The sequence below is a fragment of the Neopelma chrysocephalum genome, unplaced genomic scaffold, assembly GCF_003984885.1.
Source record: "Neopelma chrysocephalum unplaced genomic scaffold, ASM398488v2 Primary Assembly neopelma1_24, whole genome shotgun sequence".
Lineage (NCBI taxonomy): Eukaryota > Metazoa > Chordata > Aves > Passeriformes > Pipridae > Neopelma > Neopelma chrysocephalum.
The window spans coordinates 3,602,652-3,812,409 of record NW_020897693.1 but is presented as its reverse complement, the minus strand read 5'-3'; the positions used below and the strand labels follow the sequence as shown (position 1 = coordinate 3,812,409).

At 41.2% G+C, this 209,758-nt stretch overlaps 5 protein-coding genes, 1 long non-coding RNA gene and 1 other non-coding gene across 13 annotated transcripts in view; 3 read left to right on the top strand and 4 right to left on the bottom strand.

Moving 5' to 3' along the window:
* Positions 1-8,768, bottom strand: part of NRIP3 (nuclear receptor interacting protein 3) — a 15,167-nt gene extending 6,399 nt beyond the window's left edge. Inside the window, exons 1-3 of one of the 2 annotated variants that reach the window (XM_027700545.1) lie at positions 8,308-8,768; positions 1,665-1,844; positions 986-1,068 (exon numbers count right to left, since the gene is read on the bottom strand). In XM_027700545.1, coding sequence (XP_027556346.1) covers positions 986-1,068; positions 1,665-1,844; positions 8,308-8,481 — 437 coding nt within the window. In that variant the 5' untranslated portion in view covers positions 8,482-8,768. The remainder of the gene's footprint in view (positions 1-985; positions 1,069-1,664; positions 1,845-8,307) is intronic. The other variant, XM_027700535.1, reaches the window with a different exon arrangement.
* Positions 8,769-22,849: 14,081 nt separating this feature from the next.
* Positions 22,850-66,957, bottom strand: SCUBE2 (signal peptide, CUB domain and EGF like domain containing 2). Its single transcript, XM_027674203.1, has 22 exons — positions 66,648-66,957; positions 64,698-64,820; positions 64,130-64,255; positions 60,763-60,897; positions 54,898-55,023; positions 54,395-54,511; positions 53,443-53,532; positions 51,656-51,772; positions 49,931-50,053; positions 48,243-48,359; positions 45,724-45,846; positions 45,127-45,243; positions 44,421-44,507; positions 43,586-43,690; positions 42,206-42,361; positions 41,643-41,846; positions 32,898-33,065; positions 30,161-30,322; positions 28,773-28,970; positions 28,066-28,218; positions 27,024-27,103; positions 22,850-26,301 (listed from the first exon to the last, which is right to left on the bottom strand). Exons 1-22 carry the CDS (start codon positions 66,955-66,957, stop codon positions 26,149-26,151), a joined length of 3,090 nt encoding a protein of 1,029 aa, XP_027530004.1. The 3' UTR covers positions 22,850-26,148.
* Positions 66,958-71,902: 4,945 nt separating this feature from the next.
* Positions 71,903-140,812, bottom strand: DENND5A (DENN domain containing 5A). 5 transcript variants are annotated; one of them, XM_027700484.1, is made up of 24 exons: positions 140,661-140,806; positions 121,738-121,809; positions 121,028-121,137; positions 119,690-120,350; positions 112,202-112,389; positions 103,096-103,413; positions 100,782-100,997; positions 99,623-99,857; positions 99,030-99,180; positions 98,303-98,396; positions 94,843-94,974; positions 93,113-93,265; positions 92,182-92,286; positions 89,862-89,946; positions 88,435-88,519; positions 87,319-87,447; positions 84,069-84,190; positions 82,017-82,162; positions 81,361-81,479; positions 79,998-80,179; positions 79,038-79,120; positions 77,669-77,792; positions 76,694-76,862; positions 71,903-75,955 (listed from the first exon to the last, which is right to left on the bottom strand). In XM_027700484.1, the coding sequence occupies exons 1-24, from the start codon at positions 140,773-140,775 to the stop codon at positions 75,772-75,774; spliced, it is 3,978 nt and encodes a 1,325-aa protein (XP_027556285.1). In that variant the 5' UTR covers positions 140,776-140,806; the 3' UTR covers positions 71,903-75,771. The 5 variants fall into 5 exon arrangements, with proteins under 5 accessions (XP_027556285.1, XP_027556294.1, XP_027556304.1 ...); XM_027700493.1 differs by lacking the exon at positions 121,738-121,809; XM_027700503.1 differs by lacking the exon at positions 92,182-92,286 and having other exon boundaries at positions 140,661-140,775.
* Positions 140,813-141,021: 209 nt separating this feature from the next.
* LOC113975891 lies at positions 141,022-150,946 on the top strand. The gene is made up of 3 exons (XR_003536962.1): positions 141,022-141,265; positions 141,956-142,149; positions 150,750-150,946. It is a non-coding gene; the product is annotated as an uncharacterized LOC113975891 (long non-coding RNA).
* Positions 147,553-159,224, bottom strand: TMEM41B (transmembrane protein 41B). Of its 2 annotated transcripts, none has more exons than XM_027700453.1 (7): positions 159,069-159,224; positions 157,162-157,279; positions 156,007-156,135; positions 154,192-154,285; positions 153,237-153,341; positions 151,163-151,301; positions 147,553-150,343 (listed from the first exon to the last, which is right to left on the bottom strand). In XM_027700453.1, the coding sequence occupies exons 1-7, from the start codon at positions 159,145-159,147 to the stop codon at positions 150,174-150,176; spliced, it is 834 nt and encodes a 277-aa protein (XP_027556254.1). In that variant the 5' UTR covers positions 159,148-159,224; the 3' UTR covers positions 147,553-150,173. The 2 variants fall into 2 exon arrangements, with proteins under 2 accessions (XP_027556254.1, XP_027556264.1); XM_027700463.1 differs by lacking the exon at positions 159,069-159,224 and adding an exon at positions 157,382-157,510.
* A 13,743-nt stretch (positions 159,225-172,967) lies between these two features.
* On the top strand, positions 172,968-207,999 carry IPO7 (importin 7). The gene is made up of 25 exons (XM_027700393.1): positions 172,968-173,411; positions 182,316-182,397; positions 184,035-184,188; positions 184,503-184,661; positions 187,109-187,265; positions 187,923-188,012; positions 188,451-188,545; positions 188,649-188,733; positions 191,217-191,351; positions 191,918-192,017; positions 192,961-193,037; positions 193,354-193,470; positions 194,256-194,345; positions 194,856-195,021; positions 195,767-195,927; positions 196,815-196,943; positions 198,532-198,598; positions 198,678-198,803; positions 199,076-199,173; positions 200,529-200,624; positions 201,590-201,810; positions 201,914-202,119; positions 202,725-202,931; positions 203,286-203,402; positions 205,081-207,999. The coding sequence occupies exons 1-25, from the start codon at positions 173,328-173,330 to the stop codon at positions 205,176-205,178; spliced, it is 3,117 nt and encodes a 1,038-aa protein (XP_027556194.1). The 5' UTR covers positions 172,968-173,327; the 3' UTR covers positions 205,179-207,999.
* LOC113963324 lies at positions 194,529-194,710 on the top strand. The gene has a single exon (XR_003532747.1). It is a non-coding gene; the product is annotated as a small nucleolar RNA SNORA23 (small nucleolar RNA).
* Positions 208,000-209,758: the final 1,759 nt, after the last annotated feature.

The window sequence follows — 209,758 nt, the reverse complement described above, 5'->3', positions numbered from 1 at the left end:
TGAAGGGCAGCTCTGCTGCAGCAGACCAGTGCTGCAAGAACTACACTGGCCACACATAAGTAACACAGGGAGCAGATAAACTGTCACAGAGCATCACTGTGAGACTTAGAGGAGTAGAGCAGCCAGTACAGCACCTTGCGTGATGAGAACCCCTCCAAGTGCACTGTGACCATCCCTAAGCTTGGCTGAGCTGCTCCACAGATTGTGACAAGGTTGTAGGAAGTACAGCCACCTTCCAGCCACTAAACACTGCTGTGCAAATAAGTAATTAACGTTGGCACCACTCATTCAGGGCCATGCAGTAGCGCTCAGGGAGCAGGTACAATTTTTTTGCATAATCACTGCAAGTTAGCTACAAAAAGCAATGACTCCACTGGCAATAAAGTGCCAAAATCAGCTTGATACCCTGTGAGCTGATGCCTGATCCTGCTCCTCAGAGATCAGAGAGGGTTTTGCTGCAAATGGCTGGCAGTCACCTCCTTAACACTCCAGAAATATATTTCATTTGTTTTTAACCGTGAGAAATTTGTTGTTGGGATCAGCATCAGACACCAAATTTCAAACACATGCATCCACACAGCTCCTTTACACCACGTGCTGGGGCCAGCAGTGCTGCAGCCACCAGTGGGAACAGCCCCTTGACACAGGGACCTGCGAAGCTGCAGCCCCACACCTGCCCCAGGGACTCAGAAGGCTGAGGGAGGTTCAGCTATTTCGTGAGGCACTGAATGACAAACAGGCTGAAAGAAACAAACTGAAAAAACACAAATGCATCCAACCCTCTGAAGGGATTCCCTCCCTGCCATTTAAGACTGGGCTAGAATTTGGTTGTAACAGGAGGCTCAGGGGCTTGCCCAGGCACAGCCCAAAGCACTCTCTCCCAGAACAGTCCTCACTGGGGTGAGCAAAGCCTCAGCCCCAGGAGCATTCCCTGTGCTGCCAGGTGCCATGTTCCTGCCACACAGAAATCCAGCTGGATACTTACCCTAGCCTGTCCAGGCAGGCAGACGACATGAGGTTGTGCTGTGAGCCAGTGTCCACCACAGCCTTCAGCTCCTGCCCTGCACACTGCAATAGCAAGAAGAGATGAGAGATGATGTGTGGAGTGCAGGGTGTCCAGGGTCTCCATTCTGCACACACCAGTCCCCATCAAACCTCCTCATGCCAGCCCATCCCTGCTGCACTGCACACTTAGATGTGTGTTGGGTCCTGAGCCCTTCCTGGGCCTTTTACCCCTGCAGAGAGCAGAAAGGGCAGCCCCAGGCAGGGGGAGATATTGCAGAGAGTGGGAAATACAAAAGAGCATGGGGATAAGAAAGAGAAAGAAAAAAGGGATGGCACTTGAGGAAAACAAATAGGCCATGAACACAGTGATTTGCCATGGATAATTACGCCTCAGTATTTCAGCATGCTGCCCCATCCTAACTACCCTCTCCACCCTGATGTGTGAGGGAAGACATCCATCACAGTTTGCTCTGTGATATCAGGTGGCTGTCTCTGCCACAGCAGCCCAGAGCTACAGAGATAATGCATCCCCACAGCTGTGACAGTCCCAAGGGAGCACAACCTTAACCAGGAAACATGGAGAACAAGACCACAGCTTGAGGGTGTCAGAAATAAAAGTTGTGGGAAAAACCCCCAAAAGACTGTGGAGGGACTATTACCTGGCAGCTCACTACTATGAGCTCTTCATCCTCCGTTTTTTCTGAGCTTCCCAGTTTGGTTCGATTCAGCTTGTTGGTCTGTGGTGGGATATCACCCTTCGGAGACCAGCAGCCTCGGCTGCTTCGTAGCTTCGATAAATTTGTCTCCATCAGGCGTTTCTGCAGGATATTATGTGGTTGCTTTAAGAGAGAACACACACAGAAGAGCAGGGTGAAGTCAGAGGAAAGCCACAGTGACCTGCGTCACCAGCCTGCCTGTGGTGCCCATGGGCCAGCACTGCTCTCGCAGGAGGGATGCCCTAAAGCGTCACTCTCCCTGATCCCTAGACTACAAGTACTCTTCCTAGACAGCTCTAGACCTGGCTTTGACTAAAGAGAACTGCTTTGTATTATACAGGGAATAATACTTTCAAAATCTTAACCAGAATTTGGAGGGATGCCTTTCTTTTTCCAAACTCAAGTTCAAGATTTGATTGCATGTAGGAATCAAAACAAGTCCAACTTTTTCAAGTTAGTGTTTCAGCCATAATTGCCTCCATCTGTTGATAAGGATGTTGGGAATTCTGTAGTGATGTGAAAAATTAAGATGTAACAAATTACCTTTCCAATTAAATTCACCAGCCAATTATGAAGAAGGTCTATGACCTGGTCTAAAATTGCCCTGTGTTTCTTCCCTTCATTTTAGCTGCTAAGGGTAAGTGGGACCAATCCTGAGGGGCATGCCACCAGAGAAAAGTGAGAGGAAGAGAAGGGGTAAGCTAGTCTGAGGTAGGTAGCTAGGGTAGGTATTCTCCCAGGAACCCCCAACTTCATGCAGCAGCCTCTTGCTTTCTCTGTCATTTCCATTTGCTCTGTGAGAAGCATGTTGCCTCTCAAAATCTCCTCCAACCGCTTTCCCAAAAGCCTTTTTATGTTTAATGTTTGCCACGGATGGATGCACATACTCTGCTGGAGGTGAAATGACTCTGCTTGATTATCTGCTCATTTCTCTGCCTGGCTAATCTGCCCTCCCCATTACTCCTTTCCTTCGGATTTTAATTTGTCCACAGTGAGACATTCTTAATGGTTTATTCCTGAATATTTGCATTCAAATTAAATATGCCTGTGTGTCTGCAGAGACATCTGAACAAGCAAACCTCCTCGTTCCAGGAGAATTTCAGATTCAGGATAACTTTGAAAACCTGGGACCACGGCTCCCTTAGCTGGCCAGTGCACACCCTTGTGCACAGCATCTTGTCTGTGCAGCATGTTAAATAACAGCACTTACAGAAGTCTAATGCAACCTGGCATCATCCTAAAATAACTGCAGCCATGTTAGCGCTTCAGATCCCGCTGTAGGCACAACATGGGCTGTTACACTGGACCTGACTGATGAGGTTGGGCAGATACATCCAGCACCAGTGGTCACCGGGACATGTCATCTCCTTCTGTCCCCACTTTTTGCTGTCCTTATTTCTGCATGCAACCTGTGACTTGAAATAAAATTCCATGACCATTTTGGGCTGCAGGTACTGTGTCTGACCACCAAGACAGAGAGCATGTCCTGTGTGCAGGCAATAACACAGCCACAGTCATGGTGGGGAGGAATCAGACCTGACATTGTGCTGCCTCCTCCATGCTCTGCTCCGGTGACCACCAGCCTTCCCAGTGAGACTGAACAGCAGGAACCAGTGATGCTTAACTAGACTAAAGGCAGGCAGACTGGCTGGACTATCCCTGTGTGCAGGGACAAGCAAATCAGTTTGGAAGCAAGGACTCCCTCATATGAGGCAGAAGTCAAGATGAACAGTCAGCACTGTGATCACCTCCAATGCTCCGCATCCGAGCAAAAATGCAAGCTAGGGTTTGCTGACAGTGGATGGGATGTCCTTCTTACCCTTTGTGTATGCCTGCAGCTCAGGAACACATCTGGAGGATTAATTCTTCACATCATTAAAAAAAAAAAAAAGTGAAAAAAGAGGAGATATTGGACAGACAGTAAAAGTAGATGAGTGAAGTTCACTCAGCTTTGACCCAGCTGGCCAAAAGGCAGTCTGTCATACAGTGACCAGTTCCTCATGCTCAGCTCCATTCAGCCAGGACCAAGAGAAATTTCTGAATTACATCATCCAGGACAGTCTGGGTCCTCTTCTGATCTGTCCGGCCTCAATCACCAGCACACTCCTCATTGTTCCCTTAACTGTCATCTACCCTTGAATTAAACCTAAATCTTTTTAACTACAAGTTCTCCTATGGATTGTTAACTAGTAACATACATGGGTTTTCTGAGACCCTGGTTTTATGAATCCTATGTGGGATCCATCACCAAAAGGAAAAAGTTCATTACTCAGTGAAGATGAGTTACCATCACAAACAGGATTGTCTTTTGCTGACACTTGCTCTTCTGAAAACCGCAGCAAATCCTGCCTGTGGGGGGAAAAAAATGCTCCTTACATTGTGCTCCAATACAGAAATAATCTAGCAAGAGGGGGCTGAAAACGTTCCCTGCAGCACCATCCTGTCTCAGGCTATTAATTAGTTTGCTTTAACTTGTGTTTCCCTTGACTCTTGTGCAACAGAGTGAGGGATGTTAGTCACGGAAATGACTCAAGTGATGGACACGTACTTGGTAAACAGATAATGTGTCAGGGAACATTTGCAAATGCACATTTTGCTGGCAAACTGCAAGTGGACCATGTCTGGGAGGGAGGTAGAGGAGAAAAACCTCCATGTGACAGCAGTGGAGAAGGCAGCTGTGTTCTCCCTGCAGTGGGGGCCAGCCACAGAGCCAGGAACAGTATTTGAAGTAACTCAGACTATCTGGTACTGTATTCATTTGCTTTGCACAAACCCAGTGAATGTTTTATAAATTACAAAATGTTACATTTCATTGTGTCAGTGCAAAAATATTTCCTAGTATCATTCAGCACTACATAAATACAAACCAGGATTTTTTTCATATCTCCCTTTCCAGCTCAGACTTTGCAAAAACCTGTAATCCCCTAAAAATGTCAAAGTAGAAACCTAAAGAAGCAAGTGGAGACACAGCTTTTGCTTAACCTATTTACCGCTGTCTGTCAAAAATACAAATAATTCTGCCCAGCTTTGTTCCTCTCTGATGTATAAGCAAGTGCATTGCTGCAGCTTGCAGTATCTCTCTCTCTTTCTGGCAGTTTTCCCACTATTTTGGCTTCTAGATGTGGGGATAACAAGACCCATCAACAACAGTTTCACTAGGTGCAGATGAAAGTCAGGGAAAATGCTGGCTCTTCCCCTCCCCAAACCCATCTCAAGGGGTTTGCCTTCTCTTCTGTACCTAAACAGTAGGGGGGAAAAAGGGGGTTTAATGCACCAGTGGAGCTAATCCCAAGAAATAACCAATTTCTCTCTCTCCTTCCCACCCTTCATCCAAACACGTCTTCTACCAGCATCCTGTGCTCGTGTGCTGTCAGTCCCACTCGCAGGGGGATGAGATGGGATAAGAGCTGCCCCCTGCACCCCTGAGTGCCCAGGCAGCAGCCAGGTCTCTGATCAAGACAGTGCATGTATCATCAAAGACTTTTGCATTTCAGTCAAGACACAGCAAATCCAGGGGTGTGGGAAAAGTGGGGACAACTGAATGCACTGCAATTAACAGCAGTGTTGCAACCAGCTACAGGGGCCAGCACCATGGGGACACCCAGAGTTGTCCTGATGGTGCCCAGGGGAGGCTCTGAGGGCATGCTGGAAGGGGGAAATGCTTTTTGTTGTTGTTGTTGCTATTTATAACTTTGTTTCCCAGCTTGTGACAAGATGCGGGACTGTTCCAACTAACGCCTCTTCAAACTGGTTCGGCAGCTCTCGGGGTGAGGGAGAAGTGTCAGAGCACCAGAAGGAGCTGCCAACAGCCAGCACACCCTGTCCAAGTTGGGAAGGGGGTCACGGTTACCGTGTCGGGAAGCCCACATCCCAGCTAAGGACCATATCATGCCAGTTTTCTGGGCTTCAGGGAAGAGGCCAATAGGCACCAAAACAAAACCATTTCTGCTCTGTATATCCAGCCCTCCATTTGCCAAATTCAATGTAGGTTATGCTATGCTGTAGTTTGGTCTCACATTAGGCAGAGTGGAGTATGTAAAGGGAGGAAGGAGCTAGAATTCGATCTGAGCCAGAGTAATACACTGGCAATTATCATAAGTTTAACACAGATCATTACAAGTATTTATCAAACCTACCTGTACATGGTATCACCAGGAGAGATGCTTCAGGAGCTGAGTAAAACTGGGAGATGCCAATGCACCCACACCCTGGTGACCTGCTGCTCCTTCGCTGTGCACAGCACCCTCTGCTCTGTGGCCAAAAGGAAGGGGATTTCTCCCCAAAATCAGAGTGTTTGCTGCCAGCTCCCACCCTGACAGACAGGATCTGTTCTCACCACCTGTCCCCGTCTCTGGGGAGCTGTTACCTCCTCTCTTCTCCTGCCAGGGCTGCTGGAAAACCCCGTGGGAAACCCTGCATTAATAACGCTGGTCACGTCAGAAGCCCCTCTGCCCACGTCACCACAGTTGGTACACAGCCTTGGGCATGAGAACGTGCTGCTTTGTGAGGAGGTGTGCAGTTATTCACAAGAAAGGTGTGCAAATGCCTCAGGCAAAGACCTCTGATGCCCTGAGCCTCCTGACCACGCAGCTCAGCCCCTCTGGACACGGACCTCTCAATTTGAGGCCGTGTCAAGGTGGGGTCCCAATTTTAGAGGTGCTTCTCTAGTCTCAGAGATGCACAATTTCCTGCTCCTCCCAGGGACAACTCTTGTGACATCCAGGCAGCCGTAGCAGCCAGAGACACACGGTGGGTCCACCCCAGCTGCGTGTGGTGTGAGCACGGCAGTACCCGCAGCGTCACTTCGCTGTGACATGACCTGCTGCAACATCCCTCAAACTCATGGTGTCTTCTCCAGTGCTGTGGGAAGGAGCCTGGGCATGTGCCAGTGCTGTCACTTTGGGGACTCCCCACACGGCCCATGGGGGTCCCTGTGGTCAAGGGAGCCCTGGCCACATGTGCACACTGTCCCATTAGCCCCTGCTGTGGCCTGGGGACAAGGGGGTTTTGTGGTGGGGTGGCCCATACCAGCTCAGTTCCCACCCCATCCCAAGCCAGAGACCCACCACAGCCAGGGTAGCCAGGATGGGCAGCGCCATGCCGCACTTTCTTTTTTCCTTAGAGGGGATCAGAAGCTGTGGACCTCCCCAAGGCTTTGCAATATCCCTGGAGAGAGACCCCCACATGGACCCTTCTTGCAGGAGCTGTGGGTGCAGCAGGGGTGATGCTGCAGCCATGGCTCAGCCAGTGTGGGCACAAGGAGCAGGGAGCAAACCTCGGGTGACGTTTCTGTAACCAAGGTGGTGGTAAGGAGCCCCATGCTCTGCCCCTGATGCTGAGACAAAACCTGGTCCTAGCTGCTGTGGGGCCAAGGACTTCAGTGCTCAGTGCCCCTGGCTCCTGTTACCTGTTGCTTCTTTTCTGGGCAGAGCAGAAAACCTGTCACCAGGCACTCAACCTGGGTCACTGAGCCACGACATGTTATTTAGACTTTGAAGGTAATAGTAATAACAACACCATCACTCTCTGAAAGGCGCTTTGTAGCTCCCCATGGGAGAGCTGCAATTCAGTAGTGAAATTTCAGTAGGGAGCCTTTCTCTGGGCAGGACCCTCACTTCCTACAACTGCAAAACATTTGGGATGTCAAAAAAAATCACCTCCATGCGCACTGCAGAGAACAGCCAACTCATTCCACTTGTCTCAGGCAGGCAGAGCCAAGCCTAACTCAGCTGAGCAGGAAGGCTGTGACAGAACAAAACTACGCCACTAAAAATAAAAAGATTTACTTTTTTTGCCCATAAAACCCATATCAAGTGCTGAAAAAAGGAAAAAATATTGGTTTACAGGGTGCAAGAATTTTGCAACAATTAACCAAAAAAAAAGTAAAGGAGCTTTCCTCAGTAGGATATATTTTCTAGATTTTGTTCCTTATGTTAGAACTTTTGATGTTACATTTAAGTATCCTTCCCATTAGAGAAAGCTCAAACATTTGCATACGTAAGTATTTAGAAATGCTCTCCAGCTCCTGTACATGATGAATAATATCATATGTCAAGTACAGGATCACATGGATCATTGTAGATGTAAATATTTTAAACCTAAAATTATGTATCTTTATTTTATTTTAAAAAATCCATATATGCATGATCATGACAGTTTTATATTTTGAAATAATAGTGACTGCACTTTATTGAATGTTTATGATTACGTGTTGTGCCTACATACACATACACATGTGTTTGCATGTATGTATTATTTGAAGCCATTTTGGCTTACTCTGATTCAGAGAAGATTTTTGTACTGCAAATGCTGTCATATTTTCATACCAAAGTAAAAAAGAAATTAAAAGCTTTTAGATCTGAGTGCCAGGTGTCTGAAACCACCTAGTAGAAGAAGGCAACTCTGGTTATAGCTAGCATCATATCTGTACTCCCTTCCTTTTACATATAAAAGTCTCGTTTTTTAAAATGAGTTTCCACAAGCAACCAACTTCTCCTCCCAACAGACAAATGGCACGAAGACAAAATACAGACACTGCCCTACCAGCTTCTTAAGTCTCCTTCCAGTAAACACAACAAAGCCTTACAGTATCTTTCGAAGTCCCCAGCTTCTTCAGCCCATCCAGAGGGAGGAGATCTGCAGAATCCTTGTGAATAAACTGAACCGCCTGCTTCATCCTCCTCTGCTGGCGGAGAGACGCCGCTTCCCTTATCTCCACTTCTTTTCTACTCGGCTCTGTCAGGATACCCGAATAAAACATCTTTGCAGCCGCGTATGGCTCGCTCCCTGAAGATGCGCCGCTCGCAGAGATGGAGCCGGGGAGATGCTTTATCGGCCGCTCTTTATATCCGGAGCCTGGTGACGTCTGGAGACCGGCAGGTGCTCGGGCCGGCGCCGAGGGAAGGAGGGGTTGGGCACATCGCAATACGCTGCACAAACAACGCCGGGTGAGATCAGGCTCGGTCTAAGGGAAAAAATCGGCGCCGTTCCTCCCCGCTGCCCCTCCGGAAAGCAAGATGAGCCACAGGCATTCGACGGCTCTCAAAGTCCTCCAGCAGCCTCCCGGACAGAAAGGAGCACCGGAGCACCGGCGTGGGGCTTTGAGAGCTGCAAACAGAGCCAGCACACCCCCCAGACAGCCCCTGCAGGCGAGGCTGCTGTGGCCGCGTTGGGGAGTCTGCAGTGTCAGACAGGTGACGGCTGCCCAGCACCCGTGTGGTCCTGGGTGCCGCTGCCCCCCAGGGCTGGGGTGATGCAGCCCCGCAGAGACTGTGCAACTGGCCATGCTGAGCTTTGCGACCTTACTTCTGGGGCTGGAAGGGTCGGGGCAGGGTCTGGATGCCCCTGGCCTCACCAAAGCATTGCTGGCACTGATCTGCATCATCACTGTCTACTCAAGTCCCCAGGCAGACTGTCACAAAAATTGTCCTGGCCAAATTGGAGAGCCTTAAATGTGGTTTTTCACAGGATTCCTATACCCATCAAATATTCAGGTACTAATTTGACTAATCATTAGCATTCACACTACTGATCACGAATCAGCTTTGCAAAGCAGCTAGTTTTGCAGCTTTCTTACTGCTTGTCTAATGATCCAGGTGTTGCTGGAGTCAGTCTTGCTCTAGTTACTTATCTCTGAAACACTCCCAGCACTTTCTTGGATCAAAGACATGTTAGAGGATGATGATGCTGTCATTGCCATGGCTGTCCAGGGGTATCATTATCCTTCATGGGCAACTCTAGGCTTTCAAGAAGCAAAGTCCTTATTTCTAGGACCAGGCTGTCCTTTAACTTGTTTTACTTAAAGCAATAACTTGAACAATACTACGGTCTCCAGTAAAATTCTACTACCTCTTTACATTACAGAGTACAACGTGAACTGATACACATTAACAACTAAATGCACTTTCCTACTATAAAGACTGATTGATGTAATAGTGAGAGAAGGAATATTTCTTAACAGGACTCGTAGCACATGTGGATTTCTTTCACTACAACAGTGAGTGAAGGCAGCAGGTGCTCACCTGGACTTTCTGCTTTCCAAGCAATTTGTTGCAGGGAACAGGTGCAGAAAAAATGCAGCTCTGCCTCAGATAGACAGTACAGATCTGGAAACAATCCACGTGGGTTTACTTATTGTTAAACTAAGAGAAAACTTTGATGCACTAGGTAAAGCACAAGAAAAGCGGAGCTTAACCCAGGATTTATGCCAAGCTTGACTTCCAGGGCTCTTCCACCTTTGTGAGGAGCTGGGGCATTTACCCTATTTTGCTCTTCCCCACCAACAGAGCCTGGACTCACACTGTCCATCACCAAGACACCACCAGTCTTTGGTCAGCTTCAGGGAACCACTCCTGTCACTGACAGGAAAGGGACAGGGGAGGCCAGGGAAAAATGTTTTGGAAGGAGGCCCAAAGTGACATGGAACACAGAGAGGGAAAACAGGGGTTCCCTTGAAAGCAACCAGGGAAAGACATTCCCTTTGCAGCAACTGAGATATGTGGAAAACTAAATGAATGAAAGCAATGAGAACAGCAAGCAGGTAGAGTTGCTTTAAACCGCAGCACCAGTTTCTCCTTCCTCCCTTCCCTGCAAGCTGCTGCGAAGCCCTGAGCAGGAAGGGGGCCAGGCAGGATCCAGCCCCAGCAGCCAGGAGTTGCAGCCGGCCCTGCTCACCTTCCCCCAGCCCCAACAGCACAGACCAACCACCTTTTGTTTTAGTTCGGCACATTTCAAATGTAAATCTTACGAGACATGAACACACATGAACACAGTGGTCCCTTTGCAGGAGGATCTCAGACAGCAGTGCCCACACCACTGGCACCCCAAAGTTTCCACTCCTGGCATGGGGAGCGGGGCTGTCACTGAGCAGGGCTGATGCCAGCTGCTGCAGCGATGCCAAAACAGAAACACTCTGTGGGTAAACTTATACATCTGAGCTCTGCAGCCATGGACAGGCTGTGTATGTTTAGCCCTTCCTCACATGACCTGGAAGAGAGGGGAAAAAAATCAGATGAGGACGCAGAACGCCATAAAACCTGAGCCCATTATTTCACAGTCTCCCATAAAGACCATTACGCATGAGCCAGGCCAAGCTCAGTGAAGATGTCAGCATGCAGAAGGATAACAGGGCTGACATCTGAAGAGATAATTTTTATTCCCCGTGCTGACTCAGCCTCATTACCTGACAGGACCATTGTTCCGCTATGGGCACACATAGCCAGGAGGATAAAAGCACCTTATTTTTCACCTTGGGAGCTATCTGGCACTCTTCCAGCTGATTAAATAAAGATATATGACTACATCCACACTCTCCTGAAGGCAAGGAGGCACAGAAGGAAGCAGAAGGGCTGCTACTGAAACCAGGAGGCAATTTTTAATATAAAAGCTCCATGGAGTAGCAGCACTCTACCTGAGGTACTAGCAAATGCCCAGTCAGCTCTGGCTTATGGCAAAAAGAGTAAAGCTTCAAGCACAGGTGGAGCATGAAAAGCCCCCTCACACAGCAGCTCCAAGGCTGCAGCCTGCATTTCCATCCAGCATGGAAGCATTTTGTCTGAGCCCTGCAATTTCACTTTTGCTCTACGGGATAAATGCACCCTGTGACAACAGATCAGAAGAAAATCTGCTCAGTGCTCAAGAGTGACAAATGAGATAAAGGCCTAATTCCCCTCTTGATTTTTAATCCTGTGCAAGAGGAAAGCAGAAGAAGCAGTAAGTTATCTGCCCAAATTATGTAGGATCCACACTGAAATAGGGGTTCAGTTTAGAGAGCTCAAACCCAATGGTTTACTTCCAAATTGGTCATTTGTTTTCAACAGATTAGCCAGTACCGTTTCTCTCCCTCCCCATATGATGTGTCTAAATAGGGGCACATTTCAGAAAAATTCCCATCCACTCACTGGAGTGCATGACCACTGTCTCTCACTCAAGAAAAGCTTCAAGGAACAAAACCACTTTTCTTGCTCTTTCCTGCCTTCAGAGCAGCATGGAGCATCCCTCTGCAACTCCAGTCAAGGCCAGTGCCAAAAGAAGCTTCACAGGGATGTGATGGAGAAAACCCCTCCAGCCTGGGATTTGGCCCTGCCCTCCAGGACAGGCTGGCTCTGCTGGAAAGCTGAAATGCTGGTTGCTGCCAGCATGGATGGGTGGCACACCTTGCTGGAGACTGGAGGCAGGTGACCCTGCAGGTACCAGCAGAGCTGCAGGTTTGAAGTGAACTCTGTCCTGTGCCCAGGGCATCTGTCGGCCAAGGAAAGCCGAGGACAGAGGTACTTTTGTCCTCAGTTTTGAAACCTATTGCGAAGAGCAAACAAGGGGAAATGGTGCTTTCCACGGACTTTCCAACACATCCTTTGCCATCACAGCTGAGGACGGGGAAGGCAGCACCAAAGGGCAGCACAAGCGCCCTTGGAGGGAGTGGAGAGGATGCGCAACTCTGATGAGCTTATCGGCCACCCTACGTGGCAGACACAGCGACACCGGTCCTGCCTGCAAACGCAATTTGCTTTACATGTGATGCAGGCTGAGCTAAACCCCAGCGATGTTATACCCCCATTTACAGCCTGTTTATGCTGGCTCAGAACCCAGTCACGCTTGCAGCTTAATCAGCACAAGGAAAGAAGAGCTGTGGAGTTTCGTTCACACCCCCATTTCATCTCTCCTCTCGGTGAGGAGGAAAGCAGCGGCAGGCAACACAGGAAGTGGGTCGGTCCTTTTTTTTTTCTTTTCCTTGATTTCTCATCTTTCCCTAAAAAGAAGTGATTTGTTAGTGGTTGCCATACCCTGAAGAAATTCAGAGATGCCGCAGAAAACTCAGAAGAAAGGACAAAGGGGTATAATTTACAGAAACAGAAGCAGCAGCAGCAGGCAGTAGGTCCAAAAGGAATAATTTACCCCAGCAGAAAGAGAAAACTTTAGAGAAGCAGATTCCAGAGAAAAGACTGAAGAGCTCAAGAAAATGAAACCACAATATTTGATGTAGAAAAAGAAGCTATTCTGTCCATCAGTGAATCAGTAAGGGTCAGACCTAGTGTATTCAGGCATGTAACTGAAATAATTTGGAGACTACAAACCCAGTCCTTTTCTAAAAAGGTTGGCTACAAAAAACCCAGAAGGATTCTTAATCATCATTTGTAGCAAGACAAAGACTACAGATAGAGCTGGAGAAATCCTCTAACATACAAAGGTAGAATCAGTTTGAGATTCTTGAGATGTGGCCCATTTCATACAGTAACTCCACACTCACCTTCTGTATTTCCAGTGCTGACCAAGGGAAAGGACCTCCTGGGCTGGGATATGGGCCCCATCACAAGCACAAGCACCTCATGGACACGACTTTTCCCAGGGTGGCTCCCCCTACTTATCCTTGGTGCAGCTCCAACCTCCTTTCCCCTGTTTCCCATGTTCTGTGTGGTGCCTGAGCTGGTGGCAGCAGGCATAGAGCAGGGGCACAGATGACACTGCTTCCAGGAATCAGATACTGTACAGCTTCTCCCAGGAGAATGAACTGAATTTATGTGTCTAGTTCTTTTCATATACAGAAGCAGGAGTTGGATGATAGTTTCAGGAACACAAAAGCTGCACGTGTCAAACCAGGAGATTAAAATAGCAAGTCTTGCAAGAGCTCCCTTACCTTTATTTTTCCTGTTTTAAAGAGGTTGAAACATGCTTCTAAAAAACATTAAAATCATAGGAAGAGTTGGTCAGGAAAACAAATGGTACATTTTCTAGTGTCTTCTACCATGTACCTCAGTGACAACTAACTTCTGTCTAGGAGCTGTTTATGCCGGATGGAGGTCCTGCCTCTGGAGTTTGCAACCAGCACACTGGTGACTGCGCTGCACTGGGAAAACTGGCTGAGCCCCTTTCAGGACCCACGTGAGCCAGGGAAGAAGCTTTGGGTTCCATGTGCCAACAGAGAGGCAGATGAGGGATTTGGGACAAGGGGAAAGGGAGAAGCTAGCAGGTGACTTGCCAAACACTGCGGAAGGGATAAGAGAACAATAGGCACAGGGTTTGGTGTGGCAGACAGAAAGCCTGGCCCCTCAGCTTCCACATCTTAGACCAGTCAGGAACAACCACAGCCCTTAACGGAGGTGCTGGTGGCTCCTGTGCATTGGACTGCACTGCTCCTGCTCAAGGGTGAGGGAAAAGAGTGAGGTTTCCTCCAAGACAAGCGCCAGGCACAACTTGGAACACGGTACTGCTCAGAAATCAGCTGCATGCACGAGCACAGAGATGGCCACAGAGTTTGCCATGGAGTTGAAGACACCAGGGAACTTTCTTCTCAAGCAAAAAGACAAATTCTTATCTGTCTCTGCAGATGTCCCATGTATGGCTTTCTTCAGGAACTTCACCTGGGCAGGTGGGCAGGGAATGGTGTACATAGAAGGCAGGTTATGTTTCTCCCAATATGTACCCACACCAACCTCTTTTTATTATGTGCAACGGTAAAATTATTTCAGTATAAAATTTTCAAAACGATTAATTTTAAGAAACATTAATATATGCTAGTTCTCACCCTAACATATGTATGTTAGTGTTGAACTGCAAATATTTGTTTTGAAGTAATCTACACATATATTCGAAGTGCCAGCCAGAACTACATCACTCAGACTTACCAAACCTCAAGGGATTTCAATTCTGTCCTGCAAAAGGTAGCTTGTGTGCTGAAGGCTTCCTCTGCTGCTGGGCATTCCATGCCATAAATTTTACATTCAGGTCATTAAAAGTATAGGAGAGGTCTTGTTAAGGCTAAACCATCGCAAGCCATTTCACACTATACAAGCACGGTTTCCTCGCTTCTTTCCAACTTTCCAGAAGCCTGACATCTGGAAGCAGCTGGGCTGGACACGCAGGAATGCTGCTGCTGCTCAGAATTTCTGAGCTCTGAAAGGCAGGAGGAAGAGGGCGCTGCTCTTCTTCCCATCAGGTTCTATGTCAGTCCAGCAGGAACTGCCAAGAAATAACAGGGAGTCTGTTGTTCCCGGAAAGGCACGGGGCTGGTGGGATGAGGCGGGGCTGGCTCTGAGGGGTAGGAGAGGGCAGGGAGACCCAGGAGACAAAGGCTTATCGCTGGGCTCTGCAATGAAAAAGATCACATGTATGATCAAGCAACGTGGTTGGGATGCCCTGGCTCCTCCTAGAGCCAGTAAATGGTGTTGTGTAATAGCTGCACTCAGCGTCTCTCCCCAGACCCAGCTCAGAGTGCCTGGACTAAAGTAGAGCTTAACAACAAATCGTAAAACCAGAGATGGTACCCAAGGAGCCCGCTGGGGTGAACAGCAACCACCCCACAGGTGGAATTTTGCTGTTTGCCTCTTGAAACAGTTCACAGCAGTCCATAACGAAAGGATTATGGGCCCCCCGCATCCAGGGAGCTGCGGGAGGCTTTCACTGTCATTAACCACGGGACTGATGACACCTAAAAAGCAGAGTATCCCAGACATCGATAAACAGCCATTGCAAGAGTAAGAAGAGCACCCAGTTTTCTCCAACAAAGATGTGCCATTGTTTTCACCCATATATTCCTTGCCCCTTCAGCAATTTTCTCCCTTTCTTCAGCCCAAGGGACAAAGGCTCTGCACAGCACCCACTACAAAGCCCAGCCATGCTAGCAGCCAGCAACCTTTCAGTGATTTGTGGACACAAAGGAGTCCATTCTTGGTCTAAATACTCCAATACAACAATCCATTTCTATCCACCAACACATTTAAGTACTTGTTTAAATGCTTTGCTGAATGGGAATTACATGCCGAGGGCTCTCCAGGCAAAACACCTCCTTCCCAGCATGGTGAAAAGTCACTCCTTAGTACACAAAATATCAGTATGCACACAAAATCACGTGTGATATTAGAGCAACAGCATGGAAGCAAAGACTTTTCAGTGCTTAAGGTATATGTTACCCTGGGATATTTGAGACATCTGTGTTTACCTTTAGATCTGTGTGGCTAATTAAACATAAGGCAGCTGGCCAAATTTTTCCTTGTGTCAACACCTTGAACATCAGTGGGGATACAGCAGGAATACATGATACCCAGGATGACATACCTGCCTAGATACAGTTATGGAAGTAATCTACTGACTCAATCATAACTTGGCAGCAAGAAGTTTTAAATATTTACCCATCAGTTCATAGAATCATAGAATCAAGCAGGTTGGAAAAGACCTCTGAGATCATCAAGTCCAACCCTTGATCCAACACCACTGTGGTTACTAGACCATGGCACTAAGTGCCACATCCAGTCTCATCTTAAAAACCTCCAGGGAATGAGAATCCACCCCCTCCCTGAGCAGCCCATTCCAATGTCTGATTACTCTCTCTGAAAAAATTTTTTTCCTAATATCCGACCTAAACCTCCCCTGGCAGAGCTTAAAACCATGCCCTCTTATCCTACTGCTGGTTGCCTGGCAGAAGAGACCAACTCCCACCTGGCTACAACTTCCTTTCAGGTAGCCGTAGAGAGTGCCCCTGTCCAAGCCGTGGGCTGCCAGCTTTAAATTGCCACACACATGGAACAATGAGTTGTCATTTTCTCCCTTTTACTTTCAAGCCACTAAATTATTCCCAGAAACAATTGGCACCCTGGGCAGGTGCCCACAATGGACCATGAGAATACCACATCACATTCATTTCCCACTGGGATCCTGATAGCCAAGGTGCTTATGTCCAGGGTTTTCCTCCCCATAACCCCATGTCTGCATTAGTGTGCAATGCATGCTGGCTCCAGGATAAAAGATGGGAGCTATGGAAGCATGTGAGGCCACAGACTCAGCACTCTGCCCTCACCATTCAATGACAGGACTGAAGTAATTGCTGAAACTTGAACTGGGGATGAGACCAAACCAAGGCAGCCCAAGCAGGAGCAAGATCAGAAAAGTGTGGCAGCTTATACAGCAGAAGGGGTCTTTTAAATCTCCTGTCTTTGGATGACAAGTTTAGAGCTGGCACAGGTATCTGAAAGCTCCCTGCCACAGGGGGGAACTCTTAGTCCTGAAAGGAGTTATGCAAACTTTTTAAAAGCTCACTATTTTTACTGGCTTTCTAGCTAGAGAACTTCCCTCTGGCCAAGTACAAATCTGCTGCAAAGGCATTTTTCGTTCCAGATGCTTTGGAGTGGTATGATTCCTAAATAGCAGTACTTGAAGAGAGGGAGGGGGAACTCCTCAGGCAAGCTCTTGTGGAATTTACCTCACGGAGAACACAAATCTCAGAACATAATTTAAAACCTTGCCAAAAAAAAAAAAGATCACTGTCTCTGGAACAGGACAAGTACAGGTCAGCTCTGAAACAGCATTGCCTTGTGAAGAGTTTCTTGTATGGCTTGCCCAGTTTACCAGGTGATGGTGACAAAAATAACAAACTCCAGTGATGAAGTAAGCAAGTGAGGTTGAACAGAAGTGGAATTTCCCAGCTCTTCTGCAAAAGCCTTGAGAACAGGTGCTTACTTCAACTTGTGCCAATGTGGGATTCACCAAGGAACAACATTCTTACTATGCTTTTTAAAAGACTGACTGTGAACCTCTTCTGCCGCTACCAGTTAAAGGCCTATTCATAGAGGGATTTCATTTGACAAATATTTCCACCTTCTTATGGAGCTCAGATCTAGGACAGCTTCGCACCTCTCCTTCAGAAGAGAAGAGAAGGGAGTGGTTTGTTTTGTATAGGCTCTTTATCAAGTCTGGATTCACTCTGGTTTCACAACAGATGAATAGTCAACTAAGGATTTGAATGCTATAAGTTAAAAAAAAAGTATATAAATTTTGGAACTTAAAATATTCAAATCTTGAGCTCATCAAATGTATCAAAATATCTTTATTTTGGAACTTCAAGATAAATCAAAATCTGAGCCTAAGATATTTACAATATCCTTTTAAGATAAAAATATGATTTGCATCAGCATTAGAGAGGAGGTCACCACAGTGTTAGTCAAACACAGGATCTCTCACCTCTGTGGAGCCCTTATGTTTATTTTGCGAAGCCGAGACTCCAGCACTCTCAAGTGCTGCAAGTATAAGTGAGCTACCATTGTACCCTCCTCCCAAGGTAAATGCAGAACTGCAGCAACTCCTAACTGGTAAGATTTAGTCAGACATGTTACTGGATACTCAGTGCTAATATTTGCACACACACAGAACTGCCAACAGTACTTCAATGTAGCTCTCCTAACATAGAGGTTGTGTTTGCCATGTTGTGATTTGGTTAAATATCTCCACCTTCAAGTCTAGTCAGCTGAAAGATACTTTAGCTCACACTATGCCCAAAAAAGGAAGGCAGCTGCCCCAGGAGAGCAGGAGCAGGAGCACTGCGGGTATGAATGTTGAGACACACGGTGCTTTGAGGTGTTTCTGCCCTGCCTTGGGTATAATTTACCACAAGATCATCTGTCCAACCACCGATAGGAGTCAAGCTGTGATCAAGCTGAGCAACCAAATGATGAGGACATCAGTAGCTGACTACACACACCATTTCATTTTCAAAGACAAATGTTCAAAGTTCATTATTGACATCTGTAAAAACTGAGTCAAGACAGTGATGGGGTCAGGCAGAGTGCCAGAATCACTCACTGTTCTCAGAAGTAAATAACAGTAACTGAAGTTACACATTCACAGTCCATTTCCTCCAGCTTCCTTTGAGGTTTATTCTGCCTGGAAATCAACAACTTCCAACCCGCACATTTCCTCACTAGTAATTTGGAAAAGAAGGGGGAATGGCCTTGATCAACAGCCAGAATTCAGTTCAGAAGAGGGTCTCATCCCACTGCAATCTGAGGAGGAAACCTGGCTCAGGAGCATGCATCTTTCTAGGTCCCATATTTGTATGTTGTAAAAATAGAATAACTCAAAATACAAGGTTATTTACAAAATCACTCTCTGCTTTTCAAAAAGATTGATCAGAGGCAGCGGTTGGGAACAAGAGCTGCTGAGGTAACAAAGTCCCAGTTTCAACTGACTGTCTGTTTTAGGCCTCCTGCTGCAGAAAAACCATCCAAACCCAACCACTGTTTGTCAGCATGGACTGCAGCAGTTTTTGTCTTTTTTCGGGCCACATGCTGCCCTCTCGTGGGAAGCCCTGCTGATGGTACCCTGCTGCCTGGGCACATTTCTGAGCCCTGGGGCAACACCACAGAGAGTTGTGTGTGCCAACAGCCCCAGGAACAGCAGCTTCAGGTAGGCCACTACAGCCTATGCCTCTTTATCACAGCTCCCCAAACCCTCTAAAATCTCCTTATTTGAGCCCCTTCCCAATATTCCAGGCAAGAACAGACCCTGAAAGATGTCTTAGAGAGGGATGAGGCTCTAGTATCCCACATCAATATGTGCCAGAGCATGGGTCCAGAACACCCCTAAGCCAGACCGTCATCTTCATCAGATTTTACTTCTCCATTCCTGCATATGGAAACATATCTTTCTGGGATAGAGCGCTGAAGGCCTTTGTTATCCACTTCAAGAGCAAATGGTCAAGTTGAACATGTGTCCTGCACAGATCTGAGACAGGTATGTGTGATGTGCTTATTTCAGCACTGCTACATCCCCCTTACACCACAGGCACTGGCTGCAGGGCTTTCTGGACCAGCTGAGGAAGACAGCAATGCCTGCAGTGTTGAGCATTCAGTTCCTAGAGCTAAGCTTCCTTATCCCAGTGAATGCAGTTGCTGTTCTCAGCATGGATGAGCCTTTTCAGGGTTTTATTTTTGTAAGTTTGCTGAGAGAATTAGCACCTACGGGAGCTGGGGCACAATAGTTGTGCTATGTAAGCCAGACAGGCCCCCTGAGCACTTTTCTGCCAGTCCTGTTTTTAATAACTGGCACCTCTCAGCTTTTCCATGCAGCCCCTCACACTAGCAGTACATGAGTAACAGCAAATTGGGGGCCACCTGAAATTCATGAGCAGTGCCTGCTGGACACAGAGATGCTGAATTCACAGTTTTCTGAAATGCTTTCTTAATTTCAACTTTAAACCTCACAAAAATCATGGTCCACTCTCTTACCCTAAGCTTCTTTCCATGGCTGGGTTTTACTCCAGGCAGCACCTCCAGAAGCCAGGTGGGCTGAGATTTTGCAACAGGTCTTCCACCTGGTGACAGCTACAGAGCCTGGTGTACTTGTTCTGTACACAGTGACAAGCAACCCCCAATCCCTGGCTCTACATCCAGAGCAAGATGTGGCTCCCTGTGCACCACACTGACAGCAAATAGTGCATGACTAAAGGACTTCTGGTACTTGCAAAGGGAAATCTGAGGTGTGTTTGAAGCTTCATTTGCTCTTCTACTTAAGCCCCACCAGGTATTCTCATGTAGAACGCACTACACCCACCCCACCTGGCATCCCACCCCTCCTGAGTTCACATACTGGGCCAGCTTGCTGCTTTTTTTTAAACTTTCCCTCATATATTTCTGCTCAAGAACTGTATTCTTTTGATTCTCCTTTCATGAAAGCTGTTGCACACATGACTGTCTTATTGTCAAATACATATATAATATACACAGGCACATAGAATGTGTATTTAACATACCTCTACACTTCTCCATCTCCTGAACTTATTTCCAGATAAAGCTCCTCCATCCAACTCACATCAAGGCTCCTGCCCATGCTTAGCATTTTGTTCCATTTCTTCTAACACAGCAAGAAGGAAAGAATGCACGAAAACACGTTTAGGCTACCACTGCTATATTTGACTCAGGCACAGAAGACAAAGCTTGCTCTCTACACCTAGTCAGGCCAAAACTTGCCCTGAAAAACATAGGTGTTTCATGGATGTTTGTAGTGTTCTTGGCATAACATGCAACGCTTGAACTAAGAACTACTAAACAACAAATTGCATCTCAAGTGACCACTTCAGAAAATTTCAGCTTCCAGCGCAACTTTCTCCTTAAAACTATGAACTCTTTATTTCCTGATCCCCAGAATCATCACAAATGAGAGATTTCATGGTATATGATTTGTAAGTCTACATTGCCTATTAAATAAACTTGCTCATGAAAAAAAAGAAGACTTCTGTTGCATCAGATCAAGCTTAGCAGCTAGCCAGAGTGAGGGAGTTTCCTTAATGAATTCTATATTTACAGACATACTTAGTAAGGGAAAAGATTTCAAGGTCATCTTTTCTGACCTATTTTTTTTCCATTCTGTACTAAACAGGTTTTATTTCGTAGAATTCAAGAAACTATTATTCTTCAAAATGTGCTTAATCAGAGTAAAAAGTTCACTAACATACAAATTTTTAAACAGAGAAGGATTCTTTTTTTTTCGTCCTTAACACTTTAGGAGATTTAAAAGAGTAATGTGCAGAAAAAGTCATGAGTTAAAACTAGATGAACTTACCGACTGAGCAGAATCCATCCCTTGAATTCTCTTGCTCCTCCTGTTTCCCCCACAGGTGTTAATATTTGTGTCACTGCTTGTGGGTGTTCCACAGTGCCAGCAGAATATATGTTGTGGGAAGCAGGGTTCCACAACAGACAGTGAAAATCTGCCTATGAGCAAAAGAGTTGTTCAAACTAAACAGGCAGTTGCAGGATGTGATGTAGGACAGGCTGGTTCCAGGGATTCCCAGAAACAAACCTACTTGTACCAGCCCTGAGTTTGGCTCAAGTTCTTTAAGAAGTACTCGTCTCCTCCAGTGGCAGCCTTGCACAAGCACAGTTTGAATGGAGCAGCATTCAAAGGAAGAGTGGAAGTATATATACAATTTAGTTGTGACAGGTTTTGCACTCCACATCTATTGCGTTTACAGGATGTCATCTATATGCATGATAGAAAAAGCATTTGCATTTAAGCTTATTTAATTCAGAAATATTTGTGGACCACTATCCTTGCATTCTGTTACAAAGGATTATCATAATACCGTTCCTTCCTGCTTACCCACAGCAGACCTCCTCTGATTCCTTGGATTTAAATAAGCTTCAAGTCTTGTTCTCTGTATTTTGCTATTAATTATTTCTGTTATGTAAACACCCAAAGGTCCCAGTCAGAATTTCAGCTCCCACTGCTCTGGGAGTTCACAAGATAGTTCATATTGACATTCCCTCTCCTGGAGGGTATCTGGGCAGTCATGTGTCCATCATTGCACCACTGGCAACATTCATAATATCAGGAAGAATATTTAAATAACAGTTTTCTGCTGTGATTAGCCTGTAGTCATCATACTTTTCCATGACCTCTGTATCCCTGTATATCATTTACTCTTCTGTCTTTGCCACATAAACCAATGTCACCTTTTTACAGCAAACAGCTGAATTACACAGTTGTGCCTTCCAAAACCACACCAAACGAGCCCAGGTGGCTGCATTCAGTGGAATACAGATCAGTTCTTGTCATTGTGACCAAAGGAAGCAAAAGGTCAAATAAGCAATTGAATAAATTAAGGAGAAGACATTTGGATTACTTTTATAAATTTGACAGACTGACTACAACTAATAACCTCAACATACCAAAAAATCCCAAACCCCAGAAAAATAGTATTAAAAATTATTGTTATAGATTAACTCATTTACGATTTCATACGACTTAATTCTATTTTTTAATTCTAAGAACTTAAGCCACTGAATTTAATGGCACTGTGTTGCAATCTTAAAAATATTCTGGGAACTAGTGTCTTAACACAGGTTTTCTCTTTGTTTTCTTTGGTTTGTTTGGGTTTTTTATTTTTTTTAAGTTTAAACAAGGTAGTTTGGTGGGGGTTTTTTGTGTGTTCAATTTCGGCTTTTTAGGAAAAAATCAGATGAATCTACAAAGTAATAAAATACTTTGGAGTTACCTTAAGTTGTTTATTCTGTCTTCATGTAGCTTGTTACAAGAAACCAATTAATTCCAGCTCATCATATAGGAAACATTTTTAGAATAATTATTAGAATTAATACCAGGATAATTCTGGTATTATACTAGCTAGAATGATGTGCACCACTATATATGTGAAGAATTGTACCTTTATGGGTATAGATGCAGGCTAGTATTATACTACATGAAACAGAATGCTATGGTAAGCAGATGTTCCCAGGACAAAGTCTATCTGATGTGCAAAAACTTGCTACACATCCATTAATTTTGTCACAATAGTATTGTTTAGCACAGCAAAGATAACTAAAAATATTACCCAAGAACTTCATGCAACTAAAAGTTCACTGGTTTATTTCTCTTACCAAGAGTAACAGTCTGAAACATTTTACATTAATTTACAATCATGAACAAGATCCTTATACTTATCTCATGTAGGTGACATTAAGTCATCCAGTCAACACTAATTATTATTTCAGAAATTAAATCTTGTTTTATAAGGTTAAACATTTTTTGAATCATTTGTTGCCAAAACACAACAGTCTACAACCACACAGAAAGTAGAAATTAAAATTTCTACAGAGCCACTACCATCACTATGAAGATACAATGCCAAGTGTTTACAACATTCTGCAAGTTATCACTTCTCCCAGCATTTAAGAGAGCAAAAATTCCCTCTTCACTTTTTACTGTACACACGGGAACTACAGTAAAAGGGGAAATTTTGATTCACAATGTTAGATCAAGGGTAACAGAAGTGCTTCTGAGTCAATTACTTTTAACGTAGAAAATGAACAGGGCTGTGGAAAAATAAGGACTCTCCTCCAAGAAAGGGCAGGTTTTCCCCTCAGCCTCGGATCGTACACCAGACACATACACCCCTCTCCTTCCACAGACAGCAGCAAAAACGGCCTGTGCTCATGGGGCAACAAAGAAGCAAAGTTGAGATCCACTGTACAGACCTGAGGTGAGATGTGAGTCCCAGGCAACCATGCAGAGTTGGAACTCTGGGACTGCAAGAGGAGGTGGGGTGCGATGAACCCAGAGCTCGAGTCAGTAACTCATGCACAGAACAAGAAAGCCCTATTTCACCAATTAGAAACTTTTGAAGGTCTCACAGCTTTGGTTATTCTCGAACCCTTGTTGAAACCAATCACTGATTTATGTGTCACTCAGCAACACGCAACAGAACCGTTCAGATCTGTAGCCTTCCTGGAAGGGAACACAGCAAGAACTGTGCTGCTTCCCTTGGCAGCGAGCACACAGACCACAGCAAAGCCACTCTGCTGGGCTTGGCCCAAAGCTGGCACACCATGGTCACTCCCAGTGCCCCACTACCAGAGCAGAACTGCAGCATCTCAGAGTGCTCCACTGCCACACAGAGATGGCTGGTGGGTCACTGGGACTCAATGACCTACTGCATCTGGCGTGGGAAGCCTCCAACAGCAGTGGGGTAAGGGCTGTGCAGCCAGAGGGAAACTCTTGAAATACTTTCCCGGGATCCCCCCATGACAGTACACTTCCCCACAGATGCAGCAAAGCCTTCTCACCACCCTCCCTCCCGTTTTGGCATTCCTCAGCCATTCCTCTCACCAATCACACTGCCTCATACCATCTTTCAGAAAACCTCTGTCCTCCCTCCCCCCAGAGGCAGCAGGACACTGTTCAGGACGGATTCTCCCCCTGCCCAAGCCCATTTGTTTCTTTTGCTGCAGGCCTGGCAGCCCTGTTTCTGGAATGGACATCCACCACCCTGCCAAGACATCCACCAGCAGCAGCTGCAGCCAGTTAGGACACAGATCTCCCTCTCTTGGCAGCAGGACAAATCATTTTCCTCCTCTGCCCAGACCACTGCAATTCCTCCACAGCAGTAGCAAGAGGAAGACCATGTCCCATCCTGAGAGACTCTGCTCCCCAGCTGTGGCCAAAGCCATGGCCCCTTCCCATCACACCATGGCCAAGACATGTCCTTACCCCACACAAGCTGCATTGCCTCAGCCACAGAGCAGGGCTGTCATGGCACAGCAGCTCAGCCAGGCTGCATTTGGGAGTACCCATCTACTCCCAACAGTGTAGGGAAGAGATTCAGACCCCGGCTCTTGATGAGGGTTTCCTCTGTCACACTGTGGATGTGGTATTATTCACATACAACAGTTAAATACCACATACCAATGCAACGAAACCCAGGAGATCTGACTCCACGCCCTAGGAAAGGGAGCATTTGTCCTGGCTACATTGTGAAGTGCCAGTGCCTTTCCTAAGGTGGCACAGACAGGGAGTTTGGTGTCCACTGCAACCCTTGGCACAGCCAGTGACCGAAAGACAGAAGTCATAAGTCCATTTCCAAATGTGTGGGACTGCAGTCAGTCTCCTTCAAAGCAGAAGGCCCCCAAGGTACATTATTCTGAGGGAATGGATTGCACAGTCAGAGGACATGTAAGTGTGGACAGAAAAGCACTGAGACAACATTTTGATCAACACAGTTCTCCTTACAGGCCCTCTCAGAATAGCCTTCTCTCACACAGGAAACAGAGCCTGAGGAAAAGGACACAGAGCTTGGGAATCTTGAACAGCATTTTGCCATAGACAACTCCTGTGGCCACAGTCTGGCTGAGTCATTGTATCTCTCCTTCTCTCTAGCCAGACAGGGAAAGCAGCCCTTGTCTGCTCAACAAGGTCACTGCAAAGTGCTCAGACAAGATGAGGAATATAAGGATTGAAGCTCATACCTTATCCAGGTTTAAACAGTGATGTACAAAAGCACAATCTATGTAAAGCTTGCATTTAAAATGAGGCTTCTGTGTTCAACTGCAGGTGCTCAGAGAACAGAGGTTTACACTACTTAGAAGATGCCTTGTGCTGTCCCAGACCTACACACAGGGACAGAACTGGGATTTAGCAAAGAATCTGATGTGTTTTAATAGTTGCAGACATCCCAAAATGGAAGTGTTCAGCGGGTCAGGGCCTGTTTTCCGATGCTGTGGTGCCCTTGGTTTATTCTGGTATCACTCCATTTAAACAAACAGGTCATTAGCATGGACACAGTGTGAGCCAGACCCTGAACATTCAAGCTAATATTCAACCCTTTGCTTATTCCTCCATATGTTTCATACAACACATAGTTCAAAGAAAAAATACACCTTGTGCAATTCTTGGACTCACTGGTTGGCTCTGAATTTCCTGCGTAGCAAAAGTTAAGAGAGACATCAATCCTGTTCTCACTCTCAGTGAGACCAAACATGAACCCAGCTTTGTCGAGGTAACATGCATTAACGGCAGCCCAGGGTTCATCCCAAACCACACTACTTAGCTTGTCTGTCCTCATTAGCTTTTGGAGTCACTGATGAAGCAACAGGGCAGAGCTCTACAAACTTCTGCTTGGTGCCATTCAGTTACAGAAATCATGGGCAGTCTGTAATTCAGAGGCCCGTGAAGTATCCTTGGTACCCAACGGGTATTAGCTGGAAAGGAATCAAAATTTTGTTCACCAAAATATTTATATTAGCTGAGAAAGCCAAACTCTGCCAAGAACGGAGCTGGCGAGCTTCCCTGGAGTGTCTCTGCCAGTGTGTAAAACACAGAAAGCACCCCCACCTACCACAGCCCCTCTGTGCATGCCCAGGGCTGGTTTAGCTTTTAAGTACAGTGCCAACTATTTGTAAGGCCTCAAAAATCTGGAAACTTTTGAGCGCAGCAGCCGAATGAAGGATCTTGGGAACATCTCTCTTGACTCTTGGGCTGTGTACTTGAAGTAGTTCTGTGGATGTGCCAACACGTCAAACAACGCTTTTATCAGCTTCTTGTCCTAGAAAAAGGAAAGCAGTTTTACAGTAATTCCAGAGGGGAGTTAAGGTCAGTATTACCAAAGTTTAATGACTGTTTAACTCATAAAAGATTATGGGCATTTTACTTTTCAAGTACTAAGGCTTGGAAACTCATGGAGCAAGGCTGACATTCAGGTCCCAGGGACGTCACTGGAGTTTCACATTAGCAGCACCAGGATTTCTTCCCTCCTCATACTTCCAAGAACAGCAAACAAACAAACAAACCACAGAAGAAACACACACTTGATCTGATATCCAGCAAAATAAAGGTTTGCTTGGGATGACATGCATTCAACTTGTCTATGCAAGTCCCCTAACTAAGGTCAGAGAAATCCACAAAGAGATATTTTTTGCACAGGAAGTAAAACCTTTGCTAATCTACAGGCTACAAGTAGCAGCACCAAGTGCTTCCCCAAGAAATTAAATGCCATGTCCCTCAGTCTGCTCCACCACAGTCTACTGAAAGGGCTATCGTTACCACAGATTTCCCTAGTAGGACTGATCCACCTTTAATCCCCCTGGGCAAAGGGTCTCATATCCATTGCTCTGCACAATCAGGATCTGCTGATTGACCCCATTTCCCTGGAGCATACACATCTAATGCACCAAGGAACAAACCTGACACAGAGCAGGAAGCAAACTCACTCGCACCAAACAACATCATTTTCAATCAAAACCAACATGCTTAGTGGAAGGAATGTACCTTAAGTATTTCTTGATGATTTTCAGATGCATAAAGTCTTCCATCCCGAACAATGTCTTCTATTAGTTCTTGGTAGTCCTCTATGGGGAATGCACAAGAAAGTAATTTGCAGGTTCACTTCACTTACATACTCAATACTTCCCTTGGTTCTTCTGCCCCCAGAAGAACCAGTAGTACTTGGCCCTCAAATTAGCAGTCAGAAAATATTCCAAATGCTTTTCTGTAAAGAAACTACAAATACTGTTTACAATGAGAACAGTGTACCATGCTGAGTTGCCCAGCATCAATCTGTCACAAGCCAAAGAAATCATAAAGCACTTAAGATTGTAGTGCACACTGTGACCACCAACTGCACTGCAGGAACCCATCTGTAAACACCTACAACCTGCTATTGACTTTTTTCCACAGGAAAAGGGATAAAAAAGGAGGTAAGGGGAAGTTTTCCCCTGGAAAATTAAGTATCCACTGTTGATGAAACTCTGCAGACTGCAGAAAAGATTACTCCTCCATCATTAATCCAGTATGAACAGAACATACAATATCACTTCACTTATGCTGAAGTGCAAAGCCTCAGCTCCAGTGTCACTTCTGATGATTCTGGCAAGGACAAGGTGAAAATCTTTCCCCTCAAGCTTCTTTTCAATACAGGTATTTTGCTATCTGATCACAAATGGAAGCAGCAACACAATAAACCAGAGGCACTTGGGCTCTGCCTACTTCCTAACTGGGGGTATTATTGCCACCTGAAGCAACCCAGAACTAGGAAGGCACAAAAGTGCATAAAACTTAGATTCTAGTTTTGAGTTCTGCAATTTGCAGGCCAGAGCCCAGAATCCCAGATCTTTCTTTAGGTCTGTGGAAGACTGGAAATACGGTGGCACTTCAGACTACAGTGCAATGCAGAATTTCTTTAACTAGCTTTAAACGAACACAGTTACCGGGAGCAACTCATAGTGACACTGCTGAGAGCACTGGGGAGTGGAGTTCTGCACTGCTGCAGCTGCGCTGGTCCACATAGGCTCAGCTGCTCACACCCACTCACCATCATATGTTACATAAGGAACTTGGAATCCTTTGGCACTGTTCCCTTCATTCGACTTGAACTGGATCCACAATTTCTTAGACCTAGAAGTGAAAGCTATAGGGCGCTCGTAGGTTTGACAGGTCTCATACGTGGTCACTGAGTTGGAAGAAGCTTTCAAAGAAAACACACAATAGGCAGTTATCTGACAGCGCTTCACACTAACAAACAATTAGAGAATAGGTTACACTACCATGACAAAAATGCCTGCTGGTGTTAAGAAAAGTCCTCAAAATGTGGCAGGCCATCACTGGATGGCAGGTCATCAATTAGTGACTTCTTGGTCAAGGAATATTTTCCCTTTTCCTAAAAGAAACAGCCTACTGTTTGAAGGACATGACTATACTAGAAACTGAAGCTGTTTATTCACACATCAGGCAGCTTCAGGGGATTAGCAAGCATCTCCTCTTTCCTAATCTAGGCTAGAACTGCTCAGCATAGTACATGGTTACCCATTCTTAACAACTTCTCAGAGTTCACTGACACATCATAGCCTTGCACCCTTGTTTCACCCAAACCTATGGAGCAGCATTACCAAACAGGACTTCTCAATTTGCCATTTAAAGAAATTTCAACCCTTAAGTAGAGGCCAGCCAGGCTACATTTAGTTTATGTAAACAGCATGTGAGAAAACTGTGTTGCCTGTGTTGTAGATATTTCAGACTTACAACTTTTTCTCATCACCAGGTAGTCTCCACACTCATCTTCTATCGGTAGAAATATTTCTGGAACCACAATCAGAATACGGCGCTTTGGCGGTGGGTTAATGTTCCAAGTGCACTCGGTGTTTGCAGGATAGTCCCCAGGATAGTTTGGTGATTCAATATATCCAGTGTAATCTCCCAGCTCACCTCCACATTGCCTGTCTGAAAAAGCAACATGGTATGCAAGACAAGGAAAAGTGAGGGCGTCCCACAGCTCCTCTGCAGTCACTGTCAGGAACAGTACACGGGTGACAGACGGGCACACTTCTCTGTTTGCAGCTGGTACAGGTACAGTTCTCTTTGCCAGCTTCTCTTCACACTGCTGCCTGCTTCTGCCTGACTGTTTTAATCAATGTTGAGACATAAAAACACAGATTAGTCCCTCTTAATACAGCAGGCACTATGGATGAAATCATAGCCAAGCAGCAAGGCAAGGCAGTTGTAAGAGGGCACAGCAGTGGCAAAGCAAGGATGCTCCACTTGTTTGTACCAGGCAGAACTTTTATACAAGTACCAGCTGAGGTCAAACTGGAGCTCTGCTCAGTCACCATACCTGCAGCAGCACAGAACAGGGAGTACAGCAGGCCCTTTCTCTGCACAGATCAGCATTGCTGGCAGTAACAGAGGGTAAACCCCACTGCAGATTGCTTTGCCAGTGCTCCCCAACTCTGTGCAGCAACAACGGTTTGGGCACTACAGCCCTGTAAGAGTGATGTGTGGCTGTGACATGGACGGGGAACAGATTCTATGAGTGAGAGACATGCAGCCTCCAGAAAAACATTTCTGTGTAGGTATGTGTGCATATGTCTGTGTGTATGTGAAGTGTCTCCAGAGGTGGTTCTGAGCAGTCACCTCTCTGCCCTCTATTTTCCCTCTTTAATTTACCCTCAGCTTCCCACATTACAGCTACCATAAATCTAGAACAGTGGTTCTATTTGTAGTTGCCTTTTTCAAAGGCTGTTATTAAGAAGAAATGGTTACTCGAGCTGTTAAGTTTTGTGAGCTCGCTCCTTATTCCTTTTAATAGGAGGGGAAAAAAAATCAGGATGCCAAGAACACAAATTCTGTTATACAAAGGGAGAAAAGATTTAACAGCGAGATCCTAAGCAATCCAGCACCAACAGGCAAGACACAATCATCACTTACCATATAAGAATGATGGAATCAGCCTGCAGAGATGGTCTCTCGTAGACCTCAGTAAGTCATGTGGGGTGAAATGCAGGCAGGAAGCAAAAGAGGAGCAACACCTCTGCCTTCTCTCCAAGCTCCCTGGAGCAAAGCTAAGTTCTGCCCTTAGGGCCACTCTGAACATTAATGGTAAGAGATCACCAAAACTATCTTCCCATACTTACTTTTGCACTGTGTTATATTTGTTGACCCATCAAAATCAGTAGTGGTGTTTCCAGGGCATGCAATGCAGTAATTTTGTCCAAACTCAGGCTGGTATGTCCCAACTGCGCAGCGAATGCACCGATGAGTTGTGGTATTATAAAAATGGCCAGGTGAACACTGAACTGGACAGTAATTAAACATGCATCACGGTTAAAAGAGTGGCAGTAGCATAAAATATGACTTTATAGATTTGTATATGACCTAGTACAATTTCAGCAACTGAAATGCCGTATTCATAAACAATGAGGGTAACAAAGCAGAGGTAATTGAACAAATTTCAGTTTATCAGCTCATTTTGTGCAAGTTCAGAATTCCCAAATGCCACACAATAGAGCAGTTCTGTGTGAAAGTAGCAATAAAAGACATGGGGGAGTGAGTATAATCGCCATGATTTCGTAAGAAGTACACCAAGTAGAACAGCGTGTTATCAAGTGGTTTAGCCACAGACATTTGACTTGGAAAATGGATTATCAGTGGAAAATGGACTATCAGTGGAAAATACTAACTAAAACTTTCTTCCCTGCCTGCTCATGCCAGGCAGCATGGGCACTGCTGCTGCATTTTGGATAGCCCTGAGAGCAGCTCAGCCCAAGCAGAGGTGAGAGATGCTGGTCCGCTGCAAGGGGCACGTTGTATCAATATTAGTGACTAAACTGGTGTACTGCCACCTTCTCTTATGATCACACCTTGTCCTTCAACAACAGACCATGACTCAGGGTACAGTCACCTCCACCAGCTCTGCTGCTACTTCATTTCATCACATCACAAAGTCATCATGTTAGTAAGACACATGAGCTGTACCCCTCACAGGGCTTGCTGAGAGCACCTCCTGCACCACCAAAGCGAGGCCCCATTCCAACACACCAGCTTTTCCATAAACACAACAGATTTTATGGAAGTTTTAGGCGAGAGATAGACAGACGTAGGGGGAAAATACTTTCTAGCAGACTTGCAAATTTTTTCCTAGTTTCCTGCATGCAGACAGGAAGATTTCCTTCTCTTACTGAAATCTGAGAATACAGGACTCTAAACACTTTTGTTTACATCTCTAATTTGCAGATTTTCATTTGATTTTGCCTAGCTATTCTGCACCTATGCCCATCATCAACTGTGTTGAAACTTAAAGCAGTCAGGAGTATCAGCCATATGTTATCTTTGCTCTTAATTCCATCACTACCTTGCTTCTTTTTTCTTGTGGGGTTAAAAAAAAAAAATTTCCTATTCCTTTTACCTCGTTTGGCAAGTTTATCTCTCTCAGCTCAACATCAAAATAATTTATTATCTACTATCAAATGTAGTTTTCTGTGCTGCACAGTCTCTTTTTTCTATTCTTTTTAAGCTCTGCTTACTCCTAAATAATTCTAGTCTTGTTGAGCTTTGCAAGCTAGCTCAGCCTGGAATCCTTCCCTACGTGCTGCCCCAATCCAAATGCTTCAGATACAAGTTCCAAATAGTTCTTGCATCTGTGATTCTATGTCTCATGTGGCCTCTTCCACATGCAAATCCCTGAGCTCTTCATTCCAGTTAATAGAAAAAATTCCTTTAATCTCCACTCCAATTTGAAAACTGAACCTCATTTATAGACTTGATTTTGTTTATGTTAAAATAAAACTGAAATCGCTTCCTCTTATCTTGATCCAAAGTTTTTAATGTGTTCTTTTAGTACTTCAATTTTTCAAAATTAAGTATGAAACAACTCCATTAGTGGATTCAGTGATTCTTCACTGAAGAAATCTATTAGATATCACACTATTACCAGGAACATTAATTCTTTAACAATACTGCAAAATTCTTATAATAAGTTGCAATTCTCAATAGTAAACATATCTTAACTGACACTAGACAGACCTCTTAATGCAAACCACTACCAAATGTTTGCATCAGGACCTTTTTTCCCTAACTTATTTTCACTCTGCAGCAGTAGATTTTCTATTAAGACTTTTTCCTCAGGTGATTTTTATAAGCAATTTTCTTTTACCCATTCTTTAGGACATTGAGCAAACCGTTATACTGATTAAAATTTCATCTCTCTCCACAGACACATATATTTATCACCGTTTTCAAAGACAATTTTATAGCTGTCTTTCAGCTTTTTAAATTTTAGATACCAAAGATGCTAACAAAATTCCATCATTTTTAAAGATATGATCCCCATTTGATTTTCAGTCCTGTGATAAAACCTTGGGAGCTGATTGCATGTCAGCTCCACTGTGATCAAATTTAGAGGGTTGTCTGAGGTGCCACAGGGTTAAGCTGAATGCTCACTTTTTAGGTTTAGCCCAAGGCACCCAAGCCAGTTTCCCATTATAAACATGAAGAAAATATTTTCTTACTTATCCACCACGACTGAAATCTCCTTTACATTTTCATGTTGCTGCTGCACTTAAAACCCAAAAAGTCTTGAGACTTTTTCTTCCTTTTGTTCCTTTATATGACTCTTCACAGATCAACAGCTTTACTGATCAGCTTACGTAGATCTCCCAACCCCTTCTAAGGTCTTGTGTAAAAATCAGTTATAGAAAGAGTTGAGGCTTTACTGAGTTTCCTTGAAGCCAGGTCAGGCCAACCAGCTCTGAAACTGATGGAAGGATTGATCCTTGAAAGGAGGAAGACCCTTCTCTTAATGCCCTGCTTGGAGCAGCGCCAGTTACTTTTGCCTCAGAGTAACACAGTTCATCAAATAAATCTCGACCTTACCTTTGGCCTCACAGTCCTGAAACAAGGATGCACTGCTATGTCTTGTTGTCAGACCTCCTCCACAGGGAAAGCAGGATACTCTCCCAGCTTCAGGCTGGTATGTCCCAAGGGGACACGGCAGACACGGTTTGAAGCCATCAGGAGAATGTTCACCCGGGGAGCACTGATCTAGAAGAGGAAGGACACACTTGCTTCAACCTGTACATTACAGATGAAGGCGTGTTACTGAGCCTGCACAGGACCTGAAACCTCACGGTGAGACTGCTCTCCTCCTTACTTGGGAAGTGGGAACCAGAGTTTCAGAACTGAACACAAGCAACAGCATTAACAGAGCTTAATACATCCAATGTACAGTGTCAGACAGAAACAGACACTGGTGACCTTTGGTGCTAGTGAGCTCTTCTGTGAGCTGGAATGGATTTCACGCTTTGTTGCAAGGCCACACCGGACACTCGGCCCATCCAGTGCTCTCTGCTCATCTGCACAGTGCAATTGTGTACTATCTCCTCTTTCTAGCTAAAGAGCTCCTGAACTCCTCCCAAGTGAAAAAATTTAGTACTGAACCTAAGAGGCCAAAAATGTACTTCTAGTTCTCTATAAGTATTTTAATCTTAATGTTATTGCATATTCATACTTCATAACCATTAGCATTACTAATTAGCATTAGATTGTGGTGTGAACCTCGAGCACCACAAGTAATGGGGTAAATTCATTAAACTAAACATTATGCATGCCTCAAAGACTTTTAAAGTAGAAATATTCTTGCCATTCCTCTGATACTGGATCTTAGGTAATAATCTGTGCACTAGATTGTTGTGTTTTGTGTGGTACATGGAGAGCGCTAAATCTGACTGATTTTACTTAAAACACACACCTCAATGTTATCTAACAAGCCCAGCAATATTTATAAGTATCTTTGAAAAGTTCTGGTTTTCAAATTTTTCACAAAAGAACTGGCTTTCAGTGCCAGTATTTAATAATTACCCTGCTCTGGAAAGGCACAAAACACTGTTGCAGTTGTTCAGCTGTGCTGAAAAATTCTGTCCTTTTAAGACCTGTTACGATAATAAACTGTTAGTTTTAGTTTATAGCTCCAATAAATCACTCAGTGAATAGCTGTTTTGTTGGGAAGTTAAATTGGCCTTGGCTTCATTTCAGGATATATGACTAACAACAAGCAGGGCATTAACTACCGGTCATGATCAATGATGAAGAGTTTTGTTTATGGCTGAAACACTGTGTGGAAGAGTGGCTGTTCCTCTTTAGCTTAAAAATAAAATACAGCAGGTTAAGCAATGCTCTGTAGCTTATCAATGAAAGCTTTTGAGGAAGTCTTAGCTCTTGGTTCTAACTATTTCCACCACACGTCACTTCTGCCCTCATAAGGACACACATTCATTTGCTCCCACACTTTTCAAGCCTTTCTCCATTTTATAAACATTCCTACAGAACACTCATCTCTGTACACTTTGTGCACTTCAACAAACATGAATGAATTAAGGCTTTCATTGCAGCACTCCTAATAAGGTAAGGAAAGAGCACTATTTACAATTCCACGACAAGGAAAGACAATCAAGGTTAGTAAAGGTGATTTTGAGAAGTGGCTACTGACTTCAGAAAGCCTGGAGCAATGGAAAGACCAGTGCAAATCTCCTTCCCTTAAAAAACTCCACAGCTCTATGAGAAATCCCTGCTCTGAGTGGCCTCACTAGAAACTATCTGCTCTCTGCTATCTCCCCTTAGCCTGTCTTTTTCCATTCTTTCTAATCACATGTCAAGTTTGGAGTGGTTTGGGGTTTTTCTTTTACACTTGGGAGAGGGAGTATCTCTGTTCTGTATTTTGAACAGAATGTTACTTTACATTGACCATACTGTACTTCAGGTTTCCTGAACTTGCTCAAAGTCCAGCATAACAGTAGGACAGCTATCAGAACTCAAAGAAAACCTGTCCCAGGCAGGAATCAAACCCACCACTTATGTGGAAATGTTACATTTGAGAACTTATCCCATCAGATCTCTCTTGACAACTTTATTATCTGCAGCTTACTTGCCTTGACACCACATGTTGTAAAATTGTAGAGTTCCCTGTGGAACAAAACTGAGTTAATCTAAATCTTCCAGGATTATTTAGCAAAGTGCCTAATTTCTGAAAATTTGCATTGAGGAAGCAAACTTAAAAAGACCTCCTCAGACATCACTGAGATCCTCCAGATGGGGCATCCTTAGGTGCACTGCATGACTGAACTCTGAGAGGAAGAGAAAGATAGGACAGAAGCATCTGGTGGTCTGTTTCTGTGCCTTACCTCCACGCTGAGACACACTGTGAGCTCCAGCTAATTTTTGGTTTCCAGGATTCTGAGAACTGGGGCAAGAGTAACAAGTTATTTGTCCTTCCTCATCCTTGTTAAGTTTTATTGGGACATAAACCACACAACTTTCTCATTCCCCATCACGGTACGTTCACATACATCAACTAACAAGAAGAAAGAAAATATCAGATCTAACATCTAACACTAACATTTTGTGTCTGTGGGTTCAAAGCCAAATTAGGTTGCCAGTTGCTGGATTGCTAGAGAAAGTGCAAGGTGATAGAAAGACTACGGTCATACAAATATTAGACCTGGTCAACTGCAATGCAGCAGTTTCTGTGCACTGAGAGAAGGCTGATATTAATCTGAGGTCAATTAAGCTGTTCTGGAGCTACACTCCAAATGCTTCAGGCCCCATTTCCCACTTGCCACTGGCTGTTCCAGGGATGCACTGTGGCAGGTCAGCAGGATGGTGGGCTATGCCCGTGGCAATCCCCACAGAAGAAACACAGGGCTGAAACAGTGAAACACAGGAACTGTATAAAATCAATCTGGGCCAAAACAAAACTTTTCAATTAGATCTCAACCGACCAAATCAAATATTTTCTTTTGATTTTCCTAAAAGGTGTCAACAACAGAAAGAAAACTGTGTTAAAAAAAAAAGGCTAACTAGCCACCACCACCACTATAATAGGGTGTTCAAAACCAGCTGAAAAAAGCTGTGTACAGTGTGGTGGTTACAGCCATGCACTACCTTGCAGAGACAAAAGGATCAAGTAGGAGGACAGAGGAGAGGCTGCCCCAACGTTAAAGGCCATGTAAAGTCTACTCAGTTCTTTTAGTACGAACTGCAGCTTAAAACAAAGAATATCTGCTTGGGCAACAGCATCTTGCTGGAGAAGAAACAGGTTGAGAGAGGAGTCCAGCTGGATGAGCAACGGGCTTGCTCTGTGTGCCCACAGGGTCTGGGATCACAGGACACCACCAGCCCAGCAATCACTGCTCATCACTATCAGAGCCCCAGCGTGTGGAGGGGCCTTCCAAGACAGAGCAGGTGAGGGGAACGCTAATTGCTTTTGCAATAGGGGTGACTGGCTTATGAAGCAGAATATCTTTCTTCTGAGACACACCAAACACTTCAGGCTTTGAGAGATCCTATGTGCATATGAGAAAAGAGGTTAATACACCCAGATACAGATTTAGCTATTTACAGTCTAACAAATATTCATTATTCAATGCAAATATTAGAATTACTCCAAGTGATGTCCAAGTTTTAATGCCTCAGGCTCTCCAGTATATCAGTTTCTTCACATAGACCACATCAAGCCAAACTTTTCAGAGTGGTACAAGTGTCAAGACAATTTGATCCACAAACACATTCCCTGTAAAATGCTCCAAGTTCTTCCTCATCTTCCACCTGGAAATGTTTCAAATAAAGGCCACTCATCTAGTAACACTGGAGTACAGAACAGGGGTAATGTGGAAAGCCTGTTTAGAAGCTCACAGCATTCACCAGGGCCCAGTTTAGCATAACAAATAGACTTAGTGTTAGATTCCATTATAGTAACATTAATTATAAGGCCATTATTTCAACACAGAAATAACCTCCCAGAAATCCATAGGACTGTGCATAAAGCTAGAATGAACCTTCTCTTAAAAAAAAAAAAAAAAACAAACAAGAAACACCTCTAAGAAGTTTGACCCTTACTGACATCTGCTTAAATGAAACAAAAAAGAAGTTTATGAGCTTCATTTCACAAAACTGCATAGTCCCACCCGACACATGGGAAATACCCAGTCAAAACTAGATCTGAAGATTTGCAAATAATGACATTAAAACACAATTCCACTGGCTGGCTTTGCTCTTTTTTCAGAAACTTGATTGTTTTTCTCCAAATGAACAAAAGAACCAATTGCCTCTAGTAGACTTCATTTCTGCAGCCACTGTCTTTGTTTATCTTCAATACCCATTAAAAACCTGGTCTAGAGTCTCATGCAGCTGTTTTAAAGAAAAAAAAAAGTGAAAGGTTTTCTGATGCAAAAACAAGAAGAAAAGGAGGGGGGGAAGAGAGGGGCCCACAGGGAACCAGGATTAACAGTTACAAAGACATTTAAAGGCTCTTCCCCTCTTTTCAACACATTAGCCTTTGAGCATTTGCTCCCATAGACAAATGCTGTAGTATCTCAGGGGCTGAGAAGGTGAACCTCATAAAGGAGGTCATGATCCACCAATTCACCATTTTCTTAAGAATGATGCCTTGACTTTATAAGGAAAATCACCAAAAAGGGATGCAAATTGATTCTGAAGCGGCATCCTTTAAGTTATTGTGTTTTAGCAGTTCACACATTTAGGTCACATGAGAGGGTTACGCATTCTAAGGATTTATGCCTTAAATCTATAACTGTCAGAGCAGGCAGGTTAGCAGAAAAATAGCACCCTTTCTCCCCATTTGATAGTTCATTTTTTCTTGTTGGATTTTCAAAAAATTCTAAAAAAAGAAAAAAAAAGGCAACACAGTTCTCTGCTGTGTAACACGACAATTATAACAAGTGGAAAGGAAGGCAGCATTTTGCTTTTCTATTTAAATCTCCCTCTCATAATTTTACAATGCCAGTACCATACCACATCTAAACCTTGAAATGTCACTTTGGATGATAAGTTAATATTTTATTTGCAGGGGGCAAAATTGCTGAATGCTGAGCAATGAAAAGCATTGACACCTCCCATGCAAGATGAAGCTGCTCATGGTTTACATCAGAGCAGTGCCCATGCCAGTGCTGCTCATGCTTGCTGTTCTCTGAAGTGACAGTTCTTTGGAAGAACCCACTTTGCAGCTACTGTGGAGCAAGGACATGTTCACGTGTCCTTTTGCGCAGCATTTTCAGGAAATGGTAATTCTCATTGCCTCTTTCTATCTCTTAAAGCACTGACGTGTCCAACACAAAAAAAAAAATCAAATGGAAGAGGCAAGGTGTACTTTCAACTCCATAGGATCAGAGTTTTAAGCAACAGAAAAGCAGCTGAACTGCTTGTTGTTTCTTCCTCAGTGGGAAGCCCCTGAGGGCAAAAGGATCTCAATGGATATGAACTTATTATCTTCCAATATGGAGGTATTTGGTAAAGCAGTTTCTGATAAAGAATTGTTAGTATTTAAACAGCTGGTCCTTTGGCTGTTAAATCTGTCTAAAGTCTAGCTCATACTGGAGAATGGATACTTGTAGCCAGGCTAGTGAGTGAAACTGCAAGACAAATCTCGTCTCAAGGAAGCATGTAGCATTTCCAGCATCCTTAGATAGTTCACATGCAGTCTTGAAGTACTGACATTCAAATATGCATTTCTTTACCTGAAAATTTACTTCAGTGTGGAAAGATCACACTTCTCCTATGAGAATCCAGTTCTCTGGAAAGGTTGATGAAAGTTCCATGTTGCTATATGCTTTTCCTGTGATATCCATTATTAGAGACTACCACTGGTTGCTCCTTGGAAGCCATTCACAGGACTTCATGGAATTATTCAATGTTAATTAATCAATGATGAATACACTTACTTATTGACACAGAACTCACACATAATGAGGCAGACAAATGCAACACTTGAACCTCTAAAGCACTAGAAAATCCCAAACAAAACCATACATTGAACAGCAAACTTGAAATAAAATACACTATACCTTGTAATCAGCAGTGAATTCCCTTTTACCATCAATAACTGTATAAAGAACAGCAGACACATATGCACAACCATCCAGCACATTAAGAATGATAAAATACTTTGGAAATCACATCTAATCTGTTCCTGGTGCATTTCTAAAGCTTTCCTTCTGTGCTGTGCCCCACTGCAGACAGCAGGAATTAAGACAGGAAAATCAGAAATAGTACTACCTCACCAGAAGCATGAAACCAAATGAAGTTTAGTTTGCTGCTGCAACTGCAGGCCAGTTATCCTACACAAAAGCTGTCAGAGCAGGTGCTGGACTTTGCCTCTCACACTGCTCAAATATAAATAATGTTTCAGACAGTGCTGTGCCAGGATAAGTCTACCACAGGAAGAGCACCAGCACTAGACTGTCTGAATAAATAAACCTTATCTAACCTAGCTATACTCCCAAGTATTTGAAAACAATGAGCAAAAACCTGCATTTCACTCATTAAGTGTATCACAGAAGACTTTTAAGTCCCTGTGACTTACTTTGTTCCCTCACCGCTTCCTGCTCCTCCGGCCAGACCGAGCAAAATCTCTTTGCCAAAGTCCTCTGCCTGTCCAGAGACTACATCCACCACCTGCACTGAATCCATCTGCTGACCTAGTATCTCTTGCTGTATAGTCCCTTTCTCCCCAGAACCATTAGCATATCTAGGTAAGCAGGGCCTCAATCCTGTCCAGAAGTTCTCAAGCAGCTCTGCAAAACAATCAGATCAAAATAAAAAACCCCACCCCAACTCTCCCACACACAACCCTGAGCAAGCTTCTTCCCCTTCTACACACTGTTCTTACTCCATTCTCTTCTCCCCAGTTTATTTCTTAGCTCATTTTGACTGGCAGCCCAAGCAGCAGCACCAGCCCCCCAGTCCTGCCTTGACCATAGAGCCTGGGACAATCAGCTTTTTCTAAGGAAATGAGGCGTACGTAACAATACGGCCTCTGTGGGGACTTTTGTGTCCTCTCAGCAACCAGTGAACCGTCTGTCCAGCTCCCGGCAATCTGACAAGTGATGCAGAGAAGTTTCAAAGGCACTAATTTTCTGTACATTTAACATAAATAAGCAAGGAACATGCAAGTGGAAGGAGAGAAACCTTCTTAGCACCCCTGCAAGTAAAATGCTGTGGTGCAAACTCCATCTCCTGTTTGATCACAGCAAATATACACAAGGATATGGTCTGAATACTTCAGCTGAAGAAAGGAAGATGATTTAGTGATTGCACCTTGTTAGGCATGAACAAATCGAACCATAAAGCACAAGACCCACAGGGGATCTTACACTCATTTCACTGCTCACAGCAGCACCTCTTAAGACGTCCAGAGCAAACTGTGGCACCAATTCAGCAACAGAAGAGGCCCAACTTTTGCAAGCTGTTCTTTAAAACATTTGTCTTCATATGCTCAGTGACTCTGCTTTAACCATAATCAGGCTATTATGCTCACCACACCAGTTTTCCAGGCAGGCATTCCCCAAAAGCTTTCTTTCTCTCTAAAGGCACAGAAATACCATGTATGCTTCTCACTTGTACTGAGACATTAAACCGGTTCTGCAGCTACCTAAAAAAAATTGTGTTTCTTTGGTGTTCCAATTTCTAATTGTAAATCACATTGCCTTCTCTACCTGCAGTATTTTTAGCTTACTCGTTGCTGTTTTTTCCAGATGAAAACACAAACTTCTTCAGTCATACAGTGCTCTGTACAATGGAATGAAACAGATTTTTTCAAAGTCTCCCTCCAGCATCCAACACAATAGCTTGAAAACACCCACATAAACTCATCTTGGTGAACTTTCCAAAGTTTTTCAGACTTATTGCAATGTTACAAAAAAAAAAAAAAGGAAAAGAAAACTTACAGCTTTTTCCGACAGAATTCCTGAGTAATTCCCTGCTTGCTTGCACAGATGTTTTAAACAATTTTTCTGTTCTACAAATCCAAGTTTTTCTAGAGTGAGCAAAACTGGATTGGAAAACCTATTCTTTGGCCAAATGTGTTGCTGCTGGAAGACGTACTAATTCAATCTGACAAGCATTTTAAAGGCTTGCTGATCCACAATCCACCTACATGCTGCCTACCCCATGCAGCCTGAATTAGCCGTCATGGTTGTTAGCCCCTGTTAAGATGTAACATCTGACCCCTCTCCTTAACTTTTGTGCTTTGGAAGCATTTATTATGGACTGCATTATGGTGGTGCCCTCCAGTGCCACGATAATTAAGACTTTTCTCAGTACGGGCCTATAAAACCTCTATTCCCCATGAATTTATAACTCAGTTATGAAGATTCTCTGGGACTCAGAGCTTAATGGGCAAAGCCAATGGGACTGTATCAAATTCTGCACAGCCTTTTCTTTGGGACAAGGGAGAAATGAAACATGTACAAGTTCAGAAACACAGCGTTACACTGAATATTAAATGTAGTCTTAAAAATAACACCGGTGATGTCAAGGCCATTGATGCCTGACTTTATTCCCACGATTTCTACCTTTGAGCTTATTGCAGGCTGTACATCAGCTATAACAAGGTGCAATGCACTGAACCCTTATTCTACTCTGTAACACAGCAATTGCCAACAATAAATACATAGAGAGACATCTCAGCAGCACTAACAGTAACCCCCACTTCAAACACGGCCCTCCTCTCTCCTGGACGAGCATCCCATGATCCCTCCAAGCTCACCACACCTGAGCAAAACAGTAAAATGCACGTGATGGTTTGTTCCTAATTCACACATAACTTACCACATCTGTTACCCAGATGCATCTGTCCTACACCACAGGACTGCTGGGGCTCTGAGGGCCTGAGAGACTTTCTGGCCACTTCATGGTCCGTGCCAGAGACGCGGATGCGGAACTGGTCCCTGCTGACTGTTTTCCGCAAGGTTCGAATGGTTTTACGGAACCTCTTTTCAGTCTTCTTCCGAGCACAGCGCACATCACATGTGTCTGAAAAGCATCAAGGGTGAAAGCTGCTATAAATGACCATGTACAAAAAAACCCACCCAGTCCAAACCACCAACCAATGCAAATCACTGAGAAATCACTTCTGAGAACAAGTCTGAAATCCTTAAGGACTACACCACGAGGCTGGAAGAAAATTAATCAGACTGCAAGACTTCAATCCATGGGCAGATGTTAAATCTTTGAAACTATCCCCATGCCTCACTCTTTCCGAACCATTAATTTTCAAAACAGGAGATACTTTTTGTTACCATTTTGCATACAGATAGAAGTGAAAAATACAGAAATTAGGGAGCAAATGGCAAGAAGCTTCAAACCGCACCTTGGATTATTTTCCAACCAACCTGTCACCTCCTTCCGGCTTGTTTCAAGCTCAAAGTCCGCAGTGATAACAATTTCTCTAGTCGCTGTCAGTCTACTGAGGGCTCCATGAACTCTCTTGCCAGAGCTGCATGTTAGGTTTACATAGTGGAAGCTCTCCATTACTGAATTATGTCTCTCTGTATGAACAAAATTAAAGGATGCAGAAGCTTGGCTGGCTACGTTATTGAACATTCAGTAGTGCTCAGCAAATATGTCATCATGAAGAGTTAGAGAAGAGGAAACAAAGACCTCCACATGCCAGTAAACAAAGTTTGGCCAGTTTTTCTACTGGTGCACCCTCACATAGAATTGTGACTCCTGTGCACCTACAGATGTGCTGCCAGGCTGAGACCAGGGCACTGCAGCCTGTCTAAATCACCACTAGGATGGGAGCTTGGCTGCAGTGCTCAAACCACATCCCCTGGACTTTGCTACCAGGTTCTAAGGAATTGCCTTTGCACTATGCAAAGCATCTTAAACCATGACATTGCCTACATCAGGCAGGGTACTCAAGGGAGGAAATTTTGTACACATATGAAGCATGTGAAAAACACATTAGCTTATAATGGTGTTTAAATTAAGTAGGGGCTGCGTACACAAGACATTTGGAGACCATTTCCATGGCTTCAATGAGGAAATATTATTTAGTTAAAGGAAACACCCAGAATAAGTTTTGGTTCTGGAGTACATAACTCTTCACTGAGCATCCAAGGTAGTTTCTCACTGTTACTCTGCTATGGACAATCAGACACACCAATTCATCATATTGTTTAATGACTCCTTTTCCCAGCTCCATTTATTTGATTTTATTTTTTTATATGTACTTCTCATTCTCTGCTTACTTTGTAAATTCACAGACTGTACTTTCTGATTTGGAACAGATGGAAGAGCTGACCTCACTGTGTCCATCTGGGGCTGCTGAAGTATAAAAGGAAAACAAGGGAAAAGAAGAATAACCCTTTGACAATAGAGTCAGCATAAAAGGTCAGGAGATTCTTCAATGAGGCATCAGACAGTAAGAAGCAGGTGAGAAGGGACAGATAGAAAGATAAAAAGAAAAGGAAGAAAGCAAAAGAATGAAAAGAATAGTTGCTTTTACCGAGAATTTATTACCAGCATTACAACAAAAAAGGAGAAGGGCTTTCCTAGCAAGACTGCAGGGATGCCACAAGGAAGTCCTGTGATCTGAAATAACTATTGCAAGAATCATGGCTGGGAAGGAGTGTGATTCATGAGGTCAGTGAAGAGCAGAAAGCCTGTAGTTCTCTATGCCTTGCTTATGGTGTACTTCGTATCTGGAAAGCATTGATAATCCCTGAACTATGGCTCTAACCTGCTTACCTGCATTTTTATTTTCATACCTGGTATCATCTGTTCCAGACCTTCTTGAAACATCTCAGTCTTTTTCAAACTACATTTTCCTTCATTTAATTTAAAGGTTACGCTTATCTTGATGGCTGAAGCATCTTCAGGAAGAAACAATGACATGTTATTTTTAAAAAAAGGAATAGAAAATTTAGATAACCCTAATGTCACATCATCGTTATGATGACATCAAAAAATATGCTGATATAAAGTGAAAAAGTAGTCATCACAGAAAACCTAAAGAGATGCCATATCCCTCTGCTGTGAAGCTGGTTCATAACTTGAATTGGAAGCAAATGTGGTGAATTTTATTTTAAAAAATAAAAAGAGAAGCAGAAGAAGAATGAGAACAAGTTCAGATCTGCTATTGGGTAAATCGAATAAGGGTTAGCTGCAATCAAAGGAGATACTCCAGACCAGTTCAGCAAATAGTTTATGTCTATATAAAATAGCACCTCTTATCTATTTAGCTGTAAATGCTTTCTAAACTTTACCGTGCAACAGCTCATTCTAAACATATTGTATCTTGAGAACACTGTCCAGTCTGGATGACTAAAAAGAGGCACGACACTCCTGGTCTGGCCGTTTATTTCACTACTGATCTTTTCCTCCTTCCTTATTTTTAAGTCTTAGTTTGAGTGATGCTGATTGAAGCTGGACAAGGGGAATTTTTCTGCTGCAATCATGAACAATAATCATGAGGATGAGGAAATAAAAACAGACGGAGTATAACAGAGAGTGAAAATAGGAAGTCAACAGAAACACCTTTATTTCACAGTTATCACCGAAAATAAATCAGTCAAACCATGCAACAGTAAATGTTGTGATTACCCAGCCAGCTGGAAGCATTTGTATTTTGCTGCTTTTTCTTAAGCTGAGATGACCTGCCACAGGTGAGGGTGTAGGCGTCTTGTGTTCCTAACAGACAGACCAGAGAGACAGAGAGTAAAGGCACAGGCACAGTGCACAGACTGAAGACTCCTGTAGTATGAAAGATATACTTAATTTTTTGATCAGTATCATCATCATCTTCCCCTTTTTTAACAATGTTGTTCATAAAATACTCTACATTAGAGCTTGTCTTTTTCTAAGCCATTTAAAGGGTTCAGGAAGAAAAACAGCATCTGTCCCACAAGCACCAGCTGAGTCCCCATGCCACGTCCTATGGGATGGAGGGGCTGCACAGGCAAAATCCCAGACCCCACGCAGGGCTGGAATGCCTTCGCCCCATTCAGCAGTGGCTCTCACAGCCAATTAAGGAATGGCCCAGGGAGCACGGAGAATTCTGCCCTGTCCTCCCCAGCTTCAAAAAGACAGTTGTCATGAGAAGGGAATCTGAGGGTAGAGTGGTTATAAAAGACAAGCAAAGAGGGGCTTTCCAGGACACTATCAGGGATGTAGCCCTTTATTATCTGTAGTGAAAAAGGAAAGATCCCTGCTGATTGTCTCCTTCTGGGGCTTCCATGACAGATAGGATATTTGCCCCACTTACACTCTCTACAGAATCACATGCTTGTTTTTGTTAGTTTTGACTTACCAGAAAACACCTGGACATCCGGAGAGCAGCTTAAAAAGCATCTATCACTCCCACCACTCTTAATGCAGTGCAGCAATACCTTGGGTGACATATTATCAGGCAAGGGACCTTTTGTCTCTAAATAAGATAAAACAAATACTCACAGAATTAAAACATCTACCTACACCCTACTAATAAATTGACAAGCAGCTGCTTTTGTAGCTGGTAACTGAGAGCACTCATGCAATAAATACGCTGCTTAGACAGAAAATCAAAGCAAAATAACATCACTGGCAGATGACATCACATACGTAATTTCCTTTATCATGAGCGAACCATCTCATGCAGAGAAACCAAAGGAGATAGAAGAATGAGCTAGATAAAAAGCACAGGAAAGAAAGCATCAAAATCCCTCAAAGTATCTCCTGTTTTTGGGGTTGGTTTTTCACTTGTTTTTATGAGTTTCAACATCATTACCATCATGCCTTGCTACAAAGCAAAGCGGAATACCAGGAACAGTGACTCATACCGCTTAACTGGACAGACCATCGGATTTGACTGTAACCATATGGCCATCACACACATCAGGAGTAGAAATATATTCACCAGACACCTTACCAACACAATCCTTTTTGTTCCAGTGTAACTTGTAGTTAGAGTGACACAGGCATTCATAGTCTCCCTGCGTGTTCACACACAGCTGTTGGCAACCACCATTGTTGATGCTACATTCATTAATATCTACGGAGGAAAGGTAAAAACAGTTACAAAAAGACACTCTTCCAAAAGTTCTGTATTCTAACTCCACTAGGTAAACATGTACACAAACACTGCTTAGTAGAGCTTGAAAAAGGCTTTAGGAATGCTGTCTGGACACCCACCTTGGACTAGTTTGTCTTCCTGGAAATCCTTTGATAAATTTCAAAATAGACCAAATGTTGGTGGAAGGCAAATGTTAATTGTGTCCTTAAACCTCATAATTAAACAATATCCAGCCTCAGCAATATGATAGCAAATTAACTCCAGGAAAAGGAGGTCAAATCAAATATGAATTGTACTGTGTCTGTTTAATTGTTATTTCTAATTTGTAATAAAGACAGACAACACAGACAAGATTCATACTGATTGATCCTCCAAAGTGCTCTGACAGATACAACTACTGTGGAACATGGTTTGACTCTGTGGGCAAACATTGTGTCACCATTGTCCCTTTTGGCCAATTATCCAATTTTAGGGCCTTGTCCCACCCAATAAATGCCAATAGGAGGAGAAACCATTGGCAACACAACATATTGCTCTTGGTGCAAACTTGCATGCTGATGCAGAATATACCATTCACTAGTGCTGTATCCCAGGGGTCAATACCAGGGCCAATACTATTTATCCTCTTGATTAAACCTGGATGATGGGACAAGAGTTCACCCTCAGTAAGTTCGCGGATGATACAAAACTGGGAGGAGTGGCTGATACACCAGATGGTTGCGCCACTATTCATGGGGACCTTGACTGGCTGGAGAAATGGGTCAATAGGAATCTCATGAATTTCAACAATGGGAAATGCAAAGTTCTATGTCTTTGCTGCTCAGATCCACCCCGATGACTGCTTCACTTGTCTCCTGTAGCTGTATGGCAATTATACATAGACCTAGAAAGCTGTCATCAAGAAACCTGTCACAAGTCCCATAAAGTTTGTGCAATGAGGGTACCTGCTTCTACATACAGTTTTCTCAATGGGAATAACAAGTTCTTGTCACTGCTCTCCCCAACCATTCGTTCCCCCTTACAGATATCCTGTAAGTAGCAATTTGTTAGAAAACATTGTGAAACACATTACAAAACTGATCTGAATTCAGGGGAAAATATCCTAATTAACAGAACTTAGACAGCAGGGGTAAGAATGAGCAGCAGAGGAATAATGCAGAAAGAAGGGAACACCTTAAACTAGTATTGCTGCCTAAGATACTACAAAATCAGCCCAAATCTTTGGTTTTCATTGACCTTTTGTCAGGATGTTGCATGCAATGGTTACCTGTTATCTCCAGTATTTATTGACTTCTTCCATGGAGGTCAAAAGGTGTATACACAGTATCCCTACCAGCTTTGACAAAGCCTATGATTGCCAGTCAATGAAGGACTTACTACAGTATGAGGATTAACATCTTCTCCCCAGGAATAGAAAAAGGCCAATTAGCAGCCAACAGCAAAATTACAGTTCCTTTCTCTCACTGGTGGCCAAAAGAAATTGAATTAATGCAGAAGAATTAATGAGAACTGACTTCTTTTTGCAAGTAGAGCACATGAACAGTGTTATTCCCTATCCAGTCAGGTTCCCCTGTTCATCAGGATACAAGACAGTGATGTCGTAGCCCTGTAATCTCCTTTGCAAGGAGGCAAAGGAGAGTAGAGGCAGAGGGTAGAACAGAACAAGCATACAGAGATCTCTGAATTGTTCCAGTTGGTAAGGGCTCGTGGAGTCAGTAAAATCTTGCCAAGAGCTTATATAAACCAAATTTAATTCCATTTAGCGTCCCAGTTATTGTTAAGTAAAATCTGGAAATCTGTCACAAATATTCACATTTGACATGCGTCAAGGTTCTGTGAATATCTTTCTCTTTCCTTGAACTGTCTTTGTAGGAAAGACATAAAAGATTCAAGAGTATTAATCTTGCCCACTGTAAATCAGTGGTACTACATCAGCTAAATTCCAATCTACATCATGTGAGGATCTGACATATGCACAAAGGCAACCTGCAGAACCATAATTTTGGAAGTCATTCAGACCCTCCTGCTCTTTAAGGCCTTTTCCACTGACTTTTCATTGAAGTCAATGACACTTCTGCATGTGAAAATTGTATCAAATTAGGGCTTTCATATCCAAATGCAAAACCCGTCAGCTTGTCCTGATAGTAACAGGTGCTTTCTGGATGCATGGTGTGAAGGTAAAATCATTTGAGCAAAGAAAGAAATAAGCAGGATTATTTTCTACTTTTGCTGTGTCTCATTATCCTGGTAAAGAGTAAAATTTACTCCACAGTCCTCCTGCATACACCTCAGCTTGCGCCTTGCACAGACAATAACTAGACCTGTGGCAACAGCCCTCTATCAGCAATGGCCTGTGGTGCCTTTCCATAACTCACCTCCACAATGTGTGAAGCCATAGAGAGCATATCCTTTGTTGCAAGTACACTCAAAGGTGCCTGGATGATTGATGCACGTGTGGTCGCACGTCCGCTCGAAGGAGCATTCATCAATGTCTGCAGGTTTTAAAGGGATGCATCAGTATCTTTCAGGCTGACAAGGCAGCCCTGATGAGCTAACAAAGTTGGACGCAGAGATGTGCAGATTTATGTTAACTAAGCAAATTCTTTGAAAGCAAATAATGTAACATAATGAAATGACAACTTTTAAAAGAGCGCTTGGCTTGCCAAACAAGCTTTTTCTTGGCGAACGCAAAAACTGCTGTTACATTTTTAAAATTATGTTTAAAACAAATTATTTCTCTTCTATGGAGAAGAAAACTGCTGACAAAACTCTTATTTCATTTAGAAAAGTCTACATAGAAAAGAATTCTACAAAAGAAAGTATTGCCTTTGTTTTTTCTCCCTAAATAAAAACAAAGGCCACAATTTTAACTCCATATGAACATACAGTGTCTGATTTAAGCCTGCTGAAAATCACCATGTTCTCCAAGAACAAACATTTATTACACTATCAAAAGAACCTAAAATTTCTGTGCTAATACATTATGCATGTCACGTAAGAATGCTGCAAGACACAAAAACTTTCACATCAACTTCACTGACACATTTCATCAATCTTGTTTCTTGAGGTTTGGCATGCTTCAAGATATCACTTCTGAAACAGTCTAGGGAAAGTTAGAGAAGTGACAGGGACAAAAGGGAGATGCAAGTCTTTAAAATACATTTATAAACAAATTACATCTAAAAAACCTCCACAAAATATCTTGAAAATATGATATTTATATAGTAAGTTTGCTCCATATAAATAGCTGTCCTTCTTTGTCTGATTTATAAAGGATAAGAATACACCAAAAATGCAGGTGAAAAGTACCTTCTGATAATCAGTTCAGCTTTCTGAAATTAATCATTAATGTCAGATAGTTGCCTTGGAAATGGCATAATTCACCATTTGGTAGATTGACATTATAATGTTTCATACTGTAGCTTTTCCACAAAAACAGATCATTTTGATATTTAAATTTTTATGCATTTAAGCAGCTTAAACAGGATTGCTAACTCTATATGTACAAACCATTATACAGCAAAGCAAGTATGCTGTGCAAGTCTCACAGGAGAAATCCATGTTATCTCCAAAATCAAATGCTCTATGATGTTTTAGAGAACAGTGTTTCCAATCTGTCTCCAGGCCTATAATTTCATAGATCATGTTATATTTTTTTCCTTTAATAATGAACTCATGGCAACGAAATGTCCTATTAAGAAAAATTAATTTCACTGCAATGGTGAATCAGTCAGTAAGATGGACAGGGAAACATTGTCTAATTTTCCCTGTAAATTATTTTAAGATCATTATGGCAGGGGGAAGTATCAACCTCACAAAAAGCTTTTTAATATGATGCTGTCTCTGTCACTTCCTGATAATAGCTCACTGTGCCATTAAACATATCTCCTACAATAGTATCAAGCCAACTGCATTAACTCAACAGCTGTTTCAGAAGAAAAAATATCCAACGCTGAGGAATGGAAATTCTGGAGTACATTATCACCTCATCATTGTAGTAGATGTCCAAGCCACGCTGATTTGTCCTACTTTTGTTCTACTATTGTCTCTCCAGTGCACATACCTTGACAAGACTTCTCATCTGTTAATAATTTAAATCCTTTTCTGCAGCTGCAATCAAAACTGCCAACAGTGTTTTTACAGAAATGATCACAGCCTCCATTATTGGACTGGCATTCATCAATATCTGTAACAAAAAAAGCACTTCAACATAGTGCACTCAACATACTTCTACTGCCAGACCAAGAAAACAGTCACATCCAGTTGGTTAGAGGAGCCCAGAAACAAAATCCAGTGAGAGTACCACAAAAGGAAGATCAGGTCCAGCTCTTAAGAAGGATCTGGCCCATTCAGTCCCAGGACAGTGTTATTTCTTCTCATTTAACATACTGCTGTCAGTTACATTTGGGTATACGTATTCATAAAAGACCATTTCCCTAAGTTCTGTTTGGAAGCACTTTGACTCCAATGCTCTCTAAAAGGTTTTAGCATTTTAAACATTCTCTCCATTTCCTCTCTGTAAGCCCAGCAGAAATCTCAGACAGATTCCTGAGCTATCCCATCCTTTGCATGCCAATATTAGAATGAGGCCTTTATCTAATATTAATTGACTCAGGCAGGGGATTTCATAATTTTTGCTTAGCAGACCAGTCTTAACATCTAATTGCTGGAAAATGTATTCTAATATACTGTATATTCTAATAACTGTTCCTTTGCTCCTTGCCAGTACTCTCATTAGAGCCACCTGGACCAGTATATATTTATAAAACACATCCCTATTTACACACTGATATTTACTTACAAACTGCTCTAATACCCATCTGACTGCGGGTAAAACAGCAGACTATTGCACTGTACACCTGTAAGCACTGATATGGTTTCAAGCTGGCTCCCTGCCAAGTCTCCAAACCTTACCACCAGAAGTCCCCCCCCCCAACAAAAAAAAACCCTCAGGGAGAAGAGGGAGAAAAAACTAAGAAAAACCCGAAAACAAGAGAGAGGACAACCAAACTGATATATATAAATATATTTACACTTATATACAATTTCACAAGGGAAAGGGAAAGGGGAAGGGGAAAAGGAACAAAACTAAAATAAAAAAAAAAAAAAAATATATATATATCCCAATCAGTAGCCCGAGATCTAGTAACTAAAGAACAAAAGAGTTAGCAAAGAAGATATCTCACTACTCTCCTGAGACAACCGAGAGTCGCTCCGGAACGATCGCCGGCAACCTCTGTCTCCCAAGGTCGGCAAGGCCTAGCCAGGCCTCGCTCCCCAACACGGCAGACTCAACAGCAGGGAACCTGCACCTCCAAGCCGCCGGAAGGAAAGAGAGCGAAGGCCTCTCCTCCTCTCTTCTTATAGTCTGGCTTACGTAAAAATCGTAGGGAATACTGGGTAAATCTGGACCCTTCCTTGGTTACAAACTGGTCACCAAGGAAGACCTAGCCCAAACCACCACAGCACCTACATTCCTACTTCTCCCAGCACTGACCTCTAGTTCACCACAGGTCTTTTTTACCTCTACCAAACCTCACCTGTGAAAAATGAGTCCATCTTGGCCGGAGAGGTGGAAGTGGTGAGGGGGAGGGCAGAGCAGAAGAGATTCTCTGCACATGGTGCACCTGATGTGATGGAAACCACACCTCCACCCCAGCTGCAGTCCTTTCTTTGGTCAGATTACACACACACTGGCTTTCCTCTGGACGCTGGACTACCTTCATTTGGAGATTAACACCTTATAGCAAGGTGTTGGTAGGCATATGTCTACAGTCATAAAACTCACCTTTACATGTCTTGCCATCAAACTGGAGCGTGAATCCCACGGGACAGCTGCAGTGAACTCCGGTCGATGTGTCCTTACACGTGCGATCACAGCCGCCGTTATTTACTGCGCACGTTTCTGGCCAACAAGATAAAGCTGAAGTTTGCTCAGGGATATTATAATGGTAACAGGAAACATCATGAGACACGAGGCACAGTTCCAAGCATGCTGCTATTCAAACAGATTTAGTCTAGTGTACATGAGCAGCTACTAAACACATGTGTTGGCAAAACCCCTGCCTCAGCTATTTCCAGGGTTTTTGCGGAGACTCTACAACCTAAGATACTGCCCTCTGGGTATTCTTGTCCTCAAACACAAAACCCTGCTCCTTGATGATGAACCTGTTACTGTCAGTCTGTCTCCTTATGCCCACACTCAGGCCTGGCTGATCCTCTGACACTTCCCACCCATGCTCAGACAATTGGTTACACTTGGCACTAGTAAACCAATTTTCTTAAATCCCTCCCAACACACCTTCCCATCCTTCCTGTGCACCCAGTCATGCTGGATTACACCCACACTAGTAACCCACGTGCCATTTTGCCATTTCAAACAAAGTTTGTTGGTCTAACTTCCCCCTATGCAAACTATGTCTAAATCTCACCAAACCTTTCTAGTGAACACCCCCAAAACACGGTTCTTCACATCCAACTAAACAGAAATAACTCACTCTTTAGCATCCATCCTCTTGTAGTCAGTCTAAGAACCTTATCACTGGCTGGACAAATGCAATTTTATATAGCACATATTGATTGAGAGAGTTGCAAAAAACATTTTTTATGTCTGCTTTTTGAAACTCTCTCTTTCTAGCTCTCTATCCTAGTTTTCTGCAGCATCAAGCATATGCCACTCATTCTCAAGTTTTGAGAACTCTACTGGTTTATTCCCTTGCAGTCTCTCATCTCACATTCAGTATTGGGAGGCTGTGTCCAACCTCCAAGGGAAGACAGAGTACATCTTCTTTCTTCTTCTTTCCACAGAAATGTCTTTTTCTTTTTTTTTTTGGAAAACAAGGGTATTTATTTAGGTGTCTGAACATGGACTCAGGAGCTCAGGGCTAGCCCTACACTTCTTTCTCAGCCTCTATGCCACTGCTCTAGTAAGTGCCAGCAAGCACAGTAAATCATCCTGACTGTATGAAGAAAGGGCTTTTAAGAGGTGGTCATCCACTGACCCAGCTGCCCTGAGACCACAGAGATTGTTTCTCATGCCAGTGCCTTCCCTGCAGTGACAGACTCCTAGAGACTAGCATTCTAGGCCAGATGGGAACACCTCTAGGAATAATAAGATGGCCTTGCACCCTAACATGTCCTTCTAAATGCAATCCACCACTGGGTCCAATTCTCTTCCACACAGAAGTATACTTTCACTTGAAGAGAAGCAGGTAAAACACTGCTTCCTCCACAATGTAGGCTAAAAAAGAGGCTAAAACTGTAGCACAGAAGGGATTGTACTGCATCCCATGGTGAATTAGAACCATGGAACTATACACTGCAGCATACAGATACAACCCAAGGGCAAGTTCTTGATACTCCCCCACTAATCATCACAAACAATGTATGTAGTTTTTAACACATTATGGAATAATATTATTTCCTTAAGAGGGAGTGAAGCATCAAAGGCAGAAATCAGTCCAGAGCTGATGGTTACAATAAAAAAAAACCCAACAACAAAACCAAACCCACACCAATTTTTTGATCCAAAAGGTTTCAACAACCAGCAGAATTATTTTGGATCAGCACTTTTACCCATAAGCAACCGTCGCTTCACCCTCTTGTCCACATCAGCTGCTGCTGTGGTGTTCCCCTCTGAAATTTCCACAGCAGCCTCTTCCCTCTCTGTAAGGAACATGAAAAAAGCCAATGAGTAAAGGTACCCTGACCAGAAACCTCATCTGACTTTCAATATGTACACACATGCAAACTGCTGTATCACACGCTGAATCATCAGAGACAGTCAGAACTGACTAGGCAGAAACAAATTATTTTTATAAAGAAAGTAGCAATGAAAATTATGAAGACTCTTCAGTCAAAACCATAAGAATACTTTGCTTCTGTGGCTGCCTTACAAGTCATGTTTGCTTCAGTATTCTTAACAAAACAAAAGATGTGCCACAGATGTAGTAAACAGCAACAAGATGAAAGAACTAATTGAACTGTCATGAACTGTTCTCTTAAGAGCACACTGTCATCATCTATCATGAACAAATACAAGGACTAGCCAGTTATGTCTAAGCATTTGATTTCAATCAATGGACAACAAACTCTTCCAGAGACTGGAAGAGTTTATAAATCTTAAGTACTCTCTTTACTGGATAACTGCTTTGCAAAAATTGTACATTAATTGATTTCAGAGTTCCAGTTTTAACAGATGCACTCCTTGGTTACACTCTGGCTCATGCTATACGAGAAACTGAACCTAAAATACCCTAGAGGGAAGGAAGTCTTCTTTGGTTAGTGGCAGGCCTTGTGCTTCAGAGGGACCAGTGATAACTGCAGGTTGCAATAGCATTAGGTAGCTACTTACATAGCGAAGAATAAGTTGCCCGGACCCAACACTAGCAGGTTTCTTAATTTTGAATTCCTTGACATTTTCTAGCCATACTATTATGAGCAGCATTAATCATGAACACACAGCAACCCCACACCACCTCAGAGTTGGTCATCAACATCAAACTACTTCCCTCCACCGTATACTGACCCAGGCAGGTTTTCCCATCCACATGCATGATGTACTTGGGGTGACATCCACAAATAGGCCCATTATCAGCATCATCACACGTATGTTGACAGCCCCCATTTCCATGATTACATGTTACTAGGAAGAAAATATATTTCACATCTCAAAAGTACTTCCAGAATCTTTGAAAGACAGCGTGAAATTCTGTCACCATTTGACCATCCACACCTTCCTAACATGCCCCTTTCCCGAGGAACTCTGCCACACTGAAAACACTCTCTTGTGGAGTTGAACTTCCTGTCATTGTGAATGATGGCACAATTCCCAAACTACAGACAGCATAACAATTAATAGACTGGTGTGATAGTGTCCACAAAAGGCATTGATTCTATCTTAATTCAAATGCATACAACTTAGTTGTGTCATCCCACTTTAGCTATAACATACCAAATCCCACATCACTGCAAATAGAACACTATTTGTTCACTTTGGGAAAATATAAGCATATGCAGAATATTGCATACAAATGCAGCTCCTCTGATTCTTGGACAGTTCAAATCCTGGTCGGCATTCGCAGGCAACTCCTCCTTTGGGTGTTTCTCTGCAGATGTGGGCACAGCCGTGATCTTTATTCATGCAGCTCATCCCTTCTGCAAAACAGGACAAATGCAAGAGCGTCAGCATCCTCAGCATCTCTGTGTGCAGGCAACAAAGTCAGTTCAATACACACACAGACTACATCCTTCTACTTCTGGGAAGACTCTACAGTGTCAGGACAAGAAGTTTCAGCTTACAGACAGGAAAGGCAAGAAGTCATCCTGCAAAGTCAATGGCCCCAAGGTTTCTCCTTCTGTGACCTTTTCTGTGCCCATGTTTTCACTGCAAGGTCAAAAAGCAACATCCCCCTGCATTCTCATTCAATGCTCTCACTTTATACCAGTGTTCATAAAACTTCCTCATTTCTTTTATAAAAGTTGCAAGGTGGTCGATATCTGGCAAGATTCAAGTCTAAAGTGAAGTTCTCATTTCTCTGCTTAAAAGAGCAGCCACCACCACACAAAGGAATGTTTAGCCAACAGTAGCAAGAGTCATCCCAATTTCAATTACTGGCCTTCAAAGCAGATTCCCAAAGCCATAGCCTACCTCAGCAGTGACCAAGGAGTGACCAGGCAGACATGCAGATTGTACATGTGCTGTACATCAATTCTCTTTTTTGTTAACCATTTTGTTTCTTTTTTTTCTGATTTCAATAAATACCACTCAAAAAAAAACCCACTGGGGATTATCACAGTGTTCTGTATTTCTACGTACCTTCCCAGCTAGACAGAATTTAGTGCCAGTGCCTGCTTTAACCAAATGAAAAACCAGCGTGACACTAGTGACTGAATTCCTTTTGCTGCACCCCCTAAAAACATCCTGTCATTTTTATCTCTGACAGTTACAAGCTGTTCATGCAAAGCACTCAATGACTGCCAGAGTGTCTTGTCTGGCCTTTGCAAAATGACACAGACAATTAAACAGGGAGAAATAGTTCCTAAAACTATTGTAAAAACTTCCTTCACCTTGCCCCGTGGTTCAGTGAAATCAATGCCTTTACCACTGGCAAGATGGTCACACAATTTGTGCACACAGAACATAAAACCATAGAGCAGCTGGCTGAGTTATCAAATAGGATTATTAGACCAAACTAAACTGAGTTTTTCGTTCAACAGAATACCACAGATTTTTGATGAAGTCCTCTATAGTGCTCCAAAACCAGGAGAGAAGACAACTGAATGCTCTCCTCAGATACACAGAGAACACACCTTTGCCATAAAATTCTCTGCCTTGGCACATTTGGCTTTGATGAGAAAAGTTAGACCAAAATGCTCTTTCTCAGTGACAACATTTCATTTGAGAAGACTAAGTGGAACATACTTTGGCTGCAAGGGCTTATCCCACATCACCTCAGTGAACTTCTACTGAGTTGAGCAGATGCACAATGAGAGGCAGAACAAAAAGGGTGACCATACAGCCAAAACGGGATGGTGTGAACAATTCCACACCTTATATCTTTTATAAACTTACACAGCCCTTTTTGCAGCCTTATTACTAAACGAAACAAATCCATTGCATTGTCAAGCAGAGGTCAGCTCGTCACTATTATTCCACTACACTTCAATTAGGTCCCTGCTCTATGCTGCTATTCTCGCCATCTAAGCACCAGCTACAGTATCCTTTCTCTACTAAGACAGCTTTAAGCAACAAAAGAATGGACGTTGCAGAGCCCAGATTATTCTGCTCTACTGGCTTTTTGATTCCTTTCCCACAGTGAGGACTCTCCAGAAGTCCAACAAGACAATGAGACTTCAAATCCTGTAGCACACAGACACAGTCCAAGGAGCCCACATGAAAGCTGTCATCCATTATTGTGTCAGTCAAGGAACAGTCAACCTATGAGGCCACAAATTAGCCTCATTAACACCAGTGTTTTGGGGAAAGTTCTGGTCTTAAGCATGTAATATGATTTGGTCTGTTAGCTCAGAGGCATTAGAGAGCATTAAGAGAATTAGCAGCTTAGTTTCTATTAACAAAGTTATTCTTTTGTCTCTATTGAGCTACCAAAAAGAAAATGTTCAAGCAGGTACTTTGGTAAAGTTCACTGACATCAGACAAACTGTTTAAATGCTCCATTTGGGATTGCTCCATTCTGAATGAGCAGAATTCAATCAGGTCTCCACAGAAAGTTGAAACTGCACTTTCCAAACCAGGATGCATTTTAACAACAAAGTACCCATTTTGTGACAAGTTACTTGACCAAACCCACCAAAATGTAGCTGACCCAAAAGGTAGCATTTCATAGAAGATACCTGCAGCCGCACATTCTAGCATTTACTGTGAAGCTGCTGCTTGTTTCCAAATGTGGTGGAAGACTTCTCTCAGCCTTATTTTATAAAGTTGTTTTAAAGAGATGTCTGTAAAGCCATAAATGCTGTGGGACTACAAACTCCTTCACGGACACCAGTCTCCCAGGTCACATTGTTCCCAAACTGTTGCAATGGCAGACTGTGATCCAGAACCAAACCCCAAACAAATTTTGGTCAAATCCCACCACATGCTTCCCAGACACACAATTTCTCTTGCACGAGACCTTGCCCAGTTGACACACAAGTATCTTCGGATGGATGACTCTCAATTGCCACACTCAGCCAAGAGAGCCACGTCCAGTGCCTGCCTGGCTGAGAAGATCCCAAGCCAAATGAGTCCTTTCTGAAGTTCTTTCTGGATCTTTTTGAAGCTACCCAGAAAATTATCTGAGGGCTCCCATCCCTGGCAAAATGCAGGCAAGAAAAGCCAGCACAATATTTCCCTATCAGGTCACGCTACATTAATCTATTACCTGTATGATCTGTGTTTAAACCTTTCTCTTTTTTTTGGAACAGAAGATGTGGGGACAACATTCCCTGCTAAGAGCATTAAGGCTCCATTTAGGGCACACTCAGACAGGCGCTCAACAGGACAGTGGGAGAGGATTCATTTGTACGAAGAGTTACAGAGATTCTCAGAGGCACTCTCTAAAAGGCAAACATTGAGGACCATTGGCACAGCAAGCAGAACAGGACATCCCAGGAATGCTTTGCTCTTTTCTCATGCTTTCTACACTCTTGTGTTATGGCAACTTTTCCCAAAAAACTTTCCAGTTATCACTGTTCTCCACAGTCAGGAGGACTCCAAGAGCAGCAGCTGAGACAGTGCCCTGTGTACAAGCTTTCAGTCCACACAGGGATTTCAAATGTGGCTTTCATCTTGCAGATCCCATTCACTCCCATTGATTCAGCCTAACAAGCAGATAGCTATGCCTGTGAAATACCACAAGGGAGAGCAGCAAGATTTGCCATCCACTGCAATAGCAACCACAACATGTACTACGTATATGACATCTGTTGTCTTTCAAATTTTTGTATTCTCTAATATGGTGCAAGTTAAACACAGAAATAAGATACATGTGCATGGCTGTCCTGTCAGCTACTTCAACAGCCTCCCAGGGCTGAGAAATTCATTTTGCCATGTGTGGATGAAGAAGAGCTCGTTCAGAGCAGACGGCCAAGGAAAAAAAAATAGGATTGTGCACAACTTCCCAGGACACTTTCAGTTCCTGTGATTTAAGCAGGGGCTAGGCAGAACCATCAAGAGCACCCCTGTGCTTCAGACCAACACAGTCACAACAGAAGAAAAAAATCAACTTTAATTATGAAACTCTCCTCTAATAGCTACCTGATTTTGAGTCCCATGCCACAGTAGGTGACAAATCACCCCGAGGAGAGTTACAGATAGACTTTGAAGGGCAGATGACTTTCAGGCTCCCCTGTTAAACTGCTCCTCAGAAGGAATACAAGAGCCTCAAGGCTCCCTCTTTTTCCTATCTTAACTTTCCAGTTCAGTCTTTTCCTATGTATGTAATGGCCAGTATTGCAGAACACAAGGAAGTTCTCTCAGGCATTAATGTATGAAGAATCTTAATTGGGCTGGAAGACAGGGAAGGAAATATTCCTCTATATTACAGATAAGAAGCAAAACTGAATAGATGGTCCAGGCAGCAGGTGCCAAAGGCTGCTTTGATCAATGCTGATCAATGAGGTCTCAAGAGAGAACTAATAAACTAAATACACTGAACGATGCACGCACAAGGCAAAGAACAGAAGTCCTAGCAATGAGCAGAAAAGCAGAGAACAAAGTGAGCAGAAAGATAAGCCCAATCTCCCTGCTTTACAACAGACCTGCCCACCTAAGGGAAAAAAAATTTTTTTTTAAAAAAGTGGGGAATCCCATGGAGTTCTTTACAGTAATGGAGGGGAGGTGGGAGGGAAGCAGTCACAGCATGATAACCTGAAAAAATTGCTTATAAAGAAAGCAAAACAAGCAAGAAAAAAAAAATTAATGTGAATACTGTGGTTTTCTTCCTTAAGACTGGTTTTTACAAAAATATACTTCATTTAATAACTTTTAGGAAAAAAAAAAAGGATCTTTTTTCCCCCTCTTCATTTTTCTTCTTGAAGAAAAATCTCTGAATTTAGTGGTAATTTGGTATTATGTGGAAAAAAATGCCTTTTTTGCAAAAAAAAGTCAAGAGAAATTAACTGCATCTTCAAAAACAAGACAGCAGAGGTTGAATTCCATAGGTACAATTTAGGGAACAAATATTAATGACAGGGAATGTTGCTGTTGTTAGCTCAGGAGAGCAGAAGGTACTCAAGTAGCAGCAAGTATGAATAAAGAGTTGGAATTTTTTCCTCCCTTGGCATCAGACAAGACAAGGAGATCAAGCAACCAATTTTCATCCTTAGATGCATCATCCCTGCATGCACACAAACACACATTACTGCTAGCAAGACAACATGAAGGGAAATGCTTTGTCCCACCACTGCAGCCTTCCTGCTTGTCCCCACTCCTGGCTCAGCCCCTGCAGTGGCAAGCTGGGCAACAGCCTGAGAAATCAACACATCTCACCTGATCCCCTTGAGACCAAGATCAGCACCAGAGAAGCTGGGAATATGAATTCTTAAGTCAAACAAAGGATCAAGTCACTCTGTCAGATGACAGCCACCTCAAAACACTCGTCTGTGGATGGCCATAGACGTCTATAAATGCTGATCTCTTCACTATGGGGATTTTTAAAGTGAGATTTGTTTATTCATGCTTCGGGTCCTCTTACAGTCATGCCAGCGATAAGCCATAGATTAAAGAAAGCTTTGCAGCTTTAAATACTTCTTACTGAGATTTTCACCATACAGTTCAATGGACAACTCCCTGATCTGAGCAACCACTTTAAAGTATTCCCTGAGGGCATCCAAAATAATTTTGTTCAATCTGATGCCTGATTAGATATCCAAGACTCTCTGATCCCTCAAAGGTCGATTCATAAAGGTTTCGCTCAAAACAAAGAACGCGATTTGAATACCTTTGGGGCTGACAAACAATAAATCTCTTAGCTGAAATCTAAACACTGCACAGGGAATCTAAAAGGTACCTGAAGGTAATGCAGGTACTGTCCTGTAACTAAACTCAATGAAAATTGTTGGAACTTGATGTCCTTCTATTTGTTGTCCTTCCTTGGATCAGGATACAGTTTAGCTGCACAACAGAGCATCAAGTACACTGGGAGTTGAGCAGTGCAGCCTTTAACAAGCACAACACTGCAGACATACAGACGGGATCAAAGAGGCAGAAGGGACGTAGAGTCTTCAAAGCCACTTAGAAGATTCTGACACACTGTTCCTTTTGCGAGCAGTGAGGACTTCAAGACACTTCACAGCTTTGAAAACCTCAACCTACAAATACTTTTGAAGAGATTTTGCAGTCAGCTTCTGTCAGAAACTGCTGCCTGGTGCCCGGAGGGCAGCAGCCGGTACCTTCCGAGCGGTGGATGCAGGTATGCTGGTTATCACTCAGGAAGAACCCTTCCTTACAGCGGCACTCGTAGCTCCCCACGGTGTTGACACAAACATGCTGGCAGCCACCGTTGTTGAACATGCACTCGTCTGTGTCTGAAAGAGAGAGGAAAAGAGAGGGATCAGTTTTGTGCTGATACCAATACACTCAGTGTGCACACAGGCAGACATCGACTCCACATGTAGCCACCCAGGCAGCTGAGACACCCCAGGCTATCCGGTTGTTGTTGTGCTGTCATCCTTGGGAAAGTACATTTTTGCTGCTGCTCTTCCCCTGTTTGGAGTTTGCCCAAGGGGTCGCAGGGCTCCCAAGTAATGCTGGCCAACTAACCAGGGTTGCTGGCTGAGCTGAGGCAGAGTAGCCTCAGTGGAGCCAGAAACAGGGCTCCCCACCACCCACAGAAACATTCCCTGCCCCTCAGTGCAGCTGGGTGGCACCACCATCCCACAGCCTCACACAGTTTCATCTAGGTTGAGCAACCATATGTGGATCTGTCTTGCTCAGTGGGATGCAACTTTGGCTCCAAACCCTTCCAAGCTATAAAAGATGATTAACCAGAAAGCCCCCATTCTGAAGCAAAGGCAGAACAAGAAAAATACAAATCTCAAAATAAATGTAGCTAAAAACTTATCCCCTGCTCCTTACTTTCACCCTAGCTAGAACTCACACACCACATCTGTTCATCAGAACATCACAAGTTCGGTTTGACTTATCATCCTCCTCCTCAAGTCTAGGTCATCATCACTTATCATCAAGGCTGCTGCTATGTTGCCTCACTGCAGTCAAGGACAAGAGCAGAAGTTCTGGAAACAGTTTTAAAGTTGATTTTGCAATATTCAGAGTTTCAACAACACCAGAGAACACAGAAGGGCTTTGCTTGCAAGAGAACCAAGAAAACCAAAGAGTAGAAAAACTTCAGCTAAGCCTGAACAACAGGATGTTCATCCCAATCTCCAATTCTTTGCAATTTTACCCCTTAATAAGCACAGGGGTTTTTTACTCACTACCAGCAACTAATTTTCCTACCCTAATTTTAGAGATGCCAATTTTAACAGGAAGTAAAAATGCTCAGTCCCTTAAAAACAGTACAAAACATCACTGAGGCAAAGCACTGGTCTCATTCGCAAATTCATACGAAACATCATGTTAGCTCCCTGTTCTGTTCATTGTTCCTGGCTCATAGTACAATGTTTTTAATTTAACATTGTAGCATTTCTGGCAGAAAACAGCTGTCTTTTAAAAAAGGAGAAAGAGAGGCTTTTAGTAAGAAGCATAATATAGTATTACAACAGATTTAATGTCTACTGAAGGCAGTGAGTAGGCCAATTGGATGCAAAAGAATGTGACCTGCTGTAGAAATAGAGTGGCTGACATATCTCCATCACAAAGAAGCTGAGTATTTTAGAGTTCTACAGTGATGTGAATGTGCAAACAATCATGAATAAACAGCCACCATGAGTCTTTAGTGCTACAGATTTGAACTCCAGCAGATGTTTCTGTCTTACAGACCTTGGATAGCTTTCAAAAAAATCATCTCTTTCCAACAAGTAATTGTCTATTTGGCTTAAACCCAGGCACACAGCAGAGATCTTCAAAAATAAGGGTGAGAGGAGGGCAACCCTGGCTGAACAAAGTAAATAAGCAGATTAAGAGAAGATGTGATCCAATTTGCTGCATGCCAAAATATTTATTTAACATTTACATCACATCTCAAAATTGGTGTGTCAGTGGTAAAAACTTTGTTGTATGTCAGTGACATTTTATTTTAATTTATTTTAGAAGTCTGCCATGCAACACTGAGCAGCTTCCCAGTAACTTAGCAGGTGGTAGACTTTGGTCTAAGTTATGTCTAGGTCTCTCACTGATCTTAAGCAAGTCAGCTGAAGTATGCTCTAGAGGGGCTGCTGGGTACAAAATATACATATACCTTTTTGTGGCATTGTAAGAGACAATGTGTTCATTCACAACCAGCTCTTGTGGTAACCTCAACTGAACTCCACTGCCTGTTTACACAAATGCAAAAATAAGATGGACTTCCTATTATTTTAAATTATCAGCAGATATTTTGTTTCCCTCTCTACTTAATTTATTTAAATATTTGGAATCCAGTGACTTCATCCTCTCCTCTGCCTACACTGTAACAAGGTTAATCTGCGGGCACGCAACAGGTTCCCAGAAGGTAAAACCCAATGCAATCCCACGGAATACTCCAGAGCTTTTATGATTTGTCCCAGCAGAAAATACAGCCTAGGGATGGTCTGATCCCCCATCTGATATGCCATATATTAATGGGAAATACCCCAGTCACGCTAACTACCTATTATAATCATGCTGTGAGAGCAAGTTTCCCTCTGACTGACGTGGGCACGGAAGCATGTCCAGGCACATCCATATTGAGAGCAGCAGTAGGGAAAAACTGAGCCACCTCTGAAAAAGCAAATGGGACAGATAGCACAGGGAGGAGCCACACAGGGTACCCAGCCTGGGTCCTGGAAGCAGAGCAGCTTCATCAACATGAGGCTCTGTCCCAGGGAAGTAACAACAGCAGCACACCACACTGCCAACAGGCTGATAGCTCACACCTTTCTGTACTTCCTGTACACTGCTGCACCCCTGTGCTGGAAAATACTATCACAGCAAAGCCACAAGGTCTCACTACCCGTTTTTAAAGCTTTTCACCTGCTGGCACACAAAAAAAGAAACTATGAAGGTCTTAAGTAAAGAAAAGAAAAAGATGGTTGGACAGAGTGTGTTCATGCAGGGTCAAGGGAGTGTTGCCAGGATTGAAAACACTTCCAGAGTTGTGTACTTTGCTTCACACTAACCACCAAGGGAAACTCCAAGTATTTGGCTTAGTCCCTCTATGCCTCCATGGCCTCCATCATCTACAGCTACTGCCCACTCCAAATTATCCTTTGCTTTCAGGAAGTACTCAGACAGAGTAAGAGTGAGAAGCCCCCACATTATAGATATATGAGAGAGAAGATTTCTAAGCCTGGAAATACAATTAACAACTGATCCTGAACTAACTTTGGAACTGAGAGGATAATGATAGCACATGTTCTTTTATATAAACTCGTTTAGCATAATAACAGATGCCACTTCATACACTTAAACCGTATGCGCTCAACAGAAAAATAGCATAATTATCCTCATTTACACAGGGGGAAAGAGCCATACTGAGATGGTACATTAGTACCTGGAAATCTTTTGTCCCGTATGCAACATTGTCTAGCTGAGCTGATCCAGCCCAGCAGGTAGCCATGGATGCAGTTAAAGGGTTATGTCAGCATCACCACTCACACTGCTCATAAGCACACTTCTTACCCAGGCAGTTGTGGCCATCATGAGCCAACATAAAGCCATCGTAGCAAGTACAGCGGTAATTTCCTGGAATGTTGAAACACTCGTGGACACATCCTCCATTGAAGTCATTATCACATTCATCAATGTCTAAGGAATAAAGCAAAAGTCAGTATGATGGATGTTTGCTTGAGCGTTATAGACAGAGATGCGACTGCGTAAATGTGAGCAGCAACTGCTGTCCAAAATCATCATTGTCTTGCAAATAGACTACATTTAACACACTACTGGCTGTATGTTTCTAAAGACTGACAATACACCCTGAGATTATCTTGCAGTTTTACCTTACAGTTTTTAAGGCTGCTGGTTAAACAACAAACTAATTATCAGACCAAGTGATATGACTAGGTGAAAATCCATGCCAACTGCCTGCCTGTGATTTTGTAAACAAGCAGTAAATCAGGTGAAGAAACAATGACTATTTTGATTTAAAATCATCCCCCATATTCTAAACCATTATTTTTAATGGCTCTATCTTTTTAGAAATACTCCATGCTGACACAGGCACAGCAGAGTGCTCCAATCATTTTACCTTCACATTTCTTCCCCTCACCGGTGTAACCCACTTTGCACATGCACTTGTACAGCTTCGGGGTGTTTTGACAAATAGCATCTGGATGGCAGTCGTCAAGCCCCAGGGCACACTCATCCACATCTGCGAAAAGACAGCAGATTCAGAAGGGGTGTCAGCAGGAGGAGAACAGGGCATGTCTCCTGGGTACATCCCTGACGAGATGACAAGGCTGAGCACCTCTATGTGGTGCGCATGTGCATGTTGTGTGTATTTGTGAGTCAGGACAGAAACATGCAGAGACCACATCTCCACTTAAATTTAGATAATGTTCTACCTGCATACAGATTTATTTGTGTGCAATTCAGATAAGCTCTTGTACCCATTTATAAATAGATCCAAAACAATCTATTATGGGCCAGCCAGATGCTCCATGAAACTGAGCTGACAGTTTTACAGAGATTCATCAGAGATTGTTCATCTTTCTGATTAACAAAAGACAGTTACTGAAAGAATTCTTGATCACACCCATGCATCACCTGCAGGAAGCCAAATGGTTTTTAAACTAACAAGCAGAGTTGATAGAAATGTACTTTCAAAGTCACCACCAACATGTTAAAAGACTGACTTACCATTAAACAGATGTATAATTCAAAAATAACTTTTTTAAATACAAGAATAGTATCTGGTGAGCAGCACTGCCAAATAACCTGGCCAGTCATCACAAAGCACAGTATACTGAAGAAAAATATCCAGGTGGAAACTTCAGAGCACAGGAAATGAAGAGAAAGGGAAACACCAACAGGAAGAAGTCCTGGAGATGAAGAAGTGTAGACAGAAGAAGAGGAAGAAAAGTTACAGGCAGCATAAGACATCAGCAAAAGTTTTTCATACACCAGAAGAGAACTGAAACACAGAAACAAGAAGATTTTTCTTCCTAAAAGGGAGAATTGTTGAAGCAACACCTCACACAGGTATAAAAACTGACTCCTAAAACAAGGAGTAGTGCATGAGTATCAGCAGAAGGTGACTACTTCAATAGTCAGCCACTTTTTATAGTGGGGATCACTTTCTAAAGGGGAATTTCAGCCAGCACTTTTCCCATTTACAATTATAGCATTCATCCTGCCTTTTTTTTTTCTTTCCCCCAGTCACAAAATATGCCTGTAGGTACTGCAGCAGCTGCCAAGAGCAGAAAGTGCTCACTCAGTTTTAACTCCTAATGGGGTTTGGCAGTGGGAAACAAGGCAAAGAGCCAGTGCTAGAGCAGCAGTGCTTTTCTGGCTCTCAGGTGCACCAGGCTACAGTAGCAGTGATGGGGTCCCCAGATACTGCCACCAGAAAGCAAGAAGGCGGAAAACAGTGGAAGACAGCTGGGAAGAGCAGCAGAATCCACCTCCTCTCAAATCAAGCCATTAAAAAACATGGGAGGTGGTGAATTGAGGGAACGAGTCATGCAAGGAGGGGTGCAGGAGTGGCTGAGGAGCCTTCAGCTAGTGGGACTCAGGTAGGTGGGGCACAAGGAAAGGATGGGCAAGGAAGGATAGACAGCGGGCAGGAAGGAGCATCAGGCGCAAGCACTGGCTGAGTACCCCCGGCACGGAGAGTTGTCCCCTTCCCAGCCCGAGCCAGCGGGACACACCTGCCCTGGCAAGAGGGGTCCCAGAAAATACACAGCAAGGAAGAGGCTTCCCTAAAAGACATTACACAGAGATATCAACTAGATCTCGTGCCAGCGGCGAGACAGCCGCTCTGCCGTCTTATTTCCACATTAACCCGCTGTGATCTGCAGCGTGTGGGAAAGAACCGCAATAAGAAGCCCCAGCACTGATGCACGCAGGGGCATGGAAAGAACGGCTAGGAAAAATCCGTAGGCACAGGGAGCGAGATCTCCCCTTGCAGTGGCAGCGTCCTGAGCCGAAGAGAGACCCTGGAGAAACGAGACCGTGAGCAAACATCGCAGCCCTCAACTTGGCAGGAGGCGGCGGAGGCTGCGGGAGAACCGCTGGGCTCGTTCCTCGGGGACCGAAGGCGGCTTCACCCGCGGCACACGCAGTTTACACCCCACTCCCTCGGCCAAGGTGCCCTGTCCCGGGACTCGTCCCGCTCCCGAGGGAAACGCCGGGAAAGCGGCATTCGCACCGCGGAGCCCGCAGCGCCCTGCGAGCGGCGACCCCCCCGCTCCGGGCACGGTCCCGCCGGCCCCACCTCGGGAACGGCCGCAGCTCCCCTTCCCTTCGCCACCGGCCTCCCCCTGCCCCGGGCAGCGCGACCGGACCATGAGGGGAGAGCGCCGGGAGCCCGCGGGGGGACCCGCTGAAAGGGGATGAGGCGAGCGGGCAGGGGCTGGGGGCACTCACCGGGCAGGGGCTGGGGGCACTCACCGGGTCAGGGTAGGGGACATTTACGGGGCAGGGGGCACTCACCGGGCAGGGGCAGGGGCAGCGCGGCGGGGCCGCCCGGCGCGGGCAGCAGCAGCAGCAGCGGCAGCAGGAGCAGCGGCAGCGCCCTCGCCCCCGTCGCGCCGCGGCGGCCGCCGGACCCCATCGATGGCGCTGCGGCGGCTGCGCTGCGGCTGCTGCTGCCGCCGCCGGGCGGGAGGAGGCGGCGGCCGAGGGAGGAGGTGTCTGCGGGCGCCCGGCCCGCCTCGCACCCACAGCGGGCGCGGGGCGGCGAGGGCTGGGCGGGCCTCCCCTGCCCTGCCCTGCCCTGCCCTGCCCTGCCCTGCCCTGCCCTGCCCTGCCCTGCCCTGCCCTGCCCTGCCCTGCCCCGCTACCCCCGGCACGCGAACCGCCCCATCCACCCCGCAGGAAAACCCCCTCCCCGAGCCGGCACCGGCGCTCGCACACCTGCACAGCGCCCCAAACACAGGTGTCCCGCGGAGCCGGTGCCTCCCGAAGGAGCGCGGATACCTCACACGCAGGCTGCGGGTGCCAGCGGCAACAGCGCCTGACCCGGGGCTCCCCGCTCTGCCGCGGCCCGGGGGAGCATCTCCTGCAGCGGAGACAAGCTCGTGCAGAGACTCTGTGTGCCGGCACCCTGTCACAGCCCAAACACACACAGCTCGCTCCAGCCTCACTTGTGTTTCTTCAAAAACATGGCATTACAATTTTTTACTGTGTAATTACACCCCACTGCAGTGCGTGAATCCCCGTCTGAAGGCCAAACCAGAGCCCACACCTCCCACCTTCGTTCCCAGCTAGGGATTTCCCACAGCTGTCCCTCCTTTGGCAGGTAAAAGTGGCTCATACATTATTCACCGAAATTACAATTTCCTAAATAATGTCTGACCTTTCAGGGTGCAAGTAAAAGCAGGCAGTATTCTTTTCCAGCCCTCCCTCCCATCCCCATTTCACTGCCCTTTCTCCTTTGTTTTGTTCTGTGAGAAATACCAAGCTATTTCTAGTTGCAAGAGTGGTTTATACACATTAGTAAATCTTCAGAATGAAACTTTCCCTCAGTCTTTGTCTTTGTTTCCTTAATGGCGGCTATAAATTACCACTCTCCTTTCTCACTGGAGCATCAGGCTTCATTGCTTTTGAAATGATCAAAGTTATTCTCTTTTTAAATCCAATGAGAAACAACCTATTGTGTCTCCTGGACGGTTTCAGTCTTAGTCAATCTCATCTCTAAATACATAAAGCTGCTCATTAAACACTCTAAGGATTCTCCAGCCCCACACCATACCCCAAGTGTCCCCCTACCAACAGAAAGTAATAAATGAACGCAGGCTTTCCTGACAAGTTTCCATGATCTCATGAATAAACAATCATACTTAACAATGGGAATTCACACACCCCTCAAACAGGGGTATCAGTCAAGGTGTCTCTACAAACAACTCTTCCAAATGTACAGAGAAGCCACCTCCCATTCAGGTACGTGACTTCAAGCCACCTCACAGAAAAGTTGATAACACATTTCAGGCACTTTCCAGTCAAGTTTCCTCAATGAACTTGACCAATGTTAATTTAATTAATATTTATCACTAGATTTGACAAAATACATTAAATAGGAACGCATATGAAGACTGTAGCAGAAAAAGCAGTAAGAAACACTGAAGAGTCATATACACAAAATAACTAAGGCTTTCTGAGACACAGTAAAAGCAAAGCATTTTTCTTACTTCTGTAAACTAAAACATAAAGTGAGACATAAACATTTGGGAATGCCTGAGTTAGATCAAAAGACCTCAGTGCAGCTTGGAAAACAAACAGAACAATATCAAATTTATCTTAGCTAATGAAACCATTTCTTATACATAAATCTCCAAGTGTTTTGTGAAGGATCCTGGCCATTATTTCACATACAACACTCCTTTGTTTATGATGAAGAATTGCCATTAAAATATCGCTTTTTCTTAAAGACACAAACCAGACAAGCTCAGACCTCAACTCAGATGTCTTTGTGTAGCCTTTTTAAATATCTCTATTCAACTACAGAGTCACAGAGTACTGCTCTAGGTACTAAGATCTTTACTCGGAGAGAGTAGCTAAAAAAATTCTTAAGACTCAAGTTCAGCACTAAGTTAAGTATGAGGAAAGAAAAACAAACATACCAGGGCAGTTCGACAGGAAGAGACCCCAAATAGCACTGTTTGGGGATTTTTCCAGCAATTTGAAATAAAATAAAAGTCACAAAGTTTCAGGGAGAAAAATAGCTTACTGGTAAATATCTGCAAGAATTGCATGCAAATAGGGTATTTTCATACCTTATGGATAATGATCCTAAAACCAACAGCAGTGCTTTTGCTCCTCTGGATACTACACAGCGTCTTAAGTCTTGAACGAAATCTTCGTGTCGCATGGGCCAGAGCCCCGTTCAGTTCTGCTCCACAGGTGCTTTTGGGGGAGACAGGTTTGGCTGGTTGATGTTTGGAGAAAGGCTGCTCCTCAGGAAACCCGTCTGCTCTTTCCAACTGTACCAGCGTGTGCCGCCACCTTACAATGTTGCAAAGCCTGGGGCTTCTTGCCATGAACACTGTCAGATCTCATAGTATCAACAGGAGCGCAACCCTGCTAGGAACACTGACTGCCACTCCAAAGGAACTCTTCCATACAGGCAAGATCCCAATTTCCAAATCCCCTGCCCTCCACTGTGAGTATCACTTGTAGTTGCCTCACACTGAGAGATCGAGACTAAGCTGCCACAGAGCAGCTGGATGTAAAAACAGCTCCAGAAATTGTACATCTGATGCCCTGAGAGGAATATTTTTCTCTGAAAATTCGGACTAAGAACTGGTTTATGCTTAATAATCGATGCTAAGTTTTACTATTTGATCATGTGCAAACATTGTCTGAAGACATCCAGATTGCCATTTCCTTGGCACTTTTGTGAGCAGTAGCTGCTCAGCCCAGCAGACTTACAGTGCATCATACTGACCCAAAATTTAACATGACTGAGCGAGCTTAATGAGTGGTTGTGACAGAAGCTGAAAATAGGTGGGATGGGCCGGGGGGGGAGGCACCAGAACAAAAACAGGAAAGGAACAGACAAGTGAGGAAATACTTTCAAGTATTTAATTATTCCAAAGCTTTTCATACACATGCCTCAGAGCTGTAGCTTCAAGTCTAACTCATCTCCAGATGTATACTGGGTTTTGAACAATTGTTTTCTTTTGAACAGACTTTGGCACTTAGACTTCCTATCTTTGTATCCAAGGGTTTTCCAAGCTACCAAATAAGCTGTTGAATTCTATGTAAAATGACATCTTCAGTAATCAGCATTCAGTTTTGCATTTTAACAATGGCTTTCCTTGGAAGCAGAACCTGCAAAGGGCTTATCTCAGGCAGAGAGGAAATTTGAGGTTTCTCTGGTCACAAGGAGTATAAAAAAACCTCTCACATAATTTATACTCCTTGTCTAAGTCTTTTTATGCCACTTGTAGAAAATCTTTCCCAAAACAAACATCAGATCCACCAGTGATATTTTAAATGTTGTAGACTTTGCAGCTTAAAATGTCACTGTCAATGAAATGAAGAGAGGTTCCTGTTTATTGCAGAACTAAATAACAGTATGTTCTATTAAAGAATATAAATCTTTCAGTTAGTAGGGTGGAGAAAGGAGATATTTCACTAACTTTTAGATATTTGTATTTCTTTGTGAGAACTTTCCAAGTCAACTACAACAAATGGTAACAATTCTAGACTTGTGCCAGGACTAGTTGGTCAACAGGCAATCATTGGCTGTACATCCAGCAGCTGCACAACACACTTTGCCCACTGTTTTTTTTGCTCCTTTCCCTTTGAGGAAGACTGAAATATTCGAGGCTACCTTGATGAAGTGAATGTGCTTCCAAAGCTGCACTTACCTCACAGCTCCATGCAGGCCTCACCCACGTCCATCCCTGTAGTGCCCTGCAGAGGAATTAGGAGCAGCAGTCTAAAAAGCCCAGGGAATTGAAATGGTCTCAGCTTCCAGGTGGCAGGTTTGGCATCTCACACAGGCTCAGCAGACCTGGCAGCAGGTGCTGAGATCATGACTGCACCACCCAAACCTGTCCCAGGATCAGGCCACAAGCACCACCCAACCAGAGCACAGGCCAGGTTGAGTTCACCCTCTCCGATTCTCCCCAGTGAGCCCACAGGATGACACCATCAGTTGTTGGCAGTGCAGAATCACCACCAGTTCAGGCAGACTGCTGTGGTTCCCCAAAGGGACATATTACCACTTGCTATTTTGCTTTGCTTAAAAAAAGCCTCCACCACAGACCAGGGGGTATGTGAGAGGTGAAGGAACAGAGATGCCTCCAAATTAATGATCAAACTCCTTCCGTTCTGTGTTTTCCTTGATGGTATAAAATATTCAGTGATGGCCTCATACAGTTTGAACCGGAGTGAACGGCAGCACATACATGTGTGTGTACTCACAGACAACTTCCAAGATCTGCAATAGTCACTTTGCCTTCCTGTTCTCCCCATTCCCTGATTACTGAGTAGTCTTCTCTTCCACTGATGGCAGTCTGATCCGCAACAACTGCTTGTGAGAAGGCTACAGTGGTGCTGGGAGGGAGGCAGGCATTTAGTTCAAAAGATCAGACACAAAACTGCACAAAAAAAAGGCCTCCTGAAATGAGACACTAAAATGTCATACCTGCAGTCAGGCAAAGAAGAGAAGATGACTAGCCAAATTATAAGAGGCTTTTGAATATAGCACATTAATGCTATTTTTTCATGTTAGAAGACAAATTTTATTGCAATTCAGCAAATGAGCTACACCTGTAAAACTGCTTTGTATATCCAATTCACATTTAATGTCCAATGGATTGAAATGTCACAGGAAAAATAAAAAACGAAAACAGTACCTGTTTTTGTCATCATAATGTAAACTTCAACGCGGCCCTTGAAAAAACCAAGCCAGTGATTTCCCCATGTAGTAAAATATATAGTTTATAAGGTACTGATGCTTTATATCTTAGTTTAACAGCCAATCTCTAGGTATAAAATAAAGAACTACAAAGATGTGAAGTACGTGTACAATATCTTCAAGTATTTTCAAGTATCCTATAGTATCTTGCACTACGGACAAAGATCATTTGACAATATACAGAAAAAGTTAATTCTGAATAGTTTCACTGCAGAAATCTTAACATATTCATGAATTCAAAACACATAAAAAATATGGATCATCCAGCTAGTAGGTCCCATTTGAACAATTTGAAAAATACTCTTTTGTAATGGAAAAAGTTGCGGAAGAGTCTTCAGTTCATGAATATGCTTTCAGCTCCAGAACATCAGAGGATAAACTTATGGCAGGTAAAGGCTTTTTTTGTATAAACTTATCATCATAGCATTTCATTACATTGAAATCAAGTTTTTATTATATTGCATTTTCTTTTCTGTATAAAGTGTCACTGTATGAACTCTGACAGTGTTAATCAAAGAAGCATAAATAATTGAGAGGCAATAGCCTATTTTTTTCCCCTCAAATCAGGTATCAGCCTGTAAACATGTTTGGCCAATGTAGCACTATATATTTACTGCATTATGAACTGCTCATTTTTCATCATTGTATTTCTTTCTACAGAACGCATGTGTGCTGTTAAAAAAAAAAAAAAGAAAAAAATCTTTTCCCATTAACTGTTACCATAAAATCCCCACCAAACAACAGAACAGACGAGCCACATTAACCTGCCCCTACCAAACCCGCCCCCTTATTTTAGAAACAGGGGGGAAAAAGTTACAACTGCATTATTCTGAGCAAAGGGAGATGAATTTTATAAAGCTCTAGTTAAAAAGGTGCTGACCACACCATTTGTTCTTACACAGTCATCCACTTCAGGAGAATGGCATGGAAAGAGCTAATGCTGGATCCTAACCTTATTCTGTGGGATTCATGCTAGGAACACCCATGAAAGAAGTAGGTTGGTTTGTGGCAAACACTGAAGAGTGGCAGGAGTTATGGCTGCTACTACAGACTGGACCATTCTTAGACATGCCAGCCAAATCTCTTCCCAAAAACCTAGCACAGGCTATCACACAGCTGTATTTAATATCTTAGCCCTCCTTGGTTGCTTACGGAGCTAACAAAACCAGCTTTTTTTCTGCTGCATTTCAGAACCTTCTACTGGTCCTTGAGTGGAGCAAATCCTTCCAGGCTTGGAAGTCCTTAGTAAAAAGTGCTTTGAATCCTAACAGGGTTCAGCACAGGCCCCGAGTGAGGGAAGGAGGAGGGGTCTATATCTAAGTGGCTTTTCCTGTGAAAATAAAGTAACTGAGGAGCTGGGAAGATGACCTCTGTGACTTCCTTTTGCACCTGGACAGCCAGTACACAGGGTGTTGTCACTGATGGACAGCTCCACCCTCGTGAGCCAGCCACTGGATTCCCAGTGCTTGGCAATCAGCAAACCCCAGCCTCCATCCATCCAGGCACCGTCAGCTTTCATAATGAGGTCAAAAAGATCCACACCAAAACAGCCATTTAACCAATGGTATCATGTCACACCAGGTGAAATTGTGTAAAGAGGAAAGAAAAGAAAATAACCTTAATTCAGGGTAATTACCTCATGCAAGATAAAATTAATCCATATTTAATACTCTGGGATAAAAGGTTTTAACAGAATCAACTAATCTGCTACGGTCAAGATATGGAACCCTCCTTTCTTAGGCAGATATATTCCCTGTGAAATGCACAGGCCTCAGAGATAGCTGAAAGTACTGTAAAATTATTTTTTTGCTATTATTAATGCATCAACAAGCAATTTCATGCAAGTGTATAAAGATTATCCCAACATATTAAGTTGAATACATCAAATTCTTAGAATGAAGTACAGCCGTTTTATTTTTGCCCTTCCAAAGCTGAAAAAAAAAGCCCAAAACAACAAAACCATACCTGCACACACAAAATACGTCTGTGAAATGCTCCCGTAAGCTCCACGCTGTGAAAGAATTCACACCCACCCCACATGAGGAGTGGCCTGGACACTGCCCTCACATCTTCCTAATGCTACTGTGGAATCAAAGAAGAATCTTGCTCTGGTAAGTAGTGACAAAGGAACTTCTCCGTTTAATAATGAAATAAATAGGACAAAAGTAAAAATAGTCAAAATTTAATACATGTGCTATACTCATAAATTATGGAAGTAAAACTATCACAAGATGTGACTAAGCTGTAGGTAAAGAAAAAGTGCTACAACATTGTATGAACAAAAAAAACTTGGACTCTGCTTCTCAAAAGAGAGACAATACTGAGATAAGTTTATACAGTGGAGACCTCTTAAATACACAGCCCTGAACTTCTGTACAGTAATTTGTGATGCTGATAAATCAGCCTGTTCTTAAGTCACATATTCATTTCAAAGAGATTTTTATCAGAGGATTCAAATGAACAGAGATGCCTTTAGGCATTTGCCAAGTTCCAGATCTCCAATAAATTAAGCTTTCGAAATGTTTGTGTTTTATAGTAGAAATGGAGTAAAGCTTTCTCTGCTAAAAACAAAGCATCCCAAATGAAGCAGACTGTGACAACAGAATCTAAGACATATGCATTCAAAAAGAAAAGACAAAGCCTTAATACTCACTGTCTTTTCAGAAACATTAAGGAATCCTTATATTTGTTAGTAAGGTATACCATTATTATTTCAGGGGGGGCATAAACATATTTATTTAGTTATCTGGCATTTGGGGAACTCGTGTCCCTCTTTATTAGCAGTTAAGAGAATTACCAGCAGCAACCATATACCAAACTTCAAAAGGCTGGTTAAAGTGAAAACATTTTTGTGTTATGAACAATTATTCCAGGTTTTTAATTTAAGTGGGCTACACTGTAAAATCTGAATTGCAACATAATTTAGCCAGTTGTATCATAGACTTTTTTTCTTAAAGACAAACTTACAAAACACAATGATAGGTTAAATAAATAAAAAACATCAGTTAAAAAACAGACTTAATTTCTTCTTCTGTGCAATTACGTACCAATATGAAAAATATTACTTTGATCTCTGGACATTTCACGGTTCAGTCTCCTGGATTTCACTAAAAATAATACTGACAACAAAAATAAAGGAAAAAAATAATTGTTGACTAATCAGTGCTTTGGAGCTATTAAAAAAAAAAGCACACATCAGATCTGTAGTTCCCTTGCAGCAGAACATGACCCAATACGTTAAAAATCAAACATTGGTAATAATGTTAATATATAAAATATTAGTTTAAAAACTATAGAATGACCTTCTCAGCAGAAATGGAGTGTATACATTGGGGTCTATGACATACAGCATATCTGAAGGCAAGTTCACAGAATGCTGAAAGGCTCACTGCACATTTTCTATGGCAAGGAAATACTGCAGCTTTAAAATAAGCTGCACAATACTCATCTCTATCTCTTTCACATGAAAGTGTGTAAAAAGCAAATCAGCAAATAAACTCTAAAATAGATTTATACCAAAATCCTCTTTTTTACATTGAGTTTACAGCTTCTATCCATTTGCCTGTACTATTTCTGGAGTTTCCTTCAAGAAAAGTCAAAGTTGCATTTTTGGGCCATGAACAAGTTCACGATACAATGTACTGGCAAGACAGAACTTTTGCATACTAACGAGATTCACTCCTTGTTGCTTTTTTTGTTTTTGTAAAGACAGTTTTTCCTGTGGGACGAGAGGTCAAATGTCAATTCCTTTGACGAGAGATGCCTCCAGTGTGATGTTGAACTCCTGCAAGGTCTGCAGCACTCGAATCAAAGAATTCACCAGTGTGTGATCCTTGATCAGTGCTATCTCTTCATACATCTGTGCTGTAATTGGGCAGTCTGCAAGCAGGGCGATCCAGTGGTGCAAAAGGTGGTCTCTGACAAGGTGGCAATTTGCAGTTTGGAAATAAAAACAAAGCCAAGTTAATTTCGCATCTGCACAGACATGATTTCTATTCTTTGCCTTCTAAGCAGACCTACCACCTTTTCCACTTATTTTTATAAGACAGGGAAGAGGAAGTAACTGTCTGTGGAACCTGTTTAAGTAGGGAGCATCCATAACAGACACGTTCCTAGGTTTTCCACCCCTCACATCAAGACAGGGTCCCCAAGAGACCCAGAAGTCCCAAGCAGGACCAAAGTCACCACTCTGTTCTATTGTCTTTGTGTCAAGAGGTTTCTAGATGGTCTTTCCTACCCACCTCCTACAACAAGTAGGCAGAAGGTGTGGAATTCACCCAACCATTAACTGGAGAGGCCTCCCTGATGGATGATGTTCTGATTCTATCTTCCAACCTTGCTACCTGTACATGAGAGGGAGACTATTCACACCAGCTTGCTACCTTTCTCTCTTGGTTCAGCTGCTCAGCTTTTTGGGCTATGCAGTTTCCTGTCTCAGATATCTCATACTTCACGTGCCTAAGAACTCAGTCAGGGCAGGATTCACTTGATGTTTCCCCAGTTACACCAAAGACTGCTATATAAGTAGTAGTCAAACTGTCCAACCCATCAGTTCCATGGCTTTACGTTACTAATACGCAGCATCCTTTTAATTTTATTAAAATATCAATAACAACAATAACAATAATAATAATAATAAAGAATTTTCTTTATACCTGGCTCCAAGACACACCAGCATCTGAAACTTGCCATCCTTCCCAATGTTTCTTGGGGTGTTGTTGATAGCAGTGATAAAGCGACAGAAATTCCTGGCCCTTGTCTGCCAGTTCTCTTCTGGGACCATCTCATTCTGCTCAAGGGTCTCATAGTATGTTTGTGCTTTTTCTTAAAAGAATGGTGGGAGATAATGAAGTTTCAACAGTGCATATAGGAGAGAAAGTTGAAAGGCCTAGATTCAAAGCTCATCCATGAGTATCCTGAATGATTACATGTAGGCATTGTTTTTTTCTGTTTGATTCAGTCCTGTGTTCCCTCACTTTCCTCCCTCTAAACAGTGCTGAAGAGGTTCATGTAGCTACTGAATTTTGAGTGCTACAGTAAAACGATCACATACGGAGAACAGTGATGCCAAGGTACCTACTCAAAACACAGAAACACTACTCAAAATAATTCCTTTTCTAAAAGGTGTTTGTGAACTCAGTTCATTTGTACAGTTCTATGTCAAAGAATCTAGACCACTATGTAAAAAATGTATGCTTACAACCCCTTTATTACAATGTCCAGTAAGTATCCACAGCACTAGATCCATCTGTTGGTGCTTTATAAGGCAACTCCTTAGAAGTGTGATTTATTGCTTTCACTATGCTCAATTAAGAACAAGGTTACCATATGTCAATTCATCACCTTATTTATATAACTCTTACTCAGTAAGAAAGTTTGTTTTACACTATTCTGCTAGAAGGAAAAAGCCCAGTTACTGCATTTAGTACAGTGTCAGCTTTGGCAGAAGACAGAGGCTTTTTCTCTCAACAGTATGAGGAGGTAAGAGCTCTCATGGGAATTCAGCTGCTGAGATGCCTCCAAGAACTGTGCTGTTCACACCAGCTGAGACACAGCAGCGATGATAAGGAACACAGATGGATGTATTTCAAAGATACAAACAGGCTCTGGTGTGCCTTCCTCCCACTTACCTAAAAAATCCCAAATAAAGACGTTTTTGAAGAGTCTTGGTGATTTAAATCCATGCTGAAACACCTGCTCGAGAGCTGAAACAAGTCCACTTTCTCCACACAGCAGCAGCGTCAGACTGCCCCTCTGCCAAGCACACACAGAAAGCAAACACACTCAGTACCTCGGTTTGGAAGTCTGGGACACAAGTGTCTCATGCATCTAGTAAGTTTTAAAATAAACAGATGCCTAAACATACAGTCTGTTGTCAAACAGTGACCCTAGACAGGATGGCCCAGTTCTCACAGGTCCCGAGCACTCAAAAATGTATTGATCTCTCTAAGAATGAGGCTGAAGAAAGCAGTGTCAGGGCCTAGTCATCATCATCCAATGAAGCCTTAAGAAGGCCAAGATAATGAGCAGGCTTTACCTATAATAATGACCACTGTAGAGGACATTAAGAAAGTATTTTCTTCCTTAACTAATAAAGATCACAGATCCACTGTAGCAGGTGCCCCTGATTGTTTGCTTACCAACAAAAACAGCATTCAATGCTCTGAAAAAAATTAAATTCTTTAGAACACAATGGTAAATTCTACTTTTCAAAACCAGTGCATGACCACTTGAGATTATTGTGTCAATGTGATCATCAATCAGAATTACACTGAACTTAGAAGACGGGTGCAGTAGGAATGGGAGGACTTATATGTAAAAAATTAGTGACTTTCACGAGCCACCCATACAGAGCCAGCACTGCTCATTCTGGCTCACGAGGGCTGGATTGATTGTGATGGTCTGACAGAGACATTCTACTTAGGTTTGTTTCAGGAAATCACTGCTGTGTCAGCCAATTGCATGTGTGATGTAGAAGTGTACCAGAGTCTTTAAGAGCACTTCTACATCACTTGCCTGGGGGGTGTGGGTGTTTGCAGGGTGGGGTCTTTTTTGTTTCTTTTCTTTTCTTTTTTTTTTTTAAAGTGGCCTGTGGGTTTTCACATTTTAAATAGTCAAGACAACGCAAACCAGACATTAAAAACCTACTCAGAACTCAATGCACATGTAAAATGTCAGTTAATTCAGAACAAACTAAACAGGCCGTATTCTTGACAGTGGTATGGGTAGAACCCATGGCAGAATTTGCCTAATAACACAATTTCCAATACCAGAATGTAAACACTTAATTTAACAGAATGCTCCAGTTTGCAGCAAAACAGAGGTGTTTGAGGCTATTTCAGCAGTGTAGTCTCAGTATCCCATTTTTTACCTCCACTTAAGGAATTTTCAAACATATGGCTGTTCATTCAGTTTACTTATTTCTGTTATATATTCTCCTATGCTTCCTAATAAGAGTTTTACAACAAGGGTGCCATTACACGGACAACAACTCCTCACCTCCTTCTCTGGCTTGTGGAAATGCTTGACAATCCCATTAACAGCTTCACCAATAGCTTCTTGTATCTGACCAGTATTTAACTCTGCAAAACACAAAAATATATCCTGTCACTTTTTTATAGCTTCAGAAATTGTATGTGTGTGTGAGGGATAAGGCCTACCATAAAACAGAGAAGAGGAGCATGAAACAGTATAACTTAGGCTGTTAGTGAAACATTGCAGGACTGTGCATAATGGAAACCAAACTCTATTTTTATTTACTGTTGAAGGGGTAGAAATGGAGATGGTTTGGGTTTATATTGAAGCTAACACTGTGGTGTTTCAACACAACAGGTGGAAAGGGTTTTTACGTATTATGTGAATTTTCAGACCAGGACCTAAAGCTAAGAAAAGGAGTTGCGATTTGATTAGAACCAGCAAACCTGGGCAACCTGGAAATACTTCCTGTGATAGTTTTGCTGTAAACCCAAGTATGCTTGGGAGCAAAGTAACCACCTAATTTAACAAGAATAAGACCACTCCAGAAGAGTGATCTCAATAGAAACAAACAAGCAAACAAAAGTCCATGAAGAGAAAATACTAGCAAGCTTTTCCATCCACGAAGGATAGACAGAGAGAGGGCAGCAAATTTCTACCTTCCTCCATAGCATTCATTCCACAGATGAAAGACAAGAATACAGAAAACACCAGAGGGGCAGCCAAGCACTAGACCAGGAGTACAGGGACATCTTCCTTCCATCCTTACAGACATTCAAAACTTGAGTAGACAGAACAGGTTGTTCAGGATTGTAATTTAGAAGTTAGCTGGATTTTGAGCAGGGGGCCGGGCTAAGTGAGTTTCACAGGTCCTCTCCAAGCTACAGTTCTAAAAGATAAGAAAACCTACAGCTCTGTATGCAAAGCAGCTGCCCCCAGCTGATGATGCAGACCAGTCCAAGACAGGACAAGCCCAGCACTCACTTGGCTTATTGTTGGGTGATATAGTGACAAATCTTCTGATCATGCTTGGTGACTGCTGCAGGGGAGGGGTTCGGCACTGCCGCTCATCAGCCTCCGTGTGCGAAGTCAGCAACTCTCCCACCAGGATCCTCTCTAAGCTGCCGTCATCCATTCCCTTTCCAAGCCACCTCCCACAGGGAAACCTAAGAAAATCAAGGAGATACATGGATCAAGCCAGATTCAATTTCATGCCAAAGACTTTGAACTGCAGTGGCCTAAAACCCAAATCTGCTAGTACAGTTCCTAGAAATACTTCTAGCAACAAAGCCTTGGGTTTGGCTTCTGCCAGCACAAGCAGCAAAAGTAAAACAGTTTTTCAGTTCCAAGTTTGTGCTAAATGTTGCACTAGATGATCTGCAAGGCAAATAGGGGCAGATCTTGCTTGTGTCCCACATGTAGCACATGATTTGAGGGCTGCAGAGGAAAAAGAGGTAGGAGGGGAAGACCCACTATACTCCATAGATGGGTGATGAAATCCACCTATGCTTTCACTGAATACACTACATAGCAGGCCAGCTACAAAAAAACCCCACAACCCAAACATATACTTTAATGCCAAAAACCACCAATACTTCTATTGAATTGGGATATTAAATGAAGCACTAGAAAGCACACGTGCTCACTTACTCATTATCTCTTTCTCTGAACCAGTGTTGATGTCAGTTTAATCAGCTTAATCGGAAAACTGAACAGCATCCAAAAATAGAATCTTTCCTCTTCATTTAATTACAAATGATCTGGCATGGAGAACTGAGTGGACTCACCCGCCAATTTGTCATCAACATGAGCCTGACAGTTTCTCTGAACAAAGTACAGGGTACCAGACTATGCTGTACCAACACAAATAAATATAATTCTCATTGTAAATCTTGTTCTTTTACTTTCACTATGCAAACTCAGGTTTCTAACACTCATAAGCCCTTGTGTTCCAGCTTGTGTCAAAAGGTGCCTCTATAACACTTAAAACACTTGGTCTTAATATAAAATGCCACCTATATTTGGTAAGCAGCAAGCTCTGATGTGCTATTTCTTCCCTGGGTTCAAGGCAGATTATTTTTAAGATGTGCAATAGTCAACTCATCTTCTCCACCAACAGTCTGAGGCTAGTCATGAGCATCTGCAAACTGAAAACCCTGTTTAATTTCCTAAGAACCATGACTTGTTTAATGTCAGAAGCCAAATGATCTTTCTATGCCTTCAGGTAGCAGCAACTGTAGACACAGAGTCCCAGGAGATCAGACCTTTCTGCTCAAACAAGCCCTACTGTGCCAGCTCCCTGCAGAAATTCTACTTACCCAACATGAAATGTCAGGATGATACTTACTTGTAAGTATGCCCTGTTATTTCATTTCTGACCATAACATATTCCACAAGCCACTTGGCATACAGCCCTGAATTATCATGTCCTATTTGCACTGTGGTCAGTTTTCCCAGGTTCTGGCACTGCAAATTAAACAAAGAGTTTGTCAGAGTAAACTGAAAGAAAGCAGCATGTTGGAGGAGTAAACTATCAGAGAATGTGCTCTAGACAGAAGTGTGGTTTCCAATTTCTCACTGCTTTGATTGGTTCTGGACTTTTTACTGGTAGGTTGCTTTACTTTTGTTTGTTTGCTTTGTTTTGTTAAATACTACTTTGATCAGCAGAGAGAACATCAGCTGAACTAGATTTTTCAACTAAATTTTACCCAAACTGCACAACACACACTCAAAAATCAGAGCAGAATCACTTCTTTTGTTTCCAACAGAAGAGGATATGACACCTCCTACCATCACAGCACAAAATTGTAATATAAAGACAGTCTAGTCCATCCTTGGTTATTAAATATAGATTAAATTTGCTGTGTACAGGCACAGGAAGTATCTGTGACTAACCACACAGACTAGAGATACGAAATGTATGGCAAGGTGGTGCAGCAAGGGGAGAATTTTAAAACTGAACAGAACATCCAAATAATTATCTGTGTAACAAGTAATACAAACCTCGAAAGTCATTTCTAATATGTTCCTGGGAATCTGCAGAACTCCTGTCTCACCCAGTTCTCCCGAGATACAGATCCAAGGATTGGCTGTGAACATTGAGCCACCAAGTTTTTTGCTAGGAACAATCAATATATGGTATGGTATCACTGTAAACAAAAGAAGAAATAACAAAAATGAAGAAGGATAGTTATCTAACCTCTTTAGTGAGTAGAAGGGCAAAATGTAAGTCATAAAACAATACTGCAGTACCAAGAAATGTAAAAAAAACCAACAGAGCTGCTATTTAATCATGCTAACACTTGCACACTAAGCAATGATTGACAATGGGGAAATGTACACATATATACCAGTCATTAAGAAGCAGAGCTGACAGCAAAACAGTGTCAAGAGAAAAAAGAAACATGGATGGAATCATGCCTTCCTACAGGTATAATCATTTTTCATTTACCAGCCTCAAAACGTGCCATGAAGATGGTTACTTGTCCTCAGCTTAGAGATGAGGAAGTAAAGACACACTATTCCTGTATCCAGGACTGCACTGTAGCTCAGCATGCTGCTCAATGCTCAACTCCTACCTGCCTGTTTCTCTGTGTGTATGCAGGCCCAGTGCACAACTATCCCAAATCACACTCAGTTACTGAAGCCTCTCTTTGCAGGCTTGATTGCAGCAGCAGTCACTACTGTGGCTGAGCAAGTTCAGTAAAAAGACACTGCAATGCCGCAAGTTTCTCTGTACCATGTCGCTCTTAGCTATGCTAACTTTAAGACTTTTTGATTTTTAAAAAGAACAAACAACTTTTTGCCCTTCTAAATAGCACCACACACATGCTCAAATGCTTTCTGGTACTCTGCTTTACCTGTGACTAATTCAATACAGTATCACCTGAGCTGCAGCCCCTTCTCTGACTCAGGAGGCACGTGCTCTTCCATTGCCCAGTATCTCCTGCACAGCCCTCTGTTAACCAGCCTTTTACAACAAAATCCAATTCTCTGAATGGTCACTGTGTTTCTTGGCTATCTGCCCTCCTTTTATAGTGCATAAACGGATTACAGTCAGGGCTTTTCAGCTGAGGCGTTTAATACATTTCTCCCTCAATGCCTCCTCAGCTGTCAGTGCCCTCAAGAAATCATTTGGTGGTTGGATTTTCTTAAAAGCTCAATGCTGGCAGCATTTAAGAATGAATTAAAATGTTTCCCTTTTTATTTTCTGTGCTGATAGTCTTAAAGTAAGTGACAATTTAATTGCATCCAGCAGAGCAGATTTTAGCATCATCCAGAACCTGCCCACAAGACCAAGAGCTATTTTGCTTAGATGTGTGTTTGTTCTGTCTTTCACATGCACAAAAATGGATCACAACACACCACCCAGGGCAGCTCCTACCATGGAGCCACAGGGGCCCTTTCACACACCCATCCCCAGTTTCGTAAGCCTTGCTCAAGTCTTTCCTTATTTTGCCTTGCTAGTTGTGTCCTGTGGCAGTAGTCACAGCACACAAATCATTTCACAACTCTGTAATACATTTAAGCATCAACAACAGTTCAAAAGCTTCTCTAGGGTATCTTTTTAAAAAACAGAAGAAAAAAGAAAAGGAGGACTTCAATGTTTTGAGGAGGTCTGATGCAGCTCCTTCACTGGGAATTTCATTGTTATCCCAAACTCAGAGACGGGCATGCAGCAAAGCAGGCTGAACGTGAAACAAGGAAAGTTTGAGGTTTTTTTAATTCCTAGCACGTGTTAATACTCTTACCTTGAAAATGAACAATCCATATAGTGTTCTTGTTCAGTATCATGCAAACAAGCCCACCAAAAATTTTCTTTTGAGAACTCTCCCCCAACTAAATGGATTTTACCAAGTCAGAAACAAAAGCCTTTGGTGACACAGAAAGAGAGATGCTCCTGCCCACCAGAGTGGATCACAGAAATAGCAGTACAGCATGCAGATGGATCCCAGGAAAGAAAGCAGAACAATTACATTAAGGTACATTGCTGAGAGCTGTTCAGAATTTCCACCAAATCCAGAAATCAGAGTTCCAGGGAAAGCAAATACTTACAGATTGTTGTGAAAACATTGGTAAAGCAAAAGTAATCAACAGCATTGAATGACAGGAGATGATATAAGAATTGTTCTTTCTCATCATCACAGCGGAGGAATGCGTAACGCTTGTAGAGTTTTCTGACAAAGCAAAACACATAATCTGTCATAGTAACAAGATGCTTTCAGTGAAATGCTTTATATTGTGCATATTTATTAGGCACACTATGAATAATGGACAAGCAATTACAAATGATACTGGTAGAGTCAAGAGTGTTTAATGTGCCAAGATATGTTGAACCTCTGCAAGCCTGGAGTCTCCCAAGTGCATCAGTCCAATACTTCACATATCTTCCACTTCTTGAAAGCAAAGTTTGGTCTGAGGGTCTTCTCCCACCCAAAAACACCCCAAGATGGAAAAAGGAATTTTGTACTTCCTTGAAAAAAAATCTGCCTTCTTTTGGCAATGTAAAATGACACAACTGAAGAGAGTCCTCCTAAGTTACTTCCGAGCAGAGGGTGCCATGGGAAACTTCTTCAGCACATGACATAAGACGGGAGACAGTTTTTAAAGTGACTTCAGGACAAATGCTAGGACCATCTGCTTCTATTTGGTTATAGGGGGCCTACAACAACCCACACATTAAGCCAGGGAACAGCTTAAGTGTTGACAGTACACAGCCCCTGACATAACCAAAATGATAAGTGTGCAAAGGTGGCCCAAAGTCCTGCCGTTCCCTTTCACTGGGTTGTAAACTCTGCTAAGACTGCAATGCCACACAGAACTGCAACTTGTAAGTGGAAATATCAAAAGATGTAGCTCAATGGCCTTCCCTCATCAGTGTAGACACCAATGCCTATGCAGAAGAACGCACTGTAAACAGAAACAATCTTATATACTTCTTGAAAATACTCAAACATATTAGAGAATTTAACACTGCAAGACTTGCAAACGACAAACTTCCAAGTTGCAAATTTTGGCTGGAAAATACTCTTGAAGTTACTCACTTGTACACAGCAATCACCACTATTTTTGCTAATTATGCAACCAATAAATAATATCAGTGTTGGTGAATAATCATAAAAGAAGAGCATGCCAAGATGTATCAAAATCCAACTGATGCTAGAGGAATACCCAAACCATCACAAACGCAGGAATTAGGTATTAGAAATGCTGGCAGCCATGGATAGGTGGCTCCTGCCAGGAGGGCCTCCTGACAACTCCCCTCAATTTCAGCATCAATTTACAAAAAAGTCAGCAAATTACTTGCAAGATAGAAACTTGCAAAGCAAATCAGTGATGATCAACATACAGATATGTTCTCAGCTACATAACAAACCTACCACTGTAGACTGACAGCAAATGTTCAATGGAAATAAAGATACTGAACCTTAAATCAACAAAATCCGCCTCTAGTCACTGGAGTATCAAACCCACAAAAGGTCTCACAGGTGCCCATGTCCACGTTTAATTTGAACAATCTGAACCACGTGTTTGATGAGGAGCCTGTCAGGGTATGCGCTGTCCTGTCTTTTCAAAGGTAAGGTTTCTCAGTTTCCTTGTGCACATGAAGGTCTCCTTCCAGTGAAGTTGTGTCATTTCCTCCTCTTCCCTAACTCTAGTCCCTTTGCAGACTAGCAAGAAACCAAACACACTACAGTTCCCTTATAATTTTAAGCAAATGTCAAGTTTAGAGAATGGGCTAATTAAAATATCTAACAGTGGCTTCAGAAAAGACCACCACACAACCTTGTTAACTATAAAATGGCAGAAGTTGCACAATTACTTTTAGTACCTCACTGAACTTGGCACTGCTTCCTCTAAAACCAAGTGGAACACACTTTAAAACCATGCTGCCTAGAACAGCTCTCTTTAAGTAGGATATATCTAAATATGCACAAAGTACACAGGATTACAAAGAACTGATGTAATTTCTGTGCAAGTTGCTCCTTTGCTTGTTACTTTCATTTTAAACCTGTTGTTGCTGTCTCACTCTGTTCTAGAGAATCAGAATCTACCTCATAGATGAACAGTACACTGGCCAATATTCAGAAAGTTGAGTTTTTTCTTCTCTTTTTGTGGGGAAGGGCATGGAGTGTGGTGGTGTATGGGAAGTTCTCTCACAGCACTTGCTCTGCATGGGACAGGCACTGCTAAATATAACATTATCTGAACTGCTGACTTCACTGGAGAGGCTTAACCTTAATTTAGAGATACAGGTAGATTTATAAGCTGTCCTCGCTCTGTCCTTCAGCTTTTCTTTGTCCACTGAAGGAAGGCCACAACTTCATCCAGAAGTCCAACATAAAACAATACAAGGCAAATCTCAAATAATTAGCAGCTGGGGTTCAGGGGGATTGGGGGAGGGAAGAAATTCTTTGGAAGGTGGTGAGTGGAAGGAGAGGAAAGGAAGAGCAGGCAGCATAGGTTACGCTGTTTCCAGAGAGAAGTCTTCAATTAAAGCTAATGGCAGTTACTATGGCTTTAATTTCCACACATTAAACAGTATATCCAACCTTAACAGTAAAACATTTTTTTTCTGCATAGGTTATACTAAATTAACATCAAATTGTTACTCCTAAAACAATTAGTATTACATGTGGCCTGTACTCTGATCTGTGCACCTATTAACAAAATAATTATTTATGTTTACAAAGGTAATATAATGCTTTGGACATGACCAAGTATATAGGTCCTTGTGCTGAGCATTTCTCCTTCTGCCCTTCAACATAATTACTTATACAAAGCCCTGGCACAGAGTACTTTCAACAGAGTTTAAGCTTGAAGTAGAGTCTTCAGCTTTCACTCACATCCTCCTGTCTGGCATATGTCATGTACTTGTCTCATTTTCTTCTCACAGTACTCTTTAAATAGTGTTTTGGGACTCAATGGTTGGGTCTTTTCAGAATTTTTTTTATGACTTCATATACAAGAAATCAAAAGACATATTTTGAAATGTTTGGGAGAAATAATAAAAACAAAAAAATGGGTCATAATAGCAGATATTTTACTATTCTGAAAGCAATTCACCTTATGTTCTTAAGCAGGCTATAAACGCAAAAATTTATGTGAAAAACCCCAGCATTGAATCCTAATTCCCAAACAGCTCATCCACTGATAAGGAGACACAGTTGGAAGGCTGGTTTGTTCTATGCCTTCTGCACACTGCTAGGCAGATGGGAGAATAGGCACATCTGGGTTTTTGAAGTCAAACAACTAAACAGATTTAATTTTTTTTAAAAGCTTTGCCCAAGATAAACCATCTTACTTTGTGAGTTCGTGATCGGAAAGCAGCTGTTTCAGATGCCTAGAGAGCAACTTCTTTTCCATAGAGAGACGAACCCAGGCTCTGGCCTTGCCAACATCTGTTTTGATCTCACTAATGTTCTGGATATGCCTGGGAAAAGAAAGAAAAAAAAGACACTGCCAGGTATTGTCAAAATATGACAGTTCTTTTGAACCAAGCTAGGCTGAAGAAGTTTTGCAAAGAACACAAAATATCAGGTAAATTATTGGAAAAAGAAACATAATCACCTTAATATTCAGCACAATCAAAAATCCTTGCATATCTAGCTCAAAAAGAAAAAGAGCCTGAAACAGAAATATCTGCAATGCAGTGCCCTATTTACAAAATTCTAAACCAGGCCCATTGTCTCACATGATTTAAGAATCATTCTGGACCTTATCACTGCAATATTTATGGCTGAGTGCTTTGGAAAATTAAATACTGTCTTTGCATGCTCAGTAGTAGCTTTTCTTGCATACAAGACACAAATGGTATATTTTAATAGGGCAAGCAAATCCTCAATTCACTCCTCCTCCCCACTGGAAAAAATAAATGTTGGTAAGGAAAAAGGAGGAAAGAAAAATCCCTTCAAGGTTAATTTAGAAGTTCTGCATATTGGTTTTTTGATGTACTGAAAAGAAGGCATTGGGCAGCACTTATAGTTTTATTCACATTACAGTACTCAATGTTAGATAAACCCCTTCTTTAGACCAAACAAGTTCTCTAAACTGCTTTCTTCACTGAGAAGCAAGAATGGACTCAGAACTACGAACTTGGCAATGACTGGGAAAACACATACACTGCACCTGTGGAAATAAACCAACACAGAACACTTTCAAAATATGAAAACTGTGTCATGGTATTTCCATAAGCTGGTAGCTGTGACAATATAAAATCTCCTTAATGTAAATCATGTTTCTGTAAAGGTCAATGAAAAAGCTGTACAATCTACTTTAAAATAGTTCAGCAGGTTCCTTTCCCACATCTCCCTCCCAGCTGCATGAAACACAGGTTTTTCTGTGTGGTGCACAGTAAACACAGAAACAAGTATGCAAATCTCATGGGGTTCCTGTGTTGGTTTTATTAGTTTAAACTCACCTCATATCCTGGATGAGAGAGATTCTAAGAGGTGACATGGCTGGACTGGTATCAGACTTTCGCCTTTCTGAATCAAGAAGTATTCCTAGATTCAGAACAACAGAATTTGTTAGTAGAAATCCATTTAAAATCAGTATAAAAAAGAAGGTGAATTAACACCAATTTGCACTCTCGTATTATTGGTGACTCTGTGAAGACACAGTGGCACATTTCCACTCCAAATGACATGAAAATCTAATATGCTACACAGAGGGTTATGCAGATCAGCACACACTGAGCATCAACACATTAATGAGCTTAGATTCAGCTGAAATTGGTATGACATCAAATATAATAATCAAGTGTTATTTTCTAAAGGCTACCCTACTTTCTTCCCGTGTAGTATAACTGGCACTGCTGACACCAGAGAACAGTGTTTAACATGTTTTACTCAGTACACCACACATCACGTGCTTACTGATCTATTAATTTGCACACTCCTGTAACACCACTACTTTTCAAATAGCACATTTTGGGGTTTTCAGGCAATATTATTACTCTTACCTTTCAAATTCCACTCCAGAATCAAGATGCATATTAAATACAGCCCCTGCCCTCAATTTCAAGCTAGAAAGCATAAAACTTACTGTAACTTCACTCTCATATGCAAAACCACTCTGAATCCAGTGACATTTAGGAGACCTTAATACTTTCCAAATCTTTGGGTTTGACTGCTTACAGGATCTTGTGCATGTTAATAATGATCAGCTCTTTGCCTACAGCAACTTCAAATAAAAAATAAAAGGCACCCACTGCCTCCCCCAAACCCATTGTTCTCTCCAAATTTATATTCTATGCCCCCATCTGACAAAAGAAGTAATGTTTAAAAATTACATTAATAACCCTAGAAACAGATTATACTGCAACACTTGATGTAACAAAAACTAAAGTATGTTTCTTCAGGTTGTTTGTTTCTTTAAATGTCTTTTGCTTATAAACAAGCCTACTGTTCAGTTATTTTTCAAGCAAGGATGTAAAACTTAGGGATGAACAGCACAGTTTTATGTGCTTATACTCATTTTCCACCCCCATCCATGACATCATTTGCTTTGCCAGTCATGCAGTGACTGTGTGTCACATGTAGGGTGGTACATTGGAACAAACCATTTTAAAGCCTATCTGTGAAGCATCAGCTATTTCTGGTCTCTGACTACCATGGTAGTCAGGTACCAGACCCAAAACAAGTGGGCTCAATACAAACCAGTTTATTTTCACAGAATATTTTGAGCCAATACATCAGGCCCATATGAATCCTGTAGGGGACAGAATACTTGATTCAGTTATATTGACTGAAGGGTATTTCCAAGGAAACAAACTCTGCATGGTGCAAATCTGCAGGCAGCTCTTGCAGCTTTTTATCATCTTCTTCCAGCAGATGCCAATCTTACCTGAGGTACTGAAGCTGCCTGATGTGGTTCTTCTCTGCCTGTTTTCTAGGTAATGTAACAGATGAGACCACAGAGCCGACTTTCCCTAAAATTAAAAAAATATATTAGTTAAAGAAATCACTATCAGCTGAATTTAAAAAAAAAAAGTTTAAGTCATCACTGAAAGTATCAGCCATGACAAAAACTTGCTTTAAATATGTTTCTTCCTACAAACTCACTGGTAAAAATAAAAAATGAGACACAAGTTGGAGGCGCTTGGGAGCTGTAAAGAGGTCGCAAAAGAAAAGCAAGAGTCAAACTACTGGGATCTAATGATTCTAGTGACAGGAAAAAGCCAATTGAACTTCTTTCCTCATAGTTCATTAACATGACAAGAAAACATTCAAAGGCTTGTAAAACACTAAGTGCAAGTAGATTTTTAAATCTGAGGCTGTAACCTGCACTATTTTGTCTTTCCCTCCCTGCCTCTCCAGCACTGAAATGACAAGAGACATGGAGCCAGCCTGAGCAAAACATCTTATACCCAGGCCAAGTCATGTGCACCTGCTCCCTTCAGGGTAATTCAGGGATACAGATACATGCTGTCAATTTTTAGAACCTCAAAAGATCCCCTTTCATCAGGCAAAGGACCTGGATAATCACAAACATAGTAAGACATCCCAAAACACAAGCAGGGCAATGAAAGCTTATCAGCAAAAATACCCCAGTTCTACAATAAAAGTTAGAATTTGGTATGAAAATAAAAGATAAATCCATCAAATTATGTTAAAAAGTGCACCTTGCTCATTATGTTGTTTTCTTAAACCTCTGGTGGTTTAAAGCGGAGCATGAGAAAATCTTTCTCTCGGAAACTAAAAAGATTCTTGGCATCATCCTAAAATAATCTGCATGATAAACCAAAAGCTTGCAAAGCTGCAGAAAGGCAGCAGTAAGTGAACAGAGGCTTTGCAGCACATTAATTGGAATAACTTACAGGGGAAATTAATTAGTATTACTTATCATCTTCCTAAATTATTGTATTAACCTGAAATCCCGGTAAAGATTTAGCAATTCCGCATTTCAGAACAGCAATCATATTATAAGGTCATATTTTTATTTACAATTTTGTGCAGAAAGAAACCATGTAAAGTAACAGCTGTCAATTCAGCACTATCAATTTCTTCTAAAATCATCTAAGTGCTTTCCCAGGGGTGCAGTAATGATGGTTCCTCTTTATTTTTTTAAAACTATATTTAAAAATCTCAAACCACTTCTATTCTATAGCTCCCTACAGATAACATAGAGAACTATTGACCATGAGGGATTATTCCAGAATTTGTATGCCTCCAGAAGAAATAAATCCTAGAGTGTCTGTAACATCTGTGTTGAGAGAAATCTATTAAAAATATGCATTCAGGGGTAAAGATACAAAAAATCCAGAGAAGCTCATTGTGTCTTGTGTGTACCTGACAGATCCAACGTGGAAAGCCAAAACTGAAGGTCATATAAACACATAAAAAGAGAGCATGAAAAATATCAACCAGTGAAGAGTTGCATCCAAAACGGCGTTTCTCTCAATAAACACACACATGCACACACACACACACAGAGTCCAGTGTTCAGCAACCAGCTGCCATGGCAAGGAGAACTGCAACAGATCACACAAAGCAGCAACAAAGGATCCTGCAGCAAATCGATGTCAACAACCATGATGAATGTAAGAACTCATGCAGTGTATGTCTGCCCGCTTCCTTCACCATCGAGTAACTCTCCTTTAACTTCACCAAATAGCAATGATGATGCAAGCTGTATCTACAAGGGAAAGGAAGACAGCCTAAGGAAAGCAGAGGGAAAGAGAATGGGCAAGGGAATAACCAAGGCCTTCTGAAAGTCCAGACTACTTTAGCCATTAGATCCTACATCTGACTCCCCTGCATTGCTCAGGACAACGGAAGGCATGGATTCCCTTTGCACGTGGAAGAACCAGTAGGCAGCTAATGTAGGACTATCAGGGTTCATCAGCAGGGAAGAGGTAAAAGCAGGGATTGGTGGAAGGAAAGCCATCCTCATTACTATGGTCAGTTGAGAAAGAAGAGTCTTCCTTGGCTCATTATTGAAAAATAAAATAAAATCGATGTATGAAACAGCAGGCTTTTGCATATTTCATAAAGGCCAGAGCACAAAGAGAACTGGTGGTGCTTTTTTTTTTTTTTAAAACTCTGGATCATACTATGAGATACACTGCACTTCCTCCATCAGGCCTCTATTTTATTCCACCACTCTATTTATTCCACCATTCAGCACTGTTTGCCAACATCTGCAATCAATCCAAAGCATTAACCTTATGAAGGGTTGGCCGTCTGGTGGTCTGAAAAGCCCAAATCTGAGTTGAAGCAGAGTATACTGATGCTCTGTCTTCTAAGACGAAAGCAGTACAGCTTCTATCCTAAGTGATATACAAGAGGGAAGGGAGAGAATCACATCATAAATCTTCACATAGAGAACTGTCATATAGTTTGAAGGAGAGCAGATTTAAACACTGGTGCTTGGGTTGCTGGGAACAGAGATACTGGATTACAGTTGTCTGGATTACATACATTTATTCTGCGTATTCTTTTTTTAAAAAAAGTTATAATCCTCTCTGCCCTTGCTATTCCTTTGTACAAAGGAGAAGAAAAGTTGATAAAGGCCTTCCAAACTCCATCTAGACCCACACGTGACTTCAAACAGAAGAGCACAGCAAACAATTACTAATTTCATACAAAAACCCAACACCTCTAGCTAGCGATCTTGTAAACATCATTTGAGTATTCCTACATTATTCAGGAAGAACCAAAATAGCAAGATTTTTACTCTGAAGAACTAAATTATCCTTCATGAAAACAATTCCCCCACACCATATCCCACTGACAGCACCTTTAGCATATGCTGCCTTGCAACCTATGCAGCTTCATTAACAAAAATATTACCAACACAGAAATAATTAAAAAACCCACCAAAACCCACCAAACCAAAGAAAACCCCCAGGTTAAACAGAGTCTTCCAAGAAGTCATCTGTGGAACACGTCTACACGTACACTTGCACATACCCCAGAACAAAATGTGGAGACAAACAGGGGGGCAGGAACTGACATAAAAAAGACTGGGGGGACACGAGTATTTTAACCCATCTAATACACACAAAAGGTATCCTCTGAAAGCAGAGAGAGGAAGAGCATAACATGACTTTGGGAAAGTGTGCTCTGCCAAGTACAAGAACATTTGTTCCTCACCTGTTTGACTTGCAGACCATGGCTCCATATCCTTTCTAGGAGGTCACACAGACTGGCTATCAGGGTATTCTCTTCCACACCTGTGATATTCACTTCACCATGACCCAGCTCCACAGCTTCTCGACCCATTTTCTCAACCAACATCCTCTTGGTCTCAAAAAGGACAAAGCAAAAGAGAGTTAATTCTTTCCACAGGAACCTCCAAGATCACTCACACTTTTTAAATAACCAACAAGGAAGCACATGATAAAGATTTGGCAGAATAACTGGGTGTATATGTATTTCTGGCACTAGTGCAGTGCTCTACTTCTTTTATCTCCAGTTTTCAAGCCAGGACAGCACTAGTGTTAATCACTTTACAACCTCTTCTGTTTTTCTAAAAAGGGGCTTGGAAATGGGCACATCAGCCTTCACAGAGTAACCCCAACGAAGGAAACAGCAGGTCACACACACTGACAAGCTGGGAGTCCAGCAGCAAGGCCACGAAACACAGGCCTTGGGTGGTTTGGAAGCCTGAGGGGAGATGAACGTGCACAAGTGCCTCCAAGCAGCAGGGGGTATGTCATTCCTGTGAGACTCTGTTCTGCCAGAAGGGGATTTGCATTAAACCAAATCTGCTCTGGAGTGCACTGCTTGAGTTTCCCGATGAGCCACATTCTCCCAAATTGTGCACAATTTCATGCTGGTCAACAAAGCTCTCACCAACTCAAACTACAGTCTTCCAGTCACAACAGATTCATCATACAGCAAATTGGAGGGGAAAATGACAAGGGGAATCAGTTCTGCTCATCCCTTACACATTTTTTCATCTTTCTTCCTATCCTAGACTAGCTCAAAAATTAGTAATATTCCCTTAGGCACCTATGCACAGTCTTGGTTGAGATTAAGAACTCCACATTAGCCCCTAGTTCCTTCTCCCCCTCACCTTCCCTGGCAATTTCTCTCTCTGCTAACAGCAGGATCACTACATTCACTAGAGTTACATTCCCATGGTGAAAAAGCCACGTCTATCTTCAAGAATTTTCACCATCATATGACTCTATTAAGTGATGGTGATTATTTGGACTATTATTTGAATTATTATCAGTTTCATACATACAGAAAACTAAAGTGGAATCAGAAATAGATGCACATATTAAACACAGTGAAAACTAGTATGTAATTGCTATAGTACCTCCACTGACCTAGAGCGAGAATGTGTCTACTTCATAATTACTCCCTTTACTGTATTAGTATACACATGAACATTAACTTCAGATTAATATATTGTCAAATATAAACCAGTGAAGTATGTCTACAAACTAATGCCAAGCTTGTTAACTGCTTAAAAACTTACACTTCAGAAGTTTATTAACTCACTTCCTTTAGTTATGAGAAAAGCTGCTGTATTTTCATGATAAGCTCCTCTTTCAGACTATTCACTTGTTGAAATATTATTGTCTCATTAGTTATAACTGAAATGTGTTACAATAGACATGGGTAGTGGGATGGCAAAGACCCATCAGAATATTCAATCTCTTTTCATCATAAATCTGCTTGACTAAGTTTCCACTCCTTGCAGAATTTCTAAATACTTTATCTCTTCATGAATTTCTCACCACCATACAAAAAACTTTATAGGGATAAAGCAGAAACAGGTGGAAGAAAAGGGGGATTCAAGCATATTGGACACAAAATGGTCCATAAAGGATGGATATGAGGTGCAAGAGAACAGACATTCTCTGTGTTACCTTATTTCGGCATTCCTTCAACAAGCCTTCTACAAACTTCCAGTTGGTTTGTGCAATTACCGATGGAGAGAGGTTAGACAGTTTGGGCTGCCGAATAGTGCTGCCCAAATTCCTGGCTTCTTGTATATACTTCTGTTTTGGGGTGGAAAATTGACAAATACAGACAAAAGCGTAAGTGAGACTACTTGGCCAAGAGAAAAGGATAAACTTATCCTGATAACCCACCCCTGTGCAATGAGGAGGAAAGGATCCCATCCTCTTTCAGAAAAGGCACCTTTTTATATCCAGTATTGGATTGGGCTGAGACACTTCAGGTGAAATATTTTTCACCAGAGGTCAAATCCCCATTTACATCGTCTATCAACTATTAGAACACACATTGCTGAATTACAAAAATACAATATGAACTGTCAAGGATATTTAGATGCATAGAGATTCAATTACTCCCTCCACCACTGACAATTGTCTTGTCATTTTTTTCACATAAAACGAAATTTTGTAAAAACTACCAAGGTCAAGGCTATTCAAATGGCAAACTGGTCTATGCAGGGACCACAAGAAAAGTTCATTCTTTCAGGAAGCAGCTGGGAGCCATCTGCATTTTTCAGCAAAATCGTTTCTTGAACCCACTCTGCCTGAAAGAACTTTTCTGCTCCTGTTACTGTCATCAAGGAGTTGCCATTGTTTTCACCTCAGAGACAAGAATAATATGACAAATGTTTTGAAAGCCAGGTGATCACAGGTTGACTGGGGCACAGCTAACTGTGAATCAGTGATAAGGACAAAGTCTTGTACAGGCACTCAGGATTAGTACATATTAGTATATACTTGAGATGAATAGGTAACCTCTGCAGCTTACACTGAAATAATAATGGCCCATCTTCGCGAATGAAGATTTGGGGAAAGGTCTTTTACCTTTCCAGCCTGCGCAATGGATTTTTTTAGGTGAGACACAGCCTGCGCTGAACTGAGCCCACCCTTTAATCCTAAGGTTCATCTGCCGGGGCCAAGCAAGCTTGGACAATGGCAGTGAGGTCCTCAGGACGTAGGTTTGTTTAGAGTGTCCTTCTCATAGATGGATGGCCTCACAGGGCTAACGGGTTCCATCTGCCCGGGAGGGACTGGGAATCGAACCCGTGGTCGCAGCAGTGACAGTCCTGCACGCTAACCACTAGGCCACCAGGGGTCCCACACTGAAATAATGACTGACTGAAATGTCAGTGAATAGATTTGTCAAACATGACAATCTTTGCAAAGAGGGAAAATGCCACCTTCTCCACTGACCTTGCACTAAAAAGCTATGACACATACTTTTAATCATGCATCTTTATCCAGAACTATCATTACAGCCATATTGTGCACAGGACATACCAGATAATGCTCTGACACAGATTTTATAGAGGGCATGAAGGGCCAATCATGCTGGTCCCAGTCTAAACATAACTGCAACGGAAGCTCTGACATAGAAAAGTCCAGGTGCTGGCAGGATAAGTTGGTAGCAAAAAGCCAAGTAGATCATGTAAAGTGAAAGTGGTAAGCACAAATGAAGTAATAAAAGCAAGCATGCAAAACATAAAAGGAAAAGAGTGAAGACATAATACAATGCAGAACTCCCAAGCATTCAACATAAAAATAAATTCACAAGCAATGAATCTGAAAGGAAAAAATAAAAGATGGTGTTATATCAGCGGATTGGTGTAAACTCTGCCCTCCACTGGGCACAAATATTTGCAAGTAAAAAGCCACTAAATCTCAATTGCACAGATTTTTGTTGCCCCAAAGCTTCCATTTGTCTAAAACTCACAACACTGCACTTTGGAAGCACTGCCTCCTGCTCAACCTGACCCCCAGTGTTCCTCTCAGAAGGGCTCCCTCCCCAGCCTCTCGAACTTACTGGGGAAGTCTAAGGGTCACCAAGGAGAAGGGGTCAACGTTCCATCAGCATTATGTCATCAAAAAGACACAACACAAACCCCTAAAACACCAGCATAATTACCACTGGCAGTTGGTACCCTCACCTGAGCAGAAATTTTAAAATTCTTTTTCCTCAGAAATTTTTTGCCTTGTGTGACAGAGTAACTCCTATAGGACAACGAACTGCTGAGGAATCAGTTAAAAAACAAAACAAACAACCCCCCGCCTCCGAGACTAGAGGTAGATTTTTGTCTTTGTAGTTACCTAAGTGACATCTCAGAAGTTTACATGCTTTAACAATTGTGTTGTTTAGCAGAGTAATGAGGTTACAAACCAATTATTCTTCATTTCTGCTAAATTTCTAAGTAAAAAGTACTTTAGAGTTAACTGAGCATATAGAACATGTCAAAGCCAGAAACTACTCAACGTTGTTTTTTATTACACAGACATTTCTCTGTTACATGGTTATGGATGACAGAGATGACACTATAATTAAACAAAATTTTAACAAACCAATAGGAAAGTTCTGGAAATGAGTACACTGGAAAGGCAATTAATTGGACAAAGATACTTGATTTTGACAACACTGTCCTAACAGATACAAGACTACTACTACTTTAAAATTCCAAATAAAGCTTTTCTAAATATATTTAACAAGGCAAGAGAATATTGTCTTCAATGAACAACATATATTTAACAAAAACAAAGCTCTGGAGTTACTGAACAAAAAAAAAAATGAATTCTGGTGTTCTGAAGCAGACTATTCTTGGAATTACCCATAAATCAACACCCAGTGTAACAGTTTGCAGTCTGTACCATATGAATCAGAAACTGTACTGTAATTAGTTACATCACCCAGATCTTTCAAAATCACTTCACCACAAAGAGTACTGTGTCAGATGTAGGAGCAGTGCTGAGATATGTTATCAGTTCAGAAGGTGGGGGTAAATCAGCATCAGACTGTGCTGTGTAAAAACAGGCAGACAAACCTGACAGTATGGGTGGGGTTCACATTCCCACCTTAGCATGAGGTTGTCTGTCAGTTTGCCACCTTAAGATTTCTTTTATGGCCTACAGAAGACAAAGAGGCAACTCCAAAAGGCAATACTTCTGATCTTAGGATGAAATTAATCACTCTCTAGAGGTGGTTATCTTTCTTTCCTTCATCAAATACACCAAAGAAGCACAGGTTATGTAGAGATGGGAAACAGATGGCTAAAAACTGTTAATTTCCCTCTTCCCCTTTTTTTTTTTTTAAACCCAAAACACCTTTAAAGTATGTAATTATATTTTCAGGCAACTCTTCTATACGTGGAATGAAATAATTTTGTCCTGAGAGGGGGTAAAAATGACACAACTTTTATAATAAAAAACCTAAGTATTTTTGGTCTGCTAAGGACCAGGAACTCTGTTTGTATTAAACACACCTGAGGCAGAGCAGACATGGACTGTAAGTAACTGTCTAGACATTTCATAAAGGTTACAGAGCATTATTCAGGCAATTAGGCAAGAAAAAACCAGATCTCTATAGCTGAACAATTTTCACCTCTCTCTGATCATTGTCAAGACGCAGGTGCTCTGTGTGTTGCTTCTGTCTGTCCTTCCGCCTCCACTGTGCAGGAGCGTTTCTCTTTGTCCACCTACAGATGGGGAATATTGTTAAGCAAATGTCAGGAGTTAGGTGAAGGGCAGAGGCAGTAGGAAGTTTCTAGTTAATCCTATTTTGAACATGTTGACATCAATTACATCAGCCAAAGTGCAGCTGCAAATACACAAAAAGAATCTCTGTAAAGGAAACAGATATTTGGGCAACTAAAATATTTCAGAATATGAGATAACATTTACTTGCTTTGTGTTTTTCCATTCTCTTATGATATCCAGTGACAATTTCAGCCTTTTTCCTCCGCCTTCAAAGCTTTTATAAAAAAATATCCTAAAGCATATGCTAGCTCCTACCTGAGATATAATAAGGGGATCTGGTTTTATATTGACAGTAATTCTGAGTAACTCAAAGTACACCAACCATCATCTCAAACATAATAGGGCTTTCTTAAGTAAATTTGCTGCAGGAAGTCCAGATTCAAAAAAGGGAAAAAACCAAAGAGACACAGCAAAACCCCCACCACTCCACACAACCCACCCACATCATCTGATATGTCCCCACTTGATAAAAAAACAAACCCCACAACTGACTTGGCTTTCTAGTATCTCTGCTTTAGTGCCATTCTATAGATCTTGCCAAGATTCAGTACCTGTTGCCCCAGTTTACTCACTTGTTGCTTGCTGGTCCGGTGGATAACACATCAGACTGAAGCTTGGGAAAAAATCCAAGCTCATATTTCCCTTGTCCAATTTTCATGTCCAGCAAGTGTGGGTGGACTGCTGTGTGATCTATTTTTGCTAGCCTTAATTCAATAGATTTCTCTGAAATAGCAAGAAAGTTAATTTTTTAAAAGTGTTTTAATCAGACATGTATCTGTAATCACACATCCTCAATTAAAAGTGGGTCTCAAATTTAAAGGGATAGGCGGAAATTTCTTACTGATTCCAACAGGTACACTAGTACAAGAGTGTTTCAGACATCAAAGAACTGCCATCAAAGGGAGAAAAATGTTTATCTTCTTAAGCTCATTTTTCCCACACAAAGCATGCAGGAAAACAGCTGAGTTCAATTAAACTTTACATTAATTTCATCTCACATCTCAGCTTCCTATGTAACATTTAAGCTTTACACCTCAGCTATTCTGGTCTATTTTTTGGGAGGGTTTCAAAGCATGAATCATTACTTAACTTCAACCCTAATATCTACAACAAATAGCAGTGGTTAGTTGCACTAAGTGTCAAGAAAGTGCCTCATTGCTCTTACCAGCCTCATCAATGGTTGTGCACTTTTGATACATAGATGTGCGCAGAGTCGGCGTCCTGACGTTCAGCAGCCTAATTTTATCCACCCTAGAATCAAATACTCTCAAAACAGGGTCTTTATCATCTTCATCATGGCACATAATCTTATTGTCAATAAAGGATGCAAACATTTGGGTCTCCAGGAATCTCGAGAGGAAAGGCAAGTAAGGTTCAGGTTGGTCCGACAAGAAAGATGCCTAAGAGATAAGAAGAGGTAAGAGTGTTTTTGGGAGTCTGCAGAGAGAGACATCCCCCAAAAGCATCAATTTTCCTAAACAAGGGCATATTAAGAGTGCTTTGGTGCCACTTAAGGCCTACTTTTATCATACACACCAGTTCTATCCCCAAAACAGGCAGTCTGTATGAAATCTTCAGTCTCAGGACAATCACGTCCTATACAGCACAATAATTGGTAAACTGTGATTTCAGCTTTTCCTTAATTTTACAAAAATTTCAACAGAATCCCAGCAAACCTCACCAACAATACGACAGGTGTGCATATTATGTACTTCTGGCTGAGCTCAAAGCTTATGATGAGAATCATTTCAGACGATTTGATGGGAATCAGCTTAATGTTCCAGCAGACAGTGCTGCAACATAGTCTTCCCCCACATGAACTATCCTGCTGACAAATATCTGATCTCCAGTAAAGAAAACAGTACAAAAATTTGAAGAACTGAGCCTTATGTTTCCCTAGAAAAGAGCTAGGAATACATTTGGTACACACGTACACAAGTACATAAGCATTATTTGGGGTCATGACTTAATTCATTACTATATTCAGCAATTCCTCTGGTTAAAACTCAAACAGTTTCCAGTAGTAATATTTAACCTTAATGTAGAGGTCAGCCTTAAAGTGAGGCTTGCTAAGCTATTTTGCTAGAGCAAGCTGTATTTTTCTACAGTATCCTTAAAAGAGTACCTTTAGCTCTCTAAGTCTGCATATGTATATATTTTTCTACATAACATGTAAGATGTGACTTTTCTTGGAACACTGAAATTTAAGGGAGAAATTACAATTTTGACAGTACTGTTTTCCATTTGATGGCCCAATAAACAAAGCCTTACATCTGAATACTGTTTTACTTCTTACAGTGACATACCTTCTTATTACAACTTACTTTATCAAAGTTTTGCATCTGTTCTCTGTTTGTAAACCAAGACTCCTTGTCCTGGCTGGGTTGAATGACAAATACTTCATAATCCGCAAACATTTGTGTGAAGCGGTTGGCAAAAACTTCACGAATTTGAATGTTCAGCTGGTAAATCTTGAATTCTTCTTCATCACACTGAATTTTCAGATCCTTTTTGCTACTGGTCTCCTCTCGCACCTCCAACTGAGAAAGTAAGGGAACACACAAGCAATTTGTGTTGCTGCTTTTGTCAGGTATTCTGGGTACACAAGATTTTAATCTGCCATTCAGCTGCTACTCCTCAAGTCAACATTTCAATTAAAAAAATTACTGTTTCAACTACTGTAAGAAAACAGCAACATCAAAACATTTTATTATTACGTATTATTACATTTTATATACTTTAGATTTTAAAAAGGTAAATAACAATCATATACATGCCCACGTACGCCACATATTAATTTACTTTCTTTTACCCTTTGATCACCTGCATAGGATTTTTAGGAGCTTTTACCACCCCTAAAAACTAGCATATTAGGCAAATCCATATGTCTTCTGGTGTAAAATAAGTCCAGGTTTAGTAGTGGTAGAGTTTAATACACACCAGCTTTCAAATGAAGACAGAAATGAAGCAGCTGTGCATGTCTATTAACCATTTCCCATAACCTAAGTCCTTAGCAGCATAACCCACAATTCATCATTACAACCCCCCCAGAGTAATTTTTAATGAAAGAAAATGCATTTTCAGTTAAGATGTGGGCTAAGATTTATAAAAACAGCAATATGAGACTGAGATATTCAATTCACGTTAGTTTTGATAGGAGCTGAGTATTATCTAGGGAAAAAAATTACCAAAGCCACGAGCATTCAAGCACTAGTTTGAATACACATTTGCAACCCCTGCCTTTGTTAATTATGATAAAAGGCACCACCACACGTAATTAGTCATAATCTCTAGAGCTTACAACATCTGCACAATGATGCAGGGCTGCAGCTGTCCCACACTGCTTAAAGCAGCTTGGATATAGCAGCCCAGAGCCAGCTATAAATAAATACAGCCCTGCTCTCTGCTAGTGAGCTGTGCTACTCACCCCTTTCTTCCAAATGTAGCTCATGAGTAGTACATTCCTCATTAATTTGGTATCTGGCATTAAGGCAGGTTTTTTATACTTGAGAAAATTTTGACAGTTAAAATCTATACACTCCTATCGTAACAAAAAAGGAGGGTAAAATGGGACTTCAGGGATTACAGAGCAGATGAGGCCCGAATGTGCAAAAATTTACAAGAAATTAAAAAGACCTGTACTTTCCCCATCACTTCCCAATCCATTAAGCAAAAGAACAAAAGCCTTTTACCAACTCTCCCCCAAACACGAAGAAAACAAGGCAAAAGAAAAACATGAGAAGAGGAACAGAGCAGATTTGATCATCTAATGCTGTCTGGTAACCAAGTGTTGCTTCTTGTAGCTCCCAGCCCATAAAGCAGCTCTACCCCCAATCTACTTCAGGTTACACAATTTCTGACTCTGTTTGGCCCCACCTGTACCCCAAGTTACAGTCACACAGGTAGGAATCAGCCTCAGCAATGAAGAGCTGGTCAAGCTAATTTAAACGTGCAAGAAATAAAACCTTTGCTTAGACAGTCTTCACTCTATTCCACAAAGGCTCAAAAACCCCAGAGTGGTGTGTCAGGTAGTACCTTTTAAGCAAAGAGGGCCACAACTTTCAGCCTCCCCCCCAGTTCTGGTCACTCAAAATAATACAATCAGGATCACCATGAGCTGTGCATGTCCACTTCCTGGGAATCAGACACTAATGCACTTTACAACATCAACCAGAAAAAAGCATCACAGTATCCCCATGACAAACATATTATATACAAGCAAAAATATAATATATATATTCTACACACAAAGAGAAAGGTATCTATGCAAACCCAGATTAGATTCAAACTTCAGGATTATCTGGATGACAATTTTAGCCACTTAAATCATAATGAAGTGGTGCCAATTTAGAATAAATCTTAAAACCAAGAATAAGGCAAGGTGTTATTTTTAAACACATTATCTTGGCAAAGAAATACTTGGAGGACAGCAAAGGTTTTCACAGATGCTGCAGGGTTAATTCCCATTCCCTCTCTCCCCTAAGCTTGCCCTTGTCTCTACAGGTGTTCACAGAGTTTGTGAACATCTTAACATAAAGTTCTTCCTAGCGAAGACAGACAAACAGCATCTTTGGACCATGACTTCAGACCATCTGCTACTACAGATACAGAGACAGTGCAGGTAATTTAATATCTTACCTTTTCTAGACTCACACCTGTTCTTTTAACAAGTGCTTGGAGTCTTGCAATAGTCTCATTTTCCTTTAGCAGCTCATAGGAATTCAGAGGTGATCCTGCTATGTTCCCATTTCTTTTATCAGAAACCAGGTCACATGCTCTGAGGCTCTTCATCTTGGAGGCACTTTCACTGCAGTGAAGGTTTCCCTCAGGTGGAATTCCAAAAGCCATCAGTATCTCTGAAATTTCCTGAATGAACTCAAGTTTATTTGGAAACTGGGGTAGGTCTTCTGGCAGCTCGATGAAATGGTTGTCTACATCCACAAAGCACAGGTTAGCCTGGAATTTAATTTAGAACAGGATACCATTATAATATCACTGAGCACAGGGGTAACATTTTATTCATCTTTGGGGTTTTGTGCTTATTTAAAGATTCAAATACATTTGCATTTGTTTGGTTATTTTGTAAAACAGAGTTGCCTCAACTTAACTGAACTAGTTGGTTGGTTTTGAAGAAAGCAGCGCAAGACCCACATTTCCAGGTCTTTCAAGGAGGTGGTTAAGAAAGAAGACTCATTTTACAGTTGTTTACTAGGTGCAAAAGATATTGCAGCATAAGCTAGGTACAGATATGGCTTTTTTCATACATACACAGCTAAATTTTAACTACAGGATATTTACAAGTCTCTTTTACACATGTGCATATGCAGGTGACTGCCTGTTACTCAAATTATCAGTCCACTTCTCTAAAAGATTTAGCAAATTCTAAAAGGTGTGCTGATATTGCAGAAGCTGCAATAAAGTTCTCTTTTTTTGTAAGCAACTTGAGAATTCAGGCAATTCTTTGAATGAGCAAGTTTGTTTCCAAAGGGAAGAATGAGTTGAACCAGTTTCCATTCTGCTTTTCTGTTCCAATCTCCAACTAATTTACCACCAAAAAAGACCAACAAGGCGGGGGGGGGGGAAGGAAAACTACCTATGTCGCTTCCACAGCAAGATCAAAAGAAGTTCTGCATCTTTCAAGGTTTACCTCACTCTGTATTTGGCAAGGGGGAAGGTTCCCCTTTTGGCTTCTGCATTGCAAAATCTGTTTCAAGACATTACGTAACTACACACATCACAGCAACAACCCCATTCATGTGTGAAATCTGCTTGGAAAGTTAAGTACAGAGAAGAAACTTGGCTCCTCTGTAGAAGCATTTCAGTTTTTCTTCACTGCAGGATTAACACGGACTGTCACTCTTCTGTTTCATCTCTGAGATACAAAATCCCTTCACTCAGATTATTGGGTACTTTCAACCCAACTTCACTGCATTATTCCAGGAGGCACACCTGAACTCAGGTCTCACTACAGCTTTGCAGCAAAATACTTATCAAGTCTACAAGAGCTGACACATCTCCAGTTATTTCCTATGATTCAGTAAGTGCAGAAGGATGGAAACACTCTCACAATTTAATTGGAAAAAAACAATTGTAAGAGATTAACGTCTCATGTAATGAACGGCAAATAATCCCAAAAATCAGAGCCACGTACACAAGCAGTGAAGCCCAGAAAAGACAAAGCAGTTGTGGTAGGATTTTGGTAGGGATTTCTGGTAGGATTTTGCTGTGGAACTGACCACAGGTAGACCAGAATAAGCTGTGCCTGATGAGACCTGTTCATTTAAGTGAACTGTTGTGAAAACATACATTTAGTACTTGTGACAGGTTTAACTCTCTAGGCAGAAGAGAGTTCTACAGAACAAGAGTTAGGGTGTCAATTCTTCTTAAAACACAAATATCTTATTCAACTTCCAACATTAAAATTGAAAAAAGAATTCTTAATGCAGAACCCCACTGGACATATCACACTAGTTTGCACAGAACTTTGCGTGACAAAGTCCAATTTATGCTCTGCTACAGCATTACCCACAGTTACATAGGTAAGCAGAATTCCTGATGTTTTACATTTTAATACTGGGATTGATTTCTTACGCTCAAAGGAATGCATATAAAACAGTTTAATAGCTCTTGTACAGATCCTTTACTGTAAATTAAGTCACAAATTGAATTACATGTTACAAAAGAATCCAAGGTCAATAAAGAGAATTAAGACATTGATTCTGAAACAGCTTCTGGTGCACCCTAGAAAAAATTTTTCTTTTTAAATAGAGGAGGTTTCATGGTTTAAATTTCCCCAATATCAGCACTGCTCCAAGACTGCAGATGGTGTGTGTGCCCACCCAGCAAGGCAGCCCAAGCCCTGGGCTGGGAACGCTCTCAGTGTGCACCTGCTTCCCATTCCGACAAAGATTCAGCCCAAAGACATACCATGTATGCAAGAGCTCCCATGCTTCACGGAAGCACCTGAATTTAGGAGAGACTCCCACTATACATACACATGGCTCTGTGATGATTAGAAGTCCAGTCAGCTCATATTTATCAGGAACACTGTAAGCACTTCAAGACATGAGAGAAATAAAGCTTTGAAACCAGGCACAATGCCTACCAATCAGTGCTGAGGGAAAAACAAAAGGCATTTAATTTGTCTCAAACAGTCTGCAAAACGGCAAGACAGACTCACTAAGAAACTCTTCCAACAGTTTAACTGTATTACTTCCTTTTACAACTTTCCTTAATTGATGCCATTCAACTTTTCTTCTCTTTTGGATTATCTACCTTAGCACAGATTCTGCAGAAAACTTCGCTCTTGGTTAAGCTTGGTTGTAAGCTAAAAAGCAGTTGGCCTAAAAGGAACCAAACATTAACCTTATCAGTGTAGAACTGATAATTAAACGCCTTGCCAATGGAAGAAAAACCCAAATTTAATGCTTGCTAATAGTGCTTGTAATTATCTGGACTCATCTGGCTGATTCTTCTAAAAGCTAAATTCCCCTTCTGCAGAGTTCCTCTCTAAGAGCAATACACATGGTTTAAATACTCTGAGCTACTAATGATGATTGCTTAAGATGCAATTTACTATTACATTTCCCAGAAAGTGCTCTACATGGAAACATTGGGGAGTGGGGGGGAAAGCTAATGTGAAGCAATACTCCAAAGAATGTAAAGAATATTTTCAGGGACACTCTACAGTTATCCAGTGCCTGGTTAATAACACATACGATAGAGGACTATCTAGAGGAGCAAAAGCAGAGAAGATTCAGTAGATGGTTTTAGCCTCTCAAGTTAGGGAGACTTGAGGTCACCCTCAAGAACATGCACACTTCCCAAAAGGCCGTATTCTTCAGGGAACAGAAATGGCAAAGAGACCTCATTGCACAAGCCCTTGAAGAGGTACCAAAACCAACATTTTTCTGTAAAAATTAAATCTGAAGTAAAGAGACCACAAATAACAGACACCAGAACAGTAAATCTCACTATGCTGCCACACTACAGAACAGAATACCAGCGAGGACAGAGGAGCCCTCTCCTTAAAAACTATGAAAAATTAAATGGCACTTATTATTAATGAAATCACGGCCATCCAAAGCATTTTGCATGCTAGGAACTGGGCAAGTACACAAAGCAGAAAAATAAAACAGTTCTTCACTCACAAAGGTTTAGTTATTTTGTCTCTGGAGGCAGCACAATTGAGAGGGCTGTGAATAGCTGATAGCTCTGTATGTAAACCCTCGTGGATACACCGATCATTATTTTACACATGCCAAACTAAAATTATATAAAGACAAGACACTTGGCAATATGTATAAGTAGAGATATAATTGAAAGAGCATCCTTAAGGTAGTTGCTAGGTATTTCAGGTCTCTAGAATAGTCAAATATTCTGTTATTTGTTGCTGAGATCTTGGTTTTCTGATCAAAAGAAAACCTCAAACAGTTACACCCCACTTCAGTAGCAGATTGTCACAAGTGAGGACACATTACATCATCTACAATAAAATGTTCTGAGACATTACAGTAAGGAACAAGGGTGTCACATCCTAATTTAAAAACTTGTCCTTCCCGTGTACTTTTATCATCACAAGTAAGAGGGTGTCAAGGCCAAAGTCTTACAAACCTTAGAAACGTGGATCTAAGTAAACAAATGTTCCTGTACCTGGTGCCAAAGCCTGGTTCCTGAAGTCAACAGCACCGCTTACCACGGGCTCAGTGAGGTGTGGACCACACCCATGGATTCCAAAGCCAAAGGACAATTGCAATTCTTTAGTTTGACCCCAAGTATAATAAGGGCCAAAGCCTCAGGCAGATCTAGCAAGGCCTGCATCAAGCCCACATCCTCCCTTTCAGTTCTGTTCAAAAGTACAGAAGGAAATTATTTAGGTGCTGCCAAAAAGATAGCTTCTGCTTGAATATAGCACTGAAACACTAAAACCCATTCACCTACAGCCTGTATCACCTTTGTGCATTAGGTCCCAACCTTGCAAATGATCACCCACTTCATATGACACACAGAAAACACGGCTATGCAAGCTTATACACACACAGCTGACTCATGGAAAGTGTGTTTACAGTGGTCCTAAATTCTAAAGGATGCTCCTGTGTCATTCCTGCAAGCAAATGTGACCTTCTGCACTCATTATCAGCACTACTCCTCTTCATGCCAACCCAGAATTTGTGACAGAACAGCTTAAAGCAGCTGCAGCTTTCAGAAACTCCTTAACTTGCTGTTTAACACTGAAATACAGGAAAACATAAAACTTAAGTCTGTCAATAAATTTGCAGTATTATCTAGCATCTATCAATCAGCAGACAGCCTGAGAACACATACAAAGCAGTGATTATCTTTATATAACTATCTTGGTCAGCCTGGTCTAAATGTGCTAGCATCAAGCTAAGCTTTTCAGGATATCTTCCTTATCTTCCAAAACAACATATAAAACCCACAGAGTCTGTTAAGATTTAGCATTGAATAACATCCTTTTAGTTGTTGAAATAAAAACACTGAGAATATATATAATCGGTCTTATACTAGCAAAGAACTGGATTTTAGGTTTTAAAATCCTTAAACTTCTCTAAAAGAAAAAGCTACTGCCCAAGACCTTTGCAATCATTTCACCAAAACCAAGGTTTTTAATTATACACTACATTTGTTTGATTTAACCAGTGCTGGAAAACTCAGCATTGCTTATTTTCACTAAAAATAATTTTCAGTTTCTACCATTCTCCTAAATTAGAGATACACATGCAAATCCAGTGGCATGAAATGGTCCGCATTAAGTTGCTCGTTAAAAATATATTGCTACAGCACTTCAAAAGTTTCTTTAAAAGGAAATGCAAAGGCATATCAGAAAAATGATCTTACTTTAGCACTTGCTAGGTTTGTGATCTGCAAGAACGCTAAGTCAAACCACTTTTTGGATCAATTTTACTGATAAACAAACCACACTCTTGCCAGCAACATCTGAAACAGCCACACGTTCCTCCCTTCCCCTTTGATATCTGCAGCACCTCATTTCTAGCACCGCTTCTCCCGTCCTTCCCCTTCTCTTCTGGGTTCCTTACAAGCCTCTGAGGCAGCTACCAGTGAAACCACAAGGATGCTCCTGCATACACAGAGAGCCCTCAGCAGAGCAGCAATATGTATGAGAACAAGCCCTGCACTGCTGATACGCACAAGAAACTCAACCCTACAGGGAGCCTTGAGAATTCCCTACAGTTTTACTGGGCTTGAAGTCAGGTCTTCAAGCCATTGGTGGACTCCAATGAGTTCTCCATCAGGGACTGTTTTCTGATGTACCCAAGAGATATTCTAAACTTGAATTTTGTACTAATGGAGCTGTTTTGTTGAAGATTTTAATCATCATCTGACAAAGCATTAACTTCTAGGATACAGGTGGGTTTCCCTGCTCCCAGGGTAAAGCATTCCCTTGAAGCACCAGGTGTGACCAAATGTGGGAGACTGCCACCACAAGCAAACCAAAACAAGCCTTATGGTACATGTGTGCAAGCCTTAAGCCAAGCCAAACCTAACCAAGTTGGGACAGACAGTATTTTCCCATATATTAGCCTAAAACACTTTGAGCAAGACAAATCAGTCTTTTTAAAACTTCATTATAAAACCAAAATCAAGAAGTCTACAGTGACACCGAGATATCCATGGTATGCTAGACAGCAATATTATATTTTTCCACAATGCCCTTCAACTGAGAAGCACTAATTAGATTTTCTCTCAAAGCTCACCTCTTTGGCCCTTGTCTAATTTAGACGCTGCTTTCTTTAACAGCAGCTGTCCCACACATCCATATAAATAGATTAGCAACAGAGATGCAGTTTATGCAGTTCCAAGACAATGAAAAAAATTTTTTTTGCAGAACTCAGAATAAATTATAACACAGAACAGCTCTTTATATACCCTTTGGAATAAGTGAAGAAAATTCTGATACTCACTGTATGTATGAATCAGGAGCCTAGAGGAGTTCCTCGTATAACCCTGATGATTTCATAACGGTTCATATACATTCCAAACTTCAGAGACAAGCAATGTTAAATATTAATATCCCTTCTGTTACTGACGCTAAATTTGTCTTTATTGAAGTACAAATAATGGAACCATATGCCCTCTTCTGCTGTTCTACAACAACACATTATTCATGTTCCTTGGCAGTTTCTGTCAGGAATTAAGTGTAGAGCTCCTTTGGCACTTAAAGTGAAGGGTATCTGAAAGCCTAATCATAAAGCAAAGTAGTTTTGAGATGAACCTGTAATCTGCAATGTTAACTATATTAAAGCTGACTGATTAAATTATTAATATGAGAAATGCTTATACTGACCAATAATTTCATGCAGTGAGACCAGCATGCACTTTGAATTCTGCTTTACATTTTAAAATGATACATCTATTTCTTTTTGCAACACAGGTTTTGCCAGGGGTGGCGGGAGTGTTTGTTTTGTGAGGTTTTGATTGGTTGGGTTTTTTTGGCTGGTTAGTTGGCTTTTTCAAGCAAACTCTCTACAATGAAAGTCTCAACAGCAGTGAGCTCTTGTTCTTCCCAGGCTACTTTGCCTCTTGAATAAGCCAATCTATTGGTACAGGATAACTTCTTAATTATTTACTAAGAGACTTTAAGTCTCTCAAGTCCATTCCTGTGCCATAACTACATTCCCAGCCCGCAGGGCTGAGGAGTTCAACAGTCCTTACTCAGCAGTGACTGCCAAGGGGATTTCTCAGACTGTCACACTCATCATGTACAAAGTTTTAAGAGCTCACTCTTCAAATAAGAGTGAGAAAAGCTGAAGCTTCAGAAGGACAAGTCTTGCAGCAAATTCCACCACAGGGGCACGCTGCTGCTGCCATCTGTCCTGTGTGTCCTCCCCTCCCAGACAATTCTGATCTCTGAGAGGTACTATTAAAAATCTACTCCTCCACCTTCATAAAAGGATACCTGTAAAACAAAATGTAAACTGAGGTGTCAGATTATCTTTTAATACTACTTGGATTTCATTTTTGACATCTAAAAATAGATCAACTGCCTTACTTTAAAAACCTCAAAAATAAGCTGATAAAACTCTTCAAAAACTATTTACCTTTTAAATAATTGAAATACCTATTTAAAGTTAAAATTAGTTCATTTAGTTGGAAGTATTACAGTGATTTTAAAATGAGGAAGTTCTTTACAAAAGGAGGGCAGTCTTTTAGAAGTTTGTGGTAACAGTGAAAACATCCATAATGCATATTAACATGCATATCCACACATACATTTTACTTCATCAGCTATTCTCTCTAAAAAGTGTACTAACCATATTAATTAGGTCTGTCAGTACAGCCAAAATTTTGTAAAAATGTAGTAAACCAAAGCAACAGACTGTTTTCATGGCAAGAACATACACTACTGTGTTATTAATTACGCCATTGAAAAAAAAAAGGGGAGTGGATGAAGAAAAGAAAGAAATCAAGAGATTAAATACTTCAGTTTTCATAAAAAAATAACAACACAGTTTGAAAAAAGTTTTCCTTTGAACTTGCCAGGAAAAACAAATGAAAACTACCAGCATATGGATTTGAGAAAAAGAGCAGTGTTGGCATGGAGACCAGACTGGAGGTTCACAAAAATATCTTGTCTAATTTCACGCAGCTTTTTTAAAAAGAGGGTTTTTTTGTGTCAAGCTATGTTGCAGCACTGCCTGATATTGAAAATAAAAACCACCACCACAAACCCCTGTGTCTGACACGCTTCTGCTTTCCCAGAAACGTAAATGGTAATACAAGAAAACAGTCAGAGAAAACAGCAGAGGTTAGAGAATCCTACCAGTGCCTCTAAGTGGGGTGTTCCCATGGTTTACCCAGTTCCTCCCCTGCATAGTTACACCTCCAAGTGAGCAGATCGTAGCAGGGGCCAGATATTTCCTCTGCTACCTTGGGTAGTGCTCAGCCACTTTTGGTCCCCTGATCCTCACAACCAGCTCTTAAACTCTCTTGGCACTTCCCTCAAAAGAGTACTTGTGAAGCGAACACTGGGATAAAAAGAAAACAACCTCTGTGAAGTGTGACCATTGTCCTAGCCCCATATATGAGCTGCAGAACCTTTACAGACCATTTGTTTCTCCTTTACACAGGGGTTGCTGCTATCAGAGCCTCACTACAAGGGAGGACTTCCTCAGCCCCACCCCACTTAGCACCAGTTTGCTCCAGTGTACGCTGACATTTTGCTGCAGACTGAAGCATTCATTCTGGAGAAAATCTGAAACAGTTCTGTGCAGACACCTGGCAGGCTGGGTCCATGTAAGCCAACCTCAGCTCAGAAATTCAGTGCAGGGAAACCCAGCCTAACCCTGTGCAGGCAGGAACCAGCACAGCACTGAAGCCAGCAGAGCTCTGCTCACTCACCATCTCACAGAAGCAGCTGTGTGGCCTTTTGGCCACAGCTGGGGAATTCACACTGCACTTCCTTGCACTTCCCAGCATTACAGGGCTAAGTTTTGCAGAAAAAAAAAAAAATGTTCTTTCGGTAAGCCCAATGCATCAATTCCTGTAAAATCACAGTTTAGTTTTATCAGAGCACACAATTTCAAAAGCAGGCTTTATCTATTTCACCAGATTTTCCTCAGCATCTCCAAGGAATAAAGACCGATCCCAAACCAGAGCCAGCAACAACTTGACAGTAGCTGTTAAGAGTTAGCACTAGTGTTTTGGCTCATTTCTCACTCCCCTCATGGACAATATTCAATCAATCAAGATGAGCTCCTCTCACCTCTTGAGGAAGTTCCAGCTTAGATCTGTCATCCAGCCCATTAGAGTGCAAGCCCATGAGGTAAGGGACTGGAGCATCTAGAAAATGAAGGAGGGATGCTGGAAGGATAGGAACATACACATGCTGCCACTGAAATGGAAACATTAGTGCTGTGATGGTCTCTGCCACAGTCATCAGCCTCTGATAATCTGAAAAAGATCAAGAAAAAAAATAATTTTTTTCACAAATATTTTTAAGTAAATTAATTTAAGCTAAAGACATGAGAGCTTGCTTGAAAACAGAAACCACAAAACCCAGTACTAGCTGAGTGGCATCTTAATGAAAGCCCGGACCTGCACACCCAGCACATTTGCTGAAACAACAAAGAGAGCTCAAGGCAAAGTAGGTCATTCCACAAGTCATATGGAAATGAGCAAATTGAGTCTTAATGCATGCTAAGTCACTTTCTGTCACCTACACCGGGGTCACCAGGAGCACCAGTTTGAGTACAGAAGCAGTATTGTAATCGGCTAAGAAACACATCGGAAATAATTTCTTTTCTCTGTGCTTATGACTTTCTATGGAAGCCTTGGATGAAACCCAAGGCATCTGGTATCTCTCAGATAAACATTTTTTAAAAGAGTGTTTAAATGTCTGCAAAGCATGCTGTATAGCAGCCAACCTAACAGTGTGACTGAAATAACTATGCAGAAAATAAAAAGGATCGGCTTCGTTTATCCTGTGCAATGTATGACCAAAGCCCCAGTTCAATGTAAAAACAACTCCTCTCCTCCTAGAATTTAACAGCAGGGCTAAAAGGACCTATGCAGCATGTCAAAAGATCTTTTTATTTAATAGCTGGTGGCTAGAGCAGTTCACACTGCAGGATGCTGGGCCAACACCTCACCCTCCTCCTATAACTACAGACTTAAGGGTTTTTGGTATCTAGGCACTATAAAGGGGGAGGCAACACCAGATGAACTCAGAGAGTGTGTTCTAATACCACTGCTGAAACAGGCACACTGCTTTCGAGCTGCCAGGCTGGAAAGAGTGTAAAACAAACTCCTGGGACTAGGACAATTCCTATCTTCAGTCAAACTATAAATAGAGCACAAACTGGAAACATAGGATGGATAATATCCAATTCCAGCCAGCAAAGGGAGGGGAAATAGAGGCAGGGAAAAAAATCAGTAACCTGTGTGCTGGGGTGTGGGGTATGCATGTCTTCTCCTTACATGTTCATAAAACTAGAGACACTGTGAAATTGGAAAAGACACTTGAATGCACAGGTTCAAGTGTTGAGGTTTCTGAAGCTGTCACACACTGTTGCAGAGGGGAGATGAAAACTGCAAGAATAACATTTGTTCTAAACACTCTGGAGAAAAATTAAGCTTAACTGTGCACTTCCCAAGGTTATGGTTTTGATTCTATCCTTTAGCCAGCCTCCACTCAGACTTCAGATAGCAGAAGGCAAAGGGTCGAGAAATTCAGTTCCTGGCATTCATGATTGATTCTGTTTGAGGACAAACTTGTAGAGTTTGGGGGTCTGTAAAGAGTCCCACAACCCAAAAGGAACTCAGTATGGGTTTTGTTAACATCAGTCATAATTCTGCAACTTAAGCTTTTGATTTTTTCTTTTCAGATCAAACTGTGTTAGTGGAAAAGGTTATTGCACAGAGCTACCTGTCACTGCCCGGCAGTAGAACTCCTATGACCTGAGGAGCCCCCAGTCAAAACAGATGAGAATAACTTAAACAGTTTATAAAGTTTTTGCCAAAAGCTTATTTGAACTGAAACACATTAGGGGACAATCAAGGAACATCACCAGCAACACTCTCCTGCTCTGCCTGGACACCGGCTTCTGCCTGCACAACTACTTTGGGTTTGCAGTTCTAATCACAGCCTGACTGCAAGGAAGTGATGAATTAATGATAAGCTTTGGGAAGAAGAAGAATCTATTCCATACCCTATTTTCTTCAGTTATAAAAGGAACTTTAAATGTAGCCATAGATACACAAACATTCCAGCTGGTTTGCATTCAGCTTGTTTATTTGAAAGGACAAGTCTCAGAATAGAAACAGTGTTTTCCTACTACACAAAACCCGCTGTCTAATCCTGCTGGCTAATTTAAATACAACTTCTCCCTCTGTCATTAAGCTAACTTTAGTATTAGCCTTTCAAATTAATTACCAAGTAACATCAATAATTCAGAATTTCTATCCACTGGGCAGCCACCCCCTGCCACTGAGCTATCTGCAGATGCAGCTCTCTGATCCTGGATATTCACATGGCTTAAGCCATTCCCAACTATTTGGCCTGCACAGTTGCAGCCTGCAAGTAACAATGACTGTATTCTGCAGGCCCTGTCCACATCGGGAGCTGCTGGCAAAAGCCAAGGACAAAGGCAAGAAGCCTACAAACATAAACCAAAATAACCTACCCTGAAAGGGTATGGAGGGTTTTCTGCATTTAAAAAAGAAGCAAGCAGCACACTTCTAGTAACAAAGAATTAGAGGAGATTTTAAAATAACAAGAACATAAAAAAATAAAAGAGTGAAGAAGCACTTCAGTAGTGGTGTTGCTCTTGTTCTTGAAATCAGGATGTGCTTATTCTGGTGCCAATGGCACAGTCTTTTGGCCTTGTATTGTACAAGGGCACTGGTAGGGAAATAATGACATACCACTAGGGCACTGTTAGTTTGGAAAGTGCTTAACTGATCACCATGCAAGAAAAAGAAAATCCACTACTTTTTAATGTGGCCACTTAAAAACACAGAAAAAGGATGATTTGTTGTTCTAACCAATTATTATAAATAAAATACATTGTCTCTTAAAGTGTGTATGAGTAGTTATTTACACTAGCAGTTAATCTATATATAATATATATACACATTTTTGTTGATCTTTAAAAAGCAAGTAAATCCAGGAAAAAGAATTGAGGGGTCTTGGGTCTGGAAAAAAAGGTCTGGAGCAGGATGGGAAAAAGGTGGCAGCTGTAAGAACCATGATTGCATTTTATTTCATTTTTACACTCTACCAGAGAGAAGTGTCAAGTGCCTACAGAAATTCTCTGACTTGGTCAAATTTAAAATCATTTTATGATCACATTCTGGAATATTTTTTCCTTTTAATCTTCCTACTTCATGGATCATAATGAAATACTGCTGTACTTGTCAAATAACTCACAAGTAACTTCAAAAAACCTGTGACCGGAGTAAGAACCTACTGTGGTTAGTAGAAGCAGTGGGTCAAGTGCTTCCTATTTGTGTTCACTTCTGTGTCTGACAGGCTGATTCAAGGTGGCTGCACCAATCAGCAAATTTCCTAAATCAGTGGAGGCATAAGAAGAAAGTGTTCTATATAAGAGGTGAGAGTTAGGCAGCACAAGACTAAGACTGCAAAGAAATTAAACCAATACTTTAAATCTCCCAAATTAACATAATTTTAAAGAAGTGAAACAAAGATGGGGAGGAATGATTCAAAACCAAAGCAGTAAAAAACCCCTTTATTTGTACTTTAAAATGGCAGTAGACAGCAAATACCCAGCAAACAAAACTGTTCAAGATCACAGTCTGTGGCAGCAGTGCATTACACTTTTCCATTTTTTGTTTTAAGCTGTTTAGCAAAATCACCTCCAAGTAGATTTCACAGCTGTCAACTCAGTGCCCACTTTGCAGAAGAGCTCTAGGTGCTCTCCAAGATAAGGAATAAGTCTATTTCACAGATACAAGAGCAACATAAATCGCAGGAATGCAAACCAGCTCCCACAGAATAACCTGGTAAGGGCACTACTGCAGGCCTCCAGCACCGCTATCTCTCTGCCACAGTTCTTCGGCACTGGCTCAGCACCAGTAGCAGATTCAGATTCTTCCCTCTCTTACAGGCACCTACATGGCTCTAACATTTGACAAGTGGGAGACAGGTCTCTCAAGAGAACAACTGAATTGGAGTATTCGTTCCCTCCATTTGGCTCACACCAATCCAAAACACACAGGCTGTGCCAATATAGTGGGACAAAAGAAGAATTTCCACAGGCATCAAGTCAGAAACATGTCAAAGGAATCTTAAACCAAAACACATTCACTGCCAAGTGAAGTTCCTCCTATTCCAAGGACTAACTGCAGCTTAATATGCTAAACAATTTGTTTCATAAAGCATTGCACTTGGCAGCAAATTTAGAGTCACAGAATCATAGAAAGGTTTGCTTTGGAAGGGACCTTAAAGTTCATCTCATTCCAAACCCCCTGCCATGGGCAGGGACACCTTCCACCAGACCAAGCTGCTCTAAGTTCAAGGCCACAGCCTGGCCTTAAGTAATTCCAGGGATGGGGCATCCACAGCTTCTCTAGGCAACCTGTTTCAGTGCCTCACCACTCTCACAGTAAAGAATTTCTTCCTAATATCTGACCTAACTCTTTCAGCTCTGAGGCCATCCCCTCTTGTCCTGTCACTCCACGGTCATGTAAAAAGACCCTCTCCAGTTGTCTTGCAGCCCCTTCAGGTACTGGAAGGTTGCTCGAAGGTCTCCCTGGAGCCTTCTCTTCTCCAGGCTGAACAGCACCAACTCTCAGTCTGCCTTCACAGGAGAGGTGCTTCAGCCCTCTGATCTTCATGGCCTCCTCTGGGCTCGCTCCAACAGGCCCATGTCCTTCCTGTGCTGGGGGTCCCAGAGCTGGACACACTATTTCAGGTGCAGTCTCATCAAAGCAGAATGGGAGAATCATCTCCCTCAACCTGCTGGTCATGCTTTTTTTTGTTCCAACCCGGACCATCAAGAGTTTTGGGGTTTGGTTTTTATTTTGGTGGCGTTTCATTATTTTGTGTGTGTTTGTTGTTGGTTTGGTTTTTTTAAGTAAATCTCACAATACCTCTTATCCTGATACATACTGTTCTAAATCTAAATCCACCCAATGAATATCATAATCTCATCTGACATAGGAGAACAAGAAATCATCTCAATCACCTCAAATGTAATGGGTCTGAGCACCAAGAGATTCAACAAACCCAAAGGACACTAAAAATTTAATATTCATATTCTGAAGAACAATCTAGACCTCACACTGGTGTGCATGCAAGACTATGAACAAGCCTTTACAAAAGTAAACCAATTTCTGATACCACTCAGAACTGAGTGCACCATCACCTATATTTCCATTGAATTTTCCTTGTTTTACAAACAGCAAAAACCAGGTCTAACTCAACCATAGTGATGAAAGATTAGAATATATTGGGAGCATATTCCAGTTAAAAAAAAACCAACAACAACAACAACAACAAAAAACCTAAACAAAAAAACAAACAAAAAAACCCAAAGAAACAAACAAATGCAAAAAAACCAACTCCCCAAGAAAAAAAAAGGCACAGGGATTAAATCCCTCAGAAAGTACTTAAGAGAAGCTATGTTTCAAAAAACATCAGCTACTATTACTGAGAAAGCACTGCTGCAGCTAGTTCACCAAAAGTGAGGGCCGTAGGTCAGCAAACAAATAACTACAATTCTTTTTCTACTGAAAGAAGACTTTTCAGCCAAAAACTATAGGTGACAACTTGATAGAGAGACAAGACACTTCCATAAGGTACAACACAGTCCAACCAAGCCGAAGCTTGGGGTGAGGCAGGGGAACAGTGGACAGAAACTATCCCAACTGATCATGGGTCCCTTTGAACTCCAAATGTCTGTGCCTGCAAACAAGAAACTCAAGTGTTCCAGGGCTATTTTAAGCTTCTTTAATTAGCCACTGATCAGACACTTGGAAAGGGCCCAAGACTGAAAGTTGAACCTATTAATATGACTTGGAAAGAGAACCCAGAATACAGAGGACTAGTCCCGGAGTGAGCTGAGCTCCAGCTTGGGAGGAAAGAGTACCCATAACAGGATGGCCTGAGAAGAGATCCAGGAAAACTGTTCCCACATGGCAGTGCACGCACTGCTTTTCCTGCAGAGCTTCCCACCATCCAGGCACACCTAATCCCGCCCCAGGAGATCTCAGGCACCACTACAGGCCAACGGGACCTCACTCTTCTTCAGATGGAAGAGGTTGATGTTTGAATCCTCCATTGATGGGACACAGGTATCCACACAACAAACTCTCTCTAACTCTCAAACATATAAACACCTGATCCATTTCTGGAGAAACCACAAAGGAAGTTTTGTCTTCTAGACAAGTATTTCTAGATTTGCTATGAACAATAAGCAAAGTAATTTGGTTTTTAAATCCAAGACCACTATACAATTCAATAAGTTTTTTTGACTGTATCCAAATTACTGTGCAGTTTCTCAATTACAATTCACAGTGTTTATACAGTGCAACAACAGTGGTATAACACCCTGCTGCCATTACGCACTTTTAATCACCTTGACTGTGCACACAAATCCATCTTTGGCTTTAGTCTATACACAGATCTCAACATACAAACATCTGTACTTCATGTTTGGAGGAGGTTGCTAGTAACTGCAGGTTATATTTTATAAATAGTTGCCATTTGTATTCTACATATTTCTGTGACAGTTCAATGGAAGAAAATATCAAAAACAGATTTCAGTAACACCATATTCCTGGACTTGTCCAGTAAATCCATATTCCTGGATTTGTCTTGGGGTCTTTTAGGCTCCTTTACCATTACTATAAAACAGTGTTCACAATGAAGTCTGCCTATTTTAAACCACATCATTATGGATGGGTGGGTCTGGATTAATGCTACTCAGCTTGAGACAAAAAAAAGTGGAGAAATTATCTTTTGGCATAATTCCACATACTCTGTGTTAGAGCAATGGGATGCATAGTAAAAAGGCCAGTATCCACAAATTTTAACACAGAAAATGGATAGCACTCCCACACTGCTCACTAATTGGTACACATGCTATTTCAGCCTAGTTGCTGCCTATCCTCTTCAAAGAAAGCTTCAGCTGCCTGGCTTCAGCAATAACTGAAAAGACCTTGAAGAGATTTGGAATTTAAACCAAAGAAATTTGGGATTTAATTCAGCCAAACAAAACTTTTTCAGGTAATTATCTTTCAAAGTAACAACTGAAATGTTACATTAGGTACTCCAAGAGAAGATTATATTTGCACCACTAACTCTTCTTCAGAACGGGGTATATATAAACGTATCTTCTTGAAATACATGTGTAGTTTGGCAGAGAGAGGAAGGAATTCAACTTAGCAGCTAGAGAGGAACATGGAAGAAGGTATATTCCTCTATCCAACAGCACAGTTCTAGAGCCAACAATAAAGGGATCAGTCAACCCATCAATAAAGGAGATTATGTAAAAGCCCAAAGTTTTAAGTTCAGGCATCTAACAGCAAGAGCCAATGCAACACTCTGTTTGCAACTCCAGTTCTTTTCTTTACATTAAGACCTGCACACAGATCAGCCAGACTGCATTAGCATGCTCATGCCACTTCAATGCAGCTATTCTGTTGTTTGTGTGCTTTTCAGGATTCAAGGAACGAAAAGATCCCGTGCCAGTACAACTACAAGGTAAGAAAACAAAACCCAAGTACTCACGCTGTGAATAAAGCAGTATCTGAAACTCCAGGAGGGCACAGGTAAAGAGTTGAACAACATTTTCTACTCCAAGCAATTCAAAAACTTCTTTAACTGGAAAATCAAATAATGGTAGTTCACTGGTGCTTGGCCTCTGGCAGATAATTGGTCCATAAACACCTGAAAACTTTAATGACCTTCCTGCTGGAGGAAGAGGAACCTCATAGAGAATATTGTAGATGTAGCTTTCTAAAGGTAGCGGTGGTGGCTGAGGTGAAGTCACTGCTTGGTGAAGTTGTTCTAGTACTTTCTTACAAGCTTTCATAAAAGACATTGGAGTAATCAGACAAATGCACTTTGAGACATAGAGTGTGTCTCTGCTGATGTCATAGGAGTTAAAACGCTGTAGCTTTGAAACAGAGGTGCCATTGCAGTCTCCCGTGCTGCTGCAGCTCTCCTTGTCATTTGTGGGTGGGGTATGAAGAATGTCATATTCAGCATTGTGCATATGATACAACGTCTGCATTGCACTGCAGATCTGTTTGCTAGTGACCTCCTCAAAGAACGTGAGAGAAAATCCAAATGTCCGTGAGCCATCTTCACGAGTAATAATGAAAGAGTGGAACTGAGGTTCTCTGGAATCTGCTTGTGTCTTGAAAGCAAGCCCTTTAGGCATACACAGCTATAAAAAAGGGAGAAGGGGAGATAATATCCGTTAAAACACGCTTTTCTCTCCCCCTGCCTCCAGAAGCACTGGTGAAAATGGGATTTAGAATCCAAAGACTGCCATCGCATTTCACTTTAAATTCTATTAAGTGTTACATTTCTACAAAATACAGGAATACAAATCTAAATCAGAAAAACAAAAGGAACTGCATGCAGTTTCTATTGAAACTCATAACTGTTTCATTACCAACCTCAATGGGAATAAAATAACAAAATAAAATCTCGGATAAAGCAAAGTATTTTGGTCACCAAGACCAAAAACCTGACGGAGAAAAGCACTATATTTTATCTAAATTAAAAAACCGCACCACATTCCATTAAACAGAAAATCATGCACAAAAAAGAGATTCATTCATTGCAGACTAATTTCTTTCTCTATTAATTTTCTAGAATGTAACCAAAAAAAATTGTAAGAGAACAAAAAAAAACTCTCCTTGGGACTTACTTATTTCCCTCCAAATATACCCTAATTAAATGAAAAGGCCTTTTGAGTCTGCCCAATTTAGAGAAACTCATGATTTCCAATCCATAACAGACTTCACACTTTTTTTGTCAAAGAGAACAGAGATTAATGCCTTCAATTGTTCAAGTAGGTTTTTGTCTTAAAAACAAAAGCCATTATGTGATACTGACCATTCCCACTGCATCCTGGTCAAAAGGGTTCCATTCAACATTCTCAGGATAGCGAGCAAGAACTTTGGATTTAAATGTGCGTCTTAACGGAGTCTGCTCAAAGTTTTCCCCTGCAGATGAAAGAAAAAAACAGAAGTAAATATTTCATTCTCTTTTTAAACTCAAACAAGGCCAAAAAGCAGGACATCAGCAGGTAGATGCGAGGATAAGTGAATTAAGGACACACTCCTTTTAAGAGAAACAGAAAATGCAAGACAGTTCGTTAGCATATAGTCAGACTGCAGATATTAGCAAGGATTAGCACTGTAACAGTTCTGTCATTAAGTATCTGTGCTTTTCCTAAGTGTGACAATCTTGAGATTGTGGTCATGACAGCAATTCTCTAAGCCACTCCTCACATATTTCAGATTCTCATTAAAACATAACTAAAGCTTCAGTTTCAGTGGAATTTTGTTACTGAAGAAAAGCACAAATAGACAAGATGCAAAGATGATGCAACTTTTAGATAGACATACAAGTGACATCATGAGATCACTTAATTTTGTTTTCGAGACTTAGGAAAATAAGGTATTCACCATCTATTGCAAGAAGTTAGCTGTGAAGAAAGAGTCTAGAAGGTTAAAAGATCAAGAACCACATAAACGTCCATGAAGAGAGTATCAGATGAACAAAGAATTTTGCTTTTTTTTTTCCCCACACTTTTCCTTTACCTTCTGTTGCACTTGAAATGAAACGGCTGCCACCATCTCGGGTTTTAGAGGCCTGTATATACTGGCATAAAGCTATATAACAAATAAAAACAACACTGCATTATAAATTTCATACTGTTGACTGTAATCACGTCACTAACACATACCAGTAAAAATCATACAAATATCCAGGATTAGCATGCATAAAAGACAGTCTACTCTCCTAATACGTTTTTTATACATATACGACTTAAACAAATTTCTCATTTTATGTACATATTTCTTGTAGGAGATGATCAATATGCAGCAGAAGCTCATCGATCCTGTACACACAATGAGAATACCGATGCAGCAATAGGAACTGGTTGCTTGGGAAATTAAAGTTTTACATGTTAAGTATAAAATATTTCCAAAGAGCAGATGATGAAATTAACCCCAAAGACAAGACCATTTCAAGGCCCTCAGAACAGTACAAATTTAAGCAGCATGGTCCAACTTTTCACAGATGCTATCCATATACTAGATTGGCAGATACAGTCTTGTTCAGAAGCTTTTAAATTTCCTCCAGAGCGATGATGGTTCAGTGTGACAGCACAGAACTTTATGCAGTAAATATTCTGAGTGTGCGTAGTTGCTTTAAAAAAATAAAAGGCACACAACTGCATTATCTTAAAATAAGCTTAGTTATATTACTAGAATGCAATTAGCTAAATAAGCATGCAGCTGTTGACAGCTGCACTAACAATCAGGCACAATTGCATGAAATCATTTGCTCTAAATAAATTGAACTATTTCAGCAACACCGACAAAAGAGAAAATACACTTCAGTTCCTCACTTGTTTTCTTACATGCAGCAATTACTTGGCAATAGAAATTGATTTCAGAATTGGTCAGATTTGTTCTGTACTATTACAGTAGTACTTGAAGTCCAATTGCTAAGCCAAGTTAGACCCTTTATTTGGTACAACACTTACTTCCACAAAGCAGCCATCCACAGATATAGTTATAACACTGCCCATCCACAATACAGAATCTGACAAACACATTACACCTAAAACAACTTCATTTCTACATTGAACGCTTAAGAAGTCCTTTGACAGATGAGAAGTCATGTAATTCTGGATTTTGTTTATATTACATCTTGAATATTACCTCACACAGGGAACTTACGCTGAATCAGGACCTAGGACAGGTCTCCCAACACCCAAAATATTCACATCTATTTTGCTAATTCTCTGGTTTATAGCACTGAAATTGAAGGAGGGATTGTTTTTTTCTATTTGTCTGAAAAAGCAACAGTTCAGCTGATTTTCACACAAAACCACTCACCTACATTATTTATTAATCTGTTCAACAATAACACTCAAAAATATCATTGTTGAGAGAGAAAAATGCATGTTTGGGAAAATTTGAAACATGTACAAGAAGGGGAATAGTTAGGAAAAAACAGGACACAGCTTCACTGAAATATAACTATCTTGTGAAAGAGCAGAGTCCAAGACAGAAAAGATAACAGCATTTCTACAGTAGATAAAAACAATCATAAATGATGAAAATAAGCATTTAAAGAAACTTCCAATCTCCCAGAAAGAAAAATGGACATAATGTCACATCTCTATTTACTGACACAAACATAGACTGTCCTCTGTAAAAAGGTTTTAAAAATAAGTCAGGAGATTTAACACACCTACTATTTTCTATATTTACATCTGTGCAGATGATGTAATGTCAACTTTTAGATACTTGAGGAAAAACTTTAGACATTTACTGAGCTGATTTGTTCCTGGGTTGTTTCTTTTTCTTCCACGTATGTGTAAGGGAGAAAATACCTGACGGCCAAATTTTCTCTGGAACTTGGAAACCACACCCCACAATCACTGGGTTCACCTATGATCATGGCTGTGCATATTTTGAAAAGAAAATCTGTGATGTGAAGCCTTTTTCATCAAGATGATTAATATTACAAAATACATGATGCTGCTCTTCCCTTCCAGTCAAAAAAAAACCCTAGCAAACACTGAATGGGTGTTTATCTATTTTAAGCAGCCTTGCACCATCTCCTCCCAAGAGACATTCTTGCCAACACACACTTACATTTTTTAGAGCTGGAGTCTATCTATAATTTAATGAAAGTACTGAAATTGATTTCTGGAAACCACAGAGTCCTGGTCCAGACAGAAACACAAGGCAATGCTTCCACACCTTCCTGCAGTCCATCAAGCCACTCCAGCTGTTGCACAGACACTACTCCTGCCAGAGTGCCTCGATACTGAGGCAAATACTGCAAACTACTGGACCTTAAGACTGGGCCAGGCTGGCTTTTAAAGATAACAAAGCGGGGAACATCAAGGGACAGCTCACCAACACCTGGAAAGTTCAATCTAGGTGATCTGTGCAACCCCAGGACACTGGACACTCTATTATCTTGCCATTACAACCGATGGGAACCTCAGCACCAGCACATCCATTGCATGGGCTCTCCCTTCTCTTCTCCCACTAAGCAGCCAGTGATTGTCACCAGACAGCCACCAGCCAAGGGGATGGGGGGGAAATAAACAGTATTTGCTTATATCCAGAGTCAAAAAGCAATTAACCCTAAATTTCTAAATGTATGATTAGTTAGAAGCCTTGAACACAAACACTCTGCTCCAGCAAAATACCAATTCCAACACATCTCCAGCAGGCAAAAACAATGCCAGGTTTCAAGATCTGTCTCTGTGTGAATTAGCTGATTAATTCAGTACTAATTGAAATGGTTTTGATCAAAAACACTGAAGAGCAGGTTTAACAAACACAGAAGACAAAACCATCAGCAGAAATGGATAGTTATATTCTACAACTGAGAAAATCAAGACATAAGAGAAGATAAACTGATAAAAATATGATGTATCTCACAAATTTCAGACTGAGTATAAGTCCCCACACTTAACGACTATCAAAGGACTGCTATCATCACATCATGCCTTTCATAAGGTTCCTCTCTAGCAGAAATGATGGCTAGAAAGTACTTCCCTTACTTATCCGAGTTACAGTAAAGAGATCTTTAAACACAATTTCTCTGTAAATAATGTCTTTCTTTTATACAAGTTCCATGTAAAAGGATCTTTTGGGTTTTTTTAATGGAACACAGTATTGCCTGCTGAAGACTAAAGGGGTCTTTCAAATACATTTGATGATCCTCACATACACATTTACCACTCAGATGTTTGTCACAGCATAGAAAAAGCTCTACAAAAATCAAGATGCAAACTGCCCCACAGACTACAAACCTTCAGCTGCCTTGGATTTAAAGCAGAAACAACGATCAAACAGCTACAACTACAAGATTATTTTTCAGGAAATGTCATACAACATATGAAATCCGTAAACATACAAAATTTCAGGAAAAAGGAGAAAAAGGAGAAAAATACTTCAAGAAGTTTCAGGTCAATATGCTTCCCAACATCATCGGGCCTTCAAAACAACAAGAATCCCATTGTATTTTGCAATGTAAATAATATAAAAGTATAGAGAAACATAATTTCACTAGGCACTGTACAAATCCAAACCCACCAGTTTCGGGCAGCCCTGGGATTGCACAGAGCAGAGGAATGACAGTGAAGAAGAGAATCTCAGAATTTCTTTCTCATTGGAAAAAACACCCTTTGCAATATCCCACTCAAAATAGGATCAGTGAAAACGACCTGGATTAAAAATAGAGAATAAAGAAAGGGTTAATGAAGATGTTTCACTAATCCCATTTAGCCACACAAACAGCTTAATTAGCTCATGGTGATCCCCCAAAACATGAGGGAAGCAAAGAGTAAACTGCACACACAGAGGCTCTGAAACTGGTGCACTGAAGAAAACACAGGACTAGAACAGAGTTTTAATAACTGGTAACTCCTGAAGCTGTCCCTCCTCCTGAGGCCCAGCTCAATACCTGCTGGCTCCTGCCATGCCAGGTAATAGATTTTTCAACACCAGTAACCACCATCTGGCTTGGTAATGCCCTTTGCTTCCCCTCCCTTCTTTCACACTTCATCAACCCTCTAGGGCTCCACCACAGGGTGGAAAAGAAGCAAAGCTGCTACAGCAATCAGTGACTTGTAAAGATTTTATTTATCTGAACTGTGGCAAACCCAAGCTATTCCCACTGTTACACTATGCAGGCAGTCAGCCTCATCATAGTCCTGTATTGCTCTCTCCTTATTTGTTACCCTGTGTGCTGGTTTTGGCTGAGATGGAGTTCATTTTCTTCACAGTGGCTGGTATGGGGCTGTGGTTTGGATCTGTACTGAACAGAGGGCTGATAATATAGAGATGTTTTTGTTATTGCTGAGCGGTTCTTGCACAGAGCCAAGGCCCTTTCTGCTTCTCGTAGCACCCTGCCAGCAAGAAGGTTGGGGGTACACAAGAAATTGGGAAGGGACACAGCCGGGACAGCTACCCCACCTGACCAAAGGGATATTCTCTATCATATGGCAGCAAGCTGAGGAAGAAGAGGGAAGGAGAAGACATTTGGAATGATGGCATTTGTCTTCCAAAGTCACCATTAAACACTGTCCGGGAGATGGGTGAGCACCTGCCTGCCCACGGGCAGTGGTGAATGAATTCCTTTTCTGCTTTGCTTGCACAGGTGGCTTTTACTCCACCTATTACACTGCTTTTATCTCAATCTGCAAGTTTTCTCACTTTTACCCTTCTGATTCTCTCGCCCGTCCCACCCAAGGGGAGTGAGCGAGCGGTTGAGTTGCTGGCTGGGGTTAAACCATAATACCATATAATTTAAGAAGACATGCACAAAAGACTTAAGTTATTAGACTAAGCCTGCTTACCAAAAGGGAAGTCACCAGCTAGACATAACCTCTGAGGAAGTCTCCTTGGCTCTGAGGGATGTCCAAGACTGATCTGGTTCTTCCTGGGCAGGCGGAGCTCAGCTGACAAGTACACCTGATTTTATTAATACCTGACTGAGTCACCTAACACTGAACATAAGCCATATCACCACGTGGATTTGTAGTGTAGGTTGGCAACCTCTCTGGCTCTCACTTTTATGCTGCTCCCTGTCCTCGCCTCTGTTACTCTTCTTGTAGCTCAACCCGTGAGCAGGGGACAGCAGTGTCTGTGTCTTGGTCTGATGAGAATTAGGACTTAAAAACTCAGAGATACTACATGGAGTTTCCAACCCGTGAAGGACAGCACTGCTTTGGAAATATCTGCATGAAACTATCCACATCAATGGAAATCATTTTTCTGCAAGATTATACAGAGAAACAAAAAAAAGTTACAGACACTGTAATGAATTAAAGCGTTCAATTCAAAACCTGCAAAACGCCATGTATCAAGCTTTCCTCAGCTTTGAGAGGGAATAAAGAGAATGAATTCTGAAGGTCTAATTTTAGCTCTTTCCTGATTTACCCAGAGAAAAATATGATCCACTGTCATCTGTATTCCTCTTCAGGAAAAGTATTAAAAAAAGGAAAAAAAAAAAGGCCTTCCGAACACAGTAATAAGAAAAATGGTTACGTCATACAACTTGCAGCTTCACTACTTATCATCTCCCTTTAATATATAAACAATTATTAGTTTCAACTGAACGGTGTATTTGTAAGTGAAAAAGATGACATTTTTAATTCTCAACAAAACAAAAGAAGAAAACAAGACCTTTTCAAAAGGTTGGAAATTCAAACTGAAAACCCTGCCACTACAGACACTTCCCTCTCACTCCATTCCCTTCCCTTTTTTGACTACAATTTTCTAAAGTTCTGTTTACAACCTGAACCACAGAGGAGTGCAATTTATGGCTGCACCACTATTATTAGCTGGATGTAGCCATGCTAAGTAGTAACATATTTCCTGTCAACCCTCCACGTGGAGTTATGAAATAAAAGCTAGACCTGTACTGAAATTCAAGCTATGACTGCCAATCATCCTTATCCTCTGAGATAGCTTACAGCCACAGATGTAACACACATCCAGATGGATTGCGTGCACATTTCCAATGCAAATTCCCAAGAACACTTTTACATCATTCTAACAATTCAAATTTCTCTCCTGAGTAGTTTGTTGCTTTGTAAGAATGCTTCTAACCCCAGATTTTTTTCTTCAATACCTCAATCATTCTTCTCTGTAAATCCCACCCTGTTGTGAAAAGTTTCCATTCATGTAATAAAGTTCTCTAGTACAGAACAGTGGCTTAAGTTGTCCTTAACTAGAAAGGGTAAACTTGAATTAAAAAAAGCCAGGTATACTTTGCAAACAAAATCTTTTATACACTGAATCACGGCCTTTTGTACACACTGTCAATTTACTGTTTGGTTTTAATTTTTAGAAAGTGACTGCAGTGTTGCAACTGTAAAAATTATGCCAGACTAAGAAGTATACAGAAACAACTCCTTGCATACTAGCTAGGAAAATGTGTTGGAGCAGCTATTTCAGATGTAGAGTCAAGCTCAATTTTCCCTAACAATAGAGAGCAAGTAGGAAGAGGCTACCCTGCTTACCAGAAAAAGTCCCCAATAAACAAACTAAATGGTAGTGCAACACTGATTTTAAGGAACCATTAATACTGCAACCTTCATTTGCTCATTGAGTCCACTGATATGCTCAAAATAATTACAGAACAAAGACATTCAGAAAGCTCAACTGATTCTGATTAAGTGGTTTGCTGCTTTCACTCTGCCAAGCAGCTTCTTTCTTTAAATTCCTGTGATACAGCCTGCTATTAATTCAATTCATTCTGTCTTGGTGTACGCTTACTGTGTGCATGACATCTTCAAATAAAAAAATCTTAGATAGTGTGCAATTAAAACACTAACATTATATTTTCCACATAAAGACACTTGCTGAAATCTTTTAGCATACAGAGGCTGTATATTAATTCCTGCTGCCACTAAAATGAATGTCTTAAACTAAATATAAAACAGTCATATTGCTGTAATTAACAAATGAATACGAACAATGACACTCTGTACCAGCAACAGAAACTATGAACCATACACTTATGGCAGCTTTCCTGTACTACCCGGCACAGCAGAGAAACTGAATTTAGGATTGAAAAGACCCTACAAAATCCTACAACCAAACATGATTATGACAGCCAAAGAGTAGAGGATTTCACAAGTGTTGGTTCCAAGTCAGAAGTCAGTCAACACAGGGATCTGAACAGCACATTAACTGTAAACAGTACTCAGAGAACAGTGTAATTCTACCCTGCTTTGAATTAGAAAATGTTATACAGCACGAAGCCATAATTCAGTGAAAATGGTCATCATAGGCCATTTTGAAAACAATCTTTCTCATTCTTGGGTTTTGGGCAAAAACTGAGTAAGTGCAAGACCGTGCCTGTCAAAGGGCCTAACACAACGGAAAAAAAGTCTGAATTATTTCCCAAGATACAATTAACACTTAGAATTAGGTTAAATCTAAAACCAGCAGCTAATGTCATAAACAGCAGGAGGATTCCCAGTTCTGCCAGCAATCGTCCTCAGACCAAGCCTTCTGGAGAGCAATGCCATTCTGACTTTTCAGAACCCCACAGTCTAATATTAGAGTCCTTTCAATACATACCTAGAGAGCTATTAATTAGTAAGAATTACAGTAATTATATTATAGTAAGAATTTATTTTTAAAATAAAACAGAAAATTTCTCTGACTCCTTCTTTAACAAATATTAAACCAATATTTTATTAAAAAATACTAACCCATATATAACTGAAAAAAAAAAAAAGCACCTCTCTACAATGCAGGAAATAAATATCCAAAGTTTGGCAGACTAAGGTAAGAAATTCATTAAACAAGACTTCTTGGAATAAAAACCATGATTCAAGAAAAGCTGCAGCTGCCAAATCTGTACGCAAACAGCCACTCCATCAATAGACAAATGCTTTCAGATTATGACTTGTTTCCTTCCTTCCAGTTCTTCCTCCTCAAGCAGAGCTGCACGTATTTCTCATTAGAGAGGACTCCCTTCCCCAGCAAACCTCTTGCTCAGATATACACAAAGAGAAATTCTTGCCTTTTATCCTGAAACACATAAACCCTCTGCCCTGCACTCCTATTCCCCCTTCCCCCCCGTTGGGACAAGACCACCTGGCATAGTGTAGGTTCAAGTTGTCGCAAGACCACTTAATTTGTTACTGGAATTGGGATTTTTAACACTTTTTAAAGCAGGTCAAATTATGCATATGAGAAAATCTTTAGGATCACTTTTATTTTACTGCAGCACTGCTGCTGAAGCAACTGGAATCGGGTGTTTCAATCACTGTAGCGACCATCATCCAGCTGGATTTGTAACAGATGATTTTCACAGCTGGGACTTCCCCTGAAAGTTACTGTTCCACTTGCCCTGACAGAACACCTCAAAGGCAAAGCAAGTCCCCTGTCTGCCTTTCTAAAACAAAGGTGCAAATATGGGATACGAACACACTTAGGTGCATATCTAAGGGAAACTGAAATGCATGCTGGGTGGAGTGGCATCCCTGGTCTGTAAAAGCTGAAGGACTTGCTTTAGAGGAGGTGGAGATAAGACGAAAAGAATAACCAGTGACAAAAGGTTCTAATTTACTTTTTCCTGTTTGTCGCCTAAGGAAGCCAAACTTGCTTCTAACAATCCCTTATCCCAATCGCAGGAGAACACATTCCTTTGAACATACATGTGAACACTCAATGGACAATACAATTCTTCCTACTGTAGTTTCTAAAAAGGTGAGAAAGACAAAGAAGAGAGTTAACCCTAATCTGCTGACTGTAAAAGCTCCTGTTGTTTTCCCATTTTCTTCCGCTTTCCAAAATTCAAGAATAGTAATGTTTCAAAAATTGTAACATGAAGAAACTCCCTGTGAAGTGAAATAAAAAAGAAGAGTTCGTTTCACTAACTGGATATTTAGTATAAACTCCACTGGATACAAATAATCTCTTGATTATTCATTGCCTCAATATCATAAATTCTTCCAAGCCCTCTATGGCAAATTAAAATCTAGGAGTTAATAGATATCCATTCATCATTTAAGTTCCAGCATTCATCTAGTTGATAACAAAACGTATTGCCACACACACTCTGGAATAGTTTCAAATGCTACAACAATGAATTTAAAGCACCACAGAAAAACAGCTGAGCCCATCTGCATTCTGCGATTGTAAGGTCAGGAAACCAAAAGCTTTTGTTTTTATTGTTCTGGTGCTGCTTCAAGGAAGGCGGGAAGAGGTGGGACAGGGAAGTGGCAGAAGAAACCATCAAGAATCTAAAGCAGCTTTTTAAAAAATAAATAAGAAAAAGTCCTCAGCTTGCATCTTTAAAAGCATCCTAAACATTTTTTTCCTTTATTTTTTCTTTTTGTACTCCTTTGCAAGTACCACAGTAAGGCAGCTGGGTACAACGTATTTTAATCAAGACCGCCTGGCAGAAACTTACTATGAAATGGTCTTAAAACCAGAATTGTTTTACTAAACCACTTTTCTGCTTTAGCCACACCAAAAAGACTTACAGAAAGATATTTAGTTCTGTTTTCAACTAAACAACAGAAGCAGCCCTACAAGTCACAATGACAGGCGTGTTCTCAGCCACAGGGGCTGGGGGGGACACACCATTTCCATTACACAATAGATCTGAAATACGTGCAACAGAAGACACTGAGAAAGGAAAGGAGTGGCTTACCTTTGGAACAGAACACAATTATACCAATATACAACAGCAGCTGAGAAAAGCACATTTTAAGTATATTTAACATAGAAACCAGCTGTTCTCCTCATGCCCATCTAAGACTGGCAGATCCAGTGAGATTGCTTCAGGAAAACCTGAGCACAGACCATCTCAGTCAACTCTCCTGAACCACTGTGGGTCTCCTTTTACGGTGGCATATCCCACCCAGTTAAATGTCCCTACTTTTTGTGCTCCCATTGCCCTCCAGCTCAGAGGACTCACGGAAACACATCTGTGCAAAAGCTGTGTAAAAGGAAAAATCTTATTGAAGCATCTGTCCAGTCCTTCAACCACATACTTCTATCCTTTTGGGATACCACTGAGGTTTCCCACTGAAAAGAGAAGACATATTTTAAAGGACACATGAAGTCTGTCAAGCAGGTTTCAATAACCCACAGAGGTCAGCAAAACACAAAAAGATCAGCTGTATAACCATCTCAGTATAGCAGTCCTGCCCAGTATGCTTCACTTTATTATCTAACCTTTGAAAACACTGTTTTGCAGTAACCAGCCTTAATAAGAACTGCTCCCTCCAAAAAAAAAAAAAAAAAAAAAAGTCTTGTAAGAAAGTCAAGTTGCTTGATAGAAGTGATTTCTAACACCAGAAAATTAATCAGATGTGCTGACAGTTTGATCAACAGATATGACAGGCTCTGAAGTTTATCTTTGCTCTGGCTATATCCTTCTTTATCTCACCTACCACACTGCCTAAGCTCTCTTCCTTTTACATGCAAGCCTATCAAGCTATCAGGCTTACCTTTCTTCTCCACAAGGCATGATTCATGTTTGGTTAAAAAAAACACCTCGTTTTCAACATGAAAATCTGATTAGAATAGGAAGAACAAAGTCCAGTACTTTTATTCAGTCCTGAGAACACAAATCTCAGGTCAAAGTTAACCACTTATAACTGCGCATCACCTCTTTGATCAAAATCATAAACAAAGACGATGGCTTGTGGTTCCACAGACCAAAACTATGAGCTAAATCCCTTCCCTGGTCAAGCTTGAGGAAAACAAAACATTATGTTATATATAGTTTTAACTGCGGAAGATTTTATATGACAGAAAGGGAAAAAAAAGATACACAAATAAAAAAACCTAACAAATACCCCACACACACATACACACCACACAAGGACTTCCCAGAGCATGCTGCCACTCAAGCACAACAGAGTCAGGACTATTCTTGGAATGATCAAAACACCGCTCAGTTCACTTCATTCAGTGGATACGTCCAGATTCCTTCATTTTTCAAGTCCAGATTAGGCCCTGTTTATGAGGCCTCAGCTGTGAAATGGCAGACATCCTCAAGGCTACTAACACATCCAAAGTTAGTATTTCTCTGTTAGGGATGGGCAGTTCATGAATCCTGAGCACACTTCAGAGCAGACATGATGACATGGACAATCCATCCACTGCTCACTGCCTGTGATGACCTTGCAGCATTAAAGCAACTCAGAGAGCACAGGTAATTTATGCCCTCAGGATCACAAACTCCTCAGAGGTCTGTCTGCTTGGTGTTCTGCAGATCCTTCACATGGATTTCAGTCTAAAGAACTTGTTGAATATGGCCCCCAAAGGAGCTGTGCTTCAGGGCACCATGCCAATCTATGGCTGTGCATTACCAGCCTCATAACAAGGCCCAGTGCTCCCTGCATCCTGCTGGACTGAACCACATCTAACAGGACTAGCCAGTCCTCATGAACAGGAAGGAGGCAGGAGGTCATGACCACAGTAAGGACAGGGAAAGAGAGACCACAACAACTTACAGTTCAAATGGTCTGGGCTGCCATAAAATCTCTGCCAGATTAAATCTCAGAAGTGACCAAGATACCGATAAAGAGAAATTTTACCAGCCTTCAGCAAAACTTTTGAATGAGTTATTTCATATTTCAAGCTCCCAGAACACACACATAGAAGAGCCAGAAAGGGACATGACAGCCTTATGCTGGTTACAGCTGGCACCAACCTTGTTAACTTAAGGGACTTATTTCTTCCCCAGCGCAACTCTGATGACAGCTCAGTAGGATATTGCTGGGCTTGGGGACCAAAACCAGGAAACAACTGTTGGTAAGGGAGCTTGCTGAAAGTATCAAGTTAAGGAGGAATAAGTAAAATATGTAACTAGTAGAAAAGCTCATAAAAATTTATGCTTGTAGAGGACAGAAGCAATGCACAGTGACCTCAAGATCTCTGACTGTACTTTTCTGCAACAGAGTGCAACTGTGGACCTAAAAAGGCAACTACAATTGCAAAAAAACTTTTCCAAACTCACCTGAAGTCATGCTGAAAGAATATGTTTCTGTAAAACCAACTTCTTTCCTCACTCAAACACTGAAATGTTGCTATAAGTGAAAATTAAAAGGTTGCTTTTGACTGCCATGTTATCTCTCTGCAGATCACTTATCCATGAAATGCAATAAAGTTTCTTTCTTAAAATGCTTCAGTATCTATATGTACATTAAATATGTGAATACAGATGTACACATTGTACCTGAATGTGCCAGTTTTTTTACAACCGGTCAAAGAAACAAAAAAAACCTTAATAAAAAGGGAATACTCCACCCTTATACAGGAAAGTTTGAAACCAAAGGTCTCTTGCCCATCAAACCAAAGTAGCATTTTCCTCGAAAGACTAAGCAACTGCCTTGAGCAGAAGCTCTTCATCATTCATCAATTTGTGCCAGAATGCTTGATAATTTCTCTGTGCAATAATGTTTTAAGCCTCACGGGGATAACATTCCAGTTCGCTGCAAACTTCACTACAAACCACAAATCTGAAATGGTTGTCAAGAAATTGAGAGAGTAATTACTGCACAGCGTGCATCAGCAAGTAATTGCTTCTGACACTGTCACTTCGTGTGCATCATTTCTGCTACATGAGCCCTGCAGGTTAGAGGGAATTCAAAAGATAAGTCTGAGAAGTCATTACCAAGAACACTCAAGTAGGACTTCACTAAGTCAACAGGCAGATAAACAGTTGTGGTGTTTTGTAACTACAGGATCAATAACTTGAAGGTTTATGAAAAAAAAAGTTGATTATTTGCAAATGGTAGTATTTCCCATACAATCCACTTAAGATCTTCCCTTTGTGTAGCTTGTCTCTTGAAAAACAAACTGCAAAGAAAACAAAACAAAATGAAAAACCCCAAAAGAACAAAAAGCCAAATCAACCTATCTTTGTATGCCTTGCTTTATTAAGGTGACATTCCTATGGCTTTTTAAAAAGACTTAGAAAACAGACTCGTAAACTTTAGTTCTTTAAACACTTTAGCATCTTTAGTTTACTCTCAAATCAAGAGTAACCTTTCTCCTCCCCCACACCTTATCAAAGAGCCTAATAAGTAAACCAAATTTATAACTGAATACCGAAGGACAGAAGACTGAAGAGCCTTGTGAGTTTTGAGGGGATGATTCTGTAAAGCACACAGCTCAGTTTAACCTAAAATACAAACATGATAATGACAAGATTGGCATTACAGAAACACCACCAATAAACTGTGGCTTCAAATGTAGTTCAGCAAAGTACAGCTGCTTCCCCCTTACATCAGCTCTGCCATTCTTTATTCTACATATCAGCTACCCCAGCACGTCTGCCTCAGTTCCCAAAGAGACAAAAGACCTTTCTGGCACTCAAACATGGCAAACAGCTCCAGCTCCTTGGGAAAAGATAGAGGGGGTAGGGAAGACTGGAATAAAGTATTATCTGGATTAAAATGTTTCACATGTGCCAGTGTAAGTCCAGCCAAAAGTTGTTGCTATCTGCTGCCCATCCACAGTGACCTATGTGAAAACATCCTGTGGTCTCAGCCTTGGTGCTACGGAGAGGCCTCCCACAGAGTTAACACCACCTTGGTCAGCAATCTCAGGGAGGCAAAGAAACTGAAAACCCTCCCTTTCAGTCTCAGAATGAATCCCCAAGGGAAGAGGCCCACCATCGGGAACTGTGGGAAGCTTGCACGGATACCATCCACATTATGGACAAAGAGAGGAAGACGGACAAAAAAAACCTCAGCAAAAACAAAACCACACAATCACAGAACATTTCAGCCTTTGGAAAAATCAAGCAATGGCTCCCACCAATGCAATTCACTTCTGCAGCAAGTGCTGGTACTACCATCACAGCAAATACAGAGAAATTTAATCACACGCTATTTACCCAAGGAAAAAAACAGCACTGCAGAAAGGCTTCACTGCAGGAATCACATCTGGCTCTAACCCCAAATGTCATGTCTTAATCCCAAGATAAAAGTGCCCAAAAGAATAAACTACAAAACAGGTCAAATGTCAGTCCGAAAATTATACCTGTTACTTTAAATTCTTCCTCCTCCTCTTTCCCTTTAGCTACCCCTTACAAATACCTTTGCAGCAAAATAAAAGTCTTCAAATATTTAAGTGTGTTGAACTTGGAAACTAACACAGATGCTGATAACAGCATTACTTCATGGACTACCACAATGGAAATACTACACTAATTCCAAAATACTAAGTGATTTTATCGGATTATATATGTGGCAAATATTTTCAATCATTTCATGAGACCCATACTTTTTTTTAAAGTTTATATTGATACAGAATTCAGTTAAAATAAACCTTACCAGCAGAAAATGTATGAAGATAAGCTGTCATTTTAAATCTGCAGCCAATAAAATAGATAAATAATTACACTTCAATTACAGAGAGATGAGGTGAGACAACATTTTTATCTTACTGGTGAGGTTGAGTGGAGCAAGGTGAATACCATACACCAGGTATCAACTTCCTTTAAAATTTCACACCACAGCAACAATTAGAGTGGCTACTTGCCACAGATGCCTTACTCATAACCACTCTTGTTATGCTACATAATCTACAGACACACATAGGTGTCCATGGGAAGGATATTTCCTGGACACATGGGCTTCACCTAACACTATTTTCATCCTCCTCTAAGGATGAAGCTCATGACCAGATGGACAATTCAAAGTACCATGATAAGGACCTTCACAAGGGAACACAAGTCCATTTACTAAATAAATTAATTTTTGGGCCAAACCTTAAAAACCAGTTCAGACTGAGAAGACAGGCAGAAAAAAATACAGGTCTTAGCACAGGTCACTGGTCTTAGTCTTCCAGAGTAAGATGTTTTAAAAAACAATCCTATTATTAAATCACTGATGTTCATAGATTATAGGCCTTTTCTTTCTTTTTTCTTTATACTATTTCTGCTGTGTAACATTTATTTCTGCAGTAACTATTGTAATCTTTATGACACGAAATTCAAGACTAAGGCATGTGCAACAAAAAATTTTAGACTACACCATGGTGTCCAGATATTTGGATCCAAGTTCCATATTTTTAATAGCAAAAGACTACAAATACCAAGACTACAATTACATGTAAGCGTTACGCAATGGCAAGCTGATCCTTTGCTTTGCCACTCCATAATAAACGAACTCCATTGGCAAATGATTGTTAAAAACTAATGCACCACAGCGGAGAAAAAGAAAACAAAGTCCTTCAGTGGAAAAGAACACAGAACAGAAACTCCAACCACTCCACTGCAAGGTTTCCCACCAACAGACAGGTAGATCACATCTAACCAACTCAACAGATAAGGGACTCCAGCTGGAAGATGAAGCACAGCTTCATTCTCCTTACCTTTCCAGGGCACAGTCACATAACCTAAATTAAGAAGTCCTATCAGAGTTTTGCAGCATTACAATACTTTATATTACATACAGAAGATTTTTGGGAGCTGATGTATTTCATTATTTCCTGGCGGTCACCAGAACGACCATGAGCCAGCAATGTGCCCTTGCTCCAAAGAAGGCAAATGGTATCCTGGGCTGCATTGGTCAAAAGCATTGCCAGAAGACCAAGGGAAGTGATCCTGCCTTTCTACTCAGCACTGGTGAGTTCTGCACTCCTGAGCACAAGACAGACATGGACACATGGTGGAGAGAGCCCAGCAAAGGGCCACAAAGACAAATAAGGGACTGGAGCATCTCCATATGAGGAAAGGCTGAGAGCTGGGACTGTTTAGTGTCCAGAAGAGAAGGCTCAGGGGAGAATCTTGTTAATGTCAGAGATAACAGAGACAGGCTCTGTATCATGCCAGAACAAGAGGCAATGGGCACAAACCAAAATGCAAGAGGTTCCATCTGAACATCAGGATACATCTTTTCACTGTGAGGGTGACTGAGCACTGGCACAGGTCGCCCAGAGTGGTTGTGGAATCTCTTTTCTTGGCGATACTCAAAATCACCTGGACATTGTCCTGGGCAACTGGCCCTAAGTGGCCCTGCTTCAGCAGGGGGTTTGGACCCAAAAACTGCCAGAGGTCCCTTCCAACCTCAACCCTTCTGTGATTTGCTCTATGAAGGAAATTTACCTGTAACAGACCTCTGCAGTGTACTTAAGAGATTTCTGTCATCACTTTTGGCATATCAACACCATCTGGAAACGGGGAAATGCACCTTAGCAGCTGACACTGGATCTTAAGCTTTATCCAGTGTTGGGGGTTTTGTTTGTTTTGTTTTACTACCACCTAGCAAATTTCTCCTATCTCCTTTAGCAGGTTACCCAGTGGGAACACAATTATCAAAATAAGAAAGGAAGCCCAGAATTGAATTGGGGGATAAAAAAGCCCTGGCAATAGAGAATCTTTAACCCACACTAACTATGAGGTCCCAAATAGAGGGTTTCTCACAACATTAAGAGAAAACAAACATATATACATATTCTATGCATTTTCCATCAGCCAGCCAACTTTTTCAGGAAAAAGCATTACAGCTGTGCTATTCAGTAAGCTCCTAGCATACAAAGGAAAAACGCCATCAGAGGTGTCTCTCCAAACAAAGTAACTAGACCGAGCATCAATCCACGAGCTTATGCTTCGTTTCTAAGTCTGCAGAAAACGCTGTATCACCGATGCTGAGGCTGAACACCTGAAATACAGGGCTTCATCAGCCTGGTGAGAACAAAGTCTGCCGGCAGCATCCCCGGAGGCCCTGGCAGCGGCCGCCGGCTCCCTGCGGCGGTGGGATAGCGATGACATCATGCCAGGCTGAGCTCCGGCAGCCCTGGCGCAGGAAAGCCCTGGAGGGACCCGCCGTGCCCGGCTTCACCGCGCTGGGGAAGGATCCCGGTCCCGCTCCCACCCCTGCACCCACCAGCTGAAGTGCCAGCGCCTCTCCCCCAACAATGGGCACTTATGAGGCGAATTGCTTCAACAGTACAAGGATTCAGAATCTATTTTGCAGCACAGAAATAAGAAGGAGGGGGGAAAAAAACACAGCGCACAATAACCCTTTCATTCAAAGAAGAAAGGCTTCCAGGAAGTACAAAGTGTTTCAAAGCTTTATCCAAAACCCACTGAAATCAACAGAGGCCCTTTCCATTTTTATCGGTGGACGCTTTAGGAGGCTATAACCTAAGACACAGTTTGAAAGCATTATCAGTCACGCTGTCATGCATTATTAATAACACAACAAACTCAAGAAAATGCAGCAGAATTCCAGCTATCTCATATGCTGTGACATTATCAGAAATTCATCCTCCTCCCCCTCGTTCGCCCCAGCTTCTAAAACCTTTCCTCAAATCATGCAAAAATCTCTCTCCCCCATAAATAAAAAAACTTATTCTCCCCCAAAAGCCACACTTTGTCACAAGCAACACTGTTACAGTATGATGGTGCAATAGCAGAGACCGATATACATCACACTCTACAGTTTTACATACTGTAAATGTAGTCCTTGACTAGGAGAGCAAATACAGAAAGAACATCATGCTCCAGCTTTCAGACCTGCTCACTCTGACAGAATATTTTAAAAAAGGCACTGATGTCTTCCAGTTTACTATTAGCTTGCTAGACCAAAGTAATGCACTGCTGGTTTTAAATTGAATTATGTGAGGAGACCTATTCATGTTCCTATCAAGAAGAGGGAACATTACTGAGTGTGCCTTGCACTACATTATACAAATAGATATATAGTAAATGCATAACAAAATTAACATCTTTTTAATTGTTTTCAATCTAGAAACTTTGTTCATTTGTCATTTAATTAAAAAAAAAAATCTGTGGAATCTCATATATCCCTCGATGAAATTGTACTGCATTTTGTTCTCTTGGATTTCTTAAATGAAATTGATGCTGTAATTTACAGTGCCATTACAGAGCAGACTGTTATGCTGTACTTACTCTTCAAGTCTCACACTGTAGCCTACAGTTACTTTAACATTAGACAAACATGAATTCTTTTAGGGTAAGGTACTGCTCAGCATGAGGGACATAAGAGAAAATTTGTTTGAAGTCATTAAACGAGAAAAAAAGAGTTTCCATCGTAGCCAAAGTTTTCGACAGCTCAATGTAAGAAGTCAGTTCTATTAACACAAATTTCGCTCTACAAGAAACAAGCATTTATTCAGTGGGGGAGGGCTTAAATGCAATGCTGTAAAAAAACCCTCATGACATCTTATAAAAGCAAGCTAATAAAAACAAAAACAAGTGGGAGGGGGGGAAAGAATGTAATATTGGTCAAGTTCAGCGCTCAAATACACAGGTATTCACCACCACATTCCTTCGACTTTCTGAACACTCAGAGATGCTAAGCAACAATCTGATTTAACTGAGGCCGGTACAGCGAGAATAAAGCCGAAGTCAGGTGCTGCTAAAACACAGGACTGCTTTTCAACCTTAAAAACACTGGTTTGACACAGTACTGTGGTACAGATGGACATGGTTCAGCTGTGTATTTGGTGCGAACCTTCCCGTCCAACAGCAGAGCAATCACTTCCTAATCTGACTTCTTTTCGGATTCTGATGGGAGAAAATTCTTATCCTGTGCTACGACGAAACGTAACACAGAACACGCAAACGGTCTTCGCTTTCTCTCCAAAATCCGATTTATTGTGTGTGTCGAATGCCCAAGCAGAAGTTGACACACGCAGCGGGGCTGCGAGGAGCGCGCAGGACATCGCTGCTGGGGCTGCGCTCGGCTACGGCGGGGCCGCCGCTCAGCCCGCGCTCCGCACAGCGCGGATCACGGCGGCACTTTTGCCGAGCTCGGTCACTCGCACCAGCACCCTGTCTCGGTGCACAGCTGGCCGCTCCCGCGGGCACAGCTGGGCACTCCCGCGGGCACAGCTGGCCATGCCCGCACGCCCGGGGCAGCCGCACGGCGCCCGGCGGGCACAGCTGCCGCCGCAGCGCCCGAGGGCAGCGAGACGGGGGGGGGGAACTCCGAGTCCCGCTCCGAGCAGCGCCGGCCGCGGCCACTCACCGGAGAGCTCGTCCGGCTCCAGCCCGGTCTCGGTGTCCAGCCCGCAGATGACGAAGTAGTCGGCGAAGCGGCCGGGTGCCGAGGAGCCGCCGCCGCCGCCTCCGCCGCCGCTCATGCTGCCTCCCGAGGGGAGCGCGGGGCTCAGCGGGAGCGGGGCCGGGCGGGAGCGGGGCCGGGGTCGGCAGCCGCTCCCGCCGCCTCCATGGCGGCGCGGGGCGGGCGGCGCCGCGCGGCATTGTGGGAACGGCCCCCGCTGCTCCCGCGGGGGGGGCGGCCCGGCCGCGCGCCGCAACGCCGCGCGTGCGCCCTGCGCGTGGGGGTGACGTCATGCTGCTGCTGGTGCTCGCGCCGGGCCTGCCTGAGGGGGCGGCCGTGGCGAGGTGGGGTGGCTGTGCCGGGGGATCGCGGCGCTGCCCCAGCGAGAGCCTCGGGAACAGGCTCTGCCCCCTCATAGCTGAGAACCGCAGCATGGGCCAGGCTGGAAGGGACCACAGCGGGTCATCTGGTCCAACCTCCCTGCTCAGGCAGGGTTATCCCAGAGCACAGGGTTGCGTCTGAATACCTCCAGCGAGGAAGACTCCACACCCTCTGGGCAACCTGTTCCAGTGCGCGGTCACTTAGTTCTTCCTTTTGTTCTTCGTCATGTTCAACTTCTGTGCGTCAGTTTCTGCCCATTGTCTCTTTTCCTATTGCTCAGCACCACTGGGCAGAGCCTGGTCCATCCTCGTCGCACCCTCCCTTCAGATACTGACAGACATTGATGAGGTCCACCCTCAGTCGTCTCTCCTCAAGGCTGAACAGAATCACAGAATCAATTACGTTGGAAGAGACCTCTGAGATAATTGAGTCCAATCTATTGTGTCCAGGCTCAATTCCCTCAGCCTTTCCTCACAGAAGAGATTCTCCAGTCCCTTGATCAACTTTGTTGGCCCCCGCTGGACCCACTCTAGGAGCTCCACGACTCTCCTGTACAGAGGAGCCCAGAACCAGACACAGAGGACAGGAAGGCGCTGCTGGGGCCTCTTGCTCAGGGCACAGATCAGTGTGGTGGTGCTCTGAAAACACCTCTGGGCTTGGGTCCTCCCATCACCTTCAGCTTCCCATCGCCTCTCCCTAAGGGCTGCGGCCCCGATAGTGTCATGACTCCACAGCTTCGTGGAGCAGCCGTGCCCTGAAACAGCCTAGGTCACAGGGAGAGAGGGTGGGTGCAGGGGAAGTGCTTTGGAGGTTATTTGGTTTTAAGGGGGCTTTCTTTTTCCTATTTGGATTAACATCACAGACATCTCTGTTAACAGTTGGGCTTCCACAGCTGTGTGAAATCCACTCCCCACTCTGGCCCAGCATGGAAAGGAAGACAAGCCAAAGGAAGAATGACCCAAACCAATCTGCTGAAGGGCTACTAATGTGCACATATGATCTGTCTTGACAGCACTCTTCCCACTGACCATAAAGGTACCTGGGATGGCCTCATTATTCTAAAATTAGATCTGTAAGTAGTTCCCCTTCCTCTCCTCTATCAGTTCTCTATTTGTGGCACTTGCATCAGAATTCTTCCCTATCTTGTAGGGCTTATAAAAGGAGAAGTTAAAACTTTGCAGTCTTTAAGGTTTATGACCTAGGACTGCCCAAGTAATTCAGGTTGCATCCATAGTGCTGAATTGATCAGACACCAAATAGAACTTGCTACCAAGCATATGAAACCTCACGTATTTGAGTTTTCATTGCCAGGACATACCAAGTTCTCTGTGGGCACTGGAGACAGCAGCACATGTAAGACTCCACCAATGGTTTACTGCCATTTGCAATACAACAACTAAGCTCTTATACCACTGGGCCCAGTGAGCTTTACCATCCTTCTTGGAAATAGGAAAAACTGTGGGAAACACTGATGCTATCAGTAGTCACTTGATTAAGACTGAATTGGTTATCGATGCATGAAAGTCTTGGTTAGATTTGACTGACAGTTCAGTTTTAAACCACTAGTAAACTTGAGGGAAAGATTTCAATAAAGATGGCAGGGTAGGAGCAATATTAGAGTGAAAGACTCAAGTTAACTCTATAATAAGCACATTTAGATTATGTTGAGTCTGCTTGGTGGTGTGCAGAAGACACAACAGAGAACAGAACTTGCTAAATCTGGTTGCTCTTACTCTGCTATGTTCTCTAGCCATTTTTTGCACATTTTACTTCTCAATCTGCTTTCGATGTGGCAAAGGACAACGTATTCAGCACATGGTAAACTTTTTTTGAGTAAGCCTGAACTGCAGTTTAACCCTTACAAACAAAAGTCACAGCCCAAGGGTCTCAGAAGGCCTTGTAAGAAAGTCTAAGGAAACAGCACAGATATTGGCAGGGGCTTTTTTTGTCAAATAAAGAGTAAAATGGGGAAATAAAAATTTTTTCTTACTTGCACTGTAACTGTTCCAGCAATAACCATGTATTTAGAAGATTTAGCAAATAAAGTTAGATGGGCCAGTAAGTAAGCAGAGAATTACCAGAGATACTGTTGAGCAGCAATATTTAAATGCACATGTGCCTTGATATGCAACAGGGTAAGAGACAAGAAATGCTTTTTTAAAAGGAGAGTCTTAGACTAAGAACCTCAGATTTGCTTTGAATTGCTACAAGAAATTGACAAGATGAGTGGAATTTGCTAAATCAGAACCACCAAAGGGTTAATTAATCAAGAGCATAACAGTCACCACAATTTTTGCTGTGGAAGGCTCATTCATACTTTGTCAGATAAATTCTCTGCATTCCCAGTCAACTTACAGACTCTTAAATCTGTGCATCCAGCAGCTCTACCTAAATACCTAGAGGTTTCTCCTCCCATTTTGTCAATGACCGTCTCTTTCCTATTGTATCTTTTTCATCCCTGATTACTTAATTTCTGACATACTCTTGCCTAGTGACCACAAACATCTGTGACGTTTAATTCAAAGGCCAGTAGCTTTAATCTTGAGCAATGTTCCCATTGCAGGAAACACCCAAAATATGGCAATTCTTGAAATCAGGAAACTTTGCAAATGGTTTAGATGTCCTTGACTAAAGCAACAACGCTCTAGACTACGTTACAAATTCTTCGAAGTATTCTTTATGATGTTGAGAAAAATCTGTGGAAAGGTGAATTCTGTGCAAACTATGACTCTTTAGCCAGAGAATCATAAAGACATTTAGTGATTCATTGTCTTTGGCAAGACTATCAATGTTGATTCAGCTGCTGTTTTCAATGGCAAAGACTGGTACTTTCAAGCTCAAGCCTTAAGTCAAAGAGAATAAAGTCTTTTTAAAATAGTGAAGATGGAACTTAATGCGAAGATGTCTTGATTATTCCTCATGCTAGTTAAATCAGATTTACTTTGCCAGCAATCACAGTCATGATTATTTGAAGAGTTTATTTAATAAGCAATAAGAAACCACAACAGCAAATTACAGTTTCATTCAGAGAATTGAAAGAGGCTGAAATAGGGTATCTCCTTTTTTTCTGGGCAGCTGTTTCCCAAGGTGAGCTAAGCTTAGAAAGGTAGCAGAGCTCAAAGCACAAACAGATCGCTGCAGTTGTCAGGGTCCTGGTTGTATGAGGCACCTTCTAATGACTCTATTTACCCTAGATTCTTTAAGGAAAAAAAAAATCAAATCAGTGACTGTTACCATTAAAGCAATCCTCTCCAGTCTGCAAAACTGGACACTGGGAACTGGCTGCGATTGCTTATTGACCATACATTTGGTGTGACACGGACACAACAGACTGCTGGCGTACAGCCTGCACACCAGATCACCCCCATCAGGGCACAGATCAGAGCACAACTGTCACTTCAAGGCTCTTACGCTCCCAAGCAGCATTGTCCCTCTTCTCCCCACCTCCCAGAGACCACACTACTGACTGATATTCAATTTGCCAACAACCAGGACCCTCCAGGTCCCTTTCTGCAGCACTGCTCTCCAGCCTCTCATTCCCCAGTCTGTCTGTACATCCAGGGTTGCCCCATCCCAAGTGCAGAATCCGGCACTTTTCTTTGTTGAACTTCATATGGTTGGTAATTGTCCACTCCTCTAATTAGGAGTCTCTCTGCAGGGTCTCCCTGCAGGGACTCCCTGCCTTCGAGGGAGTCAACAGCTCCTCCCAGTTTAGTGTCATCTGCAAACTTGCTCAGTATCCCTTCCAGTCCTGTGCCCGAGTCCTTTATGAAGATGTTGAAGAGCACAGGGCCCAAGATGGAGTCCTGTGGAACCCCACTAGTGACAGGTCACCAGTCTGATGTCACCCCACTCACTATTACCCTCTGTGCTCGACCCGTGAGCCAGTTGCTCACCCAGCACATGATGTGTTTATCCAGCTGTGGGCTGGACATTTTGTCCAGAAGGATCCTGTCAGAGACAGTATCAAAAACTGTACTGAAATCCAAACAGATTACATCAACAGATAACCCACCCTTGGTCAACTAGGTGGGTTATCTTGTCATAAAAGGAAATCAAGTTCAACAAGCAGGACTTTCCCCTCATGAAGCCATTTTGGCTGTGACCGATGACTGCATTGCTCTCCAGGTGTTTTTCAGTAACTCCCAGAGTAATCTGCTCCATAATTTTACCAGGCACTGAAGTGAGACTGACAGGCCTGCAGTTTCCCTGGTCATCCTTCTTGCCCTTCTTGAATACTGGGACAACGTTAGCCAGTTTCCAGTCAACTGGGACCTCTCCAGATTCCCAAGACCATTCAGAAATCATTGAGAAGTCTCATGATGACCAGCCAGCTCTTTGAGTACTCTTGGATGAATCCCATCAGGCTACATAGACTTATAGGAATCCAGCTGTAGAAGCAAATCCTGCACAAATTCTGGGTTGACTGGGAGTTTGTAATTCTCACAGTCATGAGAAATCAGTTTAACACAGAACAGAGTCAAACATATGAATGATTTAGTGATCTGCTCAGAATACTTCTTCGTGACATGGAATTCCTCCAAGTACAGTAAACATTGCAAATTCCAGGTTTTGGATACAACTGCTCAGGGCTAGGTTGTAAAAGAAAAATCAGGAGTTATGACTGTAACGTTAGATCTTAATTACAAGGCAGATTTTTAAAAGCTATTTCCCACTGCAGCACTCCCACCCCTCTCCAGAGCCTTCTAACCTTTTAAGGCTACGAAGAGATCATTGAAGTCCTACAGCTGTACATGAGCAGAATTCTCTGTGTTTAGAAGACTATACAGAAAGGAGCTTTTATGAGGCTTCTCATATATACACCAGTCACTGAATTAGCTCTTGTAATCCAGACCCAGATTCTTCCTTGTGTACTATAAAGCAAGAAAATGTGAATTATTACACTAAGTGGAGTATTTTTAAGAACTGGGAGGGGAGTAATAGTATGTTAGTAAATATATTATGCTCTTATTTATATTAATTGCCATTATTAAAAGGCCATAACATCTTTCAGTTTGGGTGACCTGGAGCTATAAAGCCTCCAGCTGAGAATTATAACTGTCACTGCAAGACATCAATTGGTCATAACAATAGAGTAATTTTTGCAAAACTCACTCTGGACCCTACTCTCCTGGAAAAACTTTTTTTCATTTCCCTCTTAATACTCTGATACTAAAACATATGGTTCACAAACTTCCCACTACTTATGATAGAAGGAAAGTTTTTTGTCATTTCAGTCTTCTGGGAGGAAAAAAAACATCCCCAATTTTGTAATCCTGCAAAAGAGATTGTCCCACATTATAAAAGTAGTTCATAAAGTATTTGAGGGATGGTTTGACTTCTCCTTTCTGACACTGGCTCTGTAGTGGGTTCCAAGGAATGGACAAGCACTTCTGGGACAGGATCTGTTCACTGTGCTGAAGGATTTTAAATGGAGAAGTTTGACTAGAAGGTCTGACTCTTAGTGCTTTAGCTCCCACTACTCCCAGAGTTACTACTACACTGTTACCACTTACCAGGATGAAAGAAAAAATGTGACTAAGAAACCTAAAGAAATCCTGGTTTGTTCTTTTCGAATTTATTGCCAGTGCAAAACACTAGAGGTATGAATTTCATTCCTGTATCAACAGCTCTCACAAAAGCTTCTATTACAGTTAGTCCTTACAACTGAAAGTGGACCTGCAGGAGCTTGTGGGTGTTTGAGTCCTTGATCAGGTACCCGGCTGAGTCGATTCTGCTGCTTGTTCAGCTTCATCCAGAGTAAACTGCAGTGTGAGGCAGGCAGCATCCCTCAAAGGGAGCAATACACACTGCATTTTAGTTACTGTGATAAAACTGGGTTAGGACAGAAACTGTACATGATGAAAATTCTCAGGAACAACACATAAAAATCCTCAGTTACCTAAAAACAGAAAACATGTTTTGACTTTGCATAACAGCATCATTCAGTAGCATTTTAAAGAAAGACTTCTCATTTTTAAACTTTTACTTTTTCTGTCTTACCCTTTCAGTAAGCTTTCAATACAAGAGGAAAAAAAGCATTTCATAAACTGGGCTTGACAGAATATTAAGGGAAGGTGAATGAAGCTGAAAAAAGTTTGGCATAGGGGCCTTCCATCAGGGATTAATGCAAACTAAAAAAAGGCAAATTATGCAAATAGTTTTGAGGAGATAAAGCAAGTTATATCCAGTTGCCTTCCAGTGCCTTCCAAAGCAGAAGGACTTTTCAAATTTACTGTTGTATATGAGAAATCAATTTCAGAGAGAAAAGGAAGTCAAGTTTACCTACTTATTTTGAAATAAAGGGAGAAACAGAATTAATCTCATTTACAGATGTAATCAGCTCAGTTTAATTTTTAATCAGTCAATAAAAATACCATTTAGGAAGAACTCACCCCTTTTAAACAGGTTAATAAAAAATTAAACTTAGTGAGAAGTTCAGCATGCTTCATAATACTCAAAAAATACAGTGCTACATATTTTATATAATAGCTTTATTATCAAATAAAGAGAGACACTTAGTAATGATGTCATGCAGGTATCACAAAAAATTCCAGAAGATAAACAGGTCACCTAACAGCTCAAAATCCCTTGCAATTAAAAAACAAAGCTACATCTTTCTGATTTCCTGGTAAGTTTCTTGGTAGCCGCTGTTTTTCTGCCAAAATGTTACAGCTCTCTCTTGGATCACTTGCTGGATTCCCTACAGGAAAGAGTAGGCTAGTACAGTATTCCACAGCACAGTGCTTTTCTTTGCCTCTTTCGCAAGGCCTGCCTTACTCTTCAAAACCCTCAGAAGTCTTCATGGGGTAGGAAACCAGGCTGTTGGCAGCTGAAGATAAACATGGAAGGGACAGGTTAAAAAAATGCTAAGGTTTTGAAAAAATAAAGAACCTTATTTTCAACCTTTTTAAGGTTTTAAGGCTTTTAGTCATTGTGATGGGAACCCAGTCTTAGGGCTCAAACACAGGTTTTGAGTAACAAAGCCTGATCCCATCTACACAGTGAAACAGAACTCCGTGAAAAAGTCAAGTGATAGCATAGTTAGATTGAAACATAGCTCAGTTCCTTCTTTAGTGTCAAGGTTCCACCAAAACATTGGCTTTACACAGCATAGAAGAGATTTTACAACAGCATCTGTTATTGACCAGAAATTTAGACAAAAGCCACTGGACAGTAAGTAGTAGGTAATTTATTCTGAGAGTTCATCTGCATGAAAAATTAACTATGCAGAAAAGTAGGCTGTAAATCTACAGCAGCTTCATACTCAGTAGTCCAGGGGACACTTGCTCACGCAGCTAAATTCACACTCAGAGTTACTATGGAATAAATCCCTTGGGTAGAGGAACTCTGGAGATTAGAACAGCAGCAATAAAAGTAATCACTGTTCAGTTTTAAATGCCAAAGTACACTTTTAGAGTAAATTCTATATGACAAAATAATTGCTGAAGCTGAATGATCTTACAATAAATTTGCAAACAGAACTGATATGAATTCCTTATGTAAAAAATACCATTTACTGTGCAGCCCAGATTTAAATAAAAGACAAATAGTGTATCAATAGTATTTACTATATATTTACATATAATACTGTGGTGAAATGAAAAGAGTCAATTAACATTATGTTACAAAATGAATAAACCCATTTAAAGGTACCAGTACCTTTTACATTATCACATTTATGGAACTGTTCTCTTACATCTCAAAGATCTGTGATATGATCATGAGTTAACACGAGGACACAGACAAATAAACCCTGGAACTGGAGCACATGCTGATGTGTTGACTCCCATTTCAGCAAGACACTGCAGGGGCACCAACTTAAAGCATGTCAGCAGCACTGGTTTCAGAAGGGTAAAACTTCAGTGCACTCCCCAGTTCCTCAATGGTCAGGGCCTCGTTTTATGGGATTCCACTGACAATACAACAAACTACAACAGCTGGAAGCACACGGGGAGAGGTATCATATACCTCACACATATTTCTCCTGAAGGTGAACCAGAGCTGGTTGCCCATTGCCAGTTACTGAGTTAGGAGACAATGGAACCCTCCTTTCATTTTTATATACACTGACACAAGAGCCTGCTGTCACATGGTGCTTTGAACATTATTTGGGATCAGCTACTTAACAGGAACTGCACCAGTTTGTGTACCTGACATTTCTTCTAGCTAATCAAGCTGCAATGAAGAATTTTATAGTCTTTACATATTGCTTGAGAAATGGTAATATTACACTGCGTAAGCATTTTTAAATCACTTGAGAACTGAAAGTTTTATATAACCATACGATCACTTTAAATTGGCAGGATAAATCTATGCAAATGAAATATTGGCAAAATAATCAACATGAAAAAAATTAAAATTAGAACTTAAGAATCATCAGCCAGCCGAGATAAAAATTCTAAGCTGCTCTCTCCCTTTCTATATCCTCTCCCAGAATAAAACTTAACAGAGGACAAGAGGGAACGATGTGACACTTCACCTTTGTTAATCCAGTTAGTAAAGCAGATGTAGGTTCAAGTATTTAATTCCACACAGCACTAATAAATAGAAGTAAACAAACAGGATGAGAATAACATTGTAGTTAAAGTACTGCAAAGAACCTTTGTTTCTGATTGAGCACCGTTCTTATATTATTATTTTGAAACTCCCAAAGGCAAAAAAGAAGGGAACTATTGTTAGTGAGAAATGCTCTCAGACCGGATCACATGCAAGCCTACAGAGAATGTTACGAAGTTGGACTGGGTAATTAAGGTTTTTTCCTGCAAGTGTTAGAAAGCATCAGCACATTACAATTTTTGCTCTGCATATAACTAGAGCAAGATGTTACATCTACGTTTTCACTCCCCTCATTCTGAGAGCCACACACACACACCCTCCCGAAGTAAAACACTGATGGTTTGGTTACAAAACTATATGCAGTACATATCTGAACACAGTTCCTTCAGTTTAAGGCCATGTGTTCATTTAATGACATTCTTATCAATTACAAGCCTCCCCTTTAATTGCTTAAGATCCAATAGAAAAGCAAATATACAAATATCAGAAGTGCTGATCCTGAGATGAAGTATGGGAAATTCTGGTCCAGTTTGATCCTTATTCAAACTTCTGTTTCAGTTTCTTCTGGAAGAGAGCTGGTAGGATGGAGAGGATGGCTAGAAACATGAGAACAAAAACAGAGTTCCAGGAAACAGCCTCCCCTGCTGTTGTAAGCTGGTACAGCGTTGTTCCTGCCTTAATGGCTACAAAAGACGGTGGTGCCACACCTGCAGCAGGGAAAGGATGAAAAACCAACTTGTTAGGGTAAAAAAAAACCCATAAATTAGTCATCCAACTTCTAACACCAAAAGTTTGAGATTTTGTCACCTTGTACTTTTTTTTTTTTTAAGAGGGCTGTAAATACAGAAATCAAAGACAAAAACACTTATCAAAAGAACTGGTTTTACACCATTTTTTAACACAAACTCAAACACAAGTCTAAGCAAATAATCTCTGCTCTTTAGAGTCTGCAGATTGCAGGTTGTCTATTTACAAACTGATTTTATTTAAGTTCATAAAGGCAAAATATGGATTGTTTCCTAACCAGATTAAAAAGTGTTTGCAGAAATATGCCAATTAAAAAACCTAAAGTGTTTAGCACTACATTAATTAAATTACTAATTCACTCCTCAGCAGACATGTTTTAATGGACAACATGGAGTGAGAGCTGAGAAATAATGCTTCAGATGAACATCACATACATCCTCACACAACTATGCTGAGCCCAAAACAGGAGTATGTAATTGTTCAGAAGTATTACAGTCACGGAGCAGAACAAAAAGTTACTAATAAAGTGTTCATATAATGTGTTTCCTTAAGCAAGTAATTAAGCCTGGGCTCATTACCTCTCATCCAGGACATCAGAACAGTCCTGACTACTAAAATCTTTTGATGCCATAAGCTCCACACATAAAAACAACATTCTTGTGGAATCTTTCAGTTATCTGGTAGGTGTGATCTCAGCTGAACAACACATACAGGGAGAGACCAATCATGCCCCTTCTTCTGGCCACCCCAAACTATGGCTCACGAGCCACAATTCTTACCTAGGAAAGTGCCAATGAAAAACACTTTCAATGGCACATTGATTACAGGAGATGTTATATTGATAAACCAATTGGGAAGAAAAGGTGTTATTCTCAAAAATATTATGTAGTTAATGAGGTGTTCTCTGTGTCGTTCAACCTGCCAAAACAAAAACAACAAAAAAATTAGTAAAAAAAATCCCTGCCTTGAAAATACAAAACGATTTTACTACTAGAGGTTTGTGAGGGGGGTCCTATCTTTTGCACACATCGACAAGTTGCAAACATAAAAAGCAGTTAAAAAATGCATGAGGGGAAGAGTCACCAGTGAATCACCTGTAAATAGTACTCGAATCAGTCTGGAAATACCTGTCTGTGGCAGAGCACGGTGGTGATGTGTCTCAATCACCCAACTCAAGCAGCAAGTCATTAGGAAGAGCAGCAGGCCTTACCCAACTTCAGCACAGCTCCCTCTGCCTAACTGTAGCCCAACCAACACAGCCAGCCTGTAAATCCATTCCTAAAGCTTGTGCAGGAACTAGCAATGAAGTTTGTTCCTCAACCCATTCTGCCCTAACTCACAATCCAACCTGAAACACAGCTATATCCCTCACTTGAAGCTTACCCAGATCATGGCTCTGAACTTCATCAGGTGGCTGCTGCCAGCACAGTTGCAAAGCCTGTCTCCCCATATGTTCAAATGCCCAGCATTACCCAGGAGCAAGGACAACAGCTCCAACTCCATTCACAGTTTTGATTATATTCTCAGGTGTAGCCCAGCTCCTTACACCAACAAGGCCTCTTCTCCTGCCAGTGTGGCTTTAGCAAATCAGCTCTTTTAAACAAGTAGTGTAACCTCAAACCAAGTTACCAGGATAGCAAAGCATCCTCCACTTCTGGCCTATCCTGGCAGACCTCCACTAAGGTTAGGCCCAAACATGGTTATCTGGCCCCAAAGAGTGGAAATCAAACCTGGTCTGACTGCAATTCCATCTGGAATCTCACATAGCAACTCACCCCAGTTACAACCCTGTTTTTCAGCTTTAGCCAAATTTATATTTAACTGTAACACCAAAATCAGGAGCCCTGCTATTGTTCAGTAATAATACTTGTAGGGTTTTTAAATCTCAGTGAAGGACAAATATTTAAATATTGATTAATGCTGCACATAAAATGGCTTAGCCCTCAATATGCAAGGATGATACAGTCCTATTAACCTGGAACCAGTGAGATATGAGCTGCACATGTAATTTAAAATCATATTCACTTCTACTAATGGAAATAGGAACCATTTGCTACTCAGAGTGGCCTCAAGATTATACTGCAATATAATCTTGATCTTATAATTCTGAAACATTAAGATATACTTGGGTCAAGAATCAAAACACTATTGTATTATTTATTGAGGTCAATTGTGCCAGACACAGCTCCATATCTTATCTAATGAGGACAAGTATAAAGTATTTTTATGTGATTCAAAAAAATCCTGAACAGAATACAGTAGTAAGTTGTGCTTCATGCTTACAAAAAAAAATGTTTGAACATGTTTCAGAGTATCAAAGAAAGAGACAAAAGGTCAAGTACAAATCATACACTGTTTTTGTATTTCAGAACTTTTAGTTTCGTCTCACAATTAAGTCTTGCTGAAAATAATGTTACCAGATACTGTAACAGAAAGTATGTAAATGCTCCAGCTACAATAACATCTTCAAATCAAGGTTTTGCAATCAGACATACAGCTCCAGGTTTTCCTGCCCTACAAAAACACAAGCCCAGCTTTCATTAGTCCTGATGGTCAGAGCAATTATTTGGCACTACCTGAAGCTGCGGAGGGTTCCTACTGACACTAGCTAAACCAGAGGGTGGTCAGTTAACAACTCCTCCTAGATAAGAACAACTTTCTCATGGGAAATACCATAAAAACAGGAATACTCCCCACTGTTTAAAAAACACACAGAGAAAGTAACTACACATTCTCAGAGAGGAGTCAGAATCCTTTCTTTATAACTAGATACATGTGCACAAGCCTTCCTAGATTTCCATATTATTCCACTATACATTTTGTATCGAATTCCAGAATCTCTAGAAGCCTTACCTGTTCTGACCATTTTACTGCTTTTTCTGTCAAATATCTGTATACAACAGGACGTCCCACTAGGTATGAAAGCATATAGCAAAATGAAGCTCCAAGTCCTGAGCACTGAAAAAAAAAGACAACAAATGAGAAGAAACTCTAAATTATCTCAGCCTTGTATCCCTATTAATTACACCATGGGGCTAGAGCCTGTTTCCATTCAGACCTCCATCAGTATGTACATGCTCCCTAAGAATGCTGTTGACCCAAGACAGTTCCCTTATTTCCAAAGGCATTTAGATCAATCTTAACATTCCAAGTAGAAAACTTTGACTATCTGTCAGTTAACACTGAGTGCTTCTGCAGTTTTAAGATTTTGAACAGTAAAAGCTTTGCAAATAAGGGACACAATGGCACTAAAGAGATTCAAACCTGAAAATTCAGCCACATGGTCCTCCCTACCTACTCAATCACTCAATAATCTCAATACTAAGGCACATTACAACTGCATCTTTTGCACATCTTTTTTGAAGCTTGTCAATAACACACATTTCAAATCTTAAATTAAGCTTCCTGCACATTTAAGCCATTCAAATTTAAAAAACAGATGCATTTCACAGTGCGATAATAAAACCACAGTAATTGTGTTCTGAAATTACAACTGGGTTCTGGCAGATGGTAAACAAATTTAGAATAAAGGAAACTCTGGCTGATTCACACTCGAATGCCTTGGTTATTAAGAAAACTTGGAGAAACAGCTTAGTGTTTTGGATCATCACCCCGTGCTACGGTGAATTTTGTGGATAACACCATTCTCCCAGCAGAGCTAAATGAGAACTCATTTGTTTGCCAGAAACTGAAGTATACCCCTGTTTTGCTCACTCTTGATCATTTCCAACAGGAAGCTGCTCACATGCTTGGTTGTATTCCAAAGAGACAGAAACACATGCCCTCACAAGTTATCTTCCATACTTACCAAACAAACAAGAAATAAGGCCAGCGGAAAGGGATAAAGAAACCCTGACAGGATACTGAGGAATATAGACCCAGGAATAGCAAATGTTTGCAAGCTGGATGCATTTCAGTCAAGGACAAAAACATTTTTAAAAAGCTACCCACTTCTGAATTTTCCAAGCATTCAAGATACATGTTACAACGTCGATAAATAGGCACAGCTTCTCAAGATCCTTACTTCAACATACATTTGTAGAGTAGCACAAGAAGCTCAAGCACAGAGCAATAAGGGGTAGATTCATCATTCTACATACAAAAAATAAGTCACTACATAAAAGCTGACTATACTTTTGTCTCCATCTGTGCTACAACTGACACTGGGGATTTATTGAGACTTCCAGGAAACACATTCTTCTGATTTTACATTGTTTACTATAGATATGTGGTTTCAGATATTCACTCTGACAAGTTCACAGGGCTGTCCAAGCCCATAATTACAAGTTTCATGGAAGACTGAAATGTATGAAGGCAGCTGCTTCCTTACAGGTAGGCATGGTGTAATCACTCATTACAGTACATGATCACTAATTTCAGTCAGCAATTTTCAAAAAGGCAACAATTAAGTTTCTGCAGTATAAACCAATAGGCTGTTGAGCTTAAGGCTTGCTAGGCACACTTGAGACTATGAGGTATTGCCCACCTTGGATAGTAAAGTTAAAGCAAAAAAAAATCTGCACACTACTTTATCTGAGTTGAATTGACCTAAATATTAAAAAGCCAAATAATCTTCTTAAGTCCATTACAACCAGTACAGCTTCCTGCTAAGCAAGTGTCAAGGTTCGGAGATAACTGGAACACACCTGTCAATGGATCACAGTCTACTGCTGACAGTGAATGTCGTCACTTCAGCTGCTACAGTAAACCAATAAACAGCCAATTCTATTCTACTTCTTGTTAATATATAAACTAACATTTTAATTTTCTTCCTAAACCTATTATTGGTGAAATACACTTTAAAAGAATAAGATAAAGGATAATCACTGATGGCACATTCAGTGCTGTCTTTTCCTGAGTTATGAAAGCCTTCTGCACGAAAACTGTGAAACAAACCTCTTATACAGCTTTTAAGTTATTAACCTTTAGTTAAGTGTTCCAGTTAAGAATGTGTTTAATGATTAATTAATATATTCAGCACCCAGGAAAAAGAAGTTGACACAGAACACAGGTAGCCTTTGTGTCCCCCTGGACAGAAAGTACTTCAGAAATCCAGCTCCCTCTAAAAGGAAACAGAGATTTGGTTTTCTGAATGGGGGCACTGCAGAGACAAGAGACGGCTCAAAACACTTTCCTTCAGAAATGTTGTTAAATATTCTGTAAATTACCCTCATATGGCACTTTTGAATGTCTCAAGGAAAAGCAGTGCAATAGTCTCAGTTTTCCTATAGAATCACAGTAATTTCTAACTCAAAATTCAGTTTGCAATTTATAGTTAGCATAGCACTAAAGTGAGACCAAGCTTAATACCACAGATAAAAATACAGTCCATAACAGACCCAGTAAAGGTGAAGCTGCATCCCCAACAGGATTTACTACTATAAATGTGTACATCAATTTCTTTCTACACAACCCTTCCTTATAGTCCTAAAAACATATTGGAACACTCAATAAAAGTTTTTAAGTTCAAAGATTTTAAAATATTTGTGTCTATTCATAAACACTCCCAGGTGTGTTCAACTTTTTCATCCATGATCAAGAATTTATAAATTTTTTTTTTCATTTAGTGTTTCAGAGAAGTATGGCTACATCGAAACTGCCCTTTATGCCCAAAAAAGGATACAAAACATATGTGGCAAAATAAGCCACTAACACCTGAACGTAAAACGTGTCCTTATATTTGGAGAGGACTTTTCCCAAGGCCTTTGCATCATCCATATCTCTAGGAACCTTTATACATTCTCTTTCTTCTCTGGAGAGAAAAAAAAAAATCAGGAGTGATGGAAATATAATCAAATAGTACAATTACTGAATATAGAGATAACCAGATACACTACATCACTAAACTACAGCCTCAGCAAACAAACCATTATTATTGCTGTGATAATGTTCTCAAATGAATACTTATTATTAACAGTTTGGTTTATATTAGAAAATCCCCAATTTTAGATATTTGCAACCCTTTTTTTCAGTTCAGTACAATCGTCTGCTTCTTTTCTAGGATTTTTTTTCTTACAAGTACTATCAAAGAGAAATAATTACGCAAATCAAACCTTGGCAACTGAAAGCACTCAACATTTCAGCCAAAACCAAACACAGCTGCCTCAATGCTGGGGTCACAACATTTGAAGTGCAGCAAGAGAGGCAGAACTTCACCTCACAAATAAATAAAGCTTCCAGGGCAAAATCTCATGTCACACCTTAACCCTGGGCAGCACAGCTGAGTGTCTTCGCTCCCTCTGTATCAGATTTAAGGATTGGGCTGTTGCAAACTGAACTTGTTGAGCGACTTAATCAGACAGAAAATTAACTACTAAAAGCAAAAAGAAAGTTGTCAGGCAAGCAGGCTTCCATCCTGTCAACCTGCCTACCTTTCCAACACAAATAATTGATGACAGCCTCCAGTTTTACCAGTGTAAAAGGAATTTTAAAGTGAAACCAGCCCTAACCAAGCACATTCTGGCTCTCAGCTGAAGAAGGTTAAGAACACAGTCAGTTAACACTGCTGTGATCAGGGTAACACTTCAAAACACGGTATCACAACTGTGCAATAGAAGCCTAGGTCAAGTACAACTCTCCTTACACAGATCCTACTGGTCAGTATTTCAGTATTAAGCTCTGTATCCTGACATTCTAGGTTATAAACTCAAATTTATTTTAGGTTATGTCTATAATTAACCCATATGAGTAAAATTCACTTAACCCCATTCAGGCTCTTCTAAAATTTGATACTGAAAATCAAACGCATTAAGAAATTAATATTTCCTGATATACTTACTCACTAAGTTGTGGGAAATTTTTATATACCAGGAACATAAGGAAAGCAGCTGATAAGAATATGGAGACCAAAATAAGAAGTGATGTCCGAGCCGATCCACCTTCTGCGAGAGCTTTCCCTGAAATTGAACATAAAACAAAGTTAGAAAAAAACCCCAACACTACCAAAACAAAAGAACAAAAAGCAATCCCTCACATCTTACAACAGATTTCAAACTTACATTTTAAGGGAATATTAAAAGTAATCCCTCTTGTGGGCATAATCTTCCCACAAATGCTTTCGGTAACATATATAGCTCATATTCCCTGAAAGCTTTCAAACAAATTTGCAGTTCTTACACTGGCAAACATCCCATAGAAGTCAACTTCTATGATCCAAAATAATTTAAGCATCAATTAATAAATACATTTCTAAAGAGAAAAACAGAGCAAAACGACATAAGCCATACGTACTTTTTCCTTTTTGCTAGAAATCTTCTGCCAGTCTAATTAACTAGATTTAACTTGAAGTTAAAATTTCAGTATGTACAATACAACTTTGAAACTTGCTCAATAACAGATTTGTGGGTTTTTTTCCCCTCCAATGAAAGGCTACCAGGCACAGCCACTGGCCAGTTAGATGATACACACTCATCAGGAGGAAACATGTAAACACACGCGCACCAGCCTGCAATATAAAGATTACAGTTCCTAGACTTGGGAATTACCAGAAAAGGACTTCTCTTGGATATGTCTGTATAAATTTTTATTAGCCTCTAAATTCTTTTGTAAGGGAAGCAATGGGAGTACAGTAAGTGACACAATTACATTTTAGGCCTGTATTTTAGATTTTTATTAAAATGACCACATATGTGCAATACACTGTTTCACACAAATGCAGCTATACCCATGAAGAATTTTAAACTGAAATAAACAGTAAGAACCCTCTGCACCCACACTAGGGTGCGTATGTGTGTGGGTATTAAACCACTCTCTCCTTGGGCACTTTGAGGCTTGCACAGCTTCGCACCAAGGGTCACCTGAACAGCACACCAAGAGCCAAGCCTGTGTTCTCCCTTGCAGACACCACTGGCATGACCACAATGCCAACACACAACACTCAAACGGGTCACGCTGACACCTCACTGTTGTGAAACGCAGAAAGAGGATGATGAAACCCACAGAGCCAGCTGGGCGAGCTGGCAATTGTATGGGCTTTAAGGTTTTTCAATTTTGAGGTCAGCACAACCCCGCAGGTGTGCACTGGGTCAGCCGAGGCCAAAGGCAGCATCCATGAACCAGGTACAACCATAGAATCCCAGAATGGGTCAGGCTGGAAGGGACCACAGTGGTTCACCTGGTCCAACCTCCCTGCTCAGGCAAGGTCATCCCGGAGCACATGGCACAGGGTTGCGTCCAGAGAGCTCTTGAGCATCTCCAGCAAGGGAGACTCCACAGTCCCTCTGGGCAGCCTGTTCTAGTGCGCTGCGACCGTGGTTAGTCTGACACCATCTCCTCCAAGGAGCAAAATACATAAATAAATAGATAAATAAATAAGCAACTTAGAAGGCGAAAAAAGGAAAACACACAGTTAACTGCGCTTTCTGCCACTTCCACTTTCGGTACTTCAGCCGTGCCGGTTGTGGAATAACACACACACACACACACAAAAACCCACGCGTGTTCCCTCACGCAGGGGAGGAGGCAAAGGAGCTGGTGCCCCATCCCAGCACCCGCGGGGCGAGAGCCGCCTCACCCCACACGCACCGGGAGGGGCCGCGCCCGCCCTCCCGCCCCAGAGCCCGCGCGGGACGGGGCCGGTGCCCGAGCACCGACGGGCACCGAGAGCCGCCCCGGGGCCCGGGCCCGTCCCCGTCCCGCTGACAGGGCGAGGTCACCCCCGCTCCCGCCGCCCCGAGCCCCCGGCACCTTCCAGAAGCTGCCGCTGGTGCCTGGCGCTCTCCGCCGCCTGGCAAGGCCCGCGCTCCGCCGCCCTCCGCTGCGCCATGGCTCCGCGACACCCCGCGGCCCGGCGAGTCAGCGCCGGGGCAGGCCTCGGCGGCACCGGGAGCCGCGGGGAGGAGGAGGCGGGACCGGCCGCGCCGAGAGCCGCGGGCAGGAGGAGCAGGAGGAGGCGGGACCGGCCGCTCCTCCTCTCCTCTCCTCACCCCACCGGGTCGCGGCCGCGCTCCCGCCCCCGCCGCCGCACGGCGCATGCGCTTTTCTCGGGGCATTACGGCTTTGCTGTGATATACGGGAGCACGTGTTGGGCTTCACGTCCTTGAAATGCCGTGGCGGCTTAGTGGCGGTAATTACGGTAACTCCGCTTTGTGGGCGTGCCCATGTGGGTATTTACGGTAACGGAGGGCGCTCAGTAGTTCAGGCTGCACTGAAGTTCCATAAATCACAGAATCAATTAGGGTGGAAAACGCGTCTGAGATCATCGAGTCCAGCCTATGACTGATCACCATCCTGTCAACTGGACTATGGCACTGAGTGCCACGTCCAGTCTTTCCTTAAACACCTCCGCGGATGGTGACTCCACCGCCTCCCCTGAGCAGCCCGTTCCAATGTCTCATCACCCTTTCTGTGAAGAAATTCCTCCTGATGTCCAACATAAACCTCCCGTGACACAGCTTGAGGTTATGTCCTCTCACCCTGTCACTAGCTGCCTGGTAGAAGAGGCCGATCCAAACCTGGCTACAATCTGCTTTCTGGGATTTGTACAGAGCGATAAGGTCTCCCCTCAGCCTCCTTTACTCCAGGCTGAACACCCCCAGCTCCCTCAGCCGCTCCTCGTAGGACTTGTGCTCCAGACCCTTCACCAGCTCTGTTTCCCTCCTCTGGACTCGCTCCAGCGCCGATCGTGCCAGAGGGCATCGGGATAAAATCCGTCTGGGAGCTTGTTTTCCCTCCGTAATGTCTTTACATGTGCGAAGGAGAGTTGGAGCTCCCCTCAGAGAGCGGGAAGCGGGAGCCCCTGGGTGGCTCCAGCTCTGGCGCTGGGACAGTGCTGGGCTTGGAGGAAAAGGAATAATCTTGTTTGATTCTCGCAGTTAGGCTTTTAGGTTTTCGAGTCGATTTGTTCCTCTCTTTTAAAGAAAGCTTCTTTTCTGTCAAGAAGGAAATCTCCAGTAGCCCGAGGATTTTCTTCACGTCGCTTCCTGTCAGTAAGAAGGTTTGAAATCCCGCAGAAAAGCCAGAGGGTTGTTTCCCAGTGTTTACAGATTCCTTGGCGTTCAAGCTGAGTTTGACCTCGAAGCACCTCTTCCTCGTGCAATCTTCTGGCAGTAGGAGATCCCTGAACCTTCCAACTCCCCGGCCAGCACAGAGTATTATGGGAGCAGTTCTCCAGGGAGAGCACTGGAACTGTGCGGACAACACACATTGCGTAAGCTTCTGGGCAGACGTGTTGGCTGAGGGAGGCTGTGTCATCCTCTCTTTTCCAGCTCTATCTGCTTATAAATCTCCAGCCCTTCCTCAAATTCTTCTTCTAGAAGGAACACTCTCATGGGAGAGCTGGATACTCACATTTAACTTCAGCCTCATTTATCTGATACTCTGTCTGCAACTACCTTTATACCGTGACTAAACATCCCTCTTAAAATTTCTCGTACAGGATACAACAGATAAGTAATTTCATAGCAGTAGTATTTACAGATTGTACTCCCTGACATCACAAATCGTTTCAAAGCAGTGAGGAAGATGCAGTTCAGACCTCAGCAGACCTCTTAAAAGTGTTGCTTTATTACTACATGTACAAAACCCACTGGTTTTACAGTGCAAGTATCTACAGGAAGTTGATGATTCATTTAAGATCTAAATAGACTAATATGCTATTACACAAGTACAGCCCCTGCCAAATGCAGTGGGAGGAAATGATCCAAACTATAAATTGTGATCAGATTCCACTTAAAGCTTCAACTCATGAGCAAATTCCATGTGAAGCTTCAATTTACTCAGAATTTCTTATATTTAGAATCAAATTATTTAAATAATTTCATTAAATCATGTAATTTTGTTCTTTTAATGTTTGTAATTGATATTTCAGGAATGCTAGTGCCCTGAGAAGCCAGTCAGGTCTATGAACTTGCTGCTCTGGGCATTGATGCCAGATGACAGAATCCTTTGTTTTTTCAAACCCTTTCAGTAGAAAATTGTACATACTAGCAAGATGGGAATTGCTGACACGGTAGAAAATAGCATTTTTTCCCCTATTGTAAATGCACATCATGTCTGTTATCTCTCTTTGATTGTCCCATTGCTTCTGATACTCCAGGTAAAATGGTTCAAACACTGGGACTTCTTTCTTGTCTGGATAACTTCTGACAGAAGAACTAAACTGAAGAACATTGGAAATAAAATGTAAATCAAATTATTATGCAGAGAAATGTTTACCAAGTCATCCTGAAATAGAGGGGGAAAGGCACACACTGAAAGATGTAAAAAAAAAAAAGTACCACAGTTTAAAAGGTGTAGATTGTAAATGCTGCAAGGGCTGTCTCTCATTGTGGTGTAGTGAATTGTGTGGTGGGGCACAAATCCCAAACAAATTCAACAACACATTTACTCCATGTTTCCTCTTCCATTTAGGAGAAAGCACATGGCCTACAGATGATTCCCAGGATGCTGACTGTGCAGTAAGCTCACAGTGTTAGCACATGTCTCATTAAAAATAGAGAAGATAACTCTAATCAACTCACTGTTAGAGAGCTCCAGCTCTCTGAATTGCTGCCAGAATGAAACTTAAGGATTCATTAACTAGATCACTTTAAAGTTGAAAAGTACTGCAGAAACTTCATTAGACTAGACCATCAGCAGATCCTTAGAATGTTCTTTGCTGTTCTTGGTTCCCCTTGCTGGGGAGGTACTGCTGCTGGGAATCTGTTGGCTGTTTCACTAAACTTTGAAGCTGTCAGTGGTGTTTAGTATCTGCTGACAATTTGAATAGTCCCCTCCTAAGACGTCCACACCTAACAAATATCAGCAGAACCTCTGCATTCACTCAGGAAAAAAAAAGGACATGTCTGAGGAATGTTCCTTAGGACTTGCTCTGTAAATAAAATAACTCGGGAGCTCTATTTAAGAGATTAACTTGGATTCATTTACTGGAAAGAAAGCAAGGAATGAAAAATATCACCGTAGGCCACATCGCTTATGTGTTCAGAAGAGGAAGAGTTTTGATAACTGGAACTCAGTGAGTAACAAGGAAACTTTTGACACATGGTTGAGATCAGCACTGCCAGAAACAGCTTCACTCCACAGCGTGCTGGGAGCAATAGCTGTGGACCGAAAATAGATTTATTCCCATCATGTATGAAGTGTCCCCTTATAAGTTAAGAAACAACTTAAAACGTCCCCTGTATTTGCAGTCTCTTTCTAAGCCCTTCCTAACAGGGAACACGTGCTGTACAGTGCTTTGTTCAGCAGAGCAATGAGAGAAGTGCTCCAGACTCCAGCTGGAGTTTGCTTTACCAGTGGGAGCAGCACTCTCTGTACTTAGAGCCTGGAGACTGAATGAGGCAAGTGCCCACAAGCTTTATATGAAGTGTTTTTTGGAAAATATACTTTAAGCTTGGAAGATGAGTTCTTTCAAATTATCTGTGAACAAAACAAAAATAAAGCTTTTTTGACCTGCTGGAAAGTAACACAATATATCGACATCTACCAGGGCAGCAGCTAAGTGGTCACCTATATGAAGTCACTTCCTTCTGTGGGTGGTTGGATGTAATGTTTTATTTTTGTCAGATTGAAAAGGTTGTCTTCCCACATCACAAAAACTTGTATTTGCTCCTTTTCTAAATCAGATGGACTGATAGAGCTCATGTCACATGGCTGAGTCACTGACATTGCCTGATGAAGCTTTGTAGGCTGAGTTATGGCAATTGTCAGCAAGAGGAAGGAGGTAGAGAGATTGAGTGATCCTACCCCTGAGAGTTTCTATCTGAAAATGACAAAAACCAGGAGCATTAATCAGCAAGTAAATCATACATATAATTTCTTGAGTAGAAGAGTAGATTTAGAACCCTTTTCTCCTGCCTTCCTCTATTATTGTCCTATCTCTGACCACCTCAAAGCAAACTGCGTCATTTTAACATTTTTATTTTGTATCAATATGGCAAGAAATGACCCTGTTTTGAGTCCATCACAGCCCAGTGATGGTGCTGAGTTGTCTCTCAGGTGCTGGGTGTGACATGCTGAGGTGACAGTGGCTTCCCAAACACAGCAGTAATGCTGGTAACTCCAGAGGACATTGCTTGAAGCAGTTCAGGAGGGAGGGTAGCCAGAGGCCTTGCTCTTGGAGCACGGCTGTGGAATTAATTTAGCTGTGTGGATGCAACATTCATATACAAACAAGCTTTAACAGAGCTGTGAGCTTTTGGAAGAGTCAACTTCTCCTCAGTTCTCCTAAGCATGGTTTTGCTGGAGTACGATTAAAAATGCTCAAGGACTGTGTAAACTAAGCTATACCTGTCAGAAATTAAACCTCAAACATCAATTTTCATTCTATCTAAATTCTAATTTAAACCGAATAAACCTGTGTACTTTGCAAGGAAGGGTGTTTGTGTGTTTTACTGAGCTCATACTTTCATTAGTTACAATAAAGAATTTGAGGATGGAACTGGAGAATAAGCATCTTCACAGAAAGCAACTTAGGATGGGATACAAATGCACTGATTAAAATTAATAGAAAAATGTCACCAAGTGAGATAAATAGAAATAAGCACCTATTTGTAGCTGGATAGCTCTGTTTGTGTGAATGAAGGATTAGAAATTTCTTGGAGCCTGAAAGAGAGTTAATGAAAGCTTTTATTTATGAAAGTCAGTGCTCAAGGACAAAATCTGAAAAAATAATTAAACAGAAAGTGAGAGCAAAACTTGTAAGCATTAAAATTAATTGAGTCTGAGCTCAGGAATATAACAATATATTGTTTCTCTCCTGTTTGTTTTTTTTTTATAGAAGGTATGTTTCTTAACTCCTAATGTTGATTTTATGCACAGTTGTACAGTTTGGGTACATACTGCACATATGTACAGACAATACACTGTACACAGATCTGTGTACAAGTGCACATTTTAAATAGTGTGTACCTACTGTCATTACTGCTTTATTAATAAGAAACACAATAAAATAGGTAGCCATAATGTTTGTATTCCAAAATGTAAAAATAAGAGCAAGATTCTCAGTTCTGATGCAACTCTTGTTCCTAATTAATAGTTAATAAATCACCTTAAATAGCCAGATCCTTTTTTTTTTCTTTCCTATTGCATGTGCCAGTGGTGTGCATGAAATGGGAAAGAAACTTTTCTGGTTAGTCTGCTTATATCTGTATTTGACTGCAAAGAGATAGGAATTAAAGGTTGTTTTGTTTTCCTGCAATTTAAGAATGAAACAGACACTGTAATAAGCTTATGCCATCCCAACTAAGGGTCATGAAAGCTCCATCAGGTTCCTTAAATGTAGTTCCAACCTGCAGAGGCCTTATTTCTGATTCTTTTTTTTTCCCCAGTCTTGGAAAGCACTTTCTCTAAAAAGTCAAAGCTCTTATTAAAAAATACTCATAAAAGAGGAAATTCTCATCACAGTACGGGGAAGCCAAAATATTTCCAAAGCAAGAAAATATTCCTGGCACCTTATTCTTGCTCAGTGTCTCCTTCAAATCTCTCCGCAGGTACCTGTGGAGCACAGCAGAGCCCACAGAGAACAGAGCAGAGCACGGTCGGGGAGGCCAAATCGGGACAGATAAAAGGAGAGGAGGAGAGTGAAATGTGGAGGTGCAAGGAGAGTCCTTGCTTGACTCAAAAACAAGACTCCAGCCATGCAGCACTTCTCTGCAGCTGAGGTATTTATAAGCTGGGGTTTATTGCTTGTGGTAATACTACAGTTGTAAATTTCTGTGTAGGGAGCACACAGGCCCTTATTCCAGGATACACCCATTAGTCATGATTCATATTTAATACTAGGGTAGGATTAAATGTAATGGTGCAATTTATACCCTGTCTGCAGCTGAGTTTATACTAACATAGCTGAAAATTCAAATATTCCTTCTTAGGAGGGATATGTTACTTCAAGGATTTCTTATTTATAGCAATGAGGTAGCTGGACATACCTGTTTGCAGGATAAAAGTTCCCAAATCTGTGTTATTCCATGCTGATAAAAACACTATCTTTAATCTGTTCAAAGACCCATTTTAATTTCTCTTTAGATGCTGTTACAGATTCTGCCTCTACAAATGTGGAATTGAAGTTTCTGCTCAGTTACACTGAGGCTTAGGATATATATTGGGGTGTTGGCAGAAGTTTCTGTCTTTTGATTCTTGTTCTTGGGCACACAGATTCAAGAGGGAGGGGGTGAATAGTGAAGCTGAGCAGCTTGTTCTGTGCAGTCTCAATCCCATCATTTACTGTCACCTTTCTGTGGGCCATGTCACCGTTCCTCATATAACCACCTCACAGAATCCACACAGGTGGGCCCATAACGTGCCTTACCCGGAAATCTCAGAGTTCACGTGAAGGTAATGCACAAACATTGTTGGTCTGGACAGCCAGTTTCAGATCTCCTCCCAGTGCTGAACACATGCTGGGGGGGGTGTATCTTTGACAGCCTCTAATCTGCTGGAGTAATGACAGGAATTAATGCTGCAGAGTGCAATCGGGATTTTTTTAACCTGCTTTTTCCACTGTCCTCAAAAAGGCCTAAGTGGTACCAGTTCCCACTGGAACTCGGCAGGACCTGAATGATCTCCTCTTACTGCCAGGTTGTTAAAAGGTACACAAGGGGTCAGATCTTTGTAGCTGTCAATTGGTACTTCCTTTCTGCATTTTGTTTGCTAACTGTAAGTAAACTAAGCAGGTTGCACTGCCATAAAGAAAGCTTCCTTTTATTCTAATTTGCCCTGATTTGAGGTCCTAACTCTGTCCCTTAGTGCTAGAGAAGAAGCTAGAGGAGAAAATGTGTTTATAAAAAAATAACTGAAAGTAATAAGATACAAATAGACACTAGGAAAGGTTAAAAATGAAAACTTGTTGAGATCTGAACAATTCAGCTTCCACATTTATTCTACAGCTCTTGGAATGTGGTCTTTACACACCACTTGGTTACCTGAGCTGGGTTTTCAGCAGAAATGTCAACAGCCTCAAGGTATTGCAGAGTTGAGTGGTTACATTACCAGCAACCATTGTTCCTGTCCCCCTCTGAGGGCACTTTCAATCATCCTTTGGTGTTAACTGGTAAATGCATTTGGCTTGGAAAAGGAGGATCAAATCGGCAGTAAAGGCACATAGATCCAAAAACCAGACCAATAAAGCATAAAATTAAAACTTGCTTCAGTGTTAGAAAGGGTTTGTCCTTTCATTAATGACCTAAATAACAAAATGCCCCTAAGCAATGTTATGGTAGCCATGCCTGGCAAAGGAAAAATTATTAAGACAGTGCTTTTCAGAAATGCTGAGTATCCAACTTCTGACCTCAGCGCCTCTGAAATTCAGGCGCAGAATGTCTCAGTGTTGCACTGGGTCATGTGACACTGTGTTCTTAGGGTTTTCTGTTCTGGGAATACACTTCTCTCTTACCTGCATAAGTTGGTAAACAATGTTACATCACACCAGGGGAAGACGGTTCTGCTCTGATGTCAGGAGCAGACTGTTTCATAAAACACAAGACCTTAGACAACAATCTGGGTAGTGCTACCAGTGACAGGTTTATTCACCCTTCTTCCTTGTGTACATGTGTGGGATGAGGGAAGAATATGTAGTTAATTGCTCAGTCATATAAATGCAGAGGCTCTTTCTCCTGGTCACAACGGGCCACTGCTCACAGCATTGGTGTCAGCACAACATACGGGGGGATCAAAAAGGGCTGAAAGCAGAGGCAGTGCCCCTGCTCAGGAGAGGAAGTCAGTGTGTCAGAAAGCACTGCAGGTGAACAGTATGGTCAGGCTTATTTCTGCAGTTTTCCACAATTTGTACTGGAAATCTGAATGAAGATTTTCAAAATTAAATGCACCTTACTTTTCAGAATTAATAATTTCCAGATTGAAATAGCCTGGGCAGAAGTTGCTCACAGCTGTCAATAAGCTGCTGACTGGTGGCCAGCAGGCAGAGACTGCAGGATGCTTTATCCTTTGCTTTAATTCCAGGTGTAGCTCGGGGATCCCAAAAGATCTGATGAGAGAGATCAGAGTTTCTACTTTGATTTGAAAATTTCTTCTATCTTAGAGGAGGATGAGATGAAAAACCTGGGGGTATTTGGAAGTGGAAACCAAAGATTTGTGAAAAAATTACATGGTAGTTAGACACTTGATTCAGGAAGAAAATGTGGAAGAACAATTCTGGTAGGGAAAGGAAGATGGAGAAGGGTGTACAGATAATATGGGAGTGTAAAACAGGTTGTGGAAGAAAGAAGGATAAGGAAAAGAAGGAAAACTCACTAGTACTTTATTTAAAAAAAGGGGGGGGGCAAGAAAAAGGGCAAAACTTTCAGTGAAAAAGTTTAGAACTTCTAAACATTTCCCATATTGTAAGGAGTTCCTGCAACCTTCAAATACATTGCATGAATTGCATTGGAGATCAGAATGGAAAAAGTTACTAGGTGGATTTTTTTTCCTGTTACGATGTGTTTCACAACTCACAATTTAAGAATGCATGGTCTGATCAGAATATGTGCAAAAGTCATGCCATATCTTCTCCTAGATTGCTCTTTCCATGAGATACAAAATGTCTGCACTGAGAGTGCCCAGTGTTTCTCCTGATCTGGCCTCTAAGGTTTAAGTTCTTGCAGAAACTAACCATAATGAGTGGGCCAATAAACAATCCACAAGGCACAAACCTTTCACCCTTGCCATATGCAACCACACCCACAGTTAGTTTTTATGAAATGTATTAGTGTCACGCTTAAACCAGTCATCTGTAATGGAAAATAATTAAAATTCAGAGCAACATCAAAAGGGTCAAAATGTGTTTCATTGAAACATTTTGGAAAAGCTGCCAGCGTTCTGAGAAATTAATTGCTGTATGTGTATTCCTATGGGAAATTATTAAATTAATTGAAAAAGCTATAAATTGACTGATAGCACTTACTATCATAATAAATGAGCATCACAGAGTCAGTTATTAATCAGATTAGAGATTAAATGGGGACAGTCTGATAAGAATAGACTGTTTTCACCTAAGGCAGTTCCGTGAAGGAAGCCTCTTCATTTCAATCTTGAACATTATGCACCCAGTCCTAGACAAGTTCCCTGTCAAACAGCCTGAATGAGTGCAGAAATCCAGATCTGCAAATATCTGTGATAAAGAAATTCACACACGTTTTCTACTGCATACAATACATGTTCCTTTTTGCCTGTGGACAGACTACAGGATCAGCTTCTTGGCCCACTTCCTGCAACAAAACAGGCTAAAACCAGAAAAGAAGTGTCAGGTGCTTGTGTGAGACATTATTAATTAATATGATGTAATCATTTCTGAATGAGCAGGGCTAACAGAGAGAAAATAAAAGGAATCCACAGGAAGTGGTTTTATCAGAACTACAAAAAGCTGGTAAGCCATTATTCTGTAGAAATCCTTATTGTAGCTGAACCAGCATGTTTGCTTTTTTTGTGTGGAGTTACTTACTGTACTGGTGATACAACATCATGCAAATACTTTAATAAACTTTGACCTTGATTTAGCTGCAGCAACTCATTATTTTATCTTGTCAACCCAGCAGAAACATGAATGAAAATTCATTTCACATTCTGAAGCGAAGAATCCTGCTCGGGAAAGGCCAGTAGTGGAACAGCAGGATGCTGGCAAGCAGGAACCCAAGGTATGAGAAGCACCCAGAGGAAGCTGACACAGCTCCTTGTTACCCTGAGAACACGATGTTGTCCTGCATTGCATTGTTCACGTGCCTTCAAAGAGTGAAATGAGGGGCGTTTTCCGCCTTGTCACTTCACAAAACACATATATTTCTTTAGCAATTTACACACGGGTCAGAATGAGTCCTATGTTCACTCTTCCTCAGCATTATAACTGCTTTTGTTAAGTTAGAAAATACTAGTATTTAAAACAATATAACCAAAGAGAAAACATATTAATCCCATTTGTACAGCAATACTGAATTGTAAAGACTTGCAAAGGAGAGTCCCTTAATAAAAGTGCTAATCAGATAATATCTAAAATGCAAGTAAAGGCAGAAGATTAAAATAATTTGGCCTTATAAAAATGTGGGTTTAATACACTCAAATTCTGATATTTATCTTTGCTTTATCTAGGAAGTCTCTGCTTTTTCAATCCTAATTTTGTTATTTTTCAGCTGTCTCAGGCTTATGATCTATGGAGCTATTTCTATTAGCAAAATAATTTTATGAAGGAGTAAGGTACTTTTATGAAATGTTTTTTATTTTAAAAATATGTATGAAAAGTTATGATTCACTTAGTGTGTCAGGAGTCAAATAGAAAGGCATTTAGTACTTGTAAGTAAACTTTCCAGCTTATTTGCTCCACACAGACTCTATCTCATCTCAGTTTTTCTCCCAGTAAGCTGTGAGCATTTCCCTGCCTTCCCCTTTGATGCCTGGCTTTATTATGCTTCCTCTCCAACAGACAGAGAATTCACCCAGCAACAGTCAGTCTCCTCTCTTTGCAGTGGTACCCAAGAAACACACTTGGCCATGTAGCTCTGATTCTTCGCCTGCCCTCTTCTTCTGCTTCTAACACGGTTCTGATCATTTCAGGTATATATTCTGTAAAGCAACAAAACTGGTTTTACATTTTTCCTGCATAAAAGACTCCTTTTCTATCTAACTACTTCCCTGTATTATGCAGAAATCTGGTAACTTTACTCTCCGTGTACTTTTCTTTTCTAAAAGAAAAAATGTTTACATATCAAATGGGGAAGGGAGTAGAGAGAATGTACCTAATTGCCTGTCCTAAATTTTAATCTTAAAATTTTGGCATAGAATGGATTTTAGGGATATCTGTTTAGCTGTCCTCTTGAACTTGCTATTTGTGGAAATCAAATAGGAAAGTTTTAAAAGGTTCAATTTAGTCTTTTATCTAAAGATAAACTATTATTCATTAAGTTGACTTACTGGTACACATAACTGTCTTCTCAAGTTTACCAATGACAGAGCAAAAGATAGGTTGGAAAAGCTGGAAAAGTAAGAAAAAAGAATACTGTGCCATGCCAGCAAAAACAAAATGTGTTTTCTTTTTTATAATAAATCACAAACATACAATTAAAACTGTGGTCTTAATCCTGGAAACAGGATATGATTATAAAGACTAAAATTTTTCTAAACAGGACTAACTTGAATTCTCTGTCTTACTAAATAGAATGAAATATTATAGTTTGATAAATGTACATATAGCTTGCATAAGCCTCATTTGCACACATACTTAGTTATACAATTAAAGTTATAGCTTAAATATGCTTTTTTACCCTTTGGAACTTTCAGAAAGTTTTGCCTGTTCCCCAACTTGAACATTTTCACAACTATTTCTGAACAATTTCAGTTTGCTGCTGCATCTTGACTGTCAAAACTGCTTTAGAAAGCTTGTGTTTTAAAAATCAGCACCTGCTTGAACACTACTAAGTCATGAATGCACATTCCTTTTACTTACATTTTCTATAACTTTGCTTCCTCGGAATGTAAAGTCAGCATTACACTTGATTCACAGGTGTCTATTTTAGGAACAATCATAAATATAGGATGAGCTTGGGGTCCTACTTAAGGAACGGTAAGGAAAGAACACACTTGTTTCCTTGCAAAAATTAAATAAAGCCATGCCCATAATGCATATAAAGAGTCAACATTCTTGGGGAACAGAGTGATCACATGCACTATTCTGAGGTCAAATTACTTGCAGTAATTCTGTGATCCTCGGCAAGAGTTTTTATTTCACAATAATATAACTCATTCAACTCGATGCCTTTGTAACTTCTGTTGTTGTGCAACTGAATTAAAAATGTGAAAAGAGCGTGAACTGTTAGTGCCATCTTAGTGCCACAAGTACCAACTACTGTCTCCTGCTTATCTCTCCAGGGTGTCACTGATCCACCACTCTGCAGCTTTGTAAGTGGCATCTTCCCTAAGGGCCATGAAATATGAATATACAGGCTGGAAAACAGTGCATGGAGAGGAGGAGGAGGTGAAACTGTGAGGTAGCTACAGACACTCTTGCTCCACTGCCTGTCCCACAGGGCCTGAAGCAGGTTGTGGGCTGGGTTAGCTGAACTTCCACATTGTGGAAACTGAGCCTTCAGGAGCAGATAGATCAAACCTGAAAGCAAACAGCAAACCCCAAAACATTGTGCAGTTCATGATCACATTATCTAGTCCAACATCCTGTATAAGCTGGCAATCCAAGTTTTATGCACATATTTTTTATTAAAGCCCAAATCTTGTTGGTTGACTGAAGCACAGCTTGTGTTTTCACTAAAACTTATCTTCCAGAACTGCATCCAGTCTCACTTAGAAAACATTGAGAGTACTGACTAGTGCCACTGGGAATTTTTTTCAGAGATTCTCTAGTTTTACCTGTTAGACATTTGATCCTATTACATCTTTCTTCACTAAAGAGCTGTTCAGTACCCAGTATTGTCTTCTTGACAAGAAATTCATGCTCTTTCCCCCCACCTTGCTGTCCAGAGTTAACTGTTAAAAGTAAGAATTGATGAGGGAGTCCTGCACTTTTGAAGGGATGTTTGTAAAGAAGTCCAGTTTTTCTGAACTCAGAAGAACCATACATCAGAGATTTTTGTGTTTTCTTGCCTAGTTTGTTTGTTTTGCGTAGTTCTTTTTAAAAAATTTTCATAAAACATTGGTGTAAGAGCTGTAAAGAATCTGTCTCCTTGGCATTTACTCAGGATCTTGGTATCCTTGGCTCTATTACAGCACCTGTTTCTTTCCTGCTTCATCTCACCATTGCTACTCCTGCTGTACCACTTGCACTCACTTCCACCAGCTAATGGCCGAATCTTGTTTTCAGCATCTGTCCCCTGGGAAACTTTTTTGAATATGGGGTTTAGCATCTGCTCAAGCCTTGCCATCTGGCTGGAGGGGGTGGGGATGGCTCCTGCTTTTTTTTTGGTGGGGTGGAGAGACTACTGAGCTCATGGCTACATAGAGGAGCTTAGTGCCTTCCTTACGCCCATTCTGAACAAAATTTCAGCAAGGTTCACCTTACAGGTGAAGCTAAAGCATGGAATGGAGTTGAAAACCCGGACTGGATTTCTCAAAAATACGGAACGGATTGGAAAACCCGGACTGCATTTTTCTGGCGTACGGAATGGGGGGGAAACCCGGAATGAATTTTTCCGGAGACTGGATTAAAAAAAAAATGAAACGTTGGACTTGATGATCTCAGAGGTTCTTTCCAACCCGGCTGATTCTATGATTCTATGATCATAAAGACTAAAATGGAGTTCCGTATTTTAAGGAAAAAAATCAAGTCAAAAAACTGTATAAGAAATTAAGTCTTCTTCTCTTAATGCTATTAAAAAAGTTTTCTGGCAAAATTTTGACATATCTTGGTGGAGTTTGTCTTTTTTCCTAACATCAGCACGGCTTGCACCCCACGCCCATGATGAAGTGAACCCAATGCCTCCACGCATCCCTCCTTCCTCGCCAAGCCGCTCGAGCCTCTCCGAAAGCGCGGCGCGGGCTTTCTGAAGGGAGGGATTTTCGCTAAAACAACGGAATCGCTCCGGACGTTTGCCGGCCCGGGGGTGGGGTTCGGTTCGGTTCAGCTCGGGAGGAGCGGGTGGTGCGGGCGGGCGGCCGGTGCCGGACGGCGGCTCCCGCGACGGGGCCGTTCTTGCGGCACCGCAGCTCCCGAGGCGGCGGGCGAGCGGTCGGCACCGCAGCTCCCGAGGCGCCCCGGGCCGTGCGGTCGGTCCAGCCGGGTCCGGACCGCATCTCCCGAGGCGCCCCGGGTCGTGCGGTTGGCCGGCTGGGGCTGCACCTCCCGCGGCACCCCGGCTTCTTCGGCCGGGACTGCATCTCCCGCGGCGCCCCGCGGCGGGGCGGGGCGGGCCGTGCGGCGGAAGGGGAGCCGCTCTCGTCGGCGGCGGGGGCAGCTCTATCCGGGCCCTTGGCGCCCTCCCTTCCTTTCGCGCCGGCGGCCGCTGGAGGCGGCGGGTCCATGTGCGCTCGGCGCGGCCGCGGCTCCTGCCCTCCGCCCCCCGCGCTGCCCCCGCCATGGACCCCAGCGGCATCATCGAGGCCCTGCGCGGCACCATGGACCCGGCGCTGCGCGAAGCCGCCGAGCGGCAGCTCAACGAGGTGAGGGCGCCGCCGGGCCTGGGCCGGGGCCGCGGCGCTGAGGAGCGGGGCCGGGGCCGGCCCGGGAGAGGGGGAGCGGGGTGGGGACGCAGAAGGTCCCCCCGGCCCCCCAGCCCGTCCCCCTCGCGCCCCCGGGCCCTTCCCGCCGGCCGTGTCCCGGCGGGCGCGGGCCGGGCCCGGCGCGCATTGTCCCCGCACATGGCAGCGGGGCCGGGCGGGGCTGCTCGGGCCGGGGGGCAGCGGCGGAGAGCGGCCGAGGCCTCCGTGCCTCTCCTGGCGGGAACGATTCGCCTCCATTGTCTTGGCGCTCGGCCGGGAAAAGGGTGATCGACGGAGGGGTGTAAACCCGGCCTTGGTGCAGGCCCGCGGTGGCTCAGGCTGGACCCAGCCCTGCGTGGGACTGTCTAAGGGACATCGGCCTGTGCGTACGGAAGGCAGGAATTTGTCAGCGGGGAAGGAGGTAGCGAGATCTACATCACTTTACGAGCAGCGGAGCCCGTAAGAGTGGCCTGGGTTGAGTTCGGAATCAAATCTGGCAGACTGGCAGTGTTTGGTGTTCCAGGTCCCCTGGACTGCGGGTTCGGCTGGGCTGCCGAGGTGGGTGTGCTTTCTGGGAGTATATGGACACGTGCCCAGGGGAAAGACAGGGTTCCCAGCCCAGGTATGTCATGCTTTTAGGCTGCATTCACGTGTCAAACCGGGATATAACAAAACCAGCAGGTCCTAGTTCCACAGGCTTCAATTTTGGAAGAAGATTGTATTTTTTTCCACTTAACCTCACCTGGCAGGGGAAAAACTTTATTGATAAGACACAGCCATGGGACTTTTATACATTTGGAGAAAAAAAAAGATATTCTAGTGTTTGACTCAGAGAAAAGGTGATCTCTTGATGGAGGTGGTGAAGGATAAGCCTGTGTGGCAGCTCATGTGGTGCCTGTAGTTGGCCTTTTCCGCAAGCGTTTTTCTTTGTTGCTCTTAAGCAGACTTTGGCCCTGATGATACTAATTTAATGCAACAGATGTTCGGCAGAGCTTAGATAAAGGTGGGCCAAATGTTCTGCTGACAGTGGAGAAACTTTCAAAAACTGAAAGTATGGCTTCTCAGATTATAAAAAAGTGTAATTAAGCCAAACTCTTGCATGTCATTTAATAAGTGAATGGAAAATAAATATTGGGTACCTTTGAAATAGATAGCTGTAAAACTACTCAATGATTTATTGAGGTTTATATAAAGTAATTGTTGTCTTTTCCATAATTCTGTTTAAAAGAATGTTAGTGTTTGTTATTTAAATCAAAAATTAAAATAACGTAATGGCCTATAAAGACAGTAATATGTATGAAATCTTAAGCTGGCCCCAAAATGCATTTTTTTGCATGTTCAATGCATGTCTATATATAGTAACTCGCTTGAAATCTAGTTATTTTCTGCAGGTACTGAGTTGCTGAAGGTGCAGGAAATTACCTTCACTGCCAGTTGAGGTCTTCAGCAAATGGCAAACTCTTGCATAAAGGATCGTGCTGGCTTTTGTGTGCACTTTGGAATCAGAACTCCATGGTCTGTGGTGTACTATACAAGTGCTAAATTGGCATAAAATCCAAATATCTGTGCCCCTTTAAAAACACCAGATGTTACTGAACCAGCGTGTAAGAATTCGTTGTTGTTGGAAATGTGGCATCACTAATCTTTCACAGATATTTTGTGATAAAAAAATTTGCTAAACCCTAAATCTGCAAGCATTTGTGCATACATATAGCTTTGGTTGCGTGCGTGGTCTTGGTTTTGCATAGGTTTGTTGAAGTCAGTTATGCATTTGTGTGCAGGATACTGGTTTAAATTTGTTGAATGTTAGGGCAATTCTGTTACCAGTTATTACAGGTATGCTGGTCTCTTGCCCCATAAAGATGAGGTTGTAACAGAGGTGCACACTGTTCTTGCACGTGGCCAGGCTGCACAAGTATTTTTATAGTTTAATAGTTGTCCTTGGTTGACCTTTTAGTTTACCTTTAATTTGTCAGAAGTGCCTCTGTTGAGCTGATGAGTCTGGTTTTCAGCAGGATGGTCATTTTACCTTACCAGAAAAGAAGGTGGTTCAGTCAGTAATTGATATTCCTGATTATCGGAAGAGTTAAGTATCTAGATCTGTCTTCATCATACCCTATCAATCAACAAAGTTTCCACTGACTGGAGAAGGGGTGTATGGTTCTGGATTTGTCCAGGCTATGTTATTTTTCTTTTGACCTTGGCTAAGTCATGAATTGTTCTATGCTTAATTTCTTCTTTCACTAAGTTTTATCAGTTTATATTGCCTGCACATAAAATGCTGTGAGAACTTTAAGAGTTCCAAAGCAGGTATTCCAGTCTCTTTGGCATTACTTTTCTCACTGTGAAAAGAAGTTACAGGGAATGAGACCAGTAGCTCTTGTGTCCAACAGCTTCTCTCATTCTGGAATTTTCAGCTGATGAGGTACCCTGAGGTGTTCACCCATCTCTGTCCCTGTCTTACAGGGGAAAGCTGTGTTTTACCAGGGCTTAGAGCCAAACTCTTCAAGTAAGCTACTGGAAAGCAGCAAGATGATGTTGCTGCCTTTTGAGAAACAGTCTTTGTACTGCATGTAAGAAGTGTTTCTCAGAAATAGTGATGAAAATAGATACTTTAACTATGCAGCGATGGAATGACACTCTGAAAATAATATACAGTGTTGTTTTATCTTTTAATATCAACATATTTGTGAAGGTGCAGTTGCTAGATATTATTTTCCTTGCAGGTTTCTTCTTTGTAATTCCAGGGAATTTATGACTTAACTGTGATGTATGTCTTGTAAGTCTCTGAGATTAACCTTGTTGTGTGAGCTATTAGTATATCTTTTTAGACTAACAACCCAATTTTTGTGTCTGAGAATGTTTAGGGAAAAAAAAGAGCAATCCCCTATAACTCGCCATTTTTTTAAGTCAAAGCCTAACAGAGTTTGTTTAGAAAAACATTATTCTGATGCTGTACTGAGAAGTGCCTTTCAGAAGTTATGTTTAGCTTTTTTATGTTCTGATATGAGTGACAGGGAAAGGCAAAAAAGGAAATCTTGTTGACTGGTCACCATAGCCATCAGTTTAACAAAATGCAGTTGGGCCTAGTTCAGTGCCTTTCACTGCCTGCTTAATAGATACAAATGTCATAATGATGGAGTTATTATATTAAACGACTGGACTCTAAACTACTGAGAGTTTTGGAGTGAAAGGTTATCAAAGGGGAAAAAGGAAGCTGCTTCTTACACAGTGCCTTTGAGACAGAGCTTTCCAAATGCTGAAATGCTATGGATACTTAAGGCCAGGTGATTATAGTGTTACCCCCATCGTTAATTTTTTGTTAACCTTTTCTAACTTGGTCTTCATGTATGACACCTGTGGCTCCATATTGCAGTGTGAGAACAAGAGCAGAGCTTGAATTTCCTGGCTTTGATTATCAGATCATGGGTTCTCTTTTGAAGTTGTTAGTGTGACATTTTGTCCAAAGTACTTAGTTATTTTCATTTCCCTTATAGAGATGGAAGCCATCTATATATTTTGGTGTGTGCTAGATGAGAGATGCTTTGGGAAAGGGTGTTTTTAAGCTGCAGGTGGCAAGGCTGGTCCAACACCAGGAATCCCCTTGGGGGCAGTAAGGAACCAAGGGAGCCTTGTCTTCATTATGGAGAAGTTACGTTCCTGATGCGAGTTCCCCAGCACAAGGTAAAATCTGAGCAGACAGGGCCACTTGCCACTTTCTCATGACTTAGCAAATAGTTACTGTGTGTGCTTAGCAAGCCTCTGCTTGGAGCACATTCCTTTTTCCGAGCAAATAGTCTTCCGAACTTGCAGCCAATATTGTGATGAAATGAGCATTAGGGAGATTTGCAAGATCTGATAAGTGCGTGTGTATCTTTTGTGGACATCCAGCTAGGTTTGCATATACATTGTAGCTGCAGAAGAGGTGGCAGAACTGGCTTGCAAAAACCTCAGGTCAGAATGACTTCCACACCTGCTGAGTTCTTAAAAAGGAATTGAAAGAGTGCTACAGGGCAGTTTGATGATTTAGCGTGGCCTTACAGTTCCTGACCTTACCTTTCTATAAAAAAACCAGTTTCAGCTCAGTATAATAGTTATGTGCACCCAGTCCTGTTGTGGCTAAGATCAAAAATTGCATGTAGATTTTTTTCAGAATTGGAATGATGGAGATGCATTGCATTTATATTTTTTTCAGCTACTTCACTTCAAAAATTTTGGCCTTATTCACATGTGCTACTCTGAATAGCTTTATAAGTAACCTGAGGTTCTAGTTCAGCAACATATAGTAAGTATTGTCCTTCTGCTTTGCTGTTTTGGCAACAATAAAGGAGGTACCTATTGTAATGTGCCTGTATGTCAAATACCTGGTGTCTGAGAAGAATGCATGGAGGTCTTCTTACCCAAGATGAAACCTGTTTTTATGATTTAGTAACATACAGGTTTTGTGTGAGATATGAATAGTTCTGGTATTAAAGATGAATGTAACATACTTTAGCGAGTATCATTACTGGAGGAAAAGTGCTTTTCTGTGTTGTAATTAACTGTCAATAGTTCATATACTGTGAACTGGTCTCTTTAATGTTGCCTTCAAACTTGATTTCTATTTTAGGTTGTGTGTCTGGTATGTCACTGTTCTCAAAAGTCTGTTTTAGCACATGTCTAGCAAACCAACTCTGCTAGGAAAAACTGCAGAGGAATATGCAGAAAGATTGTATGTTCTGGAACAGTGATTGATATTAACAGACAGTGGTGCAAGGTTTGTGGTCTGATAGAACACATTCCTCAGCTAGCCAGGCTGCATAGCAAAGATTGCTCTTGGGAAAAGTCCCTGAATTCTCTGGCTCTTAGACAGCAAAGTCATACCAGTGACATGGCATGTTGGATGATTTGTAAGGGGGAAGGACTTGAGATGAGTTTTGGTTTTGTTTTTCTTTAAATGTTGAGTTACATGTTGGAAAACTGACTTTGTGACAGAACTACTTTTTAAAAAATGTCCTTGTAGTTCTCTAAGGTTAATATTTATTTTTAAAGGGTATTTTTAAACAGAGAGCAAGAGAATAAAAGACAAAGTTTTACCAGAGTCAGAACTTTTAGAAATTGTTTCTGTGCTCCAGGCAGTTTAGAGTATGTGATATCCTGATTTCCCAATGCTAGAGCTGTGGGACTTCTGTGTACAATGATAATTCTTGCCTGTGGCTCTCACTGAAGTGGCATCAGTGCACCTGATTCTTCTGGAGACTGAGGTGTGCATGGGCCAGCAGAATCCTCCACATTCAGATAATTCCTTGGTAGGCCTTTAGTTAATCTTCATTTGTAGCTTACCTTTAGTATAGTGAAGTGTTCTGGTTAATTACATGCACTAAACCCAAAAGCAAGTATATCTGTATATTTTTATAAAATACACATATGTACAATATACCATATTTTTATAGAATATGTACCTAAAATAGGTGTTTTTTTTAGTATAGTTGGTTTTTTTTAGCAGTGATGTCAGTGAAGAGGAGCATGCTGTCCTGAGAGGCAGCCCTCTTTGGGGAGTAAAATTATTGAAGATAAAAAGAGCTGAAATGGATGTGGATTCAGTATTTTTTAGTAATATAGATACAAAAAGACACCTGTCTGGTGTCTTATTTTAGGTTCAGGGCTTTTTTTCCAGGTACCAGTAAAACATTGGATGTTCTTTTTAAGAGTAAAGCAGAGCAAGGGAGCAAGTGACCAGTTACTGTAGTACCTGGGATTTCACCAGTCAGTACACACTTGTCTTCGTGGAAATGTCCTTACTTCTCCCTACATTTTTCTTTCTCTGGAATCACCTTCCTTTCAGTGGCTTGGGGAAAGGAGGTCATTGTAAAGAGTGTGGAATTCCTTTCTTTTCCATTTAGAATGCATAGAAGTGTTAATGTAGCTCTGTGTGAATTTAGATATTAACTGAATGGATTAAGAGGAGGCTTTAATTGGCAAGTACAAGGTATTTTACTTGTGCTACCTTGTATTAAAAGCACAGATTATATCTGGTCTGAATCTGCTTTGAACCACTAAACCTGATAAAGTAGCTCATCCTTATGACTGGTGTCTGATGCTTCAGATGTTAATAAGGATGATACTTGTAAGATTTAAAAAAAAACCCAAACAAAAAACAGATAATGGTATAGGTAAGATAAGGTTTTGGTCCTGTCCTTTAAAACTATTTATAGTTCAAAGTGAAAATGTATTAATTCCACATACTAATATAATTTATATTTCTAGGGAGCTTCTGTAGCTTGCGATAGGCACTGACTCAGTCCTGTCTTTTTAAAATGAAGGAAGGATTGTTCTTTGGTATTTTATTAAATTTCAGCGTGTGGCAGTTTTATATACTGCTGCCTATTTTTTGTTGCTTTTAAGACATGAGATTCTTTTAATTCCATTTCTTTTGTTTTTCCCATTAGTTTCATGATACTTCTTCAGCCTTTCCATATTTGTTACTGAAATTACTAGTTCTTATTAAATCAATGGTGGTCATTTATCATGGAAAAGAGAAAGGAATCCTTCTTATTTTGACTTTGCAAACATGAAATACATGGTGAGATTTCACTATAGAAAAGGTATCTGTTAAATTTATAGTCCTTGTGGAAAGACAGCAGTTTGCTCTTTTAAGTCCATTTTATGGAGACTGATGTGACCTTATTTGTAGGTGAGTTAAAGGTTGTCGAAACTGAAAGCTTTCTTCAAGTTCATAGCACGTTAAGTACAGGAGCACTTCCGCTGACATTAATGTTAAACATATAATTGAGTACTGTGCTGAAATAGGCTCTGATGTCATTTGGTATGTGTTGTGTCTATTAATGTGACTTAAGAAAAGAAGGAAGGAACTTAACGGACCTGGAGCTCGTAGTAGAAATAAAACCCAACAAGTAAATCTTATTTTAAATTTATTTATTCAACCATTTCTTGACAATTGAAAACTAGTGCTGCTTTTTTTTTTCCCCTCTCATTTGAAAGTGTATTTGCTTCTTCTTCAGGACTTTGGGGATACCAGAGGCACGTGGGTCAGAAAGACGGGTGCTCATATTGCAGTGTCACTTACTCCCAGTTCATCAAATCACACTCTGCAAATAAACATTTTGCTTGGAGCAGGTGCCCATGTTGCTTCTGGGGAGTGTAGATTTGTAATGAATGTGTTCAACAATGTTTTAACATTTTGGGGAGATTCTTACGTCAAGTTCCTTCTTCATTTAAAATCTGTTTTAAATAACAGGAGGTAGAAAACAAGCTATACTAAATCAAATCTTAGTACAAATGTCACGTCCCAGGCTGTCCCTTCTACACTTGCTTATACTGGAACATATAGGAGATACTTGCTAGGGAAAAGCTGGAGAGAAGATTCTGGTACTGTAGGAGTGAGCTGAGCAGTGTTACACACTTAGGAGGAATGTTGACATAATTTCATACTGTCAAAAGAGCTTTTGGTCCTAATAAAAGAATAGAAAGACAATTCCTGGTTATTTCTCTTTATGATATTGATTTGCTGCAATATCTGAGACAGCCATTTGTTTCTGATAAATAAATACTGTAATTTCAATAGTTCTCAAAGTATTCACTTACCTGCCTTATGTAGGGAGTAATAAACTGAGTAACAAGTAGGTAGGAGGTGTTCTCCTAGGAGTTTAACAGGTTAAATGATGTGGATCTATGCAGTTGTCTGATAGGGGAGCTGCAAAGAACATAGGAAACAATACTGACATGTAAGTGAAGATAAAACAGAAATATATCTTGGCAATTTGAATCATGGAGTAATTAGGTTAGAAGGGAACTGTGCATGTATCTGGTCAAGCCCCAAGCAAAGCTGTTTGGAAGTTAGATGATGTAAATTGGGCCTCGTCCAACTGAATATCTCACAGAATGAAGTCCCATAGCCTCTGTGGACAGGAGTTTCAGACCTTGGCCTCCCTTGTGAATTTTTTTCATGTGTGTAAAATAGAGATTTCCCACTGTAACTCATGTCCATTGACTCTTAACCTTGAGAAAAATTATGTTGGCTTTCAGTTAAAAAAGTAGAATTAATTTTTAAGGATTGCAATTCACTTCTGCCAGTGAAATTAATTTCTTAATTTCTTAATTAATTCTTGTTGCTTGGAGAAGGTGGGTAAAGGATGCCATAATAATGTTAAGGTTTGTTTCCTCATATTGAAAATACAACATGGTATTTAATGCATCAATGAAATTTCTCATTATTGTAAGAAAACAAACACATTTTGTTTTCTTTGTAAGTGAACTCTTGCAAATCCTTGGGAAGTTGCTACTCTGGAGATGTGTCCCTGTTTGGGTCTCCCTGCTATTGGTTTGCCCTTGTGTGGGTCTGCAGACAGTGCAGCAGTGGTCCCCTGAAGCTGGTTTTTCAGAAAGAACTGAGTTGGACAGGCTTGCTTAAAGTTGGGCTTAGTTTTAAAACATACTTACCATCTGTTTCTTAGCTTATTATATAATGAATTCATACCTTGCTAAAGGTCACAGTAAACTTGCTGCACTTGGGTTTTTCTGGCTATTTAGGTGGTCTTGTTTCAAGTGTTTGTTCTGAATGGGGAACATATTTGGTGACTGTGAAGGGCTGATTCCTGGAGCCTGTTCAGTGGTTTCTTCAACTCTCTTACCTTAAACGGTAGGATTTTTCCTCCCCCCGTGCTGTCTTCAAAATACAGTGAGCACGAAACTTTGGAATGCTTTGGCTGATTAGCTGACTCCTGTGAAACTGTCTGAGTTGTTGGTATCCTATTGATTGCATTACATCATTATAAAGATATTGTAAAACTTAATGGGAGTATTCTAAAACTTAAGAAACTATGACTAAATGGTACTCTTTTTTTTTTTTTTTTTTCCTCTCTGCAGGCTCATAAGTCAGTGAACTTTGTTTCAACCCTGCTTCAGATCACTATGTCCGAACAACTGGATTTACCAGTGAGACAGGCAGGCAAGTTTCTGAGTGTTTTTTTTCTTTGTATCTACCTCAGTGGTGCATACACACAAGTACACATGCAGATACTGGTAAAGAATTCTAGTGGTTTTAATCTCAAACGCTCAAAAGTTGGGAGTTGCTCGAATTACAGTCATCATGAGCTATTATCTGGCACCATACTCTGAACAGAGAAGACAGAAAGAAAAGGTGTCTGGCTCTTGAGTGATTGTTCCCCTTTATCTCTAGTGAATAATGGTCTTTGGGGGAACAGAAAGGTTTATGATGCTGATACACTTGGTCCAAGGAGGTAATTTAACCTTGTACTGATAGTGCTAATGTTTTTAGCATATTGAGTGGAAGAAAACAAATCATGTCTCTTGGAACCCTGCTTATTTGCACGGGAGCCATCAGTAAAATTGGATGTTTAATATCGACAACTCCAGACACCATCTTAAAGCTTCTATAAGTACTTGATAGAGGTTTTTAATATGATACTTCAGAGATTTTTCTGACTGGTCAGGAAGTGTGACCTTGATCACTTACTTGAATTTTCCATGTAGTAGACTGTTCTAAGCTGTAGCATAAGCTTAGCTTGCATTTTTATCATATTGTTTGGAGGTGCCGTTCAGATGATGACTCAAAAAGGTTACTGCTTAACATGTATAAAATGCAATAAAAGGGGAAGGTTTGCAAACAACCTCTGAAATTTCACCCTCCTCCTTGTGAGCCAATTAAAACCCAAAGCATTCTGTGGAGAGTGGGGATGGCTCATACAAGGCACAGCTTACAAACAGCGTGTGTTTGCAAAGCAATTAATGGCATGATAAATCCCACTGAGGGCAGACTGAAGTCTGCATCACTTCAGTCTTGTAATATCACAGATCTGCTGAGTGTCCCTTAACCTCTGCAGACACTTTCAGAAACCCTTTGGTTTCTGCATCTTCAAAAGGTGCATATGAGATTCAGGAAAAGAAGTGGCTTTATGGATTTGTATGTAGAATTAGATTAATAGTAACTGTTATTAGTTTGCCATTTGAGATTTCCTGTTGCATTGTAGAAGTACTTTTCTGAGTGCTGTAATTTATATTCTGCCACACAAGCAGTTTGGATTTGGTTGTCATATGGTAAATGGAGGCATTTGTGCCAGCAGCCTGATTGCTACAAATTGATGTGGCCCATAACCTTGGTATAAAGGAGCTCTGTTTCTCTTTAGCATTCGCTCATCTATCACAAACTTAATTAGATTTTTTTTGCTTACGGGGGATGTTTGAGGTCATCATTAGCAGTGATTAGCTTTGTTTTAATGAAAATACTGAGAAAATAATTATAAAGGATTTTCCAGAAGTGTGTTGCTAAAATGTTCGACAACTATTTATCTGGATCACAGATATGAGCAATACTTTAAGTATTTTTATATGAAAACACATTCTTTACAGAACTAAAAATACATCACAGTAAATGGGTAAAAGAGTATCAACTTAGTAAATTATTAGGTTAATAATTTACATGGTTTATGTATTTCTCCTACTCAGAAATGGTCAATGATTTAGTAGTTTCCATCAGTTTTGTTTTAATAAAGATTTGTTTGCAAGATGTGTGTTTGTTTTGTACTTCAAACGGCTGTCAGCTGATTTGCCACTTTTGTCTCACAGGGGTTATCTACTTGAAAAATATGATAACCCAGTATTGGCCAGATCGTGAAACTGCACCAGGAGAGATCCCACCTTACTCCATCCCAGAAGAAGATAGACATTGTATTCGTGAGAATATTGTAGAAGCCATTATCCACTCTCCTGAGCTGATCAGGTGAGCAGTTTTAGCCTCTCTATGAATTGCCTGTGGATTCTGACTGTTGGGTGCTAAGCATCATTGTCATACACTGTGTATCCCAAGCATAGAATTAATGTAGATGGAACAACAGTTTTCAGCTTGTGTGGCATATAGAAATGTAAGGTTCCTGAAATGGAGACTATGAAGCAGAAAGTACAGAACCTAAATGTTCCAAACAAAACTTAAAGTTAAGTCTAAGTATGGACAATAGTCACTGTTTAAACACTACAAGAATATTACTAAAATAATAGTAGTAACTGAAATTTAATTGTCGTGCCTTTGATTTCTAGAGTACAACTTACTACTTGCATTCACCATATTATCAAGTATGACTATCCTAGTCGCTGGACTGCAGTTGTGGAGAAGATTGGATTTTATCTCCAGTCTGACAACAGTGCTTGTTGGCTTGGAATTCTTCTTTGTCTTTATCAACTCGTGAAAAACTATGAGTAAGTTCTTTCTGCCATAAAACCCAGCAGAATTATTATATTGGTGTGTATTCTTTGTGTTCTCTGTGTATATTGTAACCATATAGAATTGTCTGTGGGACTGTACAAAGGTGATGGAAGTCTAATTTTAGCAAATATTCTTAAATACTTGCTATGCAGATGTTGACTCATGTATCTTCTCCACTAAAAATTACAGAAAAATTGCCTTCATTAAAGGTTTGAGATCAGAAAAAGAGAGTGTTTTAAAGCCTTCATCTGGTAGTTGTTTTTAGGGATCGATAGCAGTAGGAAAGGCTGCTCAAAATCATGACTTTTGCAGACAGTTATTATCTAAACCAGGTTTAAACAATTTGCACTCAAGTACTCGGTGACAATAAACATATGAAAGTTTCAAAGTGTGAAATCTTGAATGTCAGGAAGCTCAGAATTAGTTGCCTGTCTTTGGAATGATGACTTTGATAGCCTCATCCAACCCATCAGGATACTTTTATCAAAGCCCACTGTGCTCTTATATCAAGGCATTGGGCTGGGATACGTGAATGTTCTTGGCTTGGTATCTGTGTCTGCTCAGAGCTTTAAAGCTGATGTTGCACTTTGAGAAGCTGTGTGGGGCTTGGCTGCTGCTGCCGTGTAGGAAGCTCATTTGAGCTGGGTCACAGAAAAGTACAGTCCTGGAGCCAGGGAATTGTAGTAGTGGAACTGATGGAATCCCAACTTACTCTTTTGAAGCACTGGTGTGCATAACGTTTCTGTTTCAGGTATTTGATTTACAGTGTTACGTTGAATAATTTCCCTGTATAATGTAATGAATTTTACATAAATTAGTGTAAAGCAGGTGACTTCCACTTCCTCAGTAATACTTTTATGGGAATGCTACAAAGACCTTTGTAATGTGGGAGTTTCTTTAGTGGCTAAAAATTGCAAGTCCTGCTAGGAAAGGAAAGCAGACTAATTTCTCACTTGATTTTCTGTTTAAACATCTTGAACCAAGTATGCTGCAGAGATCTGTGAGATTTAAATCATGAAGTGTTCACTGGTAGTGTATTATGATGATAGCAGTCCTTGTTTGGAGACTGTGCTCTGATCTGAGCACAGTCACTGTGATCAGCTAAGGTAACGGGTGTGTCTGTAGTTCTTAGCTGATCAAACACTTCAGCTGAGGTCGGGAACTGCTCCTGCTTGTTCAGCTTTCTGGTGAAGTCAACAGGGGTCACTTCCATGTTGCAAATCACGTAGGAACATGCACATTTCAGTGTATAACAACTGCAGGCAGGTCTCTGTAAAATTTGTTAATTCAGTATGTACCTATTGAATATTTTTTTTTCTTAATGTAAATATCTTGGGGCTTTTTAACTTTTTTTTTTCTCCAAATTCAACCAGCAAGATCAAATGGCTGCTCTTTGCACAGCCACTTCTGGTCTTTTTTGATTGTGTCTTGTAGAAATTAGAAACTGAGTTTTCCTAAGCAACATTTAATTTAGGTTTCTGTTTCAGAAAATGCATAGAAACTGTATTATTGAACAGGATTTTGGAGCTCAGTGTTTTGTAGTAGTTTTTACAGAACATGCCATCTGGCAGCAGGTTGAGCAGTCTTTTATCATATATATTTCTGAAAATTGGCACTGTTTAAGAAGCTGAGCATTGATATTTAATATTGGTGACAAGTCTACAAAAATTTTGTTTGAAAAACAAACCAAAACCAAACCAAAGCCCAATCCTGTAGCCCAGAAATGTCCCACATGAGCCCAAGAGTATGACAGCACTAATTGCTTAATCAAAAAATAAAGCTGTACAATCTTAAAGTGATATTTTACCTTGTTGTTGTCATCACCAGTAAGGATAAGATCCTGTTCTGCTGTGGTAACTCCTGAGTCAATAAGGACTTTCTTGTTTTAAGGTTAAAACTTGGGGCAAATATTTCAAAATGCAGCTTTGTTTCCTTTCAGGAATTTTGAAATGTTTGAGAAAGGAAATGGAGCCTTGTTTTCAGCACAGGCAAACTGTTGGAGTGTCACCAGCACAGGAGGGTCTGAGGCACTAATTCAAGGGTGGTTGCAATCAAAGCCTGCTCTGAGTCTGCCCCATATGGCCTTAAAGGCTCCCTTCTCTGTCAGGTTGTTGGATTTGGGCAAATCAATAATAAGATATGTGAGAGACATCAGTGGTAGACTGAGAGACTTCACAGTTTACTTTCTTCAATGTCAGTGAAGTGATCTAGCTCCTGCAAATATTTTGAACTCTGATAAATGTATTTCTCAACTGTAGTACTGTCTGGCCATAGCTTTATTTCAGATTCTGTAACAAGAAATGGCTGGGGGTCTTTTTTAAATCATATGTTGTTACGAACTGTCATATAACCTACTTGTGTCTACACTGGGGAAAGATGGACTTTTAAAATTTGAAAGCTACCTGATAGATCTACAAAACTAGTTTGCTCTTCTCTAAAGGTACAAGAAACCAGAGGAGCGGAGTCCTTTGATAGCTGCAATGCAACATTTTCTACCAGTTCTGAAGGATAGCTTCATTCAGCTCTTGAATGATCCATCAGATCAGTCTGTCCTCATCCAGAAACAGATTTTCAAAATATTTTACGCCCTCGTCCAGGTAAAAAAATAAACTTTTTACATACTCGATCAATAATTTAAATTAAAGCATTATGCTTTTCCTTAAAATAGTAAGTGACACAAATATTACAATATTAGATTACATCTGAATCATTTCCCTACTACTCAGCTCTCTGAATCACAAGTTTCTGGTATGTTTGATTGTCTTGTGCTTTTACTTTTGTACAGTGCTATTCCTGGTTGGCATTAGATAGATACAATTAGAGCTTGCACATGCCATCCTCTAAGATAGAGTGTTTGCTGGAAAACCAATTAGAAAACCAGTTTTCTAAGGACAGATTGTGGAGGCCAGCCTACATAGAATTTACCAGTGTAAATAACCAGTTTGGAATGAAACTGTTCATATGCTGTTTAATGCTTCAGAAAATTGGTGTAACATCCATTTAAGTAGTGTTTTAGCATTGCATAAAGAAAACTAATTGGAACAAAGACCTCTAGCACCTTTGAAGACATTTAGGATATAGGCTTAGGTTGTGTTAAATTCTTAAGTATGATTTTCCAGGTAAATTGCTAATCTTTCACGATAGCTAAATGTAGGCAAAGATTTGAAAGCTAAAATTCAAACTGTGAGAGTAACATAAATTATTTTTAATTGCTTTATAATAAATGTTCTTTTTATTTTATTTTTTTTAACAAGTATACATTACCTTTGGAGTTGATAAATCAGCAAAACCTGACGGAGTGGATAGAAATCCTGAAGACTGTTGTTGATAGGGATGTACCAGCTGTAAGTGGCTTTTGGCTAATTACCTCTTTAAGCTTAAATATTTTTCATTCATTAGAATGTTAGAAACTTTAACTTTTTATTTCTGCATTCTTTTTGCTCTAAAGATGCCCATAAAATTAAATAAACAAAAAAAATTAAGCTTAAATGGAGTGTTTTAAACTTGACTAGGCAAATTTTGAAAATAAGTAGCTTGTATGGGAGTTCTGTTGTTTTCAAATTGTAGCAAAACTTATTTTGTCTTCTTTTTTCAAAAACTGAATGACCATTTACACAGCATATATTATGGGACATATTTTTAGATATGCTGTACTTCATACTTATATTAAGTTAAAAGTGCAAATGGCAGGTTAAAAGCAACATATAGTATATAGTTGTTCAAATTACATATAATTTGAACTCTCTGTGAGTAGTTGTTGAATAATCTTTTTCTTCCTAAAGGAAACCCTTCAAGTTGATGAAGATGATAGACCTGAGTTGCCTTGGTGGAAATGCAAGAAGTGGGCTTTGCATATCTTAGCTAGGCTTTTTGAGAGGTATTTTCTCTTCCATTTGTATTAAAAAAAAAAAACCCAAACAAATATTCAAGTCAGTAATGTTGCTGCACCCTTGAGTTCACATACTTACTTCTAATACTAGGTATGGAAGCCCTGGCAATGTTTCTAAGGAGTACAATGAGTTTGCTGAAGTGTTCCTGAAAGCCTTTGCTGTTGGTGTTCAGCAGGTAAGAAACACTAAATGGAGGGGTAGTAGGATAAGTTTAGATTCAGTAGTAATTTCTTCTTTATTTATTTTCTGAAAAGGCTTCTTGCTCTTCTTCACCATTTTTTTTCAAGCACATTGGTATGGAGAGCACTGATGTCTGTGGGTCAAAATAAAAGAATGATTAAAGAAACTATCAATCCACTTGCCACTAACAAGCCCTCAGATGAGCTTCAGTCAAATGCTACCAATTTTTTCCTCCCTGAAAGAGATGGGTATAATATTTATGTGGTGTTGTTCACCTTCAGATCTACCTTTTTAACTCTGATACAGTTTTTCTTTGACTCAAAGTCAGTAAGTACCAAGCTTTCAGCCTTCTGCAAAAGCCTGATCAAGCAGAGGCTCACTTACAAACAGGTTAAGTCTGATGGTTCCTTTCCACTCGTCTCCCTGTTTTGGGGTTATCACTTGTGCTGTGTTTTAGGGTCTGTTATTTAGAAAGCATCTTTTGGACTAAAGCAGTTTCTAAGCTGATGTATGAATGTTATGCCAAACTGTCCTTGATTTACCTTTATTGGAGTAATTTCATGATTCACAAAGTCCTGACAGATGGCAGCAACCTACAGGTTTTTCTGAAGAGACAGAATGGATTGGTCGGGCAGAAATTGTCATCTCCCTCTCTTGCAGTGTGTGTGTTTAAAGTCAGTAATTTGAACTTTTTGAACTGGCAAGGAAGTTCCCTTCAGTGTTGGGAAGTTTTTTGATCTGATACTTCTTTAGTTCTTTTGAAAGCAGTTTATTTATAAAAAAACTTCAAGTAGTTTTTGTAAAAGTTCCTTGTATTTGGCTCATAAATACATTTATTTTAAGGTGATTAGGTTGTAAATGTAAATAAAATATTAATTTATTAAATTATTAAAATCTCACAGAGAAGAATGTTTTCTTCAAAGCCTTGATCTGAATCAGAAGAACAGTTCTTCAGTTTGTTTTCTTACCTTTATTTTCTAATGAAATTAGACTATAGGACTTTAAAAGGAGAAAAGTAGGGAAAATATCTCCTAAATACATGTTTTTTGAAGGTCATCCAAAGTGCAGAAAACATTTTCACATTGAGTGTTAGGAAATATATCCCAACATTCTACTCAAACAAGTGCTGTCAGTGTCACCTTGTGAAGTGCTCATCTGTCACCTGTAGATGACATCAGACAGATAATTATTGCTTGTTCTTTAAGGCCTCACTGGTTGCTTTGCTCTTCCAAGACAAAATGAAGTTCTGACAAAAGGCTATGGGCAAAAGTAGTCTTTGGAAAGATAAATTTAAACAGTTTGACAAAATACTTTGTCTTTTTTTCTGCATTCTCTTTGAATCAAATTTGATCCTTACTGTTACTGCATCTAGGAAACACTAAGAATTCCGGTATTTTAAGAAAACCCTGGTTGTTCCTTAGCACTGTTACAGAATTTTATTTTATTTGCCCTGGAGCATCCATCCCATGTCCTGCTTTTCCTCACTGCAATTCTTAAACCTTTTTTAATCTTTTAGTATCTTTACTTAGTGCATCTAAATCATGAAACTGCTCAGATTTGTGAAAAGAGAGGACAAAACCACTTGTCCTAAGTAGCATGGCTGCGAAGACCATTTGTTAGGCCTTTGCTCTCTCCTCATTTCCAAAGACTGTTCCCCATCACTGCATTGACTGTCGATGTCTCTGGACTTTTTAGTGTGGGGTTCTGCTACATGGGAGAATATTTCTAAAAAAAAAAAATGAACACAAACCCCCCAAGGAACCACATTCTTCTCAAACTGGACCTTCTTGTATAAACACTTCCACAAAGAATATATATATTAAATTCAAGTTTGCTGAAGACTTCTTGCATTACCAGTACAAACCTCCCCAGTGAGCTGTAATTTAATTACTAGCCATTGGTCCCATGTCCTTATTGTGGAGAGCCATGGACTTTTAACAAAGGTAAATCCCTGTGAGTAGTTCTGCATGCCACCTCAGGAGAAGAATTTGAGGCCAGGAAGCCAAAGGAAGAGGCTGGCTGATCATTCTTGACACACATCCATTCTTCACTCAGCATCATTGCTGTGAGGCTGCACATAGGCAAGAATCAGCAGACTGTGGGAGTGTAGAGTGTTTGACAAATCCAGTGGCTGGGTGTGAATTTCTGCCCCTCAAAGAGTGGCAAGATGGAATAATAAACCAGGAAAGGGCCCCTGGGGTATGGTGGTGATGAATTAGTATGTGTGGTTTATCTTATTAAAAGATTGTATTTTTAAGATGTGCACGCAGCACCTGATATGAGCTGCAAATTGCCTTATAAAATTAACAATGACATTTGGCAGAAGGATTAGTCAGTACTCATTTTAGTCTAATGAATAAACAGGGGGATTTTGCTCAGTTTAGGGGGGTTCTTATGTAGGCTTGTGAGGGAGGGTAGAATTGTGGTTAAAATGGTCTGTGCTCAGGGTAAGCTATTGATAAGATCTGATTTTTCTAGGTGTTGCTGAAGGTGCTGTATCAATACAAGGAGAAGCAGTACATGGCTCCCAGAGTTCTGCAGCAGACGCTGAATTACATCAATCAAGGAGTGTCACATGCAGTCACCTGGAAGAATCTGAAACCTCATATTCAAGTAAACCATTTTTGGAGTTTAATACTTGGTGACTCAGTAGTACATTAGTCAGTCTATTGTACAGAGTTTCTACCCTTGCTAGAATTCACATTTCAGGGAATTCTCATACAAATTGCTGGTGGAAAGATTTAAGCCTGTTTGGTGAAGATTACCTTGATAGGTGAACAAAGCCAGCTAATTGCATTTTTGCTATCTCTCCTTTGTGCTTTAGTATATTAAGGATTACAGTGTAACACAGCAACACAACAGATTTGGAGATGGTGTTGGCTACTGAATTTATGGCATTGAATTATCTCCACATACATCCAGTGGAGATATTCCACAGTGGAGTGGAATTATCTCCACATATCCAGATCCAGTGTAATATCTTGTGTTGTATTGTAACTCTACCTAAAGGTAAAAGATCTTTTTGGTGAACTACCACATAAAAGCCACTACATCCAAATAGTTTTAGAATGTTAGCATGTTATATGAGGAAATGACAGGATGGACAAAATCTGTGAAACACAGAAGAGAATACAGAGGTTGATTTAGAAGTGCTAACCTGTTTTCACTTCTTATTTCAGGGAATTATCCAAGATGTTATCTTTCCATTGATGTGCTATACAGATGCTGATGAAGAGCTTTGGCAAGAAGATCCATATGAATATATTCGCATGAAATTTGGTGAGAATTTGAAATCTACTTGTGTTAAAATATGATTTCACACAAAGATGGGATTTTTTTTAAAAGGTTCTCTTTTGGTTAAAGCTGCCACCATCGAGGACACAGGAGTTTTTGCCCTCGTAGAAGTATTTAATTTTTACAGTTACAGAGTTTTTGTTACAAGTCAAACAGTCCAGGTCTTGCTAACAATAACTACGTAAGTTTAATGTTACTTAAAGGTTATGCTTTACAACAGCTAATATTCCAGACCCTGGATTTCTAATGGTCTTATGGAATTTCACATGTGTCACAGATCAGAACAGATTCACCCCAATGGTAAATCAAATGTTATGTGGTAAGCCTGGTGTTCCAGACTTGTCAAATTTCACCTCCTGTGGCTTGTTGGGTTTTACTCTAAATCCTTCAAGGCTGGGGAAGAAAGAAATGTTTCAGACTTCCTGAACAAATTCTTCCCTCCACTAGGACTGTTTATGTGGCTAGAACAAGGGGTCTTGAGAGGTTTGGGAGTTTTTATACCTCAGTTCCAAGGCACAGACCTGTAAACACTACAGGTATTACACAAGGGTCTGATAATACTCTTCTGCAGATAAATAAGAAACTGAGCATTTTCTAACTCAATTAATTCTGTGTGCTTGCCTGTAGAGCAAATAACATAAATGGTTAAAACTTAACCACTGCAACTGCTTCTACTGTTTCAAAAGATTTATCTTAATAAGAAAGGCACACAATTCCAAATTAGACATATAGAGCCAGTGATCATGAAGAACACAAAACATGTATCCAAACATCTGTTACTGTTTGGTCTTGGAATATCTGTAGCAAGAAAGCACAATTAACCACCTGAAAGGAAAATTATTGCTCTTTTGTTTCATATTAAATACATTAGGATCATAAAATGTAGTAAAGGACCAACATTTATAACTGTTACATGTTTACTTAACAGATGTATTTGAAGACTTCATTTCTCCAACAACTGCTGCTCAGACATTATTGTTTACATCCTGTAGTAAAAGGAAAGAGGTAAGCTGCTCAAGGAGTATACTGAAATACAACACTAGCTAAATTAAGTTTATTTGATGAAAGAGCTATTAATAAAAGTTTTACTTTTCTGCTCTCATATCATAGTATGCTAAAATTTTTAATTTCAAATTTATCTTGTGCTGGTCTATTTGTGATTTTTATATTTGCTTTGTGTTTATATCAAAGACATAAAACATCACCCAAAGTCCAGACTTGGAGCAGATTATTAGATATTGAGGCATTTCAGAGCACTGAGAGTGGTATCTGAGATGATTGATTGATTGGAATACTTTGACTAACCTTACATGTAATCTAGGTCCTGCAGAAGACAATGGGCTTTTGTTATCAAATCCTTACCGAGCCAAATGCTGACCCTCGTAAGAAAGATGGTGCTTTACATATGATTGGTTCTTTGGCTGAAATTCTCCTAAAAGTAAGTGTAAAAATGTGGTAGTTCTTTTTGTTCTTTTTTTCCCCCTTCTTTCCTTTCTTGGACAGAACATACAACATCTTAGAAGAAATGCAAATAGCAATTCATGCTCACAAGTTTCTGAATTGCTGCCAAGTGTTTTTTTAGGTGTTTAACTTAGTTGGTTTGGGTTTGTTGTCAGCTTAATTGCTCAAATTTTATAGCTCATGTTCAAGTTCAGATTATTGTTTTAAGTTCCTTTAAGTTCTGTGCTTCTAGTGAGAATTACTACACCATTTTCTGTGTTATGCTTAACTACATTCCCTTTTTTGTGGAAGGAAGGAGAAAACATTCAGTGAGAGGTTGTTCATTTAATGAACTTTTTTTGTGTATAGAAGAAAGGAAGTAAAATGAAATTAGTAACCTTGCTCAGTTGGAATGGTAGCAAAAAAGATGCAGGGTATGGACTTGTATTTGGACCACAGCTCTAAGAAGTTTCCCTGACCACTTTTGCTTTTGATGCCAGAGCAATGTGCTGCCATTTAAAAGGTGTCTCTAGGGGTCAAAAAGGGCAGGGCGAAAAAGTGTCACTATTTTGACTGAAAATCATAAAAATCCACGTGGGATCCAGGTTTAATTACTATAAAGGATTTCACTGTTGCATAATTGGCTTTATTAAAGGGATAAATTAGAAGTCTCAGGGTTTTGTTCAGACTTTTATCATATGTGAAATTTTTTTTTTTACTGGATTAGAAATACATTTTCGTGTGCAGTTTTAAACTGATGTGCTTCTATTCATATTTTGACAGAAAAAGATCTATAAAGACCAGATGGAATATATGTTGCAGAATCACGTGTTCCCTCTCTTCAGCAGTGAGCTGGGTTACATGAGAGCACGGGTAAGAAAGTGTGACATTTACTGTTAAGATACACTGTCTGTTCCAACTGGAAGATTCAGGAATCTTTAACTTTTTCCCTTTAACAAATGCTCTTTTTTTAGCACCTTTTAAATTGTGCACTTATTTTGGAGATTTGTCTCAGTCTATGTGTGATTATAGTTACTGTGTAGTTTTAACATGGCTGCAGCACTGTGTGCACAGTTTTCCATCTGTGTCTGGTGGTAGGGTCTATTTGTGTTTTGCATGTAGACTGTACTGCTCACACAAAACCTGTGGCCAAAGATGAACTTGAGATCATAGTACTGGTCTAGTGATGTCTGAAAGACAAGCCTCCCACTGACCAGCCTCCACACTCTCAAACATCTTCATTATTGTATCTTTCTTGTCTTTATTCAACCGTAGTTGTACTTCAGATTCAGTGATTTGCATAGGTTATGAATATACATGTAGTTGATAATCCTGTCCTCAGGTTTTGCAGCTCTGAATTTGTTCAATGTGGGTTTTCTTCAGGCTTGTTGGGTTCTTCATTACTTTTGTGAAGTCAAATTTAAGAGTGACCAGAATCTCCAGACAGCCTTAGAACTCACAAGACGGTGTCTGATCGATGACAGGGAAATGCCTGTGAAAGTGGAAGCTGCCATAGCTCTTCAAGTTCTCATCAGTAACCAAGAGAAAGGTAAGTAGCCCTCTTTCCTTACAACTACAGCAAGCTTTAATGGAACAGGTGTTAACATTGTGGTGCTCAGGCACTCATTCTCTTCTTTCCCGATGTTAATTTACTCTTTGTAATTATAATTTGTAATCATCATAATTTTTCAGCTGGGAAATTTTCTATTGTTTTATATAAATAACATTGTAAATTACATTCTAAGACATTAAAATTATTATAACATTATAAACAACAACTTCATGGTGCAGTAAATCCAGTGTTACAGCACCTAATAATTGAATCAGAAGTACAGTGGCAACGTAAGCACATCTGTCTCAGCATATTCATGTTAGCTTTTTTTTTTTAAATAACTTTTATCTTTATCCTGGCAGGTTTTATATGGCTTAATATTCCTGAAGCTGACATAAAAGCCAGAAAGCAAACATAAATTCTATATTTAATACTCTAGGTAATTTGACAAAAATGTGTATGTACCATTCCTGTTGAATTAACATTTGCATGGAGAAGTAATCTTGCATTCTGTAAAGACTGCAAAGCTCTGGTTTTCATACTTCAGTTTTGATCCTCTTGGTATACAACTTTATTTAAAAATTCTTCTGAGTGTTAGTATTGCTATAATGATTTATACTATCCATGGTTTTGGCATATTAATGCTGACGCATTAAATATTAATAAAGTATATATTGAGTTTCTTACACTGATCTGTGGTTTTCTAAGGATGTTAATTCAAACATTTCCACTTGTTTTACAGCTAAAGAATATATTACTCCATTCATTAGACCTGTAATGCAAGCTTTACTTCACATTATAAGAGAGACTGAAAATGATGATCTTACTAATGTGATTCAGAAGATGATCTGTGAATATAGTGAAGAAGTTACTCCAATTGCAGTAGAAATGACACAGCATTTGGTGAGACTTTCGGGTGACTTGGGAAGATGCTTAATATGTGAAAGACTGGTATTTAAAATTGATAGTTTACCATCAGTGAGTAGCTGTTGTTACTCCAGTCTGCTGAAGGGCATTGGTACGAGTAGTTTTCTTCTACATTTAGACAGTCTTTCCTCAAAACTGGCTTCATAACTTAAACCAAGTGGAAATTTCTAAGAACAATTCTAGAAATGTTTGAGAAATCTTTGTACGTATTTTCTCCTGATAGTGTTAATAATGAAATTGGTTGCACATTTTAGGTAGTCTCTGCAATGTGACTGAAGTTTTCTGGTTTAAAATATTACATTAAGGACCAGATTTTTGTAATGAAAAATTTGGTGTGAAAATAACGTTACGTTGTCTGTAATGTGAAAATAAAATTGAATCTGCAGGAGAAATTAGGTGCTTGAATGGCTGTATACCTAGCAAGTTGTACTAATGGTTCCAAAAGCAGAGGTCAGCTCAGTGCTTCCCTGTTCCAGGCCCTTGCCTTGGAGTTTAAACGGAATTGTTTGCATGTCCTCTCTGGGAATGCCTGCAAAGTGTTCAGTCTAGTTCAGCTACCAACCAAACCTCGTGGTAGAAGAACTTGTTTGTAGAAAGTGTATTCTTTTGCATGTGATGTAATGTAATTTATATTTTTATTATTAATAATTTTTATTTTATTTATTATTTTTATGAATAGATAAGGATAACACCTCCAATGGCTTAGCATTCAAATTTTATCATCTTGAGAAGAAACTCTGGAATGGAGCAGTCACCTGCTAATATTCATGTTTTCTTAGCAGAAGTACTCTTTAAATTGTGTAGGATGTCAGACTTCCACAATTCAGTGACATATTTATGGGTTGTTCTGCTATTACGTGCAGGCAATGACATTTAACCAGGTGATCCAGACTGGTCCAGATGAGGAGGGCAGTGATGACAAAGCAGTGACAGCAATGGGAATCTTGAATACTATTGATACACTTCTCAGTGTAGTTGAAGATCACAAGGAAGTAAGTAAAAATTACTTTAAAGCTAATACATATTGTCTAAGACACTGTAAGTCTTTAATACTTCATTGTTTTTGGCATTGTTACTTGAAAAACTCTCCTTTTGGCCAAAAAGATCTTAAAACAGAAAATAGAGAAGTACTTATGTAACAAAGTTGTAACAGAGTGGGTCGTATTTCTAATGCAGTGAATGCAGTAATAGAGCACAAATGCCACAGTATTTCCCATAGGGATCTGGGTTCTTGTTCAAATAGGGGAAGCAATGTGTCCCTGACAGCTCAGCTGAAACAACCCCTCTGATCTGATGAGCTCTGCCCTTCAAACAGAACAGATGAAGCTTCAGTTATCTCCTAACACTGACTCTGCTGACTGAGTTTGCTCCCTGGGACAGAATGGATGTCAGTAAATACGGCTCTTGTGGCTGTGCTCAGTGGTGGGTTGTTGTACCTGCCTGGTCTGCCCTGGAGAATTCTCTGGTGTGATGAAAACTCCTGTTACGTTTTTTTGTTATACTGAATGGACTAACTTCTGTCCAGAGGACAGCTAGTTCAGAAGATGCTATCCCTGATTAAAATCCTTCGTGACAAAGTCAGCTACTATTTTTTTAATAAATAAGTTATAGTTTTTTTTAGTGACTAAAGAGTTCAGTAATAAACTGTACTCTCAGGACTCTGAAGACTTTACTAAGGAAGCAGCATAATACAAATTCCCAAGGGTAGAATCCAGTGCTGCCATACAACAAACCAAGGACCAATTCATCTCATTTACTTGTTGCTAAAGCTGCTCAGCAAGCTTTTCATGTACTTGTTTTTGTCAGCAAATCTTTGCCACCTAAATTAAAAGTATGTGTAACAATATGCTAGTCCTGAGGAACTCAGTTTTTAAATGTTGACAACTAAACATTTATATTTAGAGACATCTCACACAGGATGACCAGTGTTGCAAGAGATAAGGTATTTAGCAGGTTAGTTTCAAATCCTGTTCTGCATAGCTAAGACCAGAAACTCAACCCTTATTTGCCCCTGTGCAAGGTAAGTGTCCTCAACAGGTTGATGACTCTTTTGTTAGCTATTCCACGGACTAATAAATACTAATTGGGAAGACTGTCTGAATCTGTAGGACCAGCATTTAGACTGATTGTCCCCATACCATATGAACATCCTCAGCTAGCTTTGGGAGATGTTTTGGTATTTGATTTGATTTGTTTGTTTGTTTGTTTATTTGTTTGTTTGTTTTAAATTTCACTTTTCTGGAACAGCAAATACTTCCTGCAATTTCCATTGCTTCCCCCTTTGAGGTATACATTTACTTACAGTGTTTCAATGGGACTTAAATGTTGCATAGGGTTACTGTCAGGCTTTTCTTTTATATGAGATTCTTCCAGTGTTCCAAAAACACCTCATATTAAGAGCTATCTTGCAAATCCTTAGCTAAGAATGCTGCTCTTACACATTTAGTGGGAAATTTGGAATTGGTTTTGAAAACTATATTGTATTAATAGAAACTGCTTTGAGTAATCTTAAAATGTGTTTAATTGCTACTTCCAAATATTGAAAATAGTCATAAATCTCCTTTTTTTTTTTTCTTTTAGATTACCCAGCAGCTGGAAGGGATCTGTTTGCAGGTGATTGGAACAGTTTTACAGCAGCATGTATTAGGTATCTCTACTTCTGTTGGCTTTTTTTTTATAGTGCATGGAATTGGCATTACATTTACCTAGAATTCTGTTTGTTTCAGAGTTCTACGAGGAGATCTTTTCCTTGGCTCATAGTCTGACCTGCCAACAGGTTTCTGCACAAATGTGGCAGCTTCTTCCTCTCGTGTTTGAAGTCTTTCAGCAGGATGGTTTTGATTATTTTACTGGTAAGTAACATAAATAAATCAGAAAGCCAAATGGTTTCATAGATGCGATTTCAGCCGTAAATAATAAACTGCATCTTGACTGAATATTAGGAGAACACTCCAGTGAGGTTACACTTGAAGTATTTTATTCTGCTGTTGCTACAACCAGACTTGTTTTGTTAAGGCATCTATGACTAGATGCACACTTATCTTGACAAACGTTAAGCAAGAACTGTAATTATTAATACACAGATTTTAACAGCATCTAACTGATCATTCTTCTTTTAATACAGACATGATGCCTCTCTTGCATAATTATGTTACTGTTGATACAGATACACTTCTGTCAGACACAAAATATCTTGAAATGATCTACAGTATGTGCAAGAAGGTGAGTAGGTTCCTTTGTGGTAACAAAACCTGCCATCTCTGAAGTAATATGCTGTTAAACTGGATACTTTTTTTCCGAAACAGCTTTTGATGTCTGTTCTTTAAAGCATTTTGCTATTTAACATCCTCTGAGATTCCACAAACTACTTAGTTATTGCAGAGAAATTTAAAGAGGTAACGTTAAAATTTCAGATACAGACTTTTGCTAAAAGGCAAAAACAAATCATACACAACAAAGGCAGATTAAACAAACCAGGTTTTGTGCAATACACTTTGTGCATATGGGCATGCAAGACATACTGCAAAAGGTAGGTGGTTTCCTTTATCTGGGATTTGTAGCCTTGCTGTGGCTAGGATACCACATGCCGTGTGTATGCTAAACAAGCGGAGCAGGGATGGAGGGTAAAGGGATAGGAGTAGGAAGTTATTTTCCCAAGTTTGTGCCAAGTCAGTGATGAAAGCTGGGAGCAGAATGCAGCTGTTCTAACTCAGTCCAGGCAGTTCTGGGCAGGGTTTCTGTATTTAACTTCTCAGGTCCTGTGTGTTACCAGTTGCTGCCAACTGGGCTTTCTTTGTCCAATCAATATGTAGGATACACAGCTTTCCAGAATGTTAGCCCTGTGTGAGGAAATGAATACTTCTTTATGAGATGGTGTTAATATTTTATCATCTCTAATAGTAATCTGTAGGGATTTCAGTTTTCCACTCCTGGATATTATGTGTGGTGTCTATATAAGAGCTATGATGAACTGTCAGCACTGCCCATGGTATTTCCTGAGTAATTTTTTTGGAGATGTTTAAATATTGTAGTGAATAACTCTTGCCAGCCTTTATTTGAAAACAAGTTGCAACCAGGCTGATTGTAAAATCTTGAAACATTTTATTTTGAAACCAGCAAAATAGGATAAAAAGAAAATTAACCTGCCATGACCTGTTAGTGATTTGTGCTTGGCTGAGCAGAGTGAATCTTTAACACAGGTTTTAGATATTGAGTGGTCTACCACTGGATATCCCATTTTTGTAAATAAAACCTACAAAATTCAGTACATTAATGCATAAGAGAAGGTTTTGTTTTGTTTTGCAAAATGGAAGCTGATGCTTATGCAGTTACTGTGGTAAGGTCTGCATCCATGGATTTACTGAATATTTGCACGTGTGAGTTAGTTTTGCCCACATTCAGCCATTTTCAGTCTCTGATTTTTATACCAAACCATTGCTGTGGATTTAGCTGCTTTACTGATGGGTGTTTATGCATTGTTATAAAGGGGGTAAATTCATACCAGGTTTTCAAAGCAAAGCAGTATATGGAGAACGCTTCTTGAAGGGATATCACCAACAGTAATGGTTATTTTTCAGGTCCTTACAGGAGTTGCTGGAGAAGATGCAGAATGTCATGCAGCAAAGCTGTTAGAAGTAATTATTCTTCAGTGTAAAGGGCGTGGCATTGATCAGGTTAATAACAACTTTAGTTGCTAAAACTAACACTTTAAAAATATTTTATTCTGTAATATTGATTATGTATTAACATGAATTTTGTTACAAGAAGTTTGTGTGATGTGACTGATAATCCTCTCTGCTACTTCAGTGTTACTCCGTTAACAGCACTGCAGAGATAGTTATTGCACACTGTGTCTCCAGAATTTAGGACATTGCAAAACTCAAGTGTTTTCATGAAACTGGAATAGCACCAGTTTAAGAGCATCTTGGTTCTAAAAAGTCAATTAATTGCATTCTAAGTTAATCCTAGTGAATATTTAATGAAAATTATTCAATCTTTCAAGCTCATAGCTTTGAAATAAGTATGAAAATGAAGTTCCTAGAATCCCAATTAATGTCATAGAGGAACCAGGGACTTCATTATGCACATATGAAAATTGTAATTTGAGAGATGAATTTGTGTGCTTCTGCTGTGCACAGGACAAGCACTGTATACAAGCCATTTAAACATTTTTGCATCCTTTTGAATACTTGTGGATATGGTCCTTGGAAACTTTAATTTTTATTTGAAAAAAAATCTTCTATTGTGAATCCAGTTTTTTTAGTGTGGCATCTCTTAAGAACCTACACCTTTGAATAGCTGTTTTCTTGGAGTGTTAGTAATACTTCTTGACCTTGATGTATGTATTAAAAAAGACTAGGTTGATTTTGCTGGACTTCCTGTGGTATACATTTCCTCTGTTTTTAATTTTTAGTACACAAAATTATAGAACCAGGAGCTACAGCTGCTGTGCAGATGTCCCAAAATCCACATAGTTAAATATTTTTACATTTTCATTTAATCTTTTTATTGCCAGCAGAAGTCATATACAAAATTGCTCCCATTTTATGCCTTCTGTGTTTATGTGCCAGACTGTTGAAATACAGAACAACAAATTTTAGTTTTGGTCACTAAGTTTGTCATGGTTCCCACTCCTCAGTGCATACCCTTATTTGTGGAAGCTGCCTTGGAGAGACTGACCAGAGAAGTGAAAACCAGTGAACTACGAACAATGTGCCTCCAGGTTGCCATAGCTGCTTTGTATTACAATCCTCATTTACTATTAAATACCTTGGAAAATCTTCGTTTTCCCAATAATGTGGAGCCTGTCACCAATCACTTCATAACACAGTGGCTTAATGACGTGGACTGTTTCTTGGGGTGAGTGTTTCTAATTCTGAAGATGATTCTCTGTGATACACCTGTGTATGACCTGCTTGTAAATCATAACAACTTACACCATTTTTACTCTTCTGTTTTGTAGACTTCATGATAGAAAGATGTGTGTGCTTGGCTTGTGTGCTCTTATTGATCTGGAGCAAATACCACAGGTTTTAAATCAAGTTGCTGGACAGATTCTACCAGCTTTTATCCTTTTATTTAATGGATTGAAAAGAGCATATGCCTGTCATGCAGAGCATGAAAATGACAGTGATGATGATGATGAAGCTGAAGAAGATGAGGAAACAGGTATGGAAACTGAAACTGTTATTCTGTTTTTGTGGTGGTTTTTTTTTTCTGATGGAGATTCCTTGAGCTTTCAGTTCTCTTTCCATATTTTTGTCTTTCCATCATCAGTCTGAGCAATTGTTTGGAACCGTTTTCCACACTAAAAGGAATTTGTTTGTTTTCATCTATCTACTGAAAGCCCAATTGCTTTTTGATCTCTGCTGTTGAATTCCGGACTCTTCAAACTATTGTCATTATATATATTGTTGTACTACTATATTTTATATTTCTCAGGCCATCTTTTCAATAGCCCTTTTGAATGTGCCCTTTTGAAAGGGTTTTCATGAAATTATTTCAGGCTTTCTTTGGAGTGTGAATATTGCTTTGTTTAAAGCTTTATCAAGTGCTGTTCCAAACTATCTGTACATACAACTTTATGACAGTTCTCTTTTCCCACTTACACACTGGTGTCTCTGAGGAGACAGGTTACATGAGCTCCCCCCCTCTAGCCTGCACTATACTGTTACCATTTCCATTGCCTGTTTTACATATTTGGCCGTATTTCTAAAGAATTGTTCTTACTCTTCCCGAGATAAACCTTTTTTTGTGTGTTACATTTAACTCAGAGGAGTTGGGCAGTGATGAAGATGACATTGATGAAGATGGTCAAGAATATCTAGAAATTCTAGCAAAACAGGCAGGTGAAGATGGAGATGATGAAGACTGGGAAGAAGATGATGCTGAAGAGACTGCTTTGGAAGGCTACTCCACAATTATTGATGATGAAGACAACCCTATTGATGAATATCAGATATTTAAAACAATTTTTCAGAGTAAGTAACTATATTTCCTTTCCTGGCCAACAAGTTACATTTTAACTTTAGAGTGTACTGTTATAAGCTAGAACCTGTTGAAAACTTCCAAACAGGCTTTCCAATATTTGCTTGAACCACTTCTTCCTTTGGAAAGGAGAAGCCATCAGTAAACCTTCAGAGCAGGGGGAGATGCTTGAATGAATTTACAGTAGTAGGGAAGAGGTCAGAGGTTTTACTATTGTTTTTAAATGTCTTGATTTGTGTAACCACAACAGACTATTATCCTGACTAAAACGGCAGTGAGTTAGTAATCTCTTGAGCTGCAAAACATTTTACTCAACACTTTCCTTTTGCTTATGTTTTCTTTTGCAGCAATTCAGAACCGTAACCCTGTGTGGTACCAAGCCTTGACACAGGGTCTTAACGAAGAACAAAGAAAACAGTTGCAGGACATAGCAACTCTGGCAGATCAGAGGCGGGCAGCACATGGTATTTTCCCCCCTTTATACCATTAATGGCTTCCTTTGCTGTTTGAGTGCTCTGGGTGTGCTCAAGAAGCATAATATAGAGAATGCCTATAATTCAAGCCTGATAATGTCTTCATCAAAGCAGGGTTGTTTTGCACTCCAGAGGTGTTTGAAATCTCTTAAGGTGGACAGGTCACAAAGCCTCACTGCACAAACTGTATGGCATTGCCAGAGGCGTAAGGAATGATAGAAATGGCCTGGTGAAGTGGCCAAGGACATAAAAGCAAAGTGTCCTAATTGCTTGGATTTGAAAACAATTGGTTTGATTACCTGAAGGTAGATGAACTCCAGGTATGTTAACAGACACATCAAGTGGCTGATAAATTATTTCCTGGCATGTGACCTTGTCCAGCTGGGATAGACAATGATTCTATGGACAGGAGAATACTAAATTATGGAACCAGTATTCATCTGTAAAGCCACATTATTAAGCCCATTAAATATTTTAGAATGTTAAACTTAGGTACAGATAATACAGATTTAAAAATCTGTGTTCTTTTTTTTTCTTTTAAAGTTTTCCCTTACTTTTGAGGGTAAGCCAATATATATCACTGTCTAAAATCAATACTGATTTGTCTGCTGTGGAGCTGTGAGGGGTCTCCCCCCAGGCTTAATGAGCCATGGCAACATTTTTCTGGCCTGTTTCCAGAGAAACAGAGACACAATGCAGATTTTCTAAACAATACGAGCTGTCCTCTATTCCCAGAGAGATTGCAACTGTTCTGAGATAGGAGAAAGCTCTTAGACCAATGTAAGACATTAGTAAGTGTTGTTATCTTGACCTGGGAATAATACAAACCACCTTCTGCACTATCCAGATTGATTAAAGGTACAACCTGAATTACCAACCTAATTTTCAGTTGGCCTTGTATTAGAGCTTGTAAAAACCTGTCTTACAGTAAAACCTGTCTTACTGTAGTCTTTGAAGGATGGTAAAACCAGACACCTTAACTATTGCTTGTAGTTACAGTGATGGATTTGTGGACCTCAGATGGCTACAGATCTTAAGGATTGGTTGAAAATGGAAAGTGATGAACGTGTTAGTTTTCTCTCAGAATTATGTTGTATGGTCTAGTGACCTAAAAGCCAAATTACCTGCTTGGGTAGGAGTGTGTATACTAAAAAGTACATTTCTGGTGCTTCAGTGGCTATTTCTGCCTGTATTGTTGAGTTGAGATAGGAACACAGAAAATTTAGCTAATATCTCTGTGTGCTTTTTTCGTACATGTGCTCTTGTTACTGATTTGACTGCAAAGTCTATTGATGTTAACCAGAAAGAATTAGGTGCCTTTAGTGAGTTAAGAAGTGCAGCATTAATTCAGGTCCTATTTCTGAAATGTGAAAATTACATAGTTGTGTCCAAAAGCTAAAGTGTGGGCTTTTTAAAATTACAAATTCATTTAAGCATGGCTATAGCAATACTGAGAAATTAAAATAAGTAAATAATCTGTCCATCTGTTCTTTGGGGCCTGGCATATTTCTACTTTGTGGTTGCTCATTCCTTTCTCAGGTAACCCCAGATTAAACCTCTTATCTCTGAGAGACTCAAAATGATCAGTCACAGAATCTTGATCTGTCTTCCCCACTACACTACACATGCACTGAAATTGTCTTCCTTTTGTTTTTTTGTTTTGTTTTAGAATCCAAAATGATTGAAAAGCATGGAGGATACAAATTCAATGCTCCAGTTGTGCCAACTTCATTTAATTTTGGAGGCCCTGCCCCAGGAATGAATTGAATTATCACTTTTCCTGCTACTGTGTGATTGTAGTGAAGAGCTTGTGTTCCTCCCAATAGTGGTTCCAGAACTGGTTCATGTTATCTACAACTCACTCTAAACTAATTTATAAATAGATTGGACAAAAGCCCCAGAAGTGGGACCTGATCGTACAACCTAATACTGGAAAGCAAACCAGAGGTTTTATTGAAGATAGGAAGAATCTGAATTAAAAGCTTCAAATGACACACTTTGGAGATCGGAAATCAAGAGGGGATGTCATGAAGGCAGCTTTTCTTTTTCTGAGGAAAAACAAAATAGACATGGGCTGCAGGACTATTTAAAATGTCTCATTTACAGTACAGAGTAGAAGGCAGACAATTTTTACACCTGTGGCAGTATGAGTATTGGCCCAGTTTATTTCCCTTTTATCCCTACTATTGGGTGTCTATTCTTTTAATGTAAATAAGATAAGGTAATCAGATAGCCTTACTTAATCTTCATCATTTCCATTTATCAAGATGTTCATATGTAGAATATTGGACACTTAATGTAGCACTACATAACTGATAAATCTGTAAATGAATTAGCACTTTCATATTGAAACAAGCCTGCTAGCCTATGTACAAAAATAGCAAAAATGTTTGCTGTTTATAAAAATAAAAAATAAGGGATGTACTGGGGAAAATAATTTCAAGTTATTAATTTAAAATGAACTAGCAGTTTTGTACCTGGTGACTTTGTGGTGCAGTCACCTCTGGTTGTGACTTGAATTCGGTTATGTAAAAAGGGGTTAGTGATATTTCATTGCTGCTAAAGAAAAAATAGCAACACCCTCCGTGTCCTTTGTTTTTTTTAAAGATGTCACTGTACAAGGTAGAGAATTGATACAAATGTGTACTGTAAGCACAAAGAAAAAAGTTATCCTTTTAGGTAAATGAGGTGTCAAGATCTTAAGGTCAATTGAAGTGTGTGGATGAAACATCTACTTATGCAATCTATTAAAAACACGACAATGTCATTGGCTGATCTGGGCTATGGTGTATAAAAGCAATTTTTTTGCCCCAACTGTGCAAAATAGTCTTTTTCCAGCTCATGGTAGTGCAGGTGCACTACTCCTGCATTTCATTCCCCCTCTTTTTGCACTTGCAGCATTCGTGTGTGCTGTTGTCTGCCTGATCCAGACAGTGTATTTGAAGTTTTGCCAATCTTTCATTTTTGAAGCCACAATTTTCTTCCTTCAAAGTTGCTATAGTAACTAGTATTTTAGCTAGAGAGGCAAAATACAGTTCCCTCTGGGACCACTATCAAAACCACTGTATGAAGAAGCCAGCAGGGAGATGCTGTGAACGGGTTGGCTTAAATGCCCCCTTTTTCTTTTCTAAAAGCAAAAATCCATTGGCGTTTGATCTTGCCTTGAGATCATTGGTGTCAGGTCTTTTAAATCAAATGTTTGGGTTGGTTTTTTTTTCTTTAGGCTGTTTTTATATAAAAATGTCACCTGCTGTTACAATTGATATTAAACGAGCTACCTTTAATTTAATGTAAGCCTCCAAAATTTAAATACAGGTTAAAAAATAAACTTTTTATCTGTAAAAATGAAATGCACATATATATATATTATGATACTCAAAATGCAGTCTTCAGAAAATTGGTTTGTGTGGTGTGGTTTTTTGCATCAGCAGAGTAGCAGGATTTCGTGGTTTGGGGTTTCCTTCTGAGCTGACCAGCACCACACTCTGCCTTCCACTGGTGCACAGCCGCTTCCCCGGGCACTGGAAGGGGTTTTCCAGTCTCTCCTCTCCAAGCTGCTCCACCAAACACTTCCCTGCGCACAGGTTGGAAAGGGGAGAGGCTAAGCCAGAGCTGCAATGCTGTGTTGCCCTAGGGATTACCAAAGGGATACTTGAAAAGCAAAGTGTGGACTGAGGGAATATTGCACCTGATGTGAAAAAGCCGAAAAGGATGAAGCCTTGGATGGAGTATCCATCCTTGGAATGGTAGGAGACCCACGGTGGTACTTGTGCACCTGTAGCTGACTGGCCAAGGCCGCAGAGCAGGGCTGGGTTGGGTTTTTGGTGAATGTGTAACTCATGGGCACGTCCAGGTGTGCTCTGGCCCCCAGGTCACCCCTAGACAAGGTTTTATTTTTGTAATAAAAGGTGACAGAGCTTGCCTTCTGCTGCGTCATCGGCCTTGGAAACACCCAGTTGGACATAAATCATTTCTGAACATCTGCTTGTTGGGTATCTGCCTGTCTTGGTATGCATCCAAAACATGTAAGAGAACCTCTGAGGGCAGATGAGCCACTTGTGCCTCGTGGCACAAGGTGTGTGACAGCAGCAGTGAGAAGGCTTTATCCATGAAGCAGATGGCAAAAAAATTGGGGGAAATCACCAATTGCAGTGCCATTGTCAGTTCTGGAAGAGATATTTTTCAAGTCACAAGTCAAGGGAAGAATGCTATCTTGGTGTGAGGAATACAGTCTTAATTCAAGGGTGCTTTTATGTGTCACTAGACTGGTTAGCAAGGAGCATCTTTTTTAAGAATGACCTAGAATTTTGCTTTCCTTTGCTCCAAGAAATGTATTTATATAAATTGCAAAACAACTTTGCATTGTTGTTGGTGGTGATAGTGCATTTTGTGATGCAATATATCAATTTCAGTGATACACATGTCAAATTTCAAACTGATCTTCCTCCTAGAACTTGCACTTATCCACACCATTTTCAAGGATAATGCAACTCTGAAGGAAGGGCTGGAAAATTTAAAGCCTCTGTTTTTTTCTATTATGGAAGATCTCCTTGGATTAATAAACATCTAAAGCAAATCCTTATCTTCACTTATTTCAGTGTGGTGTTTTGAATGTAGCTGTATTCTTGAAGTGTAGTTCCTGTTCTAGTTACTTAGCTCTAAGGTTTGTATTTCCCTAATATTTCTTCAACCAAATATTAGGCATAACCACAGTTCTCTTTACTGGGTTAAATGTAAAAAAACAGACACTTCTTTAAAATTTTGGCATACTGGGTAATTTTTTCTTAAATCACTAGCTTAAAAGAATTATTAATAGGTGTCAGCATAGTACTGCAAACCTCTGTTCAAATCTCTTGCACTACTGCAAGATTCCTCAAGTCTGCAGTGGATTAATTACTACCTGACAAGAAACATTGAGATTATTTTAATTATGCCTAGTAATTGATACCTTGTAAGTTTTATGGGTTGATTTTTTTTTTCCTAAAGGAAATTTCCTCCACTTGACTATCAGCTTTCAGAGTAGAATCATCATGAAGTGTCTCGGCACTTTTTATCTTTGTGTGTTTTTGTGTAGCTCCCTCTCAGTCCTTCCCTGCGTGTCCTTTCTCTCACTAAACATGTTCAATTTCTGGGCCTGAATTTTCAACCCTGCAACTCGAGTTTTAACCTGAATGCAGAAGTAAAATAGAAAAAAGGTTTATAGAAATTGGAGATAAGTTTGGAAGGTTGAAGGCTCTCTGTGTTACGCTGTTAGGGAGTTGAGTTCCTTGAGCTGGGTTTTTCTCTTCCCTGTGCTCTGTGGAACCTTCTAAGTACCCAGAAGGAGCAATGTGGAAAAGCTTTGTCCAGTGTTGTGGTGCTGATTTTCAATTATTTTCAAGCAATACGTAGCTTCTTTATTTTAAATGGTGTGTCACTGTTTTGTGTATTGCTGATTTTTATAGCAAAACGTTGATGCTAGAAACATAAAGCACTTCAGAATGGGAAATAGAGAGTTGTAGCATATCACAGAGATGTGAACAAATAATCCAGTAATACAAGGGAGTTGGGGAATCAGAATTTTATCTTGGGTATTTCGCTGTTTCTGTACCTCAAATCAAACCGATGGCTGCAGTTTGTACAATGGGTGAAATAAGGAAAACTGTAAGCTAAAACTGCTATTAGGCCCGTTTGGGAATAAGCTTCTCCCGGCCTTTTGTATGCTTCAGGAATTTATAACTGTGTCTGGAGCAAAATTTGAATGCTTTTATGTCTCCCATGTTTGGAAAGGTGGAGCAAGCCCCTCAGAACTGGGTATGTTGTGTCACTGATGGTGGTAAATTTGCAGGAACTCCAGAACTGGGTTTTCTTGAAAAATCATCTGCTGATTTAACACCCTTAGACTGGGAGCTGGTTGGACTATGTATTACGCATTTCTGAACCTAAAAATCACGTAAGCATAAACACTCCCAAGCATAGCTTTAAGCACAGGGTCCTTATCCCCCGGGGCCGGGCTGGCATGGCAGCTGCAGATTAACGCGGCGGGAGGCCGGCAAGGGCAGGGCGCTCGCTGCCCCCAGCCCGGCCCTGCGGCTCACGCCCCGCCGAGAGTCCCCGGGGCCCGCAGGAGGCCGCAGCCGAGGGGGAGCCGCTCCCCGCGGGCGCCCAGCGGGTCCCGTTTGGCCGCTCGCGGTCCCGCCGCCTTAGGGCGCTCCGCGGGCCCCGCCGGGGGAGGGCAGGAAATGGCGCCGCTCCCCCCTGCGCGCGGGCGCCGCGCCGCCCGCGGCACAAAATGGCGGCGGCCCCGCGCGCAGCTCAGCCGCGACGCCATGAAGCCGCGGGGGCGGGGCCGCGGGCGCGCGGCCAAT

What these genes read in the sequence shown, in the direction of transcription:
- DENND5A (XM_027700484.1), bottom strand. Translation starts at nt 140,775, where the DNA reads ATGAGCGGCGGCGGAGGCGGCGGCGGCGGCTCCTCGGCACCCGGCCGC. An exon ending in AGGCAGCTTCAGTACCTCAG is followed by an intron (nt 88,520 to 89,861) that starts GTAAGATTGGCA and finishes TTCTGAATCTAG; the next exon opens with GAATACTTCTTGATTCAGAA. An exon ending in ATCACCCAACAATAAGCCAA is followed by an intron (nt 79,121 to 79,997) that starts GTGAGTGCTGGG and finishes TGTGTTTTGCAG; the next exon opens with AGTTAAATACTGGTCAGATA.
- TMEM41B (XM_027700453.1), bottom strand. Translation starts at nt 159,147, where the DNA reads ATGGCGCAGCGGAGGGCGGCGGAGCGCGGGCCTTGCCAGGCGGCGGAG. An exon ending in AATTTCCCACAACTTAGTGA is followed by an intron (nt 156,136 to 157,161) that starts GTAAGTATATCA and finishes TTTTCTCTCCAG; the next exon opens with AGAAGAAAGAGAATGTATAA. An exon ending in TTTCATTGGCACTTTCCTAG is followed by an intron (nt 150,344 to 151,162) that starts GTAAGAATTGTG and finishes TCCCTGCTGCAG; the next exon opens with GTGTGGCACCACCGTCTTTT.
- IPO7 (XM_027700393.1), top strand. Translation starts at nt 173,328, where the DNA reads ATGGACCCCAGCGGCATCATCGAGGCCCTGCGCGGCACCATGGACCCG. An exon ending in TCTACAGTATGTGCAAGAAG is followed by an intron (nt 199,174 to 200,528) that starts GTGAGTAGGTTC and finishes GTTATTTTTCAG; the next exon opens with GTCCTTACAGGAGTTGCTGG. An exon ending in GACGTGGACTGTTTCTTGGG is followed by an intron (nt 201,811 to 201,913) that starts GTGAGTGTTTCT and finishes TCTGTTTTGTAG; the next exon opens with ACTTCATGATAGAAAGATGT.
- SCUBE2 (XM_027674203.1), bottom strand. Translation starts at nt 66,957, where the DNA reads ATGGTCCGGTCGCGCTGCCCGGGGCAGGGGGAGGCCGGTGGCGAAGGG. An exon ending in TGAGGGGAAGAAATGTGAAG is followed by an intron (nt 64,256 to 64,697) that starts GTAAAATGATTG and finishes TTTATTCCTTAG; the next exon opens with ACATTGATGAATGTGATAAT. An exon ending in AGATGAGAAGTCTTGTCAAG is followed by an intron (nt 48,360 to 49,930) that starts GTATGTGCACTG and finishes TAAAACCTGCAG; the next exon opens with ACATTGATGAATGCTCCTTC.